General features: G+C 40.5%; 5 protein-coding genes and 4 long non-coding RNA genes across 9 annotated transcripts; 7 read left to right on the top strand and 2 right to left on the bottom strand.

Annotated features, from left to right (window-relative positions):
• Nucleotides 1-13,125: 13,125 nt before the first annotated feature.
• On the bottom strand, nucleotides 13,126-20,314 carry LOC125022967. The gene is made up of 3 exons (XR_007114509.1): nucleotides 20,228-20,314; nucleotides 13,589-13,707; nucleotides 13,126-13,335 (listed from the first exon to the last, which is right to left on the bottom strand). It is a non-coding gene; the product is annotated as an uncharacterized LOC125022967 (long non-coding RNA).
• A 10,664-nt stretch (nucleotides 20,315-30,978) lies between these two features.
• On the bottom strand, nucleotides 30,979-48,222 carry LOC125022681 (G protein-activated inward rectifier potassium channel 1-like). Its single transcript, XM_047609540.1, has 3 exons — nucleotides 47,090-48,222; nucleotides 34,280-34,496; nucleotides 30,979-34,010 (listed from the first exon to the last, which is right to left on the bottom strand). Exons 1-3 carry the CDS (start codon nucleotides 47,756-47,758, stop codon nucleotides 33,337-33,339), a joined length of 1,560 nt encoding a protein of 519 aa, XP_047465496.1. The 5' UTR covers nucleotides 47,759-48,222; the 3' UTR covers nucleotides 30,979-33,336.
• Nucleotides 48,223-51,520: 3,298 nt separating this feature from the next.
• Nucleotides 51,521-61,075, top strand: LOC125022680 (zinc finger protein 281-like). Its single transcript, XM_047609539.1, has 7 exons — nucleotides 51,521-51,779; nucleotides 54,355-54,910; nucleotides 55,032-55,145; nucleotides 55,249-55,372; nucleotides 55,996-56,079; nucleotides 56,186-56,304; nucleotides 56,640-61,075. The coding sequence occupies exons 2-7, from the start codon at nucleotides 54,428-54,430 to the stop codon at nucleotides 58,281-58,283; spliced, it is 2,568 nt and encodes an 855-aa protein (XP_047465495.1). The 5' UTR covers nucleotides 51,521-51,779; nucleotides 54,355-54,427; the 3' UTR covers nucleotides 58,284-61,075.
• A 10,015-nt stretch (nucleotides 61,076-71,090) lies between these two features.
• Nucleotides 71,091-194,198, top strand: LOC125022361. The gene is made up of 25 exons (XM_047608983.1): nucleotides 71,091-71,119; nucleotides 71,221-71,343; nucleotides 116,704-116,813; nucleotides 116,933-116,991; nucleotides 117,099-117,259; nucleotides 117,543-117,674; nucleotides 117,768-117,872; nucleotides 117,953-118,075; nucleotides 186,566-186,675; nucleotides 186,784-186,842; nucleotides 186,950-187,110; nucleotides 187,566-187,694; nucleotides 187,794-187,836; nucleotides 187,977-188,014; nucleotides 188,166-188,244; nucleotides 188,974-189,202; nucleotides 189,304-189,383; nucleotides 190,066-190,297; nucleotides 190,377-190,456; nucleotides 191,142-191,373; nucleotides 191,460-191,539; nucleotides 192,239-192,470; nucleotides 192,559-192,638; nucleotides 193,283-193,418; nucleotides 193,516-194,198. The coding sequence occupies exons 3-25, from the start codon at nucleotides 116,757-116,759 to the stop codon at nucleotides 193,603-193,605; spliced, it is 2,727 nt and encodes a 908-aa protein (XP_047464939.1). The 5' UTR covers nucleotides 71,091-71,119; nucleotides 71,221-71,343; nucleotides 116,704-116,756; the 3' UTR covers nucleotides 193,606-194,198.
• Nucleotides 71,697-100,368, top strand: LOC125022368. The gene is made up of 3 exons (XR_007114432.1): nucleotides 71,697-71,866; nucleotides 71,974-72,134; nucleotides 100,313-100,368. It is a non-coding gene; the product is annotated as an uncharacterized LOC125022368 (long non-coding RNA).
• LOC125022371 lies at nucleotides 98,509-99,775 on the top strand. Its single transcript, XR_007114435.1, has 3 exons — nucleotides 98,509-98,956; nucleotides 99,493-99,602; nucleotides 99,716-99,775. It is a non-coding gene; the product is annotated as an uncharacterized LOC125022371 (long non-coding RNA).
• On the top strand, nucleotides 130,806-132,253 carry LOC125022370. The gene is made up of 3 exons (XR_007114434.1): nucleotides 130,806-130,948; nucleotides 131,981-132,055; nucleotides 132,139-132,253. It is a non-coding gene; the product is annotated as an uncharacterized LOC125022370 (long non-coding RNA).
• Nucleotides 194,199-201,689: 7,491 nt separating the features above from the next.
• Nucleotides 201,690-209,995, top strand: LOC125022363 (mucin-13-like). Its single transcript, XM_047608988.1, has 12 exons — nucleotides 201,690-201,862; nucleotides 203,266-203,469; nucleotides 203,555-203,677; nucleotides 205,048-205,157; nucleotides 205,284-205,342; nucleotides 205,450-205,610; nucleotides 206,051-206,179; nucleotides 206,270-206,312; nucleotides 206,485-206,522; nucleotides 206,674-206,752; nucleotides 209,031-209,121; nucleotides 209,207-209,995. Exons 1-12 carry the CDS (start codon nucleotides 201,808-201,810, stop codon nucleotides 209,309-209,311), a joined length of 1,197 nt encoding a protein of 398 aa, XP_047464944.1. The 5' UTR covers nucleotides 201,690-201,807; the 3' UTR covers nucleotides 209,312-209,995.
• Nucleotides 209,996-222,455: 12,460 nt separating this feature from the next.
• LOC125022366 (cell wall protein TIR4-like) lies at nucleotides 222,456-226,008 on the top strand. The gene is made up of 4 exons (XM_047608991.1): nucleotides 222,456-222,829; nucleotides 223,091-223,169; nucleotides 223,324-223,603; nucleotides 225,198-226,008. Exons 1-4 carry the CDS (start codon nucleotides 222,604-222,606, stop codon nucleotides 225,315-225,317), a joined length of 705 nt encoding a protein of 234 aa, XP_047464947.1. The 5' UTR covers nucleotides 222,456-222,603; the 3' UTR covers nucleotides 225,318-226,008.
• Nucleotides 226,009-237,165: the final 11,157 nt, after the last annotated feature.

The raw sequence follows: 237,165 nt of genomic DNA, 5'->3' as shown, positions 1-237,165 counted from the left end.
TAAAGTCCTTTTGTTGCCTGCTCCTGCCTCCTGTTGGTGGCCCCTTCCATTATTGTAGAAACATTGGAATTTCACAGTTTCTGCAAACCTTCCTTCCTTACCTTCTTCCTGATTTGATTTAGTAAAATTAACTAAAAACAAGAAACAGAAAATAAGAAAAAAAAAGAGAAATAAAAAAAATATAAGGTACAAATCATTGTCTACAAATCTAGTGTAAATTAAAAAAGAATGGAAATACATTATGTGCAAAATCAAGAATTAATGTTTTTCTTCTTCTTGATTTTGCCCACAATGTACTTCCAACATTTTAATAGAAAATTGAAATACAAAAATACACTATATATGCAATATTAACTGCAAAATGTTGATGTTCACAAATGCACAGATACACAACTAGTAAAATACATGTTTACACCAAAAGGAATATCTTTTTTTTTTTTTTTGGAATGGGCATAAAATGGTTTTGTCTGTTTTTGAAGCATTGTACGACTTTCTTGAAAACACTGATTGACAGTTGAGAGATGCATGTTTTCAACACAGCTGCCCACATAAATTCTGACTCTGCTCATCTTTTCCAACAATTGCTTTTAAAATATTGTGTTTTTTTTTCTACCAGGGATTCACTGTCCCTGACACTCACTGTTACCTTTGTCTCACTGGTGACACATGGTTTAACCCATGTGTCACTATGTGTCTCTCCGTGTCACATGCACATACTAGAATCAAGCATTTACTCATAAAAGAGAATCAAGGGTTTACACTGCTCCTTTGATTTGCCACTCTTTTCCAAATGATGTGCTAATGTGAGCCATTTTTTTTCCCCGACAGGACTTTAATCTTAGAATATTTCTGTCCATGTAAACGTATCTCTTCTCCTCTTTTCGACATCTGTTCATTTTTCTTGTTTATCTTGAGAAATCTGTTTTTAAAAACTCTGACACAGTTTTCTTTTAACAGGGATTCAACACTTTTGTTGTGTCACAGGCTATAAAAGTAAAAAAAAAAAACATTTCAATTTAATTGCAGGCTTCTGTCACCACGACAGGATTGCAGCACTATTAAAAATGATGGCAACTCTCTTATTGTGATGAATGGTGATTGACGGTGTATAGTAGTGAAACACTGGCCTCTCTGCTAACTGACACACCTGACATTAGCCCAGTGAGCGATAACGGACCATCGACGGGGCCTGAGGAAGTATTGAACTGCGCTAAAATGCGCCGACGCACACATGAACTGTGGCATGCACAAAGGATTTTATAGTGTACACGACACAAACACACTCACACATTCTTTCTGAAGTAAAAATCCTGCACAACGGGGACAAGTGTTTCTCAGCCAAGGACAACGCAAACTTTAATTTGACGACTTCAAAGAGCAAAGAGCTTCCTCTCGGCCCCAAACCTTCTGTTTATTTCCTCCTCCGAACTTCAGTTGTCCTCTGGAGTTTAATTTTCTCTGAGCCTTTTCTGAATGCTGTAACACCTCATCCATGTCTTGAAGTGACTAATGCAAAGGTGATTTAAATTTTTTTTTATTTCATGCTTTCTCCTTGATTCCTACAAATGTTCAAGGAAATTCGTTTTGGCACGATCCATGCAGTGTAAGAAAGCAGCAGCATCAGTTTTCTAGGACAAAATTCAGTAAAGGCACAGGAAGAAGAGATTCTCTGCAGTGTTTGCTGCAGCTGCTTTTTTCTTCCTTTTTTCATGTCTCACCTCAGTGCAGTCCATTACAGGCGTTTACTATCAAGGGAGTTTATTACTAGCGAGTTAAAAAAAAAAAAAAAAAAATCCCTACGATCCCACAGTTTCCACCCACCAGCTCCCCATAATGGCATCCGTACGCCTTGACATGTTGGTAAAATAATCTGTGCTGTGACCCCTGCTGACAGGGGGTTATGAACAAAACCATTTTCCCGCTGTTTTACAGCCTCCCTGGTGGTTTCTGCTCCTGCTGCCTGGGTGCTTTTTTTATTTTTTATTTTATTTGCTTGGCCTTGATCTGTCTCAGCGTGACCCTGAGGTCGTCCAGTAATGCCTCTGTGGCGTTTTCATGCACTGAGATGAGGCCTAATCTGTGGGTTTGTTGAGATCAGTTAGGGTTATGTTGATGGATGGCATACAGAATTTAAAATAAACTGTCAATCTTGCACGAATACACATGTATCTGAACCCACAAATTCACCCCTTATGAAGAACTATGACCTTAGGCCAACAATAACAGAGTGTTTATGAGATGTCCAAGGGGAAATTATTGGTCAGTTCCTAAAGGAGTCATCCCTGTGGTTTCATATAACCACAATTAACGTAATAAAAATCTGCCTCAAGTTAAAGCCAAAGCTAATGATGTGTAAATCATGAGCTCTCAAAAAACAAAACAATCAAAGAGGAGCCTTCATTTTCCTATGACCTTCAGCATAAAAACAGGAGCAAATCCTTCTGTCTGACCTCAGATATGTTATTTCCAGTTTTTAGAAAACTGCATATGGGTAATTTTGTCATAATAATGTTCCTTTTCAATAGAGAAATACTCTTTGGAAAACACAGCTTTAAAAAAGAAGTAAAATCAATCGTGAGCCGCTTTACTTTGCCGGATATTTTCTTTGTGCTGAGGCAGGCATCCTCGGTTCGGTTGCTTGGCAACCGAAACACGGCGACAAGATCTCAAGATTTCATCTCCCACACATATCACCCTGTGAAATGGCAAATTGACATTGATGTTGTCATTTTTGGCCTTTTTTGTTTTGTTTTTTTTTTTTGTAGCAGGAAATATTGTAATGCTTTTTGATGCTGGTTAGAAGAAGAGGGACCTTAGAGGTGAGGCTAATTGTTGCCACATGTCCACTATTTGTCAAGTTAGGTGCAGGTTTCTATTTTACCAAACTGTTATAAATGTAACACTTTTGAAAAGTATATTTGTTTAAGGTCTTTCACTAAAATTAAATCCCCCCTTTTACCCCACAACCTAAAATCCATTGTCCAAGTTTATTCAACAAGAGACTAACGATGAGAGTTGAAAAAGGGAACCAAGTTGAACTAATCTCAACTTTGAGGAAATGTGATTGAATCAATGATCAATGGGTAGCAGGCTTTGTGGGTACAAGATAGCTACAATCAGAGCCTGGAATGTCCATTATCAACCATCTGACAGCTGCAGACTGATGGACGATGAGTGAATGTCTTTACGTACCATAGGGTTTGCACAACTCCACATTTTTAAAGTTGTCTGCTATATAAGTCGACACTGACTAGTCTCTGATAACGTCACTAATAAACACAGTAGAAAGCAATGAAATCTATATTATTGACCTGAATGCTGAGAATAGACAGCTCGTGTGCTACATACTATGAGCTGCAGATATGTATAGTTTATATAAAAACAGGCAGCAGCCTAGTCGACTTGATGCTTAAAGCCTCTATACTGTGTCATGGTGGAAAAATATGCAGAATCTCATCTTCTCTCTCCAGCTCCTTGTTTTCACAAAAAACAACGAGTTTGAGGAGAGAGAGCCAGGTAAGTGTGTTGCTGTTGTCTCTGTTTGTATGATTCATTTCGTCTCACAGCAGTTTTTCATCCACCATCATTCAACTGTGACCTTTCACTAAGGCTATAAACTGTTTTTTTCCCCCTTCTGGCATGTTTAGACTGCACTTTATACAAATGGCTGTTTGAAGCTCTTAAGGTGACATTGATTATGTATTTTACCTCAAGACAACACGTTCAAACTGGAAAATAAATGTTTTGAAAGGTGGAAATCTAATAAAAAGTTTTGCACATCTGAAAAAAGGTTTTGATGGATTGCATAATGTTTTGAAAGGCTAAAGATTTATTTGAACACATTTTCAGTGTTCATGTTGTGTTCTCACCGGTTGCACAAACTTTATAATTGGAAAGCCTCGAAGGCTCAAATACAGCAACATCAAAGAATTACCGGTAATGTAGTTGTGTGAATGGATCAAAAAAAAAAGCACAGAGACGACAGCCAACGGACAGCCGGCACATCTGCTACAGCTGGAATCAGTGAAACTTATTGTGTTCTTTGCTGACGATATTGTACTTTTGCACACATATCACACCACACTTTCAGAGGTGACTTTACAACATTCTTTAGAGATGTGATGCACAGTTGCAACCTTGTGTTTGATTTTTGGCAACATTTGAAACAGATGGTCAGAAAAATCAGTCAGGATCTTGGAAGACTACATGTAGCTGCACTGTGAGTGAGATGAGGACTGCTTGCTGCATCATGATAAACCACATTCTCGTATCTGTGTCTACAGACCTGGAGACTGCAGATTCAGACCCGCCGTGCTAGTTTTTCTCGACAGTGCCCCTTACTCCAAGGCAGAAATATCCTACTATCCTACTATCCTGGTTTAGGGTTAGAGAATGGTGGAGCTACTCATTACTGAGTCCCTTTTTGACAATTTAATTTGCATTTTGAGGGGGTTTTCTGAACCACTGAGCCTCCCTCATCCTCTGCAAAAAATAGGTCTCTCAACCGAGTTTGCTGCCTCGTCCTCCGACGTATTTTGTGCATATTCTTCAATAGCGACCAAACCAACTAACACATCTGATGACTTAAAAAATAAAGGTTAAATGGTTTCTTTAAAACGGCTGATTTTCCTGATGTTTTATTTCAGTATTATGTTTTAAATATGTACACATATAGTATGTTGGTGTATGCTCCCTTGTTTCATGTTCTCTTTAATTCAATAATTCCGGCGAGCAAAACAAGGAGCCTAGAACTGTGGGTCCACAACTGCATATCTGAATGAAGCAGAAACCTCCAGGTCTGAGCAATGAAGTCCATGCAGACATGCAAAAACTGCAGTTCATCAAGTGGCCACTTGAGGCTCCAAAAGGGAGAAAGTCCCCATAGACAACCATGTTAAAAAGCCCAACTTTACAGCATTATTAAACATGTTTACAGGCCTGTACAAAAACCAGTTTATTTCACTATTCATGACAACTGTTATTTTTTATTTAGGTTTAAAATTCTACATAATTAAGGGCGTTAATTTTCGAGGTTCAGAATCCAGTGATGTCACAACGGGTTTGTCCATAGAATATGCAGTCAGTGTTCTGAACCTGCTGTTTCCAGATCTGCAGACATACCCTACTTGCTCAGACTTGGAGCCCGTTGAATTGCATGTAATTAGAATTTTGCAGTTACCTCTTGTGGCCACAGGTGTCACTGTTGCCACTGCGCTGCTATAAAGCCGCCTGCAGGCGCTGCCTCTGGGTGCTTTTTAGTTACCTCATTATCATCAGGGAGTCATCTGTCCAAATTCATTCTGCACTATGTCAAAAACAAAGAGTCCTGCAACACTACTGTGAATAATTGTGCGCAGGAAGATTATCTCCTGCTTGGGGTTAGGGCTGCGTTGTGTTAGGTGATCAGCCCAATAGCACCTGCTGCATATTTGCTCGTGAAGTTTATCGTATATCGGTTCAGATCCTCCCTGCCGCAGCTGAATGTGTACAAGGGCACCTTCAGGGTCGGTGGAGGGCCGCTGCCCTTCGAGAGGCTGACAGAGTCATTTGTCAAACTGGGGAAGGCCATGAATTTACTGCACCCGCTGTCTTATCCGCATGTTTAACCCCCTGCGCCCCTAAGACACACACACATACATACGTACGGCAGCAGCAGCAGCCCATGCACGCCCGGGGATCCGGATCTGATGGAATTAGAGTAGAGGGAGACAGAGATAGAGAGTTTATTTAATTAGTGGGAGACAGGAAGAGGACTGAGTGACATCATTTCAATGTCGCCTCACCGCCCCCTCCCCGAGAAACTGTTCACTGTCAAAAGCTCCATCTGGTAGACACATGACACATTCATGTCCACACAGACAAACACCCTGCATGCTCCCTCACTGAGTCAGTAGCTAAGAGAAAAAAATAAAAAAGAAATAATAAAGCTGCTCCGTTTCACACGTCCCAGTAATTAATCAGCTGCTGCTCTGACATTCTGCCCATGTCACAGTTCAAGTGGGTGGTGGGGGTGTCAGGGGGGGGCTCCATCCAGGCGGCAATGCCGACGTGACGCATCAGGCATCAGGTCTGCGAGTTGAGCTTCGGCTCAGAAATTAAAAGATTTCCAGAAAGCATGAAAAGCAAATGTGTTCCTTACGTGTCTGTGGCTGTTAAGCTATGGAGGTACTTTAGAACATGAACCCCAGCTCATGCTTTTGGTAGCTCAACTTCAAGTGGTGGTTAGAGAAAGAGGTCTGGAACCAAAGGGTCATAGGTTCACATCCCTCTGCAGTCCCAAACTGCTCTGAATACAGAAAATAATATAGTGTAAATTATTATTATTATTATTATTGTAACACGGGACATCAGCATCCACTCCACCAGTTATTATTTGGACAAATTAAATTTTTTAACGCTACCACCAACACTATTTTTATTTTTAATTTATTTTAATTAAAATAATAATACAATTTTTTGCTCATACATTGTCATTTCATTTTCATATATTTTTACTTCTATTCAATTTAAATTTTTTTCTTATTATTTTTTCTTATTATCTTTATGTGCAACTAAGCTACTGTGAGCAAGCAATTTCCCGTGAGGATCAATAAAACCTGTCTATGGTGGTATAAATATAGCTACTAGTAGTAGTTACCTTTCACACCTTATTCTCTGTTTCTTCATGAGCTGAAGCCATGTCTCCTAAATAACTGGCCTATTTCTTTAAACCATGCCAGAGTCCCAGAAGCTTAGGGCAGACGTGCATGAAATTTTAAACAGTGTACAGTACATGCGTCAATAAGCAAGCCTTTCTCTGTTCAGGTGCAGTGAATATATGGTTTTGCGTGAGTGTGTGTGAAATGTATGCATATATATACATATATATCTTGTGTTTATACGTTTCCTTCTTCTTTGATTCCCTTGATTCAGTATGTTCATCTCAGCATGGAATGGATTGAAAGAGTCTCTGTGAAAAACCAGCCAGCAGGTGAAGTGTTCACCGGAGTGTGGTTTGTGCATTTCAGAGCAAGTGTGCATGTTGCGTGCACGGTGTTGGAGGTGTGAACCTGCTGCGGACGGATCAGTGGCAAAACCACAGGGGACGAGATGTCCTTGAGAGCTGTCAGAGAAATCCGGCATGAGTGTGTTTTAGGCATGAGGAGGCATCATCCAATGGATCGGTTCTGTTAACGGAAAGAGTTAAATGTTTGTTAAGGAGCAATGATTTCACAGTTTTAAGTAAAATTTAGTCTGTGAAGGTTCTCAGTCATCCAGGTCATGGTAATCCAAAAGGCGTTGAATAAAGGCAACTGAACTTAAGTAAAATTAAATCTAGGCGGGCAGTAAGAAAGCTAAGGCTGCACATCAACTATTTGATAAATTATTAGACCTTTAGCTTCAGAGAAATACCTGCTACACTATCCCATCCAACAACACACTGTGGAGGACTATTAAATGCTAACGTTTCAATTAAGTTTGATTGTTTGCTCTGATTGCTGCATAAAAAGGGCTAGGTCAATGTCAGTGAATGGTGGGGAAAATGGGGTTGTGCGGTTTGCACAGTGGAACTCTCTGTTAAGCATTCTTGGGGTGTTGTGGTAAATGCTACATGGCCTTGCTTTTATATAGTGCTTTTCTACCTATTGGTACTCAACACATTCACACACTGGGAGCAACTGGGAGTTCAGTGTCTTGCTCAAGGACACTTCAGCACAACTGCTAACCCTCCGGTTTGTGCACAATCCAATCTACCTACTGAGTCACAGCCGCCCCTGGGTCTAACATAATGAAACATCGGTAAAGGGAGCTGCCCACTTGAAAACCCCAATGACATGCTGCATACTGCCTACTGCTGGTGGCTAAGCTAGGTAGCTAGTGTCTTCTTGCTGGTAGCTAACCTGCTGGTTGGTTTTCAATTGGACTGAGCTTCTAAATGCGTGTTGCGTGGGATCTTGGGACAAGGGATTTTAACATCTTGTGTGTTAATGAATATTGGTGGTGCTGAGTTGCAGCCTGTTTTTATACAGGCTATACATATCTGCAGCTCACAGTATGTAGCACATGTATTCAGGTCAAGAATATAGATTTCATGACTTTCTACTGGGTTTTTCTAGTTGACGTCATCAGAGACTAGTCGGCCTCCTCTTGAGGTCGTGCAACCACTAGTGCGTCTTCTGTGCGTCTTCCACCACATAGGTTTATGTTGCACTCATTAGTTTAAATTATTTTTCAGCCGTGTGTTCAAAGAAGATGTGACCCTTGGGTGCCATCGGTCATTCACAGGTGCAAACTTTCAATCATGCTGACACCTTTATGAAGAAATTCAAAATTGCGTCCACGTCTTTAATAATTCACAAATGTCTCTGAATTTATTTATTTCACAGAGCTCCACCTTCGCTCTTCTGCAAATGGTCTCTCAACGTTTACATCATTTCCTCACAAAAACTGAAGGTAAAGACATTCTCTCCCAGGTGATGAACGATTCGTCCGTTCATCTCCTGGACTGCCCAAAAACATTAGTAAAGGACACGCTCCCAGTGATGACACTCGGAAATGTGAATCTAATCAAAATCATTAAACCGCTCCCTTCTCCGTTATTGATTTTTTGGTGCCTATTACAGAGAATGACTGAATTGAATTTTCAATTTGATGTTGAACTGCTTCGTTACAGAATGTGGATTTAGCTGAGTGTGAGGGAGTCATATTTATTAGGGGCAGGCTGGAAGGGGAAGGGAGGGGAGGATGAGGATGAGCACTTCCATTAGGATTTTTGACTTTGTGTGACAGAGGGGGGAAACTTGCTAGTTTGGAGTGGGTGAGTGGGATGTGACCCCCTCCCCTCCCCCCTGCGTTGGAGAATGACGAGGGGTTCTGTTTGATGGAGTTCACTCGCACAAGGGCTGGTACGGTTATGAAAGCAACTCTGAAATGGAAGCGTGTGGGCGCCAAGAGCCTCGTCGAACACCCGCTTATCTAATTGCACGTCGACATGTAGGGGGTGTAAGAGAAAATTAGCTCTGTGTGTGCGCGTGTTCATTCATCCCACGTCTATTGAAATCCCCATCATTTGAAACCCATATTATTGCCTCGCTGTGTTTTGTGGGCTTCCTGCGCCAGGCCCCGTGCTTTTGTTATCATTTGCTTTGAGGATGTAATTAGTCGGGATATTTAGTTACGGTAACACCCAGGCTCCTACTGTACTTTTGCGAGGTCCCTCTCCCTTCGCTCATAAGTGTTGCTGCTCTGACTCAGACTGTGAAGATAATTGCTGTGGAGATGCAACACGACTGCTCCCCTGACGCGTAATCCCAGGTCAGCTCAAGAGTTTAATTTTAGGAGACAAAGACAAATCTTTGTAGATTCAGTGACAAAAAAAATGTTTTCTTTGTTCCTCTGTTTTCCGTCCTTTTAATTGTTGGATTGGTTTCTTGTTTCTTGTGTTCTCCGCCCTCATTAGTGTCTCTTTAAACCCCTCTGCCCACGTGTGCATACAGTATATAGCCCTGTCGTATATTAGAGAGTTTGTCCAACTCAAATCGGAGGTTAGATTCTACAGTGTAACCCTATGGGGCAGAGGTGAAATAAATGTCTTATTTTCACCATTAATGGGCCTATAAATGTTATTGCCAACGTCTGTCAATATGTAAAAGGCCCTCACTTAAATATCCCAGCATCTACTCCCTTTAAATATCTTAAATGAGCCTGTGAAATGCTTTGTCGCCCAATCACCTCATCAGTCATGGAGCTGTGTTTACCTTCTCCTCAGTCTCCGTGTTCATCCATCACCGTTAAAAGTTGGAAATGAATAGTGAAAATTAAACTATTCTTACTGTTATTTAGTATTATCATTATAGCATTAGCATGCTAGCCATAATAACTTAGCAGTAACTGAGGTAAAGTTACGTGTCAATTAAATGTGTCTATCTACACGGACATAAATTACTCTGGTTTACTGGACTGTGTTTTGAGACTTGTGCTTATCGTTAGTACAAATTACTTTAGAAATCTTTAGTTAGTGACAACCTTGTTATTTAAGCACTTTGTTTTGTAGCTGAACTTTTTACTTCAACGCCTTTTGTATCACTCTGGCTAGATATGGTTTGTGTAGCCACATTGTGCGGCCAAGACAAAACACGGGACGTGTTTTGTCTTTGGAGATTTAGTCTATATGTTCAGTTTCATTTTGTTTTACTGATTTCTTTGCCCAACCTTAGTGCTGTTAACCTTGATCATTAACAACAAACCTTAACAAAAGGCCAATTCCATCTGGTTTAATGTTTCCCTCACCCCTAACAGAGCTGGGTCGCAACACACTGCATAACAAAAGTCACATGTTGCCACTTTAAATGAGTCATTAAGTCATTAAATTCACTGAGTCTCTTCAGCCGACACCTCTCTGGACTGTTTGTCTTGCACTTCACTCTTCCCTCCTTCCCTTCCTTCCTCCGTTGTTACATGTCGTGGCAACTCCATCGTCAAGTGAAGCATTTGTATGCAGTGAAAACACATATGCAACAACATATTCACGCTTTAGGGCCTTGAAGAATAATGCTAAGCAGCTGTGACAGGCATGACCGGCGTGGATGTGGGAACAGCCGACTGACAGGTCAAAGAGCATTACAGCACGTGTGCGTGCGCTCTTGTGTTTCTATGTTTGCAAGGACCAGTGTGAATTTTAAATCTTTGGAGTAGGGATGTGTGGATACAGCTGGATCCCAGGGGGGATTCAACCACTGGAGGGGGTTCGTCTGTGCAGCTTTAACAGGACCGTATACGTGCTATGCTGTCATCGGTATGTACGGCACATGTTCCGTGCGGCTGCATTATTAACAAGCAGCGCGAAAGAAGATGAGAGAGAGATTCAGATATATTTCCCTTCCACTTCCATCACCTCACTTCTCCCAAATTTGAGTAATGAGGCGTTTAGGGTCCTAAGGTCGGCTTGAGTCCCACTTGGACGTTGACGGGTACCCAGATTGGGGAGGGGAGGTTAATGAGGAGCTGGGCCACATCATCGTTCATCTTTCATTCATTAAGAGCTGGGAGCACATGAGATCAGGTGCAGCGCCGTGTGTGGAGCTTCGAGTCGAAGCTTTTGGCGCAGAAAAAAAACGTTGTGGTTCTGTTGTGCATGAGCGCTCTGTAGCCGTCAGGAGGCAGCGTCTTGTTGTGCATGTATTAAACACGTTTTGCATGAGTGAGCATTCGTGCGTAGCTGCATCCTCGCACACGGCGCATATGCACAGAGGCAGCTTGTTTACCTCGACTCTGCATGAGAACAGACTCCAAGTCTTAAAGTTCTCAGGTCATTGATCTTAAGGAACACGAGCCTTGATTGCTTTGCGTTTAATTAATCACTTATGGGTCTGAAACAAATCCCCCAACTGCCTGACTTTACTTCCGGCAAAACCCAAGATTCAAACTTAAATTGTTGTTAAGTAATTTGAGCCGGAATCTGTGTGCTGTAGCGACAAATCATCCCACAACACCGGGCTGCAGCGCGTTATAATTTACCTCCTTGCTGCTCACGCTCGTTGATATGAAACGAAATCAGTTGAGACATGCTCTTTGCACTTGGGTAGCATGATTAACTGCAGGCTATTGGCTGTCAACGTTCATCTCATTATGAAACCATGAGGTTTTGCGGCTATTCCCGTTGAGTTGACTCCTCGACTAATGGAGCCACTAAATTAAACTAGAATGATTCAATCAGACCTGCAGTCTGCATCCAGGTTCATGTCTGTACCACCTTTCGTTAATACTCAAATCTGCCTTTGGTAGTTTTTATTAGACAGTCTTTAAGAGTTGAAGGGTTGAACTGTTCTTAATATGTCCAAACTCACCAGGGGTGTCGAGAAGACGAGTGAGAGAGGTGATTGCAACGGAGGCGTCCAGCTGGAATCAAACCAGACGCTGCAGTTTTCCATTTTACAGTGTACACACTCTTTTACCACTATTCCACGAGGGCTGTCTGAAAAATTTAAGCCTTCTGCAGCGGTGCGTTCTCTCAGAAACAAAGGCCTCCTGCAGCAAAGTAAAGTTAAAACTTTTAATAAGGCGTTCTGAAGTGTAACCTTAAACATTAATGCGTGTGATCATGTTTCAGCCTAACACTCGACGTGAATAAAAGCTGGAACAGGGTCAGAGAAGCGTTGAAGCATCCCTCCGGTCTTGGAAAACATCCGCGGGTAAATGACGACCCCGGGAAACTGGTGAGGAAGGGGTGAGAAGCAGCAGCCCTTCACTTTCATTTCATGTCTCGTGGTGCATCGGTGGAGCAAAAATATTCATTTAGTTTTGAAGAAGGAAATAACCGGGAGGCAGATGGGTGAGAGGAGCATCTAGTTTAGAAAATTTGTGAATTATGAATGTGGACTAGTTGAACTTATGTGTGAAGTGGACTCTTGTGAAGCGTGAACGTGCACAGCATTGTCAGGGAAGATTAGAAAAAACACTAACGAAGGACATTTCACCGTTGTCTCGGTTTGTTTTTCTTTGTCTAATATACATATATATATATATATATATATATATATATATATATATATATATATATATAAATGAGGAAGAAGAAGAAAGGGGATGAGGAAGAGGAGAAGGAACAGGAGAAAAATAATGATGACAATGAAAAAGGGAGGATGAGAAGCAGGAAGAAGAGGAGAAGAAGATGGGGAGGACGACTAAAACAGGAGGAAGAGAAGAAATGAGGAGGAGAAGTAGAAGTAAATGGGCAAGGTGGGAGGAAGAGGAAAGAGAATGAAAAGCGGGTGAGAAGGGAAAAAGAAAAAGGTGACGAGAATGAAGATGGGTAGAAGGAGGAAGAACAAAAGACAAAGAAAATGTGAAAGTTACACAGAAGATATCAAGGCCATTTTTCTCGATAAAGATTTTCTCCTATTTTTAACACAAACCTGAGAAACCGGAGCTGAAATGAAACTTATTTTTATTAATAAATGTCTGTTTGTTCGTGACAGTTCATTAAATGTAAAGAGTTATCATTATTTATAGGTTATTGTGTTAATGTGTTACTGGTCCGAACTCCTCCTTTCAACACTGATAAAAAATAAACAAATGTGTTAGAAAAACATTCACCCCCCGTACAGTCGTCATGAATAGTGAAATAAACCATTAAGACCAAAGCAATTTCTTGTACCAGGCTGTAAACATGTTTAATGATGCTGTAAAGTTGGGCTTTTTAACATGGGGGTCTATGGGGATTTGCTCCCTTTTGGAGCCTCTAGTGGCCATTGGGTGAACTGCAGATTTCTGCACATGGGCGTCATCACTCAGACCTGGAGGTTGCTGCTTGATTACTACAAGTGATGCTGCAGTCATTGAGTGCAGATCCTCCCCCTTAAAGGAATGATATCAATAAACATCAGCAAACGTTCTTGTACCAGATAAATATGAAAACACGCGTCTGCAAACGGTGGATTAAAAGTTTCTGCTCTGAAACTGTTGAACTGAACAACAGGAAGCTTTGAGTTACACACACACACACACACACACACACACAAATACAAATATATTCAGAGACTCCTGCACTTAGAACAAGAGATGCTGTTTAAAAATGCAAGAGCCATTAAAGTAAAAGATCCTTTTGTACCTTTAGCCCTCGTGCAGCCGGGCCTCGCTGCTCTGGCCCCCGCAGGAGATAACAGAACATCACTCAACGATTCCACGGCCGCAGCAGAATTTCAGCTGACACCGGTTTCGTCCGTCATTCTGTCAAAAGAAAAAATCTATTTTCTAGTCCTTCTAGTCACGGTTTCCTCAAGGTGCTAAAGTGAAATACTGCGCGGATGTGTCAGTGTGGTCTGGGCCTCTGCCAACTACAAGGGGCAATGGGGGGGGGTTCTGACTGATAATGTGTGATTGATTGGTGCAACTCTGGAAGTACACGTGAAATGCTCTTCTGCTGAGCTGGCTCTTGTTCCTCTTGTCTTGGTTTTGGACCTGGTATTCTTTTATGTGGATGTTACTGTAGACGGACCCATATTCTTATTTTCCTCGCAGACCACCGCTCCCGAATCAGTTAAACACTTTGACCAAACTACCGGCTTCAAAACCAAATGAAACCCGACTGAGCATCACAACACGAGCCGCACCGGGTTTGATGATAAACAGAGGCTTAAAATAGCATTGTCTTCGTCTCGTTTAGCTTCTTGTCATCCCTCATCTGTCTGTCAAAGCAGCTTTTTTTCCTCTGGTGATGTCAAAAGGTCTGTTTGCTCACCGGTGTAGCGATTAAGACATTAGCATGCTGCAGCGTATTGGGTTAACTCCCGGGGAAATGAATCGTGGACGGAATTCACCGGCTGTCTCCGTGCCCCCCCCAGCCCCCCTTCCCGCCCGCCCACCCGCCCCCCCCTGCCCCCCAGGGGGTAAGAATCACGACCTTTCATTCTTTCAGCTGAACCGGGGGGGTTTTACCTTGAAACAATAACAGGGATCTGCTTTGTGAGCGTCTTTTTCTAAGGTCAACTGAGGCGAAGAAAAACCACCGCAGGCAAAATTCAGAAAATTTCCCCAGACAGTCGACCACAGCCCGTGGTTTTATACACCACTGTGGATGTAGAATAGAATAGAACAGAACAGAACAGAACAGAACAGAATACTGCTGCAGAAGAAACGTCATGACACCAGACAACATGTGAACTCACACCTCCAAAAGCAGAAACGTGTTATTCGTTTTCTTGCGTCGCATAAAATGAAATGATTTCTGGGCACAAGCTGCACATGATGTAGTAACCTTCTCTGACATGTAACTAGAACTGTAATAGAAAGAAAATATGTAAATGGAGGGCGGAGCTACTGACTGATGATATGTGACTGATTTGGTGCAACTCTGGAAGTACACGTGAAAAACTCTTCTGCTGAGCTGGCTCCTGTTGCTCTTGTCTTGGTCTGATTTAACGAGCAGTTAACAACACTGTGTAAAACCGATCAGCCACAACATTAAAACCAGTTAAACCATCTTGTGACAATTCAGTGTTCTGCTGGGAAACTTTTGGACCTGGCATTCATTCATGTGGGCGTCACTTAGACATGTAGTCGGCTTCCACTTGACTTTTGTCACATAACAGTCGTGCAACCCCGAGTGCACACACTGCTGCAGGAGAAAAGTCATGACACCAGCCGCCAGACAACATGTGAAGTCACACCTTGCCTCCAAAAGCAGAAATGTCTTTTTCACATTCTTGTGTTGCATAAAAGAACTGATTTCTTCATGTGATGTAGTAACCTTCTCTGACATGTAACTAGAACTGTAATAGAAAGAAAAATCTGTAAATCGACATTTGTTAGGAAAAAAATGCAGTTCGGCTTTTTGAGCAGGGAGAAAATAACTGTCAGTGCAGGAAAACCTGCGTGGGTTTTATCTATGGACTCTGATGCAGTCAGCAGAGAATCAAGGTCCAACGAGGACAAAGAAATCAACAGTAATCCAGTTAGGCCGCTTCGTAAAACAACATTATCAATCCTTCGCTGACACTTTTCAGCTATTGTTCTGCTTTTCGTCGTCAGGGCGTTTGATTAAAGGTTTCCTGAGATACATCAGGTGAATCCAAGTTTAATCCTTTATCAGGCTGAAAACGATCGTTAACGGGTAAAAGTAATGAACGTGTGAGTCCAACTTTTGAAGGGACACCCGTCCAAATCTAGGGACACTCTCGGGAAGCTGAGCACGGTCGCTAGTTGCTTAGTAGTTTCACTCTGGATTAAATCAGAATAATCAAATCAATCAAGTAATCAAATCCAAAGGTTCCCTCAGCTGATGGAGCACCGGGTCGTATGAGACACTACAGACCACAGAACATGCAATCTGATTAAGTCTCTCCCAAACACAATTTGTCCACTGTTAATGAAAATGAATGCAGCCTGCCTCCACACTCTGCTCCGGCAGGGGAAGGTAGAAGGTGCAGCCCAATCACTTAGATATAAACACGCACGCCGGCTGTTTTAAGTGTCACCGTCGCCCTCATTCACATTTTCTCCTCGTTCAGACTCGTTGAGGGGCAAAAACGAAGGGAGCGGATCAAGCGCGGGTTCCTGGAGAGATGGGAATTGGTGGTTGTCAGAGACATCGGTGCAACGCCAGGTAACGAGACCACGGGGAGAAGTCGGGCGGCAAACATCCCCGGTCCTCGGCTGTCAAAGATTTTACCGACACTCCTCTGAGCTCTGAAGGAGCTCTGGACATGAGAGGAGCTGGAGGTGAGAATACAGGCCCCTGGTGCAAAGGGACTGTCATAAAAGGTCGGTGAATCCAGCGCACTGCAGCACAAAGGAGATATCATTTCCTTCTCTGGATTATACATAACATTACCACCACCTTTCTAATACTGTGCAGGTCTCCCTTGTGCCTCCAAAACAGTTGTGACTCATCAGAGAGTGGACATCAACTCAATAAGCTATTTTTGTGAAATTTGGGCTTTAACTAGTGCTCAAGCAGTTCCTTCAGTAATAGCTTACGGGCCAGTGGTTTCCACTAAATGGATAAACAACACTGAACCCATACGTGATGAAACTGGAACGCTAATCACCCACCGACACTTCATGGCTCATGCAAAATACATTTTATTTAAACATTTGTGTATGAGCTCAGATGTGTGAACAACAACATGTTGACATAAACAGGCGCCGTTAACGGAAGTAGCTGACAGGTTGTGGAGATTAATCTGACTTTGCAAGCTGGAGATCCGGCTTCACGGTCGGGTGTTCTGATTAAAATTCTGAGTTGGAGCTCGGAAATTCCGACTCGTCTGAATTAAGGCTCGAAATACGCAGACGTCAGGCTGTCGATGCGCGCCGCAGTGACATTAATCCTCTGTTTTACTGGAAATGTTTGTGGTTTTATGTTGGAAAGGGGGGAGGTGGGGGGGGGGTACTGTAAATCTGAGGGGAACATATCCCCCGTGCCTACTGTCATCTGCATGCATGTCTCGTGGTTTCTGGTAACACAATGATGCTACTGGGGGCCTTTGAGGGGAGGGGCCTCTGTGGATCATCCCACAGATACATGATCAGTTTGGGATCTAGTGCTTCATGTCTGAGTACCTTCCACATGAATGAACACCAGGTCCAAATTAATCCCTGAATTGTCATAAAGTGGTCGATGATATTCACCTCTCTTGTCAGTGGTCATAATGTTCTGGCCGATCAGTGCACTTGCTAAACATCCTGCAAACTCAGTGTGTTTAAAGCACTTCGTTCCTCCTTGCAACATTTCAGTAGCTTTAACAAATTAGGTCTCACACTTATTTTTTTGTTAGTAGTTCAAAAGGTCACCCCTGCATGGAACACAGAAATCAAACAAGCAACTTTTTTTTATTTTTTTTTGTCGGTGCGATATTGATTCGCTATGGGAGTGATTTCCCGAGGAGAAATTTCATCTGCCTGTTTCCCCTCTATGGTAAATTAAAGCGTGGCAAGTCTTATCAAGAGCGTTTCGGGATGAGAGACTCGCTGTGAATACTGATGAGCAAAGGACGAGGTCCAACTTCTCCGTCCGCAAACTGGAGCCGACTCGGCTAAAGGCTGAATCCACTCAAACGAACAGGAAACATATTACATGTAGACAGTTAGTTGCCTTGGATGTGCACCGTATTTTTGCCACAATTATATTTCTGGTTCCACTTCTGCGATGGCTCCATACGGTGAGCGTCCAATTAGATGTTTTAATAAGTTCCTTCAAACTGCCAGAGGCATGAATTGCACACATTGTAAGTGAAAACATAAAAACCTCTGCAATGCAGTCGGTAGGTAATGAGCATAGATGGTATGAAGATGGATGGAGGAACTGCTCCTTTAAAGTGACGCCAAAGCAAGTAGAGCTCCCCCTGGTGGCTGGAGGCTGCAATATACGTCCTAAGCTCCGCCCCCCTCGATGTTCCGTAGTTAATGTAATGTTGATGCAGGTTCAACCGTCATTGTTTTTGAATAAGTTTCGTTTCAGTTCGTTATTTCAGTTCGTTGCTTAATTGACATTGACCAGTTGCCATGACAACCGCTCCGTAATGCGGCCCCGTGAGATCGTAAAAAAATTTTTTTTTAAATATAAGTTTTTTTAGAAAAATAAGTACAGCGTACAATCCAAAATTTCCTTGTAACTGGTGGAGGAGGAGCAGAGCGTAACATTAATTAAACGAAAACGCGATAGGTGTCTGGAGGAAGTGTGGGCGGGGCACTGATGTCGTGGCTCCGCCCCTCGGATCATACTGATCAGATATTGGCTTGAAACAAGATGGCGCCACTCGTATCCCCAGGAAAATAGGTCAATTTGGTCAATACAAGGAAGTGGAGACATATCGTCCATATTTATATACAGTCTATGTTTTATACGTTTACATAAGTTCCTTCAAACTGCCAGAGGCATAAATTGCACACATTGTAGGCTACTTTCTCCTGCCAATTAGAAGACTCGTCTGTACACAACATTAGAATATTAAGGGGCATTTCACTCTAAAGTAAACTGTGTTCACTGTGTAAAGAAGCAGCACAACAGATTTACTACAAAACCCCCGGGATGATGGAATTAGTGATGGAAGCTGATGTAATGCACATAATTACACAGTGTTTTTATGAGGTAGTTGTACCCAGAGTAGCTACGTGCTGCAGGTCATGATTGCACAATTCATCCAGGACTTTTTTTTCCCCATGTGTGCCAATTACACAAACCTTCCCCTCCTTCCCCATTGAAACTATTACCTCTCAGTCCAATGAAGCCAGATGGCAACGGACCAGACTTTAACATGAAGAAAAAAGATCTATTTTAACCTAACAACATCACGGCTGCCACACTGTCTTGTTAAAAACTCAAGGGCATTTTTTTTTTTTCTTTGAACATGTGAGCCACTCTTCTCCTCCGTGGATAATTGCCTCGACAGGCCGAGCTGCAGCTAACTGTGATAGACACAAGAAGGGGAAAGACTTTCAGATGATCACTTGAGCCTCTTCGCTGCCAAAAGATATTAGACGTCGCACGAGAAGGTCGCCAAACCTCCCCGGGGACATACTTTTGATGCTCTTAAATTTTATTAAGTTCCCCCTGTAATACAACTTATGCGGCAGAATTGGGGTGAACACAAGGGCGCACGCTGTGGCCGTCCACTCTTCGCTCTGTGCTTTATTGCTTTATATTTCTTTGCTTCAACAAAACCACTTCTATTAAAAAAAAAAGTTTACGGGTCAAAAAGAAAATCAAATGTGAGAAGCAGAGCTGCATCTAAACGAGTCTGTGGAGATTAATGCCCGCAGGTAGTTTAAAGGCTGCGGAGAAACAAGACACTAAAATCTGCTTTGTAATCACAGATGGCCGACACTAACTGGAGACTAATGGTGGTCCCTCAAGTGCCTTGTCACTGCATTAGCACTGGTGACAACTGCCGGCAGTCTAGTCGCAGATGGTCAAAGTGTGCAGGAGGATTATGTGAACGACAGGGGATCAGAATCACAAATTAAAACAAACACAATTTCATGATGTTCTCTTTTTCGGCATTAGAATAAATGCTTATTTTTGGAAACTATGCACGATAATAAAACGATTAATGACAATAATAAAAAAGCATGTACCTCGTGGTAATGGTGCCTCCATTATCCTGCAATTGGTTTTCCTGCCAAAGTGTCAGGGAGAGGATGAAAAATGCACTAATAGTTGTTGTCTGGTTGATTTCCAGAGGGACTACTAGGGTAAATAATGCAGAGCTAATTGATTGGAACAGCACCTTATAAACTACTGAGGTCAGTGGCACTGCTGCGTGAGATGGGGACAATAGGTAAAAGGTCCGTCCGGTATGTTTTGGTCATAGGACTTTTGAGAAAAGGATATTAAACAAATAAAAATGAGCGTTTATTTGATTTTCATTTTAAAATTCAAAAATTAAAATTGGCATTTTTCTATATCTGCATCAAGAAACAAAACTTTAATAACAAGTCTGTTTTAATTTTAATGTTTCTAAAAATGAAAAATAAAGACGGAAACAAAAAAAGTCCCCGTTTTTTTTTTCTTTCATATTTTGCAACCAGAAGTTGCCAGGTTCAAAGTAAGAGCACGTATGTGTTTATGGCAACAGTTCCCAAATATATGACTTCTATGTGGGTTCCCTAGCTAACCCAGACTAAAATGTCTTTAGAACCCTACCCAAAACTACGCTTATCATCTGCAGAAATCTCTGCACACATTAGAGCAATGTTAGCTAGTAGCCTAGCTAACTAGTCCCTGATTACATAGTTTTTTAGTTTTTACCTGAAATATGCAGCGTATTTTTTCAGCAGTCATGTCCTCTTCACTGAGATTCTTACCGTTTCGAAAAACAACGTACTGATCCATGTCCATCAACTTCTGTTACACAGCACCGTCCTCATACGTGCTCTTACTTTGAAAACGACAGCTTCCGGTTCCGGCGTTTTTTTTTTGTTTCGTTTTATTCGTTTTCTAACGATAATATACCTTGAAAATACCTTGAATTTTAATTTTTGAATTTTAAAATGAAAATCAAATAACCACTAATTTTTTTATTTTTATGTTTTTGTCCTTTTTTGAACGGAAAATCCAATTCAACGTGTTTCAGACCAAGGACCGCAAAATTGATGGGGAGATTAAGTAGGGACCACCTACCTACTATATGTGTTCTGTATCTCTATATTCGTGTTAATGTGTATTTAAAGATTTTTTGATTTGTGGGGGAAATTAAAAAAAAAAAAAAACAAATAAACAAAACAAAACAAAACAACACAACAAAAAAATACAATATCCATAAAAAATGTCTAATCAACCAAAGATTTTGCAACCCCTCGTGCAGTACCTCTGCAGCCCCTCTAGGGGACCTATGCCCTATAGTTTATGTCTAATCAGAGCTTCTGGACAAATACACAAATCAGATTTATTTATCTTTTCTTTCAGTCTGATAATAATCTGCTTGTCAAGAACGACGAGGAAAAGAAAGGTCCACGGTTCAAATGACTAATTTTTCTGCCTTAACGATTCGTCTCCAAACCATGCAGTTATCAACCTCACAGAGAGGCCGTAAATCAGCCTGGCAGCCGTTGCTTGAGAAAAAGAAGTGTGGCACAATTTGCGTCCTGGCTAGCGCTGCATCATATTCCCTAGAAGACAGACTGACATTGTGGCCAGTCTGGGACATGTACGCTCAACATTTGTGCGTTTGCCAGATCTGAAAGTCTGTGAGCTCAGCTGCTTTTCTTATTTATTTATTTATTTATTTCCATGAAACTGTCAACTGTGCGAGACAGCATTTATTTATTTTTTTTATTTCTCGCTATTCTGCTGCATAGATAGCGAATCTGTTCTCGGTTCTGGCAGCAAAGCGTTCTGTGTCTAACAGCCCTCGAGAGATAAACGGAGACACCCAAACACTGCTCTGCTTCTCGTTTTTCTCACTTTCATTTGCCTTCAGATAATTGCAATCCATATTAACGATTCTCTACCTGGCTGGCGTCGTAAGACTCAGCGGCACAGCTAATCTGATGAAACAAGACTTTGATTTCAGCATCACGTTGAGATGTGTGCAATAAATGCCGCGTTAAATAATTGGATTGCTTTGAAACTGGAAGAGAGACTGAAACAGTAGGAACCAGGACAAACATTTTAAGCTTTAAAGAGCCATTGACAAGTATTTTCCATTAAATAAATCCACCACTGAACGAGCTAACACACTGGTGAATTAGCGTTTGGTCCACTTATGAAAGCACTGCAGCATTTATACTTTATATTTTGCATTTGAGAGATATTTGGATATGAATGCAGAAGGATAAATGGTCATCGGTCATGAGCGGGTTGACGAATGCACGCCAGACATTTCCCCACAGCTGCAGCTTTTCGCATCAAGAGCAAAACACAACAGTGATTTTGCCATTTAACGCTAGAAAAAAAAAAGGATCTACGAAATGGATGAGTTTAAAATGTTGCTGAGAGTAATGAGGAGCAGCCATGGTTATCTGGTAGATGAATAGCTGCAGACAACTGTGCACAGACTGATGGCAAAAGTCAAATTAATGCCTGGTGTTCAGCATTAAATCACACTTGTTGTTACCATCAATAACTACAGCTTTCACCAAAGGGCTTGGAATAACTAATGAATAAAAAACTAACGATTAAAATGTTGACAGTGGATGAGTAAATACCTGATGCATGAGATTGCTAAAACTAACTGATAAGCAGCGCTTTAATTAGCCCAAAGTAAATGGCTTGAAACTACATCAAATAACTATAACAAAAAAGAAAGCATTAAAAATGAATTAAAATAACTACCTAAAATAACGAAACCCAAAAACCATTCTTGGAGAAAAAAAAACTGTTTGACGTTTGCTTGTTTTAATTCATTTCACACTTGTTACATGACAAATATTTTGCCATTTTATACAAAGAAAAAATCTTCCAATGCTGAGTCACCCTTTTTATTTATTTGTTTTTTATTCTGTCATATGTGGGGAGACTGGGGACCTTTGGTCAGTTTCCACAATTGCAGAGGTTAAATGTGTGAAAGGGCAGCACCAAACAGAAGCTATTTAAAGTTTTTAATCATGGGGGGTCTGGTTTCACAGAAATAATAGCAAGATATTGGCCAGATATCCTTAACATATAACAACAAACAAACAGGCGTATAACACTTTTTTTTGTTAAAATGGAGGAGGTGGAGCTTAAGACCTATACTGCAGCCTCCAGCCACCAGGGGGAGCTGGAGGCTGCAGCTAGAGTCCACTTTTTATGCAAAACATGCATTATACACTCTTTTTTTTTTTAGACTTTTAGACTTTATAAATGCAAACAAACGAACTAAAAACTTTTTTTTTCCTCACAGAGTTAATGACAGGAATGCTGTTTCAGCTAGCTATTTAATCACAGGTGCATTTGGGGAAACTCCAATGGCAACTGTCAATCACTGCCATCTCATTCTGTTTTTATAGCGACAAATAGCTAAAACTAAACTAGAATACACATCAGCATTAATTGAAAGGAAAAATGAAAGAAACCATCAATTTATTTGCTTTAGTGTTTTAGTTTGGCAACTTTTGAGGAGTTGTCGTGGCGTCCATTTTTTATACAGTTTCATGACTCAGACTGACAGCTTAAGATGAAAAAAACAAACAAAAAACTAATATTATATCATTGTATATCTGGCAGGTTTGTTGGGTTCCACATCAAGCTAGACGCACCAGCACATGACTCTCTTTCTACACTAGATGGATTTTAATCCAAAAATACATGTTATTCATTCACGTCCCCACAGAAGCTCTCACTCGCGGCCTCCTTTTCTGCAGCCTCCGCACGGCTCATCTGGGAGTCGCTTCCCAGCATCTGGATATTATAAGAGTTTGAATTATTTATCAAATTTAGCGTGCATGAAACATCCACCACTCAATCAGCCGTCACAGCACTGCGGGAAAATAAAGTCGGTGTGCTCGGCTAATTGGATTCATTTGTGATGGAAGCAGTTTAATTTGATGGGACGCTCCTGAACAAAGCTGGGAATACAGTCGGGGGTATATTAAAGCCAACATGCTGCCGGTTGATAAATGTGATGTGGACATTTAGTTAAAAAAAAACAACAGCGTTTCCTTTACTACGGTATGACTGATGTTTGCTTGCATGCGTCTGCGCAGGAGAATCTCATCTTAAGCTGAAAAACAACGATTAGCCGACGCCTCACGTTTCAAGGACTAGACAAAACAATCCAGCATGAAGGTTGAGAGGAAATCGAGACGAGGAAACCGAGACGAGGAGCCGAGACGTTGCTGTGTCCCAGAAAATATGTAAATTTCCTGACAATATGTAAATTTTCCCAGACGTGAACAAGAAGTTTTCTCAAGTCTCTCTTTGAAGATTACCAGTTTATCCCACATGGTGTTTACAGAAATAAGGTGATCCAAGAGCAGCGAGATGAAATAATATGACGAGGACAGCAATGCGAAGCCTTTTGGAATATCAAAGGTTTCAGCGCGACTTGGCTTTTTACATGAGTCGGAGACAAATGTGGCGGGAAAATGCTGTTTTGTCACTCGCTGACGGTCTTGACTGACACGTTGGAGATCCACCCAACTGAGTTTTATGCAGAATGACTTTACAGCTTTGCAGCCATTAAAACTCATTCAGGTTTGTCACAGCTTTGCAACACTGGAGCTTGTAATAATACAGCTGCCATGCACGGCATTTAACCTAAAATATTTAGGCCGTCTTGGATAGATGAAGTCACACGTCTAAGCAGGAGTGTCTTCCCCCGTGCAGCGCTTCTCACTTATTAAAAGATCAATCAAATATTTACCAGACAAGCGCGCTTTTCACAAGAGAGCCCAACACGCTCATACATCACTTCCAGCCTCGGTTTGAATCGGACCATAAATGATTCTGCCTGCTTGGCTAGCTCTAAGACTCTTAAACAATTCAGCGTCCCTTCCGTTCAAAGCGACGAACAACCTGTGAAGTTTAATTACTCATTCAGAGCAGCGCTCGCTAACCGAGGAGCATCATCCACTAATGTGCGCTGAGTGATTTCATATTCACAGTGGTGGGATTGTAATCGGGAGGTTTTTGAAAAAGTCTTGGTGGGAGAACCCATTTAGGATGCTGGGAAGGGGACATGTAATCAGACAGTGACAGGGCCTATGATGAGGGGGGGGTTATTTAAATCAGGGTCATTCTGGGGAGGCATGACTTGGTTTATGGACTTTGGAGATTTTAATTTAGGAAAAGAGCAAAATTGGCTTAGATTATTAAAATAACACACCATGCAACAATAAAATACAAGAATCAAACAATAAATATAACATCTAGCTTACAAAACTGTAGCCCTGGTGCAATTTTCTTTTAATAAAACTGCTGCTTGTGAGCTTTTGCTCGAGCAAATGAAACCACTATGTCTTCCATGTCTAAAGACTTTCAAACACCACATACCAAGGCTCAATGAAGTAATCCTGATACCTCGTTACTTACTCTTATTTCTTAAGTCACTGTCGACTTAGAATAACTTCCTCCTACCTTCATCTTTTGAGGGAACTATTTGGTGTTTAATAACAGAACTGTGTGTGCTTCACAAACACTCAGCACCTAAGATCTCTGTGAAATAGTTAATGAACAACAGTGACAAGTTAACATTTTGTTAAGTGTAACATTTATACTAGAACATTCATGGACAGATATAATATCTTCCTCTTTTAAATACAGCATAGTCACAGTTTGGACAGAATAATGTTATCTACTGACAGCAGAGTTGATGTCAAATGCGTTACTAATAGGAGAAAGTTGTAAGAAACTTACTGCAGACGCAGTGTTCTATCTACACAACTACTGGCAACAAAACTGATGTCATCATTTTATAATACACCTCTTCTGTTAAAACATATTCAGAGTTTATTTGCTTCAAGCTGCTACACTGTCTGACTAGCGTTAGCTGTTGTTGTGCGTTGAACACTAAACTTTTCTGATGCTTGGTGGCACCGGGACAAAGTGGCATGTGGCAATAACTACTTTAACTGTAACACACATTCATACTTACCAATGTCTTGCTTTCTTTTTGTGTGTCCTGAGAGGTAGGTCCACTTCATTTTGTGGCCACATTAGGGGGGATTCCCAACGAGTTGTTGTCACAGTATCTATTGACTAGCAAACAGTCAATAGAAGGGGCCATGTTATGGGGAGATTTTCAACGCGTTCCAGTGTCTATAGGGATTCCATCACATCTTAATGGAGCTATGCTCAAAATTTGACTTTCTGAATGTGGCCTTTGTGCCAGTTTACATGCAACAGAGAAAAATGACTAACTGACTGGAACATGTCCTCCTCCTCCACACTAGGTGGCGATATGTGTGTTTTCATCGGGTTAATACGGCCCCCTTTCTGGTTGACCTAATACGTCATATAATAAACAAGAGTTCAGTTTTTTTAATGTGTGCACAACTTATGGTGCAGATAAGATGGCTCTTCTTCTTCTTCTTCTTCTGTGACCGGCTTTCTTGAATGTTTTTGCTCTGGGCTCATACGCCAATGCAGCGCTTGTGGAGCATGCGTTGTCCAGTTAAAGTCTGATTAAGGCGTATACATGGCAGAGGAAACTGATTCCCACTGTCATTATCTGGGTGTCTTAACTGGATAAAGAGAACTCTGATTTTAGTCAGAGTAACGTGCTTACATGCGCTTAAGTTGTCCAGTTAAAGTCAGATTGAGCCAATATATTTATTTATTTATTTTTTTATGTTGTTGACATGCATGTAAATATACTGACTGTCACTGATATGGACCAATATCAGCCGTCCCTGGGGGCCCCTGTTCCCTTTTAACATGTAAAATGCATGGCACGGTGTCTACGCTACACAGTAAATGTATGTCATCATAATTCTCTGCTCCATTAACCTTTATGCTCTAGCGACTGCTACAGACTAGTCGCTGAGTCAGTTTGTTCACTTCAGATGCTTTAAGCATCATGTCGATAACAACATGGCCGCCTCCTAGAAGACATTTGAGGGGTCCAGTGGGTCGTTGGTTCATCAAGTGTGTGGAAAGACTTCACATGTCAGTTGTGAAACAACACTTAAATGCTACTGCAATGCATCTGAACATGCTAATGCTAATATTAGCAGAGGAAGTCAGTAAGTAACAACTTCACCAAACATCCTGTGGTAACAGAGAGAAGGAGGCTGCATATCAGCTATTTGATGAAGTCATTAGAGCTTTAGATGCAGAGAAATACCCGCTACACTTTCCCATCTAACAACACACTGTGGTGCTGAGGTGCAGCCTGTTTTTATACAGGCTATACATATCTGCAGCTCACAGTATGTAGCACATAGCACATATTCAGGTCAACCACACAGATTTCATTACTTTCTACTGGGTTTTTATTAGTAACGTGTATCAGAGACTTCACTTTCATCACATAACAGTCGAAATCTGAAGTCGTGCAACACCCAGCGTCATGGCACAGCAGTGAAGTTGACAAACCAACTAGTCAACTGGTCCGTGCCACCCCTACCAGCTACTAAATATGTTCTGCCTCCTTGAATTATTAATTTCTGCTTTCACGCTGTCGGGACTATGCCATGCCACTATTAATCAAATCCAATCAAACCACAACCCTGTGGTTTTAATTCAACCAAATAACGGAGGTTTTGAGGGTTAAGTGATTCATAATTTCCAACAGTCCTTCAGTATTTTACTGCTTTCATTTCTCGACTGAAAGCCTAAAGATTAAACTCTGCTAGGAGTGTTTGAGACTTTATGTTCAAGTTACGCTCAGTCATGGGGTCTTTCTGAGCTATAATGTAATGCAGAATAATTTGAAATTGTCTGGTCAAAAAGCTTTCTGTGACATTTTAAAACATCGTTTAGACAGTTTAGACTTCTGCTGAGAAAATACTTTATTTTGATGATGAGTTATTAACCATTTGGTCCTAAGACTAAAAAGATATATAATGGGATTAAAAAGATCTCTGTGCCTTTCAAGTAGAGGGGAAAAGGTAAAGAAATAATAAAAAAAAAAAAGATCTGACCATTTTTCAGGTGGAGAGGCTTTTCTTAACAGAGTTACCAAATCAAATTCTTACACTCGGCAGTCTGCAATTTTGGCAGAAAGGACACGGTGGCAATAAAAAGGGCTGGAGCTGATCTATGGTGACTCCCGGAGAAAAAGCAAAGAAAGGAAAGCAATTGAGATTCAGCGGGGAGGAGGGAACGGGGGGTGGAGAGCTGAGCACTATTTACCTCTGCTGCCCCGAAGCGAGCCCGTGGGCACAACAGACGGATGATACCGCCAATGAACGGCGCCAGCACCGGCTTCTCTCAGCCACTTCAAATGAAATGTTCTCAAATCTGCTTGATTATCCCGTTCTCTCGAGACTATTTCCTGTTTATTAAAATATATTCCGTGGCATTGGAAAGATTCCTCTCTTTTAATCTTTTTATTTTTTTATTTTTCTCCCCCTTTTTTTTCAGATCGTATTTAGAGTAGGTTGAAAGTGAGGGCGGGAAACTCCCACTCAACCTTGTTCAGGGCGTTAATGGACTCTCTATTGGTGAGAAAAAAAAACACTTTTAAAATGCTCTTTCACAGAGGTTTAGTCACAGCTGCTGCACACCTGTACATGACACCTATCTATGTCAGAAGGTCAAAAACACAACGCATCCCAGGTGATCTCTCAATCCACGAGATCGTCCGGCTCCCGTAGCTAACAGCGCCGTGTGGGGAAACGAGAAAAAAAAAAAAAAGCAATTTCTGTGCTCATTGACTATGTATGAGCATCTGGTCAGTGTGGATGTGTGATCGCTGGGCTCCTCCTGAGAGCGCCTCGCTGTGTGTTCCTTCCCTCTGCACAAGGCAAACATGCCCGGGCCCACGGAGTCACGCTCCATACCCACATCTGCCTCCCTGGCTGGCATTAACTTTCGACTGACGTGACAATAATTCCAGAAACGAGAAACCTTTAAACTTTAAACATAGGTCACTCCAGAATTTGGGGAGTTAAAATTTGTGAATGCGTCTCTTTTAAAGGGAAGGAAGTCGTGATGGTACTGGTCCTTGTAATACAGCTGCATATTTTTACATAATCCTTCTTCTTTTTTTTTACCCCCCCACAAAAGGATTATAACCTACCCTTGAATATATTCACTTGGGTGTTGTTAAAAATTCAGTGGTGGAAACTAATTAGGTGCATTTAATCAATCCCTACTTAGGTGCTACGTTGAAATCCTTGCAGAGAAGCAATCGTTAAATTGTTGTCTAATAATATGTAAAAATATGACCACTAAAAACGCATGTCTACTGGTTGGTCTTAGTCAGGTTTACAGAAATGTTTTCAGAAAAATGTTTAAAAAAAAACAAAAAAACACCTCAATTATGTTTATTGGTGCATTAACGACGTTAATGGAGCTGGTTGCAACTAAGCTCTTCAACTGCTTTAGATATTTCTGAGTAGTTCAGTTCATGACATTAGCTGTGGCTGTGGTATTTATTTTTCATCAGTACAATACAATTAATACAGTGTAGGTTATGATGTTTTATATATATATATATATATATATATATATATATACATACATATATATTTATATACTGCGTGTTGTTGTCCATCATTAATATTGTCCACAAATGGGCTCCATATTTTCAGGAATAGGTTTTTGCATCCTGCCATACAACAATACTCAGGTAGGCTGTGGCATTTAAACCATGCTCAGTTTGTACCAAGAAAATATCCCCCCCATCATGACACCACCACCACCGGCCAGACCAGGCAACGTTTCTCCAATCTTCTATTGTCCAGTGTTGTTGAGCCTGTGTGAACTGTAGTCTCAGTTTCCTGTTCTTAGCTGACAGGAGTGGCCCCCGGTGTGGTCTTCTGCTGCTGTAGCTCATCTTCTTCAAGGTTGGACGTGTTGTGCGTTCAGAGATGGTATTCTGCATTCCTTGGTTGTAACCAGTGGTTATTTGAGTTACTGTTGCCTTTCTATCATCTCCAACCAGTCTGCCCATTCTCCTCTGACCTCTCACACCAACAACTGGATATTTTCTCTTTTTCAAACCATTCTTTGTGAACCGTAGAGATGGTTGTGTGTGACAATCCCAGTAGATCAGCTGTTTCACCAGACCATGTTCAAAGTCACTTAAATCCCCTTTCTTCCTCATTCTGATGCTTAGTTTGAACTTCAGCAAGTTGTCTTGATCACCAATACATGAATAAATACATCGAATTGCAGGGATGTGATTGACTGATCAGCTATTTGTGTTAACAAGCAATTGAACAGGTGTACCTAATAAAGTGGCAATTCCTGCCTTCGCCTTGTTTCACCTCATATGTATGCTCAGGTCGTTTTGGTTTTTGGACTACAGTTGTTTTTTTTTCCAGCTGCAGCACTTTCTGTTCCTATTTTGTGTCCTGCATTTGGGTCCTACCTTACAACTTGTTGGGCCTTGTCGTGATATTGTGTTTTACTACCTACCTAGTTGTTATCCTGTTTGGTTTTCTCTGTGTTTCCTGTTCATGAAAGTTTCTTACTTGTTACTTGTTTAGCTCTCCCTCGTGCCTCCAAAACAGTTGTGACTCATGCTGCTGCCATTAATCAGTGTCATGCTATGGGGTGGGGGGGTCTGGTCTGGTCTAGGTGGGTGCTACATGTCTAAGTAACATCCACAAGAATGAATGCCAGGTCCAAAAGTTTCACAGCAGAACACTGAACTGTCACAAGATGGTTTAAACATTATTCACTTCTCCTGTCAGTGGTCATAATATTGTGGCTGATCAGCGTATTGTCCCATCGTTCTCTTTGTCCCTTGTTTGTAGGTTTACCCCCCTGTTTAGTTACGCCTTTTGAGTTATACCTGTAGAGCTACCACCGTAGGACGCAGTGCTTTTTGTTACCTTGAGTAAGTCAGCATTAAACCTAATTATTTCATCCTTTCCTTGGCTTCCTCTCATGTTTGTTTGGATCCTGCCTCCTCACCACACTTCACAGAAGGCTTTCTCTCTACGTACGAAGGGCCATCAAATATCGGGCTAATCCGTTTCCCCGAGCACAATTTAATGACGGAGGAACGAGCAAAGCAGTTTTCCTTCACAGTTGAATCCATCATCATGCAGCATTATGTCCGTGTGAGGAATGGTCTGTGATTTATTCTTCCCCTCCTCATTCATCTGGGTTAATTTTATCTGGAGTTGGACAGAGGACATTTTGCACCATCAATGAGTTACATAATCAAATATGATATTTTTCACTGCTATTTCCCCCCCCCTTGCTCAACTAATTAGTCGCTGACGTCCTCCGATGTGCAATGATTTCCAAACCCTTCATCGCGAAATATTTTGTCTGGAGTTTCTTTTACTCTCCTGGAAATGACTCACGCTCACATTACAGGCTTTAATATTTAATGACTGTTGGTTTAACTGTCGCAGCAGGTGACACATGCTGATGCATTCTGCAGGCTGAAACAACACAAGCATTTTCTTTTTTTATGGAGCGGGGGAGAAAAGAATCCATACCTTCAGGCACAGTGGTGTTTTTTCAAAGAATTATTTATTATTTAGCAGTTGCAATATGAAGTTTTTATATACTTTATTGGCAATAATACATGTGTCCCCTGATGTCAGCAATCCCTGCATTCCCAAATATTTGCTTTAATTGTTAAATAAATCGGTTTGTGGTGAAACGAAATCGTTATTTCAAAATCCATCTGCGGTTGCATTAAGTCTCCAACGTGTTTCCAGCTGATGCAAGCACTGCACGGTCAGAAGTAAAAATTGTACAGTAGTAAACAACTCACATGTGCATTCATATAAACAAACAATATAAGTGATAGATAAATTAATGTAGGATATCAGCTTGTGTGTAAGGGATATTATCTTTTATATTTTTTTTGTTCTGTAACACAATTCCAGTTGATTGACCATACGCTAAACCCTGCCCCCCGTCTTAGACTTTTATTCATGCACATGTGCAGCCTCCAGCGGCATTGGTGGCTAATCAACTCCTTAAATTTCTGAATTTTCCATGAACAATGCATCCTTGAATTTGTAGGCAGAGGTAGACAAAAGGTTTCTCTAATACTGATTTTGCTAGCTGTTCATTAGCCCAGATAGCTAGGCTATTGTTAGCTGCACTCTACTGTTCAATTTTGCTTGTTCTACACCAGAGTTTTTTTTTTTTTTAAAACATGCACTAGATGGCTACATACATGACATTGTCCTAAGAGACTGAGGCTAAAGCTAATGGATTATATGATGGCATCCTCAAGAAATAATGCCCAGTTTCTGATCCAGAAATCTCGGAAACGTGCACTTGATTGCTACGTACATTAGATTGTGCTAAAAGACAGAGGCTATACGATAGCAGCCTCAACAGATAATGCCCGGGTTTGGCTGCTTAGCCACCTATTTGTATTTGTCAGTTTTCATTAATGACTGACCACCATTTTGACCCAAATTAATATTCTTTCAGGCAGGACGTAGCTGCTAGCGCAAACTGTGGTAGCTTCCAGGAACGGCCTCCATACGGCGCAGAAAGATTACACAGTGGATGCACTAGAACGCAGCTTTATATTTACCGTAGGTAGTTAATTATTGCTTCCTCCATAATTCATATGGGATGTGTATGCAAAATGTTTGGCATTAAACTTAAGGCCAACAGTTACCGAGTTAAAAACGGGGTAACTTAGCGTAGGTAATGCAAAGGCATCACAACTTGTGAATTCACAGAACATTTACAGTTTACAAGGTCGTGAGTACCACAAGAAAGGGTCCTTCATATACAAGTTTACTCATGAACACAATAAATTCAGACTGTGGGAAAAAACTATTGACGACACATCTTCACTTCCTCTAATTGGCCAAACTGACGCTATTTTCCGAGGATACAGGTGGCGACATCTTTTGACTTTTGAGCCGAAGTCTGATCAGTATTGTCTGAGAGTGAACAGACTCACTGGCATTTAATTAATACTGCACTTTTGACCTTTTTCCTACTCTCACCTTCCAACGGGACGGCTTCACGGATTGGTTGTCAGTGGTCAATCATCACAATGTCACACCCTTTTTCTTAACGTGTCAAATAACTTCTAACATGAACATAAATCTGCTTTATATAAACTACCTAAAATGAACCATCCACTAACAACATGGAGGGGGCGGGGTGTATATTACCTATGCTGCAGCCAGGCACCAGGCGGAGCTCCACATGCTTTGGTTTGACTTTTGAGGAGCTGTCATGAGGTCCACTCTTTCTACAGTCTATTGGTACACCATCTGTAGGAAGCGTTGGTTTGTTCTTCATGGCCTTGGCCTAAGTAGTGTTAGGTAGTTAGCAGGTTAGCAGGACCAGATAGCAACTGTTCTCTTATACCACCCTGCAGAACCCATTATAACACTGCAGCATGTAGGACCATCCCTTGTTATCTTTGTGAAGCAGTGACTTTACAGTTATGTTGGGGCGGTGGTTTAGCAAATGGTCAATGCAGGATAGTATTTTTTTTTTATAATTACCACTTTGGTGTCTTTAAAAAAACAAATATTCAATAGTTTGAGACAATGAGGGGGGCTCTGATGCAACTCTGAACAGAAATGAAAGAAACAAGTACTGGGACAGAAGTGTCAAAAGTCATGGGAGGAGGGGGCACAGATGGTGATCTATCAAAACTGACTCACAGTATAAGCGGATGGATGGCTTATTGGTGTTGTCCGTCTATTTGTGGCAATGGACAACTTAGCAGAGAGCCCCTAAGTCAATGTAAAATACTGGTCAGAAAAGTCATATCACAGTAGTCCTTGTGTATATATATATATATATATATATGCAATGCCCATCAAGCCTGATTCAGTTTTTTTGTAAGAGTTTTTAGTTCTGAAGATAGTCTGCAGGAGTCAGCGGTCAGCGTTCATTCGGCGCAGTTTTGGGGGAAGATTGTCTTCCGGCCGACTTCCTACCAGAGGGATCTGGACCGGTGCTGGGGTCGGAGCAGCGATGGCGCTAATGGCTCCTGGCAGTCTATGTTTCTCCAGCTCACCCTCCTCTGCATCTCCATCCAAGGACAACAGCTGGACCTGCTCCTCTGGCTGCACGTGCCTCACAACCGGGATGGAGCTGGATCTTAGCCTCTGAATGCTGAGCGGTAGGTCTCCCGTGCTGGAGGCCTTACCTCCGGGCAAGGCTGGCCCTGTCTTCAGCCCCCTCAGTAGGTACTCCTCCTTGGTGGAGCTCATGCGCTGGAGCTTCCTGGGAAGCCTGGAAGCATGATCCTCTACGTGGTCTGCATAGTCCGCTGAAAGCAGCCGTTCCCTGCGGCCCCCGCGGCCACCGTTGCCCAGCAGAGGGGAGGAGGGAGTGGGTGCAACAGGTAGAGGGTTAGGCGAAGTCAGGGAAGATTTCTCCTCCTGCTCTTTGACGCTGTAGGGAGGCGTAGGAACCTCGAATGTGTTGTGAAACTGGGAGTAATCGACTCTGAAGAAGCCCTCTTCTAGTGACATGACAGGGAGGAAACGATGGCCCCACAAGACTTCATCCTCGGTGTAGGACGTCCTTGCCTGGCAAGTCATACCTACGATGTTGAGAGGAGACAGAGAAGAGGAATAGTTCAAGGCAAACTAACTTTACAAGGACTTAAAAATGGACACACATTCATAAGAGAGGCAGAGAAGAGAAGAGGTGCATAGCCATAGGGGGAAAAAAGGGGACGATGAATAATTAACAACCATGAAATTAAACATTCTGTTAAATATCTGAGTTTATATTACCGACGCCACAGGGTAAATGAAGATGAAACAAACGTTTAAGAACAGGAACGCTGATTCAAAGTTCTGCTCTCACCAGTGGTCTCCACGATGCCCTCCAGGATAACGACAATCTCAAACTGCTCGTTCATGAGCGAGCGCTGCGACAGATCGAAGAACGGGCTCTTGGAGTTGATCTCGTGGCAGATGGTGAGAGGCGACACCAGGAAAAGCTGGTCCGCCCCCGTCCCAAAACCTACGTCCAGCTCACACTGGTCCAGGGGCAGGAACTCTCCCTCTGGAGTCTGACGAGACTGGAAATGGAAAACAATGACTGTAGTAAATAATAATAATGCTAATAATTAGAGTAATGGTTCTGGATCCTCTTTAAACTCTCTCCTCCACAATGAGGGAAGTATAATATGCATTTTATTAGCACATTATTGTGTATATGTATAGGTACATAATGTAAAATTCTTAAACTTTCATGTCATGGAATTATTCAGGATTCCTTCACTTTCTTTTCTTCAGATTATTAGTTAAGAAGACAATATGCTCGACAGCGGCAAAAAACAATTTCCTTGGCTTGGATCAGTTGCCAGGCAACCAACAAAGAGCCAGCAAGTTTCCAGTCCTAGCTATGGCAACCGTCGTCTGGCTGCAGCTTCATGTTTACCGTGCAGATATTAAAGCGTTACCAGTCTATCTAGTCTAACTCTTTCGAAGCAAACAAAAGTATAAGTACGACTGCATGCGATACATCTGACACGAGGAGATGCTCCTGACGAACAAGAGAGTGGGTAGTGGATAAAATCTTGACATCTTTATCCACATGGCTATGACAAGTTCAAATCAACAAGGCCATTTTGACAGACATCCAGATTTTATCTCTGTTCCACCACTTGCTCCCAAACTCTTTACAACTACTGCACATGCACAGTCGACTGTTATGTGATGAAAATCAACACATTGAAGTCTGTGGTGACTTCTCTAATAAAAACACAGCAGAAAGTGTTGAACCTGAATATATAGGCTGAGAACAGACATCTCATGTGTTACATACTGTGAGCTGCAGATATGTATAGCTTGTATAAAAACAGGCTGCACCATCAGTAGCATTTAATAGCACTCAGTGCACAGTGTGTGTTAGATGACATAGTGTAGCAGGTATTTCTCTGAAGCTAAAGACTCAGGACGTTTGGTGAAGTTGTTACTGACTGATGTCCAGAGGATGTGCACCGTTGCTAACCTCTGCTAGCGTCAGCCTTGGGATGTCTTTTCAAATGCATCACAGTAGTACTTTAGTTGTATTTAAAGACTGACATGTCACAGTAGAATGGGCTTCATCCGTCTTCTAGGAGGCGGCCATGTTGTTACTGTCACTCCATCTAGTCGACACGATGCTTAAAGTCAACAAACTGGCATGGCGCCATATGAAATGGGACATTTGGGAGGTGAGTTGAAGGAGGTAGGGAGGTGTTTTTTAGTGCTTTAAAGCAGGTCGAGCAAGGTCTGTAATCTCTGTTTGAGGATTACTTTTATCTGTCCTATTTATAGAGGAAGGGGATGATGATGATAAAGAAGAAGGGCACATTATCTTCGGTCTCCAACCCACACATACTTCTGAAACAAGTATGCAAGGGAAACCTTCTGTAAGGTTGAATCCCAACAATATTTCCGAGGGAAGAGAAAGGGCCCAGCCTACATAGGCTCACAAGACACTACACAGTATATGTTAAACAATTCAAAGATCGCAAGAAATATTATGCATCCATGAGCTCATACAGCTAAATAAAGGATACAAACAAATCTTCCAAAATACACAAAAACAATAATAGAGATTGTGTTCTGTTTTCTGTCATAATGCCCATGCCTTTTCAATAAATCTGGCTAAAACATAAGTCTCCTCCTCGAAGAACCAACTCAACATCCAAAATAAATCGGGATTCATCCCCTGAACTTTTTCATACAAGGACGTCTTCAGTTTGTCGCATAATGGGAACTGAAACACAAGGACGCCTAAAATATTCTGTTGCATTTTTGCTCAGGGATGACAGATATAAATGGTATTAACACAAAAAAGATGAGAAAATGGTTTTTTAAATAACGATTATTTTATGTTTTGGTGAAACCAAGGTTAGTAACAGCAGAAAAAACATATGATATCTCTAAATGGGCTGATTTATTACAGCCCCCATTCAGCGGCGTTAGCATTAACCAGGTAGATTACTGGATCTCTAACCCATTTTCCTCAAGTCTTCAGAGGAAAAGTTGGAAGTTAAGGGACTGAAATCGCAACAAACAATGTTAAAATAACTCGTAAGCTTCGTGATTCCTGAGTGTGGCCAAATTCACTTTTCTGTTTTCCGTGTCTGCTTTGTGGAGGAGAAACATTTGTTATTATGATGACATTATCTTCTACTGTCACAGGTTCATTCAATTAATTGAGATGTTGACATTTTTCTTTGATTTGGGTCCCATCTTGTCATTAAAGGGTCCTGAACCCAGACCAGTTGATGAACTATGATGTAGAGTGCTAAAAATTATAATGTACCTGTAAGTGATATAACTGTGCTTTTGCTGTGTTAACTGTTTAATCAGTGTTATGCATTTGTTAGCCCACCCACCAAATTTCACCACCGGCCGCCGCTGTTCTTGCCATATAGTTATAGACTGGTGAAAGCAACGATGCTAGAATGGTCTACATGCAGCATGAAGGCAAAAACAAAAGAGTAAAAACCCATCTCTGCCGCTAAGCCCTCAATCTGCACGCACTCTCTGCAGAGGCCTGGCCTTCAAAGACACGTATCATTAGATCGCAGAGAAGACACAAGCACTTCATAAACCGAACCTAATCACATAAAGCGCTCCTTTAGGTGTTAAATTAAAAAAAAAGGGATTAAGGAGGAGGCTGCGATGTTTTCAGTTAAGTACTTCTCCCCTTCGCCAAATGTCAAACTTGCGTGCAGCGACGTCTCCGAGGCCCCTTGAGTGAGAAGCCATTTGGTCCGCAGATGGCAAACAGACTGTCATTTGTATTCACAGTGATGCTGTGGACAGAACGGTGTTGACATTTCACAGGAAGACGTCCGTGCCCACAGATCCCTGGCTCGCCTTCTACGGGGAAACTGTCACCCATCGTGATGCATCAGTGACGGGCGCTCAGAGAGGCAGAGAGCGAGCCTATGGTACATGTCCACTGAAGTTAATATAAGCACGAATTACATGAGTGAGAACAACAGCTGTGGGAAGATACACAGCAACTTGAATTTCGCAAAATGCTATTATATAATTTCGGCCTTAAATGAGGCCCAGTGTCACCCTCCTTCTACATAATGAGCTGGCCAATCACATACGAGCATAAATTTCTCCTCATAATCTTTGCAAACAAAAACAAGGTAATCAGAGCTGTGATATTTCCAGATCTTTGAGTGTAACTCACAGATTTAGGGGGTGCACCGTCAGGCCCCTCCCTTTAAAACCAATTCTGTTGTAATAAATGAATAAATGGCAAACATCTGGCTTATTCTGCAATGACAACCATGAACCTGATTAACTTTAAATGACTTCTCTTAAAGTACAATAAATAAAACTGACACTTAAACAAATCGAAGTTGGGATGTAAAATGTAAATAAAAACAACGACTTTCAAATTGTTCTGAACCTATATTCAATTAAATAGACTAGAAACTCAAGTTAATTAATGTTTGCGCTGTTTTTTGTTTGTTTTTCCAAATATTCACTCACTTTTACCCTGATTCCTGCAGCGCCGACTTCTCTCGTGAAATACTACATTTATATTTATTGTGCAGAAGTCGTGTTTTGAGGGATCAAACTTGGTGATTGGCAGCAAATAAGCTTCATTGATATGATTATTAATCAATAAAATAAGATTATTAATGACTTAGGAAGGTAATTATGAAGTGTGGCCGTCAAAGTAAAACAGTAAATGCCACAAATTATTGCACCTGCAGATTTCCAGGGCCCAACATTAGCATACCGCTTGATAAATTTGCTCCTTCCGATCAGGATTCTTTGTAATTTGTAGATAAGGGTTGCGAGCGATAAAAAGGCCACAGTGAAAACTACGAGAGGTCACTGATACCAAACTCACTCCAGCTGTACAACAACAACTCATCTTTCTGTACCAGATAACTCAACGTTATCAGTGTTAACGCACATTATTGCACCTTATTAATCCTTCCTGTGTATAATACAGGATATTTACTTCTGTATGTATTTTTTGTACATTTGTTCACATGTAATTTTTTTTCTGCTCTATTTTTGCTTTTATCTTATTTATTTTACCTTTCTCTTTACTTGTGGTTCTCAAGACAGGTTTTTTTTTATTATGTGCAACTGAGCTACTGTGACCAAGCAGTTTCCCTTCTGGATGAATAAAGTCTTTTCTAAGTCTAAGTCTAACTGGACGTGTAGAGTTTCTTGAAAGACCAGTGAGGCCTTTGGGCTTTAAACAGGAACCCATCGGAGGGAGTTTCTGATGGTCAGCAGCATCTTCAAGAAACTCTACAAGTCCAGTTATCTCTGTTTCAGCTTGTTTCTTGATGTGACTCCAGAAGCAAAGCAGTGTTATCAGAAATCACACAAACATTATCACTTTTGTATTTAATGCTAACGTCCATAATAATCTTTTCTCGCAAATCGTTTCCTCTGCCCTCTATAAATAGGAAGACTGCATTACATCCTTTTTCTTATTTATTTATTTATAGTAATCCATTAATTTAGACTAAACTGAGTAAATTGTCTTTGAGATTCTGTAAGCAGGTGTCTCATCAAGATCTGAGACGTTCTGAAAGGGAAGCAGCTGATTTTAAGGCAAACGAGGAGAAAACCTGCTCAGACACTGAACGGTTTCAACAGGATGGAAAGTCATGTGTGTCGTCTTAGTGCTGCTGAACGGTCGGTGCCACAAGGGGGAAACTAATGGCCTTTGGAAGAGGCTGTGATATAGAGGAGGCCAGGCCACCTGAGAGTCAGGTTGAGCAAAAACAGACGCGATCCCCGGTGACTCACTTTCCTCCTCAGGGACGAAGATGGAAGAATGGAAATGGAAATGTATTTTATTTATGCAGCATCCCACAGATGAACCAAACTTACGATTTACAAGATAAGTACATGAGTAAAGATACATAAAAACAATAAATAAGAGAATAAAAAGATAAAATAAAATAGTACAAAACAAGATGAAATAAGTGTCACCACACTGAGTATTAAAAGACATTCTAATTTAAAAAACAAAATAAAAAATAAAATAAAATATAATAAATAAGTGTCACCACACTGAGTATTAAAAGACATTCTAATTTAAAAAATAAAATAAAAAATAAAATAAAATATAATAAATATGTGTCAACACACTAAGTATTAAAAGCCATTTTTTAAAAAAAAAAAAATAAAATAAAATAAAATAGTAAAATAAAATAAAATAAGTGTCACCATGCTACAAAGTATTAAAAGCCATTCTAATTAAAATAAAATAAAATAAAATAAAATATAATAAAATATGTGTCAACACACTACTGAGTATTAAAAGGTATTTTAAATAAAAATAAACGAAATAAAATAAAACAAAATAAAGTGTCACCACACTACTATAATATTAAAAGTCATTCTGAATAAAATAAATAAAATCAAAAGAGTGTCATGGCACCACTGAGTATTAAAAGCCATTCTAAATAAATAGGTTGTATGTGTGGGTTTGAAGAGGCCCAGGTCAGGGACAGAAGTATCAGTGAAGAAACCTAAACAGTGACACTGAAAGCTGAAACGAAGCCAAATGTGTCCATGTCCATCTCTGTGAGCTCGGAGCGTCTTCCACTCCCATCCTCTGCAGAGTGACATCGAAGCTAATTCAACATGTCTCTCCTCGTCGTCTCTTTCTCCTGGTTTTGCTGCTTGTCCTTCAGAGTTAAAGCCGAGGCAGACGTGACGAGTCGGGCTGACATGCCTCCTGCCTGAACCTTATCACTTATCTCCTGCTGTGGACCGACCCACTGAGACGAGCTTCTGTTGACACTGACGAGCACCACCCAGCTGTCACTCTCTCCCTCTGCAGCAGATTCTTCTTCAGTCTTTTCCCACGTTGCTGTTTGCTGCTTTGTTCTCCTTTGTCTGAATGCTTTATTTATTTATTTATTTTTGCACCGCATGCATGCACTCCTCCGTGAAACCAGCTGCCAACATTGTTTGTCTTTTTTTTTTTTAATCATATTCCTCCAGTTCCACAGGGGTCAAGGTACCTCTGCATTCTACTGATTTATTAATGAATGTCCTATTAATATTAATAGAAAGATTCAAGGACTTGTGTCTTTTAAAGTCAATATGCATTATGGATACACCGTCGACTGTGCAGCCATGACGGGAAAAGGTGTTACTGTAAACAACTGAATGTGTTAATCTATTCGCTATGAAAAATACGTAAAATAATTCAATTCAAAATATTGAATGGCAAGTCTCTGTATTCCAGGAAGTCTTAATGGAAACTGAGTAGGATTATAAATTCATAGCGCCACATAGTGGAAGGAAAATACCTCCTACCTACTACATCTGTTCTATATTAAACTCAGCCTAGTGCTATTTATAAATATACATTATTATTATCATTTTGCATTTAATATTAAGCTACATTAAATTTAATATTAAGCTATTCCCCTTTAATGTGTATTTAAATACATTGAAATCTGTGGGGGAAAATTAAAAATATATATAATAAATGTCTAATCAACCAAATATTTTGTGACCTCCTCCTGCAGTACCTCCATGCGCCTCTAGGGGTCACGGACCATTATTTCCACATTAATAGAGTTAGCGTAAGTGTCACATGTAGCTTTGTAACAGCTCAAAATACAAATTGTTCCTTATATCCTGTACATATAAGGGTTCGTACAGACTAGTGAACTAGTCAGGTAATAGAAAATAACAACATGGACGCCTCCTAGAAGACATATGAGGAGTCCAGTGGGTCCTTGGGTCATCGTGTGTGTGGAAAACATGAAATCATGGTAATGTTACGACTACTCTGGCTGAGTAATAAACTGATGTGAGTTTTATGTGAATACTTTCAGGTCAAGCGTTTAAGATGGTTGTGCTTGCTTTTTAATTAATGACAGTCGTTTGGTTGTTGGCCAATGATTCCTATTCATTCCCTGCCTGGCTACTAGCATGTTAGCATCCTGTTTCTGTGGTGGACTGATGGTGCGTTCCATTTGTAGTGTAGAAGTCAGAATTTTTACCACTTTCTACTCAGAAAGTTGTAGAATCCTCACTACCTCCAAGTTGAGTTACCAAGATGGCCGCCCTGTGTGCAAACAGTAATTAGAAGCTTCTGTAATATTCCATTTATTAGCTCTTATGATTAGTTTTTGTTGCATTAAACCAGTCGTACAGACAGTATTTATCCACATACGTATATTGAAAAGCTGTTACAGTGTAAGTTTTTCATGTGTTATTTGGGAACTACAAGCCCATGACGCGCTACCAACGGCTAAAAACAATAGCCTGGTGAAACCAAAACAGAGCCAAACACCACTGTGGCAAACTGGGATTAGTAGTGTATTGTTTCTACATTTAAATTAAACAATTAAAACTTTTGAATATTTTTATAAATTTCTGCCACGTGTGGTCTTGTAGAAACTGGTCCAAGTTATCTGTTCATTTACAATTTGTGTAAGGTAAATAGCCTAAATTTAGCTTAATTCAGTATAGCAATAATATTAGTTAATATCAACATTTTTTATTATTATTATTATGTTCATTTTCTAGGTTATAGGCGCTGAAATAGAAAATAGACGGAGCCACTTTAGGATTTAGTCTGTTGTGAACAACCAGCTTGTCTGACTCAAATGATTTCTCCTCAGTGTTGTCTTCCTCCATAAAATGCTCACTGCCCCCCTGGTATCGGTGCCATCGCTATCCATCTTTCTCTGGCTCTCCCTCTTCCATCTGTCACCATCTACCTCTATGGGACTCTCCGAGCTAATCAACCCAATGTCATGCTAAAAAACATATCACAGACACAGTATTTTCTCCTTATATGCTAAAATTATATATTTTTAAGATAATAGTGGAACCCCGTCTATGACTGTTAACTTGACTTAGTTTTTTAGCAGCTTATTCTGCTTCATTTAGACCTGTTGTCCTCAAAAGTGGACGCTTTAGTTTGCCATATAGTGGTAGCAAAGGGTCAATACAATAGTCGGTGTAAAAACATGATAGTGCTCATTTCAGTGAATTCCTTCTGCAGGGACAAAGCCACTGTAACTTCTTTATTTATGCTTATTAACTTTTCTGGTTTGATATGATGCACACATTTAACAAAATCTATCGATTTCATTGCTTTTGCTCAACCACATGTTATATGGTCTTACACAGTGGTGACTTTCTTATAATAGATAGTGAAATAATCCCCATGTCCACACATGAAGACATTTTCTTTCTTTTTTTTTCAAAAACTACTTCCTGTTCAAAGATGATGCTCAGAAATTAAAAATGTATCACAAACAAAATCGTGGGTCTCAGGAGGTTAGATACAACTAAAGAACTGCTGCAATGCATCTGAAAAAACATGCTAACGCTAGCAGAGGAACGGTCAAAATCCTCTGGATATCAGTCAGCAACAACTTCCCCAAACGTCCTGAGGTAACAGAGAGAAAGAGGCTGCACATCAGCTTTAGAGCTAAATACCTACTACACTATCCCATCTAACAACACTCTGTGGAGTATTATTAAATGCTACTGATGGTGCTGACATGCTGCCTGTTTTTATACAGACTATACGCAGTTGCAGACGTCATCAGAGACTAGCTATGTTAATTGGAGACACTTGTAAGCTGAAAAAAAGGGAGACAACGGCAATCAGTACAGAGAGTGGAGAAGAACAGAATGAGTGCAAATACCCCTAAAAATAGTTTAAAGAAGTCATATATCTGCCAAGGACTGAAAAAGAAAAGCAGATAGGAACATAGCGCTTGAGGAACACTTAATTTGATTTTGCATGAACTTCGAGGAGGGAACATTAGATTTATGGACGGGGAAATTTTGAAGAACATTGAAATTGTTTTGTTTGTACTGTTGGGACATTTGGGATCATTACCAGTAGGATTTAATTTATGTTATTGATTGATGACATGGAGAAATTTTTTAGAGAAAAGTGTTTTGCTGTTGTAAATCAGGTCGTTAAGAGTTTAGTGGGTTTCGGTTGCCCTGAAATTCGGGTTAATTAAAAAACAAAAGGCACATAACTAACTTTTTTGCCTTCATTTCTCTTCTAGCGGAACTGTTGTTATTTCCTTCAGGCCTTTAAAATCTTTTCACTACCCTGAGATTTTATATGTGCGCCCAGTTAAATTAAATTATTTTACACATTTTTGGCTTTTAGTTACGCTACAACGTGTTTAAACCCAGGGGGCACAGACTCGTTTTGAAACTCAAAGAGGTTGCACACCTGAGCGGGTTATTCAGACTCTTTTTGATCAAAGGAGACAGGAAAGAAATTAAGGGTTGGGTGTTTTTTTCTTCTTCTATTTTGTGGGTTTCTAGACACACTGGGACACGGTTTAAACAGTTTTGGAAAATTACTAGATGTTGTACGTTTTCTCAGAGCAGTGCTGACTTCTCATTTTTAACTATCCGAAACAGAAATACCACAAACATTCTGCGTGATCACTGAGAAAGTTGTACTGCAGAACTTACACTGGTAAAATTTACACAGGCAAACAACCCAGCATCATATACACTCTTTGTTAGGTACCTGTGCAATTGCTTGTTAACACAAATATCTAATCAGTCAATCACATGGCTGCAATTCAATGCATTTATTCATGTAGAGGTGATCAAGACAACTTGCTGAAGTTCAAACCGAGCATCAGAATGAGGAAGAAAGAGGATTTAAGTGACTTTGAACGTGGTGTGACTCAGAAACTACTGATCTACTGGGGTTTTCGCTCACAACCATCTCTAGGATTTACAGAGAATGGTCCAAAAAAGAGGAAACATCCAGTGAGTTGTTGATGTGAGAGGTCAGAGGAGAATGGGCAGACTGGTTGGAGGTGATAGAAAGGCAACAGTAACTCAAATAACCACTGGTTCCAACCAAGGAATGCAGAATACCATCTCTGAACGCACAACAACACGTCCAACCTTGAAGAAGATGGGCTACAGCAGCAGAAGACCACACCGGGGGCCACTGGTTAAATATAATGTTGATGACTAATAGACACACATTATCAGTGCCAATATTTAGAAGATTTCCTGTCACTGTCTCTGCTTCCAGCTGCGAACGAAAGAAAGTCAGAGGCCACGTGCAACTTCACTTTCTACCAAAATCCGACGTATCCAGGTCCCTCCAGAATTTACAGCCCGCGCTTGTTCCAGACTCTCAGTAATCAATTACTGCTGCCACGTCACAGTGCGTTTACACAGCTCCATCACTGGGATTTACGGCGACATGCCTCATTTCTCCAATCGGCTCCAGCGCATCGGACGGTGACCTTGAGCTGCGCGGTGCCGGAACGGTGCCGGAGCCATGTGCAGGTGTAGCGCCGAGAGACGATGCACAGTCGATTTACTCTATAAACGCTCTACACTGCACAGTCTGACGCTGCGACGGCGAGGCTTTAAAAAGCGTCAGTGCAGCAACATCTGCTTCCAGGTATTATCTCAATGTCAAACAAGAGACACGCAAACACACAAGATGAAACCGTGATGCTGAACATCTGACCTTCTTCAAGCATATGAGCAGTTTACGCTTAAAACAGCAGTTTAATAGTAGGACTGATCAGGCATAACATTATGACCACCTTCCGAATATTGTCTAGGTCTCCACGGAGAATGGACATGGGCCTTCTTCTGAGTGGATACTGTGGTGTCTGGAAACACTATCTTGTTAGTGGGGGGGTCTTTGAGAGGAGGGTCCTCTGTGGATCATCCCACAGATACTTGATCAGTTTTGGATCTAGTGAATTTGGAGGCCAGGTCAGCACCTTGTGATGTTCTTCATGTCTTTTTTTAAAGTGCTGAATTCTGCTGCCGTCATTGATATGGGGTGGGGGGTGCCTGGTCTGGTCTAAGCGGGTGCTACATGCCTAATGAATTCCAGGTCCAAAAGTTTCCCAGCAGAACACTGAATCGTCACAAGATGGTTTAAATGTGATTTATCAACCCTGTCAGTGGTCATAATGTGACTGATCTGTGTATACAGACTCAGACGGACTTTAATGACCCACAAGGGAAATTAATTCGTCATAGTAGCTTACTTGCTACAAAAAGAAAACCAAGGATTGTTTAAATAAAAAACACAAGCACAAGAGATAAAAATGTTGCCACACTTTTATATCAGGCAATGACCACGTTGCACTAAAAGAGGTTATTTCCCCAAAAAAGCAGAGAAAAGCAAAGACTGAACGAACGCGCTGTTTGGTTTCTGCTTTGAACGCTACAAATCAGAGCTGATTATTGGATGAATTTCCTCTAGTTATACTCGGTTTATGTATCAGAACCAGAACATTACGTTAAAACATCTATACACAGCTGTGTGTGCTAACAGCCTTTATTCTGCTGATGCCCACTGCAAGAGGTCAAAACATTACAGCGTGTCCCGTTGGTGTTTATCTTGCCACTTTAATTCCTCATTACAAACGGAACAGAAGGGATTACAGACTATTACGGAGCGTTAAACTGTCTGAAACGAACTATGGCTGCTCCCCCTCTGTGCAGGGGGAGGGGTGGGGGGAGAAAAGTTGCTGACGTGGCATTTTTATGATGAGGATTTAGTGCCCCGAGTCCTCCGCGGCTCTTTGTTGATTAAGCCCAATCAAGACACACACGCTTTCCTCTCTTTCTGTTAGCTGAAGAACAAATGACCGAGGAAATAAATATAAAAATCAATATCGAATGACTTTAAAAGGACAGCAGGAACCTGGATAAAACCAGCCCCACTAACGCTCTGGGGACTCGAGGTTCAGAGATAAACAGAGATCATCTCGCCGCTGCAGAGAGAAGGCAAAAGGAAACTTCTTTAGGTCTCCAGAGGGAAGCACGTCTGAATCCACGCGGCGTGATGAAATGTTGTGCATGCACTATTCAGCAGCTGACAAAGGAGTAGAACAGAGAGGTATCAGCTGTAAATTCTGCAGTGGAGGAAACAGGGGAAGGGGTCTCTTCTATCCTCGGTTGTTTCATCACTGAGGACAGAACATCTACGGAGCAGCTCCCAGCGCTTCAGATTAACATAGAAAAGAGTGATTTAATGTCATTTTGTTCCACTAAGTACAAGAATTGGTTCATTTGATCTTTTAATCGATAGGCATAGATCCCACGCCTGTTGTCCCCCAGGGGCCCATCCATCTCATCTGTGGACATGCTGAAGCAGAGGCTGAACTTAGATATACAGCCCACTGACAACATATTCTGCTGACTGAGGAGGAGGAGGAGGAGGAGGAGGAGGAGGATGGGATGGATGGGATGGGGTGGGGGGCTGCTTGAGAAGACCCTGACTCTATCACACTCAGCAGCTGAGGAATGAAGAAGATGCACAAGGTTACGGTGTGGAAAGTGTGAAGCTTCACGCGGGGTGTAAACGGCCACTCATTATAATACATATCTCATGAGGGAGTGTTGAATATTGAATACAGCCCCGGAGGAATGCAGTCAAAGCTGGAGATGAGTAAATGCAATGCTTGAGAAAGAAACCATAACTGACTGTAACCTTCCTCTGCTAGTTTAAAACACTTAGTTATGCTACATTTTCATAGGTTTTTCTGTTTGTAGTTTATTCTCTCTCCAACTGTCACTTCATGGGAGCAACAGCAACTAAATCATTTCCATGCAGGATTAATGAAACATCCTGATTGTGATGCTCAGCTGCCGTACTCGGTTCCTCGGAGCCTACCTTGATGAGTTTGCACCTGATCTGCGCGGACACCATGTGGCTGTTGCGCAGGTTCCCCACTCGGAACATGAGGCACAGCTTCCCGTCCCGCTGCGAAATGACCGCGTCCTGGCTGAACATCAGCGTCTCCGCGCGCTTCTTCGGCTGCGACATCTTGATGAACATGCAGCCGATGAGGAAGGCGTCCACGATGGAGCCCAGCAGCGACTGGAAGAGGAAGAGGATGATGCCCTCCGGACACTTCTCCGTGATGTAGCGGTAGCCGTAGCCGATGGTCGCCTCCGTCTCGATGAAAAACAGGAACGCGGAGGGAAAGTTGTACACGTTGGCGACGCACGGGGTGTAGGACGCGTCGTGGCCGCCGTGGCTCAGGTCGCCGCGGATGTACGCGATCACCCACCACATTGAAGCCATGACCAGCCACGCGACTGTGTAAGTTAGGATGAAGATGAGCAGGTTCCACCTCCACTTGAGGTCCACCAGCGTGGTGAAGAGGTCGGAGATGTACCTGCTGGTCTCCCCGCCAAGGTTACCGTGCTGGACGTTGCAGCGGCCGTTCTTCTCCACGAACCGCTGCCTTTTTCTTTTTACCGGTGCGGAGAAAGTCATGCTCCGGTTGGTGTTCACCACCTGGTAGTCCTCGCCAAATTTCCTCCGTATGGCTGACATTGTATCAGTCACTCACTTGTGACAGAAGGCGTGCAGAATCAGAGTCTTTGCGCAAGTTTTGGTACCCCCCCTGTCCAAAACCACGCATTCAGCGCGCCACTCGCATCCCGCGAGATGGAGACGCGCCTCTCTCCTGTAAATTAATCGTAAGTGAGCAGAGATTCTGCGCAATACATGATCCGGTCAGTGTCGGAGCTTTACGCAAAGGTGTCTCCTCCAAGTGCCAACTTTTTTTTGATCAGGTCTTATCCATGTAGTGGGGGAGAAAAAATAAACGTTCAAAAATGTTCCAAAGCTACTTTAAAATAGGCGGAAAGGTGGTGTCCTTGGTGGATCCACTGCTGCGTCCCGCTATGATAAACATCTGAGTGTGAGTGCAGCGGGCTACTGTGCGCACTTGCGCCTGAGGGAACGCGCTCTGGAAGGAGTGACTTCAGATTGAAGACTGTAGAGGAGCTGCAGCGCAGGGGAGGCACATTTCACTTTCACAGCAGGGTGGAGGAGCATGATGCGGGGATACGGGGGGAGGTGGGGGGGGGGGGGGGGGGGGGGGGGGGGGGGGGGGGGGGGGGGGGGGGCTTCGCCTATAAGGCGAAGCACTCTGACCTTACAAATCCTTCAGCTGTTTGAGTAATTATATGTATATTTTTAACATACTGCTTTGAAATCACTTTCTTTTAGCCTAATTATCAATAAGTCTGGCACAAAGAAAACCCTGCACTGTAACACTGGGTTATAATGAGCACCCAGGCTGTGTATTGGTGGCTGTTTTGCTCCCCCTAGTGTTAATGAAGTAGAAGTAAACTCGAGCCAGAAGCTGAAGGCAGTGAGTTTATCATCATGTCAGTGTATTTATTCTTTAGAGCAGATGAAGTCATAAGTCCAGTGAGAACAGACATGACACTTGTCCCGAGATGATCTCTGTGAGACTGCTTCATTATTAATTAGAATCAACCCAGTATGAAGCTGAGAAACGAAGCGCTCCTCTTTGACTTGGAAAAACTTTTACCAGCTACACTGTTAGTGATTTAACTGACTGATAGATGCAGTATTTGAATTGTTCTGTGGCATCGTGGACATCGGTGCCATTCTTCATCTTGAACTCAGTCAACTTTCATTTTTCAGTTTTGAAAATTCCACATTCGTGAAAATGAATAACTTTATGTAGTATTTGATACTCCAAGGGCGACTTCCTAAATTCACAGGTAGACTCTTAAAGATTTTCCTGTCAAGCTACAGCAAAGACCTGGTGAAACAGTTTCCAGTCGTACCTTGTTGTGGATGAAATGTATTCGTAATATTTATCATTTTTACAGTTATATGCAGTGGAAGGATCAGCAGGTAATCAAGGTTAACTTGCACTTCTTTCACAAGAGAAATATCTGAGGTATATTTACAGGATCTTACTGCTACATATTTTTAGATTTAGAAACATCTTTCTTTTTTTAATCCTTTGGCAGTCTTACTATGAAGACAGCTCATTTTAGTACATCGTATAAATCTTTTTTAAGACATAATACTGTTTCAAACTGTTTCAGACCGTGTGTCTCTTTGTGAATAAAATACAAGCTTTTAAATCAAACTTATCTCAGAGATTCAGATTAAAGTCTGAGGATTAAAAGTGAAATATCAGACATTTAGGAAAGAAAAATCCTGCAGAGTGATGTTACAGGTATTTTGCCACTGGGACAAGTATGGAAAAAAAAAACTTTATTATTCCGATCTCTTTTCAACATTAGAAGAGAAGGAACATCATGCATCCATAAATTTAAACTTAGTACATGTGCAGATCTGTATTTTAAAGTGGACTGGTTCACATCAGCTGAGGTCAGACTCTAATAATAAATCTCTGAAACATGAATCCAAGACTAAGACTCAAGTCTATCAACAGCTGAAGGAACAAACATGTACCAGTACTAACAAGCAAAGGAAAAATAACACTCAACACCCATTAATTCACAAGATGGAGATGGATGAATAATCACCACCCGAACCTGTGTTATGTTTCAGAGAACTTCAGTAACTTCACTAACTAACCAGCAACTGAGCTTATATTTAATAAAAAAACAGAAACTAACTCTATTTGTACAGACTTTGCAGATTCATTACTCATAAAGGGGGTAGCAGATAAGGAATGTTCATACAGAATGTCCTTTTATGTCTCTATATTTTCCAGAGTGATGCTATTCTTTTTGTATATTTTGCATATTCTTTCAAATTTGATATTGTTTTTTTTTTCGTTGTTGATGTTTTTTGTATATATTCTTGTTTAATTCTGTGCTACTGTGACATGGAAATTTCCCATACGTGGGATAAATAAACAGTCTTGATTTCTAATATTATTAAATATTAAAAAAATGCATCAGTTTGGGAATAAAAAGCCACAAATGTAGAGTTTCATCAGTTTTAAAGGAAAGGAGACTTTCAGCGCGGTGAATCAGTCACAAGAGAACGGAACATTTTTCAGAAGTTCCAGCTCAGCTCCACTTTCCACTGCAGTAAATTTAAGAAGGCAATAAAACAGTAAGAGTCAGTCTGTTCTTCCTGACGGGAGTTGCATCATGACACGATTAACTACTGCCTTTTATTCGGCACTGTGCACGGAGTGAGGAACGTTTAATCAAAAATAATAATTAGGATCCCAGGACAACAACACAACAAGCTGGACTCACATCAGTCATAATGTCACGTCACTTTATAATCTCTGGTAAACACGTTCTTTCCAAACTGCAGCAGGCAATCCGTTTAATCCACTTAATTTTAAACAAAAAAACACTAAAGACATTTCAATGTTTCATGTAAACCAATCAGCCACGACATTAAGACCACTGACAGGAGACATGAATAACATTTAAAACAACACAATGTTCTGCTGGGGAACTTTTGGACCTGGCATTCATTACACATGTAGCTCCCACCTATACCTCAACAAGTGGTTAAAACATAATGAAATAAATAAAAAAACAATAATTAAATTATATATATATATATATATATATATGCATTTATCTTGCAAGGCTCACTCAGGTCATATTAGGACATCATAGGATAATAAACTTTTTTTTTTTTTAGATATTTTAAATGGCTGTTTACTTTCTCCTTATTGTAAAAAAAGACAATAAATGATTTCCCTGTCCTATTATACAATAAAACAGTATTTTCAATGCCTGTTTAATATTGTTATTTATTATTTAGTACTACCTACATTTGAGTAAAGCACATGGCTACTACAAAACATATAAGCTTCGTACATAGGTTAACATCCGTACTTAGACACACACCAAATGATACCTCAGAATAAATTTAAATATCCCAAGATATATTTAAATGATAAATAATACAAAAAAACACAAATGTGTCAAAAAAAAAACTATAAACTTTGTTTCAGCTTTGCAGATAATGTTGAGCACGTCTCACTGAGTTGTTTTAAACTTGATGTATGAATGAGAATTTAGCAACAGTGGTTGTACAAGAGAGAAATGTTATTTATTTATTTATTTTTGCTTATTTAAATGTAAATACTATTTGCATTCGAGTAAAGTACCACTACCACTGGCCCAATTCAGTGAGGAATATTATTTTTTATTTATTTATGTATTTTTTTTTCTTTGCGCAGTACTTTTTTTTTTTAATTTTTTGCACAGTTCTGTAAATGTGTAAACACTATTTACATTTGAGCAAAGTGCATGGTAACTACAACTGATCCAGCCTACTAAGAATTTTTATTTTATTTTTTCTTTTAATTTATTTATTATTTATTTCCACGGCACAGTAAATGTACAAATACTATTTACATTTGAGTAAAGCACATGGCCGCTACCACTGGTCCGGTCCAGAGAGGAAACCTTCGTCTGTCTCCTCTCACGACCCGTCCGCAGCGCGCTCCCATAATCCCCCGCGCCGGGACAAGATGGAAGAAAGCAGCGGCCGCCGGAGAACAATGTTTTGGCAATAAACCCCCAAAAGCGGCGACCACGGCGACGATACAGGCACGTTTGAAACCAACTGCGGTCATGTGTAGGTGAGTGGGAGACGAACTGGACTTTTGTTCGAGCCGAGCGTCCGGTTTTTGTCGAGATTTGAGCGAGCGACTTGTACGTAAAAACCTGGGAGATGGCACACCGAGGACCCGAGCATCATTGTTTCTGATGCATGGGCCGTAATGCGGGTTTTCACTCCGGAGGAGGAGGGGGGTTAAGTTAGCAGCTAGCGGCTAACTTACCATGTTGTGGGATTACGGGACCCTCCCTCTTGTTCACTGTAACATGTTGATAATAATAATAATAATAAAATAGAAACAGGGAGACTGGACTGAAGTTCATGGGAAAGAGTGCAAACTGGAACAAGAAACACACAAAAAATCAAACCTAGGAGCTCATGGGCCGCTTCAAAGGAGGTACAAGGTACATGGTAATAATCATAATAATAATGATAAGTAAATGTTAAATAATGAATGTTAATAATCGAATAATTACAAAAGTGACTGTAATATGGGAAATAAAACGAATACAGCAGAAAGGGAAAAGAAGAGCACGGCTGAAATCTAGGTAAGTAGCTAGTTAGCATTATAGCTCATGGCGGCTTGATTGTTATAAACACAGCTGCCTCGAAGCGTTGCACTTTCCTTATTTATCACGTTTAATTTTTAGTGTAATTATTTTTTTGTACTTGTGGCTTTTTGGTCGTTTCACTTGCGCCATAGTGCACCGATGAGCCCCATCCGGTCGTGATTAACACCTAAAAAAGCCAGTGTTTAATTCCTTAAACCGCGTCTATTTTATTTATTTATTTGTTGTTGTTTGTTATTTGATATTTATTTCTTATTGTTTTTTATATTTTTTCTTTGTGATTCAAGTCGCATGAGAAGGTATCGGTCGTTAATTGAGAAATTACTTTTTTTTTTTTTTTTATTTAGCATTAGCCAGCTTGATAGCCTCTCGAGACTAGCGTGCTAAAACGTTACGTTGCTAATAACGGCTATTACTTTACAAACTGTTTAATTATTTATTTTACACACAACACGGTTATTTCGGCGACATTTGAGTGTGTAGACTTCAGTTTAAGGGCAAACTGTTGGGTTTTGCGTCGTCCTAACCGATTGTTTTGATTCAGCGCTCTTGATTGTGTCTCATTGTGGTGGCTAGCCGGCCAGCTAACCGTGCTAACTAGCCGGCTAACAATTATGCATCACAAAAGCTCATCCGCTCTCTGTCTCTCCTTCATGAATGCGGAGACAAATGGTCAGCTGGTCTAGACTAAACAATAAATTCTCACTCTCTTCGTTGATCCTGGCTTGCGACGATGCTACACGTCCAGTTTAAAGTCACCAGGCTGCTCTTGTGTTTAAATGGATTTGACCTGAATATCGTTTTGTTTTCAGCACGTCTGCTGAACCGATTAATTAATTAATGCCAGTATCGCAACCAAAGCCAATCCCTGCTTTTTTTTTTTTTTTTTTTTGGGGAGGGTTATTATTGAAACGTGGCTAATATTCGGCTCTAGAAAGAGCATCTAACTAAAATAAGTCCTAAACAATAGAGATATATGTGTGTAAGGTTCAAGGTTTTATTTTGGCTTCTGTCCAAGTCACATGTGCTAAATGTTGAACAATACCTGAGGTGGATAACACGTTTTGAAATGCCACCTCTTGATTTTTAAGTATTTTTATATGTATATATTTATGTTTATATTGAACAGAATTCACAGAAATATTATAACTTTTTTCTTGTTTGTACTTTTGTTGAAAACGCAGAGCAATTTGTTGTTTAAAGTCTCTGCATGCAAACCCTCATACAATACAAGTTATTGATGTTATTTATCTCTAGCACATTTTTTCTGTTTGTTATTGAACGCGTGTTTGAAGGAATAGTATTTTTGCTTTAATTTAAGCTCAAAATGTTTAACACACTTATTGTCTTCCCGCTGACCAACAACTTTTGGTGACCTGTTTGTGTTTATATAAATAATATACAGCGTATCTCCTGATTCCGTGTTATGTATTTTTAACCAAGTTATTTTTACACCATTTACTACATATTAGACTCATTTGAAGAATCCATGTAGAGCAGAGCACATTTATATGAAATAATGCGATATACTAACATTCCAGACTGGTTAGATTTGACCTGGAGGACGGTATAAGTGAGGTATTTATTTGGTGGAAGCTAAATTCATTTTGTGCAAAGTGTTTTGTTTAAAGTTTCCACTTGCTGCATGCAGTGCTTCCGCCTGGTAAACCCCATCCAGTTAAGGAATTAACGGGGATAACTGGATGAGAATTGGATCATTATAGTGTTTACGAGGCGCACAGTGAAGGCAAATTACCTTCATAGCCGTTATGGACCGAGCCTCTTAAACCTATTTATTCTATATATAGAATTTAACACATTTCTTTTGTTTGGGATTTAAAGCTTTTACCCTGAACTTTGGGATATGATTCTGTCGTCCACTCTCCAAAGACAAAAGAACTTCTCAATTAATTAGATGAATTATTAGTTGCAGCAACTCCATAAGTCCAGTTGAATCACTCAGGAGGTGGTGGTTAATTTCTCTTATCAATATATAATATATGTATTTCTGTCTGTCGTCTCTTTCAGGATATTCTCCTCCTGCATTCCTCTTTAGATCGATTACCCGCCTTCTCCCCCTGCACAAAGCAAAACCACCAACATGAGTATTATCCAAGACAAGTTAGGCAATGAGTTTCTGCGCAACGGAGGCATGGACCCCAATTTTGCACCAGGTATGCTTATGTTCAGCCACCTGCCGCCAGTCACCAGCTTCACGCGGCTGTCGTCCCCGTCCGTCATGGGCGACCTTCCCCAGGAGATGATCCTCAAGAAAGAGCGCGACTCGCCCCCAGACCACCAGGGTACCACCGCGGCGGCGAACACGGGGGGCTTCCTTCACAGCATGGGCATTAAGCAGGAGCGGCTAAGTGAGCTGGATTACCGCATGCCCCTCTACGGCGGGGGCGGAGGAGGAGGAGGAGGAGGAGGAGGAGGAGGAATCGGGGTGAACTGTGCTGGAGGGGGCGCGGGGAAGAGTGGCGCCGACATGCAAGATATGTCGTACGGCAACCACCACCAAAATCACCAGAACATGCTCCTGCACGACCTCAGCCTCAGCAACGTCCGTTCCCTCGGAGAACCGGTGAGAAGCGGTTCTCTGGTTTCTAAATATTGCTTTAGAAGTGTCAGTCAACTTGCCCTTTGTTTATTCATAGAGCCTTTGTTTTTCAGTGGTGATTTTACTTTTGTTGTGCCTTTTTTAGATGCCTGTAAGACAAGGAAAAGAGCCAAAAGAGTCATCAGGTAGACGAGGGCGGAGGAGCAACGGGGACGGACAGGGAGGCAAAGCTCGAAGGAAACGCAACGATGCTGCAAAGGTAAACTGCTCACCTGTGATGGATTTAAAAGAATGGTCATAAAACTTCACTTCAACCTAACTTGTGCTTCTCCCTCCGCTTTTTTTTTTTTTTTTTTTTGTAGGCCATGATGTTAGACGCAGATGGATCTTGTCTGTCCCCCAATTCGAAACCACATATCTGTGAGCACTGTAATGCAGCTTTCCGCAGCTCCTACCACCTGCGCCGCCATGTCCTCATACACACAGGTGAGAGACTTTTACTGCTTATTGGTGCTGTATTCCTTGAAATTGACACGTGTAAAGTATTTACGCAAACACTTGAAGGTCACTTTGTTGATAAGAAATGATAAGACATGTAATGAGGACACCAGCAGTAAAGGGGAGAAAAAGGCAATGCTGGGTTGTCTTTGCTACATAAAAGTAATTTTGCGGTAAACTGTGATGTAGACGACGAGTGTGGATGAAGTATAAAGGCCCAGATCCATTTCCCAGAATGTGAATGTATCATTGGGAGCAGGACTGTGTTATAAAAGTTTGAAAAAGTAAAAGTAAAATAAGATTTATGATTACACCACAGTCTTCCTTATTACTGTGATTTCATGACCTTATTTTTAAAACCAGACAGTCCCTGAATCCAGAGGTGAGTCACGGATTACTCATGTTTTTTCTGGATGTCTTAGTCACTGTCATTGTCGGGAATTCTGCACGTGGGCCTGTGAACTCGAGCTGATAAATGAGTCACAGGAAAAGCAATATTTTAAAGCCGTCATTTTATACATGGAGGAAATCTGGTTCCTTGCTCACAGTTATGTGGCAGGCTGGGCTTTAATTAATGTGGTGAGCGGATGGTTGTACTCTTGATTGCACAGGTGAGAGGCCTTTCCGGTGCAGCCAGTGTAACATGAGCTTCATCCAGAAGTACCTGCTCCAGCGGCACGAGAAGATCCACAGCGGTGAGTCGATATGTTTCGATACGTCGAAGGTCTTAGTTGATTGTGTGAACGTTGCAGAGAGCTGCATGGCCACTCATACAATCATTGATGTGTTTTTTTTTTACAGGGGAAAAGCCTTTCAGCTGTGACCAGTGTAACATGCGCTTTATCCAGAAGTATCACATGGAGCGGCACAAAAGGACTCACAGCGGCGAGAAGCCATATCGCTGCGATACCTGCCAACAAGTAGGATATTTGTAGTCTCTCTACTATATATACACACACACACAGGGACACGTAGTTACATGTGCAACAGATTCATACGTTTCTCTGTCCTTTCCACAATTAAAATACACTCATAAAACTCTCTCCTCGTGGAATTGCTTGTGTTTTACGATAGTTTGTCAAATGTTTGTCATAATGTGATGGACATTATGAACAAAAACAAAGGGAAACATTTGGGGTTGTTGTTTGATATCCCTGTCATATACTATCTACTTACCTCTAATGTATATTTTCTATATAAAAAAAGTATTGCTTCTGTACATCGTATGAAAACTAAGCCCATGTTTCTCTCTCAGTTTTTCTCAAGAACAGACCGGTTACTGAAGCACAAACGGACTTGTGGAGAAGCCATAAAGAAGGGCCTAGACCCGAACATGCTGGAGCTCAGCGAAGCAGAGCTAGGCCAGGGCAGCTATTCACTCACTCAGGGAAACTCTACCACCTCCGGACGCAAGAGGGCCAAGTCCAAAAACGGCGAGGGGGGCGAGCGCAAGAGGAAGAAGAATGCCTCCGTGGCAGCGGCCTCGTCTTCCGGGGGGATGGCCCGGGACCTGGGCTTACAGGACTTCAGCATGGAGCACCCCTCAGGCTCCGACCCCGCCATGCAAGGACGTACTCCCAAATTGGTCTTTAAAAAAGGTGGCCGCAAGGGGCTTGACAAGGGCCTCCTCGCTCTGGAAGATGGCGCAGACGGACAAAAACTGCTGGGCCAGAAGCCCGGCTCCATGGATCACGTGGAGGGCGCCGGCCTCGATAATATGGGCCTGCTCCACGGACCGGGGGGCAACAAGCAGGGGCCCGCCACCAGCAGCAGCAACTACGATGATGCAATGCAGTTCGTCAAAAAGCGGCGCTATCTCCACGCGGTCAACAACGACTACGGGGCCGGCTCACTGCACATGACATCCCAGGGCGGCAGTGTAATCCAGGGCTCCCTGGGGCCCGAGCCAACGCTAGCCATGCTGGACTCGTCGCCGCTGGAGCTCAAACACGACAAGTCGGGCATTCCAGACGAGGTGCTGCAGAGCCTGTTGGATCATTACAGCCATAAGGCGGAGGGGGCGCACCACCACGACGTGACGTTCGACCTGCCGGACCACGCGCACCACGTCGACCTCCAGCCCGCCGCCCCCGTCACCCCCGAGCTGGAGGACGACTCGGCCAGCGGCGGCGACAAGACGGCGGTGATGAGCGAGTACTCGAAGTTCCTGCTGCAGGCCCTGGAACGCACCAGCCACAGCGGACCCTTCCCCAGCCTGGGCCCGCCGGGGCCCTTCCCCCTCCTGTCGAGCAGCTCCAGCCCGACGGGGCCCCTGTTCTCCGACAAACACGTGTATTCCACCTCGCCTCTGGATTGCGGCTACCCGCCCGCCGTCTCCTCCCCGCTGCCCATCGCCGCTCCTCCCTCGTCGTCGTCCTCCTCGTCCTCCTCCAAGTCCCACTACGGCATGCTCGTCGGCTCGCCCTCCCAGACGGCCTACCACCTCGGCCTGGAGCCCACGAGCCACCAGCAGCTGACCCCGTCTCAGGAGCTGACGGAGCAGCTGGAGAAGCAGCACTCCTCCCCCGGCACCTTCAACCTACCTCCCCAGGACCTCACCGCTCCAGCGGAGGGCTCCAAGGGGCAGCAGCAGCAGCAGCAGCCCAAGGCAGGAGGGAGCGCCGCGCCCGCCAACGGCTCCAGCTACCCCAGTCTGTCCCCACTGAACCCCCCGAAAGAAACAACGTACCAGATCGAGAACTTCGCCCAGGCCTTCGGCTCCCAGTTCAAGTCGGGACGGCGGACCCCTCTGAGCTACGGCAGCGACCCCGGGGCGGAGGTCGACCACCGAATACGGACTCCAGTGTCAGAATTCTCAGGGTATACCAGTTTGTTAGCTGACGTCAGTGAGCCAGTGAGTACAGGATCAAAAACCCCGACAAGCCAAAGTTTCAGATAAGGGTCAAAGCGAGGTGACTCCGGTAAGGGGCGCTGTTCTGTTACTGTCCTGTGCGGCCCCTGTACCCATCCTGATTTTGTTCTTGTAGCAAAGTTTTTCTTGTTTTTTTTTAAACACTGCCATTAAATGTTAATACATAAATGACCAGGGAGGGTCTTACATGGCCTCAAAATGCAATTTTTTTTAAAAAAAGAAAAAAATTCTCATTTTTATTATGTAGTTGCTTAATTTTTTTTGTTAAAGAGTAGTGATTTTGATATGAACGTACCGTAGATTTAAATGTAATTTAAAAACATTTAGAGGGTAGCTAAGAACTTGCTTGTTTTTTTTTTGTTTTTTTGTTTTTTTCCCCTCCTCCTTTTTCTGTACCCCCCCCCCCCTTTTTTTTTTTTTTTTTTAACCAATCATCACACCATTGTAAAGTAATAATGAACAATGCTGATGATTTTTCAATAATAATAATAACATTTGTGGCAGGGAAAGGCCCAGAATTCAAATGGCAAAAAAAAAAAAAGGAAAAAAAGTATATATTGTCTGTTACAAGAAACGTATTAACTCAGGAAAAATAGGCAAAATTGTGTAATAAGACTTTGTATTATGAGATGCAATTAGCACAGTTTTTTACAGGTGTACTTTGAGACTACAAAGATTTTGTTTTTTTTATTTACTTGTCAGAACAACAAAATTACAATACACGATCATACTTGGTTTCTACTGCGTGCAGCTTTGTCGAGATTATGGTACTGTTATCAATGTGAAGACGTCCACAATTTTTATTTTTTTTTATTTTTCTTCTTTTACATGACACATTTACTGGCTGTTGCTTCAATGAATCCTGCATAACCACGTACTCCTCGACTTCCTGCACCAGTTTGTGCCGCAGGCGGGAAAAAAAAAAGAAGAAAAAAAGACGCAGCTTAGGAAACAAACAAACAAACAAACAAACAAAAAAACTAAAAGAATCCACCCGGCCGTCACGTTTTCAGGATGCAATTTAAAATTTTTTTTTTTTTTTTTTGTCGTCACACAGTTGCTGAAGTGTCACCACTTTTCTTACTCCACGTACTCCTCGCTGTTCCTTTTTCTTTTTTTTTTTTGTGTCTGTCAATGGAATCAAACAAGCACTTTTTTTCAAACAAATCATCATTGGAAACGACAATAACCCATCCAATTTCTGCATATGTGAAACGTGATTATTATGCTAATGGTTATTAATATTATTTTAAGAGGATAAAACTGTGAATGGGAGGGAGGGTGGGACAATGGGTGGGTTTGGAGGGGTGGGTGGGCTATTCAGTGGGGTTTGATAGGGGTTGACTAGGCATGACCGTGGGCATTTAAATGTATTTTGTTGCTTTTTCTCAAGGGTAGAATATCGGGGAGGGGAGGGGAGGGGAGGGGGTTCTTACGGTTGTTCGGGTGATGTTGTAAAAAGATGATTTGCCATAATTTTGTTATACAATATTTTGAGAGTACCTCTTTGTATTTAAGTGTTTTTCGAGAGACGGGCTGACATGCTGGATCCCTTATATCTTTAAAACCCACGGGTGTTTTTTAATTTTTTCCTCCCTCAACGCATACCTTGAAACGTTTTTTTTTTTTTTTTAATTTATTCTCTTTATATCAGCCACACCACAATGGTAGCAGGTTTTTTATTATTTTTATTTTTATTTCTTTAGGTAAGCAATCACCGGACCTACACCCAATCCGTGTCTTCTTTTGTTTCGTTTAGTTTATGGCAAGAAAATCGCTCCAGTAAATAAATACAGTTCAGAAACAGAAAAAAAAGGTTCTATCCCCTCCCTGAAATGCAGCCCTGCACTCGCAAGAATAAACAATGGCCTTCTTTGTCTTCCGTGGCTACAGCCATTCTTTCCCCGGCAGCCAGGGTTTGATATTTAATTTAGTTGATTTCCTGTGAGCCGACCTGCCTCCCCACCTCCCAGTCCCCCATCGCCGCCTCCTCCTTTTCCCCCTACGCCTGTGAGCTCCACAGCCAAGAGACTTTTTAAAGCTGCTCGGATCGCAGGGAACAAAGACCGACTGACCAGCCACTAAACTCCAAACACACTATGCTTTTAAAGAGAGAAACAAAAAGAGTGGGTGACATGTAGAAAGAGAGAAGAAGAAAAAAAAAAAAGACAAAAAGATTGACCTGAATATACCTCATATCACTAAAAAGCGCAAGAAAGCAGGGACACGCGTTTCATGTATGTAGTGGAAATATTTGTAGTATAGGTTCGACATATTGTATAATCATTTAACACTGCCTGTGTTTACAATTATAGAGCAAATGACTCATCAAATGCAAATGTATTATTTCTTTTCTTTTTTTTTTTGTTCTGTTTTTTGTATAAAAACAACCACGCCAAGCAGTGTTGCATTATAGATGCCTCATAGAACATTTTTCTCATGTTATAATCCCTTATTTTTGTTACTTGCCATAATGTGTTTTTGATATGATCTCTAGAAGGATACTGTTTACAAAAATGTACAAAAAAAAAACACTAAAACTGTGTGTTTTATTTTTTATTTTTCATTTCTTCGAGTTTTCCTCCAGTATGCATGATAAAAGACATTTTTGTACGGCTTTTTTTTTTTTTTTTTTTTGTCTTTCCTTCTTCCTCCTGATTGTCACCTCAATACCAAATTTTGTAGCAGAAGCCACCCCGTTCCTTTGTCTTATTTGTTCTAGACTCTCGTGATATGATTTCCCCAGGCTGTACCTGTTATTGAGATGATGAACGGATTAGAGAAGCCAATAAAACGTTTTTTTTTTTGTTACAAAAATACTACATGTGGAGTGTTTTTGTCTCTTTAAGGCACAGAGAAGAGAGTATTATACTATAACCCAGTAACAACTACATTTATTTACATTATTGTTCAAAAACTATTCAAATTTGTGGAGAAGAATTTGCAAAACACGGATCGACATTGATGAATATTTGCTGTGATGACTTATAAAGAACATAATGGAATAGAAAACCATTATGCGTTACATTACTTAACCCTTATGCATGAATTGTTACTATAATTGTAACCTCGCATTTAAAATATTTCCTCTAAAAATGTGTTTTTATTGAACCCGACTGTAAAATGCAAACCCTCACGCTTATACGGTAAAAGTAACACAATTTTATAACTGGACCAGACGGCACATCGCAGTAATTTTGCCAACGGTAAAGTCTCCTAAGATATACAGTATTATGTGCATTAAGCGGAAGGAAGGAGGCGGAGGATGAGTGGAAATGTCAGGAAATGCTACATGTCTAAGTAACATCCATATGAACGAACACCAGGTCCAAAAGCTTCCCAGCAGAACATTAAATTATCACAAGAGGATTTAAATGTTACTCACGTCTCCCGTCAGTGGTTTTAACATTGTGGGTGATCAGTGTAAGTGTTGGTTCTGTGTCGGCCAAGATGGAAAACAGTACCATCTAGTGGCAGTGAAGGGTGTGGCATAAACACTGGAGTGATGCACTGTAAACTGGACAGCCTGGATAGATATCTTAATTGTTAAATGTGCAGTATAGCGCAGTAAAACGCAGACGGAGCAAACCCATTAGATACTTGTAGTCCAAGGACCAGGTGCTAAAAATAGAAATACTAAAAAGTAGACATAAAAAAATAAAATACTATTTATAAATGTGCGCTCACTTGGGACCTGAGAATAATAAAAGGCAGGAACTGGCATATTCTGAGGTGACAAGTACAGATAAAAGAGTGTGCAGTAAGTGGTAAATACTGCACTGAAGTGAACAGGTTGGTATTTTTATCGTACCTGGGACTGTCATAGTTGGGGCTTCCTTGTGGGGAGGGAGGTTGTTGCCAAGTGTTCATGGGGCAGATAGTTCAGCGATACAAGTTGTTTTGCTGCTGTTGTTGTTGTTTTTAATTGCAAATATTCAATCAATACAAGGCTTCTCAACTGCTACCAAACTAATTCCCCTCACAGCACAATACAAAAATAAAAACCAGAGGAAGCAAACAACAACAAAACACGGGAAAAAAGAAATGAATGACACATTTGAATATGTAATACATACATTATATATATATATAAACCATTAACAACCATTACTGTAGCTGCTAGACAACATATTTTTGTACCTTTTCTTAAACCGGTGGATATTTGGACTTTGCTTGAGTTCCTCACTGAGCTTGTTCCACAGTTTGACACCGATATGACATCGATACGCAGAAACGTGTCCAGGTTGTTCATATGTTTAAGATTTTGAAGTTATGTTCCCGTCTTAACTGGTGACCTCCCTCCTGATTCCTAAACTGACCTGTTTTCTGGTCGTTGTGTGTTTCTTGCCTTAAACATGATGATTGCTGTTTGGTAAGATGCGATGTCAGTGAATAGTCCAGAATGGGGAGGGTGAGTGTTTTGTACATATTTCTCCAAACGGCGGCAGAATAATGTAAACATGACAAGACCTTTGAACCGTAAAGCGTGCGGAGAGAGTTACAATCCAGTAATTGTGCTGCTTTCTAAATGACTGCAATGCTTCTTCAAACTTTGGACTGTACGTGTTTGATGTGTGGTTTCCTACCCAGCCTGCCATCCACTATAATCCCCTATAAATTTGTTTTCATGCACCCTTTCAATTTCAACCCCATCGGTTTCAATTGTGTTTACTGAACCTTTGCCAAATCTAATCCAGTTCCTCATTTATAGCCTCCTGTACCAACAATATTTGTGTCATCTGGGAAATTGACACATTTTAACCACCTAGATACTTTGCACATGTCATTAATACAAAGGATTAACAATTTGGGGCCCAATACTGAACCCTGGGGGACACCATAAGCAATGTCCAAATATCCAGAGCATTGATTACCCAACTTTACAAACTTTATCCAGTCTAATACCTGTCCCCTTATCCCACATCTTTCCAGTTTATTGAACAGCATGTTATGGTTATTTGTATCAAACACTCTTTTGAGATCGATGTGTACTCCTATTGCACATTTTTTTATTGTCTTCTGCATCTGTGATTTCCTCAATTGATTCCATTATTGCCTGGGATGTTGATCTGTCAGCCCTAAACACATCCTGACTTTCAGAAAATATATTTTTTCATTCTATTGCTAAAAAGCTTTTCCAATATTTTTGAGATTTGTTTTTTGTTTTAGTGAGATGGGTTGGTAGTTTGTAAAATTGTGCTTGCTCCCAGTTTTGTATAGTGGAATGACCTCAGCAATTTTCATCTGGTTTGGAAATGTACCAGTTTGAAACGACAAATTTCAGATGTGCACTAATCACTTCGATGTCCCCTCAATGACCTGTTTAATTAATGACATATCAATGCCGTTGTAGTGTTGATGTTTTATTTTTGCACTTTTTTATTATGGTAGCAATTTCATCTTTGTCGAGTGCTTTCAGAAACATCGAGAGGGGATTCCTTTCTATTTTTTGTCCATAGTTTGCCCATATATTTTACATTTGCAGTGGGTTTTGTTTTTGTGAGCTCAGGATGAACATCTACAAAGAACTGATTAAAATTGCTTGCCACCTCATCCATATTATAATTTTCATCATAACAAAATATTTAGTTAAATGTGTTTTTTAGAACCATCTCTAATAATATTGTTTAGTATCTTCCATGTTCCCAAACACAAACAATTTAGGAACAACTCAAAAAAACTAAACAAAACAAAAAACAAACAAACAAACAAACAAAAAAACACAAAGAACAGCACAAGGTGTTGACCTGGCCTCCAAAGTATCAGTGGGATACACTGAAGCCAAAGCAAGTAGAGCTCCCCCTGGTGGCTGAAGTCTGCAGCATAGGTCTCTCAGGTCACAAGCTCCACCTCCATGCTGGACTTTGGCTGAAACAATTTTTTTCCAAGGACAGTTTCTTCCATTTTATGGAGTTAGTATCATGTTGATGCATGTTCAAGGGTCATTTTTTTTTTTTTTTTTAAGTTTCGTTATTTGACGCTGTGGAAACAGGACGTGACATCATGATTACCAGATGCATTGCCATGCCAACCGCTCTGTGAAGCAGAATAAAAAGAAGGACAGTGTATAATCCAGCATTTCTTTTCAATTAAATTATCAATTTATCAATTAAATGATTTAGATGTTTCCATTGCTGTGGTGCCTTGAGCATCAACTGGATGGGTCAAAATGCATAGAGATAATTTCCATGTGCGATCAATGCAGTATCATTTACTATTATTATTATTCAAAAATCAGCTCTGTGTGGCTCTACTCTAGCAGCTACAGTGACATTATACGACAGTTCAATTGTTATTTGCATTATTGTCTAATTGCATTAAATTGAGCAGTAGTGTATAACTAATCAAATATGAAGAGAAGAGTTTGCAAAACTAGGTCAACACTGATAAATATTTGCATTAATGAGTTATAAAAAACGTAATGAAACAGAAAACCATTATGCGTTACATTACTTAAACCTGCACGTGCAGAAGGGAGTATAGTCTTTATGATGTTACAGTTTAATATCAGGAGGACTAGTTGACTCTTAATCTTTTCTATGAAGCAACACAGAACAACACAATGTGGGTCTAAGATCCAAGACCAAACAACACGATTCAGATCTGTTGTAATCAGCCCATAATCACCAAAATCAAACTAATTGTTCTCTTTTTTTTCACCTCAGTTAAACCAAACTAATAATCTAAATTCTATATGTTTCATTTGTTGTAGTTTCTAGAAATACTGTCCATGTAAACACAGGCACTGAAAGAGATGTTAGAATGTTTCAGTGTATATTTGTTTGACAGAATTAGAGATAAAAGAAGGAATATGAGCGGTGGCTCACTTAATGTGCATTTCTAGACTTGTAAAGCCATTGCAGAGGATCCCTGAGGCTAGTCTAGATATTTCTGTTGGACCTTTGGATGCATAAACGATGACGATGCATTACTGATCTCAAAACATATTTTATTACCCTACTTGCTTGTATAGTTCAAAGGTTTTCCAGAGACGGGTCAGCACTGACGCATCCCTCCCTCCCTCCATTAACATCATGTTCTCACTCCAGTCACAGTTGTCACGAGGGCGTTACCTCCAGGAATAGCATGTTGGGTTGGGTTAAGGATGGATATAAATGAAAGCGACTTTGGACTTGTGCTTAGAAAAGAGGCAAGAGTTATTGCTCTGTGATTGCGCTTCTGTTGACACTTCTTGCGACATGTTCATAAAAGCGGCTGTTGTGAAATGCAAATATTCACATTTGCACAAACTAGCCATTTACCTGCTTTTCAATCTGTAAAATGAGCTGAACCCCAGATCGAAGGTTAAAAATGAACATGGTTTTAATCAAATTCTGTCAATGAGGCGTTGACCTGTTGACCCATCTTGAGCAACGGGCATTTTTCAAAGTTGTCAGTTTTATCTGGTGGGGCATGAAAAGAATATGAGCAGCTGAGAGAACATGACGCAGGTTGAAGTAGCTAAATGAAATCAGCGGAACACTCCCTCTTAAAGTAACCATGTTCCTTCAATGCAGAAAGGTAATACCAGATACAGTGTGACAAGAAGTGGACTTATGAAGTCTGTTTCATACTGTATGCCTCCACGCACCCAAGGCACCTGAGACTTTGGAGGGGCCATGTTGTGGGTCATTGCAACCCCAGTGGGTTGTTGCAGCAAACTAGCAGAGGTTCATCAAGTGTGTGGAAATACTTCACTAAAGATGAAGCCCATTCTACCGTGACATGTCAGTCCTGAAATACAACTAAAGTACTACTGCAGTGCATCTGAAAAGGCATCCTTAGGCTAATGCTAGCAGATGAACAGTTCAAATCCTCGGGACATCGGTCAATAACAACTTCAACAAATGTCCTGTGGTAACAGGACGAAATTATTAAACCTTAGCAGCAGTATACCGAGAAGAATTCAGAGAAATAACAGGCTACTAGGGGTTGAACAATTTTTTTGTGGTAAGTCGACTAATATGTGGTGAAAGTTGACTAGTCAACGATGTCACACATTTAAACTCAGTAGAAAGTAATGCTTTGCAACAATGAAATCTACTGTTGGCTTTTCTGCAAGTTTACTGAAGATGAACATGAGCTACTGTCGGGCGTAGACCATGTCTACACCATAAACATCGTCACTGTCTGACACTTACAAAGGTTTAATAACGTTTACAATACTAATACAATGAAATTCACTGGGAAATAGCTGACGTGCAGCCTTTTTCTCTCTGTTACCACAGGATGTTTGGTTTGGTGAAGTTGTAACTGATGTCCAGAGGACCTGGACTGTTCATCTGCTAGGGTTAGCCTTGGGATGTCTTTCAGGATTGGCATGTCACGGTAGCATGGGCTTCACCTTTATCGAATTATTTCCACACACTTGATGAACCGCTGCTGGTTTTTCTGCAACGACCCACCGGACTCCTCACCTGTCTTCTAGGAGGTGTCCATCTCATCTACCCTATCCCATCTAACAACACACAGTTCCCAACATTGTCGGTATCAAAGTCAACAAATAACAGATGATGTGTTTAAAACTGAACAAACAATAAACCATCACATCATCAAATTATTATTTAGTCGTCCTCCCACTAGCAGCAGTAGAGCTCTAATCCTGGCTGGCGTGTTCCCCACGAGCCTTTCACAGTGTTGAGGGCTAATCTTGTCCCATTCTTCCTGAAGTACTACTTTTAATTCTCCTAAATTCTTTAGTTTGCGCTTTGGAACAGAACTCTCGATGATCCACCACAGATGGTCAATGGGGATCGTGTCTGGGGACTGAGCTGGACACTGTGCTCCTGCAAGGGATAAGATAAGATAAGGTAAGATAGCACTTTGTTGTTTCCCATTGGGGAAATTCAAATGAACAGTGACCAGAAAGAAATTAAATAGGACAACAACATTAAACAGGCAACAAGCAACAAAATGTACCGTACCAAAGTACAGTACACAAAGTATAGTACACAAAGTGACAGTAGTTGTGGATAAAGTGACAGTGTAAGTTCTACATATGGGCTCAGTGAGGTCAGAGCTGTGTGCTGTTGTACGGTCTGATGGCAGTGGGCACGAAGAAGCGTCTGAAGTGTTCAGCTTTGCTCCGGGGTGTAATGATCTGCTGGCTCAATGAGCTGCCCATAAGCCACAGCTCATCATCCTATGTTCCACGCGTCCTATGTTCCCCACTTTGTATGTGACCGGGGAACATAGGACCCTTTTTTTAAAAAAGGGTTAGGGTTAGGGTTAGGGTTAGGGACAGGGTTAGGGTTAGGGACAGGGTTAGGGACCCGGGGACCATAAGTACGCTCTCCTCCTGCAGTATGGCCCTGGATGTGTGGCAATTATCTTGAAACTGTTTGGACCTCGATGGAACAGAGCACGTTCAAAAGGGAGCATGTAGGTTTGGAGAATGGCTCAATATTTGGCAGAGTTCAATGTGCCATCACAGACATCGAGATGACCAACACCAGCAGCACTCATGCATCCCCAAACCATGATATTGCTTCAGTCATTTTTGACAGTAGGCGCTGTACATGCTGGAGATAATACTTGACCTGGCCGTCTGTGTACCCTCCCATTAGCAGGAGGAAGATAAAGCTGGAAACTGGACTCATCTGGCCATACAATCTTTTTCCAATTCCTGACTGTTCAGTTCTTGTGTGCTTGAGCCCAACGCCGCCGGGTGAACCTCTGTCTCTCATCGATCAGGGCCTTCTTGACAGCCCTGTAGGACTTTAAGCCAGTTTGGTCTGTCACCATAGTAACCTACTTCAACTTCATATCAGTCTTTATCTTTATGTCACTTTTATGTCCCATTTTTCCATTGACGCTAAAGTGTTATCAGAGTTAAGAAGGACGCAAATTCAGATAAGCAGCACGAAGGTAGCGTCGTTTCGTAGGTGGTGAAGGGAAGGTTTAAAACGTCTTTGGCAAAACTACTCGTCTTGTACTGTTTTCTTTTTAGAAGTTTAAGTGTTTATACTGAGCTCATCTTATCTTGCATTTTGTGACGTCTAAGAATCAAAGGTCACTTCATCTTTTGTCCCACCCTGTTTTACAGACAGCCCAGCTTCCGATAACATCTCTCCCGAATCTAAAATGAATCAAAATTTAATTTTTAAATGAAATGTTCTCAGACATTTTTGCTAGTGATGACATTCTGCTCGTGGGGGACGGGGTCTTTTATCTGTGGTGGTTATGTTGGGACACACCTGTGACTGAACTGGGCCTGAGATGAAGTTTGACAAAAGTAGTCATGTGTGGAACTACCATAAAATCATAAAATGACTAACAAGCAATGCAATCTTTGTTTCCTTGTTCCCTGTTGACCTACACGAAGCTTATAAAGTCTGAGATGTGAGACAAGGAGCCTGGCATTACCAGCTAAAGCTACAGATTTTAACCCTTTGACTTTCACACTAAGACCTATGATTAATCACGATTAAATATCATTCATTTTTAATCTATATTAATCGCGTGCACTGCACGCACATGATTTTGACATATCATTATTAAAATGTACTCACAATTGAACAGATTCATACAATATAAATACTGAAGCTGGATGATCATCTGTTTAAACACATTATAGCTCAAAAAGTATAAAAGCCACAGCTTAGATATTTGTATATATATAATGTGTTTGCACATGGGCAAATGTGTGTATCTTACAACCAGAATGACTAGCAATGATTGGAAAATACATACAAAATGAGAAATTAAGCATTTTAGTGTCTACTACTATCACTACAAAAAAGATCAACCGTGTGGTTACAATGCCAGTCAGAGGGTTGCTGTTGTGTGTATTCACTTTTTTTTTAAGTTGTACCTGGCTGGAAATAAGACAATACATTTCACGTGCTTTATATAATGAAATCCCAAATCGATGAGGAAGTATCTGTGGTATGATCCGCAGAGACCCCTGTCATCAGAGATGCCCACAAGGAGGCACAAGGGAGACGTACACAACTTTAGGAAGGTGGTCGTAATGTTATGCCTGATCGGTGTAGGTGAGGTGAGGTGAAATAATTAATCAGGAACTATTTTGATAATTATTCTCAGAAAAAAGAGCCAACAGTTTCCTGTTTTCTGTTTTCTTCAATTCAGTTTTTATTTTTTTATTGCTTCAATAACAATATAAATTATCTGGAGACACTCTGGCTCTGATTGGTTTAGATATGTGTCATGGAAAATTGATAAATGCCATTCTCCTGGGTGGTAAACATACTAGAACACCTAGGGGAGTGGCTAACGATTAAAACCACCAGTCCGAGACACCTGAACTCTCATCCTTCAAAGTTGTTCGGCGCTGAAGCTTCTTCCACTCACAGCTCTCAGTGTGTCTGTCTTTTACTGAAGTTTTGTGCTTCCCTTCACTGAAAATGGCTCAAAACATCAAAGTACTTTGGATAGTTGTTGCAATTTTTGGTAAGTATCCTGATTTTATTAAATGTTACACATGCAAATGTTGATGATAAGAGGAGCAGACGATCGGAAAATCCCTCATGTTTAAACTGAGAGAAATATCCTCGTCTTTTGATTTCAGCACATTTAATTGAATTTCAGATTATACCGTTTGCGAGCACACCGCTGGTGTTTAAAAGGCTTTTAGATAACGGATAGAAAGATAACTCTAGACATTTCTGATTAGGGATAATTACAGAAAATGAAAGTATTGTTCCTTTATTATTTCCTAGTTTAAACAAACTCAAAGGTCAGACTCACAGTTATGTACATTATTTAAAAGTTGCCTTGACAGCAAAGGCACAAGCTTTGCCTTTCAACAGTTTTTTTTATGTCAGGTCTCAGAAAAGTGTTTGAGTTTGATGTTGAAAGTCTGACCTTGCCTCTGACCTGTTCATATCCTACCTTTCTTTGGGAAGTCACATTCCACTCAAAGAAGGTTTGGTCTCTGGTCTGGTTAATGTTTTGCATGCTTAAAAACCAGCATAAGATTTATAGAACCTTCATGAGACGGATGCATGAACTGGTTTTAGTTGTGTTACTTCCCTGATTGTATCACTCTTACTATGTGTCAGGTCTAAGAATTCAATGCCTCCTAACTCAGTACCATGATAAAAATAAATAAATAAATAAACTTTAAATTTGAAGCTGCTACAACAATTAAATGAAAACCACCCTGAACAGATGGACTTGCCTTCTCACTTCCTTTTTTTCTATGTCTAGGTAAGAGCTGGCTACAGCCTGTAAACCCATAAAATCATTCTGCTTTATCATAAAACTGTACATAAATTGTCGTATCATTTGATCAGTTGTCTTTTTTTTAAAACAATTTTCATAGACATTAAGCTAACTTAGATTTGTTTTTCCTTATTGGATCATCTTGAAAATCCTCAGAAACGTTTAAATAATTTGAGTTCATAGATGCAGTTGTTTTTCCTGGAGTTGAGATTATTGGTGTCATAAAGTCATCTGAGGTTTAACTCTTTCACTACAGTATATTGTTCTGCCTTTTTGTTACAACAATCAAAACAACCAAATTGTAGCACTTCATTTTGTTGTTCTCTGCTGAAAGAATTTCCTTCAGGATTAATGAAGTTTTATCTTCTCTTAGCTGCACATACAGCAGCGGTGGACACTAGTACAATTACAACGGCTGCTGTTACAACGACTCCTGAAAATGCAACAACTCCTGCTAATACAACGACTCCTAGTGCTACAGAGGCTCCTGCTAATACAACGATCCCTGTAAATACAACGACCTCTAGTACTACAGGGGCACCTGGTAATACAACGACCCCTGTAAATACAACGACCTCTAGTACTACAGGGCATCTGTATCACGTACCTTAATACAACGACCTCCCAGGTCCTCTAATACAACGATCCTGTTCCAGGTACTACTACAGCAGCTCCAGGTACTACTACAGCAGCTCCTGGTACTCTCCCAACAACATTCAGGCCACAGCTTCTTCAACAACAACACCAGTTTTCTCATGATGCTTCTTTTCTTTTCCAGATCCCTGTTCTTCAAACCCTTGTGGCCAAGGAAGCACGTGTGAGGCTCGAGCCAATCAGGGCTTTGTATGTTTGTGTCTGGCTGGTGATAACTACAACAACAATACACATCGTTGTGACCCTGGTAAGAATTTATTTGTTAATACCACTATGAGGTTGGTTCTACATGAGGAAATGATATAACTAGTTAATAGTGTAATACCACCGAGTAGGGCAGTAATGTATCTTTGTGATGCTATTAGTTTTTCTTGGTGTTGATAAAGGCACTTATTTTTAATTCCCTCAGTTTCTTTTAAGTCTCAAGTTTTGGAACTTTTCTTATCTTACTGAATTCTCTTACTGTGTTGTTTTATTGTTTTAGCCAAAGTTTTCCCTGGACTATTGAACCTGCCTGAGATACCATATGAAAACACTATGTTAGACAAGGCATCACCAGCGTTCAAAAGGACTGCAGACAATATTACCCAAGCGGTGAAAATACATTTTCTCTATCTTTTAGTCATACTCACACTTTGGTATCAAACCATATGTCTGTGTTGTCAGATGATGACGTAAACAAAATGACATATTCTTTCTTCCAAAACACAGCTGGACAACAGTTTGAGATCTAATCCTACTTACGTTCGATCTATAGTGCTGGAACTGAGGTAAGTTTGGAGTATAGAATTAACCATCCATCTATCTTGAACCAGTTCACTCAGATCCTCCTGCACTTAATAATTACCATTATTAAGAGTGATTTCTGTCCCTACAGGCCAGCTGCCAACAGTCAATTAAGGGCGTTGACTGGGGTCAATGCATCCGTAGAGATCATCTACTCAGCAGAATCTGACATCACAGCATCAGATGTTGTAGCAGAGGTGCAGAAGGCCACTGAATGCACCGACTGTGCACTAAAAGGGGCAACTTTTGCTGGTGAGTTAATTAGTTAATTTAATCCAATCATTAACTACAACAATAGAAAAAATGTATCAGAAAAAAAAAACTCTTTTCCCTTGCCCCTTTAGGCTTTAAATAAAGGATTATTGTATAAATGTATATTCCATGGAAATAAATTAACAAACCAACATTTCAGAGAAGCAGTGTGACTGTAGACTATTCCAGGAAGGCAAAGATTGTCAATTCTAACCATGAAAAGCATATGCTGTTTAAGACAACCCTGATCTGTCATTTGTCTTGATGAGTTGTTTGGAAAGTTTTGTGCATATTTTGTCCACGATGTTTGTTTCACTGAAATAACTAATAATTACAGATGAAGACCTGTGTGCGAGTAACCCATGTGATGTAAACAGCACAAGATGCTCTTCAAAAGATGGAACTCTCAACTGCACCTGTCTGGACGGCTACGTTCCGTCTGAATTCTGTACGAGAGTCTGTCGTGGTGAGTGGATTTATTTTTAGACTTTTAAATTTCTGAATTGCATTACTATTTGTTTGACCGAAAATCTCCCCCTCTCCCCCGTGCACACACACAGCAATTCCTGGCCCTACTACAGCAGCTCCAGGTACTATTCCCAACAACATCATCTACAGGTCAGAGCTTCTTCAGAAATAAACAAACTGACTTTTAAATGTTTTGAATTTTAGTCACTGTTTGTCCCCCTGGACAAGAACTAGTGGGTTCTACGTGTAAAGAGTAAGTACTTCCATCCATCCATCCATCCATCCATCCATCCATCCATCCATCCATCCATCCATCCATCCATCCATAATAATAAAGGCATTTTCTTTGTCTTTCAGTTGTCCATTTGGTTATACTGGTTTCAACTGCGAAGATGGTGAGTATGCAGCACATCAACAATTAACAATGCCAGTCTGTCACCAACATTAGATCTGATCTGATTAGAACTTCCTTGGAGGATCTCTCTTGTCTTTGTCACTGATGTCATTTCCATTGTGAACTTTTAGATTGGAAGTTCATTCTGGTGATTGTCGGCTCTGTGCTCGGTGGACTGCTGCTCATATCCCTCATCCTCCTGATAGTAGTGTACGTCTTGTGAGCTTCTCACTTATTCATTCATTTCCATATACTCGACACAAATGCATCTTTGGAAATCCTCTGAGAACAGGAAAATCTGTTTTCAACTGTCCAAGTGTAGTACAGTAGTACAGGTTTGTTCAGACAAGTCAGTTTGTCGACTTTACTGTTGTTTCATGACTTCGACTAGTCACTGATCACATGACAATAACAGGTAGAAGACAGATGAGGTGTCCTGTGGGTGATTGCAGTAAAGATGAAGCCCATACTACTGTGACATGTTAGTCCTAATATACAACTAAAGTACTATGCAATGCATCTGAAAAGACATAAGATAAGATATGCCTTTACTCTTTCCACAATGCTAAACTTCACCAAACGTCCTATGGTAACAGAGAGAAGGAGGCTGCACATCAACTATTTGATATTTTACATTCATTTTGAAGTCATAAGATAGATTTCATCTGCTGTGGTTTTATTAGTAACATCATCACTGACTAGTCAATAAGTCGGCTTACTAAAACATCTGAAGTCATACAATACATGGTACAGACACAATAACAGTAGAACCCTATATAAACCTTCCTTTTATCTCCCTAGGGCATCAAAGAAAAGTTCTAAGAAGAACAAACAGTCAATCGCCGGTATTCCTTATATCAGTCAATCTTCTGCTAAGGAACTACCGGCCAACGGCTTCACAGTCAACAGTCAGACGCCCTCATTTAACGGGTCGGCAGCTTTTGCTAATGCCGGGGTGCCCAGGTTCCCACGGGCAACATCCAACAACAGCTGGGATAACAGGGCCAACATGTTTCCCAGCAACAGCCGGCAAAACCTGGTGGACAGGAACTTGGTGAGTATGCCTCTAATCCTAACCCTCATTGTGTGTTGTGTTAGTGTTTTTCTGTTGAAGAAACTTTATTTTTTCTTTTCCATGGCAGAGGCCAAACGACAACGAATATGACATCAACCCATATGCCGAGAGCCGACTCCAGAATAACCCGAATGGTCGGAGCCAAGGCCACACCAACCCTTACTACAATTAGGATGATGGAAGACAGGTTAGTTGATGCAGAATCACAGAGAGACAGAGACAAGAGAGACAATATACCATCCATTTATAGTAAGAGCTGTATAAATACAACTCTGACAGTGTGTATAACCACAATGTAGCCTTTCACCACTCTGACTTGTACAGTCATGAGTTATATTCTGATCCATTTCAGGTTGCCATAAATCAATCCTGTCTGTCACTGACTACATAAAATGAAGTTTGCGATATGTTTTCCAGATTTTGTCTTTGTAAATCAATGTATTACTTATTTAAGTTGTTTGTTCAGACAGAAGCTCTGAAAGGAGGAGCTGTTTAATGTCATTTGTTGATATTTTCTTGTCTATGAATTTACAAGTAATCTTTTTGCCTGTAAAATGTTGTGGTTCATGAAAATCTCTGTTTAATGTGTGTTTAACGCAGGCTTTGTAAATGAGACGAGGTTGTTCAGATGGAATTTAAAATCAACTGTTCCTCTTAAATGTTTACTACACTGAAATGTTTTGCTATTTTTTCATATAACCGATTATAACAATGCCAGTTTTGTATTGTTTTAGTTTTCCATTATAATAGTGTTTCGTTCATTTTGACTTGAATGAAACATTGTCTTGCCTGAGACTATGTTTTGAAATAAAGGACTTTACACTGTTTGTGATTTTTGATGGATTCTTTCACACACGAAAATTATAACTGAGCCTTCAGATCGCTGTGTTTTGTGTTTTAAATACATAAATACATTTTTACTGATCTAAATCATTTTATACTAATATACATCACAATCAGCCATAACATTAAGACCATGACAGGAGAAGTGAATAACATTTAAACCATCTTGTGACAATACAATGTTCTGCTGGGAAACTTTTGGACCTGGCATTCATTCATGTGGACATTGGTGTATCTCAGGAATACATTGGACCATATTTGCCAGTGAAAGTGGCTTTAGTTGCATTAGTTTTCTGATTCCTACACAAAATGAGTGGTGAAACGTCTTCTACAAGTCCAGTAACCTTTTTCCAACGCCGTTTGGATTACTGGTTAATACTCTGTCTACAGCTGCACCAGCAGAGGGCGCTCCTGTTCTAGTGAGGTGTTGTGGTTTGTTGCTTTGCATGTAGTCAGGTGGAGTCGATGTTTCTCTGTACCTCTGAGACAGAAGCTACCTCTAGAAGATTTTTGTTAATTTTTTTCTTCAATCAAACAAATTGAATGTGTCGTTACACAACCGTTAATGGAAGCGCATAGATGAATTAGTCCTATGTCATCTTTGGGAAATTGCACTGATCGGGTAATGCATGTGCAACTATGGCGTAAGATATCAGGCATTGTGCAGGACACAGGGAATTATTCAACTATCAGCAGCCTTTTGAAAGAGCGGGGGATTGACCGATCCATTCTTCAGGCCATCAACAAACTGAAAGCGTTAAAAAATACACCATGCTGTCCATTGTTTACCTGCAATGTATGCGATGACGTACGAGAGGCAGGAAAAAACAGGCACGCAGCTGTCACGGCGGGAGATCCGACCTGGGACTTCTGGCAATGTGAAAGAGGGTCTGAAAATCCTGGGTTGACTCAGGATTTTCAATGTGAAAGGGATATTATTGCGATGAACAATTCAGATCACAACACCTAAATTACTTTATAAATAACCAAAAGCAGTACATCAAGTAAGTACATGGCGCCCCATTCACTTGCTTATTAATGCAATCAATGCAATACAGTCAGCCAGTCACATGACTGCAATTTAACATCGTTAAGCAACTATCTGTATGCTGTGCTGATCTGTATTCTGTGCTGGTAACGATATGTCTAAATTCCAGCACTGACATTTGACTACTGCCCAGAGATGCCCATGCTTTCTGTATTACTAAAAACTGCAGGACTTCCTATTCTGTCTGTGCTGTGCTCTCTACTTTATTATTTTATGCTATTGCAGCGATTCATAGACTTCATTTATAGCTATTTGTAAGTTTTTCATTTATCTTTTCTTTGTTTTCGACTTTGGTCTTTTGAGTTTTTTCCTCCTCTTGCGGAGCTATTTTTAGTTTAGAATTTTCCTGTAAGAGGTTTTTTCTGAGGCTGTTTTTCAGAGCCAGCATTATTTTCCTTACCCTGAGTTTTTGTACCTGAACCTTCTTATTAAAGATTGTCTTCTAGAAACTATTATCCTGCATCTGCGTACTGTGTCCTTGCCTGGTCGTGACATGTTGTTAATCACGTTGTCCCTAATCTGTCATTCACTGATTTCTATGATTGCAAGTCTATGGATTTCTTACATATTAACATCCGCTGCCTGTTTCTCTCTTTCTGTTGCTGCTACAGACCACCTTCTGTCTAACTCTCTAACTACACTCAGAGAAGATGTGTGATGCCAGAAGTTCACTGAGTTTGTTTTATTGGTTGATCTAAACTGGGATGTGACTAACATCCCAGATAAAATAAGGTTTACAGATAAGGGTTACAGCTATGTGGTGCTCTTAACCTCTTCCAAATTATTTCAGAGTCCACCAGACATAATCTGAAATCTCCTTCATCTGCCACATCGCTTGCTATCATCCTCGCGAATGCCCCTTCTAATTGTAAATCCAGTGTCTTTAGTCATGATCTGAGTGATCACTGTGCTATTGCCTGCATGCATACACTCTGGCTCCTCAGTTAGACGTCCACCTGTGACTGTAAGCAACCACACTCTGCAGAAGGATTCGCTTCTCAATCAACACTTGGTCAACTCAACCCATGTCTTCTCTTTTAAGCCTCCCACTGCCGCTCCATCACAGTCACCTACTACTTCTAGCTCTGGTACCTTCTCCTTTAGACCCATCGTGACCTCAGAGGTTTTAGAGGAGCTCACCAAGCTAGACTCAAACAAGTCATCCACTTGAGGTCAAGGAGTTATGGAAAATGAATGAATGAATTACCTTTACTGGAAAACTACAATCAAAGTCTTGTATGTAATTTTCACGCAGAAATTATTCTAACAAAATCAGGGACTTCATACATTTTTCATCTTTCATTTCTTAACGACACAAAACTCTCCACTACAGCTATGAGCTTTTATTTTAAGGTTATATTTTATGTCCACTGACAGGCAAGATGGTAAAGTTCCATAAGAGTTCATTTGTTCATTAAATTGGTTATCTTTTATCAGGTATAATTTTTTTTTGGATAATAATAAGATGATTGTCAGAAAGCGGTAAAACTGAAACATTGTCCAGTTCATGGGTGTAGTTGACTTAGTTTTTTGGCTCTGTAACTTTATATTTTATTCTTTTACACCCTGCTTTTGTCACCCTGTGACATATTGTTCACCCCTAGTTTTTGTTAACACTTCAAATAAATTGAAGATACAATTTATTTTCTTTAGTGATTGTACTGAACTTAATGGACACACATTTCTGAGTAGTGGTGTGGGGACAAAAATACATACAGCATATATGAGAGAAGCAAAGTAAAAATGTAATTTTCCATTACAGAATAATAAGCAATGAAATCTGGCTGTAGCAGAAGGCAGTTTGTTCACCGATGGGCTGGAGAGAGCTACAATAATGAGTAACTCCAGGCAACAACGAAGCATGGTGGAAGCTCCTTGCAAGTCTGCAAATGGAGTTGGGAATTTCATGAGGTTGATGGTGTCCTCAATGCTGAGAAATATAGGCAGATACTTATCCACCATGCAGTAGAACTCTGGATGTCACATGTTTTTTTGTTGATGCAGCCATATTGGCAGGAAACCTTTGAGGAAAATGAAGAACACCAGTGCTGATTTCAGGCCGTCAGAGTCTACTGCACTTTGAGCAGATACCACATGACTAGCACAAGTCAAAACTCAACAAGTTACATATCACAGACTCTTATCTTGCCCCAGGTGTGCCTTCATGTTCCTGACCTGCAGTACCCGCATATATAGAAGTACCTTATTGGAGGTTCCAAATGGAAACAGTCATGATAGACATCCAGTTTTGGAGTTGGTGTGCCAAAAATAACACCCCGACTATTCTCTATTCTATTCTCTATATTTTTAAAACTCATCTTAAAACCCATTTTTATTCCATGGCGTTCATCCAGCATGAGAGTCTGGCCTCATTTGGTGCTTCTCGTGCTTTCTATTATTATTAATTTCTATTTCTTTATTGTTTTTATTGTTGTAATGCTTTTATTGTTTTATTGCTTTTAATTGTGTTATGTTTTAATGCTCTTATTTTATCCACTTTGCATCGGCTGTAGCTGTTGTTTAAAGTGCTATATAAATAAAGTTGAGCTGAGAATTGAGTTGAGTTCTGGCAACCTGGGACACAACAGCCCCAGATTAATTAGTTAGTTGATCGCAGTTGGGTGAAGGAAAATAAACATTTATTCTCTCTTCAGAGAAAAAACTAACAGGGTCCAGGGTGATCAGGAAGTGTTTTTTATGCTTATAATGAGGGTGTTCTTTGGAAAGGGACATAAACAGCAAGGCACTCATAACAAATACTCTGATAAGATAAAATGGTGGGCAGGGTGCAAAATGATATTTTGCTTTTTTGGACAGCTACAAAAAAAACACTGTCCAGGATACTTAGAAAAACAAACAATAACAACATGTAGTTCAAGTCTGTAAGGTAGTAGTGCGAAGCAATAAACAAAACCACAAAACCTTTTTTGTGAATGTCGCCTTTTGTTTCTTTTAGATTTATTTAGGATTCACCTGTCAGGTAAGTACTTCTTTATTTGTATTTTCCTATTTTCTTTCTGTGTTAGAATTTGTTAGTGCACCGTTGTCTGTAAGGCACTCATTATGTTATTTATTCCTATTTTGTCTAGTTTCAGTTTTGTAAATCCCATTTTAAAGTGCCTCTATGCAACAAATGATCCTTTTAATTTTCTCACTATTTGTTTAAACCATTGGGTTGTTTCCACTGACTGTTATACTAAGGTTTATCACTGTCTCCTCACTCCGTTTAACTCCTTGATGTGTGAAATGTTTGTCTGACCGCTTCTTGATGAACATCGGAAACTCAAGCTTCTCTTTTTTTCCTTGTAAAATTCAGCTTGTGGGTTTGGGTCGCCACTGCAGGACCAACTACACCTCTCTCCGCAGAGAGAGGAAAGCTGGCTGAAGACTGAAGGTCTCACAGAATCACAACTCTCAATAAAAGACATCAAAGGGAATACTCGAAAAGAAAGAGTGGCCATGGTGGCGCTGTTTGGCGTGGGAGGCGGACGATGGAAAGAGGAAGGAGGAGGGAAGAGGGAAAAGGAAAAAGAAGAGGCCTGGCGCCTGTATTTACAAAGCCAATATGTTACTACACAGTTCTAATGTTTTCTTTCCGATTGGATCCAATACAGCTCTGTCATTACTCACTCAAAATATTCAGCAAATATATAATACTCTGTATTGTACTCTGTTTCAGACACTATTTCAGACACTAGCTAGCTAGCTGTTGCTAACTCTAATGTGGTTTATAATTGCTAACAGTGGTGTGACAAGCGCGAATAGCACCAGCGGTTGCTAAACGTTAATGTCATCATTGTGTTTTTTGATTACATTTTTGATTACATTTTTTTTTTCAGGTTTATCGGCCAACCCACCACCGCATGGGCCTTGTGAGGGGGTCGTGTGGTGGCTGGTAACAGGATGTTGTTAGTGGGGGCCTTTGACTGGAGGGGGTCTCTGTGAATCATCCCACAGATACTTGATCAGTTTGGGATCTAGTGAATTTGGAGGCCAGGTCAACACCTTGTGCTGTTCTTCATGTTTGTTTGTTTTGTTTTTGTAATTGTTCCTATTTCAATGAATTCAGTGTTTCCCAGCAGAACACTGAATTGTCACAAGATGGTCGTTGGTATTCAATTTTATTTAATGTTGTGGTCGACCGGTGCATGAGCAATTAATTTGTCTTCAACACAGCACATGAACAGGTATAATCTCCAACTATAAAATATTATGATATTCTGCTGAGGCGTGGTTATAAAATGACTCGTATGATTTACAGGAAGCCATACAGGAAACACAGGGAAACATATTTCCACTGAACCACCCCAAAAGGAGTGGCTAACGATTAAAACCATCAGTCCAAGACACCTGAACTCTCATCCTTTACGGTTGTTCAGCGCTGAAGCTTCATCCACTCACAGCTCTCAGTGTGTCTTTCTGTTACTGAAGTTTTGCGCTTCCTTTCACTGAAAATGGCTCAATACTTCAAACTCCTTTGGATAATTGTTGCAATTATTGGTAAGTCCCCTGATTTTACTAAATCCTACACATGCAAAGTTCAGGGATAATTCCAGAAAATGAGAGTATGCTTCCCTTAATATCTCCTAGTTGAAACAAACTCAAAGTGCAGACTTACAATTATGTGCATTATTTAAAAGTTTAGTTGACAACAAAGGCACAAGCTTTTCCTCTCAACAGTTTTTTGTTTGATGTTGAAAGTCTGACCTTACCTCTGACCAGTTCATATCCTGCCTTTCTTTGGGAAGTCACTTTCCACTGAAAGAAGGTTTGGTCTCAGGTCTGGATAATGTTTTACATGCTTAAAAACCAGCATGAGATTTATACGACCTTTATTAGACGAATGCAGGAACTGGTTTAGATCAGGGTGTTCAGGTTTTTTTTTTAACAATTTTGATAGAAATTGAGCTAAAGCTAGATTTGTTTCTCTTTATTGGATCATCCTGAAAATCCTCAGAAATGTTTAAATTATTATGTGTTCCTAGATGCAGTTGTTTTTCCTGGAGGTTTAACTCTTTCACTCCTGTATATTGTTCTGCCTTTGTGTTACAACAATTAAAACAAGCAAACTCTAGCACTGGTTCTGGAACACCTTATTTATAGGCCTATATGTTGTTCTAATGTTTCTTTCTCTTTATAAACATGTATTATTATTTTGTGTTTCTTTGGTGAAAGAATTTCCTTCAGGATTAATGAAGTTGTATCTTCTCTTATACAGTTGTGTTAACAGAGGCAACAGCAGCTCCAGGTACTCTCCCAACAACATTCAGGTCACAGCTTCTTCAACAACAACACCAGTTTTCTCATGATGAACTGAATAATTGATGAACTAATAATTACAGAGGAAGACCTGTGTGCGAGGAACCCCTGTGATCCAGTCAGCACAACATGCTCTTCAACAGATAGAAGTTACACCTGCATCTGTAAGGACGGCTACGTTCCAACTCGCTTCAGTGAGACTTACTGTAATGAGGGTGAGAGGATTTATTTGTAGATTTTTAAATGTTTGAAGAGTGTTAATATTTATTTGACCTAAAATTCAACAACTACAACTACACCTACTACAGCAGCTCCAGCTCCAGGTACTACTACAGCAGCTCCAGGTACTACTTCAGCAGTTCCAGGTACTACTACAGCAGCTCCAGGTACTCTCCCAACAACATAATCCAGGTCACAGCTTCTTCAACAACAACACCAGTTTTCTCATGATGAACTGAATAATTGATTAACTAATAATTACAGAGGAAGACCTGTGTGCGGGGAACCCCTGTGATCCAGTCAGCACAACATGCTCTTCAACAGATAGAAGTTACACCTGCATCTGTAAGGACGGCTACGTTCCAACTCGCTTCAGTGAGACTTACTGTAATGAGGGTGAGAGGATTTATTTGTAGATTTTTAAATGTTTGAGGAGTGTTAATATTTATTTGACCTAAAATTCAACAACTACAACTACACCTACTACAGCACATCCAGCTCCAGGTACTACTACAGCAGCTCCAGGTACTACTTCAGCAGTTCCAGGTACTACTACAGCAGCTCCAGGTACTCTCCCAACAACATAATCCAGGTCACAGCTTCTTCAACAACAACACCAGTTTTCTCATGATGAACTGAATAATTGATGAACTAATAATTACAGAGGAAGACCTGTGTGCGGGGAACCCCTGTGATCCAGTCAGCACAACATGCTCTTCAACAGATGGAAGTTACACCTGCATCTGTAAGGACGGCTACGTTCCAACTCGCTTCAGTGAGACTTACTGTAATGAGGGTGAGAGGATTTATTTGTAGATTTTTAAATGTTTGAAGAGTGTTAATATTTATTTGACCTAAAATTCAACAACTACAACTACACCTACTACAGCAGCTCCAGCTCCAGGTACTACTACAGCAGCTCCAGGTACTCTCCCAACAACATAATCCAGGTCACAGCTTCTTCAGTGCTGCATGAGGAAATGTTATAACTAGTTAATAGTGTAATACCACTGTGTAGGGCAGTAATGTATCTTTGGGATGTAGGAAGACTATTAGTATAACTTGGTGTTGATAAAGGCACTTATTTTTAATTCCCTAATTTTCTTTTAAGTCTCAGTTGTTGGAAAAGAAACTTTTCGTTTCTTACTGAATTCCTGAAGCTCTTAAGGTTTTAGTCTAGCTACACATCCTCCTGTTTCCAGACGAAATGCTAAGCTAATTTGATGTTTCTTTTCTGTTTTTTTATTTCTGAATGTCATGTAACTAATGTCACAGTCTCTGTTTTTTGTCATATTAAATGTCTGTCTTACAGTGTTGTTTTCTTGTTTTAGCCAAAGTTTTCCCTGGACATATAAACCTACCTGACGTAATATTTGAAGACAATATGTCAGACAAGGCATCACCAGCGTTCAAAGAGACTGCAGATCTTATTACCGAAGAGGTGAAAAATACATTTTCTCTCTATCTTTTAGTTATACTCACACTTTGGTATCAGACCATATGTCTGTGTTGTCAGATGATGACATAAACAAAATGACATATTTCTGTCTTTCAACAGCTGGACAAGAGTTTGGGATCTGATCCTACTTACGTTGGATCTATAGTGCTGGAACTGAGGTAAGTTTGGAGTATAGAATTAACCATCCATCTATCTTGAACCAGTTCACTCAGATCCTCCTGCACTTAATAATTACAATCATTCAGAGTGACTTCTGTCCCTACAGGCCAGCTGGCAACAGTCTATTAAGGGTGTTGTACGGGGTCAGTGTGACTGTAGAGATCATCTACTCACCAGAATCCAAAATCACAGCATCAGATGTTGTAGATCAGGTGAAGAAGGCCACTGAATGCACCAACTGTGTACTGGCAGGAGCAGTTTTTGATCGTGAGTTAATTACCTGGATTTAATTCAATCATTAACTACTTCAATGGAAAAATGACAAAGATAATGCTGTACTGGCTGATCCCTCGTAACTACTTCTCAATAAATGATCTCCACTAAGTGATTCCTCCACTAAGTGATTCCAACAAAAAAATGTTGTTTTTGTGATCAAATTTTTTTTTAGATAGGTACATGCATGTTAGAAAAATGAAGCAACAATATACATTCTTATACATACCCATACACATTCATATATACAGATATATGAACAAACAACTAAAGTAAAAATAATAAATTAAAAAAAAGGAGGAGAAGAAGAAAACAAAAAACTGTCGCTCCGTGGACTCTAGCAGTCGACAACTGCAAATAAACAATATCCACATATGTTAAAACCCATGCTCAAAAAGAGAGTGAATGTGGAGGTTTCCAACGTGTGGCAACAAGTTTTTTTTTACAGCCGTAAGCCCAGCCAACAATGCTCTTTTCTTGACCAGAGTCAAACCCAGCCTTGACAGGTTGTTCAAAATGAGCGTGGCAGGCGAACATGGCAATATGACCTTAACAAAAAAAAGTTGGAAATGTTTGTAGAGTTTAAGAGAAAAATCTATATAGTCACTGAAATGCACAGTAGTCTGCACACAAAACATTTTTGAAAATACATTTAAGTTTTATATATGCCTTCCAGAAGTCACCTTAGCTCCTCCACTGATGTGGGCATTTACTTTGGACCAATCATGTCCCATAATTTCTTCCTCTTCAGAAAATTCTCCGGGCCAGGAAAGAGGTCTTTCAGATCTTCCCGATTTAGGTTTTTCAGAACCTCCACGTCAACATTTGCAGCTTTAAAAATATCAGTAACAAGTCTGGCATCAGTATCGCATCACATTTGCTTTTGCAGTGAATTTAAGGTAATAAGAAATCGTCAAAGAAACATACAATCGTTCATATCAATGGCTAGCAGTGTGAGTAGGCTAACTGAAACAAAAACAGCACATATGACTTTAAAATACATATAGACAATGAGAGGAATATACCAAGAATTGCTACACACTGTCCATTTTGATCAACAAGTATCCCCTAACTTTTAACTGGCTTTTTTTTTTTAATTAACAGCTATTTCATTTAGCTTTATCTGATACTTCTCTTAAATGTTAGCTTGTGAGCTTTGTGTTGCTCCATCCACGCATCCAGACATTCCATTTGGAGTTGGACAAGCATTTACACGTACCAACTAACACCACGCTTTGAAGTAGCCAGCATAGTTTCAGTTTGCACACAGCTGACCCTGCAGTACCGACAGTGTAGTCTCGTCCAAATCATCCATACCAAGGAAAGTGGCTTCTCTCTAGTCAGAAAACATTTGTTCCCCGAAACTAATGTAATACCCAAGCAACATTACTTGTTGCATCTGCCCAGTCAATTCATTCAGCACAGTCATTTCAAACAGTGGCCTTGAAAAGTTGAATTTAAAAATGTGTGGAAGTCACTTGCAAAACATAATCAATTTCTTGAATGCTGTCAGAATGAAATTGGCATTGAACATCCTATTTTTGCAACTGGCCTGTTGCAGATATTTCAAATACTGATTATGTTAAGGCCAAATTTAGAGACTTTTTGGATATGGACATCAGTCAACCTGTTCTCTATGAAGTGGCTGATTCTCAATGGAAATAAGTACATCAGTGGAAAATCTCTGATTATTGCAGGTGTGAATGATACTTGGCCTGTATTTGGACTAGTGAAAGACATCTTTTTAGTAGATTCCTCTTTTATTACTTTTGAGTATCAACGTTATGAAACATTGCGTTTTGATAAAGATTTGTTGGCATATGAAGTTGCAGTTCCTACTCTTGCCCAGGCAACAGAATTGGTGCACCAGCTTGTAGATCACACCTCATATTTTCCGTTCAGTTTTCAGTTTCATATTGTCAGTTGTTACATATTGGCCAGTCATATTTGTTTTGCTGATCATTCCACTGTTGAAAAGTGTCTACAGCCAAAATCGTTTGTTAGTTTGATTACTTTCTCGATCTAATTTTAATTATGAAATGCCATGTACTATTGAATAAAAATGTGTGTGTGGTGTGTGTGTGTGTTTTTTTTAATTCTCAAACTAAGAAATTTAACTTAAATCAAGTAATTGAACTTTGAAATCAAACTGAAATTGTGTGGCAAAATCTTGAAACACAGCAGGCCCTGGACAAACGACAACTCCAGCTACTACAACAGCTCCAACAGCAGCCCCTGTTATTACAGCAGCTCCGGGTACTACTATAGCAGTTCCAGGTACTACTACAACAGCTCCTGGTACTACTACAGCAGCTCCAGGTACTCTCCCAAGAACGTCATCCAGGTCACAGCTTCTTCAACAACAACACCAGTTTTCTCATGATGCTTCTTTTCTTTTCCAGATCCCTGTTCTTCAAACCCTTGTGGTAAAGGAAGCACGTGCGAGGCTCGAGCCAATCAAGGCTTTGTATGCTTGTGTCTGGCTGGTGATAACTACAACAACAAAACACATCGTTGTGAGAGCGGTAAGACTTTGTCGTTTAATATCACTATGAGGTCTGTGTTGCATGAGGAAATTACATAACTAAGTAGTAGTACAATAATGTATGTTTGGGATGCCTAAATACTTTTAGTTTGTCTTGGTGTTCATAAAGGCACTTCTTTTTAATTACCTCGGTTTCTTTTAAGTCTCAGTTTTTGGAAAAGAAACTTTTCTTATCTTACTGAATTCTCTTGCTGTGGTGTTTTATTGTTTTAGCCAAAGTTTTCCCTGGACAAATACAACTGCCTGACATACCATATGAAAACAGTATGTCAGTCAAGGCATCACCAGCATTCAAAAGGACTGCAGACCTTATTACTCAAGAGGTGACAAAATACATTTTCTCTGTCTTTTAGTTATACTGACACTTTGGTATCAAACCATATGTCTGTGTTGTCAGATGATGACGTAAACAAAATTACATAGTTCTTTCTTCCAAAACACAGCTGGACAAGAGTTTGGGATCTGATCCCACTTACTGTGGATCTATAGTGCTGGAACTGAGGTAAGTTTGGAGTATAGAATTAACCACCCATCTATCTTGAACCAGTTCACTCAGATCCTCCTGCACTTAATAATTACCATCATTAAGAGTGATTTCTGTCCCTACAGGCCAGCTGGCAGCAGTCAATTTACGGTATTGTCCAGCGTCAATGCGTCTATAGAGATCATCTACTCACCAGAATCCAACATCACAGCATCAGATGTTGTAGAAAATGTGAAGAAGGCCACTGAATGCACCAACTGTTCACTGACAGGGGCAGTTTTTGCTGGTGAGTTAATTACCTGGATTTAATCCAATCATTAACTACCTTAATGAAAAAAAAAATATCAGAATAAAACTCAAATACACAAGACTGATTTGTTCTCAGACAGAGGTGTTCTTTATCTGCAACTCTGACATTAATTTATCCAATAAACTATTAGATTAGATTAAATTGTGATTTTTTTTCTTTTGCATGTACTCTCTTTTGGACTGTGTGATGCTACAAACAAATTACAGAACCAAAATTACAGAGATGCACTGAGAGTGTAGAGTATTGCACGAAGGCATAGATTGTCACTTTAAAATATGGAAAGCATTTGGTTTTTGAGACCAACCTGATCTGTCATTTGTCTTGATGAGTTGAAGCTTTCAGACAGAATATTTTGTTCTCAGTGTTTGAGTGAGTTTCACTTAAATAATTAATAATTATAGAGGAAGACCTGTGTGAGAGGAACCCATGTGATGTAAACAGCACAAGATGCTCTTCAAAAGATGGAACTTTCAGCTGCACCTGTCTGGACGGCTACGTTCCGAGTGCCCTCAGTACCTGGGTTTGTCTAGGTGAGAGGATTTACTTTAAGATTTTTAAATGTCTGAAGAGTGTTAATATTTATTTAACCAAAAATCCCCCGCATGCACAAACACAGCAGTTCCTGATACTACAACCACTTCAGCTCTTCCAACCACTTCAACAACATCATCCACAGGTCACAGCTTCTTCAACAACAACACCAGTTCTTTCATGATGCTTCTTTCTGTAGTGTGTGGTCCTCTTGTTTTTCTCTCTTGTCCCTCTTCCTGTTTCTGAGTTTGTGAAGTGTGTCTGTAGTTTAAAGGTCAAAAGGTCATTTACCAGTTGTCAGCTCGTAAAATATCAAGACATAAGGAGACAAGTTCCCTCAGATTTGGCAAGAGTTTTTTTTTACACTGACCTTTCTTATAATAAAGCTTTTTTAAATGCAAGAGAAGACTTGTCAGTGGTGATCACTTCTTTTTTTCAGCGCATCAATACACAACAATTTTTGGCGTCACAAACGTGGACGTGTTTGTGGCCTTTCAGCATCTGCTATCAGTTTTGATGAGCCAACTCCCGCATCAGCCAGCTAATAGAAAGGGTGGTTGTTGTGCTGATGTTAGAAGTTATTCATCATTCTAAATTTGTGGTTTTATTAAAGGAGTAAATAGAGAATAGAGATTTAAAGAAATAAATTAAGGAACTAAGAAGTAAGGAATAAAAGGAAATGAAAGGAAAAGTAGGGCTACAAATAGAAGAAAATAGTGAAGAAGAGTATTAAGGACTAGAAAAGGAATAGAAGAAATAAGAGTAGAAAAGCCTAATTAGTAACATATGTCAAGCCAAAACTCACATTGCGCAAGGTTAAGTGGACGGGCCCTTTACTGCTGTAACTAAAAAGACGTATGTATTTTAGCTGCTGTGTGAAAATTGGCTTTAAAGGAATTGGCGTAAGTGGAAAAAAAAGAGGATAAAAAGCGAGAGAGAACTCCTGGGCCCAGGGGCAATTTGGAACATTTTGATTTTCTTTTCTTTCTTTTTTTTAAAGGTAAATTAAAAGGAAAATAGGAACAGAGAATATAAGAGGAAAAGAGTACATGTAAAATAAAGAAGAGAAGAAGGGAGAAGAGATTCCTGAGGCTACTAGGGCAGGTCTAGGACCTCTAGAAATAATCGCCTAAAGAAAAGAGAACAAAATAGGAATAACAGAAAAATAGAAAAGGGTAGTTATTTAAAAAAGAAGTTAGTTAAAAAGAAGTCATAGGCCTAGTTATTTGGAAGAAAAATATGTGACCATTTTAAATTTGTATGTTTTGTATTTGTTGTCTGTGGATTCTTCTAGCATGTATGTTTTAACCGGTTTTATAAATAGGGGGATGTGTAACTAATATGTTAGACTTTATATTGAATGAAATAATAGTTAATAGAATTTAAGAATTTAGTTGATAAGAGTAAGATGTTAAGTAAGTTTAAGTGTACTAAGTAAGTAAGTGTTAAATATTATGAGTCTTTAAAGGACATTTGATAAACATTATGAGCCTGAAAAAGCCTTTGGATGAGCCTTCAAAGGACGTTTGATAAAATATCATGAACCTTTTGTGGCGACTGTGGGGTTTGGTAAAATATTGTGAGCCTCAGATTGAAGATTATGTTAGTTTAACAGGACCTTTAAGTGCTACGATTAAAGATACTGGAAATGCTAAACTTCAAACTTCATCCATCTTTTTTATCTTAATGTGAACTGGCTGTGCTGACCTGACTAACCTCACATCTGTTTTATACTGAGACCATAGTCTGTGTGGTATTTGAGCTAATAGCACAACATGTTACTTCTGACAGCGGCATTTGAGCCGGGGATCTCCGACTTAGCAGCACCGGACTCCTGTTCCTTCATCATATATTCACAGAGAGATTTTTAGAAACTGTCTATCAGTATCAGATGCTTGCACATGAACATTCTGAGTTGTTTTCCAGTCTGTTGCTTGTAGAGTCATCTTCATCATGGGACCCAGGTCATGTAACACCTTCTCCTGGGCTAGTCAGGCAGCTGGAACCATGGACGCAACCCTGGAAGTAGTGTGACAGCCGCAGCAGCACAGTGAGGCCCTACATACAGATCTTGGCATACCATTGAAAACAGTTTTCCACTGCACAATTCCTTCCAGCATTCTTGATAGTCTGTATGTTGTTCAGTTTCATCAAACATCATTGTGCAGTGAAATGGAAGTTGAGGTTCGTGTGCAGTTCTTTCAATACCCACTTCTTCCACAGTTTCAAATGATGCATCAGCTCTGAATTGGGAGGCCATTGGATCCAATGTACTGCAGGCTGAACAAAGGTGACTGGTTTTTCATCGTCTGAAGTCCTGAAGTGTTATCATGCAAATGGCATGCTCTCTTTTAAGACCCAGTGTAAGGTCTTAGAAATAATTGTGGTCTCCTGAATTCACTTCCCCAACATCAAGAGGTTATTAGGATATGCTCTGTTCTTCTCAGCTATTCCTGATTCATTGCTAGTCTGAATAAGTCATCACACTCATTCACTTTTTCCACACCACTGTCTTGCTGAGGCATTTGTAACACACACAGACAGTAAGACAGACATACATATAACGCAGGCTTACAGTCTGCTGCTCTGAGTGCCCCCATGATTTTAGCGATTTTTGAAAGGGTTAGGCTCAGAAAGAGCAGACATTTTTCGACAAGATTTGATCTCACCTTGGTGGTTCACATTCTTGCCACAAACATCACTTGAACAAATTTGCAGATTTTTAAAAGGCTCTGCTTACCTTTTTATTTATTTATTTATTTATTTGCGCCAGTGGTGTCGCGGTGGAGTCTGTGAAGTCCTCCCGGTAATAATTCTCTCTGTCCGATCTTTGCCCTCCTGGCTGGCTCGCCAATAAATTTTGTGTCAAATAGTATCAAATAGGAGACCTTTGTCAAAGAAAGCCCTTGGCAGTTGTTCAATTCAGCCTGGTGGAATCTACTCTTTGGAGTCTCAAAGAAATCGTCAGGAGCGTGCATTCAGAGCATCACAGTGATCTTTACTGCCAGCAACAAAGGAGTGCAGTCTTAGGCCACTTAGCCCTACCACATTAGCCCTTCCCCTTAATTTTGCGCATTCATGTGAGGGGTAGTGGTGTCCCAATTCTACTTCTGGTCGAGAGCTGGGGCTAGGGCTACATAGCCCTGGAAATTAAGTGCAACTACCTTCTACATATTATGTGCCCTTACACGCGTGCTAGTCTGAATAAGTCATCACACTCATTCACTCTTTCCACAGGCGGCCCATCATATCAAGCAAGTAATGACATTATAATCAAATATAACATTGTAATCAATAAAACCTTATAATCAAACATGACATCATTGTCATTCTGCTTGCATCTTTTTCATTTATCTTTTTCTAGCGCATCACAAGCTTTAAAATTACACTACAGAATCATGTGTTTCACAGTTTTTCCTGTGCTGGTAAGGTATCTGTTCTAATTCATTGTTTAAGGTCTACATGTACAGCTTCAGAGCATAAGCAGAGGCTAGAGGTGGTATTATGTGTCTGCTTCTAAGGTGACCCACATATGTTCTTTTATCGTGGAAGGCCTTCCTGCTGACTACAGCATAAGAAGCAATTATTCCTTCCTCTAGTATCGCATGACTATGACCATCTGTAAACAGATTCTTGGCATCAGCTATTGCTTCAGTGACTATGTCTTCTCTGACCAGGGCTTCACATTCATGAGGTACTTCATGGGTTATAGGAGCAACCATGTTGTTGTCTAAACTGACATAATGCACATTTGGTTGAAGCAATATCTCCTGCATTCTACTGCTCCTTTGTTGGTCTAGGGTGAACTTTTGGCTGGAAATGTAGCTCATTACTGCGTGGTTTGTGTGTACAGTGATGTCCTGTCCTTGTGTGATGTGAGCTGTCCCTTTTAGCACTTTCGCTATTGCTTGTAGTCCTCTGGTGCAAGTAGGATGGCCTTTTCCCAGTGGTTCTAATTTAGTACCATAATAACATAACACTCTCCTCCTTTGAGCTCTAGCCTGCCACAGAACGCAGCTCACAAAACCATCTTTTTCTTTCACATCAAGTTCAAACATTTTACTCAAATCGGGAGCGGAGAGCTCGCTAGCCTGCGTTAGCTGTTGTTTTAGGGCAATGAAGGCCTCCTCAGCTTCTTTAGTTCAGGTGAGATTAGCTTTTGACTGGCTATGGCCTGCATTGGTAATGAGCCTTCTTAAAGGGGACACAGTTTCAGCGTACTCGGGTATGTAATTTTTACTGTAGTTAGCCATCCCTAAAAAAGGCCATCATTTGTTGCACAGTCACATGTTTTGCGTGTGAAAGTATGTTGTTTTTGTGGTTTGCTGTCATACCTACAAAATGGCCTTGAATGATTCTCACCACATAGTTACCAGTTACCACAGCTCTACAGTTTTGTAATTTAGATTTGGATACTTTAAACCCTTTCTCCCCCAACCATGTGAGCAAAGCAGTTGTCAGTCGTGCCACGTCTTTCTCAGTCTCACCTGCGATCAGAATATAATCAACATATTGCAATATGCAACATGATTTCAACTATGGATTTTGCATTTGGACATGAAGACCTGTAGTGGCTGGTAAATAGGGAAGGGCTATCTGTTAAAGCCACCCGGAGCCTAGGAACCAGGCATTCAAGAGGTTCTGCTGCAGCAAACTGTATGTTCCTGGCAGCTGTTTCCAACCAGTTGGTGGGGTTCTCAGTGTGCGGCCAAACACTCTTACATCTCCCATGGCCAGCACCTGCCCGCTAAAAGTTTTTAGAAATACTCTGATCCAGTTATTACCTCCCTCTTTTGGGTCAGGCAGTGTAGTTTTTAGCACTGCTTGGCCAGCACAGGATAATGGGTTATACTGTCTCTCCTTTATTTGTCCTGTACTGCCCATACTAAAATGCTGGAAAAATATATTACTGAAATTACAGTATATAGACAAATGCTTGTTGTTGTCACCACCGTCAGTAAATTTTAATATAAAACATTGCAAGGAAAATTTAAACAGGAGTTTGCTGCTACCACTACAGAAAGGTACATTAAGCAGTATTATAAAGATTGCCACTTGACGGTTCCAAAGATCCAGAGACGGGTAGAACAGGAGGGGGTGTTTATATACCGCAATTCATGATAACAATCTGGGAAAGAAGATTTTGAATTTGTCAGTGTACACAGTGGAACCTATTGCGAGGTTCCAATGTCTAGAGAGAACCAGCTAGAGAGAACCAGAGAGGAGAGAGGCATTGATTACATCTGACAGAAGGGCAGTACTTACAAGATGTAAGTACAGGTAGGAGCTACTGGCAGGGCATTTCCATCTCATGTACCTCAGACGGTGCCAGTAGGGTAGTGTCAGGGTCTTCAGCTGGGAGCCACCCTTCATTGATTTTTCACTCCAGTACATCTCACGGTGGTGGAGCAACACCCCTACTGCCCCCAGCAGTTATGCCTAGGATCCTTGCTCTCTCCACCCTTACTCTGTCTCTTCTGCCTAGTTCTTGAGGCCTTCTTCAGCTTTGGCCCAATCAATCCCACATTCCTCAGGAGGTGCTAGATGGATGTCCCCTGCAGCCAACCTCCATGGGACAGATGACAGTCAACCATCCCACCACTTGACAGTCAGCTGCTGGGTGGATTTGTCCTTCATTCTTCTGTAAGCTGCCTCCATTCCTGCCTTGCAAGGGACAGTGAGGTCAGATCACTGATCATACTGACGAGGAACACAACATGATATCTAGTCTCAGAGAAGTTTTAGCAATCTCTGCTAGGAATTTGAGCTGCCAATCAAGGTCCACTCTTAAGTTCCATTCACATCCAGTTATCAGTAGTCTGGGCTATGTTCTAAACCCATGTTTCTCGTCCAACAAAATGGATTAAAAAATTAAAGAATTAGCATCATGAACAAATGTAGCAGTTAGCAAAACAGTGTCCAAGTTGATGCAGTTGTTTGCCAGTTGCATAGTAAAAGTGGCATGGATCACGTCGCCTGTTGTTTCCTTGTCCGCTGAGGGAGGGATGTAAATGCCAAGGGAGTATGTCCGCGAGTAGAGTCCCGAAGCCGGACACAGATGTACTGTGTTCCATATGAACCTGGTTTCCAAAGCACTTCTTACAACATACTCCCTTTGGGCCCCAACACGCACACACAGTCCATCCATCTTGCTGCGAAAGACCTCACATTCCCTTTGAATACAGACAGCACTGCCGACCCAAACCTCCTTCTCTGCTCCTCCACCTCCAACTCTAGCCTTGCATCCCTAGCACTTCCTCCGAAGTTCAGCGGGAATCTCAGGCCTCACACCAGGCAGCTCAAGAGACACGGACAGCGCTAGCATTTGATCTCAGGAATACACCATTGGACACAACGGCCGCTCCGCTGAACGCCACAAAAAGAATGACAGACAAACAACATAAAATCCAGAAAAAAACAAAACAAAATAAAAACAGCAAAAAAGACAAAAACGACCAAAAACCAGGTCTTGCAGCTGGACATGATTTCAAATTCTTTTCGTGGCACCAGATTGTGGTCAAGCAGGTTTCTGATGGGTTTTACCCCCCAGTGAAAGGGGCTTTACTGTTGAATTAGTTTTTTGGTTCCTACACAAACAAGTTAAGCAAATTTCTGATGGGGTTTCCTATTTAAACCTCAGCTTCCCACCAATCTCTCAGAACTGAAGAAGTTACTCGGATGAGTGGCAAAACTTCTTCTACAAGTCCAGTTACCTTTTTTCAACGTTGGATTACTGGTTAATACCAAGTCTGCAGCTGCACCAGCAGAGGGCGCTCCTGTTCAAGGAGGTGTTTGTTGCTTTGCATGTAGTCAGGTGGAAGTGATGTTTCTCTATACCTCTGAGACAAACACTGCAATAAATGGTAAAGTGCACATGCCCAAGTCTGATTTGTATTTTATGGCAGGTTTTGTTTTTAGGGGGTTTGGGTTTATTTCACTTCAAACTGACAGCTGAAAAGCAAAGGAGGGGACGTAATTTCCCTTAAGCCCCTTTCACATGGATCCGGGTTTTTCACTCAATGTGAAAGGGTTGACCCGGGATTCTATCAGCTCAGCTTGGCTTCGATGTGGACAGGAATGCCACATCGACCCGGGTTTTTCACAATGAGGTTGATGTATCTGCCTGTTACATTCTGATTTTGTCACTGGACGGCATGTGACCAGAGCAGAACAGAGCAAAGTTTTGGTCTACTCCCATAAAGACCAGTCTTTGAAGGGTAAAGGTTTTTGTTCATTTTTTTTCCAACCAAACAAATCAAATGTGTTGTTACACGATTGTTAATGTAAGCGCATAGGTGAACTAGCTCTATGCCATGTTCGGAAAATTGCACCAATCAGGGAATGTATGTGCGAATGTATTTATATACTGATTAACTATTTTTTTTAAATGATCATGGCAGCGCTCTGAGTTCTGGCGATGTTAAAGTGCGCCAAAGGCGAGTCGACCCGGGTCTGAACATCTCTTGTCGACCTGGGATTTTCAATGTCAAAGGGGTATTGAATTCTGAACCGAATGTCAGGTCCAGCCCCGCTGTCGTTGCTTAACCAGCGTTCAGCTCCATCTGTGATGCCTGAAGAGACACAAGTACAGGGGGAGATAAGTTGGTTCATACTTCTACACCTGGGAAAGGATTACGGTTTACGTTGGAGCTGGAGTTAATACATTTGCATCTTCCATGCATGTCTCAGCTGCATATTGCTAATGCTAGCACAGCTTTCGAGCTAGCCTAGCTATTAGCCCAGTAGCGAGTCAGCTACTGAGCTACCCCTGGATGGATCCTCCTTTGCTCTGATTTACTTCCATACGGACTACCGTATTCCATTTAATACTGCACAGGCTGTCTCATTACCCAAATTCTACTGTCCTGGTATCCAACAGTGTCTTACATCGCATCCACCCACCTTGTCCCGGACCCACAACAATGGTCAGAACCCCAGTTGCTTTGGATGGCTGAGGGACCTGCTCCAAAGGCAGACACCTTTCTTCAGTGTCTCCATTCTGTGCTGTTAATGACATGTCTAAATTCCAGCATTGACATTTGACTACTACCCAGAGATGTCCATACTTTCTGTACTACTAAAAATTGCAGGACTTACTATTCTGTCTGTGTTATGCTCTCTGCTGTATTATTTTATGCTATTGCAGCAATTCATCTCTCCCCTTCAGTTATCTGCCAAATCTTCCATGAAAAATTCTATTTATTCTTTTCTATTTATCTCAGGTAATACACATCCCAACCCAACCCCAACCCCTATTGTTAATCACACTGTTCCTAATCTGTCATTCATTGATTTCTATGACTGCAAGTTTATGGATTTCTTACAGATTACAGATTAACATCTGCTCTCTGTTTCTCTCTTTCTGTTGCTGCTACAGACCACCTTCTATCTCACTCTGCTCTCTAACTACACTGAGAGGAGATGTGTGATGCCAGAAGTTCACTGAATTTATTCTATTGGGTGATCTAAACTGGGATGTGACTAACATCCCAGATAAAATAAGGTTTACAGATAAGGGTTACAGCTACGTGATGCTCTTGACCTCTTCCAAAAACAGACATGATCTGAAATCTCCTTCATCCTTGCGAATGCCCCTTCTAATTGTAAATCCAGTGTCTTTAGTCATGATCTGAGTGATCACTGTGCTATTGCCTGCATGCATACACTCTGGCTCCCCAGTTAGACGTCCACCTGTGACTGTAAGCAACCACACTCTGAAGAAGGCTTTGCTTCTTAATCAACACTTGGTCAACTCAACCCATGTCTTCTCTTTTAAGCCTCCCACTGCTGCTCCATCAAAGTCACCTACTACTTCCAGCTCTGGTTTCCAGCTTCCAACTCCTTTAGACCCATCGTGACCTCAGAGGTTTTAGAGGAGCTCATCAAGCTAGACTCAAACAAGTCATCCACTTGAGGTCAAGGAGTTATGGAAAATGAATGAATGAGTTACCTTTACTGGAAAACTACAATCAAAGTCTTCTATGTAATTTTCACACAGCAATTATTCTAAACAAAAGCAGGGATTTCATATATTTAGAGACATAATAATATCCTAATTTAAGTATTCATATTATTTGTAGTATTTTATCGTCTATTCAATCCACTTCTTTTTTTTTCTTTTTTCATCTTATACAGCTATGAGTTTTTATCTTAAGATTATGTTGGTCATTCTGTTTTATGTCCACTGACAGGCAAGATGGTGAAGTTGCATAAGAGTTCAGTTGATCATTAACTTTGTTAGCTTTGATCAAGTGTTATTTTATGGACAGTAATAAGATGATTGTCAGAAAGCAGTGAAACTGAAACAGTTCATCGGTGTAGTTGACTTAGTGTGGGATGTGGGGACACAGATACAGACAATATGAGAGAAGTAAAAGTAAAAATGTAATTTTCCATTACAGAACATTAAGCAATGAAATCTGGCTGTAGCAGAAGGCAGTTTGTTCACCGAAGGGCTGGAGAGAGGTACAATGGTGAGTTTCTGCAGGCAACAGTGAAGCATGGTGGAGGCTCCTTGCAAGTCTGGGGATGCATTTCTGCAAATGGAGTTGGGGATTTCCCTGGGTGCCACAGCGGCTCAGAGGTTAGCGCTGATGCATGATCCAAAGACATGCTCATTAGGCTGATTGGTGACTCTCTCAAGTTACATATCGCAGACTCTTATATCGCCTCAGGTGTGCCTTTTTGTTCCTGACTTGCAGTATCTGGATTCATAGGACTACCTTATTAATGTTTCTTTGTCCTACTCTGGAGTCACTGAAAGCATTCAAGAGCCTAGAGGGGTCCAAATGGAAACACTCAGGCTTCATGATAGACATCCAATTCTGGAGTTAGTCATCACTGTTACGTTGTTATGATGGCAGCATAATGTAATGAGCTAATCACTGTGCTAAATAGTCTCTGTTATATCTATATATCTTTTATGATGTTAACACAGTTTAAATTAATGTCTAAATGCACCACAATATACACAAAATTATTGTTTTATTTTTATATATTATACAAGTGCATTGTATTGTGTAGAGTAACATACAGTAACAAGTAACTGTCTTATTGTGAGTAGTTCTAGGGCTGAATGAGCAACAGCCCTTTGTAATCCACAGTATAAACATTAGCCTAACTTGCCTTTATGAAAACAAAAATCTGATGGACATCGTATTAAAACATGCTAAATAAACAGGACATCACGTTTGGAAAATGCTGGATTCTGTCCCTGATATAAAGTGATCGCTCAACAAGTCAAACCCGCGTCTTAGAGGATCTCACTGTTCCGTTCTCTTTCCGATCTTTGGGAATCCTAAAAAAACATTTCCACTTCGCTCGTCTCTGACTATTCTGGCATCCTGTGCACCTAATCTACTGTTAGTGCAAAGTAATAAAGACAAACTGCAAAACCTTTTTTGTAACTGTCACCTTTTCTTTCTTTTAGGTTTAGTTAGGATTCACCTGTCAGAGAATTGACACAGGCCTTCTGAGGGTGTATACATTATGTATATAAATCATTAGCAAGGAACACGGCACGTGAGGTCTTATCTACAGCTATAAAATACAGTGAAACTGTTGTGCCAGGCAAAGTTATAAAATGACTGGTATGCTTTTCAGTTAGCCATAACTCATCTTAAGCTTAGTTATAGGAACGTTAATCAATTACTCAATTACTAGTGATATTGTTTGTGTGTGTAAGTGAAGTATTTTTTGGAAAGTGAGGACATTTTTGGCGGCCCTCACTTTTTTGCTGTTTTGAAGATTAAAACTCAGCTTTAGGGTAAAGGTTACAATTAGGTTATGGTTATGGTAAGGGGTTAAGGAATGCATTATGCCAATGAGTGTCCTTACAAAGACAGAAGTACAAGGATGCGCGTGTGTGAGTGAGTGAGTGTTTAGTGCCGTGTCATATAATGACTGATGACTGGTTGGGAGATAAATGGCCAATGTAAAATAAAAAGCGGCACCCTACCACCCTGAAAGGAGTGGCTAACAATTTTGCTTTAGACTTAGACTTTATTGATCCACGAAGATGGACGCACAAGAAGTGAAGGTCTACTACATGAACCAGTTCTCCTAATGAACGCCCTAAACTAAAAACTGTTCCTGCATCTGTCTAATAAAGGTCGTATAAATCTGCTGGTTTTTAACTCGGTTTTGTTTCCCCTTATTGGATCATCTTGAAAATCCTCAGAAATAATTTGTGTGTGTAGATGCAGTTGTTTTTCCCTGGAGTTGAGATTATTGGTGTCATAAAGTCATCTGAGGTTTAGCTCTTTCACTACAGTATATTGTTCTGCTTTGACCAACCTCAGCCCCTTTTGTTACAACAATCAAAAACAACCAAACTCTAGCACTGGTTCTTGAACACCTTATTTATAGGCCTATATGTTTTTCTAACATTTCTTTCTCTTTATAAACTTAATTTTGTTTTTCTTTGGTGAAAGAATTTCCTTCAGGATTAATGTTTTATCTTCTCTTAGCTGCACATACAGTTGTGTTAACAGAGGCAGCAACATTGATTCCAACAACAACAACAACTACAACTACTACAACAGTTCCAGGTACTCTCCCAACAACATCATCCAGGTCACAGCTTCTTCAACAACAACACCAGTTTTCTCATGATGCTTCTTTTCTTTTCCAGATCCCTGTTCTTCAAACCCTTGTGGTAAAGGAAGCACGTGTGAGGCTCGAGCCAATAAGGGCTTTGTATGTCTGTGTCTGGCTGGTGATATGTACAACAACAAAACCCAACGTTGTGAGACTGGTAAGAATTTGTTTGACAATACCACTATGAGGTTGGTGCTGCATGAGGAAATGATATAACTAGTTAATAGTGTAATACCACTGTGTAGGGCAGTAATGTATCTTTGGAATGTAGGAAGACTATTAGTATGACTTGGTGTTGATGAAGGCACTTATTTTTACTTCCCTCATTTTTTTTAAGTCTCAGCTTTTGAAAAAGAACCTTTTTTTTTTTTTTTTAAATTCTTAAAGCTCTTAATGGCAGGTTTTAGTCTAGCTACACATCCTCCTGTTTCCAGACGCAGATGCTAAGCTAATTTTGATATGTTTCTATTCTGTTTTTTTTTGTTTGTTTGTTTTTTCTGAATTGATGTTATGAAAATAATGCCACAGTCTCGGTTTTTTCATGTTAAATGTGTCTCATAGTTTCTAATACTTAAGTAAATGTATGTAAAGGTGAACAGCGGAGTCACAGAATTAAACAGTAAACATGAAACAACAGTAAGACACAGTAAGACAGCTGAGCATCTGTCCTACTGTGATGTTTTCTTGTTTTAGCCAAAGTTTTCCCTGGACAAATACAACTGCCTGACATAGTATATGAAAACAGTATGTCAGACAAGGCATCACCAGCGTTCAAACAGACTGTGGACCATATTACCGAAGAGGTGAAATATGCATTTTCTCTCTATCTTTTAGTTATACTGACACTTTGGTATTAAACCATATGCCTGTGTTGTCAGGTGATGACTTAATAATATTTCTTTCTTCCAAAACACAGCTGGACAAGAGTCTGGGATCTGATCCTACTTACATTCAATCTACAGTGCTGGAACTGAGGTAAGTTTGGAGTATAGAATTAACCATCCATCTATCTTGAACCAGTTCACTCAGATCCTCCTGCACTTAATAATTACCATCATTAAGAGTGATTTCTGTCCCTACAGGCCAGCTGGCAACAGTCAATTAAGGGCGTTGACCGGGGTCAATGCATCAGTAGAGATCATCTACTCACCAGAATCTGACATCACAGCATCAGATGTTGTAGCAGAGGTGCAGAAGGCCACTGAACGCACCGACGGTCCACTAACAGTGGCAATTTTTGTTGGTGAGTTAATTAGTTAATCCAATCATTAACTACAACAATAGAAAAAATGTATCAGAAAAAAAACTCTTTTCCCTTGCCCCTTTAGGCTTTAAATAAAGGAGTGTGACTGTAGACTATTCCAGGAAGGCAAAGATTGTCAATTCTAACCATGAAAAGCATATGCTGTTTAAGACAACCCTGATCTGTCATTTGTCTTGATGAGTTGTTTGGAAAGTTTTGTGCATATTTTGTCCACGATGTTTGTTTCACTGAAATAACTAATAATTACAGATGAAGACCTGTGTGCGAGGAACCCATGTGATGTAAACAGCACAAGATGCTCTTCAAAAGATGGAACTTTCAACTGCACCTGTCTGAACGGCTACGTTCGAACTGAATTCTGTACGAGACTCTGTCTTGGTGAGTGGATTTATTTTTAGACTTTTAAATTTCTGAATTGCATTACTATTTGTTTGACCGAAAATCTCCCCCTCTCCCCTACTATGGATTTCTTGCCCTACTACAGCAGCTCCAGGTACTACTACAGCAGCTCCAGGTACTATTCCCAACAACATCATCTACAGGTCAGAGCTTCTTCAGAAATAAACAAACTGACTTTTAAATGTTTTGAATTTTAGTCACTGTTTGTCCCCCTGGACAACACCTAGTGGAATCTACGTGTAAAAAGTAAGTGCTTCCTTCCTTCCATCCATCCATCCATCCTTCCATCCATCCATCCATCCATGATAAAGTCATTTTCTGTGTCTTTCAGTTGTCCATTTGGTTATTCTGGTTTTAACTGCCATGAAAGTGAGTATGCAGCACATCATTAACAATGAATGAGAGAAACAGCACAATTACATAACAACAATCTGTCACTAACATTTAGATCTGATGTGATTAGGACTTCCTTCGAGGATCTGTCTATGTCACCAATGATGTTTCCATTTTGTTCTTTTAGATACTATGATGATTCTGGTGATTGTCGGCTCTGTGCTCGGTGGACTGCTGCTCATTGCCCTCATCCTCCTGATAGCAGTGTACGTCTCGTGAGCTTCTCACTTATTCATTCACCCACTTACAAACATTCAGTTATTCATTTTCGTATACTCGACACAAATGCATTTTTGGAAATCCTCTGAATACCTGAAAATGTATTTTCAACTGTCCAAAAGTAGTACAGGCTAAGGGTTATTTAGACAAGTCAGGTTGTTGACTTTACTGTTGTTTCATGACGTCGACTAGTCACTGATCACATGACAATAAGAGGTAGAAGACAGATGAGGTGTCCTGTGGGTTGTTGCACAAAAGATGAAGCCCATACTACTGTTATACGTATGCTAGTCCTAAAATATAACTAAAGTACTACTGCAATTCACCAAACGTCCTATGGTAACAGAGAGAAAGAGGCTGCACATCCACTACTGAATAAAGTTATTAGAACTTTGCAAATAAATACCTGCTACACTATCCCATCAACAACACTGTGGAGTACTATTAAATGCTAGCGATGGTGCTGAGTTGCAGCCTGTTTTCATACAGGCTATACATATCTGTAGCTTCCAGTTTGTAGCACATGAGCTGTCTGTTCTCAGCATGTGTATCCAGGTCAAGATTACAGATTTCATTGCTTTCTGCTGTGTTTTTATTAGTGACGTCATCAGAGACAAGTCAATAAGTCGACTTACTAAAACATCTGAAGTCATACAACACCTGGTACAGACACAGTAACAATAGAACCCTATATAAACCTTCCTTTAATCTCTTTAGGTTGTCAAAGCTGGGATAACAGGGCCAACATGTTTCCCAGCAACAGCCGGCAAAACCTGGTGGACAGGAACTTGGTGAGTATGCCTCTAATCCTAACTCTCATTGTGTGTTTTGTTGATGTTTTTATGTTGAAGAAACTTTTTTTTCCTTTTCCATGGCAGAGGCCAAACAACAACGAATATGACATCGACCCATATGCCCAGAGCTCATATGATGGAAGACAGGCTAGTTAATGCAGAATCACAGAGGGACAGACACAAGAGAGACAATATACCATCCATTTATAGTAAGAGCTGTATAAATACAACTCTGACAACTCTGTGTGTATAACACAATGTAGCCTTTTACCACTCTGACTTGTACAGTCATGAGTTATATTCTGATCCATTTCAAGTTGCCATAAATCAATCCTGTTTGTCACTGACTACATAAAATGAAGTTTGCGATATGTTTTCCGGATTTTGTCTTGCTGTCAGTAAATCAATATATTACTTATTTGTTTATTCACGTGGAAACAGAAACCCCGAAAGGAGGAGCTGTTTAATGTCATTTGTTGTTATTTTCTAATTGATTTTCTTGCCTGTAGAATGTTCTGGTTCACAAAAATCTGTTTCCAGTGTTTAATGTGTGTTTAACGCAGGCTTTGTAAATGAGACGAGGATGTTCAGATGTAATTTAAAATCAACTGTTCCTCTTAAATGTTTACTACAATGAAATGTTTGTGTTTTGAAAGAAAGGACTTCACACTATTTGTGATTATTGCTGGATTCTTTCACAGACGAAAATTAAAACTGAGCTTTCGGATCAGGATGATAGCCGCAGTGTTTTGTGTTTTAAATATTTTTTACTGATCCAAATCATTTTAATCCTACTGCACACAGATCAGCCACAACATTATGACAGGAGAAGTGAATGACATTGACGTATCTTACAATACAATGTTGTGCTGGGAAACGTTTGGACCTGGCATCCATTCATGTGGACATTGTTTAGACATGTAGCACCCACCTAGACCAGACCAGGAACCCCCACCCCATAACAATGACACTCTTTGATGGCAGCAGCAAATCCCCAGCAGGATGCAGCCTGACACAGACACACACAAAAACACTTAGGAACAACTCAAAAAACATGAAGAACTGCATGTGCATGTGCTGACCTGGCCTCCAAATTCACTAAATCCCAAACTGATCAGGTATGCGTGGGATGATCCACAGAGGCCCCTCCCCTCAAAGGCCCCCCACTAACAACATCATGTTGCCAAACACCACAGGACACCCTCAGATTCTTTGATTATCCACCATAAGGGAGACCTTCACAATACTAGGACATTTTTCCTGAGTCATAGGACTGACTTGGGGCTGTGTACAGTCATGCTGAAGTGGAATTAGTTTGTGGAAACAGAGTAATTTCTCTTGATTTCACTTTAATATCATGTGAAAAATATACAATTTATTAGAGAATTTAAAGAGCATTTATTCTGGAATTCCACATCAGAATTCCCGAATTTCCCGGGTGGCATCTTGAGGTTGTCTTCTATTAGGGTGAAATGGAATTACTCTGTGGAAACAGGAAGGTTTCTTTTTATTGCTATTACAATCATGCGAAAAATAGCAAAATGATAAATTTATAGGGCTTTTATTCTGAAATTCCACATCAGAATGGCCTGAGTGACATTTCCTGAGTGACATCTTGTGTACAAGGAGGTGCTGTGTACAATGAGATCAGGGTGAAGTGGGTTTAGTCTGTGGAAACAGGGATTTTTAATTTTTTTATCTTAATTTAAAATCAAGCAATAAATAGTGAAAAGAAGCCCCCCCATGGCCCTGAATGATCTGTGCCCAGTGGTCCTCTCCTCCCAGGTAATCAAGCAACACATTGCCCTGACCAATTCACAAGTCGACCTGCTCCAATTTGCATATCAAAGCCACAAAGGTGTCCACGATGCCAAAGCCTTCATCATCGACACTATCCACAAATACCTGGAACTTCCCAACACCTCCACCTCCCGTCTTCTACAAGACCAGCAACCTTTTTTCGATGCTGGATTACTGGTTAACAGCCAGTCTACAGTCGTACCAGCAGAGGGCGCTCCTGTTCAAGTGAGGTGTTGTGGTTTGTTGCTTTGCATGTAGTCACGTGAAATTGATGTTTCTCTGTACCTCTGAGACAAAGACACTGCAATAAAAGGTTAGGTGCGCATGCCCAAGTCTGATCCGTATTTCATGGCAGGTTTTGTTTTTAGGGGGGTTTGGGTTTATTTCACTTCAAACTGACAGCTGAAAAGCAAAGGAGGGGACACAATTTCCCTTAAGCCCCTTTCACATGGATCCGGGTTTTTCGCTCGATGTGAAAGGGTCGACCCGGGATTCAGCTCGGCTTCGATGTTCACAGGAATGCTACGTCAACCCACTATTTTCGCTCTGATGTTGATGTATCTGCCTGTTACATTCTGATTCTGTCACTGGACGGCCTGTGACCAGAGCAGAACAGAGCAAAGTTTTGGTCTACACCCATAAAGGCCGATCTCTGAAGGGTAAAGATTTTTGTTCACTTTTTCAATCAAACAAATCAAATGTGTTCGTTATCGTTAATTGTTAATGGAAGCACATAGGTGAACTAGCTCTACACCATATTTGGGAAATTGCACCGATCAGCAACTCAACATGGTTAAGCAACGATGGCAGGTCCAGCCTCGCCATCATTGCTTAACCAGCGTTCAGCTCCATCTGTGATGCCTAAAGAGACACGAGTATGGGAGATAAGTTGGTTCAAGATACTACACCTCCATGCGGAGTTAATACATTTGCATATTCCTTGCATGTCTCAGCTGCTTATTACTAATGCAACCATAGCTTGCTAGCTAGCCTAGCTACTAGCCCAGTAGCAAGCCAGCTACTGAGCTATCCCTGGATGGATCCTCCTTCGATCTGGTTTACTTCCATTCGGACTACCGTACTCCATTTAATTCGGCACGGGCTGTCTCATTACCCAAATTCTACTGTCCTTGTATAAAAAAGAATTTTACAACTCATCCACCTGCCTTGTCCCGGAACCACAACAATGGTCAGAACCCCAATTGCTTTGGATGGCTGAGGGACCTGCTGCAAAGGCAGACACCTTTCCTTCAGTGTCTCTCTATTCTGTGCTAATAACAACATGTCTAAATTCCAGCATTGACATTTGACTACTGCCCAGAGATGCCCACACATTCTGTATTAAAAAATATTATCTGCCAAATCTAAGAGTACACTGTGGTTCTGCTCTCAGATGCATCTCAAAACAGCGGGGACTTCAACCATGTTTCTCTCTCTCATGTCCTCACCAACTTCACCCAGTATGTAGAGTGTGCAACGAGAGGGAGTAAGACCCTGGACCTCCTATATGCCAACGTGAAGAATGCATACAACTCTTCTTCTCTCCCTAACCCTGTGTGACTCAGACCATAACCTAGTACACCTCGACACCACCTACAGACCGATGGTGGGACAATAGTCGGCCAGCACCAGGACTGTAAAGGTTTGGTCTAGAGAATCAGAGGAGGCACTGCAGGAGTGTTTTAATGTCACAGACTCTCTTAGAGGAGGACTTCGGAGGTGACATTGAGGGTCTCTCTCGCTGCATAACAGACTATATTAAACTCTGTGAGGACAACATTGTCCCAACAAAAAATGTCCGTTGTTTTTCCACGGCTTGTTGGAAAAACAACGGACATTTTTTGTTGGGACAATGTTGTTGACATTAAAGGCGAAGAAGAAGAAGAGAGCCTTCATGGCCAAAGATATTGAGGAGCTCAGGACTGTTCAGAAGGAGCTGAGAAGAGAACTGAAAGTGGCCAGGAACAACTATAAGGAGAACATGGAGGCCAAGATGGGACAGAACAGCACAAAAGAGTTGTGGAAAGAGATGAAAAAGAAAACAGGCTGTGGGAAAACCTCGTCTGGAACTGATGGTGGCCCTGAATTCACATCAGAGGTAAACTTATTCTTCAATAGGGTTGACACCTCCCCTGTGAGCTCAGACTGTGGAGCTGTGTCTCCATCCCCCACCATGGTGCCCATTCACACCTCTGCTGTGGGTTCTGCGTCCCTCCCCATCAACACCCCGCCTCCCTCTCCCTCCCTCCAACCATCAGCAGTCTCAGCGGACAGTCCCCCCTCACCCACCAGCCAATCCCCTTGGATATCACCACAGTCGCCCCACCACCCACCACCCACGGCTTTACCCTCACCTCCTGCCAGGTACAGAGAAAGTTTTCCAGGCTGAGTCAGAATAAAGCCGAAGAGCCAGACAACATCGGCCTGGATTTTGAATTATCTCACTGGACGACCACAGTATGTCAAGGTGGATGGATGCACAACAGAGGTCCTGACGAGCAACACGGGGATGCCCCAAGGAATGGTACTGGCACCATTCTTCTTCACCCTCTACTCCTCCGACTTCCGCTACAACTCTGGCACTAGCCACCTCCAAAAGTTGTCCGATGACTCTTCCATAGTTGGATGTATCACCACAGAACTTTTTTGAGTGGAGTAACTGGAACCACCTACAACTCAACAGTCAGTAAGACTAAGGAGGTGGTGGTGGACTACAGGAGGAACCGGAGGAGTCCTGTCCTAGTCACCATCCAGGTTGAGGAGGTGGAGATGGTGGAGTCATACAAGTTCCTTGGGGTCCACATCAACAATAAATTGGACTGGTCTCATAATATGGACACCCTATATAGGAAAGGACAAAGCAGGATGTTCTTCCTGAGCAGACTGAGGTCACTTGGCATCTGTAGTAGACTCCTCAAGACCTTCTACCAGTCTATGGTGGCCAGCGTGCTCTTCTTTGCTGTGGTGTGCTGGTGGGGCGGACCAAGGCTGGTGAGGTCAACAGACTCAATAAACTGGTGAGGAAAGCCCGCTCAGTGGTGGGATTGAACTTGGACTGCTTAGAAACAGTGGCTGAGAAAAGGACAATATCTGTGCAATACTGTGGTTGATGGGCAGCTCATTTAGCAACAACAGCAGTGTGAACAGCACACACCCCTGACGTCACTGAGCCCATATGTAGCATACTTACACTGTCACTTTATTCGCAACTGCTGTCACTTTGTGTACTGTACTATTTGTGCGGTACTTTATGTTGCTTGTTGCCTGTTGCACTGTTTTTTTTTCTTCTTCACATTAACAAGGCCAACTACACAATAATGCAGTGACAACATGGGGAAATAAAAATGAAATAAAATTGAAAAATAGAAGGAAATTGTAAAATAATAAAATAATAAATGGTGGTGGGGTACACCACTCTTGTTGCAGCCTTATTCATTGTCTGTTAGGTCTGTTGAGCATTAGACCCTTCTTTTTTCATATACACAATCCATTTGTGCCACTGTTGGTCCACGGTCCCTGCTTTCATTCTGAGGTAATAAGTCAGTCGTTCCATCAAGCAAATCTCCTCAACAATACCCAACCACTGTCCTGGGCTTGGAGTGTCATTGTTCAGCCAGTTTCTTGTTATGGCCTTTTTACATGCCAAGATCAGTGTTTTGAAAAGATACAGGTCCTTCTTTCGGACAGTTCCTTCTGGGGCCAGACCCAGGTACAATATCCGGGGGCCCCTGGGTATCTTGTAGGAAAAAAATTCTTCCAGAATGTCTTAACTGTAAGTATCTGAACACGTCACCATTATCCAAATCAAATTCTCTTTTGAGTTTTTCAAAAGATTTAAAAGTTTTCCCCTCTAGGAGTGTACACATCGCTGTAATCCCCTTATCTCTCCACCTTGTGAATATGATCTCAGTTTCTCCCGGGCTAAACTGAGATGTTTGAGAAGGCCAAATTAAAAGTTTACTGTCTCTTTCTAATTTATATGTTTTAACTATCTCATACCAATTGTCAAATGCATTCTCAATGATTAAATTTTCTCCCTTATGGTCTGTATGTTCTTTCACACCTAACCTGGTTTGAGGTTGAGGAGTAATTATGTTCAATTCAATGTGCTTCCACTTAGCTTGGTACTCTGGAGAGCACCAGTAAACAAGGTATCTCATCTGGGTGGGATAATAGTATTGCCTTAGATTTGGTACTGCAAGACCTCCATATTCTCTATCAATCTGATCTCTAAAAGTATTTGTATCTTGGCTATGTATCTTGGCTATATTCAATTTATAACCTGACATTTCGCCATACTCATCTAAAGGCTCCATGCGTTTAGGCAGTGTTAAATTAGGATTCTGGAGATAGATGATAATGTCATCTGCAAAGAGTCCTATTACACGGTCCTCGTTTGCTATGTTGATTCCTCTCAACTCTTTATTTTGTTTGATACCCTGTGCTATGGGCTTGATGAAAATCGCAAAAAGTGCGGGGCTAAGACAGCAACCATGGCGAGTGCCTTTTATTAATCTGTTCTATAATATGTGAAGTTTGTCTGATGTTGTCTTGAGTTTGGCGGCCTTTTAATAAACCTTGTCCGATCCTCATTAATTGAGTCAGACAGGAGTTCAATTGTTTAAAGAGATAATAGATGTAAACAACTTATAATCTACATTTAATATAGAGATTGGATGGTATGATTAACAATTTTCTTTATTCTTCCCTTCTTTTGGAATGACTACCCCACAGATAAGGGTTACAGCTATGTGATGCTCTTAACCTCTTCCAAATTATTTCAGAGCCCACCAGACATAATCTGAAATCTCTTTCATCTGCCACATTGCATGCTGTCATCCTCGCTAATGCCCCTTCTAATTGTAAATCTCGTGTCTTTAGTCATGAACTGAGTGATCACTGTGCTATTGTCTGCATGCATACACTCTGGCTCCTCAGTTAGACGTCCACCTGTGAGTGTAAGCAACCACACTCTGCAGAACTTGCAGCTCAGGTACCTTCTCCTTTAGACCCATCCTGACCTCAGAGGTTTTAGAGGAGCTCACCAAACTAGACTCAACCAAGTCGTCCACTTGAGGTCAAGGAGTTATGGAAAATGAATGAATGAGTTACCTTTACTGGAAAACTACAGTCTTCTATGTGATTTTTGTGCAGCAATTATTCTAACAAACACAGGGATTTCATATATTTAGAGACATAATAATATCTTAATTTTAAGTATTCATATTATTTGTAGTATTTTATCGTCTATTCAATCCACCTATTTTTTTCCTTCTTTCATCTTCTACAGCTATGAGTTTTTATCTTAAGGTCATGTTGGTCATTCTGTTTTATGTCCACTAACAGGCAAGACGGTTAAGTTGCATCAGAGTCCAGTTGATCATTAAATTGGTTAGCTTTGATCAGGTATCATTTTATGGATGGTAATAGGATCATCGTCAGAAAGCAGTAAATCTGAAACAATGATATTCCCAATTGTCCAGTTCACCGGTGTAGTTGACTGGCTCATTTGACACTTGATATTTTATTCTTTTACACTCTGCTTATGTCATCCTGCGATGTGTTGTTCCACTCCTAGTTTTCGTTAACACTTCAAACAAATTGAAGATAACAATTTCTTTTTGTCAGTGATTGCACTGGACTTAATGGACACACATTTCTGAGTAGTGGTGTGGGGACACAAATACAGACAGTATATATGAGAGAAGTAAAAGTAAAAACGTAATTTTCCATTACAGAATATTAAGCAATGAAATCTGGCTGTAGCAGAAGGCAGTTTGTTCACCGAAGGGCTGGAGAGAGATACAATAATGAGTTCCTACAGGCAACAGTGGAGCATGGTGGAGGCTTCTTGCAAGTCTGGGGATGCATTTCTGCAAATACAGCGTCTCTTCGTCACTGTTACATTGTTATAACGGCAGCATAATGTAATGAGCTAATCACTGTGCTAAATAGTCTCTGTTATATCTATATATCTTTTATGACGTTAACACAGTTTAAATTAATGTCTAAATGCACCACAATATACACAAAATTATTGTTTCATTTTTATATATTATACAAGTGCATTGTATTGTGTAGAGTAACATAATAACAATAACAAGTAACTGTCTTATTGCGAGTTGTTCTAGTGCTGAATGAGCAACAGCCCTTTGTAATCCACATTATAAACATTAGCGTAACTTGCCTTTATGAAAAGAAATCTGATGGACATCGTATTAAAACATGCTAAATAAACAGGACATCACGTTTGGAAAATGCTGGATTCTGTCCCTGATATAAAGTGATCGCTCAACAAGTCAAACCCGCGTCTTAGAGGATCTCACTGTTCCGTTCTCTTAGAGGATCTTTGGGAATCCTATAAAACCATTTCCACTTTGCTCGTCCCTGACTATTCTGGCATTCTGGGGCACAACAGCCTGAGGTTAATCAGTTAGTTGCTTGCCATTGTCACTTTCCTGCCAATATGGCGGCATTGTGATTAACATCGCAGGTTGACATCAGTTCCCGGAGCTCTATATCATTAGGGAGGCGTATGATTAGCCTCAAATATATTCTGCAGCAGGACAACAACCCCACACATACAACAGAGGTCATTTAGAGCTATCTTCAGCATAAAGAAGAACAAGAAGTCCTGGAAGTGATGGCATGGCCCCCACAGAGTCCTGGCCTCAACATCGTCAAGTGTTTCTGGGATTACATGAAGAGACAGAAGAATTTGAGTAAGCCATTTTAACAACCATGAACGAGAAATGGCTACCAGGCAGCAAGGCGGAAACAAGACTCAGAATAGACTGTCAGGGTTAAAAGGTGAGGAAAAAAGCAAAGGGACATAAATAGCAAGGCACTCATAAAACCAGCCGACAAAGGAAGGACAGTGGTGGTAATGGATAAAGAAAAATATATTCAAGAAACCTTTGCACCTAATCTACTGTTAGGTTTATGGGAAATACTCTGATAAGATAAAATGGTGAGGCCAGTAGTTTGATGATATTTTTCTTTTGGGACGGGTTCTGAGGAGGAACTGTTATTGTCCCATGATTTTTTGAATACAGACAATAGAAGCATAAAAGTATGTGTTGTTTTTTGAATGAAAATATCTATTGAATAGGATTCCCAAAGCCAAATCATTTTTTAAATTTTTTTTTAGATTCGCTTATTTCTAAGGGTGAGGGTGGTCAGCTTCACACCACAATATATGGATAGGCAACAGGCTGTAATACTGTCTGAAAACAACGTCTCAGGCTGTGATCTTGTCAGACAGATTTGCAGAGAAAGAGGGGCTACAAAGAAAACACAAAACAATAACAACATATACTTCAGGTCTGTAAGGTAATAGTGCAAAGTAATAAAGACAAACTGCAAAACCTTTTTTTGTAACTGTCACCTTTTCTTTCTTTTAGATTTAGTTAGGATTCACCTGTCAGGTAAATGCTTATTTTATTTGTATATTCATATTTTGTTTGTGTTTTGAAATTTTTTAGTTCATCGTTGTCTGTAAGGCATTCATTAAGTTATTTATTCCTATTTTATCTAGTTTCAGTTTTGTAAATCCCGTTTTAAAGTGCCTCTATACAACAGATGATCCTTTTAATTTGGGAAGCATGTATATGTATGCATGTATATCAACAAATATACAATACTCTGTATCATTCAAATGTATTCTCACACTCAAACAAAAAATATTGTCTCTGCCCCTTTAACAGCCATTGTTATTTTGTTCTTTAACACATTGAGAATCACTAAGACTAGGTTTAGCTTCAAGTTGTTTTAGCTTGAAGTAGCAATAAGTAATTTTTATCACAGCATGGCTGATTAAACATTTTAACATTTAACCACCTTACAACACGTGAGGTAGAAAATGCAATGGCTATGCTAAAACAGCGCTATCATGAAGCAGGTGACAAGTCAGGGAGGTTACTGGCCTGGCAGATTACAAGAGAGGTGGCCAGATACATTTCAGCTATTAAATCGCCAAGTGGTAATGATGTGGTCCGCAATCCCCAACACATTAATCAGGCTTTCACAGAATTCCACAAAACCTTGTACACTTCTCAGGGCGAGAAGAATCGTGACATGCTCAGCTTTCTGGACCGCATGGATATCCCAAAAATACGAGAAGGAGCTCAGATTAACCTTGAAGGTCAAATAGCCAAAGAAGAGGTGCTAGATGCTCTGATTAGACTACTGGGGGGGAAGGGCCCTGCCCTGACAGCTTTACAATTGGCTTTTTTAAAAAAAAAATGCAGAAAAGCTAATTGATCCCCTCTTAGAGATGTTTAACCATGCAATTGCAAACAACTTTGCTTAATACATATAGTGAAATGTCCGGATATAAGGTGAATATGCAAAAAAAGTGTGGCCTTACCCCTTAACCTGCCAGCTGAACAAATCCCACAGAAAAAATTCCCTTTTCAATGGAATGCTCAGAGCCTCACGTATCTGGGCTTAGAGATTCCCACACAGTTAGATAAAACTTTCTCGCTTAACTATGACACACTGTTAAGGAAGGTGGAGAAGGACCTGGACAGATGGATGCAACTACCTATCTCTCTGATAGGGATAGGGTTCTGGCAGAGATGCCCAATCCTCCTGCTTGGAAGCAAATAGAACAGTTCCATGCAGCTGATGTGCCACTGGCTGGTATCCCTTTTATTAAATACTATCATACTTTGAAGAATGGCACAGATAATCCATTGACCAATCATACATCTAAATTATGGTCAGTTATACAACTATGTACCCGTAGTGTGACATTTTTGAATAACAGCACCTCCTTTCATAATAGCCCTGCACTACCACCTGTACTATGAGATGGTCTCACTAAGAGGTGGCACAGTATGGGGATTGAAACATTTGGCGACCTTTATGAAAATGATATACTCAAATCCTTTGAACAGTTAAAAGATGCTTTTAATCTCCCTGCTGCACATTTCTTTAAGTACCTGCAGGTCATTTGCTCTCAACAGGTTGGGCACCTAACCCCTCTAGAATCTCTCGTAACTGATAACATTCTGAAGGGCATTCAACGCCCTAAGGGCATGGTGTCCTTGATATATAGCCAAATACTGGACCTCCTAGCAAATAAAACTCTGAAATCTAGGGCTTAACGGGAACAGTATCTCGATTTCACTTTTGAAGACTGTGACTGGTAAGGGCTGTGTAGTGCAGCTCAAAATTTCTTGTATAATAGTGGCCATAGGCTTCTGCAGGTTAATCTCATTCGTAGAACCTATCTCACACCAGAGAGAATTCATAAAATGTGCAGTACGATTTCTGACATTTGTCCTAGGTGTGAGGTTGCAACAGGAAGTCTTGTCCATATGTTTTGGGAGTGTGCAAGTTTGAGACAATTTTTGGATCGCATTCTGAATGCACTCAAGGGCATCACAGGGATTGAGATCCCTCACTCACCAAGATTAATTCTGCTAGGAGACTTACCTGTTTTACCTACTGACAAAATAAGGAAAACACGTTTTATTAGGCTATCCCTGATTGCTGGAAACACATGCATTGCTATGTTGTGGAAAAGTGAAAACCCACCTACTGTCTCAATGTGGTTTAAGGAAGTTGCATCGTACATGGCCTCTGAAAAAATGATGTTCAATGTAAAAAAGAAACCCCATCTTTTTTGACAAATGCTGGAGTGACTTTAAAATGTACCTGAATAACTTTTAACACAGTTGGGTGGTTGAGTTCTGCCAGTGGAGCGGCTGTGGTCGTTGGTTGCAGCACACCTGTAGCAGTGGCTGTGCTTTTCCATTCTGAGTGTCATATCCTGTGCTGCACGTAATTTGCTGTGCTTTGTATTTTCTTTTTATAGTTTTAATTTATTTTTCTTTTATTATTTAATCAACATACTCATCATTTAATCGATTATTACTGTTGTTGTTGCTTTTTTTATCTATTTTTATTTATTTTTTCTTTTTCTTTAGGGATGAAGGCAAGAGTCGGTCTCTGGGGTCGGGTTTGTGAGGGGGATGGGTCTGGGTGGAATTTGAAGTTCTGTTGTTGTTACTGATGCTGTGAACTGTATATGAAAATTGTTAATAAATAAATTGTTAAAAAATGTGACCACACCGTTTTAACAGGCAAAGTGGTTTCCACTAGGAGCTGTTTTCACTCTTTTTAAAGACATAAGCTAAATCTATGGAATATTTGTTTATTTAGTTGTAATCATTGTTCAAATCTTTATCTGTAGATTAATCCTCCCTTAGTTTCTGTGTGTTTTAATCCATTTTACATGGTTCTGGTAACTGGGAGTTACACCTACATCACAGAACATGTGGTTAGTTCTCCAAGATGGTTGCAACAACCTACCAGCCGAGTTCCTTCACGAACTGTGTGCCAGTGAACCTAGAAGAATTGATGCTATCTTGAAGGCAAAGGGTGATCACACCAAATGTTGATCTAATTTAGATTTCTCACTTTTCAAAGGATTCTCAGTTTACAGCAGTTTTTCCACATTTGCCTAAAATGTTTTCACAGCACCTGTGTAGGGTGTATATATTATGTATATAAATCATTAGCAAGGAACACGGCACGTGAGGTCTTATCTACAGCTATAAAATACAGTGAAACTGTTGTGCCAGGCAAAGTTATAAAATGACTGGTATGCTTTTCAGTAAGCCATAACTCATCTTAAGCTTAGTTATAGGAACGTTAATCAATTACTCAATTACTAGTGATATTGTTTGTGTGTGTAAGTGAAGTATTTTTTTGGAAAGTGAGGACATTTTTGGCGGCCCTCACTTTTTTGCTGTTTTGAAGGTTAAAACTCAGCTTTAGGGTAAAGGTTACAATTAGGTTATGGTTATGGTTAGAGTTAGGGTAAGGGGTTAAGGAATGCATTATGCCAATGAGTGTCCTTACAAAGACAGAAGTACAAGGATGCGCGTGTGTGAGTGAGTGAGTGTTTAGTGCCGTGTCATATAATGACTGATGACTGGTTGGGAGATAAATGGCCAATGTAAAATAAACAGCGGCACCCTACCACCCTGAAAGGAGTGGCTAACAATTAAAACCATCAGTCCAGGACACCTTAACGCTCATCCTTCAAGGTTGATCAGCACTGAAGCTTCATCCACTCACAGCTCTCAGTGTCTGTTTCTCTTTTACTGGAGGTTTGTGCTTCCATTTACTGAAAATGGCTCCAAACTTCAAATTCTGCTCTGTCCTTTGGATAGCTGTTGCAGTCATTGGTAAGTATCATGATTTTATCAAATCCTACACAGGCAAAGTCTTTAATGTTGATGATAACAATAAAGATTTATTTATTTTATGTCTGATCTCAGGAAAGTGTTTGAGTTTGATGTAGAAAGTCTGACCTTACCTCTGACCTGTTCATATCCTACCTTTCTTTGGGAAGTCACTTTCCACTGAAAGAAGGTTTGGTCTCTGGTCTGGCTAATGCTTTACATGCTTAAACACCAGCATGAGATTTATACGACCTTTATTAGACGAATGCAGGAACTGGTTTTAGTTCTGGGCGTTCATTAGGAGAACTGGTTTATGTGGAAGACCTTCGCTTCCTGTGTGTCCATTCTCATGGATCATTAAAGTCTAAGTCTAAAGCAACATGTAAGTCTGTCTTGAGCTCAGTGTGGTCAACACAGACAATTCATAGACATGCTGCCTCGTAGCCAAATATCACGATAAAAAAACAAATATAAAAGGTCAATCTTTAAATCTGAAGCTGTTACAACATTTAATGTATGAAAACCACCCTGAAGAGATGGACTTGATTTTCTCACTTCCTTTTTTCTATGTTTAGGTAAGAGCTGGCTACAGCCTGTAAACCAATAAAATCATTCTGCTTTATCATAAAACTGTACATACATTGTCATATCATTTGATCAGTTGTAGTTTTTTTTTTTTTTTTTAACAATTTTGATAGAAATTAAGATAACTTAGATTTGTTTCTCCTTATTGGATCATCTTGAAAATCCTCAGAAATGTTTAAATAATTTCAGTTCAAATATGCAGTTGTTTTTCCCCGGAGTTGAGGTCATTGGTGTCATAAAGTCATCTGAAGTTTAACTCTTTCACTACAGTATATTGTTCTGCTTTGACCAACCTCAGCCCCTTTTGCCACAACAATCAGAACAACCAAACTCCAACACTGGTTCTGGAACACCTTATTTATAGGCCTATATATTGTTCTAATGTTTCTTTCTCTTTATAAACTTAATTTTGTTTTTCTTTGGTGAAAGAATTTCCTTCAGGATTAATGTTTTATCTTCTTTTAGCTGCACATACAGTTGTGTTAACTGAGGCAGCAACATTTATTCCAACAACAACAAAAACTACAACTACTACAACAGTTCCAGGTACTCTCCCAACAACATCATCCAGGTCACAGCTTCTTCAACAACAACACCAGTTTTCTCATTAAGCTTCTTTTCTTTTCCAGATTCCTGTTCTTCAAACCCTTGTGGTAAAGGAAGCACGTGTGAGGCTCGATTCAATCAGACCTTTGTATGCTTGTGTCTGGCTGGTGATAACTACAACAACAAAACACATCGTTGTGAGACGGGTAAGAATTTGTTTGATAATACCACTATGAGGTTGGTTCTACATGAGGAAATGATATAACTAAGTAATAGTGTAATACCACTGTGTAGGGCAGTAATGTATCTTTGGGATGTAGGAAGACTATTAGTATAACATGGTGTTGATAAAAGCACTTATTTTTAATTCCCTCATTTTCTTTTAAGTCTCAGCTTTTGGAAAAGAAACGTTTCTTTTCTTACTGAATTCCTGAAGCTCTTAATGGCAGGTTTTAGTCGAGCTACACATCCTCCTGTTTCCAGAGGAAATGCTAAGCTAATTTTAATGTTTCTTAGCTGTTTTTTTCCTGAATGTCATGTAAATAATGTCACAGTCTCTGTTTTTTCATGTTAAATGTGTCTCATAGTTTGTAATAACTGTTCGTAAAGGTAAATGGTGGAGTCACAGAAAAACACTGAACATGAAACAAAAAGAAAGAAAAAAAAACAATATTACGTGTCTTACTGTGATGTTTTCTTGTTTTAGCCAAAGTTTTCCCTGGACACATAAACCTGCCTGACATAGTATATGAAAACAGTATGTCAGACAAGGCATCACCAGCGTTCAAAAGGACTGCAGACCTTATTACCCAAGAGGTGAAAAATACATTTTCTCTGTCTTTTAGTTATACTGACACTTTGGTATCAGACCATATGTCTGTGTTGTCAGATGATGACGTAAACAAAATGACACATTTCTTTCTTCTAAAACACAGCTGGACAAGAGTCTGGGATCTGATCCTACATACGTTCGATCTATAGTGCTGAAACTGTGGTAAGTTTGGAGTATAGAATTAACCATCCATCTATCTTGAACCAGTTCACTCAGATCCTCCTGCACTTAATAATTACCATCATTAAGAGTGATTTCTGTCCCTACAGGCCAGCTGCCAACAGTCAATTAAGGGCGTTGACCGGGGTCAATGCATCAGTAGAGTTAATCTACTCACCAGAATCCAACATCACAGCCTCAGATGTTGTAGCAGAGGTGAAGAAGGCCACTGAATGCACCGACTGTCCACTGGCAGGTGGAACTTTTACTGGTGAGTTAATTACCTGGATTTAATCCAATCATTAACTACTTCAGTGGAAAAGTAAGTCAGAATAAAACTCAAATACTCAAGACTGATTTGTTCTCAGGCAGAGATGCCCCCCCCCCCCACCCCCACCCCCCCACCCCCCAGCGCACACACACACACACACACACACACACACACACACACACACACACACACTGTGCCTGTAGAGTATTGCAGGAAGGCAAAGATTGTTTGAACAAGTTCACAATGTTAGAATGAGTTTCACTTAAATAATTAATAATTATAGATGAAGACCTGTGTGAGAGGAACCCATGTGATGAAAACAGCACAAGATGCTCTTCAAAAGATGGAACTTTCAACTGCACCTGTCTGGACGGCTACGTTCCAACTGACCTCAGTACTAGAGTCTGTCATATGGGTGAGAAGATTTATTTTTAGATTTTTAAATGTCTGAAGAGTGTTAATATTTATTTGACCAAAAATGACCGCTTTGCACACACAATGGCTCCAGGTAATACTACGACAGCTCCAGGTACTACTACAGCAGCACAAGGTACTACTACAGTAGCTCCAGGTACTACTACAGTAGCTCCAGGTACTACTACAGCAGCTCCAGGTACTTTTCCAACAACATTCAGGTCACAGCTTCTTCAACAACAACACCAGTTTTCTCATGATGCTTCTTTTCTTTTCCAGGTTCCTGTGCTTCAAACCCTTGTGGCAAAGGAAGCACGTGTGAGGCTCGAGCCAATAAGGGCTTTGTATGTTTGTGTCTGGCTGGTGATAACTACAACAACAAAACACGTCGTTGTGAGACTGGTAAGAATTTATTTGTTAATACCACTATGAGGTCTGTGCTGCATGAGGAAATGATATAACTAAGTAACAGTGTAATACCACTGGGTTGGGCAGGAAACCTTTTTTTGCTCACTGAATTCCTGAAGCTCTTAATGGCAGGTTTTATTTCTCATATTAAATGTATCTCGGAGTTTCTAAAACTGTTCGCAAAGGTAAATGGTGGAGTCACAGAATTAAACACTGGACATGAAACAAGAAAAAAACAAACAAACAAACAAAAAACTATTCTACGTGTCTTACTGTGTTTTCTTGTTTTAGCCAAAGTTTTCCCTGGACAAATACAACTGCCTAAGATAAAATATGACAAGAGTATGTTAGACAAGAAATCACAAAAGTTCAAAGAGACTGCAGACCTTATTACCAAAGAGGTGAACAATACATTTACTCTCTCTGTCTTTTATCTTGATTCATTCTAATAAATGTACGACTGTTTGGTATCAGACCATATGTCTGTGTTGTCAGATGATGACGTAAACAAAATGACATTTCTTTCTTCTAAAACACAGCTGGATGAGAGTTTGGGATCTAATGATACTACTTACGTTGGATCTATAGTGCTGGAACTGGGGTAAGTTTAGAGTATAGAATTAACCATCCATCTATCGTGAACCAGTTCACTCAGATCCTCCTGCACTTAATATTTACCATCATTCAGAGTGATTTCTGTCCCTACAGGCCAGCTGACAACAGTCTATCAAGGGCATCAACTCCGTCTGATGGCGTCAATGCGACTGTAGATATCATGTACTCACCAGAATCCAAAATCACAGCATCAGATGTTGTAGCAGAGGTGAAGAAGGTCACTGAATGCACCGACTGTCCAATGGCAGGTGCACGTTATACTGGTGAGTTAATTACCTGGATTTAATCTAATCATTAACTACTTCAGTGGCATCTATCTATCTATCTATCTATCTATCTATCTATCTATCTATCTATCTATCTATCTATCTATCTATCTATCTATCTATCTATCTATCTATCTATCACACAGCCATTGCAGTACCCGTTTTTTCTAACTGGACTGGAATTCGTTTCAGACATGCACTGTGAGTGCAGAGTGCATGTTCTATTAGGCCATGGAAAGCATGTGGTCTGTAAGATCAATGTTAATGTTTTATTAGTTTTGATAAGTTCTTCAGTTGGGTGTTCACTGCAAGACTTTCATGCTGTTATTGTCACATCTGTCTTTGCACATGTCTAACACAAGATTAACTCAGTCAGTCAGTTACATCATCTCAGTGACAGACTGCTATAACTCAGTACATTTCATGGCTTCTTGATTAGTCAGTTGTTGAAGGAGTCTTATCACCCCACCTCATTCCAAACCCTACCCCCCATTCCACCCGCCTTAAAACTATAGAGGAAGACCTGTGTGTGAGGAAACCATGTGATGAAGTCACCGCAAGATGCTCTCCAGGAGATGGAACTTTCACCTGCACCTGTGATGAGAAGTACGTTACAAGTGACTTCAGCACCAGAGCGTGTGTTGGTGAGAGGATTTATTTTCAGATTTTGAAATGTCAGAAGACTGTTAATATTTCTTAGACCAAACACCAAACTGACTTTTAAACATTTTATATTTTTGCAGCTTGTCCCTGTGGACAAAAAGCAGAGAATTCTAAGTGTGTCAGGTAAGTGTGTGTGTGTGTGTGTGTGTGTGTGTGTGTGAGTGTGTGTGTGTGTGTGTCTGTCTGTCATGATAAAGTCATTTTCTTTGTCTTTCAGTTGTCCATTTGGTTATTCTGGTTTTGACTGTAATGAAAGTGAGTATGCAGCACATCATTAACAATGAATGAGAGAAACAGCACAATTACATAACAACAATCTGTCACCAACATTTAGATCTGATCTGATTAGTACTTCCTTCGAGGATCTGTCTATGTCACCAGTGATGTTTCCATTTTGTTCTTTTAGATACTATGATGATTCTGGTGATTGTCGGCTCTGTGCTCGGTGGACTGCTGCTCATATCCCTCATCCTCCTGATAGTAGTGTACGTCTCGTGAGCTTCTCACTTATTCATTCACCCACTTACAAACATTCAGTTATTCATTTTTGTATACTCGACACAAATGCATTTTTGGAAATCCTGTCAGTTTGTCGACTGCTGTTTCTGCTTTAAGCATCATGTTGACTAGTCACTGATCACATGACAATGACAACATGGACGCTTCCTAGAAGACAGATGAGGAGTCCAGTGGGTTGTTGGTTCATCAAGTGTGGGGAAATACTTCACTAAAGATGAAGCCCATATTACTGTGAGGGCTGGGCAATTAATTTCTACAGGGGGCCACATGAAAAATTTGAACTGTGTTGGAGGGCCAAACCAATTGTTAACTTGAACGTAATTCTGCTCAATATTCATTTTGTCCCATTGTAAAAAGCAGTCAATTATATATGTTGATAAGCTGCTACTGGTAATCAGAAACATAACAATATTCTGTAAATATTTATTTAAATTTATGAGGTTTGGTGTAGGTGTGTATTGCATCCACAGCATAAATACTTGTTTATCTGTGCTTATGACTGACATACCGCAGGCCAGAGGGGAATGCCCAAAGGGCCGTATGTGGCCCACGGGTCGTAAAATGCCCAGGTCTGCTTTAAAGGCTTAGATACCTTAGATACCATTGGTGCTGAGTTGCAGCACGACTATGCATACATGTAGCTCATAGTATGTAGCACATGAGCTGTCTGTTTTCAGGATCTGTATCCAGGTCAAGAATATAGATTTCATTGCTCTCTGCTGTGTTTTTATTAGTGACGTCATACAACACCTGGTACAGACACAATAACAGTAGAACCCTGTATAAACCTTCCTTTTGTCTCCCCAGGGCATCAAAGAAAAGTTCTAAGAAGAACAAACAGGCAGTCACCGGTTCTCCATACATCAGCCAGTCTCCTGCTAAGGCACCACCGGCCAACGGTCAGGCGCCTTCATATAACAGGCCCAACCTGGAGATGTTTCCCAGCCAAAGCCGGCAAAACCTGGTACCTATGGACAAGAACTCGGTGAGTATGCCGCTAATTCTAACCCTTGCTGTGTGTTTTGTTAGTGTTTTCCTGATGAAGAAACTTTTTTTTCTTTTCCATGGCAGAGCCTAGATGACCAGGAATATGAATACATGCCATATGCCTAGAGCCAACTTTAGAATAACTCGTATGATTGGAGCCGAGGCCACACCACAGAAGTTGACATTTACAATGAACCAATACCTACTAAATTTTGTTGCTGTGATTTTTCTGTCTCTATTTACTCCACAAATACCATGCGTTTATAGTAAGAGCTGTATAACAGTTGTGTATATCTGCAGTGTAGCCTTTCACCACTCTGATTTGTGCATATTTTGAATTATATTCTGATCCATTTCAAGTTGTCATAAATCAATCCTGTCTGTCACTGACTACATAAAATGAAGTTTGCCATATGTTTTTTCCGTCAGTAAATCAATATATTATTTATTTAAGTTGTTTATTCAGACAGAAACTCTGAAAGGAGGAGCTGTTTCATGTTTTTGTTGTTATTTAGATTTCTTGTCTATGTATAGATTTTTTTTGATTTAAAATGTTCTGGTTCATGAAAATCTCTGTTTAATGTGTGTTTAACGCAGGCTTTGTAAATGAGACGAGGTTGTTCAGATGGAATTTGAAATCAACTGTTCCTCTTTAATGTTTACTACACTGAAAGGTTTTGTATTTTTTCATATAACTGATTATAACAAGGCCAGTGTTGTATTGTGTTAATCTTCCATTATAATAGTGTTTCGTTCATTTTGACTTGAATGAAACATTGTCTTGCCTGAGACTATGTTTTGAAATAAAGGACTTTACACTATTTGTGATTTTTGATGGATTCTTTCACAGACGAAAATTATAACTGAGCCTTCAGATAAGGATGTCACTGTGTTTTGTGTTTTAAATATATTAGTATATATATATATCATTTACTAATCCAAATCATTTTAATCCTAATATACACAGATCAGCCACAACATTATGACCACTGACAGGAGAAGTGAATGACATTGACCGTCTTGTGACAATACAATGTTCTGCTGGGAAACCTTTCAGCAGGATGCAGCCTGACACAGGCACACACATCAAAACACTTTGCATAAAGTGTTGACCTGGCCTCCAAATTCACTGGATCCCAAACCGATCAAGTATCTGTGGGATGATCCACAGAGCCCCCTGCCCTCAAAGGCCCCCTAACAACATTCAACACCCTCAGAAGACCCATGTCCCATGTCCATTCTTCTGATGATGAGTCACCACAAGGAAGACCTACACAATATTAGGAATGTGGTCATAATGTTAAGCCTGATCGGTGTATTAGACTTACACACATGGGATTCATGAAGGCAAATGAACCATGTTTTAAAGATTTAGCCAGCTTTAATAATAAGCAGTCTGTCTGAAATATTCACATTTTTCCTTAGTTATTAATAACTTCTTCTGCAAAGTCAAATATGTTACATGCATTACTGTTAAGCTAAGCTAAATGGACAGAGTTTATCTCTTGTTGCCTGAAGAGTTATTGAGTCAATATATAATACCCTCATTGTGCAAAGCATAGACAGACAAGACAAATCTGCAGAGGTCAATCAATGCAATGTTATAACAAACTGCCACGTAGAACACCACGTAAACTCTACCTGGAGAAACAGCCGCGGCACAAAGAGATATTTATTCCGTGTTTTAGACACGTCCTACGCCATGCACTCGTAGATCATCCATTAATCTAAAGCTTTTCATTCATCACTCGCTTGTATCCTGAAATTTTATACCAATCCACCACAAACGTTAGCCGGCACTAGCTCAACCGGCTAACCGCGCAGCAAGGACCACAGAACCCGGCTTAACTCAAAGAAGATCCGTGTACACGTGCCTCAACACCTCAGCGTGGACCCGTGTCGGTAAGTTTTGCTTTGATTGATCAGCTGATACCACCATGTCAAGCTGTGGGCTCCAGGTTTGGAGTCCGTGCCTTCAACACTCCTACAATATGGCTCCACTTACCTCTCTATCCGGTTGTGTCAGCTGCGAGGAGAGAAGCTCCTTCACACAATCATCTTTGGACCAGTTCTGAACAACACATCCGCCTGTGAGCCTGCTGTCATCGCTGACTGTCCGGACCCTGCCCCCGTTCCCGAGTCTACCGTGACCATTGGTCGTCCGCTTACGGTGATACTGGCTGTTCCGCCGACTTTAATGACTCCTGGTCACGGCTTGGAGCTGGATCCAAGGTTAGCTGCGCTCCGCTCCACTCCACTTCCTCACATCCGTGTGCGCGTCGGGAGTGGAAGGCGCTCTTCTCATGCACACCACCACTACAACATACGGTTGGAAAACAGGTATGACATCCTCAACCTGCATGATTTTCCTCCTCTGGTTCCACCATCCATCCCCCGGAAGCCCTGTTGCCCTCCGTCACCTCCACCTGATGGTTCAGGGCCGTGTGCCCGTGCCAGGCTTCGCCGCTCCATAACGTGCTTCACATCGGCACCACGTAAGTCTTCTGCCCACCCGGCTTCATCCACCCAGTCCTCACCAATGAAGTCCTCCTTATCGCCCACTCACCCGGCTGCTGCAACTTCTGTCCCGCGTCCATCCCGCCTAGGAACCACGCCGGACGTCGTTGCTGGGCGCACACCAACTCCTCTTATTTCTGGCCCAATACCTACACTGGGTCGGTGTGAGGCGTTTCAGCAGGATTCTTTATCTTCACACCTGGCTCAAATCTGCCTGCACAGAGCACAAAATCAACTACATCCACAACTTTGATCTGTTCTGGGAATGTTCCACCTTGTATGCAAGAGACGGTCTTCATCTAAACACGCTGGAAAACCTGCCAACCTGCATCACACTGTGCCCGCAAGTGATCTTCACTCACCTGTCAGTCTGACTGCTCTTCCTCCCCTATGACCAAAACAAGCCCTGCTACACCTGTGTCTCACGCCATCTCCCCCTTGTGGTTAGATCCCGCTACTACTCCACCTTGCTCTATTCGGGAAATTGCACCCATCAGGGAAAACATGTCCGACTGTGTTTATATACAGCTTGTATAGCGATACACTTTTTTTTTAACAATCATGGCAGTGCACTGACAAGATCGTGAGATGCGCATGATGCTCTGCGTCCAAGGAGAAGAGGAGATTTGGCGGCAGATATCAGGCACTGTGCAGGAAACAGTGATTTATTCAAATATCAGCAGCCCTTTGAAAGAGCGGGGGTTTGATCAGTCCATTCTTCAGGCCATTAACAAACTGAAAGCGTTAAAAAATACACTATGCTGCCCATTGTTTACCTGCAATGCATGCAATGACATATGAGAGGGAGGAAAAAACGGGCACCAGCTCTCACGGCGGGAGGTCCGCCCTGGGACTTCTGCTGATGTGAAAGTGCACCAAAAGTGAGTCGACCCAGGTCTGAAACCGAATTTACTGAATTTAAGCTATTTCAGCTTGAAGGATTTTTCAAGAACTGTTTTCGTCATTGCTACTGTTCTAAATAGTTCTCAGTAGGTGGTCTGTTATTCTCATTCCTCTACTTCTCCTTGAAAAGTACCTCCGCTGATTGTATTTACAGGTATCCCTTCATAAGTTGTTACACATGCCACTGTTCAAGTGCAATTGTCACCACAGTCAGTTAAAGAGGAAGTCAAGTATCTTGTGTTGCACACTTGGACATACAAATGGACTTCCAGGCGTGCATTAGTTTTTAAAAGTTTCTTTACTTCCCTTTCCGCAACTGTAAATATACAGACACAGGCACATCAGTGTAATGCAACAACAAACGACTGATGTTTCAGGTACGCTACACAGGAAGCAATCAACCTTTACGTTCCATTTCAACTCACTGTTTGAACTATAAACTTAAAAATACATACAAATGAATGATCTTTTTTTTTTTTAGCAAGTATTCCTACCCCGTGTATACTGCAAGGTTAAGCATCATTTCATATGACACAATCAACAATTTCTGATGTACAACTAACACTGGCATTACGAAGAGCAATGAAGGCCAGTGTTTCGTCAGGTGTGACGTGGGAGATTATCCAATTTCACCTAATTGATATAAAAACTTTTTTTGAAAACAAATTATTTTCTGCAAATAACATGCCATTGTTGAGTGTCTGTGCCCTAGTAATGACTGGCAGCTTAATCACGTAATACTCTTCCTTACTGCATTGTAGGCTGAGAGAAGAGAATTAGTGATGTATAAATGTAACAGTTAGCAGTGACAGCTTTGTGGTTTGCAGGACTGTGATGACAGTGATGAAGACATTTTTGAAAAGGAAATATGCTAACTCTGAACTGGGCCATGGCCACAATTTGGACCCAGATATAGGCCATAGTGGAGGTCAAAAGAAGGCAAAACGGTGAGCTTGAGGCAATACAGCGAGAGCTACCTTTGATGTGGGCTTACTTCCACTGTAAATACACTGATACTGACATTTTGTACATGCAACTCTTCATATTTTTAAGTGTGCAACAGTGAAATCTTTCCCAAATATTATTGCTTCTGTCAGAATAAGCACTATATTTCTGTATTCCTGCCAACACAATGCTTTTGGACAGAATTACAGTTTGAGGTAGTTTTCTACAACCTCTTTAGTTTTAAGACCACATTGTTGAGGCATTTCATGTTTAAGGTGTTTTTTTAAAGTGGACATGTTAAGTGCACTTTTTATTTGAAAGAAGAAATATAAAGGATGATAAAATACTTTTTGTGTTTTCATTTGATTCCTATACAAGACACTTTGATAAGAATTACTATATTCTTAATAGACTACAGAGTATATATATATTATTATTATTTTTTTAAAATTTTTGGTTGTTGGTGTGCCTTGTGATTTTTTTGAATGAAAAAAATGTACCTTGGCTCAAAAAAAGTTTAAAAACACTAATGTAGGCAATACGAATAAGTAAGAGAACGTAAAAATACAAGAAATATACATATGTATATACAATGCAATATGTGCAAGCATAAGTGAACCTGTGTTCCGAGTTGTTGCTCTATAATGACATTGAATATGGGTTACTACACAGCGGGAAAATTCTTGCCCAGAAATAATTGCACATGGTGAGAATATATAAGTACATTTATAATGTTAATATATGTTGTTGCTGAGTTGTAGGTGGTTCCGGTTGCTCCACTCAACAAAGTGAAGTGAACATGAGTTATTGCATATTATCAGTATAAATATGTTTATAAAATAGGTTCTGCACCCTCAGAGTGAGGAGTGGTGCAGGTTGATGGCCACAGGCAGGAATGATTTCCTGTGGAGCTCTGTGGTGCATCGTGGTGTGATCAGTCTGGTGCTGAAAGAACTCCTGTGTCTGACGAGCACGTCATGGAGTGGGTTCGACTCTTTGTCCAAGAGAGCTTTCTCCGGTCTGACACCACTGTCAGAGGGTCCAGCTTCACTCCCACAACGTCACTGGCCTCGTGTATCAGTCTGTTCAGTCTGTTGGCGTCAGCAACCCTCAGCCTGCTGCCCCAGCACGCAACAACATAGAAGATGGCACTGGCTACCACAGACTCATAGAACATCCTGAGCATTGTCCTGCAGCTGTTAAAAGACCTCAACCACCTCAGAAAATAGAGGCGGCGTGACTAATCCCACAGATAAGGTTTACAACTATTTGACGCTCTTATCATCCTCCAAATTATTTCAGAGTCCACCAGACATAATCTGAAATCTCCTTCATCTGCCACATTACTTGCAAACACACTCTGAAGAAGGCTTTGCTTCTCAATCAACACTTGGTTGACACCAGCTCTGATACCTTCTCCTTTACCTCTGAGGTTTTAGATGAGCTCACCAAGCTAGAGTCAACCAAGTCGTCCACTTGAGGCCAAACAGTTATAGAAAATGAATGAATGAGTTACCTTTACTGGAACACTAGTCTTCGCAGAAATTAGTCTAACAAAACCAGGGATTTCATGTATTTATCCTAATTTTAAGTATTAATATTATTTATTTTATTTTATCGTCTATTCAGTCCACTTTTTTTTTTTCTTTCATTTCTTAACGACACAAAACCCTCAACTATAGCTATGAGTCTTAAGGTCATGCTGGTCATTCTGTTTTATGTCCACTGACGGGCAAGACGGTAAAGTTGCATAAGAGTTCAGTTGATTTTAAATTGGTTATCTTTTATCAGGTATCATTTTATGGATGGTAATAAGATGATTGTCAGAAAGCAGTGAAACTGAAACAGTTCATCAGTGTAGTTGACTTAGTTTTTTGGCTCTGTAACTTTATATTTTATTCTTTTACACCCTGCTTATGTCATCCTGTGATGTGTTGTTCCACCCCTAGTTTTCCTTAACACTTCAAACAAAGTGAAGATATATTTTCTTTTTGTTAGTGATTGCATTTGACATGATGGACAGATTTCCGAGTAGTGGTGTGGGGACACAAATACAGACAGCATATATGAGAGAAGCAAAAGTAAAAATGTAACACATTAAGAATATTAAGCAATGAAATTTTGCTGTAGCACAAGACAGTTTGTTCATTGAAGGTATGGAAAGAGCGACAATAATGAGTTTCAGCAGGCAACAGTGAAGCATGGATGTCACATGACTTTTTTTGTTGATGCAGCCATATTGGCAGGAAAACTTTGAGGAAAATGAACAGCGCCAGTGCTGATTTCTGTCATCCTCATAATTTATTATCACAATTAACATCGTCAATCATAGCAATTCAGGTATAGTTTATTAATTTTACAATAGACTAGACCATATGAAAATGTTCATGAAGTGAAGAGACAGCAGATCTAGCCTTGCTGGAAGATATCGCTGCCCGTGCATTCAGGAGAGAGCGTATCTTCAGCGGCTGTCAAAACCTGTTTGACGAAAGTGAAGAAAGGCTTATGAGCCGTTTCCGACTGCCAAGGCATGTTTTGCCGGAGCTGTGCAATTCCTTAGAGCCGCATCTCCATCACCCGACACACCACTCTCACCCTGGACCTCCTCAGGTTAAAATCTTAAGTGTAAATAATTTATTGTGTTCATGCTACAATGTGTTCCATTCCGTGGACACACTAGAGAAGAGTGTACTTTTTCTGGCCTCCACCTCTGCCACAATAATCTCAGTTTCTATGACGTGAATTTTTTCCTTCTTACTTTTTGGCCATCTTTTACCTTCTCTCAGCTTCTCTGTTGACACCACTCTCTTCATGCGGTACCAAACGGATGTCCTTACACAGAGAAATAGAGGTGTGGCAGTATGCTGATTGACGCACCTGTCAATTTAGAATGGTTGTAATTTACTAACATACACGGTGGTGAGAACAAAATAGGCCAGTACGCACGTGTCATGGATCCGACAGAGTGATTTTGTACTTTTTTTTTTTGCGGAGAATAAGAATGTTTCTGTGCACATATTAGTGAATGAGGCCCAATGTTTGTGACCTGCAGTATCTGAATAAGAGGCTGGAGGTGTCCAAATGGAAACAGTCAGGCTTCACGATGCACATCCAGTTTTAGTGTTGGTCGACCTAAAACAGCATCTCTTCGTCTCTGTTAAGCTGACATAACGGCAGCATAATTTAAGAACTAATCACTGTGCTTAATAGTCTCTGTTATATGCAAATCTTTTACGTCAGCACAGTTTAAATGAATGTCTAAATGCACCACAACATGCACAATATTATTTTTTTATTATTATTTTTACTCATTATGCAAGTGCATTGTACTGTGTATATTAACATAATCACAATAACAAGTAACTGTTTAATTCTGAATTTCTTTCTCATTGTGAGTAGTTTTAGTGCTGAATGAGCAACATCCCTTTGTAATTCATGTTATAAACATCAGCCCAACTTACCTTTATGAAAAGAAATGTGATGGACATCTTGTTAAAACACTACACAAGTCAAACCCGTTTCCTGGGGGATCTCACTGCTCCGTTCTCTTGCAGGATCTTTGGGAATCCTATAAAACCATTTCCACTTTGCTTGTCCCTGACTATTCTGGCATCCTGGGGCACAACAGCCTGAGGTTTATTAGTTAGTTGCTTGCAGTTGTCACTTTCCTGCCAATATGGCGGCGTTGTGATTAACAGCGCAGGGTGACATCAGCTCTATATCATCAGGGAGGCGTATGATTAGCCCCAAATATATTCTGCAGCAGGACCACGACCCCACACATACAACCGAGGTCATTAAGGGCTATCATCAGCATAAAGAAGAACAAGAAGTCCTGGAAGTGATGACTTGGCCCCCACAGAGTCCTGGCCTCAACATCATCAAGTGTTTGTGGGATTGCATCAAGTGACAGAAGGATTTGAGTAAGCCATTGTAACAACTGGGACCATTAGGTTATTACCAGATTATTATTATCAGATTGGATGACCTCTCTTTACTGCAAATAAGGGAGGAACGAACACTCAGTATGGACCAGCGTCCAAGGAAATAGGTACCAGGCAGCAAGGATGAAACAAGACTTGGAATCGACTGTTGCAGTTGAAAGGTGAATGTAAATAAACACTTATTCTCTCTTTAGAGAAAAAACAAACGGCGTCCAGGGTGCTCAGGAAGTGTTTTTATGCTTATAATGAGGGTGCTCTTTGGAAAGGGACATAAATAGCAAAGCACTCATAAAACCAGCTGACAAAGGGTGGACAGTGGTGGTAATGGATAAGGACAAATATATTAAAGAAACCTCTGCATCTAATTATGATCATCTGCTCTTAGGTTTATGGGAATAATTCATTTATGTATCGTAACAAATACTCTGATAAGTTAAAATGGCGGGGGCGGTACTTTACGATATTTTGCTTTTTTGGACGGGTTCTCAGGAGGAACTTTTATTGTCCCATGATTTTTTAAATATAAACAATAGAAACATAAAAGTATGTATTGAATATTATTCCCAAAGCCAAATTATTATTATTATTATTATTATTGTTATTTTATTTGTTTAGTTGTAAGGGTGAGTGTGGTCAGCTTCACACCACAATATATGAAATAGATAGAATAGAAATACTGTGAAATACCAAAACGCTGTCTCAGGCTGAAACTGATGAGCTGATGAGGAGTTTGACAAGCAGGCTGTGATCTTGTCAGACAGATTTGCACAGAGATACTTACACAAACAAACAATAACAACATGTAATTCAAGTCTGTGCGATAACTGTCATCTTTTCTTTCTGTTATATTTAGTTAGGATTCTGGGGCGGTGTTTAGCTCAGTGAGTAGAGCGTCCACCCCATGTGATGAGACTGCAGTCCTCGCTGGATGTTTCCCAGCAGAACATTGAATTGTCACAAGATGGTCGACGATATTCAATTTTATTCAGTGTGGTGGTTGATCGGTGCATGATCAGTTAATTTGTCTTGTCTTCAGTAACTATATATTTTGTGTATAAATCATTAACAAGGAACACAGCACGTGAGCAGGTCTTATCTCCAGCTATAAAATACTATGAAAGTGTTCAAAGTCAGGCATAGTTATATAATAATTGATATGTTTTACAGGAAGCCATAACTTCGAGTATGATTTGATCACTTGAGTAATATTGTTTTTTTTTTTTTAGTGCTGTGTCATAAAATGACTGATAACTGGTTGGGAGACAAATAGCCAATAGCCAAATTAATAGCGGTACCCTACCACCCTGACTGGAGTGGCTAACAATTAAAACCATCAGTCCAGGACACCTGAACTCTCGTCCTTGAAGTCTGTTCAGCACTGAAGCTTCTTCCACTCACAGCTCTCAGTGTCTGTTTTTTTTTTACTGGAGTTTAGTGATTCCATTTACTGAAAATGGCTCCAAACTTCACATTCTGCTCTGTCCTTTGGATAGTTGTTGCAGTTATTGGTAAGTATCATGATTTTATTAAATCCTACACATGCAAAGTCTTTAATGTTGATGATAACAATAAAGATTTATTTATTTTATGTCTGATCTCAGGAAAGTGTTTGAGTTTGATGTAGAAAGTCTGACCTTACCTCTGACCAGTTCATATCCTGCCTTTCTTTGTGAAGTCACATTCCACTCAAAGAAGGTTTGATCTCTGGTCTGGTTAATGCTTTACATACTTAAACACCAGCATGAGATTTATACAACCTTTATTAGACGAATGCAGGAACTGGTTTTAGTTCTGGGCGTTCATTAGGAGAACTGGTTTATGTGGAAGACCTTCGCTTCCTGTGTGTCCATTCTCATGGATCATTAAAGTCTAAGTCTAAAGCAACATGTAAGTCTGTCTTGAGCTCAGTGTGGTCAACACAGACAATTCATAGCCATGCTGCCTCGTAGCCAAATATCACGATAAAAAAACAAATATACAAGGTCAATCTTTAAATCTGAAGCTGTTACAACAATTAATGTATGAAAACCACTCTGAAGAGATGGACTTGATTTTCTCACTTCCTTTTTTCTATGTCTAGGTAAGAGCTGGTGACAGCCTGTAAACCCATACAATCATTCTGCTTTATCATAAAACTGTACATAAATTGTCGTATCATTTGATCAGTTGTAGTTTTTTTTTTTTTTTTAACAATTTTGATAGAAATTAAGCTAACTTAGATTTATTTTTCCTTATTGGATCATCTTGAAAATCATCAGAAACGTTTAAACGATTTGAGTTCATAGATGTAGTTGTTTTTCCCCGGAGTTGAGATTATTGGTGTCATAAAGTCATCTGAGGTTTAACTCTTTCACTACAGTATATTGTTCTACCTTTTTGTTACAACAATCAGAACAACCAAACTCCAACACTGGTTCTGGAACACCTTATTTATAGGCCTATATATTGTTCTAATGTTTCTTTCTCTTTATAAACTTAATTTTGTTTTTCTTTGGTGAAAGAATTTTCTTTAGGATTAATGAAGTTTTATCTTCTCTTAGCTGCACATACAGTTGTGTTAACTGAGGCAGCAACATTGATTCCAACAACATCTCCAGCTACTACAGCAGTTCCAGGTACTCTCCCAACAACATCATCCAGGTCACAGCCTCTTCAACAATAACACCAGTTTTCTCATGATGCTTCTTTTCTTTTCCAGATCCCTGTTCTTCAAACCCTTGTGGCAAAGGAAGCACGTGTGAGGCTCGAGCTTATAATGAATTTTTATGCTTGTGTCTGGCTGGTGATATGTACAACTACAAAACACATCGTTGTGAGACTGGTAAGAATTTGTTTGATAACACCACTATGAGGTTGGTTCTACATGAGGAAATGATATAACTAAGTAATAGTGTAATACCACTGTGTAGGGCAGTAATGTATCTTTGGGATGTAGGAAGACTATTAGTATAACATGGTGTTGATAAAAGCACTTATTTTTAATTCCCTCATTTTCTTTTAAGTCTCAGCTTTTGGAAAAGAAACTTTTCTTTTCTTACTGAATTCCTGAAGCTCTTAATGGCAGGTTTTAGTTCAGCTACACATCCTCCTGTTTCCAGAGGAAATGCTAAGCTAATTTTAATATGTTTCTTTTCTGTTTTTTTATTTATAAATGTCATGTAAATAATGTAACAGTCTCTGTTTTTTCATGTTAAATGTGTCTGATAGTTTCTAATGCTTAAGTAAATGCATGTAAAGGTGAACAGCGGAGTCACAGAATTAAACAGTAAACATGAAACAACTCTCTTCAAAATAAAAAAAAATCTACGTGTCTTCCTGTGTTGTTTTCTTGTTTTAGCCAAAGTTTTCCCTGGACACTTAAACCTGCCTGTGTTTGGTTATGGAAACAGTACGTCAGACAAGACATCCATAGTGTTCACAGAGACTGCATACTTATTACCCAAGAGGTGAAAAATACATTTTCTCTGTCTTTTAGTTATACTGACACTTTGGTATCAGATCATATGTCTGTGTTATCAGATGATGACATAAACAAAATGACACATTTCTTTCTTCTAAAACACAGCTGGACAAGAGTTTGGGATCTGATCCTACTTACGTTCGATCTATAGTGCTGGAACTGAGGTAAGTTTGGGGTATAGAATTAACCATCCATCTATCTTGAACCAGTTCACTCAGATCCTCCTGCACATAATAATTACCATCATTAAGAGTGATTTCTGTCCCTACAGGCCAGCTGGAAACAGGCTACTAAGGGCTCCGACTGGTACTGATGCGACTGTAGATATCATCTACTCACCAGAATCCAAAATCACAGCAGCAGATGTTGTAGCAGAGGTGAAGAAGGTCACTAATTGCACCAACTGTTCACTGGGAGGTGGAATTTTTGATGGTGAGTTATTTACCTGGATTTAATCCAATTGTTAACTACTGCAGTGGCATCTATCTATCTATCTATCTATCTATCTATCTATCTATCTATCTATCTATCACACAGCCATTGCAGTACCCGTTTTTTCTAACTGGACTGGAATTCGTTTCAGACATGCACTGTGAGTGCAGAGTGCATGTTCTATTAGGCCATGGAAAGCATGTGGTCTGTAAGATCAATGTTAATGTTTTATTAGTTTTGATAAGTTCTTCAGTTGGGTGTTCACTGCAAGACTTTTATGCTGTTATTGTCACATCTGTCTTTGCACATGTCTAACACAAGATTAACTCAGTCAGTCAGTAACATCATCTCAGTCACAGACTGCTATAACTCAGTTCATTTCATGGCTTCTTGATTAGTCAGTTGTTGAAAGAGTCTTATCACCCCACCTCATTCCAAACCCTACCCCCCATTCCACCCGCCTTAAAACTATAGAGGAAAACCTGTGTGAGAGCAAAGCATGTGATGAAGTCACCACAAGATGCTCTCCAGGAGATGGAACTTTCACCTGCACCTGTAACAGCGAGTACGTTCCAAGTAACTTCAGCACCAGAGCGTGTGTTGGTGAGAGGATTTATTTTCAGATTCTGACATGTCTAAAGACTGTTAATATTTCTTAGACCAAACACCAAACTGACTTTTAAACATTTTATATTTTTGCAGCTTGTCCCTGTGGACAAAGAGCAATGAATTCTGAGTGTGTCAGGTAAGTGTGTGTGTGTGTGTGTGTGTGTGTGTGTGTGTGTGTGTGTGTGTGTGTGTGTGTGTGTGTGTGTGTGTGTGTGTGTGTCTGTCTGTCTGTCATGATAAAGTCATTTTCTTTATCTTCCAGGTGTCCATTTGGTCGTTCTGGTTTTAACTGTAATGAAAGTGAGTATGCAGCACATCATTAACAATGAATGAGAGAAACAGCACAATTACATAACAACAATCTGTCACCAACATTTACATCTGATCTGATTAGAACTTCCTTAGAGGATCTGTCTATGTCACCAATGATGTTTCCATTTTGTTCTTTTAGATACTATGATGCTTCTGGTGATTGTCGGCTCTGTGCTCGGTGGACTGCTGCTCATATCCCTCATCCTCCTGATAGCAGTGTATGTCTCGTGAGATTCTCACTTATTCATTCACCCACTTACAAACATTCAGTTATTCATTTTTGTATACTCGACACAAATGCATTTTTGGAAATCCTGTCACTTTGTCGACTGCTGTTTCTGCTTTAAGCATCATGTTGACTAGTCACTGATCACATGACAATAACAACATGGACATCTCCTAGAAGACAGATGAGGAATCCAGTGGGTTGTTGGTTCATCAAGTGTGGGGAAATACTTCACCAAAGATGAAGCCCATATTACTGTGAGGGCTGGGCAATTAATTTCTACAGGGGGCCACATGAAAAATTTGAACTGTGTTGGAGGGCCAAACCAATTGTTAACTTGAACGTAATTCTGCTCAATATTCATTTTGTCCCATTGTAAAAAGCAGTCAATTATATATGTTGATAAGCTGCTACTGGTAATCAGAAACATAACAATATTCTGTAAATATTTATTTAAATTTATGAGGTTTGGTGTAGGTGTGTATTGCGTCCACAGCATAAATACTTGTTTATCTGTGCTTATGACTGACATACCGCAGGCCAGAGGGGAATGCCCAAAGGGCCGTATGTGGCCCACGGGTCGTAAAATGCCAAGGTCTGCTTTAAAGGCTTAGATACCTTAGATACCATTGGTGCTGAGTTGCAGCACGACTATGCATACATGCAGCTCATAGTATGTAGCACATGAGCTGTCTGTTTTCAGGATCTGTATCCAGGTCAAGAATATAGATTTCATTGCTCTCTGCTGTGTTTTTATTAGTGACGTCATCAGAGACTAGTCAATAAGTCGACTTACTCGTCATACAACACCTGGTACAGACACAATAACAGTAGAACCCTATATAAACCTTATTTTGTCTCCCTAGGGCATCAAAGAAAAGTTCTAAGAAGAACAAACAGGCAGTTACCGGTTCTCCATACATCAGCCAGTCTCCTGCTAAGGCACCACCGGCCAACGGTCAGGTGCCTTCATATAACAGGCCCAACCTGGAGATGTCTCCCAGCCAAAGCCGGCAAAACCTGGTACCTATGGACAAGAACTTGGTGAGTATGCCGCTAATTCTAACCCTTGCTGTGTGTTTTGTTAGTGTTTTCCTGATGAAGAAACTTTTTTTTCTTTTCCATGGCAGAGCCTAAATGACCAGGAATATGAATACATGCCATATGCCTAGAGCCAACTTTAGAATAACTCGTATGATTGGAGCCGAGGCCACACCACAGAAGTTGACATTTACAATGAACCAATACCTACTAAATTTTGTTGCTGTGATTTTTCTGTCTCTATTTACTCCACAAATACCATGCGTTTATAGTAAGAGCTGTATAACAGTTGTGTATATCTGCAGTGTAGCCTTTCACCACTCTGATTTGTGCATATTTTGAATTATATTCTGATCCATTTCAAGTTGTCATAAATCAATCCTGTCTGTCACTGACTACATAAAATGAAGTTTGCCATATGTTTTTTCTGTCAGTAAATCAATATATTATTTATTTAAGTTGTTTATTCAGACAGAAACTCTGAAAGGAGGAGCTGTTTAATGTTTTTGTTGTTATTTAGATTTCTTGTCTATGTATAGATTTTTTTGGATATAAAATGTTCTGGTTCATGAAAATCTCTGTTTAATGTGTGTTTAACGCAGGCTTTGTAAATGAGACGAGGTTGTTCAGATGGAATTTAAAATCAACTGTTCCTCTTAAATGTTTACTACACTGAAATGTTTTGCCATTTTTTCATATGACTGGGATTATAACAATGCCAGTTTTGTGTTGTCTTAGTTTTCCGATATAATAGTGTTTCGTTCATTTTGACTTGAATGAAACATTGTCTGAGACTATGTTTTGAAATAAAGGACTTTACACTATTTGTGATTTTTGATGGATTCTTTCACAGACGAAAATTATAACTGAGCCTTCAGATCAGGTTGTTAGCCACTGTGTTTTGTGTTTTAAATATATTTTTACTAATCCAAATCATTTTAATCCTAATATACACAGATCAGCCACAACATAATGACCACTGACAGGAGAAGTGAATGACATTGACCATCTTGTGACAATACAATATTCTGCTGGGAAACTTTTGGACCTTCATTCATGTGGATGTTACTTAGACATGTAGCACCCACCTAGAGCAGACCAGGAACCCCCACCCCATAGCAATGACACTCCTTGATGGTTTACAGCAGCCATCCCCATGCAGCCTGACACAGGCACACAAACCAAAACACTTTGTACAAAGTGTTGACCTGGCCTCCAAATTCACTGGATCACACAATGACACAATATTAGGAATGTGGTCATAATGTTAAGCCTGATTGGTGTATTAGACTTACAGACATGGGATGCATGACGGCAAATGAACCATGTTTTAAAGATTTAGCCAGCTTTAATAATAAGCTGTCTGTCTGAAATATTCACATTTTTCCTTAGTTATTAATAACTTCTTCTGCAAAGTCAAATATGTTATATTCATTACTGTTAAGCTAAGCTAAGCTAAGTGAACAGAGTTTATCTCTTGTTGACTAAAGAGTTACTGAGTAAATATGTAATACCCTCATTATTATCATGACAGACAAGACAAATCGGTGGGTTAATAGTCTGTGGATACAGGGAAATTCTTTTTTATTACAATTTAAATTTGTGCGAAAAATACCAAAATCATTAAATAATTTAAGTGGGTTTTATTGAAGTTGTATACTATCAGGATGAAGTGGAATTAGTGGAAAATTTGTAAATATATATATATATTTTTGAGAACTCACATTTTTCTAATATTCTCTGTGTGGCATCTTGGGGCTGTGTACTATCAGGCTGAAGTGGAATTAGGACTCTTCTTTTTATTGGTATTTAAAATGAGCGATGGACGATAAGATGAGATGAACTTGAAGGCCCATGGTCCCATGGTCCATGGATCAATGGATGGTCTTTGGTCACTTAGACTTAAATGATCCTTGAGGAAAATTACTTAATCATAGCCTCATTGCACATAAAAGTAAACACAAATCTCAAAAAACACAAGATAAAAATAAAATTAGATTAAAATAAAATAAAAGATAATTATTATCTAGTAAAATAAAACAGTATCATCAAAGAAAATTACAGAATTAAAATTATGAACAAATGTACAAAAGTAGTTGGCAAAACAGTGTCCAAGTTGATGCGGTTGTTTGGCCAGTTGCATAGCAACAGTGGCATGGATTGTGTGGCATGGCGTTTCCTTGTCAACTGAGGGAGGGATGTAAACGAGGGAGCATGTCCGCCCGTAGAGTCCCGAAGCCGGACACAGAAGTAATGTGTTGATGTTTCTCTGTACCTCTGAGACAAACACTGCAATAAATGGTTAAGTGCACATGCCCAAGTCTGAACTATATTTCATGGCAGGTTTTGTTTTTAGGGGGGTTTGGGTTTATTTCACTTCAAACTGACAGCTGAAAAGCAAAGGACACAATTTCCCTTGAGCCCCTTTCACATAGATGCAGGTTTGTCCCTCGATGTGAAAGGATCGACCCTGGATTTTACACATGTAGGACTATAGATGAGGCACGAAGTTCAAACAAAAAGCATTTAATAACAAACAAAAGGCGCTGCAAGCATGACAGGAAAATCCAAAAACTAAAAGAAACCATCAACATGACGTGGAAACATGGAACATGGCATGAAGACGTTAAGCTAACATTAACGATGTGACAAGGAACAAAGGGAAAGGCAGGGCTATATATACACACACACATGGACTGAGGGATGACAAGACACAGGTGAGACACATGAGGGCAATCAACGCAGGTGAAACCAATGAACAATCAAAGGTCAAACAAGGAACACAGACAGGAACACCAGAACTTAACAAAATAAAACAGGATACACAACAAGATACAAAGTAAAGGACAGACATAGAACCTCGACAGTTTTAAGTGGACTAAGAGCTAGGTGTAGGGGCTACCATTCAAGTTGCCTATAGTTTTATTGTCTTGAGGCTATTTTTGTAGCAGTAAAAAAGAGGAAATAATTGTTAACAAAATTCTTCTGGCTTTTAGAGTCGTTGTATTTGCAGGTTCAGCTTTAGCAATCGCAACAGCTCAAAAATCAATCAAAACCAAAATCAGATATTTGTTAAAATAATATTCATAATATTGTTGTCAAATCAAACATAATCATTGTCAGATTCTAATCTAAAAATATCGATCAAAAAGAATTACTTATGAGCTGGGCGGATGGATTAGGGGCATAGAAAATGCCCAAATCTGTCCAACAATCCGTTTAGGGAGGAAAAGGCGTTGAGTGAGCCACACGGCTGATGTGACCACACACAAATTCAGTCCTTTTACTGCCTTAGTGTGAGTTGGTAAAATAGGGAAGTCAAAATAGCACTGCACGGGAGTTGGCTCAGTCCACCTACAACGCAGTCCGTGCCCGAGGTGAAAATCCCGAAATACTCTTCTGCATTACATCTTTTATACTCTTAATTTTGGGACACATCCCATTTCCAACACATTACCATGACTAACCATCACCCCATCACTTTTCTCCAATAAGGGTGTCACACTCATGAACATTAGATCATTTTCGGTACTTTTCCATTAACTGTGTGTTTGGACATGTCCTGACCTGTCCCCAGCCCCGCTGACCTTTCGGTTCCCATTTTTGACCTGATGCTTCGCAGCTGTGTCCTGTTTTTCTCATTCTGCTCATGATTTTACAATCATTAGTTACATGTTTTCGATCATTACTCATTTTACATTCTGTGTATAATATGTATTCACTGAGAATCAACAAATTCAATCAAAATTGCTTAAAATCATAAAAATCATTCTTCAAAAACCTATTAATTCAAGTTCTGATCGCACACTTAGTACCAGGCTGTTGGTCAACCGAGATCTCAACTCACTTGACACCCCCCTTCTTGAGTTTGCAGGTTGCTGGTTGATGAATTTACAGCCCAGGATCCTTCATCCCATCCAAAGAATCATCAGATATTAATTCCAAAACATCAGGGACATATTCCTCCCGCAAAGTCTCCATTCTCTCAATCAGATACTCTGGTGGCGGTGCGAGGGCGGCTTCCCTTGGCCATTCATCAGTGTGCAGCTGCTCCAACAACTAAAAGAGGAGAGAGGTGGTAATTCCACTGGTGGCTCCTCAGCAGAGGACGCTGGAGTCAATCCACCACTTCAGCCAACCCTTCCCATTCTGTATCATCATCCTCGCTTCCCACCGCCACACCATTATGGGTAGTGGTGTACTGCAACGCTCTCTACGGTCCGGTGCCACCGCTTCACATGACTCCAGCAATGGTTGTCTGCCAATATCGCGATATTCCCCCTCGGTTTCCCCCGATTCTGGTGGCTCCTGTAACGCGGGAGATACCGGCTCGACATGGATTGGCGATGCTGCTCACCATGACCCCGCAAGGTGTGGGTAGTATGGATACAAGACCTGCCACGAAACTCCCAGACCATGGTATAAGTCGGTGAGTAGATTCATTTTGCAACCAAATGAGGCATCCAGGATACTCCCTTGTTCCAGTAAGAACTCCAGATAATTCTTGCATGCTCCTCGAGCTCTATAGCCATGTCTATCCGTACTTGTGGGTTGATTAAGCGATCCGTCCTCTGGAGGACGCCATGGACAGCATACGGGTGAGGGTCCACCATGTAGCACCTAGAACAGTGCATTGTTGTTCCTAGATTCCACAAACAGCCTGCTTCACTCAGGGTGGTCACACACCCGCCGCATATGGCGCCTTCCTATAATTAAAAACAAAGAGATTAATTCATTCCTGATTACTCTCGTTGTCTTTTTTTCTTGATTTTTCTACATTTCTTTTTCTTGCAAGCGGAGCCATGGATTCCTCTTCTTTAGTTTCAGGCCAGAGTTCCTCCTACTTGGACCCTCTCTTCAAGTGTGTCCAGCCACCTCGTCCTTCGCTCTGAAGGTGGGAATCCCCCAACTGAATCCCCACAAGCAGAGACGAAGCAATTTGAGGGCCCACATTTGAGCCTGGTTGCTCTTCAGCTTACTGACTTGTGAATACATGTAACTCAGTAGGCCCACGACCACCAGTCCTTCCAGTCCCAAGTTTACGCAGTACGAGACTTTGGACCACAGTGAGGCCATATCCAGCACCAGCCAGATGACCAGGATGATCATCCTCATAATTCCTCTTTTGGACGTGTCGACCTTGAGTCGTCCCAGGAGGAATGCAACAAACCAGGATGTGGTGTATGTGGTCTCACCTCTCCACACGTTCACGATCAACACTTGTACAATTCCTTCGACCAGGCAGAGGACCCTGAACCCTTGTTTTCCAATCCAGAGCCCCGTGCAGCAGAAGATGAACGATATGTGACGAACTCTGCTACATCTCCATCAAAATTTTTAATCCACATAAGTTGGGTTGTGGGGGATTCAGTCCAATTCCTTGTGTCAGCGGTCATCTTGAGGGTTTTTACGCTGTCCCTTGCTCACCTCGTTCAGCAGACAAGTCCAGTTGTGGGTTCATGACTACAAGCACAACCCCTTACGTGTGAGGCAATCCCTCCTCGTGTAGGAGGAGCTCCAACTCCTCCATGTTTTTGGGTGTAGTTTCCTTTCTTCACCCCCTTCTGCAGAGCCCCTTGACTCGAACCTGATCAGTCCTCCTAGAAGCACTAGTAGCACTACCCCTATTCCGATCAGCACATATGGCAGAATCATTTTGATGACCCCCCCCAAAGTTCCGATCCCAGAGCTAATGTTCCGTCTTAAATCTTCTCCAGGATTTCCCTGGGTACCTCCACCGCGTTTTCCAACACTGTTATTCCATACAATTCCACTACCGTGCAATTGCGCCCATCACATTGCAACCAGTGTTCTTGTGGCATCTCGCAGGTCCCGTTGTTGTATACCTTATTAGGTCCGACCCATTCGAATCCTTCTTTCCCCTCACACAGGCTCTTGCGAAACGCATGCTCCTCCAGGCTGTTGAGCTCTGCCTTGTTCACGGCTTGGTGAGCGAGTGATTCGTCGCCTCCTGGTCATCGATCCTAACAAAGGTTTTACACATGCTTTACCCCATCCCCGCTGCCACTCCAGACCACTCTGCTTCTGTCTGGTCTTGTTTCCTCAGCTTGGCATATAGAGGTTTACCATACATTGATACCCTGAAACATGATCCCTTACATAATTACACAATTCCAATACCTTTTGTAGTTCATTCAATGATGACGGGGGTTCTATCAGTTTGATCTTCTTTTTATATTCCTCAGATAATCGCAAACCATCAGACACCTGGAATCCCAAATAATCCACTCGTTTCTGCTCAAACTGACAATTTTTCAGATTCAGTTTAAGCCCTGCTGCTGTGAGTCTTTCCACAATCTTTTGCAATCTTTTGCAAGCTGTTGGTGATAGGGTTTGGCTCCAGCTGAATCACTCCCAGTGCCAGTAACTCCTTGACGATGAGGTCCATCTCTTCCACTGCTCACGGGTTCAGGGGATACTGTCGAACCGGTGGATGTACTCCCCCTTCAATGGTATGGATGTATTTGGCTCCTAGATCGCGACAGTCATTCTTAAATCTCGCCACATTCGCTTTAGAGATGATCTCTCTCAGCCGTGCCTTCCCTTCTAAAGAAAGATCACTCTCTTGTATTTTCTGCTTATTTTCTGCTTTCTGTCAACTTATACCAGACTCTGGTGGTCGAGTCTTCAACCGCGGGCAACTTTGTTTATTGAAATTTTCAAAGTATCACACTTCAAATTCAACACAGTTAACATTAGGTATTTAAATTTAGGGATGCTTTCAGTCTTACACCTAGGGCAGTATTCAGAGTAGTTACTGCTTAGGACCCATACAATCAGTTCCAAATGCTGTAGGGAACCTCTGTGACTGAGGCATCCGCTAACTGTACCTTCAACCTCCCCCTGGGACTCAGGGTCCTCTGTGTCATAGACACTTCCGCCCCCGAGTCCACCAGGTAGGGGACGCCATCCACATGGGTGCAGATGTTATCCTTAACTTGGTGAGCATGATCCAAGGTGACTTGAGCTGTCATGTCCATCAATCCTTCTTCCCTCCATCAGCCTCGTGCTGGCGGGCTTGTCAGAGAGCATCCTTCTGCTCTTGTCACAGTTTTTTGTATTCCTCCAGTGCCAGATATCCATTCTTTTTATTGCTGGGCTCTCCCCTAGGTGCTCTCTGGGCAGATGGTTTGCTGCTAGAAGCATTGGTGCGGCAGGTCATTGATCCACCCTTCTTGGCTCGTTCTGTGTTCAGTGGGGGCCTCGGGGTTGCCACCGTCTGTTAATTACGCTGACTCCGCTCGACCCGCCTTTCTTCTTCGAACTTCCTCCCGAGATCCCATTTCTTCACTGTTTCCATAATCTGATCCAGGGTACTGTTTACTGTATCCAAGGTGACAAAATCCAACTCTCTTAGGTCTTAGGTCCTTCACCAGCCTCCTAAGCACCTTAACACTCCGACTTGCTGGCTCAAGATGTGCCACACTTGGGTTAGAGTCTGCACTTGATCCAACTGACCACGTGCTTTCTTAATTTGCACATCCTCATCGTCGACATCTTCAAAGACCAGTCTTTTGTAATGTTCGTCTGCAGTTTCATCTTGCTCCATAGGCTGTCTGGTAACATGGGACAGCCACATCAACCGTGTCTGATTATCACAGGTTCTCACCACAGGCCAGTTCTATCTCAGGTAATCCTGCAGATTTTGCGCAGGAGGCTTATTATTCACCAGCATTTTTATCTTCTTAAATTCCTCAAAGCTGGAAATCCCCCCTGATGCTGCAGATGCCCCTGCCCCGTTGGTACTCGCAGCTACATCCTGTGTGGGCCGATGCCTTTGCAGCTCAGCTCTAGCTTGGGAAGATGTCTCCAATTCATCATCATCGCTGGAGGATATTTCCTGCAGTCGTGGACTTTCAGTCTCTTTTGCATACTTAAGAGCTGCTTTCTTCAGACACCGTAGCATAACATCATGGGTGATGGCTAGGAGCGTGCTCTTGAAGTTGGCAGTTAGGTTCTCACAGCTTCTTAGTGTAGGGTAGGTGGGTGCCATCAAAAAGTTAGCCCACTCCCTCACTGGCGCTTTCACCTATAACACAACTTCTTCATCCAACCATTCTCCCCATACCTCTGGAACGCTGTAGTCCTGCTGGCCAGCCTCGGCCAGGGATGCTAGGGACGTAGAGTTAATTATACTGTGGGTAGAGTTAATCCATTATAATTAACTCTCAGTCAATAAATAGTTGATGTCAAAACCGAGTGTAAAAAGGAAGTGTGCAAGTTTAAAAATAAATGTTTTCATAAAACGTGATAAGTTGATGCTAATGGTTCGTAGTTGCTAGCTAGTGTGCTAAAGTGGTGCTAATGCTACACTGTGCCTTACTGTTGCATGTTCTAACATTTGTGGTGCAAGTTTGAAAATAAATGTTTTTGAACTGCCAAACTACCTTTTTATTTTAGTAGTTTATTTTCCAAGTATTTTTTGTAGGATTATATAAGAATTATATTGACAACTTTTAAGTGTTATGGGGGTAACACTTGTGTAGTTAAGAAATAGTCCTCTGAGAGAGTTAATTGCTAACACTACATAAACGTTTTTAAAAAACTAACACTGGTTGGCAGTTTGTTAAATTTATTAAATTTCATTCAGAATTCATTCCCCACTGTCTCTATCCTCCACCCTCAGCCCCTTAACCCTGTCTTTCAGTTCCTTGATGTAATTCTCTCCGGCTCGTCTATGATGCTCCTTCTTGAACTTGGTATTCCAAGGGTTATACCGGGGATTGGTTAGGATAATTATTCCACGTCCCTCGAGGTCCCATGGTTCACCATGGTGTTGATACATCACCGTCTGGGACTGGCCCTTCCACCTCAATGTCCCCAAAGGCATAGGGGCCAGCTTGGGGCGCCAGTCCGTCTGTTTCCCCTTGTCGGTCAAGTCCCTGGAGGGGCTCTCCCTCAGTGACTTACTCAGTCCTTCTTGACTTTCCTTCATACGCCGCAGTTAGTCCCGCATCACGTTCGGTGTGTCTGAGACCCAATCAAATCTGGTGGGCAAAGCAGCTAAACTCAAAGTCGTTCCCGTTGTCATCCCATTCCAGGGATGGGTCCTCCTCTGGGTCTGAGCTGGAGTCAAAGCTGCTTTTGATTTCCTTGACAAATCAGCGCAATGCCTAATCCAATCAGCAAAAGACCTGTGATCATGGTACCAAGTAGATAGATGTTTTCTATGTCCTCCACAGAAAGAGCCGCCAGACACATGACCCGCCACCTCTCCAACGTGTCCATCGTGGTCCTAGACCCACAACAATGGTCAGAACCCCAATTTCTTTGGATGGCTGAGGGACCTGCTCCAAAGGCAGACACCTTTCCTTCAAGAGTACACTGTGGTTCTGCTCTCATGTGCATCTCAAACATTCTCATGCTAGTCTTCTATCCATCTATCTTTTTGCGCAGCAATTATTGATATGATATGATCCTTTTATTGTCACTAGTACAAGTACCAGCGACAGAGATGGTAAATAGAAATACAGAGTCACGTGAGGAGAGGGGAGAAGAAAAAACAACAACCCCCATACTATGCTCCTGTGAGGAGTACAGTGTGGGAACATGAAAAAAACCTCAGCAACATAAGCACATAATAAGTCTCAAAACTCAGGACTTGCATCTGGGAGCGGGGTAGGGATAGAGTTAAAACCCAGTGCAACCAAGCAGCCATCCGTTCCTGCAGCCCACTGGGCGCTGGTCATGGACCCGCTTGTCACACCAGGGGATAAAAGCACAAAGGTGTTGGATGTGGGGGTAGGGGGTGTGATTGCATATCTGTCCATATGTGTGTGTCTGTGTAGGCCTGGAGAGCCGCTTCGCCTAGAACACAATCTTGGTGCCTCGGTCCAGAGACAACCTTGATCGTGTCACAAGCAGAGTCAACTATCAGCAGGTGTCTGTGGGAGTTGGGGTGAGGAATACAAGAGCGTCTCACTGCAATGATCTTCAGGGGAGTTGTTGTTCCAGCAGCGGCCAAGGCCAGTGCTGTGTGAGGGTGCCAAAACCAGATAAGATTGGGATTGTTTGGTCTTGGTGGGAGTAGACGCATTCTTTTGCACGACTACACTATTTGTCCATTCTGGCCTCTGTATTGTTCCATTTCCCTTTGCAAAGCAGAAAGCTTCTCCAAGATGTTATCCATGTTGCGGTTCAAGTTCTGAATAGTCACAGTCTGAGCACCACCAGCCCTGCCCATCGCTCCAATCACTTCGAGCAGCTTTATGGGGCTTTGGACAGCTGTCACCATTTTTTGAATTCCTCGATAGATCAGGGCATTGCCTAATCCAATCAGCAAAACCCTGTGATCATGGTTCTGAATAGATAGATGTCTTCATCCTACCATGCCTGAAGTCGGCCACAATCGTCCCGCTGCCTAAAAAGACCACCATCAACAATCTTAACGACTACAGACCAGTTGCTCTGACACCTGTGGTCATGAAGTGCTTCGAGAAACTGGTCCGACACCACATCACGTCCTGCCTCCCACCCACATTTGACCCACTTCAATTTGCATACAGAGCGAACTGTCTACAGAGGATGCCATCTGCACAGTGCTCCACACCACCATCTCCCATCTGGAACAACAGGGACGCTATGCCAGACTGGTCTTTGTTGACTTTAGTTCTGCCTTTAACACCATACTCCCGGACAGACTGACAGAAAAACTGCTGGACATTGGATCCCAGCCTCCACGTGCTGCTGGATTACAGACTTCCTCTCCAACCGTGTACAGAGAGTCAGAGTCGGGCCCCATCTCTCAACAGCCCTCAGCCTCAACATCAGCTCCCACTCAGGGACAGTTTCTACAACAGGGCCATAGCCCTGCTGAACGAAAACAGCTGACACAATTGTGTCATTTGAGCCACAAAGTTTCATTTACATGAAAATAATGACTGTGCAATAAGTTTTTTTCCTTTTCCCCAAACAAGTGCAATATTATACAGCCCTGTTTACATTCTAAGTGCAATATCATACAGTCCTGTTTACATTCTAATTTGTATATAGTGTCCTTTTAGTTAGTTTGTTGTACATGCCTTGTCTAGTTTAGTTATTTATTGAATATTTATCTTTTGCACTGATGGGAGAGCTGTACCTACATTTCGTTGTGCAATGTATATTGTTATATGCTACCGTGCAATGACAATAAAGACTCTAATCTAATCTAATCAATGTCCTCCACGGAAAGAGCTGCCAGACACCACCTCTCCCACACGTCCATCTTGTAGCCAGCTGCAAACGTTCCAGCAGGACAGTCTGGCTCCCCTGAACCCAGGCTTCTCGACGAAAAAAGTGTGTCAATAGCGTTGAGAGACCAGTTGATCTAGTCCATGTTTATTTGTAGTTTGGATAGCAGTGCAGAGAGAGTCTCTCAAAAGTATAGACAGTAGACAGACGAGACGAGAGTAGCATAGCAGGGAAGATAAGGGAGAGGAGAGGGAGGAGAAAATGCAACCGCCTTCATTGAGAGCCAAAGCAAGAAGTTTTTTGTTCTGTATTCTGACAAACACAGACATAGTCTATCCTAATTTTAAGTATTAATATTATTTGTAGTATTTTAATCGTCCGTTTAATCCACCTGTTTTTTTTCTTCTTTCATCTTCTACAGCTATGAGTTTTTATCTTAAGGTTATGTTGGTCATTCTGTTTTATGTCCACTGACAGGCGAGACAGTGAAGTTGCATAAGAGTTCAGTTAATCATGAAATTGGTTAGCTTTGATCATGTATAATTCCATGGATGGCAATAAGATGATTGTCAGAGAGCAGTAAAATTTAAACAATGATATTCCCAATTGTCCAATTCACTGGTGTAGTTGACTGGGTTATTTGGCACTTTATATTTTATTCTTTAACACCCTGCCTATGTCATCCTGTGATGTATTGTTCCACCCCTAGTTTTCATTAACACAACAAATTGAAGATAACAATTTCTTTTTGTCAGTGATTGCACTGGACTTAATGGACACACATTTCTGAGTAGTGATGTGGGGACACAAATACAGACAGCATATATGAGAGAAGTAAATGTAAAATTGTAATTTTCCATTACAGAATATTAAGCAATGAAATCTGGCTGTAGCAGAAGGCAGTTTGTTCACCGAAGGGCTGGAGAGAGATACAATAATGAGTTTCTGTAGGCAACAGTGAAGCATGGTGGAGGCTTCTTGCAAGTCTGGAAATGCATTTCTGCAAAAACAGCGTCTCTTCGTCACTGTATATCTATATATCTTTTATGACGTTAACACAGTGTTACACAAGTGCATTGTATTGTGCATAGTAACATAATCACAATAACAAGTAACTGTCTTATTGTGAGTAGTTCTAGTGCTGAATGAGCAACAGCCCTTTGTAATCCACATTATAAACATTAGCCTAACTGGCCTTTATGAAAAGAAATCTGATGGACATCGTATTAAAACATGCTAAATAAATAGGACATCACGTTTGGAAAATGCTGGATTCTGTCCCTGATATAAAGCGATCGCTCCACAAGTTAAACCCATTTCCTGGGGGATCTCACTGCTCCGTTCTCTTACAGGATCTTTGGGAATCCTATAAAACCATTTCCACTTTGCTTGTCCCTGACTATTCTGGCATCCTGGGACACAACAGCCTGAGGTTTATTAGTAAGTTGCTCACAGTTGTCACTTTCCTGCCAATATGGTAGTGTTGTGATTAACAGCGCAGGTTGACATCAGTTCCCGGAACTCTATATCATTAGGGAGGTGTATGATTAGCCCCAAATATATTCTGCAGCAGGACCACGACCCCACAAATACAACAGAGGTCATTAAGAGCCATCTTCAGCATAAAGAAGAACAAGAAGTCCTGGAAGTGATGACATGGCCCCCACAGAGTCCTGGCCTCAACATCATCAAGTGTTTTCTGAGATTACATGAAGAGACAGAAGGATTTGAGTAAGCCATTTTAACAACAAGGAACGTTAGGTTATTATCAGATTGGATGACCTCTTTTTTCTGCCAATAAGGGAGGAACGAACACTCAATATGGACCAGTGTCTCAGAAGGTCTAGATCGCTCGGGAGAAATGGCTATCAGGCAGCAAGGACGAAACAAGACTCAGAATAGACTGTCAGGGTTAAAAGGAGAGTAAAAAAATCAAAGGGACATAAACAGCAAGGCACTCATAAAACCAGCCGACAAAGGAAGGACAGTGGTGGTAAAGGATAAGGACAAATATATTCAAGAAACCTTTGCACCTAATCTACTCTTTGGTTTGTCGGAAGAATTCATTTATGTATCATGACAAATACTCTGATAAAAGGGTGAGGCCAGTGCTTTGATGTTATTTTTCTTTTTGGACGGGTTCCGAGGAGGAACTGTTATCGTCCCATGATTTTTTGAATACAGACAATTTTTTTAGATTTTGTTTATTTCTAAGGGTGAGTATGGTGAGCTTCACACCACGATATATGGAAAGGCAACAGGCACAAATACTGTCTGAAAACAACATCTCAGGCTGACACTGATGAGGAGTTTGAAAAGCAGGCCTGGCATGACAATTGCAAATTTTGACAATTGCTTTGGATGGCCGAGGGACCTAATCGAAAGGCAGACACCCTTCCTTCAGTGTCTCTTTATTCTGTGCTGGTAACAACATGTCCAAATTCCAGCTTTGAATCAATACAATCAACACTTGATCGACTCAGCCCATGTCTTCTTTTCTAAGCCTCCCACTGCTGCTCCACTGCCGTCACCTATTACTTCCAGCTCTGGCACCTTCTCCTTTAGACCCAACATGGCCTCTGAGGTTTTAGAGGATTCTAGACTCAAACAAGTCGTCCACTTATGGTTAAGCAGTTATGGAAAATAAATGAATGAGTTACCTTTACTGGAAAACTACAATCAAAGTCTTCTATGTAATTTTCAGGCATTTTCTAACAAAACCAGGGATTTCATATATTTAGAGACATGATAATATCCTAATTTTAAGTATTAATGTTATTTGTAGTATTTCATCGGTCTATTCAATCCACTTGTTTTTTTTACATCACAGAACACGTGATTAGTTCTCCAAGATGTTTGCAACAACCTACCAACCGAGTTCCTTCACAAACTGTATGCCAGTGAACCTAGAATTGATGCTTCCTTGAAGGCAAAGGGTGGTCACACCAAATGCTGATCTGATTTAGATTTCTCACTTTTCAAAGCATTCTGAGTTTACAGCATTTTTTCCACATCTGCCTAAAATGTTTGCACAGCACCTATGTGTAGGTGTCTCTTGTGATTCATCAGAAAGTTGACACAGGCCTTCTGAGGGTGTATATATTATGTATATAAATCATTAGCAAGGAACACGGCACGTCAGGTCTTATCTACAGCTATAAAATACAGTGAAACTGTTGTGCCAGGCAAAGTCATAAAATGACTGGTATGCTTTTCAGTAAGCCATAACTCATCTTAAGCTAAGTTATAGGAACGTTAATCAATTACTCAATTACTAGTGATATTGTTTGTGTGTGTAAGTGAAGTATTTTTTTGGAAAGTGAGGACATTTTTGGCGGCCCTCACTTTTTTGCTGTTTTGAAGGTTAAAACTCAGCTTTAGGGTAAAGGTTACAATTAGGTTATGGTTATGGTTAGAGTTAGGGTAAGGGGTTAAGGAATGCATTATGCCAATGAGTGTCCTTACAAAGACAGAAGTACAAGGATGCGCGTGTGTGAGTGAGTGAATGTTTAATGCCGTGTCATATAATGACTGATGACTGGTTGGGAGATAAATAGGCAATGTAAAATAAACAGCGGCACCCTACCACCCTGAGAGGAGTGGCTAACAATTAAAACCATCAGTCCAGGACACCTTAACGCTCATCCTTCAAGGTTGATCAGCACTGAAGCTTCATCCACTCACAGCTCTCAGTGTCTGTTTTTCTTTTATTGGATTTTTGTGCTTCCATTTACTGAAAATGGCTCCAAACTTCAAATTCTGCTCTGTCCTTTGGATAGCTGTTGCAGTTATTGGTAAGTATCATGATTTTAGTATTCTAACGTGTCTTTCTCTTTATAAACTTAATTTTGTTTTTCTGAATTTCCTTCAGGATTAATGTTTTATCTTCTCTTAGCTGCACATACAGTTGTGTTAACAGAGGCAGCAACATTGATTCCAACAACAACAAAACCTACAACTACTACAGCAGCTCCTGGTACTACTACAGCAGCTCCAGGTACTCTCCCAACAATATCATCCAGGTCACAGCTTCTTCAACAACAACACCAGTTTTCCCATGATGCTTCTTTTCTTTTCCAGATCCCTGTTCTTCAAACCCTTGTGGCAAAGGAAGCACGTGTGAGGCTCGAGCCAATCAGGGCTTTGTATGTTTGTGTCTGGCTGGTGATAACTACAACAACAAAACACATCATTGTGAGACTGGTAAGAATTTCTTTGTTAATACCACTATGAGGTTGGTGCTACATGAGGAAATGATATGATTAAGTAATAGTGTAATACCACTGTGTAGGGCAGTAATGTATCTTTGGGATGTAGGAAGACTATTGGTATAACTTGGTGTTGATAAAGGCACTTATTTTTAATTCCCTCATTTTCTTTTAAGTCTCAGCTTTTGGAAAAGAAACTTTTCTTTTCTTACTGAATTTTTGAAGCTCTTGATGGCAGGGTTTAGTCCAGCTACACATACTCCTGTTTCCAGGTGAAATGCTAAGCTAATTTTAATGTTTCTTAAAATTGTCTGAATGTCATGTAAATAATGTCACAGTCTCTGTTTTTTCATATTAAATGCATCTCTTGTATTTAATAACTGTTCACAAAGGTAAATGGTGGAGTCACAGAATTAAACACTGGACATGAAACAAAAGAAACAAACAAACAAACTAAAAAAAAAAAAAAAAAAAAAAAAAAAAAGCAATTCTACGTGTCCTACTGTGATGTTTTCTTGTTATAGCCAAAGTTTTCCCTGGACAACTGAACCTGCCTAACATAGTATATAATAACAGTATGTCAGACAAGGCATCACCAGGGTTCAAAAGGACTGCAGACCTTATTACCCAAGAGGTGAAAAATACATTTACTCTAGCTATCTTTTATCTTGATTCATTCTAATAAATGTACGACTGTTTGGTATCATATGTCTGTGTTGTCAGATGATGATGTAAACAAAATGACACATTTCTTTCTTCCAAAACACAGCTGGATAAGAGTTTGGGATCTGATTATACTTACGTTGGATCTATAGTGCTGGAACTGAGGTAAGTTTGAAGTATAGAATTAACCATCCATCTATCTTGAACCAGTTCACTCAGATCCTCCTGCACTTAATAATTACCATCATTAAGAGTGATTTCTGTCCCTACAGGCCAGCTGGCAGCAGTCTATCTGGGGTCAATGCATCTGTAGAGATCATCTACTCACCAGAATCCAACATCACAGCATCAGATGTTGTAGCAGAGGTGGAGAAGGTCACTGAATGCACCAACTGTTCACTGGCAGGTGGAACTTTTACTGGTGAGTTAATTACCTGGATTTAATCCAATTGTTAACTACTTCAATGGGAAAAAAAAGTATCAGAATATTAATTTATCTGATGATGATAATATAATATATATAAACTGTGATTTTTTTTTTGTACTGTCCTTTGGGCTGTGTGCTGCTGCAACATTGCAGTTTCCCCCACTGTAGGATAAATAAAGGATTATTGTAAGGCAAAGATCGTCACTTTAAACCATGAAAAGCATTTGGTCCAACCTGATCTGTCATTTGTCTTGATAATTATAGATGAAGACCTGTGTGAGAGGAACGCATGTGATGTGAACAGCACAAGATGCTCTTCAAAAGATGGAACTTTCAACTGCACCTGTCTGGACGGCTACGTTCCAACTGACCTCAGTATAAGAGTCTGTCATATGGGTGAGAAGATTTATTTTTAGATTTTTGAATGTCTGATGTGTGTGAATATTTATTTGACCAAAAATCTCCCCCCCATGCCCCTCTGTGCACACGCACACACAACAGCTCCAGGTACTACAGCAGCACCAGGTACTACAGCAGCTCCAGGTACTGCAACAGCCCCAGGTACTACAGCAGCTCCCAGTACTACTATAGCAGCTCCCAGTACTACTATAGCAGCTCCGGGTACTGCAACAGCTCCAGGTACTACAGCAGCTCCTAGCACTACAGCAGTCCCAGGTACTGCAACAGCTCCCGGTACTACAGCAGCTCCTGGTACTACTGCTGCTCCAGGTACTCTCCCAACAACATCCAGGTCACAGCTTCTTCAACAACAACACCAGTTTTTTCATGATGCTTCTTTCCTTTTCCAGGTCCCTGTTCTTCAAACCCTTGTGGCAAAGGAAGCACGTGTGAGGCTCGAGCCAATCAGGGATTTGTATGTTTGTGTCTGGGTGGTGATATATACAACTACAAAACCCAACGTTGTGAGAAGGGTAAGAACATTTTTGGTACTACCACTATGACAAAGCTAAGTAATAGTGTAATACCACCATGTAGGGCAGTAATGTATCTTTGGGATGTAGGAAGACTATTAGTATAACTTGGTGTTGATGAAGGCACTTATTTTTAATTCCCTCATTTTCTTTTAAGTCTCAGCTTTTGGAAAAGAAACTTTTCTTTTCTTACTGAATTTGTGAAGCTCTTAATGGCAGGTTTTAGTTTAGCTACACATCCTCCTGTTTCCAGTCTAAATGCTAAGCTAATTTTAAACTAATATGTTTTTTTTTTCTGAATTTACGTCACGTAAATAATGTCACAGTCTCTGTTTCTTCATATTAAATGTGGCTCATAGTTTCTAATACTTAAGTAAATATACATAAAGATAAATGATGGAATCACAGAATTAAACACTGGATGTGAAACAAGTCTCTTCAAAAACAAGAAACACACACACACACAAAAAAAAAACATGTGTCTTACTGTGGTGTTTTCTTGTTTTAGCCAAAGTTTTCCATGGACACATAAACCTGCCTGTGATAGTTTATGAAAACAGTATGTCAGACAAGACATCACCAGCGTTCAAAGAGACTGCAGACCTTATTACCGAAGAGGTGCAAAATACATTTTCTCTGTCTTTTAGTTATACTCACACTTTGGTACAGACCATATGTCTGTGTTGTCAGATGATGACGTAAACAAAATTACATTTCTTTCTTCCAAAACACAGCTGGACATGAGTTTGGGATCTGATTATACTTACGTTGGATCTATAGTGCTGGAACTGAGGTAAGTTTGGAGTATAGAATTAACCATCCATCTATCTTGAACCAGTTCACTCAGATCCTCCTGCACTTAATAATTACCATCATTAAGAGTGATTTCTGTCCCTACAGGCCAGCTGGCAACAGTCAATTTAGGGAGTTGTCCAGCGTCAATGCATCTGTAGAGATCATCTACTCACCAGAATCCAGCATCACAGCATCAGATGTTGTAGCAGAGGTGAAGAAGGCCACTGAATGCACCAACTGTTTACTGGCAGGGGGAGGTTTTGCTGGTGAGTTAATTACCTGGATTTAGTCCAATCGTTAACTACTTCAATGGAAAAAAGTAATCAGGCAGAGATTTTCTTCACTCTGCAACTCTTGTGATTTTTCCCCCTTTTTTTCTCTTGTGTGTACTCTCTTTTAAGCTGTGTGCTGCTGCAACACTGCAATTTTCTCCACTATGGGATAAATAAGGTATTATTGCATAAATGTATATTCCACAGAAGTTGCACTGTGAGTGTAGAGTATTGCAGGAAGGCAAAGATTGTCACTTTATATGGTCTTTAAGACCAACATGATCCGTCATTTGTCTTCATGAGTTGTTTGGAAAGTTTTGATGTTGATCAAAACTTGATGTTTGAGCGAGTTTAACTGATATAACTAATAATATAGTGAAAAACCTGTGTGAGAGGAACCCCTGTGATGTAGCCACCACAAGATGCTCTTCAAAAGATGGAACTTTCAACTGCACCTGTCTGGACGGCTACGTTCCAACTGACTTCTGTACCAGAATCTGTCTGGGTGAGAAGATGTATTCTTGGATTTTTAAATATCTGAGGAATGTGTTAATATTTCTTTGACAAAACAACAAAGTGACATTTAAACTTATTGCATTTTTGCAGCTTGTCCAAGTGGAAAAAGAGCAGAGAATTCTGTGTGTATCGAGTAAGTGCTTCTTTCTTTCTTTCTTTCTTTCTTTCTTTCTTTCTTTCTTTCTTTCTTTCTATCTATCTATCTATCTATCTATCTATCTATCTATCTATCTATCTATCTATCTATCTATCTATCTATCTATCCATCCATCCATCCATCCATCCATCCATCCATCCATCCATCCATCCATCATGACAAAGTCATTTTCTTTGTCTTTCAGTTGTCCATTTGGTTTTTCTGGTTTTAACTGTAATGAAGGTGAGTATGCAGCACATGATTAACAATGAATGAGAGAAACAGCACAATTACATAACAACAATCTGTCACCAACATTTACATCTGATCTGATTAGCACTTAGAGCCTTAGAGGATCTGTCTTGTCTTTGTCACCGATGTTGTTTCCATTTTCTTCTTTTAGGTACTTTGATGAGTCTGGTGATTGTCGGCTCTGTGATTGGTGGACTGCTGCTCATTGCCCTCATCCTCCCGAACGCAGTGCACGTCTTGTGAGCTTCTCACTATTCAGTCACCCACTTACAAACATTCAGTTACTCATTTTCGTATACTCGACACAAATGCATTTTTGTGTCCTCTGAATACTGGAAAATCTATTTTCAACTGTCCAAGAGTAGTGCAGGCTAAGGGTTGTTCAGACCTACATGACAATAACAACATGGACGCTTCCTAGAAGACAGATGAGGAATCCAGTGGGTTGTTGGTTCATCAAGTGTGGGGAAATACTTCACTAAAGATGAAGCCCATATTACTGTGACATGTCAGTCCTGAACTAAAGTACTACTGCAATGCATCTGAAAAGACATCCTAAAAAAGCCATGCTCTGGACATCAGTCAGTAACAACTTCACCAAACGTCCTGTGGTAACAGAGAGAAGGAGGCTGCACATCAACTATTTGACAAAGTTATTAGAACTTTAGCTTCAGAGAAATACCTGCTGCACTATCCCATCTAACAACAGTACTACTGGAGAATGTTACTGTTACTGATGGTGCCTGTTTTTATACAGACTATGCATACATGCAGCCCATAGTATGTAGCATATGAGCTGTCTGTTCTCAGCATATGTATCCAGGTCAAGAATATAGATTTCATTGCTCTCTGCTGTGTTTTTATTAGTGACGTCATCAGAGACTAGTCAATAAGTCGACTTACTCGTCATACAACACCTGGTACAGACACAATAACAGTAGAACCCTATATAAACCTTCCTTTTATCTCCCTAGGGCATCAATGAAAAGTTATAAGAAGAACAAAGGGGCAGTCACCAGTAACATCAGCCAGTCTCCTGCTATGGCACCACCGGCCAACGGTCAGGTGCCTTCATATAACAGGACCAACATGGAGATGGTTCCCAGCACCAGCCTGCAAAACCTGGTGGACGAGAACTCGGTGAGTATGCCTAACCCTCAACCCCCAATTCTAACCCTTGTTGTGTATTTTATTAGTGTTTTCTTGACCAAGAAACTTTTTTCTTTTCCATGGCAGAGACTAAATGACCAGGAACATGAAAGGATGCCATATGACCAGAGTCACCCAGAATAACCCATATAGTCGGAGCCGAGGCCACACCAACCATTACTACAATTAAGATGATGGAAGACAGGTTAGTTGATGCAGAATCACAGAGGTTGACATTTGCCATGACCCAATACCTACTAAAGGTAGCCTGATGACAGTTCTAAATCACTGTGCTGGCTCAAACGCTTTGGTAATCGTGGCAACAGAAACACAGACACAGACTCTGTCCAGTCGACCAAGGAAGGAGGAGAATATACAGTGTCTGTCTGAGAGCCGGCATTAATCGCCACTTAAGAGACGTAAACATCATTAGAGACACGGTGTTCAAGACAAGTAATGCTGTTTTTAAGGCGATGTCGAAGCGCTACAGGAAGAGTGGGAAAGACACCAGCTTCCGCCACCCTCGTATCCCTGAGTCTGAACTTGAAGAAATCAGAAGTTCATCTTTCTTGCAATAAAAACGATTTAGGAAACTATCTGTGGACTCTGTGGAAATTTCGCACGATCCTCTGGACACACACACGGTAATAAGTGCACTGGCCTTCTGGTTGTCCGTCAATTTCAGATATTTTTTTTTCTTGTCTGTGAATTTACAAGTAACTGTTTTTTTTCCCAGTAAAATGTTCTGGTTCATGAAAATGTTAAATGTGTGTTTAACGCAGGCTTTGTAAATGAGGCGAGGTTGTTCAGATGGAATTTGATTCATTTTGACTGGAATGAAACATTGTCTTGCCTGAGACTATGTTTTGAAATAAAGGACTTTACACTATTTGTGATTTTTGATGGATTCTTTCACAGACGAAAATTATAACTGATTCTTCAGATCAGGATGTTAGCTGCTGTGTTTTGTGTTTTAAATATATTTTTACTAATCCAAATCAGCCTGACACAGGCACACACATCAAAACACTTTGCATAAAGTGTTGACCTGGCCTCCAAATTCACTGGATCCCAAACCGATCAAGTATCTGTGGGATGATCCACAGAGCCCCCTGCCCTCAAAGGCCCCCTAACATCATTCAACACCCTTAGAAGACCCATGTCCCATGTCCATTCTTCTGATGATGAGTCACCACAAGGAAGACCTACACAATATTAGGAATGTGGTCATAATGTTAAGCCTGATCGGTGTATTAGACTTACACACATGGGATTCATGAAGGCAAATGAACCATGTTTTAAAGATTTAGCCAGCTTTAATAATAAGCAGTCTGTCTGAAATATTCACATTTTTCCTTAGTTATTAATAACTTCTTCTGCAAAGTCAAATATGTTACATGCATTACTGTTAAGCTAAGCTAAATGGACAGAGTTTATCTCTTGTTGCCTGAAGAGTTATTGAGTCAATATATAATACCCTCATTGTGCAAAGCATAGACAGACAAGACAAATCTGCAGAGGTCAATCAATGCAATGTTATAACAAACTGCCACGTAGAACACCACGTAAACTCTACCTGGAGAAACAGCCGCGGCACAAAGAGATATTTATTCACGTGTTTTAGACACGTCCTACGCCATGCACTCGTAGATCATCCATTAATCTAAAGCTTTTCATTCATCACTCGCTTGTATCCTGAAATTTTATACCAATCCACCACAAACGTTAGCCGGCACTAGCTCAACCGGCTAACCGCGCAGCAAGGACCACAGAACCCGGCTTAACTCAAAGAAGATCCGTGTACACGTGCCTCAACACCTCAGCGTGGACCCGTGTCGGTAAGTTTTGCTTTGATTGATCAGCTGATACACCATGTCAAGCTGTGGGCTCCAGGTTTGGAGTCCGTGCCTTCAACACTCCTACAATATGGCTCCACTTACCTCTCTATCCGGTTGTGTCAGCTGCGAGGAGAGAAGCTCCTTCACACAATCATCTTTGGACCAGTTCTGAACAACACATCCGCCTGTGAGCCTGCTGTCATCGCTGACTGTCCGGACCCTGCCCCCGTTCCCGAGTCTACCGTGACCATTGGTCGTCCCGCTTACGGTGATACTGGCTGTTCCGCCGACTTTAATGACTCCTGGTCACGGCTTGGAGCTGGATCCAAGGTTAGCTGCGCTCCGCTCCACTCCACTTCCTCACATCCGTGTGCGCGTCGGGAGTGGAAGGCGCTCTTCTCATGCACACCACCACTACAACATACGGTTGGAAAACAGGTATGACATCCTCAACCTGCATGATTTTCCTCCTCTGGTTCCACCATCCATCCCCCCGGAAGCCCTGTTGCCCTCCGTCACCTCCAACTGATGGATCTGGGCCGTGTGCCCGCACCAGGCTTCGCCGCTCCATAACGTGCTTCACATCGGCACCACGTAAGTCTTCTGCCCACCCGGCTTCATCCACCCAGTCCTCACCAATGAAGTCCTCCTTATCGCCCACTCACCCGGCTGCTGCAACTTCTGTCCCGCGTCCATCCCGCCTAGGAACCACGCCGGACGTCGTTGCTGGGCGCACACCAACTCCTCTTATTTCTGGCCCAATACCTACACTGGGTCGGTGTGAGGCGTTTCAGCAGGATTCTTTATCTTCACACCTGGCTCAAATCTGCCTGCACAGAGCACAAAATCAACTACATCCACAACTTTGATCTGTTCTGGGAATGTTCCACCTTGTATGCAAGAGACGGTCTTCATCTAAACACGCTGGAAAACCTGCCAACCTGCATCACACTGTGCCCGCAAGTGATCTTCACTCACCTGTCAGTCTGACTGCTCTTCCTCCCCTATGACCAAAACAAGCCCTGCTACACCTGTGTCTCACGCCATCTCCCCCTTGTGGTTAGATCCCGCTACTACTCCACCTTGCTCTATTCGGGAAATTGCACCCATCAGGGAAAACATGTCCGACTGTGTTTATATACAGCTTGTATAGCGATACACTTTTTTTTTAACAATCATGGCAGTGCACTGACAAGATCGTGAGATGCGCATGATGCTCTGCGTCCAAGGAGAAGAGGAGATTTGGCGGCAGATATCAGGCACTGTGCAGGAAACAGTGATTTATTCAAATATCAGCAGCCCTTTGAAAGAGCGGGGGTTTGATCAGTCCATTCTTCAGGCCATTAACAAACTGAAAGCGTTAAAAAATACACTATGCTGCCCATTGTTTACCTGCAATGCATGCAATGACATATGAGAGGGAGGAAAAAACGGGCACCAGCTCTCACGGCGGGAGGTCCGCCCTGGGACTTCTGCTGATGTGAAAGTGCACCAAAAGTGAGTCGACCCAGGTCTGAAACCGAATTTACTGAATTTAAGCTATTTCAGCTTGAAGGATTTTTCAAGAACTGTTTTCGTCATTGCTACTGTTCTAAATAGTTCTCAGTAGGTGGTCTGTTATTCTCATTCCTCTACTTCTCCTTGAAAAGTACCTCCGCTGATTGTATTTACAGGTATCCCTTCATAAGTTGTTACACATGCCACTGTTCAAGTGCAATTGTCACCACAGTCAGTTAAAGAGGAAGTCAAGTATCTTGTGTTGCACACTTGGACATACAAATGGACTTCCAGGCGTGCATTAGTTTTTAAAAGTTTCTTTACTTCCCTTTCCGCAACTGTAAATATACAGACACAGGCACATCAGTGTAATGCAACAACAAACGACTGATGTTTCAGGTACGCTACACAGGAAGCAATCAACCTTTACGTTCCATTTCAACTCACTGTTTGAACTATAAACTTAAAAATACATACAAATGAATGATCTTTTTTTTTTTTTAGCAAGTATTCCTACCCCTTGTATACTGCAAGGTTAAGCGTCATTTCATATGACACAATCAACAATTTCTGATGTACAACTAACACTGGCATTACGAAGAGCAATGAAGGCCAGTGTTTCGTCAGGTGTGACGTGGGAGATTATCCAATTTCACCTAATTGATATAAAAACTTTTTTTGAAAACAAATTATTTTCTGCAAATAACATGCCATTGTTGAGTGTCTGTGCCCTAGTAATGACTGGCAGCTTAATCACGTAATACTCTTCCTTACTGCATTGTAGGCTGAGAGAAGAGAATTAGTGATGTATAAATGTAACAGTTAGCAGTGACAGCTTTGTGGTTTGCAGGACTGTGATGACAGTGATGAAGACATTTTTGAAAAGGAAATATGCTAACTCTGAACTGGGCCATGGCCACAATTTGGACCCAGATATAGGCCATAGTGGAGGTCAAAAGAAGGCAAAACGGTGAGCTTGAGGCAATACAGCGAGAGCTACCTTTGATGTGGGCTTACTTCCACTGTAAATACACTGATACTGACATTTTGTACATGCAACTCTTCATATTTTTAAGTGTGCAACAGTGAAATCTTTCCCAAATATTATTGCTTCTGTCAGAATAAGCACTATATTTCTGTATTCCTGCCAACACAATGCTTTTGGACAGAATTACAGTTTGAGGTAGTTTTCTACAACCTCTTTAGTTTTAAGACCACATTGTTGAGGCATTTCATGTTTAAGGTGTTTTTTTAAAGTGGACATGTTAAGTGCACTTTTTATTTGAAAGAAGAAATATAAAGGATGATAAAATACTTTTTGTGTTTTCATTTGATTCCTATACAAGACACTTTGATAAGAATTACTATATTCTTAATAGACTACAGAGTATATATATATTATTATTATTTTTTTAAAATTTTTGGTTGTTGGTGTGCCTTGTGATTTTTTTGAATGAAAAAAATGTACCTTGGCTCAAAAAAAGTTTAAAAACACTAATGTAGGCAATACGAATAAGTAAGAGAACGTAAAAATACAAGAAATATACATATGTATATACAATGCAATATGTGCAAGCATAAGTGAACCTGTGTTCCGAGTTGTTGCTCTATAATGACATTGAATATGGGTTACTACACAGCGGGAAAATTCTTGCCAGAAATAATTGCACATGGTGAGAATATATAAGTACATTTATAATGTTAATATATGTTGTTGCTGAGTTGTAGGTGGTTCCGGTTGCTCCACTCAACAAAGTGAAGTGAACATGAGTTATTGCATATTATCAGTATAAATATGTTTATAAAATAGGTTCTGCACCCTCAGAGTGAGGAGTGGTGCAGGTTGATGGCCACAGGCAGGAATGATTTCCTGTGGAGCTCTGTGGTGCATCGTGGTGTGATCAGTCTGGTGCTGAAAGAACTCCTGTGTCTGACGAGCACGTCATGGAGTGGGTTCGACTCTTTGTCCAAGAGAGCTTTCTCCGGTCTGACACCACTGTCAGAGGGTCCAGCTTCACTCCCACAACGTCACTGGCCTCGTGTATCAGTCTGTTCAGTCTGTTGGCGTCAGCAACCCTCAGCCTGCTGCCCCAGCACGCAACAACATAGAAGATGGCACTGGCTACCACAGACTCATAGAACATCCTGAGCATTGTCCTGCAGCTGTTAAAAGACCTCAACCACCTCAGAAAATAGAGGCGGCGTGACTAATCCCACAGATAAGGTTTACAACTATTTGACGCTCTTATCATCCTCCAAATTATTTCAGAGTCCACCAGACATAATCTGAAATCTCCTTCATCTGCCACATTACTTGCAAACACACTCTGAAGAAGGCTTTGCTTCTCAATCAACACTTGGTTGACACCAGCTCTGATACCTTCTCCTTTACCTCGGAGGTTTTAGATGAGCTCACCAAGCTAGAGTCAACCAAGTCGTCCACTTGAGGCCAAACAGTTATAGAAAATGAATGAATGAGTTACCTTTACTGGAACACTAGTCTTCGCAGAAATTAGTCTAACAAAACCAGGGATTTCATGTATTTATCCTAATTTTAAGTATTAATATTATTTATTTTATTTTATCGTCTATTCAATCCACTTGTTTTCTTCTTTCATTTCTTAACGACACAAAACCCTCAACTATAGCTATGAGTCTTAAGGTCATGCTGGTCATTCTGTTTTATGTCCACTGACGGGCAAGACGGTAAAGTTGCATAAGAGTTCAGTTGATTTTAAATTGGTTATCTTTTATCAGGTATCATTTTATGGATGGTAATAAGATGATTGTCAGAAAGCAGTGAAACTGAAACAGTTCATCAGTGTAGTTGACTTAGTTTTTTGGCTCTGTAACTTTATATTTTATTCTTTTACACCCTGCTTATGTCATCCTGTGATGTGTTGTTCCCCCCTAGTTTTCCTTAACACTTCAAACAAAGTGAAGATATATTTTCTTTTTGTTAGTGATTGCATTGGACATGATGGACAGATTTCCGAGTAGTGGTGTGGGGACACAAATACAGACAGCATATATGAGAGAAGCAAAAGTAAAAATGTAACACATTAAGAATATTAAGCAATGAAATTTTGCTGTAGCACAAGACAGTTTGTTCATTGAAGGTATGGAAAGAGCGACAATAATGAGTTTCAGCAGGCAACAGTGAAGCATGGATGTCACATGACTTTTTTTGTTGATGCAGCCATATTGGCAGGAAAACTTTGAGGAAAATGACCAGCGCCAGTGCTGATTTCTGTCATCTTCATAATTTATTATCACAATTAACATCGTCAATCATAGCAATTCAGGTATAGTTTATTAATTTTACAATAGACTAGACCATATGAAAATGTTCATGAAGTGAAGAGACAGCAGATCTAGCCTTGCTGGAAGATATCGCTGCCCGTGCATTCAGGAGAGAGCGTATCTTCAGCGGCTGTCAAAACCTGTTTGACGAAAGTGAAGAAAGGCTTATGAGCCGTTTCCGACTGCCAAGGCATGTTTTGCCGGAGCTGTGCAATTCCTTAGAGCCGCATCTCCATCACCCGACACACCACTCTCACCCTGGACCTACTCAGGTTAATATCTTAAGTGTAAATCATTTATTTTGTTCATGCTACAATGTGTTCCATTCTGTGGACACACTACGGAAGAGTGTACTTTTTCTGGCCTCCACCTCTGCCACAATAATCTCAGTTTCTATGACGTGAATTTTTTCCTTCTTACTTTTTGGCCATCTTTTACCTTCTCTCAGCTTCTCTGTTGACACCACTCTCTTCATGCGGTACCAAACGGATGTCCTTACACAGAGAAATAGAGGTGTGGCAGTATGCTGATTGACGCACCTGTCAATTTAGAATGGTTGTAATTTACTAACATACACGGTGGTGAGAACAAAATAGGCCAGTACGCACGTGTCATGGATCCGACAGAGTGATTTTGTACTTTTTTTTTTTGCGGAGAATAAGAATGTTTCTGTGCACATATTAGTGAATGAGGCCCAATGTTTGTGACCTGCAGTATCTGAATAAGAGGCTGGAGGGGTCCAAATGGAAACAGTCAGGCTTCACGATGCACATCCAGTTTTAGAGTTGGTCGGCCTAAAACAGCATCTCTTCGTCTCTGTTAAGCTGACATAACGGCAGCATAATTTTAAGAGCTAATCACTGTGCTTAATAGTCTCTGTTATATGCAAATCTTTTACGTCAGCACAGTTTAAATGAATGTCTAAATGCACCACAACATGCACAATATTATTTTTTTTTTATTATTTTTACTCATTATGCAAGTGCATTGTACTGTGTATATTAACATAATCACAATAACAAGTAACTGTTTAATTCTGAATTTCTTTCTCATTGTGAGTAGTTTTAGTGCTGAATGAGCAACATCCCTTTGTAATCCATGTTATAAACATCAGCCCAACTTACCTTTATGAAAAGAAATGTGATGGACATCTTGTTAAAACACTACACAAGTCAAACCCGTTTCCTGGGGGATCTCACTGCTCCGTTCTCTTAGAGGATCTTTGGGAATCCTATAAAACCATTTCCACTTTGCTTGTCCCTGACTATTCTGGCATGCTGGGGCACAACAGCCTGAGGTTTATTAGTTAGTTGCTTGCAGTTGTCACTTTCCTGCCAATATGGCGGCGTTGTGATTAACAGCGCAGGGTGACATCAGCTCTATATCATCAGGGAGGCGTATGATTAGCCCCAAATATATTCTGCAGCAGGACCACGACCCCACACATACAACCGAGGTCATTAAGGGCTATCATCAGCATAAAGAAGAACAAGAAGTCCTGGAAGTGATGACTTGGCCCCCACAGAGTCCTGGCCTCAACATCATCAAGTGTTTGTGGGATTGCATCAAGTGACAGAAGGATTTGAGTAAGCCATTGTAACAACTGGGACCATTAGGTTATTACCAGATTATTATTATCAGATTGGATGACCTCTCTTTACTGCAAATAAGGGAGGAACGAACACTCAGTATGGACCAGCGTCCAAGGAAATAGGTACCAGGCAGCAAGGATGAAACAAGACTTGGAATCGACTGTTGCAGTTGAAAGGTGAATGTAAATAAACACTTATTCTCTCTTTAGAGAAAAAACAAACGGCGTCCAGGGTGCTCAGGAAGTGTTTTTATGCTTATAATGAGGGTGCTCTTTGGAAAGGGACATAAATAGCAAAGCACTCATGAAACCAGCTGACAAAGGAAGGACAGTGGTGGTAATGGATAAGGACAAATATATTAAAGAAACCTCTGCATCTAATTATGATCATCTGCTCTTAGGTTTATGGGAATAATTCATTTATGTATCGTAACAAATACTCTGATAAGTTAAAATGGCGGGGGCGGTACTTTACGATATTTTGCTTTTTTGGACGGGTTCTCAGGAGGAACTTTTATTGTCCCATGATTTTTTAAATATAAACAATAGAAACATAAAAGTATGTATTGAATATTATTCCCAAAGCCAAATTATTATTATTATTATTATTATTGTTATTTTATTTGTTTAGTTGTAAGGGTGAGTGTGGTCAGCTTCACACCACAATATATGAAATAGATAGAATAGAAATACTGTGAAATACCAAAACGCTGTCTCAGGCTGAAACTGATGAGCTGATGAGGAGTTTGACAAGCAGGCTGTGATCTTGTCAGACAGATTTGCACAGAGATACTTACACAAACAAACAATAACAACATGTAATTCAAGTCTGTGCGATAACTGTCATCTTTTCTTTCTGTTATATTTAGTTAGGATTCTGGGGCGGTGTTTAGCTCAGTGAGTAGAGCGTCCACCCCACGTGGTGAGACTGCAGTCCTCGCTGCATGTTTCCCAGCAGAACATTGAATTGTCACAAGATGGTCGACGATATTCAATTTTATTCAGTGTGGTGGTTGATCGGTGCATGATCATTTAATTTGTCTTGTCTTCAGTAACTATATATTTTGTGTATAAATCATTAACAAGGAACACAGCACGTGAGCAGGTCTTATCTCCAGCTATAAAATACTATGAAAGTGTTCAAAGTCAGGCATAGTTATATAATAATTGATATGTTTTACAGGAAGCCATAACTTCGAGTATGATTTGATCACTTGAGTAATATTGTTTTTTTTTTTTTTAGTGCTGTGTCATAAAATGACTGATAACTGGTTGGGAGACAAATAGCCAATAGCCAAATTAATAGCGGTACCCTACCACCCTGACTGGAGTGGCTAACAATTGAAACAGTCAGTCCAGGACACCTGAACTCTCGTCCTTGAAGTCTGTTCAGCACTGAAGCTTCTTCCACTCACAGCTCTCAGTGTCTGTTTTTTTTTTACTGGAGTTTAGTGTTTCCATTTACTGAAAATGGCTCCAAACTTCACATTCTGCTCTGTCCTTTGGATAGCTGTTGCAGTCATTGGTAAGTATCATGATTTTATCAAATCCTACACATGCAAAGTCTTTAATGTTGATGATAACAATAAAGATTTATTTATTTTATGTCTGATCTCAGGAAAGTGTTTGAGTTTGATGTAGAAAGTCTGACCTTACCTCTGACCAGTTCATATCCTGCCTTTCTTTGTGAAGTCACTTTCCACTCAAAGAAGGTTTGATCTCTGGTCTAGTTAATGCTTAATGCCTTACATGCTTAAACACCAGCATGAGATTTATACGACCTTTATTAGACGAATGCAGGAACTGGTTTTAGTTCTGGGCGTTCATTAGGAGAACTGGTTTATGTGGAAGACCTTCGCTTCCTGTGTGTCCATTCTCATGGATCATTAAAGTCTAAGTCTAAAGCAACATGTAAGTCTGTCTTGAGCTCAGTGTGGTCAACACAGACAATTCATAGACATGCTGCCTCGTAGCCAAATATCACGATAAAAAAACAAATATACAAGGTCAATCTTTAAATCTGAAGCTGTTACAACAATTAATGTATGAAAACCACTCTGAAGAGATGGACTTGATTTTCTCACTTCCTTTTTTCTATGTCTAGGTAAGAGCTGGCTACAGCCTGTAAACCCATAAAATCATTCTGCTTTATCATAAAACTGTACATAAATTGTCGTATCATTTGATCAGTTGTAGTTTTTTTTTTTTTTTAACAATTTTGATAGAAATTAAGCTAACTTAGATTTATTTTTCCTTATTGGATCATCTTGAAAATCATCAGAAACGTTTAAACGATTTGAGTTCATAGATGTAGTTGTTTTTCCCCGGAGTTGAGATTATTGGTGTCATAAAGTCATCTGAGGTTTAACTCTTTCACTACAGTATATTGTTCTACCTTTTTGTTACAACAATCAGAACAACCAAACTCCAACACTGGTTCTGGAACACCTTATTTATAGGCCTATATATTGTTCTAATGTTTCTTTCTCTTTATAAACTTAATTTTGTTTTTCTTTGGTGAAAGAATTTTCTTTAGGATTAATGAAGTTTTATCTTCTCTTAGCTGCACATACAGTTGTGTTAACTGAGGCAGCAACATTGATTCCAACAACATCTCCAGCTACTACAGCAGTTCCAGGTACTCTCCCAACAATATCATCCAGGTCACAGCCTCTTCAACAATAACACCAGTTTTCTCATGATGCTTCTTTTCTTTTCCAGATCCCTGTTCTTCAAACCCTTGTGGCAAAGGAAGCACGTGTGAGGCTCGAGCTTATAATGAATTTTTATGCTTGTGTCTGGCTGGTGATATGTACAACTACAAAACACAACGTTGTGAGACTGGTAAGAATTTGTTTGATAACACCACTATGAGGTTGGTTCTATATGAGGAAATGATATAACTAAGTAATAGTGTAATACCACTGTGTAGGGCAGTAATGTATCTTTGGGATGTAGGAAGACTATTAGTATAACATGGTGTTGATAAAAGCACTTATTTTTAATTCCCTCATTTTCTTTTAAGTCTCAGCTTTTGGAAAAGAAACTTTTCTTTTCTTACTGAATTCCTGAAGCTCTTAATGGCAGGTTTTAGTTCAGCTACACATCCTCCTGTTTCCAGAGGAAATGCTAAGCTAATTTTAATATGTTTCTTTTCTGTTTTTTTATTTCTAAATGTCATGTAAATAATGTCACAGTCTCTGTTTTTTCATGTTAAATGTGTCTGATAGTTTCTAATGCTTAAGTAAATGCATGTAAAGGTGAACAGCGGAGTCACAGAATTAAACAGTAAACATGAAACAACTCTCTTCAAAATAAAAAAAAATCTACGTGTCTTCCTGTGTTGTTTTCTTGTTTTAGCCAAAGTTTTCCCTGGACACTTAAACCTGCCTGTGTTTGGTTATGGAAACAGTACGTCAGACAAGACATCCATAGTGTTCACAGAGACTGCATACTTTATTACCCAAGAGGTGAAAAATACATTTTCTCTGTCTTTTAGTTATACTGACACTTTGGTATCAGATCATATGTCTGTGTTATCAGATGATGACATAAACAAAATGACACATTTCTTTCTTCTAAAACACAGCTGGACAAGAGTTTGGGATCTGATCCTACTTACGTTCGATCTATAGTGCTGGAACTGAGGTAAGTTTGGGGTATAGAATTAACCATCCATCTATCTTGAACCAGTTCACTCAGATCCTCCTGCACATAATAATTACCATCATTAAGAGTGATTTCTGTCCCTACAGGCCAGCTGGAAACAGGCTACTAAGGGCTCCGACTGGTACTGATGCGACTGTAGATATCATCTACTCACCAGAATCCAAAATCACAGCAGCAGATGTTGTAGCAGAGGTGAAGAAGGTCACTAATTGCACCAACTGTTCACTGGGAGGTGGAATTTTTGATGGTGAGTTATTTACCTGGATTTAATCCAATTGTTAACTACTGCAGTGGCATCTATCTATCTATCTATCTATCTATCTATCTATCTATCTATCTATCTATCTATCTATCTATCTATCTATCTATCTATCTATCTATCTATCTATCTATCTATCTATCTATCTATCTATCACACAGCCATTGCAGTAACCGTTTTTTCTAACTGGACTGGAATTCGTTTCAGACATGCACTGTGAGTGCAGAGTGCATGTTCTATTAGGCCATGGAAAGCATGTGGTCTGTAAGATCAATGTTAATGTTTTATTAGTTTTGATAAGTTCTTCAGTTGGGTGTTCACTGCAAGACTTTTATGCTGTTATTGTCACATCTGTCTTTGCACATGTCTAACACAAGATTAACTCAGTCAGTCAGTAACATCATCTCAGTGACAGACTGCTATAACTCAGTTCATTTCATGGCTTCTTGATTAGTCAGTTGTTGAAAGAGTCTTATCACCCCACCTCATTCCAAACCCTACCCCCCATTCCACCCGCCTTAAAACTATAGAGGAAAACCTGTGTGAGAGCAAAGCATGTGATGCACTCACCACAAGATGCTCTCCAGGAGATGGAACTTTCACCTGCACCTGTAGGAACGAGTACATTCCGACTGACTTCAGCACCAGAGTGTGTGTTGGTGAGAAGATTTATTTTCAGATTTTGAAATGTCTGAAGACTGTTAATATTTCTTAGACCAAAGAACAAACTGACTTTTAAACATTTTATATTTTTGCAGCTTGTCCCCCTGGACAAAAAGCAGTGGATTCTAAGTGTGTCAGGTAAGTGTGTGTGTGTGTGTGTGTGTGTGTGTGTGTGTGTGTGTGTGTGTGTGTGTGTCTGTCTGTCTGTCATGATAAAGTCATTTTCTTTGTCTTTCAGGTGTCCATTTGGTTATTCTGGTTTTAACTGTAATGAAAGTGAGTATGCAGCACCTGATTAACAATGAATGAGAGAAACAGCACAATTACATAACAACAATCTGTCACCAACATTTACATCTGATCTGATTAGTACTTCCTTAGAGGATCTGTCTACTATGTCACCAATGATGTTTCCATTTTGTTCTTTTAGGTACTATGATGATTCTGGTGATTGTCGGCTCTGTGCTCGGTGGACTGCTGCTCATTGCCCTCATCCTCCTGATAGCAGTGTACGTCTCGTGAGATTCTCACTTATTCATTCACCCACTTACAAACATTCAGTTATTCATTTTTGTATACTCGACACAAATGCATTTTTGGAAATCCTGTCAGTTTGTCGACTGCTGTTTCTGCTTTAAGCGTCATGTTGACTAGTCACTGATCACATGACAATAACAACATGGACATCTCCTAGAAGACAGATGAGGAGTCCAGTGGGTTGTTGGTTCATCAAGTGTGGAGGAAATACTTCCCTAAAGATGAAGCCCATAATACTGTGACATGTCAGTCCTGAACTAAAGTACTCTCTTTTTTAAAGTTTTAATATGTTTAATGATTTGGATTTTTTCCGAGCAGGTTTCAGCCAGTTGCAGAGTAGAACTGCATAGACACGTACTTACACAGAACTTTCAATATTTATTGCACCTCAGACCACAACTGGTAGACATATACCGCTTTCACACCGAAACTCCCGGGTTGGCCCGTGTCGATTCGCCTTTGGGGCTTTCACATCGGCAAAAGTCCCGGGTCGGACCTCCTTCTGTGAGAGCTGCAGCCTGTTTTTTCCTCCCTCATACGTCATCGCGTAGATTTGCAGATAACGTTGCTGTTTGTTAATGACCTGAAGAATGGGCCCGTCAAATCCCCGCTGTTTCTAAAGGCTGCTGATATTAGAATAAATCACTGTGTCCTGCACAGAGCCCGATATCTGCCGCCAAATCCCCCTTTTCTCGGATGCAGTAGGAGTGTGGGAGATCACTATACAAGCTGGATATAAACACAGTCACCATTCACTTATGCCCTTCCATTAACGATCATGTAACAACACATTTGATTTGTTTGATTGAAAAAATTATCAACAACCTCTGTCTTTCAGAGATCAGTCTTTATGGGAGTAGATCAAAACTTGTTTTTGAGCTGAAGCTTCTACACTGATCCAGTCTGTCAGGCCTCTAGTCAGAATGTAACAGGCAGATTTATCAGCGTCAGAGAGAAAAACCTGGGTCGACCGGTGACGGCTCGCAACTTTTCCTCCACATTCAGCATAGCTGCCGCTCACCTCTGCTAGTTGAATGTGGATGTTAAGTTGTTGTGTGCGTGTGTGGTTTGTGTGTAAACTGAACAGTGTCTCTGAGTGGCTTATCATGAAAGCGTAGCCAATCATCATCACCTATGCGGTTGTTTCACCCCTCCCTCCTCTCCTCTCCAAAAAACAAAACAAAACCACAACAAAAAAACAAAACATGAACGGATGATAACAGACAGCTTTTGTTTGTGACGAGCCCCATTTAATTTTCAGTAACAGAAACAGCGTTACAACAATGGAAATAGTAATTAGTTAGATTACCCCGTAACTGAAAAAAGTAACGCCGTTTAATTTAACACGGTTATTCCCATCACTGCTGTTCTCAGAATCTGTACCCAGGTCAAGAATATAGATTTCATTGCTTTCTGCTGTGTTTTTATTAGTAACATCATCAGAGACTAGTCAATAAGTCGACTTACTCGTCATACAACAACTGGTACAGACACAATAACAGTAGAACCCTGTATAAACCTTACTTTAATCTCCCTAGGGCATCAAAGAAAAGTTCTAAGAAGAACAAACAGGCAGTCACCGGTTCTCCATACATCAGCCAGTCTCCTGCTAAGGCACCACCGGCCAACGGTCAGGTGCCTTCATATAACAGGCCCAACCTGGTGTTTCCCAGCCAAAGCCAGCAAAACCTGGTACCTATGGACAAGAACTCGGTGAGTATGCCGCTAATTCTAACCCTTGCTGTGTGTTTTGTTAGTGTTTTCCTGACCCAGAAACGATTTTTTCTTTTCCATGACAGAGCTTAAATGACCAGGAATATGAATACATACCATATGCCCAGAGCCAACTCCAGAATAACCCGTATGGTCGGAGCCAAGGCCACACCAACCATTACTACAATTAAGATGATGGAAGACAGGTTAGTTGATGCAGAATCACAGAAGTTGACATTTACAATGAACCAATACCTACTAAATTTTGTTGCTGTGATTTTTCTGTCTCTATTTACTCCACAAATACCATGCGTTTATAGTAAGAGCTGTATAACAGTTGTGTATATCTGCAGTGTAGCCTTTCACCACTCTGACTTGTACATATTTTGAATTATATTCTGATCCATTTCAAGTTGTCATAAATCAATCCTGTCTGTCACTGACTACATAAAATGAAGTTTGCCATATGTTTTTTCCGTCAGTAAATCAATATATTATTTATTTAAGTTGTTTATTCAGACAGAAACTCTGAAAGGAGGAGCTGTTTAATGTTTTTGTTGTTATTTAGTTTTCCTGTCTATGTATAGATTTTTTTGGATATAAAATGTTCTGGTGCATGAAAATCTCTGTTTAATGTGTGTTTAACGCAGGCTTTGTAAATGAGACGAGGTTGTTCAGATGGAATTTAAAATCAACTATTCTTCTTAAATGTTTACTACACTGAAATGTTTGGTATTTTTTCAAATAACTGGGATTATAACAATGCCAGTTTTGTGTTGTGTTAGTTTTCCATTATAATAGTGTTTTGTTCATTTTGACTTGAATGAAACATTGTCTTGCATGAGACTATGTTTTGAAATAAAGGACTTTACACTATTTGTGATTTTTGATGGATTCTTTCACAGACGAAAATTATAACTGAGCCTTCAGATCAGGATGATCAAGTGTGTTGCACACTTGGACATACAAATGGACTTCCAGGTGTGCATTCGTTTTTAAAAGTTTCTTTACTTCCCTTTCCGCACCTGCGAATATACAGACACAGGCACATCAGTGTAATGCAACGGCAAACGACTGATGGTTCAGGTACGCTACACAGGAAGCAAGTGCACTCCCATACCCCACCCAAAAGGACCCCAGAGCTGCCCAGTGTGCCTGCCTGAGCTTTACTCTACACTAAAATACCATAAGTGTCATAATAATTCAGAAATCACAAAACAAAACACATGAAAATGGGGGATGTTCAGTGTCCAATAATGTTTCACATTAGCGCATGGGTCTCACACTAGTCCAGATAGCTTGCTCTCTCAGAAAGTCAGAAAGTTAAGAAGAAATTGAAGCAGGAAGTCCTTACATATGAAAGGGCTCTGAAGAGGTTCATCAATCAAAATGCAACTCCTACATTACTTTGTAAGTAACCAAAAGTAGTACATCAGGTAAATCTATGGTACCCCATTCAACTGCTTATTAATGCAATCAGCCAAACACGTGGCTGCCACTCAACATGGTTAATCAACGATGGCAGGTCCAACCCCGTTGTTGCTTAACCAGCTTTCAGCTTCAACTGTGACGCCTGAAGAGACACCAGTAAAGAGGGGGATAAGTTGGTTCAAGCTACTGCACCTGTGGAAGGATTTCGGCTTCATGGATTCTACCATGATCTGCCCTAGTATCCAGCAGGCTTCTCCCAGACCCACAACAATGGTCAGGACCCCAATTGCTTCGGATGGCTGAGGGGCCTGCTCCAAAGGCAGACATCTTTCCTTTCAGTGTCTCTGTATTCTGTGCTGGTAACGACATGTCTAAATTCCAGCATTGACATTTGACTACTGCCCAGAGATGCCCACACGTTCTGTATTAAAAAAAAAAAATAATAATAAATTGCAGGACTTTCTTTCTGTGTTATGCTCTCTACTCTATTATTTTATTCCATTGCAGCAATTCATAGACTCTCCCCTTCCGCTATCTGTCAAATTTTCCATGCAAAAAAATCTAAGAGTACGCTGTGGCTCTGCTCTCAGGTGTGTCTGAAACATTCTCATAGTATTTATCTCTGGTAATATACATCCCAACCCCAACCCCTATTGTTAATCACGCTGTCCCTTATCTGTCAGTGATTCAGTGATCTCTGTGATGACAAGTCTACAGATTTCTTACATATTAACATCCGCAGCCTGTTGCTCTCTGTTATAGACCACCCTCTGCCCTAATCTGCTCTCTAACTACACTTAGATGTTAGTTTATTCTCAGAATCATATTTACTTTATTGATCCCAATGGCAAATTACTTTTCGTTACAGCAGCAGCTCCTACCCAAAGTGTACCAGTGTTAAGAAGAAAGGGCGATGAAGGCCAGTGTTTTTCGACCACTGTGCCATGGCACATTAGTGTCACTAGATGGCAGCAGGTAGTGAACTGCATTGTACGTTGAGACAAGAGTGACAGTGACAGTGACAGCTTTGTGGCTAGCAGGACTGCGATGACAGTGATGGAAAAGTTTTTGAAAAGGAAATATGGTAACTCTGAACTGGGCCACAAAATGGACCCAGATATAGGCCATAATATGAGTGGAGGTCAAAAGAAGGCAAAGACAGTGAGCTTGAGGCAATACAGCGAGAGTTACCTTTGATGTAGGCTTACTTTCACTGTAAAGACCGACATTTTGTACATGCAACTCTTCATATTTCTCAGTGTGGAACAGTGAAATCTTTCCCAAATATTATTGCTTCTGTCAGAATAAGCACTATATTTCTGTATTCCTGCCAACACAATGCTTTTGGACAGAATTACATTTTGAGGTAGTTTTCTACCACCTCTTTAGTTTTAAGACCACATTGTTGAGGCATTTCATGTTCAAGGTGTATTTTTGAAGTGGACATGTTCAGTGCACTTTTTATTTGAAAGAAGGAATATAAAGGATAATAAAATACTTTTTGTGTTTTTATTTGATTCCTATGCAAGACACTTTGATAAGAATGACTATATTGTTAAAGGAGCGGGACAAGTGAATTACATTGTGCAAATATTTAGTCTGCTTACCATGTTGCAGTCTGCTGTTCAGGTTAGACTCACGATAAATCCTTGAGTCATGAACAGACCCAGGCCACTTCGCCTCCACATTTGAAATGATGCATGCGGTGTCACATATGATCTTGACAGTGCAGAGAATGACAGATGTTGGAACTATGATGCAGTCTTTAACATTTTGAAACAGTAGTCAATCTAGATGCACATGCACATTTATGCTGTGAATGGACTTCCTATTCACATAATTAGCTACGTTGTGTGAGGGAGCCCTGATGGGGATGTGTGTGCCATCTATGCAGCCAATCACACTGGGAAATCCTAAAAGAAATGTAAATCACTAATCCCAGTCTGAGGTTGCAGCACAATGTCATTAAAAGAATATAATTTAAAATTTAACAGATCCCTACGTCATTCACCTAGAATCCAGTGGAACTGCTCCTAGATGACTCTGACAGGTTTATGTCCAGGGAAAATGACAAATATTTCGGGGCGAGGCACTCTTTTCTGATCGCCGTGCATACAGTTAACTTGCTCAAGTGCTCTGCATCTCCGACATTGTATAAAAAACTTCCATTTGCAAAGAAACGCAGTGCAACACACAATATCTGCTGTGATGTGAGAGCATGACTGCGGTTGTTAATGTTGCAAATGTACGGACAGATCAGGTTGTGTATGTAAATGATGGACTGTGACGTGAAACAGTACCGCTCAAAAAGGTAAATGTCTGGAAATGCTAAAACATCTATGCGTGGTCTGATAACCATCTCCCGACGAATATTTAATTCTAATTACTATTCTAGTAATGCTGCACCTTCATCGACGGGATCGTTGTCAAAAGGACATGCCACATTTGTTAAAATGGCCTTCTGATATAGCTACTGACTCTGATTGTTTTTTTGAAATCAAATGACATGTGTGGCTGAAAGAGGGCGGAGACAGAGAGAAACTCGAAGGTTAATTGAGAAAAACCTGGTCCTGACCAGGTTAGGTTCATAGAGTCTGTTACTACGGTAACTGACCGAGAGCTTAAGTTGCCTCTCTATGTGAAACCCGCTTTCTCTGGTTTGAGTTACCTCCCTTTGTGAAACAGAAAACACAGAGCTTCCTTCATTTCAGTGTTAATAAACTCAGAGTTTTCACTAAACCTGCTTTGTGAAACGGACCTCTGGCCTCCAGATTCACGAGATCCCAACCCACGAGCTGAATTTTACAAAGAAAGGAAGAGGAGCTTGAGATTCCGATGTTCATCAAGAAGTGGTAGGACAAACATTTGCCCCACATCAAGGAGTTAAACAGAGTAAGGGGACAGTAGGAGTTGGGTTTTTATTTGTTTGTTTGTTTGTTTTTGTACATGTTTTATAGGCTTGGTATCTGAATTGGGTTAAAACAAATGGTGAGAAAATTAAAGGGATCGCCTGTTGTATCGAGGCACTATAAAATGGGATTTACAAAACTGAAACTAGACAAGACTCTAAATTGACCATATGTGTGAGTGCGAATGGTTGTCTGTCTCTGTGTTAGCGCTGCAATAGGCTGGCGACCTCTCCCGAGTGTACCTTGCCTCTCGCCCTAATCCTCACTGGGAATCCTCATGGGACAAAAACAGTTCCCTCTGAGAACTTATCCAAAAAACAAAATATCATCAAAGTACCGCCCCCACCTTTTTATCCTATCTACAGCGACAAAGAGACACTGTTTTAGGCCAACCAACCCCAAAACTGGATGTGCGTCATGAAGCCTGATTGTTTCCATTTGTACCCCTCCTGCCTCTAATTTGGATACTGCAGGTCAGGAACATTGTCTCTGCCAGCTGTTTTAAATTCTCAAAAAAAAAAGCACATGGCCTCATCAACCAGCCCAGTCTTCATGGTCTGGAGTCTGTGTATCAGACCTGTGGAGCTCCATAAACTACATCTGTCCCAGTCATCATGGCCTCCTCCAGTTGTCCACTCCTACCTAGATGAACAATTCACCAACCTGCCCAAGATTCCTGTTATACTCACAAACTGTCTCATAGATCATCAGCTATGTGTTATATTACTAGACCCTACATGTTTCCTTCCGCTTGATGTATGTATCTATGACAGAAGTTTGTTTATCTTGTTTCCCCTGTTCTTCTTTCTCTCTATCTTCTCTGTTTCTACCCTGCTGGCCTTCGGCAGATGGGTTCCTCCATATGAGCTGGGTTCTGCTCAAGGTTTCTTCCTGTTAAAAGGGAGTTTTTCCTGCCACCGTTGCCCTCAGACTGATCTGGAGGTTGCAGGCTGGTTTTTGTGAAGCGTCTTGAGACGATTTGTATCGTTATTGGCGCTATATAAATAAAACTGAATTGAACTGAATTGAATAAGCGTCTGTGATATGCAACCTGTTGAGTTTTGACTTACACTAGTCATTTTGTATCTGTTTCAAATGCAATTAACTCTGACGGTCTGAAATCAGCCCTGGCACTGGTCATTTTCCTCAGTTTTCCTGCCAATATGGCTTCATCAACAAAAAAGTCATGTGACATCCATGCTTCACTGTTGCCTGCTGAAACTCATTATTGTAGCTCTCTTCAGTGAACAAACTGCCTTGTGTTACAGGACAGTTTCATTGCTTAATATTCTGTAATGGAGAAAATTACATTTTTACTTTTGCTTCTCTCATATATGCTGTCTGTATTTGTGTCCCCACACCACAACTCGGAAATCTGTCTATTATGTCCAATGCAATCACTAACAAAAAGAAAATATATCTTCACTTTGTTTGAAGTGTTAAGGAAAACTAGGGGTGGAACATGTCACAGGATGACATAAGCAGGGTGTAAAAGAATAAAATATAAAGTCAAAGAGCTGAACAACAGAGTCAACTACACTGATGAACTGGCCAATAGGGAATATCAGTGTTTCAGTTTTACTGCTTTCTGACAATCATCTTATTACCATCCATAAAATGATACCTGATAAAAGATAACCAATTTAAAATCAACTGAACTCTTATGCAACTTTACCGTCTTGCCTGTCAGTGGACATAAAACAGAATGACCAGCATGACCTTAAGATAAAAACTCATAGCTGTAGTTGAGGGTTTTGTGTCGTTAAGAAATGAAAGCAGAAAGAAAAAAAAGTGGATTAAATAGAAGATAAAATGCTAAGAATAATATTAATACTGAAAATTAGGATAAATACATGAAATCCCCAACCCTCCTTGAACCGTCACCTTATCGTGGTGGAGGAGTTTGAGTCCCTAATGACCCTAGGAGCTATGCTGTCCAGGGCATTTTGCCCCTTGTAGGGCCTCCCGCGGCAGATTGTTCCTACGCGAAGGGTCAGACAAAGGATGGTTCCAAAGACCCTGAATGATAACACAAATGAGAGCCAGCGTACCCGGCCCAGAGGGCTACCTGGGCCTGGTGGTCGGGCCTTTGTCCATGGGGCCCGGCCCGGCGGTCTGATCCTCGGTTATGGAAACTGGCTTTATTTATTATACTTATTTACTACTATACTTATACTTATTATACTCTGTAGTCTATTAATACACTCTAATGTATCCACTATACATTACAGGAGAGTTTGATGGCCTTCTGCTGGGTGACAGGGGTTACCCATGCCAAAGCAGGCTGCTGACCCCTTACCCTGACCCTGAACCAGGCCCCCAACAGAACTTCAACCGGTCTCACTGCCAAGACAAGAGCCTGGGTGCAGATGACCACAGGCCTGTTGAAAGCCTGTTTCCAGTGCCTGCGTCACCTCAGGGTGACCCCTGAGAGGGCCTGTGATATAATTGTGGCATGTGTTGTTCTTAATAATATCGCCACTATTAGAGGAGAGCAACACGCCGCCCTACAAACTGAAGACACTGATGATGACCCCATCCACCTGCCAGCTATCCAGGACGACAGAGCAGTCAGAGACACCATGTGCAATAATCACTTTAGAGTTTAAGTCACCATCATCACCACCACCACCGCAGCAGTCAAATAAAGATATAATACACATTTCATTTGGTTTTCTTTATTCCCTACAAACACAAGAGCTAGTTCAGTTAATGTTCCAGTAGTTAACATAATTCACCTGTGACCATGCACTCACCTCTAACTTGTGTTCCACTATTTCAATTTCCAGATCTGTCTTCCTAATCTGGGGGTCCAAGTAGAGCATTTCTTTATCAGTTTTTTTATTTTTTATTTTTATTTTTCAGCCGGTGAATGCAATAAATCTCTTTTACTGCTGGAAATACATAAGGAGGACATTAAATTATACAGATGAATTCCACAGAATGAATCTCTGGTGTTTACTGAACATCCATCTAACTGTGTCAGTCTGTGCAGTGGAAGTTGAGGGACCCTCCTGCTGCTGACCAGCCATGCTCTTTTAAAAAGGATGAGAATGTTAATACTTCAGTGTAGGCTAAATCTCACTGTATATTCCACCAGAATGTTAAGAAATGTGAATGTGAAGAGAACTATCAGTAACATATGAAGATATTATCTCTGTAGGCCTTTCTGGGTCCCCCTCTGTAAAGGCAGCAGACACCGTTTTCTCATCCTCTTCATCCTAGATGAGTGACATGTTTCAGTATAGTACTTAAACTGCCATTCGGTAAAATCTTTGGAGTATTGCCGACTGGTCTGAGGTCTGTTGTGGCGGGAGGGGGCTCCACCAGGCAGATAGCACCATTAGAATCAGAAAAAAAAGACATAAAATACAAATAAATATTTGTCTGAATGGGCGTAAAAAATATATGTATAGGCCTTTTATATTTTATAAAGGCACTTGTGTCTTGGGGGATGGATTCAGTAGATGAGCTTCCTCCAGGGATTCCCTCAGCCACTGGCCTTCCAATATTCTGGCTCAGGGCTCCTCTGCCTCCATTAGAGGTGGAGGTGCTGGGCCACCACCTGTTTTACAGACATCTGCCTTCTTTCTGTTGGCTGAGTAGAAGTCTGTGTTAGTTTAAACAGGCTGAATGATTTAACAAAACATAATATGGATGAGAAGACATTTATGTGTGTGAAAAACAGCATTATATTGGCAATAAAACAACTGCACAATCCAATAGCCACTTAATATTTACTTTACAGTGTAAAACATGATCAAAATGAGGTCCCTCCATGCCGAGGTCTGAGCTGTTTGAACAACGCCCAGAACTAAACTGCTGCCAAGTGCGCTTCTGCCCCGGGGGATTGCACCTATGAAATAAATGGATAGGCTGCCATTCAAGCAGTTTTCCCTGACGCCGGCTACCTCTCTTTTGCAGCTGCAGCAGTGTTGCACTTGTTTCGAAAAACGTGTTTTGTGAAATGGACCCCAGGTCAACACCTTGCTTGTTTGTTTTCAGTTGTGTGTGTGTGTGTACCTATGTCAGGCTGCATCCTGCTGCCATCAAGGAGTCTCACTGCTATGGGGTCAGGGTGCCTGGTCAGATCTAGGTGGGTGCTAAATGAAATTCAATGAATCCAGTGTTTCCTAGCAGAACATTGAATTGTCACAAGATGGTCGATGATATTTAGTTTTATTTAGTGTGGTGGTTGATCGGTGCATGATGATTTAATTTGTCTTGTCTTCAACAAATCATGAGCAAAGAACACGGCACGTGAGCAGGTCTTATCTCCAGCTATAAAATACAGTGAAACTGTTGTGTCAGGCATAGTTATAAAATGACTGGTGCTTTACAGGAAGCCATAACTCTGAGTGTGATTAAGCAACAAGCAATGCTAACTACTGAAAGCTATGTGAAATATAACTCATCTTAAGCTTAGTTATAGGAAACTTAATCAATTACTCACTTACTTGAGTTTTACATCATCAGATTGAGGACATGTGTGCAAAGTGAGGACATTTTGGCCAGACCTCACTTTTTTGACCTCACTTCAAGGTTGTTTTGAAGGTTAAAACTCAGTTTTAGGGTAAAGGTTAAAATTATGTTAGGGTTGGGTTAGGGTTAGGCATTTAGTTGAAATGGTTAGGGTTAGGGTTAGGGAATGCATTATGCCAATGAGTGTCCTCACAAGAGCCATACAAACGTGTGCGTGTGTTCTTCATGTTTTATTTTTAGTTGTTTCTACAGCATTTCTGTGTGTGTGTCTGTGTGATCGAGGTGGGTGCTACATGTCTCATCCACTGAAATGAATTTCATTGAATTCAGTGTTTACCAGTAGGACATTGAATTGTCACAAGATGGTCGTTGATATACAGTTTTATTCAGTGTTGTGGTTGATCGGTGCATGATCATTTAATTTGTCTTGTCTTCAGTAACTATATATTTTGTGTATAAATCATTAACAAGGAACACAGCATGTGAGCAGGTCTTATCTCCAGCTATAAAATACTATGAAAGTGTTCAAAGTCAGGCATAGTTATATAATAATTGATATGTTTTACAGGAAGCCATAACTTTGAGTATGATTTGATCACTTGAGTAATATTGTTTTTTTTTTTTAGTGCTGTGTCATAAAATGACTGATAACTGGTTGGGAGACCAATAGCCAATAGCCAAATTAATAGCAGTACCCTACCACCCTGACTGGAGTGGCTAACAATTAAAACAGTCAGTCCAGGACACCTGAACTCTCGTCCTTGAAGTCTGTTCAGCACTGAAGCTTCTTCCACTCACAGCTCTCAGTGTCTGTTTTTCTTTTACTGGAGTTTAGTGCTTCCATTTACTGCAAATGGCTCCAAACTTCAAATTCTGCTCTGTCCTTTGGATAGTTGTTGCAGTCATTGGTAAGTATCATGATTTTATCAAATCCTACACATGCAAAGTCTTTAATGTTGATGATAACAATAAAGATTTATTTATTTTATGTCTGATCTCAGGAAAGTGTTTGAGTTTGATGTAGAAAGTCTGACCTTACCTCTGACCAGTTCATATCCTACCTTTCTTTGGGAAGTCACTTTCCACTGAAAGAAGGTTTGGTCTCTGGTCTGGCTAATGCTTTACATGCTTAATTTTTTTCAAAATGGTTAAAAATGACTACAACAGATCAAATGATATGACAATTTATTTACAGTTTTGTGATAAAACAGAATGATTGTATGGGTTTATAGGCTGTAGCCAGCTCTTATCTAAACAGAAGTAAAGGAAGTGAGAAATCAAGTCCATCTCTTCAGGGTGGTTTTCATTTAATTATTGTAGCAGCTTCAGATTTAAAGATTGACCAACTGTTATTTTATGTTGTTGTTGTTTTTTATCATGATACTGAGCTAGGAGGCAGCGTATGAACATATCTATGTTGTCCACACTGAGGTCGAGACAGTGAATTCTTAGACCTGACACATATTAAGAATGATACGATCAGGGAAGTAAAGGAAACTTGGACTTAGGGTTAGGAAACATACTTTACACAGAAGATCTAAAATATCTAAATGAAGAAAGGTGAAGGCCATTTGGCGTAATTTCATGTTGCTTTAGACTTAGACTTTATTGATCCACGAAGATGGACGCACAAGAAGTGAAGGTCTTCTACATGAACCAGTTCTCCTAATGAATGCCCTAAACTAAAAACTGTTCCTGCATCTGTCTAATAAAGGTCGTATAAATCTGCTGGTTTTTAACTCGGTTTTGCTTCCCCTTATTGGATCATCTTGAAAATCCTCAGAAATAATTTGTGTTCATAGATGCAGTTGTTTTTCCCAGGAGTTGAGATTATTGGTGTCATAAAGTCATCTGAGGTCTAGCTCTTTCACTCCAGTATATTGTTCTGCTTTGACCAACCTCAGCCCCTTTTGTTACAACAATCAAAAAGAACCAAACTCTAGCACTGATTCTTGAACACCTTATTTATAGGCCTATATGTTTTTCTAACACTTCTTTCTCTCTATAAACTTAATTTTGTTTTTCTTTGGTGAAAGAATTTCCTTCAGGATTAATGTTTTATCTTCTCTTAGCTGCACATACAGTTGTGTTAACAGAGGCAGCAACATTGATTCCAACAACAACAACAACTACAACTACTACAGCAGCTCCAGGTACTACTACAGCAGTTCCAGGTACTCTCCCAACAACATCATCCAGGTCACAGCTTCTTCAACAACAACACCAGTTTTCTCATGATGCTTCTTTTCTTTTCCAGATCCCTGTTCTTCAAACCCTTGTGGCAAAGGAAGCACGTGTGAGGCTCGAGCTTATAATGAATTTTTATGCTTGTGTCCGGCTGGTGATATGTACAACTACAAAACCCAACGTTGTGAGACTGGTAAGAATTTGTCGTTAATACCACTATGAGGTTGGTTCTATATGAGGAAATGATATAACTAAGTAATAGTGTAATACCACTGTGTAGGGCAGTAATGTATCTTTGGGATGTAGGAAGACTATTAGTATAACATGGTGTTGATAAAAGCACTTATTTTTAATTCCCTCATTTTCTTTTAAGTCTCAGCTTTTGGAAAAGAAACTTTTCTTTTCTTACTGAATTCCTGAAGCTCTTAATGGCAGGTTTTAGTTCAGCTACACATCCTCCTGTTTCCAGAGGAAATGCTAAGCTAATTTTAATATGTTTCTTTTCTGTTTTTTTATTTATTAAATGTCATGTAAATAATGTAACAGTCTCTGTTTTTTCATGTTAAATGTGTCTGATAGTTTCTAATGCTTAAGTAAATGCATGTAAAGGTGAACAGCGGAGTCACAGAATTAAACAGTAAACATGAAACAACTCTCTTCAAAATAAAAAAAATCTACGTGTCTTCCTGTGTTGTTTTCTTGTTTTAGCCAAAGTTTTCCCTGGACACTTAAACTGCCTGTGTTTGGTTATGAAACAGTACGTCAGACAAGACATCCATAGTGTTCACAGAGACTGCATACTTTATTACCCAAGAGGTGAAAAATACATTTTTCTCTGTCTTTTAGTTATACTGACACTTTGGTATCAGATCATATGTCTGTGTTATCAGATGATGACATAAACAAAATGACACATTTCTTTCTTCTAAAACACAGCTGGACAAGAGTTTGGGATCTGATCCTACTTACATTCGATCTATAGTGCTGGAACTGAGGTAAGTTTGGAGTATAGAATTAACCATCCATCTATCTTGAACCAGTTCACTCAGATCCTCCTGCACTTAATAATTACCATCATTAAGAGTGATTTCTGTCCCTACAGGCCAGCTGGAAACAGTCAATCTGGGGTCAATGCATCTGTAGAGATCATATACTCACCAGAATCCAACATCACAACATCACATGTTGTAGCAGAGGTGAAGAAGGCCACTGAATGCACCAGCTGTCCACTGGCAGGTGGAACTTTTACTGGTGAGTTAATTAATACTCAAGACTGAGTTGTCCCACGCACACAGTGACTGTCGAGTATTGCAGGAAGGCAAAGATTGTTTGAACAAGTTCACAATGTTAGAATGAGTTTCACTTAAATAATTAATAATTATAGAGGAAGACCTGTGTGAGAGGAACGCATGTGATGTAAACAGCACGAGATGCTCTTCAAAAGATGGAACTTTCAACTGCACCTGTCTGGACGGCTACGTTTCAAATGACCCCAGTACCAGAATCTGTCATATGGGTGAGAAGATTTATTTTTAGATTTTTAAATGTCTGAAGAGTGTTAATATTTATTTGACCAAAAATTCCCCCCATACCTCTTTGTGCAAAAAAAACACATTGCAGCTCCTGCTCCTACAACTACAACTACAACTACAAGAGCTCCAGCAGTTCCAGGTACTCTCCCAACAACATCATCCAGGTCACAGCTTCTTCAACAACAACACCAGTTTTCTCATTAAGCTTCTTTTCTTTTCCAGATCCCTGTTCTTCAAACCCTTGTGGCAAAGGAAGCACGTGTGAGGCTCGAGCCAATAAGGGCTTTGTATGTTTTTGTCTGGCTGGTGATAAGTACAACTACAATACCAGCCGTTGTGAGACTGGTAAGAATTTGTTTGTTAATACCACTACGAGATCTGTACTGCACGAGGAAGTGACATAAATAAGTTATAGTGTAATACCACTGTGTAGGGCAGTAATGTATCTTTGGGATGTAGGAAGACTATTAGTATAACTTGGTGTTGATAAAGGCACTTTTGGGAAAGATATTATTATTATCATTCTATATTTCCTGAAGCTCTTAATGACAGGTATTTAGTGAAGCTACATGTTTTTATTTTATATTACATGTGGCTGAGTTTCTAAAACTTCAATAAATGTATGTAAAGATAAACGGAGGAGTCACAAAATTAAACATGAAAAGAGCACACCTAGACTTGCACCTGAGGTGAACAGCATGGCAGACACTATGTGTGCTGCATTTAAACCAACCTTTAAATCAACTGCATCCTTCAAACAGACTTTTATTCCACCTGAAAATCATATCTATCAGACTGCTAGTGTGTGCATATAAATAATGCTTTATCATGCTATATGGAGTGCCACAAGGGTCTATCTTAGGTCCGCTCCTCTTGACTTTGTACAAAAATATATCCTACGGGCCAAAAGTTTGGAAGCAAGATTAAATTTGTACAAAAAAAGATCACAGTTTAATTGGTATACTTTACAACAAAATAAACATGATTATTATATAAATTGTTATTATATAATTAATTATAATTATATAAAGAGGCATTTTTACTATAATTTATCATGCATTTGAGTTTTTCTTGCTTAGACTTTGCTTTCTTCAAAATATCCTCCTCTGGCTTTAACAGCAGCATGGTATATACGAGGCAAGCTTTTTAAGGTATGTGCCAGGAATTGCATACCAAGCTTTTTTAAGTTCATCAGGAAGAGGCTGCTGATTCATGGGATGCGCTTTTCTTACTGACTGATCCAATTCATCCAACACAAGCTCAATTGGAGAGAGGTCTGGAGACTGAGGGGACCAAACCATCTTTTGACGAACACCTTCCTCTTCTTTTTTGTCAAGGTGACATTGACAGAGCTCGGCAGAATGCTTAGGGTCATTATCTTGCTGTAAAACAAACTTTCGACCCACAAGTCTTAGTCCAGATGGAACTGCATGATGCTGGAGGATGCAGTGGTACTGTTCCTTCTTCATGATACCCTTCAAACTAATCTCCTACTCTGTCACCTGCAAAACATCCCCAGACCATGGCACTGCCACCTCCTTGCTAAACTACCTTAAGACGTTCACCAGTTTGTCTGCAGACATAGACTCTGCGTTTTGAACCAAATAGTTCACACTTGCTTTCATCAATCCAGAGAACCTGTTTCCAGTCATCATAGGTCCAATTTTTGTGAGCTTTTGCCCACCCATATCTCTTTTTCTTGTTCTGTGGATGAAGTAGGGTATTTTTTGCAGATACACACCCCTTCAGACCAGCCTTTCTCAAACCTCTTTTCACGGTTGCCAGAGATATGAGTTGACCTTGTCATGTTGATTTTATAGCTTATTTGGTGCTGTTGTTCTCCGCTCTCACTTACTGTTCACAATAATATGTTTATCCTCTGCTTTTGTAGTAACTCTCTTTCTTCCAGGCCTTTTTAGTCCTCTGTTAGACACCATTAGGCATTTTGCAATTTCTCTCTCAGTGTATCCTTCTTTCCTCAATGTACAAATCTGCACTCTTGTTTCTTTACTCAGTTGCTTCTTTCTCGCCATTTGTGTGATAGTTTGTCAGAGATTTGAACGCAGTTGAGATTTATTGGGATATCTGTATGCGGAATCTCAAAAGCCAAAGAGTTAAAGTGAGTAAACTGAAAACTGTGATTTGTCTTTTTACTTTTGCACTGAAGTTGTGACGCTTGCAAATCTTCTTGACCCTAAAACTAAGCCCTTCTTTTCTTTTGTTGAGATTTATTCAGCAATGGTCTGGTAACACCAATGCATACCTAAAGGTATATTGAGGAAAATGGTGGATATCATTGTAAGCAAGGTCTGATCGTACAGTAAATGCACCCCAAAATACATAGAACTCATACTGTTGTTTTTTTTTCTTTTGTTGTTGTTGTTTTTTAAAGGCATTGTAAACAGAAATTTGAAGTTGCTTCCAAACGTTTGACCTGTACTGCCTTGCAGTGTCCTTGACCTATCTATCTATCTATCTATCTATCTATCTATCTATCTATCTATCTATCTATCTATCTATCTATCTATCTATCTATCTATCTATCTATCTATCTATCTATCTATCTATCTATCTATCTATCTATCATTACATTAGGAGCACATTTTAGACTGTATTTTATGCATAGTGTTTGTGTGTTTTTGTGCCATTTTTGTAGCATGGTGTTGTAGGAATCTCTGTACATGCTGTGGGTCTGTGTTGGATGTTGTTTTGTATTTTTATTTTCAGACTACAGACGGAAATTAGCTTTCTGCTAAATATGATGCACACATCTATTAATGTTTTTGACACTTTAATGTATGTGCATATTGCCCATAAACTTAATGGAAAGCCTCTTCTAAAAACAGTTTTAAATTGCACATCTGTCTTACTGTGGTGTTTTCTCGTTTTAGCCAAAGTTTTCCCTGGACACATAAACCTGCCTGACATAGTATATGATATCAGTATGCGAGACAAGACATCATCAGTGTTCAAAGAGACTGCAGACCTTATTACCCAAGAGGTGAAAAATACATTTCCCCTCTCTAATTTTAATCATACTGACATCTTGATTCAAATGACACATTGGCATGAAACCAAATTACTTAAAGACATTTCTTCCAAAACACAGCTGGACAAGAGTTTGAGCTCTGATCCTACTTACGTTGGATCTATAGTGCTGGAACTGAGGTAAGTTTGGAGTATAGAATTAATCATCCATCTATCTGGAACCAGTTCACTCAGATCCTCCTGCACTTAATAATTACCATCATTAAGAGTGATTTCTGTCCCTACAGGTCAGCTGGCAGCATTCTATTAAGGATGTCGCCCGGTATTGATGCGACTGTAGATATCATCTACTCACCAGAATCCGACATCACAGCATCAGATGTTGTAGCAGAGGTGGAGAAGGCCACTGAATGCACCGACTGTCCACTGAAAGGAGCAACTTTTGTTGGTGAGTTAATTACATCGATTTAGCCAAATCATTCAGTACTTCAAAGGAAAAATGTATCAGAACGAAACTCAAATACTCAAGACTGATTTGTTCTCAGGCAGAGATGTTCTTTACTCTATCTGCAACTCTGTCTGACATTAATTTATCCACTCAATTTTTAGATTAGTTTAAATTGTGACTTTATTTCTGTCTTGTGTGTACTCTCCTTTGGACTGTGTGCTGCTGCAACATTGCAATTTTCTCCACTGTGGGATAAATAAAGGATCATTGCATAAATGTATCTTCCACGGAAATAAACAAGCCAACCAACATTTCAGAGATGCACTGTGAGTGTAGAGTATTGCAGGACGACATAGATTGTCACTTTAAACCATAAAGCATATTGTGTTTAAGACTAACTTGATTTGTCATCGTCGTGTTTGAGCGAGTTTCAGTGAAATAACTAATAATTACAGAGGAAGACCTGTGTGAGAGCAAAGCATGTGATGAAGTCACCACAAGATGCTCTTCAGGAGATGGAACTTTCACCTGCACCTGTATGGACGAGTACATTCCGACTGACTTCAGCACCAGAGTGTGTGTTGGTGAGAAGATTTATTTTCAGATTTTGAAATGTCTGAAGACTGTTAATATTTCTTAGACCAAACAACAAACTGACTTTTAAACATTTTATATTTTTGCAGCTTGTCCCTCTGGACAAAAAGCAGAGAATTCTATGTGTGTCAGGTAAGTGTGTGTGTCTGTGTGTGTGTCTGTGTGTGTGTGTTTGTGTGTGTGTGTGTGTGTGTGTGTGTGTGTGTGTGTGTGTGTGTCTGTCTGTCTGTCTGTCTGTCTGTCATGATAAAGTCATTTTCTTTGTCTTTCAGTTGTCCATTTGGTTATTCTGGTTTTAACTGTAATGAAAGTGAGTATGCAGCACATCATTAACAATGAATGAGAGAAACAGCACAATTACATAACAACAATCTGTCACCAACATTTAGATCTGATCTGATTAGTACTTCCTTCGAGGATCTGTCTATGTCACCAATGATGTTTCCATTTTGTTCTTTTAGGTACTATGATGCTTCTGGTGATTGTCGGCTCTGGGCTCGGTGGACTGCTGCTCATTGCCCTCATCCTCCTGATAGCAGTGTACGTCTCGTGAGCTTCTCATTATTCATTCACCCACTTACAAACATTCAGTTATTCATTTTTGTATACTTGACACAAGGATTTTTGGAAATCCTGTTAGTTTGTCGACTGCTGTTTCTGCTTTAAGCATCATGTTGATTAGTTACTGATCACATGACAATAACAACATGGACGCTTCCTAGAAGACAGATGAGGAGTCCAGTGGGTTGTTGGTTCATCAAGTGTGGGGAAATACTTCACTAAAGATGAAGCCCATATTACTGTGACATGTCAGTCCTGAACTAAAGTACTAATGCAATGCATCTGAAAAGATATCCTAAAAAAGGCATGCTCTGGACATCAGTCAGTAAGAACTTCACCAAACGTCCTGTGGTAACAGAGAGAAGGAGGCTGCACATCAACTATTTGACAAAGTTATTAGAACTTTAGCTTCAGAGAAATACCTGCTACACTATCCCATCTAACAATACTCTGTGGAGTACTATTAAATGCTAGTGAGTTGCAGTGATGAGTTGCATTTCACAGTATGTAGCACATCAGCTGCCTCTTCTAAGCGTATGTATCCAGGTCAAGAATATAGATTTCGCTGCTTTCTGTTGTGTTTTTATTAGTAACATCATCAGAGACTAGTCCATAAGTCGACTTGCTAAAAAATCTGAAGTCATACAACATCTGGTACAGACACAATACCAGTAGAACCCTATATAAACCTTCCTTTTATCTCCCTAGTTCATCAATGAAAAGTTCTAAGAAGAAAAAACAGGCAGTCACTGGTATGCCGCACATCAGCCAGTCTCCTGCTAAGGCACCACCGGCCAACGGTCAGGCGCCTCCATATAACAGGTCTGCAGCTTTGGCTAATTCCGGGTTGCCCAACTTCCCACGGGCAACACCCAACAAAAGCTGGGATAACAGGACCAACCTGGAGATGCCTTCCAGCAACAGACAGCAAAACCTGGTACCTATTGATGAGAACTCGATGAGTATGTCTCTCATCCTAACTCTTCTGTGTTTTGCTAGTGTTTTCCTAATGAAACACTTTTTTCTTTTCCATGGCAGAACCTAAACAACCAGCAATATGAAAGCATGCCATATGGCCAGAATCACCCAGACGAACGTTCCAAATCCTCTGGACATCAGTCAGTACCAACTTCACCAAACCTCCTGTGGAAACAGAGAGAAAGAGGCTGCACATCAACTATTTGATAAAGTTATTAGAACTCTAGCTTTAGAGAAATACCTGCTACACTATCCCATCTAACACCACGATGTGCAGGACTATTAACTCATTAAAACATGTGTGTGTGTGCACTCACACACACACACACAAAAAAATGTTGTGGTATTTGGATTACTGTAACTCACCAATGGACAAAATTCAAAGTTTGGCTGAAGTTGCACTTTCTGGAAAAAAAACTGCCATTACAGTAATGACTGACCGCCGCTGTCGGCTCCAGATTGGGGAGCCCCAGGAGGAGAGAGTTGTTTGGAGGAATTTGTTAGTAAAAAATAAGTTACTTATACCCTTGAGATGTCACAAAGGTTTCCAGACAGAAGCACGACTTCACAGTGCTCAGACACACTTTGAATATTGTCAATAGCACAAACCACTGTGAGTTACAGTAATTCAAAATCGGCGTGCTTTGATGGATCGCTGGCCAAAGGCTTAAATACTAATGATGGTGTTAAGTTGCAGCCTGTTTTAATACAGGCTATACATATCTGTAGCTCCCAGTATGCAGCACATCGGCTTTCTGTTCTCAGCATATGTATCCAGGTCAATAATATAGATTTCATTGCTTTCTGCTGTGTTCTTATTAGTGACGTCCAAGGTACGCCTTACATGGGCTACTCTCCTGCTAAGGCACCACCGGCCAACGGCTTCTCAGTCAACAGTGAGACGCCCTCATTTAACAGGTCGGCAGCTTTGGATAATGGCAGGGGGCCCAGCTCCCAACAGCCAAACTCCAACAACAGCTTGTATGACAGGACCAACCAGGAGATGTATCCCAGCAACAGCCGGCAAAACCTGGTACCTATGGACGCAAACTTGGTGAGTATGCCCCTGATTCTTAACCTTGTGTGTTTTTTTGTGTTTTCCTGATGAAATACTTTTTTCTTTTCCATGGCAGAACCTAAACGACCAGCAATATGAAATGATGCCATATGGCCGGAGTCACCCAGAGGAACGGTCCAAATCCTCTGGACATCAGTCAGTACCAACTTCACTACATGTCCTGTGGTAACAGAGAGAAAGAGGCTGCACATCAACTATTTGGCAAAATTATTAGAACTTTAGCTTCAGAGAAATACCTGCTACACCATCCCATCTAACAACACGATGTGCAGTACTATTAACCCTTCGAGACCTGAACATCCGTCTGCGCACATACAAACAAGCTTGCTGTATTTGGATTACCGTAACTCACTGCTGGAAAAAATTGAAAGTGTGGTTGAACACTGGGAAGTTGCGCTTTCTGGAGAAAAAGCTGACATTATGGTAATAATGACGCACCGCTGCTGTTGGCTCCAGATTGGGGAGCCCCAGGAGGAGAGAGTTGTTTGGAGGAATTTGTTAGTAAAAACTAAGTTACTTATACCCTTGAGATGTCACAAAGGTTTCCAGACAGAAGCACGACTTCACAGTGCTCAGACACACTTTGAATATTGTCAATAGCACAAACCACTGTGAGTTACAGTATTTCAAAATTGGCGTGCTCTGACAGATTGCTGGTGAAAGGCTTAAATACTAATGATGGTGTTGAGTTGCAGCCTGTTTTAATACAGATTATACATATCTGTTGCTCCCAGTATGCAGCACATCAGCTGTCTGTTCTCAGCATATGTATCCAGGTCAATAATATAGATTTCATTGCTTTCTGCTGTGTTCTTATTAGTGACGTCCGAGGTACGCCTTACATGGGCTACTCTCCTGCTAAGGCACCACCGGCCAACGACTTCACAGTCAACAGTGAGACGCCCTCATTTAACAGGTCGGCAGCTTTTGCTAATGGCAGGGGGCCCAGCTCCCAACAGCCAAACTCCAACAACAGCTTGTATAACAGGGCCAACCAGGAGATGCCTCCCAGCAACAGCCGGCAAAACCTGGTACCAATGGACGCAAACTCGGTGAATATGCCTCCAATTCTAACCCTTGTTATGTGTTTTGTTAGTGTTTTCCTGATGAAGAAAGTTTTTTTTCTTTTCCATGGCAGAGAATGAACGTGCAGGAAGATGAAATGATGCCATATGGACGGAGTCACCCAGACGAACGGTCCAAATCCTCTGAACATCAGTCAGTACCAACTTCACCAAATTTCCTGTGGTAACAGAGAGAAAGAGGCTGCACATCAACTATATGATAAAGTTATTAGAACTTTAGCTTCAGAGAAATACCTGCTACACCATCCCATCTAACAACACGATGTGCAGTACTATTAACCCTTCGAGACCTGAACATCCGTCTGCACACTCACAAGAAAAGCTTGCAGTATTTGAATTAGTCACCGATGGACAAAATTCAGAGTGTGTCTGAACACTTGAAAGTTGCGCTTTCTGGAAAAAAAAACTGCCATTACAGTAATGATGACGCACTACCGCTGTCGACTCCAGGTTGGGGAGCGATGCAAGATTGGGGAGCCCCAGGAGGAGAGAGTTGTTTGGAGGAATTTCTTAGTAAAAAATAAGTTACTTATACCCTTGAGATGTCATAAAGGTTTCTAGACAAAAGCACGACTTCCCAGTGCTCAGACACACTTTGAATATTGTCAATAGCACAAACCACTGTGAGTTACAGTAATTCAAAATTGGCATGCTCTGACAGATTGCTGGTGAAAGGCTTAAATACTATTGATGGTGTTGAGTTGCAGCCTGTTTTAATACAGGCTATACATATCTGTAGCTCCCAGTATGCCGCACATCAGCTGTCTGTTCTCAGCATATGTATCCAGGTCAATAATATAGATTTCATTGCTTTCTGCTGTGTTCTTATTAGTGACGTCCGAGGTATGCCTTACATGGGCTACTCTCCTGCTAAGGCACCACCGGCCAACGACTTCACAGTCAACAGTGAGACACCCTCATTTAACAGGTCGGCAGCTTTGGCTAATGGCAGGGGGCCCAGCTCCCAACAGCCAAACTCCAACAACAGCTTGTATGACAGGACCAACCAGGAGATGTATCCCAGCAACAGCCGGCAAAACCTGGTACCTATGGACGCGGGCTCGGTGAGTATGCCTCCAATTCTAACCCTTGTTATGTGTTTTGTTAGTGTTTTCCTGATGAAGAAAGTTTTTTTTTTCTTTTCCATGGCAGAGAATGAACGTGCAGGAAGATGAAATGATGCCATATGGTCGGAGTCACCCAGACGAACGGTCCAAATCCTCTGAACATCAGTCAGTACCAACTTCACCAAATTTCCTGTGGTAACAGAGAGAAAAAGGCTGCACATCAACTATATGATAAAGTTATTAGAACTTTAGCTTCAGAGAAATACCTGCTACACTATCCTATCTCACAAAACGATGTGCAGTACTATTAACCCTTCGAGACCTGAACATCCGTCTGCACACTCACAAGAAAGGCTTGCAGTATTTGAATTAGTCACCGATGGACAAAATTCAAAGTGTGTCTGAACACTGGGAAGTTGCGCTTTCTGGAAAAAAAAACTGCCATTACAGTAATGATGACGCACTACACCTGTCGACTCTAGGTTGGGGAGCGACGCAAGATTGGGGAGCCCCAGGAGCAAAGAGTTGTTTGCAGGAATTTGTTAGTAAAAACTACTTTGAATATTGTCAATAGCACAAACCACTGTGAGTTACAGTAATTCAAAATCGGCGTGCTCTGACGGATTGCTGGTGAAAGGCTTAAATACTATTGATGGTGTTGAGTTGCAGCCTGTTTTAATACAGACTATACAAATCTGTAGCTCCCAGTATGCAGCACATCAACTGTCTGTTCTCTGCATATGTATCCAGCTCAATAATATAGATTTCATTGCTTTCTGCTGTGTTTTTATTATTTACTCATTTAACAGGTCGGCAGCTTTTGCCAATGCCAGGGAGCCTAGCTTCCAACAGCCAAAGTCCAACAACAGCTTGTATAACAGAACCAACCAGGAGATGTATCCCAGCAACAGCCGGCAAAACCTGGTACCTATGGACGAGAACTTGGTGAGTATGCCTCCAATTCTAACCCTTGTGTGTTTTGTTAGTTTTTCCTGACGAAGAAAGTTTCTTTTCTTTTCCATGGCACAACCTGAACGAGCAGGAAGATGAAATGACGCCATATGGCCAGAGCCGACTCCAGAATAACCCGTATGGTCAGAGCCAAGGCCACACAAACCATTACTACAATTAATATGATGGAAGACAGATTAGTTAATGCAAAACCACAGGTTGACATTTTTTTTTGTCTCTGCAATTTACTCCACAAATACTATCCATTTATAGTTGCTATATAAATACAATTCCGACAGTTGTGTGTAACTGCAATGTAGCCTTTCACACTCTGACTTGTACAGTTATGAGTTATATACATTACACGTTGCCATAAATCAATTCTGTCTGTCACTGACTACATAAAATGTAGTTTGCAATATGTTTCTCAAATTTTGTCTTGCTGTCAGTAAATCAATATATTATTCATTTAAGTTGTTTATTTACATGGAAACAGAAACTTTGAAAGGAGGATCTGTTTAATGTCATTTGTTGTTATTTTGTTGTCTATGAATTTACAAGTAATTGTTTTTTGGCCTGTAAAATGTTCTGTTTTTTTAATGGAAATCTATGTTTAATGTGCGTTTAACACAGGCTTTGTAAATTAGGTGAGGCTGTTCAGATAGAATTTAAAATCAACTATTCCCCTTAAACGTTTACTTCATTGAAATGTTTGACTTGAATGAAAAATTGTCTTGACTGAGAGCATGCTTTGAAATAAAGGACTTTACACTATGTGTGATTTTTGATGGATCAGCCACTCAAGGGGGGAACTGGGCAGACAGGATCTCCACGCAGGAGCTTGAGTCAACAACAGAAAGACTCATGTATTTTGTGGAGAGTTAAAACTTGTTGTCAGGTTGTCAGAGGAAGAAATACAATACTACATTTTGTGCCTAAAGTCAGAGATAAAAAAAGGAATGCAAAAGGGAATGGTTGTGGCAGTCTTTTTTGATATAGGCGAAGCATACGATATATATATATATTTAAATTAGTTTCAGTTTTCATTCAAAATTATACAAACAGAATCCTATTGATCATATCAACTGCTTTCTAAGGTTTTCAATAAGATGTAGTGCTTGTAGGGACATGATACAATTATGACACAACAAGGGAGACAGAGACTGCAATGACAGATAGATATTTCCTCCATTTTTTTACATCCATGGGTCAGGTTTCAACCACCTTATTGTAATGCATTTAATTGCTGTTGCTAGCAGTATCTGTTAAAGTGTCTCTTCCTTTGATATCTTTTGGTAATAGACATAGAAGTGACACCATCGGGTCCATTGTCCATTGTAATATTTCCATCGAATACTTCATTTGTGTGTGTTTCAAACACTTGTTCCCAAAATGTTCCCAGTTTCGGGCATGACCAAAATATGTGGATGTGATTGCCAATGTGTGGGCCACAATTTCACCAGCATTTATGTGAGTATGTAATGTGAAATTTAGCCATAATTCCTCATGATTACCTTCCATTTAAATTCCCTCCACACATTGGAATTAGTTACTAGATGTGCTTCAGTACATATCTCTAGTTTAAATTTCCCATCTCTCTTTAATCTGTACAGTATTATTCAAGTTCATGCCCAAAAATATTTGGTAGCAATAGCTTATTAAGTTCTTATCCTATTGTCTTGTTTGTACTTTTATCAACAATTCTATAACTAGCACTGTGTTTTAATAAGAGATCCCTTATACTGTAGGTACCTGAAAAAATCCGTTTTTGGTAGCTTAATTTTCTCCACTGGCTGTGCAAATGATTTGAAGGTACGAGCATCGTAGACTTGATGTATGTTGGTAAGGCCTGCTTTGGCCATTTTCTGAAACCTGTATCTATGTCAGAGGGCACGAAATCATTATGTATCCAATATTTGTAAGGACTGAAATTGTTTTAGACAAACGAAATGTAGATTTTATTGTCTTCCATATTTTTAACATGATTTTGGTCCAGTCTCCTATATTTATTCTACTTAAATGGGTATCTAGGAATGGCAATAATATCAATATCGAGCCAGCTTGTACATGATGAATCCTGAATCCATATTATTAATGGTTTTAGTTGTGCAGCCCAAAAGTAGTATCTCAAATTTGGACGTTTGAGCCCACCCTTTGCTTTAGGTAACTGTAATATTTTAAGTCCGATTCTTGGTCACTTTCTTTGCCAGATAAATATTGAAATTAGCTTGTCCACTGTAACAAATGTATTGTTAGTGATGTCAATAGGTAACATTTGAAACAGATACAGTAATTTAGGCAGCACATTCATTTGGACACTCCCAATGCCGCCCAGTAGAGGCAATATTGACTTGATCGGTCCAAGTCTTTACTAATGTTTTGGATTAGACTTTTGTAATTGAAATCGTATAGTTTTTCTAATGGAGGTGGTATATGAATGCCTAGATATTTGATGCCATCTACTGGCCATTTGAACTCGTTCTGCAATTTAAAACTATGTAATCCCCTTTATATTATCTTCATTGATAATCAGGTGTGCTAGTTGTTCGATACTGATTTTTTACTGATTACTGATTTTTTTTGGAATTTAACAAGTTTTATTTCTTGTCTCAAAGGGAAGACAAGGTCAGGGTCCAGGGTGTCCCTGGAGGGGGGCAGGCTGATACAGGAACAGGCTGGGGGGTTTCAGGTGGAGACTGGTGGAGCAGAGCGGGTCTGGATAGTTGCGCAGGTGGGGGGGTGCTGAAACAGAGAAACAAGTCAAAAAACGTGTCTCTTATCTCAAGGCTTGGTCTAGGAGCTAGAGTCGAGCAGTGTACTGACGGAACAGTGGCTACAATCTGGCAGCAAAGTGAGGCAGGGCTGAGTGGAAGTACACTGAGGTGATTGCAGGATGAGATGCTGCTGGTGGGCTCGCCTCCATCTCAGCACACCTGAAATCACTCACCAGACGCACACACTCAAACAGCAGCCATAACAATTGTGATGAGAAGGAAAGAGACAGTAAAATAATATGAAAAGAGGTATAAAAGTTGGGGGAAATTAAGTCAAACAAACTCAAAGTGGGTGCACATATAAAGACTGGGCACTACAAAAATGACTGAAAATTACAAGGAAAACTACATATGCTTTGTAACGTTTTAACTTTAACAAAGGGTTCTTATCCTGAAAGAATATGGAGATGAAATCTTGAGCCCCAGCTGCCCCAGAACTTCAGATCAATATAAAAAATAAAGACACCTTAGGCTCATTAACTTATGTTTCAAAGGTAAATGTTTATAGTAGTAAATTACTTTTGGCAAAACTGCGGGCAATTGTGTACTTTTAAGGACGCTGTGTCAATAATAGGACATTATGGATGAGGGGCTGGAATTTGGAATAGATCCATGAGTGTCAGGTTTGGAGGAGGTGTTAAAGTGAGGACCCAAGTGCAAGACTAAAGATGAGGCCGGGTTTTCAAACAAAATATATTTAATGAAAACTAACAAAAATCCAACAAAAGACGCTGCAGGCAAGGCAGGTATTACAGAACTCAATACAGCAAAAACTCACAGGAGGAACATAAGGATGACATGCAGGGATGTAACACCAGAAAACATTAACGACGCGACAGAGAACAAAGGACAAGGCATATATACACAAGAGGGCTAAGGGCTGACAAGACACACGTGGTATGAGGATAATCAACACAAGACCAATAAGCAATCACACATGAGGAAACACAACAGACAGGAAATCAACTACTTAGCAAAATAAAACAGGAACACAAAACAAGACACAGACAGACATCAAGACAGAAACATGAGGCACAACAGACAGGAAGTTATGAAACTAAACAAAATAAAACAGGAAACTCAAAGTCATGTGATCACGAAATAAAAGACAGAATCATGACAATGAGAAACTCCAGGTTGCAATTGAAAGGGTGGTTAAACTATCACAGCAAAAACCCAAAAAATATATCACTGAAATTACAGTATATAGCCAAATGCTTGAGCCTGTTCATGTCAATAGATTCTTAAGAGTAATGTTTGATGAAAAATTAACATGGAACCAACACATCAACAAACCTTTTGAGGTGTCTGGCAGGACAAGATTGGGGAGCAACAAGAGTGACTTATATGTCTTTATGAGGTCTAATATAGACTACGTTTGTATTGCCTATATGTCAGCAGCTGAGTGCCATCTTAAAAAGCTGGATGTAGAGCAGGCTCAACGACAAAAGAATAAGAACATGTGTTGGAGCTTGTTGGAGCTTTTAGAACACCCCCAGAACATTTTACGTAACATATTTGCAGGGGCTCAGAAGCCCTGTTTGAACTCAGCCCTCCTGGGTGTGTCCTAAGTGTGTGATTGTCTGGTGTGTGCATGTCATATGTGGAATGCATATGTGGGAGCAAAATCAAGTTTTGGGTGGATTGGGAATGCAAAAGCAGGAATTATGTGTTTAAACAACATAAGATATATTTTGACTATGCCGTCCTTAGTTATTCCTCACTGGTTGTGCCGCAGTCTGTAGATTTTAATATAAAACATTGCAAGAAAAATTTAAACAGGTGTTTGCAGGTACTACCACAGAAAGGCATATTGAGCAGTGTTATAAAGATCGTCACTTGATGGTTCCAAAGATTCAGAGATGGGTAGAACAAGAGCGGCTGTTTATAAACTGCAATTCAAGATAACGATCAATGAAAGAACTATCAGATAATTTGTCAGTGTACACAGTGGAGTGGCTAGAGAGTTACAGGGAAAGAGAGGCATTGATTGCATCTGACAGAAGGGCAGTACAAGATGTAAGTACAGGTAGGGGCTACCTGCAGGGCATTTCCATCTCATGCACCTCCAACAGTGCCAGTAGGGTAGTGTCAGGGTCTTCAGGTGGGAGCCATCCTTCATTGATGTTTCGCTCCAGTACATCTCACAGTGGTGGAACAACACCCGGTCACTCACACATTTCTCAGGAGGTGCTAGATGGATGTTCCAATAGACCCCCTGCAGTCTACCTCCACAGGACAGATGACAGTCGACCATCCCACCTCATCTCACTCAACTGCTGGGTGTATTTGTCCTTTGTTTTTCCACTGCGTCCATTCCTCCCTCACAAGGAACAGTGAGCTGGTCTCAGACAAGATGTAGCAATCTCTGCTGGGAACTCGAGCTGCTTATCAAGGTCCACTCTTAAGTTCCATTCACATCCAGTTATTAGTAGTGGTCTTCTCTACCTCTGGACAATGTTCTGAAGTTCAGTGGGAATCTCAGGCCTCGGTCTTAAGTGACACCTCTATCGACCAATCAGAGTCTGGGGAATGGAATAGCATGCTCAAATTTACTATGGCAATCAAACTGACACAGTCAGGAGAAGGAGTTAGCAGCGTATTTTGGAGCTGGAATATAACTTTTTTTAATCACAAAACAGCAAAGGTTGTGTTTCATTTAGGTGGCAATGCCTGACAGAGGCTTTCAGATGAGTTTCTCCCCGCCATTTTGGTGTATTACGTGTTTGGAATGGTGCATGCTATCATGCGTTTAGACCTTCTGCAGCGCACATATCTGGTGTCAGGGTAATCACAGTTTGCCACAATGGTGTTTGGCTCTTGTAACACTGCTTACCTACCTGTAATGTTTGAGGACCAAAAGTAAGCTTTAACTAGTTAGCTGAGTAGTGGACCAGTGTCTAGATTTGTGGAGCTAAAGTGCTGTGCAGCAGTCAGTTAGAAAGACCAGAGACTGCAGATCGCAGAGGGAGGAGCCTAAGTTTAAAGTTATGTTAAGTTATGAAGGAAATATATATATATATGTGTGTGTGTTTGTATAAGGTTTTACAGCTTACCAGGTGGCATCACTTAGGAATGAAAACATATAAGTTTTTTCTTATGAAACAATTAACATGAGCATAACACTCCAGTACTTGAAACAATCTATAGTTCTGCAATGTAGTTTCAGTCGAGTCATATAGTTTTGTCAGTTGGATGGAACCATATTGTTTCAGGAAATCTGCATCTCATCCCTCTCCTCCCCCACTGACTAGCATTTGGAATTTTGACAGACTGTTTCTGAATAATATCGATTTTTGTTTGAAGTTAATGTTCACGGTAGCCAATTCAGTAGTTTATGTCCAGGCTGGCTCGTCAAAACACAGCCGGCATCTCTGTGAAATGAAAACACATAAATTCTTTCTTATGAAATAATTAACATGAACATAACACTCCAATAATTGAAACAATTTATAGTTCTGCAACATAGTTTCAGTTGAGTCATACAGTTTTGTCAGTTGGATCCTTTAAGTTTGAAATGTTTTGTAGTCCTAGAGTTTATCCAAGCTCCACTGTGTGTATTTTGTTCTTCTGGGTGCACCCTATTTCTAACAAGTCAACATCAGAATGATGTTATGTCAAATCCTCCTACTACACCGGTGAACTTCTGCAAAGAAGAAAGATGAGTAATCTCTCTCTCTCTCTCTGATGATTCAAGCAATCAGAATTTCTAGTGACTCGCCATTTCCCTCGTCTGGAAGAAAGCCCAGTTCTTGTTTCCAGAATCCAAAGAAGTTTCCAGCAGAATCAAAACCTGGCCTGCATGACTATATAAACCCTTATTGTTTACAATCAAGATATTAAGAAACTGTATTTGCTTGTTTTTTGTTTGTTTGTTTTTTTTTAAATAAAAGTAAAATCTGAACTAAGATACAATTCAATGTGAAACCTCTTAAACATCAATATCAGGATTATGGTCATAGTTTTTGTCTTCACTTCATTTTAAACCATATTGTAAGTTCTTAATGAACATGAAAAATAGCATTTACCAACCTCATCTTACAGGACACTTAGGAGATAAAATTTTATCACTTATTTTCTTCACCTTATTTGTGCATCCATCCTCATGGATCATTAAAGTCTGTCTAAGTCTAAAGCAACATGAAAGTATGCTTAATAGCCTTCACCTTTCTTCATTTAATATTTTAGATCTTCTGTATAAAGTATGTTTCTCAAAAAGTTCAGGGTTGTTATATTCACTGTCTCATCCTCAGTATGGGCATCACACCCTCAGTATGGGCATCACACAGCAACCCACACAGTAGATACAGTCATACGCTGCCTAGCTAAGTATCATGAAAAAACAAAATAAAACATCAATTATAAGCTGCTACAACAATAAACAAATGAAAACCACCCTGAACAGATAGACTTGCTTTCTCACTTCCTTTTTCTATGTCTAGGTCATGTCAAGGGCTGGGCACAGCCTATAAACCAATAAAATCATCCTGCTTTGTCATAAAACTGTACATAAATTGACGTATCATTTAATCTGTTGTAGTCTGTTTTTAACAATTTTGATAGTATTTAAGCTCATTTGTTTTTGTTTCTCCTTTTTGCATCATTTTGGGAAATCCTCAGAAACGTTTAAATAATTTGAGTTCATAGATGCAGTTGTTTTTCCCTGGAGTTGAGATTATTGGTGTCATAAAGTCATCTGAGGTCTAGCTCTTTCACTACAGTATATTGCTCTGCTTTGACCAACCTCAGTCCCTTTTGTTACAACAATCAAAACAACCAAACTCCAACACTGGTTCTTGAACACCTTATTTATAGGCCTATATGTTGTTCTAATGTGTCTTTCTCTTTATAAACATGTATTATCATTTCGTGTTTCTCTGGCAAAGGAATTTACTTCAGGATTAATGAAGGTTTATTTTCTCTTAGCTGCACATACAGTTGCGGCGATGAAAACACAACCAACAACAGAGACAACAACAGGGACACTAGCAACAACACAGACAACAACACCAACAGCAACAACAGAGACAACAGCAGCTCCAGGTAGCACGACAGCTCCAGGTACTACAGTAGCTCTAACAGTAGCTCCAGGTACTATAACCCCTCCTGATACAACAGCAGCTCCTGTTACTACAGCAGCTCCAGGTACTACTACGTCAATAGCATTTCTTTATTGCGTGGTTCCACCAATAATGAATTAAACTTGACAGGCACTCGTATCAACCACATAACCTGACATAAGCATAGCTTAAAGTAACAGGTGCATGGTCATTTTTCCCCTTGTCTTCAATTCAGTAACTATATATTTTATGTATAAATCACAAGCAAGGAACTTGACACGGAACAAGGAACAAGGAACAAGTATGATCTCCAGCTATAAAATATTGTGCAATTATTCTCCCCAGACAGAGTTATAAAATGACTCATATAATTTATAACTGATTTTAAGTTCAGTTACAGGACACAGGGAAATATGCGTGCACTGTACCACTCTAAAAGGGGTGGCTAAAAATTAAAACCACCGTCCAAGACACTTGAACTCTCATCCTTAAAGGTTGTGCAGCACTGAAGCTTCATACACTAGAGTTTTGTGCCTCCCTTTACTGAAGATGACTCAAAACATAAGATTTTGCTCTGTCCTTTGGATAATTGTTGCAATTATTGGTAAGTATCCTGATTTTATTAAATCCTACACATGCAAAGTCTTTAATGTTGATGATAAGGGGAGCAGACAATCAAAAACTTCCTCATCACGTAAACTTTACAACTGAGAGAAATATCCTTTTCGTTTGATTTTGGCATCTTTAATTAAATTTTGGATTATTACAGTTTGCATTGGGGGTTAACATGATCAAATGAGCACACAGCTTGCGTTTAAAAGGCTTTAAGATAACAGATTATTGTAGACATTTCTAATCCAGAGATAATTCCAGAAAATGACTGTTCTCCTTTTAATATTTCCTAGTTTTGATTCTAAACAAACTCAAAGATCAGACTCACAATTATGTGCATTATTTAAAACTTGAGCTGACAAAGGCACAAGCTTTGCCTTTCAACAGTTTGGTCACAGAAAAGTGTTTGAGTTTGATGTTGATAGTCTGACCTTACAGCTTACCTGTTCATATCCTACCTTTCTTTGGGAAGTCACTTTCCACTCAAAGAAGGTTTGGTCTCTGGTCTGGTTAATGCTTTACATACTTAAAAACCAGCATGAGATTAATACAACCTTTAGCAAGTACCTTGCTTCTTTTCTTCACCTTATTTGTGCATCCATCCTCATGGATCATTAAAGTCTGTCTAAGTCTAAAGCAACATGAAAATATGCTTAATAGCCTTCACCTTTCTTCATTTAATATTTTAGATCTTCTGTATAAAGTATGTTTCTCAAAAAGTTCAGGGTTGTTATATTCACTGTCTTTTCCTCAGTATGGGAATCACACAGCAACCCACACAGTAGATACAGTCATACGCTGCCTAGCTAAGTATCATGAAAAAACAAAATAAAACATCAATTATAAGCTGCCACAACAATAAACAAATGAAAACCACCCTGAACAGATTGACTTGCTTTCTCACTTCCTTTTTCTATGTCTAGGTCATGTCAAGGGCTGGGCACAGCCTATAAACCAATAAAATCATCCTGCTTTGTCATAAAACTGTACATAAATTGACGTATCATTTAATCTGTTGTAGTCTGTTTTTAACAGTTTTGATAGTATTTAAGCTCATTTGTTTTTGTTTCTCCTTTTTGCATCATTTTGGGAAATCCTCAGAAATGTTTAAATAATTTGAGTTCATATATGCAGTTGTTTTTCCCTGGAGTTGAGTTTATTGGTGTCATAAAGTCATCTGAGGTTTAGCTCTTTCACTACAGTATATTGCTCTGCTTTGACCAACCTCAGTCCCTTTTGTTACAACAATCAAAACAACCAAACTCCAACACTGGTTCTTGAACACCTTATTTATAGGCCTATATGTTCTTTCTCTTTATAAACATGTATTATCATTTCATGTTTCTCTGGCAAAAGAATTTACTTCAGAGTTAATGAAGTTTTATCTTCTCTTAGCTGCACATACAGCAGCGATGGACACTAATACAACTACAGCTAATACAACGACTCCTAGTGCTACAGAGGCTCCTGCTAATACAACGACCCCTGTAAATACAACGACCTCTAGTACTACAGGGGCACCTGGTAATACAACGACTCCTGTAAATACAACAACTCCAGCTACTACAGCAGTTCCAGGTACTACTACAGCAGTTCCAGGTACTCTCCCAACAACATCATCTACAGGTTACAGCTTCTTTAACAACAACACCAGTTTTCTCATGATGCTTCTTTTCTTTTCCAGATCCCTGTGCTTCAAACCCTTGTGGCAAAGGAAGCACGTGTGAGGCTCGAGCCAATAAGGGCTTTGTATGTTTGTGTCTGGCTGGTGATAACTACAACAACAAAACACATCGTTGTGACCCTGGTAAGAATTTGTTTGATAATACCACTATGAGGTTGGTTCTACATGAGGAAATGATATAACTAAATGACATAACTAAGTAATAGTGTTATACCACTGTACAGTAATGTATCTTTGGGATGTAGAAATGCTTTTAGTATTTGCTGGTGTTGATTAAGGGAATTATTTTTAATTACAACTTCTGGAAAAGAAACTTTTCTTTTTTTACTGACTCCCTGAAGCTCTTAATTGCAGGTTTTAGGCTACCTACACATCCTCCTGTTTCCAGTCTAAACGCTGAGCTAATTTTAACCTAATGTGCTTTTTCTGAACTGATTTCATATAAATAATGTCACAGCCCCTGATTTTATACTACATTTGTCTCAGAGTTTCTAAAACGTCTATAAATATATGTAGAGGTAAACAGAGAAGTCGCAGAATCAATCGATCAATCAAACTTTGTATGTGTATAGCACTTTTCCTACGGAGATGCAACACAAAGTACTTCACACCAGTAAAAACAAAGAACATTACACCTAGAAACATAATCAAGAACCCCCTGATTAAAAAGATGAGTCTTGAGCCCATTTTTAAGAGTATCAACAGTCTCTGCAGCCCTGAGCCTCAGGGTTTACGAGGGTTGATACGGTAAAAGTAAGTCAGACAAGTAAGAAGGGCCGAAGACCGTTAAGACATTTAAAAAAATTTGTGTGTGTGTGTGAGAAGGTGTGTGAGTGTATGTGGCTGGAGGGTGGGGTGTGAGTGTGTTACAGTATAGGGGAAGTGATGATGAGAAGCTGTCCCTTAGTCTGTTTGTTTTAATATCCCTGTACCTCTTTCCTGATGGAAGAGGTACAAACAATGTGTTGCCTGGGTGGGTAGGATCTGTTGCAATGCGTCTGGCCCTCCTCTGGATTCAGTCATTGTCATATTTTCATAAAACACTAGATGCTAAATTTTGAGAATATGATCATGTTTGCACACTTAAGTTTCATTTTTTTAAATCATACACTAAGCTGCACCTCTACCCCTGAAGCACTTTGTTCAGCTGACCCATGAACAAGGGCTACCTCAAGGAGGCAGCGTAGCATTCCTAAACGCAACACTGCCTTTGCACAGTCAGCCTTCTCCTATAAGGACCTAAAACAGTGGACCTGCACAAATTATGTAGCCTTCTCTAGAGAAGCAAATAAATGGATTTTAAATAATCAAACCTGTCAGCGCTGATTAAATATACTTCTGCTGTCATGTTTTTCTTTTTTATAAATGGTCAATGGAGTGGCCCCAACTCTAGTAACTCTCAAAAAGAACAACAGCCTTGTTAATATAATTTACCAGTGATAATATTTAAAATAATCTCGTAACTTACTATGGTTTTTTCTACTTTCTTTTAGCCAAAGTTTTCCCTGGACAAATACAACCGCCTGACATACCATATGAAAACAGCATGTCAGACAAGGCATCACCAGCGTTCAAAAGGACTGCAGACCTTATTACCCAAGAGGTGAAAAATACATTTTCTCTATCTTTTAGTTACACTGACTGTTTGGTATCAAACCATACAGTCTTGTGTTTGTCAGTTTTGATGACTGTAATCAAAAATGACACATTTCTTTCTTCCAAAACACAGCTGGACAAGAGTTTGGGATCTGATCCTACTTACGTTCGATCTATAGTGCTGGAACTGAGGTAAGTTTGGAGTATAGAATTAACCATCCATCTATCTTGAACCAGTTCACTCAGATCCTCCTGCACTTAATAATTACCATCATTAAGAGTGATTTCTGTCCCTACAGGCCAGCTGTCAACAGGCTATTAAGGATGTCGCCTGGTATTGATGCGACTATAGAGATCATCTACTCACCAGAATCCAACATCACAGCATCAGATGTTGTAGCAGAGGTGAAGAAGGCCACTGAATGCACCAACTGTTCACTGGCAGGTGGAACTTTTACTGGTGAGTTAGTTACCTGGATTTAATCTAATCATTAACTACTTCAATAGAAAAAAAGTCAGAATCAGACTTAGAATAAAACTCAAATACTCATGACTGATTTGTTCTCAGGCAGAGATGTTCTTTACTCTATCTGCAACTCTGACATTAATTTATCCACTCATTTTTTAGATTAGTTTAAATTGTGACTTTATTTCTGTGTGTACTCTCCTTTGGACTGTGTGCTGCTGCAACACTGCAATATGCAAAGGATCATTGCATAAATGTATCTTCCATGGAAATAAACAAACCAACCAACATTTCAGAGATGCACTGTGAGTGTAGAGTATTGCAGGAAGACATAGATTGTCACTTTAAACCATAAAGCATATTGTGTTTAAGACCAACTTGATCTGTCACCATCGTGTTTGAGCGAGTTTCAGTGAAATAACTAATAATTACAGAGGAGGACCTGTGTAAGAGGAACGCATGTGATGAAGTCACCGCAAGTTGCTTTTCAGGAGATGGAACTTTCACCTGCACCTGTAAGAACGAGTACGTTCCAAATGACTTCAGCACCAGAGCCTGTCGTGGTGAGAATATTTTTGTCAGTTTCAGATTTTGTGTTAATATTCCTTTGACCAAAGAACAAACTGACTTTTAAACATTTTATATTTTTGCAGCTTGTCCCTCTGGACAAAAAGCAGAGAATTCTAAGTGTGTCAGGTAAGTGTGTGTGTCTGTCTGTCTGTCTGTCTGTCTGTCTGTCTGTCTGTCTATCTATCTATCTATCTATCTATCTATCTATCTATCTATCTATCTATCATCCATCCATCCATCCATCCATCCATCCATCCATCCATCCATCCATGATAAAGTCATTTTCTTTGTCTTTCAGTTGTCCATTTGGTTATTCTGGTCTTAACTGTAATGAAAGTGAGTATGCAGCACATAATTAACGATGAATGAGAGAAACAGCACAATTACATAACAACAATCTGTCACCAACATTTAGATCTGATCTGATTAGAACTTCCTTAGAGGATCTGTCTATGTCACCAATGATGTTTCCATTTTGTTCTTTTAGGTACTGTTTTGATTCTGGTGATTGTCGGCTCTGTGCTCGGTGGACTGCTGCTCATATCCTTCATCCTCCTGATAGCAGTGTACGTCTCGTGAGATTCTCACTTATTCATTCACCCACTTACAAACATTCAATTATTCATTTTCGCATACTCGACAAAAGGATTTTTGGAAATCCTGTCAGTTTGTCGACTGCTGTTTCTGCTTTAAGCATCATGTTGACTAGTCACTGATCACATGACAATAACAACATGGACGCTTCCTAGAAGACAGATGAGGAGTCCAGTGGGTTGTTGGTTCATCAAGTGTGGGGAAATACTTCACTAAAGATGAAGCCCATATTACTGTGACATGTCAGTCCTGAACTAAAGTACTACTGCAATGCATATGAAAAGACATCCTAAAAAAGGCATGCTCTGGACATCAGTCAGTAAGAACTTCACCAAACGTCCTGTGGTAACAGAGAGAAGGAGGCTGCACATCAACTATTTGACAAAGTTATTAGAACTTTAGCTTCAGAGAAATATCTGCTACACTATCCCATCTAACAACATGATGTGCAGTATTATTAAACCATTAAAACATGAACATCCATCTGAGTACAAAAAAAAAAGCTTGCGGTATTTGAATTTTGTCCATCGCTGAGTTATGGTAATTCAAAGTGTGTCTGAACACAGGGAAGTAGCATTTTCTGGAATAGAAAAGCTGCCATTACAGTAATGACTGACCGCCGCTGTCGGCTCTAGGTTGGGGAGCGACGCAAGATTGGGGAGCCCCAGGAGGAGAGAGTTGTTTGGAGGAATTTGTTGGTTAAAAACTGTTAGTTATAGTCTAGAGATGTCACAAAGGTTTCCAGACAAAAGCATGACTTCACTGTCAGTTACAGTAATTCAAAATTTGCGTTCTGTGACGGATTGCCAACAGTTTGTTCAGGCTTGAAAAGGTTATATATATACACACACACACACACACACACACACACACACACATATATATATTCTTTATTTAACCAGGTAAAAAAACTGATTGCGATTAAAACCTCTTTTTCAAGAGTGAACTGGCCAAGACAGCTGCACAGAAAACAGAACAGTTTCATCAAAACGCATAAAACACAATTAAAATACAGACACACACCACAGAAAAACAAGAGAGGGATTACACGATTATACGATGCAGTCACAGGATCCAATTGAACGTATTTCCCTGTCTTTTACAATTGTCTTAAATTTCCCCAGAGATACAAGATTTGTCAATTTCAAGTCCTTCTTCACACCATTCCAGGTGGATGGGGCAACACTTTATATTAAGACACGCATATTCACCATTAATTAGCTGCTTACTAACATGTATATCAGTAGCATACTAGCCATTTGTTAGTCATTATAAGTCACTAATTAATACCTTATTCTGCAAGACCTTATTCTACTCTTACTAGACCCTCAATTGAGAATTTCCACCATGTACGCTCCTAATTACCCCTTATTCATAGTTATTAAATAAGTTGTTGCATATGAATTATGACCTAAATATGCATGGCATGTATGTGTGTCTTCATATAAAATGTTACAGAAAATTTAAAAGCCTTTTTGCCCAGATCAGTTCTGACTCTTAAGACCTGATGTCCTGAGAGCGTAGGCCATATTGGCTGAGATTTCTACACATGTAAAGACACAAATATGTAGACAGAAGCCCAAGAATAGATTTATAAATAAAAATCAGCCAATGAGAGAGTCTACGAGCATACAAAGATGGACAATGTGCGAGTGCATATAAGGAACAGTGATGTACACGATAGCTGCAACCAGTAATAAAACGCAAAGCACAGTGGTATACAGTATCCAAGTTCCATAAATACTCATCCAATGCGTTCATAAAAAGTAGGTGTCCATAGTCCAGAAAGGGTAAAAAAATTGTTGTGTTGTGTTTTCTGACTTGCCGTGAAAAACATGCTTTATTTCTAAAAAAAAAAAAAAAAAAGAAAGAAAGAAAGAAAGAAGCCCAATTTCAGTTTCAGCTTAGAAACCAGTTCATCAAAGTGCAATTTAAAGGACAGGTTCTCATCGATCAGAATACCTAGGTATTTATAAGATGTGACCAGTTCAAGTTCAACCCCATTAATAGTTGACAACCTAGGAAGGTTGATCGTGCTGAGTTGCAGCCTGCTTTTATACAAACTATGCAAACGTGCAGCTCATAGAATGTAGCACATGAGCTTTCTGTTCTCAGCATGTTTCCCAGTCAAGAATATAGATTTCATTGCTTTCTGTTGTATTTTTTAGTAATGATGTCATCAGAGTCAATCAGTCGACGTACTAAATAATAGTATAGAACCCTTTATAAACCCTACTTTTATCTCTTTAGGTTATCAAAGAAAAGTTCTCAGAAGAACAAACAGGCAGTCACCGGCACTCCACCTGCAACTTTTGCTAATGCCAGGATGGACAGGAACTTGGTGAGTATGTCCTTAATCCTAACCCTCATTGTGTGTTTTAATAGTGTTTTCCTGACCAAGAAACTTTTTTTCTTTTCCATGGCAGAGCCTAGATGACCAGGAATATGAAATCATGCCATATGCCCAGAGCCAACTCCAGAATAACCCGTATGGCCGGAGCCAAGGCCACACCAACCATTACTACAATTAAGATGATGGAAGACAGGTTAGTTGATGCAGAATCACAGAGGTTGACATTTACCAAGAACCAATACCTACTAAATTTTGTTGCTGTGATTTTTCTGTCTCTATTTACTCCACAAATACCATGTGTTTATAGTAAAAGCTGTATGACAGTTGTGTATATCTGCAGTGTAGCCTTTCACCACTCTGACTTGTACATATTTTGAGTTATATTCTGATCCATTTCAAGTTGCCATAAATCAATCCTGTCTGTCACTGACTACATAAAATGTACATAAAAGTTTGCCATATGTTTTCCAGATTTTATCTTGCTTCTAGTGAATCAATATATTATTTATTTAAGTTGTTTATTCAGACAGAAACTCTGAAAGGAAGAGCTATTTAATGTTTTGTTATTTAGTTTTCTTGTGTATGAATGGATTTTTTTGGATATAAAATGTTGTGGTTCATGAAAATCTCTGTTTAATGTGTGTTTAACGCAGGCTTTGTAAATGAGACGAGGTTGTTCAGATGGAATTTGAAATCATCTATGTTTTAAATGTTTACTACACTGAAATGTTTGTTATTTTTTCATATAACTGGGATTATAACAATGCCAGTTTTGTGTTGGTTTTTCCCTTATAATAGTGCTTTGTTCATTTTGACTTTGTCTTGTCTGAGATCATGTTTTGAAATAAAGGATTTTAAACTATTTGTGATTTTTGATGGATTCTTTCTCTGTAAACAATCGTAAATTACAGGCGGATAGGCCATTAGGATTAGGCCATTAATTAGGTCAAATAATGGAGTGGATTGTAACAAAGATCCACGTAATCTGTGGAGAGTTAAAACCTGTTGTCAGGTTGTCAGAGGCAGAAATACAATACTCCACTTTGTGAATTGCATGGGAAATTTAAAGACACGACTGATTTAGTGTCCTAGAGCAATGCAACAAGGAACAACTGAACACCTGCACTAAGGCCTCATTCCTCCTGAGGCCCTGTGTCCTCATATGGGGACGTTATATTTTTGTCCTCATAAGGAGACACTGTAGTCTGCCATCTAGTGGTAGCGAAGGGTCAATACACCAGTCAGTGTAAAAACATGATTTTTCAGTGAATTCATTCCACAGCTGATAACAGGACAAATCCTCATCATCGAATGTTGTCCTTAATAAACCTGTTTATTAATGCTTATTGACTTTCTAGTTTGATATGACACAGAAATTTAAAAAATACAGTCAATAGCAACATGCCAAGTCGCTAACTCACAAGTTAGCAGGTTGTCAGTGTTATATGTTGGCCACAATGAGTGACTTCATAGGCGTGTATAGCCCATATTAAACTTTGTCCCAGCATCCCTAAAAATAAAAATTGAAAAACCTTTTTTTTTTTCTTTTTATTGGTTGGCGTCTGATATGATGAAACGGTATGTGGTTTAAACATCTCCAAAAGGAGAGACAAAGAAAAGAGATACTGACATAGCACAGCTTGGATGAATCCAGCAGGAAATAAAATTAGCATGAATCTACAAACACAGACTGTTAAACAGGCAGTTGCTTGTACCACCACAGAAACAAATATTGAGCAGTATTATAAAGATCCTCACTAACAATTCCAAAGATCCAGATACAGGTAGAACAGGACAGAGTGTTTCTATACCGCAATTCAAGATAGATTGTCAGTGTCTACAGTGGAGTGGCTAGAGAGTAAGAGTGAAAGAGCGGCATTGATTGTATCTGATGGTTGGGCTGCACTTACAAAATGCAAGTACAGGTAGGGGCTATCTGCAGGGCATTTCCATCTCATGCACCTCCAATCGGGTAGCTAGAGCTAGAGCCACCCTTCACTGATGTTTTGCTCCATTAATTCCAGTATATCTCATGGTGGTGGAGCAACGCCCCTACTGCCCCCTGCAGCTATGCCTAGGATGCTTGCTTTCCCCGCCCTTTCTCCTACTCTTCTGCCTAGTTCTTGGGTGCCTTCTTCAGCTTTGGCCCGGTCACTCCCGCATTACTCAGGAGGTGCTACATGGACCCCCTGCCGCCAACCCCCACAGGACAGATGACAGTATATGACAGTTGAGCATCCCCCCTCTTCACACTCAGCAGACTCAGCCCTAGTCATTTTGGCACCCTAGGCATAATTATGGTGCGGCGCATTCCATTCATCTTCTAATCAGATATTATTTTGGATCATGTTACCCAGAGTAATGTTGGATGTCTATAAAAACGCCCAAAGTAAACTAGCTATAGCTAGTAGCCCACTTGCTGCATGTAATGTTATGCTCTCTCCACCTTCTGCTCCAATTAAGCTAGCTAGCAACAAAACACTGTGCACTGATTTTTAACACCTAATTACCTCTGTGTTTTTCCTGTTTTTCCTTTGACCTTTTTGACATGGTGACATTTACTTCACTGTGAACTGCAGCAGCTAACTTTTGACTATCATGCTTTAGATCCATTGTACTGGGTTTTCAAGATTCAAGAGTCTTTATTGTCATTATGAGAACATACAACATACAAATTTAGCAAATTTCAGTAATATTCCGAAATAATAGTATATAAAGTAGTATTGGTTGCCTTCCATGTGCCCTGTATAGATCCATGGCGCCTTCAGCAATTTCCTATAAAACTTAGGGCCGGCTCTGGCTCTGGCAATTTCCCTATTGAGGGACAGATTTCTATTCTATTCTATTCTATTCTATTCTATTCTATTCTATTCTATTCTATTCTATTATATTCTATTCTATTCTAAAATAAAGTTTGACTGTAATGAACCTCCTGGAGGAAAAAGGAAAGATGACACAGATTAGGTTCCTGAAGGGACCAGGGTTAATGTATAGGATTTAGTGTGTTTTGTTCATTTGTTTTTTCTAATCTACTAACCCACACTTCAGCCCAGTAGGTGGCAGTATTGCACCTTTAAGTAATCCATTACAAATTACTAGTCACTTTTTGAGAAAGTAATGCCTTACTTCCCTTACGTTACTTGCTGCCTAAAGTAATTAGTTACACTACTAGATACAATACTTTTGGATTACTCTGTGACATCATGGTCCGATTATCTTTAGCAGCCACTAGCTTCATGCTAGCATGTTACTGCTGCAGGTCTTTGGTCATGTTGGAAGCAGTATATACAGTCAATGGTTGGAAGTTGTGTTCACAGCAGTGAATAGCTGTTTCTGCCCTGGGCACAGCTACATTCAGTGCCACATTCTTGTCTGTTCTTCCTACGAATTCAAAATAGTCCGCAAATTTTCAGCTCTCAAATTATGTTTTCATTTCTGTTGCATCTTCTTCGTCTTCTTGCTTGTCTTCTTCATCTCCTCAATTCAAGTCTACATGTCATAGAAAAAGGGACATTTGATTTGTGTTTTCGGTCCTCCCGTAAAGAAGTGTAAGTAATGAGAGCATTTTTGATACGTAACTGTAATGTGATTACTGACATTATCAACAGTAGTGCACTTCATTACTGTGTTACAGACAAAAGTAATCTGATTAGAGTTACCCCCAACACTGCAGACAATACAGATTCTATTGAACATGGACTGATTGGTCGAAGATTGCAGAGCGTTAATATTGGAAATCTCTTTTTCTCTGTTGAGTGTTTGAAGAGGCCTCTTCATTAGAATTTATACCATTGCTGTCTTGTGTCTTTGGTAACGTGGCAGTTTATTGATACGACATTTACTACAGGTTAAATCCAACAATACAATCCGCAGTAGACCTCCTGTTTAATAAGTCACAGCACAATTAGTAGAAATTTATTCTGTTCATGTAGTCACATGCTAGCACTAGAGTTTTGTATGTGCAGCAGTTATTTAAGAGAACTGGATGTGCAATATCCTGTGCTGTGAATTAATTGACTTAAAATTAGTTTTTGAGTTATTCCACTTTTAAGAGAGTAATGAGATTTCCTATGCAGTTTGTATTTTGTGTACTTGATTTGATTTGAGATCTTCGATAAGCATTGATATTTCTGTTTCTCAAAAAGGTAAAAAATACTATTTGGGTAGCTCTGATTTGGGTTTTGTGTTGTGATGTAAACATAATTCTGGTTAATACCATGTCTACAGCCACACCAGCAGAGGGCAGTCTTGTTCTGGTGAGGTGTTGGGGTTTGTTGCTTTACAAGCAGTCAGGTGGAGTTGATGTTTATTTGTGACTCTGAGACAAACACTGCAGTCAATGTTAAGTTAAATTCACATGTCCGAGTCTGAGTCATATTTCATGACAGGTTTTGTTTTTTGGGGGGTTTGGGTTCATTTCATTTCAACCTGCCAGCTGAAAAGCACAGGAGGGGAAACAGTTTCCCTTATTCAGATGAACAATTCAGAAAGAACTGAGCTGAACCGACTCTGAACTGAATTTAAGGTATTTCAGCTCAAAGTATTGTTCAAGAAATTATCTTCCTCAAGGGCCTACTGTGTAAACAAAAAGTGTAAACAAAAAAATGTGCAAACATTGAGACATATATAAAAATATAAACCAAGAATAAAAATATATCCTGTATATAAAAAGTACCCTAAAGAGAACATGACATGGCGTATGGCAATATACAATATACATAAAGTGGCTGATGCAACCCCTAACCCTAACCCTAAGGCTTCAACCCACTTGGTTGAGGAACCACAAAAACGGTCAGGACTCCGACTGCTTTGGATGGCCGAGGGGCCTGCTCCAAAGGCATACATTTTTCCTTCAGTATCTCTGTTTTCTATGCTGGTATCGACACGTTTTTTTCACAAAATTTCCCATGGCCTTTTGGCTTACACAGACTAGCAGGCATTTGCACAAGCCCGCCAAAGGCCAGTTTTAGGGCAGTAGTCTAAAGTCCAGCCTACCACCACGGACTTTAGACTGCACTTCCTGTGTTATGCTCTCTACTGTATTCTTTTTTGCTATTGCAGCAGTTCATAGACCCCCACTTCCATTATCTGTCAAATCCACCATAACAAAAAAACAAAAACAAAAAAAAACAATCTAAGAGTAAACTTTGGCTCTGCTCTCAGGTACATCTATAGGTACAGGTACTGTCCCTGTCAATGAATGATTTCTGTGATTGCAAGCCTATGGGTTTCTTACATATTAATATCTGCAGCCTGTTACCCAGACCTGACCTGCTGAATTCGTGGGTTCACACTGTTACTTCTGATGTTCTTGCTATTCCAATTTCATGGCTTAAGAAAAATATTTACAACCTTGACATCTCCATACCAGGTTATTATATATTTTGCCAGGACGGAGCCACCAAAAGAGGTGGTGTTGCTTTGTTTGTCAAAGAACATCTGCAATGCACTTTTTTTTACTGACAAAGACTGTCCCCAAGCAACTTGCACTGCTAGTGTTAAAGATCACACTGTCTTCTAGTGTCCCTCTTTCTGTTGCTGCCTGCTGTAGACCACCCTCTGCCCAACTCTGCTCTGTAACTATACTCAGTGAACTTCTGGTACCACACATCTCCTCTGCGTTTATTCTATAGGGTGATCTAAACTGGTACATGAGTAACCCCACAGATAATGGTCACAACTATATGACACTCTTAACCTTAAATTTCCCACCAGACATTATCTGAAATCTCTTCCGTCTGCCACATTGATCTTCTAATTATTAATCGGGATTTTAGTCATAATCTGAGTAATCATTGTGCTATTGCCTGCATACACTCCAGCTCCTCAGTTAAACATCCACCTGTGACTGTAACCAAACACTCTCTGAAGACGTTTGACCTAGAAACCTTTCTCCACAACATTGCTGCAGTGAACTGGGTCAGAATTACTTTCACTTCTATGGATTTTGCCTTGTCCTAAATTAAGTTGACCTGCTGGAAGAACACCTTATGGTAGAAAACGTGTTTCTCCCAGTCTATTGCCAATTGGTTTGGTTTTAGGCAGTGAAAAAATGAATGCACTAGGCTGTTATTAAAGGTAAAGACACTAATTTCCTGGAAAATTATTAAATCTATGGAAAACAAGCTAGACTCAAACCAGTCGACTGGCTCTGATGGGCCATCATCTACATTAATGATGTAGTCAAGAATGCTTTTCCAGATCCACCTATATGCTGATGATACCATCTTATACTCAAAGGGCCTTTCTCTCCACTTTGTGGCATCTACACTACAACTCAATCTCACGTCTGTTGAGTAGTAGTTTTATCACCTTCATCTTCTCCTGAACACTAAGAAAACCAAATGCATTGTTTTTGACAGGAAACATGATTTTGCCATTGCCCCTAAAATCTTCTGTGGTGATATCTATGAACTAGAGTTTGTGACCTGCAATAAATACTTGGCCTCTGGTTGGACTCGTCTCTCTCCTTTACCACCCGCATTAAGTACCTGCAATCAAAAGTCAAAGCTCGACTGAGCTTCCTGTGCTGCAATAATACGTCCTTCACGTGTTCAGCCAAACACACTTGTTGAAATGACCATCCTGCCTATATTCAACTATGGTGACACCATCTACAGGATGGCATCTTATTCCACCCTCATTCACATCTGCAACTCACTACTGCAACTTGTATAACACGGTAGACTAGACTGGACCTCCCTACCTTTCCTCCCTTCTGTGAACTTGTCAAACTCACTATCCCAAAAGCCTGTGCCATCTTTGGATGCATTGCCTTCCAATTTTCTGCAGCATATGACTGGAACACCTCACAAAACACCCTTAAACTATCTATTCTAACATCATTCACTGCTTTTAAACAAATCCTGCAACATGTCCCACCGTTATTATAGTATTATACTTGTTTATTAACTGTTTGTTATTTTTGTAAATTATCTAACCTTGTCTTTACTTTTAGCCCCAGCACCAGAGAGCTGTTTGCTCTAAGTTCAGGCTGTATTTATAAATAAGAAACTGTCTTAATTGCTTGCCTGGGTAAATAAAGGTAAAAAAATAAAGGATCACGTTGCACAAGTGATAAGGTTATCTTGGGCTAGTACTCTCTAGTGAATAATTCCACCACAGCTGAATCTAGAGACAGCAGCTCAGCACTTTTGAATTAACTGTGCTACACAGCATTTGTTTTCTTTGTTTCTTTTTTTAATTTTTTTTTTTTTTTTTTGGCAAAGCTGTATTCATTTTAGCCAGTTTATTTGACAGAGTATTTTATGTCCCCAGAGTCCTCTTTAAGTAAAATATTTTCATTTTGTAATATAAGTTCATTTGAAATCTATTCATCCTTTGCCTTTAGACCAGGGGTGTTGAAATAATTTTAGTTCAGGGGCCCCATACCGCCCAATTAGTGTCAGGTGGGCTGGACCAGTTACATAACAACATGATAACCTCGAAATAAGGACGACCAAATATATTGTGAACATTGTATGAAGAACCTGAAATGCCTGAGTGCAATTTTGCTGTCATCTACTGTTTGGTTATGGGTCTCATTGTCATATTATGTCAGCTACTCTGACTAAAATGGACACACAGGGATAGAGGGATAGATAGCTGGGATAGGCTCCAGTCATTTATTTGTGTACTTGAGGTCAAGCAGTCATGGAAAATGAATGAGTTACCTTTATTGGAAAATTGCTTCTGTGGCATTTTTGCGCAGCAATTATTCTGTCAAAACCAGGGACTTCATATATTTATAGACATATTAATACCCTAATTTTAAGTATTTTATTGGTCTATTCAATACACTTGTTGTTTTTCCTCTTCTCTCATTTCTTAACAACACGAAACATTCAACTACAGTTATGAGCTTTTATCTTGAGGTCATGTTGGTCATTCTGTTTTATTTTCCACTGACGGGTAAGATGATGAAGTTGTGTAAGAGTTCAGTAGATCGTTAAGATGGTTATGCAACTTCAAGATCAAAGGTCAACCTAATGATACAGTTTTATGGATGGTAATCTGATGATTGTCGTCATCAACACAGGTGGAGTCAACTTTTTTTTTTCCACTCTTTAATTTTTGATATTTTATTCTTTTACGCCGTGCTTATGTCATCCTGTGACGTGTTATTCCATTCCTAGCTCTCGTTAATACTTTAAGTGACATGCCAGGTTTTGAGACAAAGTGAGATGTTATTATGGGCCTCACCTGTAACTTTTTAATTGTGAGATGTGCGTGAGAAAAGTAGCTGAACAATGCCATGACAGTCAAATGTTCTGGATGCAAAGAATTTTTTACTTTTTTTTTGTAATTAATTAATGTACACAGTGTGCACAATGGCTCGTGGTAAGCCCTGATGCCTCCCAGCGAGAAGGTCTGGGTGGAGTTTGTATGTTCTCCATGTGTCTGTGTGGGTTTTCTCCGGGTACTCTGGTTTCCATGACCCTAAACTAACCAGAGACAAGACAGTTGATTTTATTCACTCCTCCTGTCTAATGTTGTGGCTGATCGGTGTATGGTCATTTAATTTGTCTTGTCTTGGATAACTGTATATTTTGTGTATAAATTATGAGTAAGAAACATAGTACGTCAATAGGTATGATCTCCAGCTATAAAATATTGTGAAACTGCTCTGCCCAGGCAATGACTCATGTGATATACAGGAAGCCATAACTCAGAACATAAAAAACAACATTAAGCACTGAAGGCTGCATGTAATATAACTCAGTTTAAGCTTAGTTATAGGAAACTTATTATGACTTGAGTAACGTATGTGGGTGTGTGTGACATTTTCCTAGGTGGGACACATACTTGCACCGTACCAACCTAAAAGGAGTGCCTTACAATTAAAAACACCAGTCCACACACTTTAACGGAAGCGGTGGAGGAGTTGGAAGAAAATCATTGTCGCCTCCAATTGATTCAAAATGCTGCAGCAAGAAGTGAATTTAAAATCCTCCTCCTTACATACAAGGCCCTGAAAGGCCTAGCTCCATCATATATGAAAGACCTCATAGCATCATATTGTCCCAACTGATCACTACGATCTCTAAGTGCAGGTCTGCTTGTAGTTCCTAGGGTTTCTAAAAGTAAAATGGGAGGTAGAGCCTTCAGCTATCAGGCTCCTCTCCTATGGAACCAGCTCCCAGTTTGGGTTTGGGAGGCAGACACAGTCTCTACGTTTAAGGTCAGGCTTAAGACTTTCCTTTTTGACAAAGCTTATAGTTAAGGCTGGACTTAACCATCCCTTAGTTATGCTGCTATAGGCCTAGGCTGCAGGGGGATGATGCACTGAGGACGTGTCATTTTATTTTCTATCTCTTATAATTTACTAACCACTGTGTCTTACTCTCTCCCCTCCGCTCCCCTCCCCCTCCATCATCTTGTGAGGGTCTCTGGTCTGGAGTGCTGTGTATCAGACCAGTGGAGCCTCATAAACTACATCTGCCCCAGTCGTCATGGCCTCCTTTGTTTATCTTGTTTCTCCTGCTCTTCTTTTCTCTCTATCTTCTCTGTTTCTAACTGGCTGGCCTTCGGCAGATGGGTCCCTCCATATGAGCTGGGTTCTGATCAAGGTTTCTTCCGGTTAAAAGGGAGTTTTTCCTTGCCACCGTCGCCCTCAGGCTTGCTCTGGAGGTTGCAGGCTGGTTTTTGTGAAGCGTCTTGAGACAATTTGTATTGTTATTGACACTATATAAATAAAACTGAATTGAATTGAATTGAACATCAACAAGACCCCATCAAATCCGTAAATGAAGTCATGAAATGAGTCAGTTTTCACTGAAGTACATTTCTACAACAACGTTTAATAGAGACGTAGCTTCTCATGTTATTTGTGTATTGATTGAATGAAATCCTTCCCCGTTCACGTAACTGGAATTCATTGTGTGGCTTATTGCATGTGGGTGCAATCTGGCTCCAAATTATGTTTGGGAATCCGGGAATGGCCCGAAATTCTTGTTTAGTTTGGGCTTGTTGGTGATGCCTGTATGGGAACTGTAAACTGAGGCCAGAGAAATTATTTCATCCAGTGCCGGGGTGATTCTGCTTAGAGTCGGCTGTGAAATGCCGCATAAGTCTCCAAACTCTTACTGAAATGTTCCGGTGTCCACGCATCCCAGAGCGGACAGGAGATGTGCACTGGGTTGGCTTTGATTTAAAATAAGAGTACTAACTCATGGCTTAAATCCATCAGTATGTTTTTTGGAGAAGCGGTGTTGAACAGATTAATTAACGCTCTTTGAAAACGCACAGTTCTCTAATTACTGACTGAGCATTTTTATAAGAGACCACAATATGTGGTAAAGTGTCAAGTTCGAGATGCTGCTGAACAATGCGACTGTCTCAATGGGTCCTCAATGGGTGTAGTTCCACTGTTCTGCCACTAGATTCTGCTTGCATGCACGATCAGATTTGTGTATAAATTTACACTTTTCTAAGCACAAGAACAAATTGATAAATGCCATACTTTGCGTCGCAATGTGCTTACGCTCGCATTAAGCACAGATCTGTGCATAAGCACGGTTGATAAATGAGGCCCCTGGAGAAAACATGCAAACTCCACCCAGAAAGCCTGAGCTGGACTCAAACAGGCAAAACACATTATACATACATATTATGAAATATAAAAACAAAGTTGGCCAGTTCCAGAGCCTGTACATGTGCTCAGTATGAAATTTTAACTTCACACAGTTTAGTTCGGCCTCTTTACTATCAAGGACATCCAACTCGGAAAATTCGGACTTCCGATTCAAGGATTTTTATTTGTCATTCACAACCATACAGAAGCGTGAGATGGAAGGACTGTGAGTCACCAGGCCTGAAGGCAGCATCCCTGATTTTTTAGCATCAGTGGATCTCAATCAGGCGTTCCAGGACCCCCTACACCTGATTGGTTGATGTTAGTTTGGAGAGGAGCTGCGTTACTCTCATTCCATTGTTAGGTGAACTCAACTGACTGATCGATCCTGACAATATCCTGCATCAACGAGGTTGGAGATCCAGCGTGGGTATAAGCCCTGGATGCATATAGTTTCAGTCTCTGCAACGCTCTCGGTCTCCCAGCCTCCTGTGTGTGTGTGTGTGTGTGTGTGTCCTCCCGTCCTCCCCGCTCAGTGTGGACACAGACGCCGCCATCTTGACCAATCACGTTCGGCTTTGACAGAAAAAAAAATAAATAAATAAATAATTGCCTCCAATGACGGGAACAGTCGTTCACTTCAAAGAACAACCGACTCGTTCGCGACTGACGCGTCACTGTTGTCCAGCGCTGAAGCTTCTTCCACTCACAGCGCTCAGTGTCTGTCTTTGTTTTACTGAAGTTTTGTGCTTCCATTTACTGAAAATGGCTCAAAACTTCAAATTCTGCTCTGTCCTTTGGATAGCTGTTGCAATTATTGGTAAGTATCATGATTTTATAAAACCATACACATGCGATGTCTTCAGTGTTGATGATAAGGGGATCAAACACTTCCGCATCACGTAACCTTTACAACTGAGAGAAATGTCCTCATCTTTTGATTTCAGCACCTTTAATTTAATTTCAGATAATTCCAGTTTGCATTGGGATTTAACATGATTCGCCTTCCTGTTGTTTTGGGGGTCCCATTCAATGTTTAATGTCTCTAAATATATGATTTGTTTTGCGTCATATTTAATGGGAACACTAACAAGGACTGTGGCCCTAACATAATATTTATAATGATACTTGATAATAGTTTTTTTTTTTTTTTATACCAAATGTTATGGATAACAAAAATAAGCACCTAGAAATGATATAAAGCCCCTTGGGCCTGGCCCATAAACTTGGGAAAATGTTTTAACTGTGATCATTTTAAGAAGTTTAAGTTGCTGGGGGTAAATTGACATCAGTGATAAAAAGTGAAAAGAAAAGTGAAAGACCCTCTAATGGGGCTCTGGTGGGGTGCTTTCGTTTTAGTTTTTGGTGTTCAACGACTAGAATAAACACCACTACAGCTACTCTCATTACCGTCATCATGATTAACTCTTAGGATATATCTTCTGGTTCACTGGCTGCAAGATTATTTATTATTATTATTTATTTATTTCTGTAATTCCTCCTTGCAGTACTACTTTCCCTTAATCTTTACCAAGACTACAACAACTAAATCATTTGACAAACAATAGATCACCAAAGAACACGTATTTAGATTAAAAATAAATAAATAAATAAACTGTACAAGAGATCTATTAGGTATCCCACACTGATACTGATAAATTCCTCCAAGCATCAAATGACATCAAATCAACTTGGAGATTCATCAACCAAGTGCTAAATTTATAAATCTCCATCTGGTGTGCCCAATGAAATGTTTGGAAGAGATGGTACTGTTCATAATCCAGAGGAGATTGTTGATTAATAATGTTTTTGTTAATGTCAGGTCCTCCTTGACATCTACCATTAAGGATTCAAATAAGAAACCTTGTAAATTGATTATTGTTCAATTTTCTTCTTTGTCCACCTTTTACCCCATGTCCCAAAGAAGTCCAGGATATAACTGTGAGCCTTAACAACTCTGCAGAAGGTCATGATGGAATCAGACCCATTGTCATGAAAGAAGGCATTGATCATATTACTGAGCCACTACCTTATATTTTGTTCCATATTTCTGCAAACTGGTGTCCTCAAGACGTAAAGATTGCCAAAGTAATGCCTATCTTTAGATCAGGTGATCCTAAAGAATTTGGTAATTATTGCCCAGTATCTATTCTCCTGTTTCTCAAAAATCCCAGGAAGACTAGTGTACACAAGAACCTTAAAGCATTTAACTGTAACCACCAATATGTCTTCAGGAAGAAGTACTCTATGGAGCATGCATTATTACAATTAACCAATAACATGTCTATTGCTCTTGTCTAGATGAAGAGAAATCGATCATTGAATCGTAATCTCCAAGCTCAATAGATATGCCGTCTGGGATGTAGCCCTTATTATCCAGCTATTATTAAAATATGGTGCAAATAAATAAACTAAATTAAATACTTCTAATGTTTCTTTCTCTTTATAAACATATATTATCATTTTGTGTTTCTCCGGTGAAAGGATTTTCTTTTGCATTAATGAAGTTTTATCGTTTCTTAGCACTAACTGTGACACCAACAGCAACAACAGCGGCACCAACAGCAACAACAACAACATCGGCACCAACAACAACAACAGCGACACCAACAGCACCAACAATAACAACAGTGGGACCAACAACAGCATCAACAGTGGCACCAACAACAACAAAAGTAACAACAACAACAGCGGCACCAACAGCAACAACAGCAAGATCGGCACCAACAACAACAGTGGCATCAACAATAACAACAGCGACACCAACAACAACAACAGTGGCACCAACAACAACAGCAGTGACACCAACAGCAACAACAGGGGCAAACACTTCAACAGCGGCACCACCAACAACAACAACAACAGTGGCACCAACAGCAACAACAGTAGCACCACCAATGACAGATACAACATCAACAGTGGCACCATCGACAACAGAGACAACAGCAACAACAGTGGCACCACCAATGACAGATACAACATCAACAGTGGCACCAACAACAACAGAGACCACAACATCAACAGTGGCACCAACAACAACAGAGACAACAACATCAACAGGGGCACCACCAACAGCAGTTCCAAGTACTTCAGCAGCTCCTGGTTCTCCTGGTTCAATGCCAGGTACTACAGCAGCTTGGAAAAGATAATGCTAATGCCAGTTACCGACCACATCATTAATATTATCTCCTCCAAAGAGGCACAAACACCCTTTGGGAAAAATTTCAGCGCCACTTAGAGGCAACTGAAGATACATCAGCTGAGACAGATTTTTAATATTTTAGAGCGGCAAAGGGCTTCATGCAACTTAAAACACGCGTTAAGATGCGTTAGTGTGTGCTGTGATACTGTGATATTAACGTCTTCTACATTGTTGTTTGCTAGCTTGGCAGCTCGCCCTGGTGATTGGCGGCTCCGTGCTCGGGGCACTGCTGCTCATTCTTCTCATGTTAGTCGCCTGCAAGTGAGTTTTCCACATACTCATACTACTTTCACATATTCACCACTACCCCCGTCAAGCCTTTTCCATGTTTCCCTTTCACTTACATGACATACTAATAGACACCTTTTCCTAGCAAGGCATGTTAACTTATTGTATTTTCCTTTAATGTTGTCAGAGTATCAAAGAAAAAGTCGAAGACAAACTGTACTGAGTTCGTCGGAAAGCCCTACGTCAACGACTCTGCTCCCAAAGCACCACTGGTTAATGGCCACTCAGTCAACAGCCAGGCTTCAGTCTCGGATAAGGGGTCAGTCAGTGGCTTGGCAGCTTTTAGCAAGGTTGAGGTTCTTAAGATACCACGGGCAAAGTTCCACAATCCTTGGAACAGCAGCAACAGCGTGGAGATGACTGCCAGCAACAGTCGGCAAAACCCGTTTCCTGCAGGGAGGAACTCGGTAGGTATTCCCTCTGTCTGTGAAGGTTCTCAGTCACCTAGGTCATGGTGTTTTCAAATCACACTAAAGAAAGGCAGTCGGATTGTAGGGTTTCTTGGAGATGTTTCATCATAGCCTTCGATTCTGAAGGGCTGGTTGGGAGTTGGGGTTTAATAGGATCATCTGTGGGTGTTACCCATCAGAAATTCACATAACTAGAATCTGCCAGCTCATTAGCTGAATCCAAGGACGCTCCTTTGAAGACAACAATGTCTGCATTTTAGCCAAAGAAGACAAAAGGGTTGAAAGAGGAGCAAACTAAGATATCTATGACAAATTGGAGAATACTTCTCTGTACATGGGGAAATGGAATGAGATGTAATCTGACATCAATCTACAACAAAGGGGACAGGGTCAAACAGTTTCCACCAATAACAAGTATCTGATCGTTGACAGACTCTAGTCATGTGAGTTTCTGATGGGCAAGGCAAGACAAGGCAAGGTTGCTTTATTTATATAGCACATTTCATACACAGAGCAACTCAATGTGCTTTACAATAAAAAGGTGAGACTTACAGTTAAAAACAAATAAAATTCAAATGCTAATGGGCATTAAAAGAGCTCACCCATGAGCACTTGCAAAGAGAAATGTTTTATGCGTGGTTTCACAAACATTCACAGTTGGAGCTAATTTCTCTTCTGTTAGTAGTTTGTTCCATCTGTGTACAGCAGCTGAATGCTGCTTCACCCTGTTTAGTCTGAACTCTGGGCTCCACTATCTGACCTGAGTCTCTGGAAGTTCTGCTGGGCTTGTATTCAGTTATCATGTCAGTGATCCTGGATTTAACCCATTCAGTGATTTGTTGACCGGTAGCAGAGCTTTGAAATCTATTTTACAGCTGCCTGGGAGCCTGTGTGGAGACTTAAGAACTGGAGTAATGTACTCTGATCTCTTTGTTGTGGTCAACACTTGAGCTGCAGCTGTTTTATGCTCTTTGGGGAAAGTCTAGTCATAAGACCATTGCAGTAATTGAGTCTACAGGAGATGAAAGCATGGATGAGCTTCTCTTGGTCTGTTAGAGACATAAAACCCTTCACTGTGGATACGTTCTTAAGTTGATAGAACGCTGTTTTGGTGATCGATTTAATATGACTGCGGAAGGTTAGATCTGAATCAGTAAACCAACTATGCATACGTGATGTCACTCCCCAGGACGCATGAAGAAAGCAAATAGTTATGCACAGTAACTTGGATAAGTAACTTTAATCTGATTACTGGTTTGGGAAAAGTAACACGTTAGATTACTGGATACTGCAAAAAGTGGTCAGATTAGAGGAAGGCCTGCCCACTGGCGATATTAAACGTTAGAATTCTGCAGAAATTGACCTAAAGTATAATCCACAGATGTTCCTATTTAAACCTCAGTTCCCTGCCAGTCCTTTAGAACCAAAGACTTGGATGAAATGTCTTTAAGAAACTCTGTAATAAATGTGAAGAAAGTAACATTTAAGTAACCCCAGTCTTACAATTAACTGTGTTGTCATCTCACTCTTTGCTTCCTTGGCCTATTCGCACAAATGTCTCTAACAGAGAATCTTTTGTTTTCTGCTGCAGTGGCTGAACAACAACTACGATAGCAGTAACACATCAACTCAAGCTCGATCCCAGAACAACCCCAATGATCAGAGTGGGGGCTACAATAACCCTTACTACACGTACGACAATGAAAACTAACTCTTGTCTTTTGCCGACCACCTTCAATTAAGTTTTGGACATGATTACCATGTCGGCCCATCTTGTTGCTGTCCACCAATTTTGAAGTCAATAGTTGTGTATTTGCACCAAAAACTTTTAGCCTGCCAAATGGGGGTTTTAAGGTGTGTTCATATATTTTGGCGAAAATGATTTAAACATATTCATTACATTGATATGGTTTTGTATATGTTTAATGGCTAATTAAATTGATGAGTGGAAGTATTTAATTCATAGAAATGTTTAAATGCATACATTAAAATATTTTCTGTAATTTCTGTGTAAATATATTTGACTTCCTCATGGGAAAGACATGATTTTTGTTTTTATAAATATGAATATTTATCCATCTGTATTAACAAAGAACTGTATCTGTGTCCACTTCCGTTGTTGTAAAAGTCTGCTTGTGTGTTGATCTGTGCAATCACTCGACATTTACTCACCACGGCTGGTGAGTTAGAAACAGATCAGTGTGACACTGTTATTTTGTAATTTTGGATTTATTTCTATTCATTACGTCATATTTTGAAGAAGATCTAATCCAGAGAACTGCAGAACTACTTGCTTCATTTAGGGTCAGTGTTTATGACTCCACCATAAGAAAGATACTAGGCCAGAATGTCCTGCATGGTCACTGCTGAGCAAAAAATAAATAAATAAATAAAAACACAAAGGGTTGTCTCAGTTTGCTCAGAAAGATGTTGATGGTCCCCAAGACTTTTGTCACAATGCTCTGTGGACTGAAGAGACAAAAGTTAAACTTATTGGAAGGCTTGTGTCCCAATTAAATCTGGCATATTAGTAACACTACATTTCATTTCATACCAACAGTAAAATATGGTGGTGGTAGTGGTGGTGATGTGGGGCTGTTTTGCTGCTTCAGGACCTGGAAGACTTGCTATGAGAACAGGAACCATGAATTCTGTCTACTGTCGAGCAATATGTTTGTGACCTCAAACTCGAGAGACGTGTGGGTTCTGCACTTAAAACTTTGCCAGTAATAGTTACAGTCGTTACAGTACAGTAGTTGTGATATGTAGTAATGCACATCTTAAATGATTTAAGCAGGTATCTGTAAATACACTGTATGGTATGCTTTAAAATGTTTTTGAATATATCAAACTTGTTCAGTATTCAGTATATTCTGTCTAGTGATTATGTAAATACACTGTAGTGTACACACAGTGTGAGTTACCTTTAAGAACACTTGAAGAAGTATATCTTGAGTATGTAAATAACATGCTAAGCAGACTTTTTTGGTTTTAGTAATTAAAATTCATAAAAGTGTACTTACAGTATGCAGTAAAATGTGGACTAGAAGTATTTACCTATTCTATAGATGAGTGTACTTTTTTGGATACTTGAAAGTGTATTGTTATAAACTTAAAATGTCCTTTATTAAGTATACTTAAAGTATACTTTTATAATCGTAAATCTTAAAATAATCTGTTCCAATTTTGTCTGAATGACCATCAAATTAGTAGACTTTCTGGTATACTCATACTTATACTCAAACATAGTTCTTAAAATGAACTTCAACCTGTCTCAGTCACCTCCTTCTCAATGGACGTCACAGCTAGTTACTGGAGCCAGCTTTGCTCTGTGGTCCTTTTCAGTGGTTGACAACCTGCACTATTAGTTTTCCAGAAAGATAAAACAATTCAAGGTCAAACACCAATAACAGTAAAAGTTAGGGCTGTTGCCAAGGACTGTAATGTTTTGGAGCTGAGTGATAAAATAGACCTTTGTTAGGTAACTTACAGGAGATAAGGCTAACCACTATTCTACTGATTTTTTATTTTTATTTTTTTTTTAGCCATTTCTTTTCAGGCAAGCTTTTTTTTAAAGAAAAGGAAAAAGGAAAAAAAAGGAAACTACGCTAGACAAAATAGAGACTGTTATTTGGTTAATAAACACAGATTTCTCAGTATTGACATTTGAAAAATGCGTCTCTGTTTGGTGGAACTGTCATATATCCATAAAACTGCTGCCAAGCCACGTAATCTTTGTTCCACCTTTACATTATGGACCTCACCTGTAACTTATAAATTGTGAGGTGTGTGTGAGAAAAGTAGCTGAACAATGCCACGGCAACCAAATATTTTGGATGAATCCTAAAGCAAACACTTCTACCAGTCTGTTTTTTCTTATCACACACTGATCAGGCATAACACTATGGCCTCCCGATATACAGTACTGTGCAGGTGTGGAAAATACTGTAAATAAGAATGCTTTTAAAAATATAAAAAATGTTGTTTTTTTTTTTAATGTTTATTTTTGTGTACAAAATGTGAGTGAACAAAACAAAAATCTAAGTCACATCAATATTTGGTGTTACGTTTCTTTGCCTTTAAACCAGCATCAATCCTTATGGGTACACTTGCACAAAGTAAAGGATTTTGTAGGATCGTAGATGCAGTGATCAGTCGAGGAAACTTAGTGCAACAGATGAAAAACCACATCAAGATTATTTCCCTTTGAAATCTTAAGATGTCCAGCAGAGCCATCAGCTCAGAACTGACAGTTACCAGCACTATCCAGGTACACCCATCTACTGTCTGGAGAAGTCTGGCTACTGATGAGTCAAAGTTTGAAATATTTGTCTGTAGCACACGGACACACACACACACACACACACACACACACACACACACACATATATGTTTGTAATGTTTCTTTTTCGTTGTTATTTGGAGGCCTGGTCAACACCTTGTGCTGTTCTTCATGTCTTTTTGAGTTGTTCCTAAAGTGTTTTTATGTGTGTCTGTGTCATGCTGGGTGTGGCTATTACCATCAGGGAGTGTCATTGCTATGGGGTAGGGGTACCAGGTGTGGTCTAGGTGGGTGGTACATGTCTAATTAACAATCACATGGATGAATGCCAGATCCAAAAGTTTACCAGTCGAACACTGAATTGTCACAAGATGGTCAACGTTATCTAATTCTCCTGCCAGTGGTCATAATGGTGTGGCTGATCGGTGCATGATCATTAAATTTGTCTTATCTTGAATAACTATTTATCTTGTGAATAATTTATGAGTAAGAAACATTGGTACGTGAACAGGTATGATATCCAGGTATAAAATATTATGAAATTGTCCTGCCCAGGCATAGTTACACCCATATTTTTTACAGGATGCCATTATATATATATATATATATATATATATATATATATAAACACATTAAGTTTAGCCCTCATCACAGGGCATCAGAGGATTTTAGTGCTGTTTTATATGTTGCTGATGACTGGTCGGGATATAAAATAGTCATTGGAAAACTGATAAATGATATTTTTTTGGGTGGGAAACATAATTGCACCATACCACCCAAAAAGGAGTGGCAAACAATTTAAAACCACCAGTCCAAGGCACCTGAAGTCTCATCCTTCAAGGTTGTTCAGCACTGAAGCTTCGTCCACTCATAGCTCTCAGTGTCTGTCTTTCTTTTACTGAAGTTTTGTGCTTCCATTTACTGAAAATGGCTCAAAACTTCAAATTCAGCTCTGTCCTTTGGATAGTTGTTGCAATTATTGGTAAGTATCATGATTTTATTAAATCCTACACATGCAAAGTCTTTAATGTCGATGATAAGAGGAGGAGACGATCAAACTCCCTCATCACGTAACCTTTACACTGAGAAAAATATCCATGTCTTTTGATTTTAGAACATTTAATTGAATTTCAGATTATTCCAGTTTGCACTGGGGGATAAATCCTCTTACTGTTTATATTAGGGATCAATTTGATACCATTCAGTGACTAATGCCTCTAAATATATGATTTATTTTGCGTGATATTTAATGCATTTGCCTAATTTAATGGGGAGACCACATACCAAATGTTATAGGTAACAGGGATATGTACTTAGAAATTATATAAAATCACTTAAACATATCTCTTCAATCAAGTCAATCAATGAGATTTTATCTGCATATTTCTCCAGAATTGTGTAACAGGTATATATGGAGTGGGGGTTGTTTTACTTTAAAAGCTATTATGGTAGTGAACAAATATGAAATACCTGACACATAAGCTTAGGAAAATGTTTTAACTGTGATCAATTTTGGAAGTTTATGTTGCTGGGGTTAAATTGAACTCAATGGTAAAAAGTGAAAAATTGAAGGTGATGGGAGGGTTAAATGAACACACCGCTTGTCTTTAAAAGGCTTTTAGGTAAAAGATAAAAATATTATTGTAGACATTTTTGATCCAGGGATAATTCCAGAAAATTAGACGATTCTTCTCTAAATATTTCATAGTCTTGATTTTAAACTAACTAAAAGTTCAGACTCACAATATTGTGCATTACTTTAAATTTTGCTAAACAACAAAGGCACAAGTTTGCATTTCAACTTTTTTATGTGTGTGGTGTCAGAAACATGTTTGAGTTTGATGTTGAAAGTCTGACCTTACCTCTAACCCATTCATATCCTACCTTTCTTTGGGAAGTCACATTCTACTTAAAGAAGGTTTGGTCTCTGGTCTGGTTAATGCTTTATGTCAGTGGTTTCAAACACATTTCAGTTTAAGGGCCACATTCAGCCCTGTTTGAATAACCAATAACACAATAGTGTATTGTGGAAAACTGAATTGTGTTCATGTAACGAGTGACTTGATTTGTGGCTTGGTTCATCATGTTCCTAAAACAGCGACAACAACAGCAGCTCCAGTTACTTCAACAACTCCTGGTACTAAAGCGGCTGCAGGTGCTACAGCAGATCCCAGTACAACAGCAGCTCTTGGTACTACAGCATCTCAAGGTACTACAGCAGATTCGGGTACTACAGTGGCCCCAGAAAGTACAGTGGCTCCTGGGACTACAGCAGCTCCAGAAACTACAGTGACTCCTGGTACAACATTAGCTTCAACAACGGCTCCAGGTACTACAGCAGCTTCTGGTACTACAGCAGCATCAACAACAGTTCCAGTTACTTCAGCAGCTCCAGGTACTACAGCAGATCCTGTAACAACAGTTGCTGCTGGTACCTCAGTAGTCCCAGAAAGTACGGAGTTTCCTGGTACAACAGTGGCACCAGGAAGTACAGTGGCTCCTGGTACTGCAACAGCTCCAGAAAATACAGTGGCTCCTGGTACTACATTAGCTCCAACAATAGCTCCAGGTAATACAGCGACTACTGGTACTACAGCAGCTCCAACAGCTACTCCCCTTACTTCAGCAGCTCCAAGTACTTCAACAGATCCTGTTACAACAGTAGCTCCTGGTACCACAGTGGCCCCAGAAAGTACAGTGGTTCCTGGTACTACAGCGACACCAGAAACTACAGTGGCTCCTGGTACAACATTAGCTTTAACAACAGGTCCAGGTACTACAGCAGCTCCTGGTAGTACAACATCTCCAGGTACTACAGTGGCCCCAGAAAGTACAGTGGCTCCTGGGACTACAGCAGCTCCAGAAACTACAGTGACTCCTGGTAAAACATACACTTCAACAACAGCTGCAGGTACTACAGCGCCTACAACAGCAGTGCCAGGTACTACAGCAAGTCCAGGGACTACAGCAGCTCCAGGTACGACAGCATCTCCAGGTATTACAACAGCTCCTGGTACGACAGCATCTCCAGGTACTACAGTGGTCCCAGAAAGCACAGTGTTTCCTGGAACTACAGTGGCTCCAGGTACTACAACAGTTCCAGAAACTACAGTGGCTCCTGGTACTACAGTAGCTCCAACAACAGCTCCAGGTACTACAGCGACTACTGGTACTACAGCGGCTCCAACAGCTATTCCCCTTACTTCAGCAGCTCCAGGAACTACAACAGATCATGTTACAACAGTAGTTCCTGGTACCACAGTGGCCACAGAAAGTGCAGTGGTTCCTACTACTACAGCGGCACCAGAAACTACAATAGCTCCTGGTACTTCATCAGCTCCAACAACAGATCCAGGTACGACAGGGACTCCAACAGCAGCTCCAGTCACTTCATCAGCTTCTGCTACTACAACAGCACCAACTGCAGGTCCAATTACTTCAAGAGCTCCAACTACTACAGCAGCTCTTGGTACTACAGCATCTCCAGGTACTACAGTAGATTCTGGTACGACAGAGGCCCCAGAAAGTACAGTGGCCCCTGGTACTACAGCAGCTCCAACAACAGCTCCTGGTACTACAGCAGCTCCAACAACAGCTCCTGGTACTACAGCGACTCCAACAGCATCTCCAGTTACTTCAGCAGCTCCTACTACTTCAACAGCAACAAATGCAGCTCCAGTTATTACAGCGACTCCAACAGCCGCTCCAGTTACTTCGGCAGCTCCTGCTACTACAGCAGCAACAACTGCAGCTCCAGTTACTCCAGGAGCTCAAAGTACTACAGCAGCTCCTGGTACTACAGCATCTCTAGGTACTACAGTGACCCCAGAAACTACAGTGACTCCTGGTACAACATTCACTTCAACAACAGCTTCAGGTACTACAGTGCCTCCAACAGCAGCTCCAGGTACTACAACAGCTCCTGGTACGACAGCATCTCCAGGTACTACAGCAGATTCTGATATTACAGTAGCCCCAGGAAGTACAGTGGCTCCTGGTACTACAGCGGCTCCAGAATCTACAAAGGCTCCTGGTACTTCATCAGCTCTAACAACAGCTCCAGGTACTACAGCGACTCCAACAGCAGCTACAGCTACTTCATCAGCTCCTGCTACTACAACAGCACCAACTGCAGGTCCAATTACTTCAGGAGCTCAAAGTACTACAGCAGCTCCTCGTAATACAGCATCTCCAGGTACTACAGCAGATTCTGGTACGACAGTGGCCCCAGAAAGTACAGTGGCTCCTGGGACTACAGCAGCTTCAGAAAGTACAGTGACTCCCGGTACAACATTAGCTTCAACAACAGCTCCAGGTACTACAGCAGCTCCTGGTACGACAGCATCTCCAGGTTCTACAGCAGATTCTAGTACTACAGTGGCTCCGGAAAGTACAGTGGCTCCAACAACAGCTCACGGTACTACTGCAACTTCTGGTGCTACATCAGCAACAACAGCAGTCCCAGTTACTTCAGCAGCTCCACATACTACAGAAGATCCTGTTACAACAGTAGCTGCTAGGACCACAGTGGTTCCAGAAATGACAGTGTTTCCTGGTAGTACAGTGGACCCAGGAAGTACAGTGGCTCCTGGTACTACATTAGCTCCAACAACAGCTGCAGGTACTACAGCGACTCCAACAGCAGCTCCTGGTACTACAGCAACTCCAGGTACTACGGCAGATTCTGATACTACAGTGGCCCCAGGAAGTACAGTGGTTCCTGGTACTACATTAGCTCCAACAACAGCTGCAGGTACTACAGCGACTCCAACAGCAGCTGCTGGTAATACAGCATCTCCAGGAACTACAGGAGACTCTGGTACTACAGTGGCCCCAGGAAGTACAGTGTCTCCTGATACTACAGCGGCTTCAGAAACTACAATGGCTCCTGGTACCACATTAACTCCAACAATAGATCCAGGTACGACAACGACTCCAACAGCACCTCCTGCTACTACAGCAGCAACAACTGCAGCTCCAGTTTCTTCAGGAGCTCCAGGTACTACAGCAGCTGCTGGTACTACAGTGTCCCCAGAAAGTACAGTGGCTCCTGGGACTACAGCAGCTCCAGAAACTACAGTGACTCCTGGTACAACATTAGCTTCAACAAAAGCTCCAGGTACTACAGCATCTTCTGGTACTACAGGATCACCAACAGCAGTTCCAGTTACTTCAGCAGCTCCAGGTACTACAACAGATCCTGTAACAACAGTAGCCCCTGGTACCACAGTTGCCTCAGAAAGTACAGTGGCTCCTGGAACTACATTAGCTCCAACAACAGCTGCTGGTACTACAACGACTCCAACAGCAGCTCCTGGTACTACAGCATCTCCAGAAACTACAGGAGACTCTGGTACTACAGTTGCCCTAGGAACTACAGTGTCTCCTGGTACCACAGCGGCTCCTGAAACTACAATGGCTTCTGGTACTACATTAGCTCCAACAACAGGTGCAGATGCTACAGCGACTCCAACAGCAGCTCCTGGTACTACAGCATCTCCTGGTACTACAGCAGATTCTGGTACTACAGCATCTCCAGAAAGTACAGTGACTACTGGTACAACGTCAGCACCAACAACAGCTCAAGGTACTACAGCATCTTCTGGTACTACAGGAGCACCAACAGCAGTTCCAATTACTTCAGAAGCTCCAGGTATTACAACAGTAGCTCCTGGTACCACAGTGCCCCCCGAAAGTACAGAAGTTCCTGGAACTACAGCGGCACCAGAAACTACAGTGGCTTCTGGAACAACATTACCTCCAACAACAGCTGCAGGTACTACAACACCCCCAACAGCAGCTCCTGGTACGACCGCATCTCCAAGTTTTACCACCGATTCTGGTACTACAGCGACTCCAACAGCAGCTCCAGGTTCTTCAGCAGCTCCTGCTACTACAACAGCAACAACTGCAGCTCCAGTTTCTTCAGGAGCTCCAAGTAGTACGGCAGCTGCTGGTACTACAGCATCTTTTGGTACTACAGCAGATTCTGGTACTACAGTGGCCCCAGAAAGTACAGTGGCTCCTGGGACTACAGCAGCTCCAGAACCTACAGTGAATCCTGGTACAACATTAGCTTCAGCAACAGCTCCAGGTACTACAGCAGCATCTGATACTACAGCAGCACCAACAGCAGTTCCAGTTACGTCAGTAGCTCCAGGTACAACAGCAGATCCTATTACAACAGTAGCCCCTGGTACCACAGTGGCCCCAGAAAGTACAGTGGTTCCTGGTACTACAGCAGCAATAGAAACTACAGTGGCTCCTGGAACTACATTAGCTCCAACAACAGCTGCAGGTACTACAGCGACTCCAACAGCAGCTCCAGGTACTACAGCAGCTCCAGGTACTACAACATCCCCAGGTACTACAGCAGCTCCTGGTACTGCAGCATCTCTTGGCACTACAGCAGATTCTGGTACTACAGTGGCTCCAGAAAGTACAGTGGCTCCTGGTACTACAGCAGCTCCAGGAACTACAGTGACTCCTGGTACAACGTCAGCACCAACAACAGCTGCAGGTACTACAGCAGCTTCTGGTACTACAGGAGCACCAACAGCAGTTCCAATTACTTCACAAGCTCCAGGTACTACAACAGATCCTGTTACAACAGTAGCTCCTGGTACCACAGTGCCCCCAGAAAGTACAGTGGCTCCTGGTACTACAATGGCATCAGAAACTACATTGGCTCCTGGAACTACATTATCTTCAACAGCTGCAGGTACTACAGCACCTCCAACAGCAGCTCCAGGTCCTACAGCAGCTCCTGGTACAACAGTATCTCCAAGTTCTACAGCAGACTCAGGTACTACATTAGCTCCAACAACAGATCCAGGTACGACAGCGACTCCAACAGCAGTTCCAGGTTCTTCAGCAGCTCCTGCTACTACAGCAGCAACAACTGCAGCTCCAAGTACTACAGCAGCTCCTGGTACTACAGCATCTCTAGGTACTACAGCAGATTCTGGTACAACAGTGGCCCCAGAAAGTACAGTGGCTCCTGGGACTACAGCAGCTCCAGAAACTACAGTGAATCCTGTTACAACATTAGCTTCAACAACAGCTTCAGGTACTACAGCGGCTTCTGGTACTACAGCAGCACCAACAGTAGTCCCAGTTACTTCAGCAGCTGCAGGTACAACAGCAGATTCTATTACAACAGTAGCTGCTGGTACCACAGTGGTCCCAGAAAGTACAGTGTTTCCTGGTACTACAGTGTCCCCAGGAAGTACACTGGCTCCTGGTACTACATTAGCTCCAACAACAGCTCCAGGTACTCCAGTGACAACTGGTACTACAGTGACTTCAACAGCTACTCCGCTTACTTCAGCAGCTCCAGGTACTACAACAGATCCTGTTACAACAGTAGCCCCTGGTACCACAGTGGCCCCAGAAAGTACAGTGGTTCCTGGTACTACAGCAGCAATAGAAACTACAGTGGCTCCTGGAGCTACATTAGCTCCATCAACAGCTGCAGGTACTACAGCGACTCCAACAGCAGCTCCGGGTACTACAGCATCTCCCGGAACTACAGGAGACTCTGGTACTACAGTTGCCCTAGGAACTACAGTGTCTCCTGGTACCACAGCGGCTCCTGAAACTACAGTGGCTCATGGTACTACATTAGCTCCAACAACAGCTGCAGATACTACAGTGACTCCAACAGCAGCTCCTGGTACTACGGCATTCACAGATACTACAGCAGCTCCTGGTACTACAGCAGATTCTGTTACTACAGTTGCTCCAGAAAGTACAGTGGCTCCTGGTATTACAGCAGCTCCAGAAACTACAGTGACACCTGATACAACGTCAGCACCAACAACAGGTCCAGGTACTACAGCATCTTCTGGTACTACAGGAGCAACAACAGCAGTTCCAATTACTTCAGCAGCTCCAGGTACTACAGCACCTCCAACAGCAGCTCCAGGTACTACAGCAGCTCCTGGTATGACAGCATCTCCAGGTTCTACAGCAGATTCTGGTACTACAGTGGCTCCAGAAAGTACAGTGGCTCCTGGTACTACAGCGGCTCCAATTGCAACTCCAGGTCCTACAGCCACTCAAGGTACTACAGCAGATCCTGGTACAACAGTAGCTGCTGGTACCACAGTGGTCCCAGAAAGTACAGTGGCTCCTGGTACTACAGCTGCTCAAGAAACCACAGATGCTTCTGGTACTACATTAGCTCCAGCAACAGCTGCAGGTACTACAGCAACTCCAACAATAGCTCCAGTTACAACAGCAGGTCCTGGTACTACAGCATCTCCAGGTACTACAGCAGACTCTGGTACCACAGTGGCCCCAGAAAGTACAGTTGTTCCTGGAACTACATTAGCTCCAACAACAGCTGGTGGTACTACAGCGACTCCAACAGCAGCTCCTGGTACTACAGCATCTCCAGGTACTACAGCAGACTCTGGTACCACAGTGGGCCCAGAAAGTACAGTTGTTCCTGGAACTACATTAGCTCCAACAACAGCTGGTGGTACTACAGCGACTCCAACAGCATCTCCAGGTACTACAGCATCTCCAGGTACTACAGCAGCTCCTGGTACTGCAGCATCTCTTGGCACTACAGCAGATTCTGGTACTACAGTGGCTCCAGAAAGTACAGTGGCTCCTGGTACTACAGCAGCTCCAGGAACTACAGTGACTCCTGGTACAACGTCAGCACCAACAACAGCTGCAGGTACTACAGCAGCTTCTGGTACTACAGGAGCACCAACGGCAGTTCCAATTACTTCACAAGCTCCAGGTACTACAACAGATCCTGTTACAACAGTAGCTCCTGGTACCACAGTGGCCCCAGAAAGTACAGTGGCTCCTGGTACTACAACGGCATCAGAAACTACATTGGCTCCTGGAACTACATTATCTTCAACAACAGCTGCAGGTACTACAGCACCTCCAACAGCAGCTCCAGGTCCTACAGCAGCTCCTGGTACCACAGCATATCCAAGTTCTACAGCAGACTCAGGTACTACATTAGCTCCAACAGCAGTTCCAGGTTCTTCAGCAGCTCCTGCTACTACAGCAGCAACAACTGCAGCTCCAACTACTACAGCAGCTCCTGGTACTACAGCATCCCCAGGTACTACAGCAGATTCTGGTACTACAGTGGCCCCAGAAAGTACAGTGGCTCCTGGGACTACAGCAGCTCCAGAAACTACAGTGAATCCTGGTACAACATTAGCTTCAACAACAGCTTCAGGTACTACAGCAGCTTTTGGTACTACAGCAGCACCAACAGTAGTCCCAGTTACTTCAGCAGCTGCAG

Source organism: Mugil cephalus, chromosome 16 (genome assembly GCF_022458985.1).
Source record: "Mugil cephalus isolate CIBA_MC_2020 chromosome 16, CIBA_Mcephalus_1.1, whole genome shotgun sequence".
NCBI lineage: Eukaryota > Metazoa > Chordata > Actinopteri > Mugiliformes > Mugilidae > Mugil > Mugil cephalus.
This window is presented reverse-complemented; position numbering and strand designations above follow the sequence as displayed.

What these genes read in the sequence shown, in the direction of transcription:
- LOC125022681 (XM_047609540.1), bottom strand. Translation starts at nt 47,758, where the DNA reads ATGTCAGCCATACGGAGGAAATTTGGCGAGGACTACCAGGTGGTGAAC. An exon ending in TCAGGTGCAAACTCATCAAG is followed by an intron (nt 34,497 to 47,089) that starts GTAGGCTCCGAG and finishes TTCCATTTCCAG; the next exon opens with TCTCGTCAGACTCCAGAGGG. An exon ending in GGGCATCGTGGAGACCACTG is followed by an intron (nt 34,011 to 34,279) that starts GTGAGAGCAGAA and finishes TCAACATCGTAG; the next exon opens with GTATGACTTGCCAGGCAAGG.
- LOC125022680 (XM_047609539.1), top strand. Translation starts at nt 54,428, where the DNA reads ATGAGTATTATCCAAGACAAGTTAGGCAATGAGTTTCTGCGCAACGGA. An exon ending in TCCGTTCCCTCGGAGAACCG is followed by an intron (nt 54,911 to 55,031) that starts GTGAGAAGCGGT and finishes TGCCTTTTTTAG; the next exon opens with ATGCCTGTAAGACAAGGAAA. An exon ending in GCACGAGAAGATCCACAGCG is followed by an intron (nt 56,080 to 56,185) that starts GTGAGTCGATAT and finishes TTTTTTTTACAG; the next exon opens with GGGAAAAGCCTTTCAGCTGT.
- LOC125022361 (XM_047608983.1), top strand. Translation starts at nt 116,757, where the DNA reads ATGTCAGACAAGGCATCACCAGCGTTCAAAAGGACTGCAGACCTTATT. An exon ending in TACTACTACAGCAGCTCCAG is followed by an intron (nt 117,873 to 117,952) that starts GTACTTTTCCAA and finishes TTTCTTTTCCAG; the next exon opens with GTTCCTGTGCTTCAAACCCT. An exon ending in TACCTATGGACGCGGGCTCG is followed by an intron (nt 192,471 to 192,558) that starts GTGAGTATGCCT and finishes TTTCCATGGCAG; the next exon opens with AGAATGAACGTGCAGGAAGA.
- LOC125022363 (XM_047608988.1), top strand. Translation starts at nt 201,808, where the DNA reads ATGACTCAAAACATAAGATTTTGCTCTGTCCTTTGGATAATTGTTGCA. An exon ending in CAGCACCAGAGCCTGTCGTG is followed by an intron (nt 206,180 to 206,269) that starts GTGAGAATATTT and finishes ATATTTTTGCAG; the next exon opens with CTTGTCCCTCTGGACAAAAA. An exon ending in TGGTCTTAACTGTAATGAAA is followed by an intron (nt 206,523 to 206,673) that starts GTGAGTATGCAG and finishes TTGTTCTTTTAG; the next exon opens with GTACTGTTTTGATTCTGGTG.
- LOC125022366 (XM_047608991.1), top strand. Translation starts at nt 222,604, where the DNA reads ATGACAGATACAACATCAACAGTGGCACCATCGACAACAGAGACAACA. An exon ending in CTCATGTTAGTCGCCTGCAA is followed by an intron (nt 223,170 to 223,323) that starts GTGAGTTTTCCA and finishes TAATGTTGTCAG; the next exon opens with AGTATCAAAGAAAAAGTCGA. An exon ending in TTCCTGCAGGGAGGAACTCG is followed by an intron (nt 223,604 to 225,197) that starts GTAGGTATTCCC and finishes TTTCTGCTGCAG; the next exon opens with TGGCTGAACAACAACTACGA.